This window comes from Capra hircus, chromosome 14 (genome assembly GCF_001704415.2).
Source record: "Capra hircus breed San Clemente chromosome 14, ASM170441v1, whole genome shotgun sequence".
NCBI classification, from domain to species: Eukaryota; Metazoa; Chordata; class Mammalia; order Artiodactyla; family Bovidae; genus Capra; species Capra hircus.
In genome coordinates this window covers 37,651,393-37,895,185 of record NC_030821.1, presented here as the reverse complement: position 1 = coordinate 37,895,185, position 243,793 = coordinate 37,651,393, and the positions used below count along the sequence as shown (strand labels likewise).

At 41.8% G+C, this 243,793-nt stretch overlaps 1 protein-coding gene across 2 annotated transcripts; it reads right to left on the bottom strand.

Moving 5' to 3' along the window:
* PAG1 (phosphoprotein membrane anchor with glycosphingolipid microdomains 1) lies at nucleotides 13,175–172,351 on the bottom strand. Of its 2 annotated transcripts, XM_005689126.3 has the most exons (9): nucleotides 172,270–172,351; nucleotides 120,810–120,880; nucleotides 77,184–77,281; nucleotides 35,781–35,988; nucleotides 34,155–34,206; nucleotides 30,945–31,041; nucleotides 26,651–27,252; nucleotides 22,058–22,117; nucleotides 13,175–16,895 (listed from the first exon to the last, which is right to left on the bottom strand). In XM_005689126.3, exons 4-9 carry the CDS (start codon nucleotides 35,903–35,905, stop codon nucleotides 16,527–16,529), a joined length of 1,305 nt encoding a protein of 434 aa, XP_005689183.2. In that variant the 5' UTR covers nucleotides 35,906–35,988; nucleotides 77,184–77,281; nucleotides 120,810–120,880; nucleotides 172,270–172,351; the 3' UTR covers nucleotides 13,175–16,526. The 2 variants fall into 2 exon arrangements, with proteins under 2 accessions (XP_005689183.2, XP_013824759.2); XM_013969305.2 differs by lacking the exon at nucleotides 120,810–120,880 and having other exon boundaries at nucleotides 172,270–172,345.

Here is a 243,793-nt window from a genome sequence, read left to right as displayed (position 1 = left end):
GGGACTTGAACTCTGGTCTTTGACATCAAAGTAAGGTTGCAGGCCCCCTCCCCAAGTTGACTCTCCTATGACCCCTTCTTGCAGTGTCTCCCAAGGGCTGTGTATGGTGGTGACTCACTGAACAGAACTCCAGAGTAAACCCACATGGTTTCTTGAGGCCTCTGGGCCTCTATGGAGAAAGAAGGCATATGAATTACTTGAGCTCGAGATCCCTTCTGGGACTTCCCTGGTGGCTCATATAATAAAGAATCCACCGGCAATGCAGGAGCCGTGGATTCAACCCCTGGGTTGGGAAGATCCTCTGGAGAAGGGAATAGTTAACCACTCCAGTATTCTTGCCTGGAGAATTCCATGGACAGAGGAGCCTGGCGTAGTACAGTCCATGGAGTTGTAAAGAGTTGGACTGAGTGACTACCATTTTCACAAGATCCCTTCTAGCTCTAACACTCTATTTGTAAAGCCTGAAGGATTTTGGGGGTGGGGCAAGATAACCCAGACTCTAGACTAAGCTGATTGTGGTGGAAACCTTAACTCCTTGTTGTGTCCCAGATATACAGGATGGTATTTAGTTTCTCCGGAGAAACTCGGAGTCAGACACTAAGCCCCACTCTCTTCAACTGTAGTCCTACTGCTTTTAGAGAGAAACAGAGTGCCTGGCACATTAAATACTCAGTGATTATTGGACGAATGGAAGCCAGTGCTCAGCTGGCCCTGAGAGCGGGGGTAGGGGTGGGGAGTGAAGGACCTGTGTGCAGAGGCGCATAGAGATGCACTTGGACATAACAGAACTTAAAATGTTATTTACAACCGGAGCCACATCTTTTTTTTTTTTGTTAAAGCAAACAAAGATGGAGTTTCAGTGGGTTGGTTAAATGACTTTGATGTGGCTCCTTTGTAGACGCAGTTAATCAGCTCTGCACAGGCTGTTTGGTAGAAAGAGAAGAAGCCAAATGCTAAAGCCACTGTCTGATTATCTTTGCTGCAAAGAGATAGACCCCGAGTAGATAATCTTTTGTCTCCAGGAGCCCATTAATTAGTCTTGGAACACATCATGGATGGTCTTGGGCTCTGCTGGGAGTGGAGAATGGAATTGCACAGCATGTTCAAATCAGGAGATGGAGAAGGGGAGTGTTGGGAGGAAGAACGTGGTGGGTGGGCACCTGCGGTGCAGCCCGGGTGCTTAATATGTGGTTCTAATTTTTACCTGCGGTGAAATCTGTCACCTTCAGAAGTGCTTTGTGGAAGTGACTTCAGGGCAAATTTGAAAGATGGGGTGTGGATCCTGGAAGAACAGGAAGGAGAACAGTTGCAGGGGCAAAGGAGAAAGAGAGATGGATGGTCCAATAAGGAATGGTGTGCCCCCAAGGTCCTGCACTCCACAGAAACTTCCAGCCATCCTGGGACTTCCCACTAGATATGGGCACCGGTTTGTTACATTTCAAAAGAGCGTGACCTGACTGTAGCTGACACCGCGCAGCCTAGCCACAGAGTACGGAGTGTGTGGTATCACCAAGGCGGGGAGAAAGGGCATTTGCCTAAGGAAGTGGTCAAGACGAAGCCCGGCATGCACATGGCTGCTAGATTTCAAGCCTCAGTGGGAGACCACTGGGCCAAAGGATATGAATATGTAACATTTTCCTGAAGAAACAGTCAATCTGTTGGTTTTACCTTTCCCCATGTAACAAGATATAGTTGATGAGCAAGTGAAAGTCACGGGGGACAATGGAAGGTCACTGGATCCAACTAGTTCTGCAAAAGAATGAAGGGAGAAACACCACAGGATGGAAGCCCACGCAGGAAAAACACAGTAAGAGTAATTATAATCGACAAGAATCTCTGAACTAAAACCATTTCATTTTCAAAAGCTTCCCAGTCATTAATGAGTAATGAGTAAGAGGAGAGAATGGGGAATATGTTTGTGGGAAAATTATTTTTACCTCATTTTAAATATTGTCACGTAGAGTTTTAGTCCCTGTGTGTTCTGCTTTCCCGCTAACTGCCAGCTGGCTCTCTGTTTTACTGAGCCTCTATTCAGTTACTACGGTAGGCTTCATTCCAGTGACTGTAGATTCTTTCATCCAGCCCTGGTGGTGGGTGATTAATACATAACCTAACACTTATTCACTAGGGTTAATGTAAACTATTGATGGAAGAGAACTATGAGTTTTCAGCAAATCCCTTCTTGAAGGCCTCACATGGAAGGACCCACAGATTCGGATCATATATGTTTAATCATGTTTCAGTGCAGACTCCATAGTTTCCCAATTTATTATGATTGGAGAGTTTACATCTCTGCCCTCTCTCCCCATGGCATCATATTACATAATGTCTTTCATCAGGAAGCTCAATGTAATTTTATTGATTAATTATGAAACCAATAGGTAGAAAGCTAATAGGTAAATATTGTACTGCTAGTTGTGGAAATGGAGATATGACTATTCAAAGCTCAAACTGAAGTCATTATGTAGCCCCCTTCAAACCCTCTCCATCTCTATTTATAGTTCATTAATATTATCTTCATTTATCTGAAACCCAAGAGTTTTCATCTATGCCCCCAATCCCCTAGATCTGGTCAGTTACCAGATTCCTTCTGTTCTACTACCTGCTCATGTCTGCAATGAGCATCTTCATTTTCCTTGTTCCCTCTGCTCTGTCCAAACCAGTCTCAGCATCCTACAGTACAAGCTCCGACCTTCCCAACCCAGGGATCGAACCTGGGTCTTCCGCGTTGCAGGCAGATTCTTTACTGTCACCCGCCTGCATTCATCACTCACCCTTGCAATACGTGTTTACTGAGCTCCTACTATGTGCATACACAGTACTGGAGAAATGAGAATATGGCAACAAACAAAACCGATACTGTTGGCCTTACAAATGTTGCTTCTTACACTGAGGGATATATTTAAACTTTTATAAAGAAGTTTTGTAAATTTATGGAGTCAAACATATTGGGGTCCTTTAAAGGTATTATTATTTGTGGTTTTGTGGACAGTTGACCCTTGAGCAACACAGGTTTGAACTGTGTGGGTCCACTTACACGCAGATTTTTTAGTAAATAGGTACTACAGTATTATTCAATCCACAGTTGGTTGAATTGGGGATGTGGAACCAAGGGTATGGTGGACCAACTATAAATATATATACATATTCAGATTTTCGACTGTGTGTGGGTCAGCACCCCTAACTTCCCACATTGTTCACGGGTCAACAGCTTCAGAAATCTTTTGCTTCAAAACTATAATGAAAATCTCACATAGACCAATAATGATTAAGAACTCAGGACAGCAGTCAAACTAAGTTTAAATCCCATCTTTGTCAGTGAAAGCTAGGCAATTTAGTCAACTCTTCTGTACTTCAGTTTGGTCATTTGTGCAGATAAAGATTATTTAAGGCTATTTAACTCATTGAAGCTGTTTTGGAAATCAACTAAAATTAAATGCATATAGAAATGTGCTGACAAACTGCATGTTTGTATTATTATAGCTGTCATTTTACCATGTTTTTTTATGATTGCCTTTCTAATCCATTTGAAATTTATTTTCATTTATGTTGTAAATTGGGAGTCCCATTTTATGTTGTTCTTCGTATGGAAGACCATTTATCCCCAAACTTTTATGGTTTTCCATGGTTTCTCTTTGCTCTTAGAATCACAGGACCACTCCCTATCTTCTCCGCTGCATGGGTTCTCGCTCCACCTGCATTTCAGACTTCCCTTTGTACTACTCTCCACCTCTGTGCTACAGCCTCCCTTGCCTCCTTTGTGGTCCTGGAACATATTATCCACTCTTCCTCCCCAGAGCCTTTACGCTTGCTATTTTCTTTCCTTGGAATATTTTTCTTCCCATATTTTATACGGATGCTCCTGGTCATCCAGGCCTTTCCTGTCCACTGAAGATAAAACACAGCATCTCTTCCCGCTCCCCCAACCCCTCACCTCCAAACCACTACTTACTCTCTATTTCACCACCATTTTACTTACTTTGTTCCATCTTATTTCATTTGTCACATTTATGATCTGGAATTTGTTTTGAAAATCATTTCTTCCCTTCCCTCCCTGGAAAGTATGCTTCATTGGAACAGCGATTCTTGCCTGTTTTATATACCGTGATATCTGCAGAATCTGGAATAGTGCCTGAAGTGAAGCGAAGTCACTCAGTCGTGTCCGACTCTTTGCAACCCCATGGACTGTAGCCTACCAGACTTCTCTGTCCATGGGATTTTCCAGGCAATAGTCCTGGAGTGGATTGCCATTTCCTTCTCCAGGGGATCTTCCCAACCCAGGGATCGAACCTGGGTCTCCCGCATTGTAGACAGAGGCTTTACCGTCTGAGCTACCAGGAATAGTGCCTAGGAAATAGTATTAAAATAATTACCTTATCAGGAAGTCTCTCTTTCTCCTAAACAAACCAAACTTGCTTTTTGGAAGGCTAATCCTGGTGACACCATGGAAGTTGGTTTGTTGCATGTCTGGAACGCTCTCTCTCTCTGGCTTATCCTTTCAGTCTTACCTTAATTGTAACTTGCTCACATAGAGAAGTATGAGGATTCAGATCAGACCAGACATTTATTTGGTGCTTGTTGTGTGCAGCAAACTGGGTATATGTCACAGGGAACACATAAGCTAAACCATGCCTCAAAGGGCAAGGGGGACAGCTGGGAAAGACGCTCTCCACTCCAGAATGGTCACATTTGAGATGACAGCAGGACATGCAGACGGAACAGATCCTGGAAACAGATGTGATTCCTGGTAAACAGTTGGCTCTGGAGCCCCCGAGGTCCAGCCTCGAGATTTTAAGAGTCATTTCAGATGAGAGCAAACACTGAGGATGTTGACTGTAAAGGGACAGTGGTGTCCAGTGTCATTAAAAAAAGGTTTTTTTTGAAAAGAATCCTAGTGCAGATCCACAGAGGAAGGAAGGTGGACCAGTGAATTAATTTTATAGATAACAAAGGAGGGTGGACTGTGTCTGGCTCAACTTAACCAGGGTCTCAGAATTCCCACTCCCTCTCACAAATGCATGTCCTAGAATTGGCAGCTCATCTCTTGCAGAACTGCCAAGACTACTCCATTCCCTAGGTGACTGATCATCTACCAAATTGCTAAGCCCCAGAAAGTTTGTTTCCCCAGGTAGTCCAAGTGAGAAACCTGATCCCGTGACCCAAAGACTCAGAGCGAACCTTTAACTGGGAGCCTCAGTACACAGAATGGAGTGGGCCGAACGGCTCTGGGGAGTGAGGAAATTCCCCTCAAGAGGTTGGTGGTGTGGGCTCCAGACTGAGAAGGCAGCAAACCCTTAAACTGTCAACGGTCTAGGAGTAAGTGGGGAGAGTAACCTGCATAGGGAGGCCCTGGTTCCACAAAAATAAGCAGGTCAGTCCAGGGGAATTTGGATCAGGGTGAGTGTTTATAATTGCACAGATGGGATGGGGCAGAGGAGGGAGCATGGAAAAGGTGCAGGTCAGGTCAAAGGGGTCTTATAAGAGGCAATTTGTAGGTTTGGGGGTATCCTGGAGTTGAGGGGCACAGACACAAAGGAGACAGGAGCATACCTAAGAGAACCTTCCCTTGATTCACCTTTTGGCCCCTAGGTCTGCCTTTGGAGATTAGCAAAGAGGCAGCTAGGGTCAGGTGCTGGCTAAAGCCATTTGCCTTGAGACTTCTTGCTGGGTAACACTCCTGTGCCCTCAAGCAGGTGGGTTTTCCTCATGGCCTGGGGCATTCTTTGCTCTTTACTTGCATTTCTTCACAGGAATGCCTAGCCACATGGGTAAATGCCATCAGCATTTCCCCAGACTTCTTGTGAAGAGGGTCTGTGAGCATTTACAGAGCATTTAGCATCTTCAAAGGGCTTCCCCGGTGGCTCACAGTAAAGAATCTGCCTGCAATGTGGGAGATCTAGGTTCGCTGCCTGGGTTAGGAAGATCCCTTGGAGAAGGAGATGGGAATCCACTCCAGTATTCTTGCCTGGAGAATTCCATGGACAGAGGAGCCTGGCGGGCTACTGTCCATAGCGTTGCAGACAGTCGGACATGACTGAGCCATTGACACACACGCTAGTATCTCTTGGACAGCAAAGAGATCAAACACCAGTCAATCCTAAAGGAAATCATTCCTGAATATTCATTGGAAGGACTGATGCTGAAGCTGAAGCTTCAATACTTTGGCCACCTGATGGGAAGAGCTGATTCACAGGAAAAGACCCTGATGCTGGGAAAGATTGAGAGCAAGAGGAGAAGGGGACGACAGAGGATGAGATGGTGGGTGGCATCATTGACTCAATGGACTTAAGTTTGAGCAAACTCTGGGAGATGGTGAAGGACAGGGAACCTGCAATCCATGGGGTCACCAATAGTCAGACACAACTTAGTGACTAAACAACAGAATCTTCATGTGCCAAGTTCAGTACCTCACAAGGGGTGGTTGAGACAACCTTGTCTGTAGGTTTGTGATTTTTTTTCATATAATTTTGCTCATTTTTGGCTGTGCTGGGTCTTCGTTGCTGCACGTGGGCTTTTCTCCAGTTGTGGCGAGCAGGGGCTGCTCTCTAGCTGCTGTGTGTGGGTTTCTCCAGTTGTGGCGAGCAGGGGCTGCTCTCTAGCTGCTGTGTGTGGGTTTCTCCTGTTGGGGAGCATGGGCTCTAGGGCACATGCGTTCAACTGCTGCAGTGAACAGGCTTAGCTCCTCAGTGGCATGTGGGATCTTCCCAGAACAGGGGTCGAATTCGTTTCTCCTGCATTAGCGGGTGTTTTCTTTACCACTGAGCCACCAGGAAAGCCCATTAATAGGTTCTCTACTATGATTCCTCACTTCTTTTTTTTTTTTTTTGAACTTTGACAGACTTTTATTAGAGAAATTTCCCCCAAATGTTTTTACCAACAGTAACTTTTATCAACAGTGTTGGATTGTATTACCTGTTCTTTTTTTTAAATTAATTTTTTATTGAAGGATAATTGCTTTACAGACTTCTACTGCTTTCTGTCAAACCTAAACATGAATCAGCATAGGTATACATACAACCTCTTCCTTTTGAAGCTCCCTCCCATCTCCCTCCTCATCCTCTAGGTTGACATAGAGCCCCTGTTCGAGTTTTCTGAACCATACAGCAAATTCCCATTGGCTATCAATGATTCCTCACTTCTTAAGTGGAAACAGAGGCACAAAGAAGTCCTATGGCTTCCTCAAAGTCACTCTGGAGCTGGGATTCAAACTCAGGTTCTTTTCTGCAGAGTTGGCAGCTCTAACTACTCAGCTCCACTGCCTGCTTCTCAGGCACAACCTTCTTCCTGCCAGGCAGTGAGCTGATTGTTAAAACTCCCAACCCTGGTGATGCCCTCAGGGCATATAAATTAGCCATTCTTGATCCTCCCAAATATCAAATGAACTTAAACAAGCTTTTATATAAAACTGATCTTTATTGCAATTAAAAAAGAACAAAGAGAATTTGATAAGTGCCTTTAATTACAACGTACCTGCTATTTACATGTAATTATACTTCTATATACAGCTTGAATAAGGTTCATTACATGTAAACTACAAGATATGACAAGTTAAACTCCAGCCTTTTGGGAACATTCAGAATAGAAATACTATGGGCAGAAACACACAGAAAACAAATACCAATTTCAGTACCATTACTGGATGGTGATCGCTATCTGGCCACAGAAGAGAATTGTAAATATGCATCAAATTGGAACTTATTCTTAACATAACTAACAGTATTGCTATTATTTAAACTCTAAACATAACAACTGGATCATCAAAAACAACACAATTTCAATTTATATAGCACCTTTCTTCCAGAGTTCAAAGCATTTGTATTTATCTATATTGTCTCAATTGTCCCCATAACATCCCTATGAGGTAGGCAATGGTTGGTATCATTATCCCCATTTTGTAAATGGAGAAACTGAGGCACAGAATAATTAATCATTTGCTCAAGGTCACACAGTAAAGTCAATGCTGAAATGGACCACAGAGCTATGAGCTTATCTCAAAAACCAATGCATCTCTTTAAACTAAATTGGCCCCACTGATAATTTAATTCAATACTTCAATTCATTTTTCCAAGAAATAAAAAATGTGCATTTTTTTCCTCCCATAAAAATTGTTGAAATACTATAGGCAAGAAGCAAACACTCTAGGGCAGATGTCAGATTGATGCCAAGATCCCCTGGAGAAGGGAAAGGCTACCCACTCTAGTATTCTGGCCTGGAGAATGACTAAGCACTCATGCTCTTTTAGAAAGTGTTTATGGAAGTTTCTTATTGGTTTTGTTTTTTCATTACTAGGAGGTTCTTTCCCCAGTTTTACAAAAAGTTGGAATGAAACATATTTGAAAGGCTGTTCCTAGTAACCTACAAATTATGTCTTTAGTAGCCATCTCGTGCTAGCCACAAGCTTATTTCTGAGTTTACAAAGAAGAAAATACCTAAACAATAATTTATGTCTTTAACATCTTCTTTCTCAGTCTTATACACATTTACAGTGTGCTCCTTAAGAGACTCAGAGTGGTAGGTAGTGTGTTGGAATAAGACGGTTCCAGAGTCACATACACAGGGGCCGAAAGTCATGCCCACATCATTTAGTTCAGATTTTACTTCTAATCCCTGCTCTGCCAGCCCCGCATGCCCCCCCCGCCAATCAAATATGTAGTTAGTACTCAGAAAAAAATAATTTTATTTTTTTTGAAGTGTCAAAATCTGAGGCATACAAGACTCTTTCAAACGTTTGTTGACTTGGATGTAAAATTCAACTCTCCCAACACATTCCATGAGCTTCTCCCTGTGAGGAGAGCGCTGCTGACGGCGCTGCCAAGTTTCCAGGACATCAACAGGCAGCCGTGGAGTAGCCCACAGGGATTCAGTTTCTAGTATGGCTCCAGGTAAAACAAGGGAAGCTTATATTTAAAAAGATGAATGTGAAAAAAAGCAAGCCAGTTTACTGGCTAGGTCACGATCATCATGCCAGGTTCATTTATGGGTTTCACATTAAAAATACATAAAAACTTGTCAAAGGAATGTTCAAAGACCAACTCAAGCCTTTGGTTCTAGTCTCTTCGCCTAGGGAAAGGCACCGCTGTCTGTCAGGGAAGTCTTTACTACCTAAATGGGAGCTAAAATTACATTTCTTTTCTTCCTCAAGCGTAAAAAAGGAAAAGGAAAGAGTCTGTTTACACTCATGGTTTCCCACTTGCTGAGTGAAAAAACAAACAAAACAAAATTAAACCAGACATTACAACAAGCCGGTTATGAAATGCAGGCTCGAGGGGCTAAGACTGGTCTCTTCTCTTTTAGCCTTAATTATCCCATGACAGGTGCCTAATGGGTATAGCAGGTAGGCTTTCAACAATTAAATGTATAATGAAAATGAACAGATACCTGTTCTGTTAATTTGGAAAAAAATTACACTAGAATACATATTTTAGACCATGATTTTATTTCATTTACTTTGGTAATTCCAAATGAAGACTCTAATTTAACACAGTTTCTGGAATGATCTCTTTTAAGTCAAACACTACCTTAGTGTGATGAGAGTGAAGTTTAAAAAAAATGAAAACTAAACCCGGCCTGGATCCTTGGGTGTATAGAAACAGAGGCCCTCGGTCACTGAATCACCCATTGACTCCAGATGTTGGAGATTTCGTCTATAAATGCCCAAGTTATTTTCAACATCTGCTAACTTCAGATGCTTGAACACTATCCTCATTTCCTTGAGACCTAGGAGAGCAGCTCAAACTAGCTACAGCAACATAACTCATAAGCACTATTTCCCAGGGGTGGGGCATAATACCTACAGGATTTAACAAAATGTTACACTCCATATACTTTAGAAGTGATTCTTTTTTATAGGAGAGGGTACTCTCTGCCTCCCTCTTAAAACAATCAGTGTCCTTCTGCTTTATGGGTAGCTACTGGTCTGCTGTTCCCAGATTTACCTTCAGCCTCAGTATACTGTAGGGGCCATGACCTTACCCGGTGAGGGCACAGTGCTCCTTTTTTTATATTTGTGAGTCTGAATCCTCAACAGAATGTTTTAAAAATTCTTTTCATTGGCCCCTTAGTGCCAACCACAGCTCACGAAAGACATGGGCAAGGGTGTACATGATTCATGTGCTGTGCTCATTTAGCCATGTCCACCTCTTTGCGACCCCATGGACTGTAGTCGACTGGGCTCCTCTGTCCATGGAATTTTTCAGTCAAGAATACTGGAGTGGGTTGCCATGTCCTATTCAGGGGATCTTCCAGATCTGGGGATCGAACCTGCATCTCTTGTGTCTCCTGCATTGGCAGTAGATTCTTTACCGCTGAGCCATCAGGGAAAAGGCCAAGAAGCGATGGTTTACATGGTTTAGCAAAGTTTCTGACAAATAACACCTAGCATCTGCTTCCGCAAGTGGGTCTGAGGCTTATCCAGGCAGCCCCTGACGCTGGAAAATGTGAACTGGGCAGAGCTGGGGAATGGTTCAATGCTGCCAGGCAGGGTCTGTGATATTGAAGATTGTAACTACTATTGGAAAAGAAGGAATGGAACATTCTGGGAGCAGCAGACACAGAGGGGCTGAGATGGTGCCATGCAAAGTGACAGAAGGTTTTAAACATTCCAAATATTGAGAAAAAAGAAGGCTGAGTGCCAAAGAGTTTATGTTTTTGAATTGTGGTGCTGGAGAAGACTCTTGAGAGTCCCTTGGATTGCAAGGAGATTAAACCAGTCAATCCTAAAGGAAATCAATCCTGAATATTCATTGGAAGGACTGATGTTGAAGCTGAAGCTTCAACACTTTGGCCACCTGATGCAAAGAGCCAACTTATTGGAAAAGACCCTGATGCTGAGAAAGATTGAAAGCAGGAGGAGAAGGGAACAACAGAGGATGAGATGGTTGGATGGCATCACCGACTCGATGCACATGAGTTTTATCAAATTCTGGGAGACAGTGGAGGGCAGAAGAGTCTGGGGTACTGCAGTTCATGCGGTCGCAAAGAGTTAGATACTTAGCGACTCAACAACAACAATATTGAAAACAACTCTCCCACTCTTTCGTGAATTTGACAAGTTTGACCATTACAAAGACCTTTTGAGACAACGAGTCACAATGATGCTAACTGTCATGAATTATTTTTGAGTAGTTTTGAGTAAGAGGAATATTTTGAAACTGATTGGGATCATCTAACAGACAATATGTTACTTTTTTTGGAAACCATTTTTATGAGGGAAAAAAATGCATGCACAGTGAAATGCAAATTCCTATTGTTTAGTGATATTTCAAACTTCCCCTGAAAACATGAGGCTGTTAATACAGTGCAAAATTTAAAAGCTAACAACATTAAAACAATTCACTGTTGCCAATTTAACATACAGAAATCTGAGGAATGACAATTACCAACCTTTAGAATACGTTACAGGAAGTGAGCCGAAATAGAGCACAATACATTTTTTAAAGTGAAAGTGTTAGTCCCTCAGTTGTGTCCAACTCTTTGCGATCCCATGGACTGTAGCCCACCAGGCTCCTCTGTTCATGGGATTCTCCAGGCAAGAACACTGGAGTGGGTAGCCATGCCCTTCTCCAGGGAGTCTTCCCAACCCAGGGATTGAACCTGGGTCTCCTGCATTGTAGACAGATTCTTTATCATCTGAGCCACATTAAAAAAAAACACCCACAATATGGAAGTGGTGAGCAAAGAAAAGTTGAATCTAACTGTATTAAGATAAATGATTACCAAAATAATGCTTTTAAAAAATTGTCTTTTTTAAAGCAAAAAGTGTATCTCTAATGTCATCTGGCATTAAGAAAAATCTGAACTACAATTTCCTAGCTAAATAAAAGAAGAACCTAGAAAAACAATGAAATACTTTATAAGTATTGGAGACTGCATGTAAACACAGCTTTAAAATGAGCAGTAGGGGTAAAAAACCTTTTATGAATGTATGTTCTCTTCTAGACCATGATTTTATTTAATTTACTTTGGTAATTCCAGATGAAGACTCTCAAACAGTTTCTGGATTGATCTCTTAAAGTCAAACACATTCTAAGTGTGTAAAACTTGTCTAGTGATACGATCAGAAATAATATATTTAAGAAAAGCTACAACACAGAGCAAGAAAATACCACTACAGGACAAAGAATTTAGACTTCACTGCAAATAAAGCCATATTTGATATTATAGACACATGTTCCTATTGTCACATCAGTCACTTATTAACACCAAACATTACACTTTAACTTTTCCCCATTACACAGTACAATAAGCCTGTCAAAATTTCTAGGAAATAACCATCAGTACCTACTGTGCTTCCAGCAACCAAAGCTAAGCTGGTTGGTACCAGAAATCAACACTTTCAGAATGGCATCGCTAGCCCACACGGACTCACAGCCACTATTACCAGGAGCATTTACTTGTTTACGAAGTCCTAAATCAGCCTTGAACTGAGGCTCTGAGATTCTAGCCAGGATACGGCACCATCTTAGAGCAATGCGGGGTCCTCCGCCACTGCTGTTCATTCTGTGCTGAAATCTCACTGTTTCTGGAGACGGTGAAGGAAATGCCTTCAGTTGATAATGGGCCCCTGCTTCTGCTGCCTGGTTGTGTCGGGGGTCACCATCCTGGCTCACATGGCCCTAGCTGCCTTCAGCCAAATCTCTCCTCAAATACCTGTCTGAGAAGGACACCTACTTTCATTTCCGTCTGTCAGGTTGAATATTTAGGGAGCTGCAGGAATTAAAGTGTTTAAACACACCACTGTTTTTCAGCTAAGAGAATGATGGACATAGTTTAAAATTTGAATTCATTAACTAGAGAAATTCACTGAGGGCCAGTTAAGAAGGTTTTCTGGTAACTGTCAAATGAAAACGACTGGGGAAAAGAAGAAAATGACTGGACAACTGTTTCTTCTGTTCTGCTTTTATGACAATACTCATCATACTAGTAGGATAAACATTCAAAATACATGACAAGGATGTATCCTAATGAGTTAAGCACCAGAGTGACTTTATATATATACATGTGCATATATATATATGTGTATATGTAGCCTGCCAGGCTCCTCTGTCCATGGGATTCTCCAGGCAAGAATACTGGAGAGGGCTGCCATTTCCTTCTCCAGGGGATCTTCCCAACCCAGGGATCGCACCTGGATCTCCCGCATTGCAGGCAGATTCTTTACAGTCTGAGCCACCAGGGAAGCCCTATATATATAGTTACCGGTAAAAGCAAGCAAATGTTCTAATTTGAAAAAATGAAAATCAAATATGAGAGCTAGATCTAGTAACGTGCTGAGGTTAAATTTCAGTTCTTTTTGCTAACTACCTAATCTAGCACTCAATTAGAATCAACTCTCAGATTTTAAGGGTAGATAAATCAGTAATTAGCCTTTTTCCCTCAAAGGAGAGTGGTACTTTCAAAAGCTTTAATAATCCTAATGATATAATTTACTGAAGGGCAGGAAGAAAAAATTTGTGGCAAAGATATGTGCAAAAATAACTTCCTCCTAGAATTTAAAATCTCCTCAAACATTTCACATAAAACAGGTTATACTTCCCTGATGCCAGGCAATATCTGAGAATCAGTAAAAAAATTCTTTGAAACTTTCAAAATACATGAATAAAAGTAAAGATCCTAGGCAAGATTATAATAACCTAGGTTATTACAGTTCAATGCATACATAATATGGATGTCAACTTGAATTTTAAAGATACAGTAAACTTTTTCTTTCTTGATAATTACCTTTCATACATTTAAACTACGTAGCTTTTAAGATGAAAACTTTTTAAAGAAACCATAGGCTTCCAAACTAAAGATTCTAGCACGAAGTTTCAACCAATAAAATTTTTTTAAAGTGATGAAATTTATGAAATACTAAAGGGTTAAAACAGTGATCTACATCAATAAAAATACTTCAGTAAAGTACCTAATGGTCTAAAGAGCAGAGCCATCTCCCAAAGTCCACTCTGCTTTTCTTACCTCCTAGTCCTCATGGATTGTGCTATTACTTACTCTTTCAGGATGGGTTTCGGAGGCCCTTGCAGTTCCCTTTTAATACTTTATATCACAAATTATTCTTAGCACAGGTTCTCCAATCAGGAGAGAGATTTCACTGAACACTTTACGGCCCTAAGGCATAGCCCTTATATTGAAACTTCTGGGCGAATTCCGATAATGAAATTTCAAGATGATATGACTACTTATAAAGGGCTTCCCTATCTAGAAACGGCTTTACTCTTTACAGACCATACCCATTTCCTTGGTCATAAGTGAGACATCATGAGCTGCAACTTTTGAGCAGCCAGGTGCTCATAAAGGATGTGACTGTAGCATGCACAAGGCTAGGTGAACAGTGTGATGTGGCTGTCAGCAGGTACCAAAGCAACCCCATCATACTGAGGTTGTTGGGTCAGACTCATTCAGAATGAGCCATGAGAATCACCGGGCAAAGCAGTGCTTACAAACGAGATGAATTCAGAGAGTATGGGTCTTGCACCTTTCTGATAAACTTCCCCCTGATCCAAGGTTATTCTGCCATGATCTTTTGATCAGTGATGATTGTGCTTTTATGCACATAAAGTCTTCACTGGAGAGATCAGGCTGATTGAAAAATAACAAGCGAACCATTTACCCCAACTGAGCTACTTTACAATTGCAGAAACGTATTCCAGAGCAGTCACAAAATCAAGCCATGAATGCAAGGAATGGAAAAAAACATGCCCGGGAGCTGGTCCCTACAATTTTCAAGATGCTTCATCCTCCCAACTGCATTCTTTGTCCTAATGAGTGAAAACAGTAAGATTATTCAATCTGAAAAGTCGCAGATGTCACAGCGGTACAGAATAATTGCCTCTTTTTTTTTTCTTTACAGTGTAGGAAAAGCTTCTTTTCTGTAGCCCACACTGCAAAATAGCACTTCAACCAGGTTCCTTTTAAAATGAAAAGTGAACAAGTTTCCCAATGTCGGCCTTATAAAATCTAAAGAGATGATTAAATTCAAACCAGGCTGAGCTCTCAATCTGAGTTATTTCAGCCACTGATTTTTATAAAATGAAGGGGGAAAAAAAATCCCAGCAGGCAATTTACATGTGCAAGCACCAGGCTACAGAATTCATCACCTTTTTCTTAAAAACGTAGCTAAACCTTAATGGAATCATAATACTTTCATAAGGTTAATCGTCAGTCATCCGTAGTCATAGCTTGTTCCTCTTTCCATTTTTACCATTTCAAATATTTCACTATTGCCCACCACAAACCTTTGGAAATGATCATTTATGTTTATTCCACTTGTTTCTCCAATGAGTCAGCTGATTTTTGACCAAGAGCTCCAAGTACCATTTGAAAAGTCACGTCTTTAAAAACCTTCCATGTTTTAAACACTTGGTTAGAAAAAAGATAACAACTACTGGTACAAGCTTATGTGCTTCATGGTGTCTTTTCAAAATGAGAATATAAATCATTGTACATCAAAGCAAAATAGTTAATATATATTTTATCTGGCAGTTTCTAGAAATTAGGCATTAAACATAAAATACCTTATAAATTTATATAACAAAAATAAATGTTTATATTTTAATCTCAAATAGATTACCTTAGGGGAGCAGTTCACGTATGAACTCCTGCACCATCAGCGTGGCAGCAAAGATCATCAGAAATACACATTCAAGTCCACAGCCCTTGGGAAGAGATGGATGCAGCGGCTGCCACCCAAACACGTGGTCTGTATCCCAACATTGAGATTAAGGCTCTCTGTTTTGGAAGAATGAGCTGGACTAAAACAAGTACAGAAGTACCACGATATTCTCTGAAAATACTGAAAAGACTCTGAAGAGTTTCAAACACTGGGGGAGAAAAACCATATTGACTATAAAAATAAAATAAAGCATCTAACAATGACTTCAAGTACTTTGGAAGAGGCTGCTGACATGGAGTGCCCAAATCAGAAGGAATGAAGAGCTAGGAAACTCAAGGGGTGTCCCCAGGGCTCTCTACTGGTTGGGGGCTCGGGTTCCCAGGTGCAGCTCTGTGAAGGGGCTGGGGAGCAGACTGGAAATAGCAACCACAATTTCTTAGCAACGGAAAACACCCACTTGAAGGCAAAGGCCCAGCCTGGTGGGAGAAAATCCTTGGAACGAACCATTGTAAATTGGAAGATTTCAGAGAAAAATGCCATTCATTTTACTATCAGTAGCAGGCAGCAAAAAGGAGAGGGAGAGAAACCCAGCTCCTGTGAATGGCAGTGTTTCAGGCAGGTGAGCCATCATTCTTCCTTACTGCATGGCTTTCTTCATGAAGAGGGTGAGATCACTGGCAGCCAGGATCCTTCCAGAGGGTGTGGCTTCGTGACGCAGGTGTGCTTGGGTATGCCAGTGCCCTGGCAGCAGGGTGCCCATCTCATCTCTCCCCAAACTGAGAAGCAGTTCTGGCACCTCCAATCGTCTTCCCTTTCCTAAAGCGGTATATGAAGCGCGGCCGACGTCGCTTCTTGTCTTCTGCAGCAGCTCTGGCTTTGCCGGCTGGTCCTATGCTAGCTGGGTCCTTTCAGGCTGCTAGAGCCTGGTGACGTCTCGGCATTGCTGCAAGTCCCCGATGCTCTCGTAGTCATTCTCTTTCGGGCAAAGGCCATGGTGACTGTTGGTCTCTGGGGCAGCCTTCTCTTCCTCTCTGTTTAGAGTCTGTATTGCTTCATAATCTGGCTCAGGCTCCTCGCTGGGCCTGCCTGCTGCTGGAAGTGTGCTGACACTATTTGGCATCTTCTCAAAGTCTTTAACAGTGGCATAGAGATCGTTACAGGAAGAGGGGGACCTCGGAGCGGCTCCTGGCATGGAGGTGTAGGAGGCCTCTGGTACTCTAAGCGACTGTCCTGATTTGTTCCCTGGCTGTCCTTTTTTATGCACTGATGAATACATGGCTGAGATCTAGAAAGCAAAGGGGAAAGTGAATAAATAAGCTCCGAGCTTGATTCCCCCTTCCCCCTTTTAGTGACAAGCTAGATTCTTGGTACTATGGGGGTGTGGGTCCCTTTAAGAATTTTTTTCAGATTCCCAAACTTTACAGAGATATTATTGACACACAACACATGTAAGTTTAAGGTGTGCAGCATGATGATTTGATACACATATTGTGAAATGATTACCACAATAAAGTTAGTTAACAACTTCTTTACTGTAATTACCATATTTTTGGTGTGTGGTGATAACATTTAAGCTCTATTCTAAGTTTCAAGTATATAACACAGTGTTGTTAGTTCTAGCCACCATGCTATATTATATTCCCAGAACTTATTATAGATGGAAGTTTGACCCTTTGACCAACATCTCCCCATTTCCCCCAGTCCCCAGCCTGAGGCAACCACCATTCTACTCTATTTTTGTTTGGCTTTTCTAGATTTCACATCTATGTGAGAATACACAGTATCTGTCTTTCTCTCTCTGACTCATTTCACTTAGCACAATGCCCTCAAGATCCATCTATGCTGTTGCAAATGGCAAGGTTTTCTTCTTTTTTATGGATGAATAATATTCCGTTATGTGTACATGCACATGTGTGTGTGTGATTACATTTGCTTTATCCATTCATCTGTTGTTGGACAGTTAAGTTGTTTTCATGACTTGGCTATTGTGAATAATGCTGCAATAAACAGGGGAGTACAGATATCTCTTGGAAATAGTGTTTTCATTTCTTTTGAATATATACCCAGGAGCCAATTCTTTACAACCTATGCTAATCCTGGAGTACATAACAGAACAATCGTGTGTGTCATCTATAACTTTGTAAGTAGCCTAATTCTATGAAATCCAGGTTCTCTCTAGGTCTGCTGAGGGTTTGAGGCAAGCAGGTAGAGTGGGCAGCTCAAGACCCCCAGGATCTGACCACGGCATCGGTTTTATTCTATTTCTTTATCACAATGATATTTCACCTGAGGAAAGTTTTGACTGCTTCATAAAAAAGGACAGAAAACATATATCATACTGGTGATACTCAAAAGGGTGGGCTTCAAGTCAGCAGCAGCAGGATCTGGACATTTTTTGGAAAGGCAAACTCTGGGGCCCCACCCCACAACCACTGAGTCACAGACTCTGGGGGTGGGCTGATTCTCATGCCCACTAAGTGCGAGAACCACTACACCAGACTATAATCCACTCCTCCCACATCACAAAAGTCTAAACAATAGCTTCTGGATGCTGGTTGGCAGTATACATAATATCTGTCAGAGGATCACTTTCCACTATTTTATTTTTCTGATTTTATTTATTAATTTTATTGAAGGACAATTGCTTTACAGAATTTCATTGTTTTCTGCCAAATATCAACATGAATCAGCCATAGGTATACCTCTTCCTCTTGAACCTCCCTCCCATCTTCCTCACCATGCCACCCCTCCACTATTTTTTAAATTAATACTTCATTGCTTACTATTGGTTAAACAGACATTCAGAGATGGGGCTAAGTTTTCTTCAGTGCGAAAATTCATTCTTATATGAAATCAACTCAGAAATGATATTGTGAGACAATCAACTTAGGGGATGGGCTTCCCAGGTGGCTCAGTAGTGAAGAATTTGCCTGCCATTGAGGAGATGCAGGAGACAGGGGTTCAAACCCTGGGTCAGGAAGATTCCCTGGAGAAGGAAATGGCTACCCATTCCAGTATTCTTGCCTGGGAAATCCCATGGACAGAGGAGTCTGGTGGACTACGGTCCATGGGGTCGTGGAGAGTCAGACAAGACTGTACCCCTCATGCACCAAAGACAAAAACTTACGGGACACTCTTTCCTTTGGGAAGAACAGACTGTTTTCCAAGCAAACCCACTCAGTCTCACTAATATACCACACCTAGCCACAAATACAGAAGGCAGGAGGAGAAGGGAATGACAAAGGATGATATAGTTGGATGGCATTACCAACTCGATGGACATGAGTTTGGGCAAACTCCAGGAGATGAAGGACAGGGAAGCCTGGCATGCTGCAGTCCGTGGGGTTGCAGAGTCAGACATGACTGAGCGACTGAACAACATCAACAAAGCCACAAATATCGGGAGAGGTATCATTTTCTTCGATACAAAAATGGACTGATTAGGAGATTTGGGAGGAAGGGTATTGTTTTACTGTTAGAAGTCATGGTTGGAAATAAGTAAAAATATCCTTCATTACCTGCAGTTATCTTTGCACAGCGATTGATGTATTAAAACACCCAGGAAATAAGGGAACATACTTCCTGACAGATGCTTGGCTTTGCAAGTGCTGAGGGAGATGTCCTGCTCTCACATATCCACATGCTGGGCAGAAAGCTTCCAGCTGGCCTCCAGAGCTTCTTAAGACATGCCTGCAGCACGCTAACTGTCATTTGCATGAGAACTTTCCCTACAGGCTGGTGGCTGGCATTTGCCAGGCTTTGACAATCCAAAGGGTTTGAGTCAGAGAAATAATCTTTGTGAAACTCCTGCCCTGTTGATTTAACCATTTTCATGCATATTAAATGAACATTCTCACCTGAGAGGTTTTAACTAAAAAATTCCTTTCAAAATGAGGAATTAGAGTAGCTTTCCATTTCAGAAGAATAAAAAACAAGGCCTCTGCTTTTTGTAGCAAGTTGCCAACACATGAAACTTTTTATTTAAAAGATGGTCAGAGCCAAAAATGTGGACAGATTACAAAGGGGTGAGTCATGCATGATAGGGGCTTCCCTGGTGGCTCAGAAGGTAAGAGAATCTGCCTGCAACGCAGGAGACCAGGGTTCGATCCCTGGGTTGGGAAGATCCCCTGGAGGAGGACGAAATGGCAACCCACTCCATTATTCTTGCCTGGGGAATCTCATGGACATAGGAGGCTGGCAGGCTACAGTCCATGGGTCGCAAAGAGCTAGACACGACTGAGGTGCATGGATAGTAATGAAGGGAGCCGGTGTCACGGATATTTATTCCTCACCTTCAGCGGTAACATCAGGAAGACAAACACACCTTTATCTGTGAGAGTAACAGTGAGAGCTGGGCCATTTCTGTTTCTCTTCCTCCTTTCTTCCCCATGGTTCTGTCATACGGCCTCCACTCTTTGTAAGTTCTTGGGCCTTCTTGGCTTTTACAGTCTTTTCTTTTTTAAATTACAGGCTCTTTCACTAACTTGCAACTTAATATTATCCCTGGGCATGAACCAAATGTGCAGGAGGGTGTCACTGTAAATTTGAAATCTTATTCACATTTCTCAAGTCTTCTAATATTCTGTTTGAATATATGTCTCCTATGACTATTATTTTTATTTTGTATAAATAAAAGGTTTCTCTTCAAGCCCTCTTACTATTTAGCTTTGCAATTTTTCTCTTTAACATCTTTCATCATTATTATTCAGTCTGTAAATTGTTATTATGTTCTCATAAATTACCCTCTTTTCCTCATTTCTCTTCTTTTTATATTCAGCCCTTCCCCCATCATTCTGTTAAATTAGGATAATAGTACTTAAAATTCAGGTCTCAGTTTCAGTCTGGACTAACATTATATCACATGAATATAAAAATAAGTGATCTCCATATTTATTTTTCCTAAATCATCTTCCTAGAATGAATACATGGGAGTCACAGTTCTTTATTCTATGTTCAACATTCATCAGTATAACAGGGTCCTTTTTTCAAAAGCCACAAACAAATGTAAGATAAGAGGAAAAGTAATTAAAAATTTCACATAGTCTCAATTTATTTTAAAGAATTAGTTTCCAGATCTCTTATATTTTTTTTTTCAGCCTGGCTTGTAGAATCTTAATTCCTTAACCAGGGACTGAACCCATGGCCTCAGCAGTGAAAGCACTGAGTCCTAAAAACTGGACTGCCAGGGAGTTAAAATATTTTCTTACCCCAATGGGATGGCTCCAGGACAGTGGAAAATGCTGGAGGAGGCACAGGACCCCTTCGGGCCTGGTAGGAGGGCCCTGCATTAGTCTCGTGGAGGCAGGCCCAGTGGAGGTGGTCAGGGGTGGAGGGAACATGAAAGTTAGCTTCTGAGGTGGAAGTGAAGGGCCTAATTACTGGCTGAATCTGAAGACAGTGAGGAAAATTCAGTGTTCAGGAGGGCCCCAGAGTTTTGGCTTCTGCAACCAGGTGGATAGATGGCAGTTCCACTCCCTGGAAGAAACATGGTGGGGCTGGGCAACATCACACGTGTATGTTGCTTCTGTGTGTGTGCGTGCCAAGCCACCTCAGTCGTGTCTGACTCTGTGTGACCCTATGGACTGCAGCCCGCCAGGATCCTCTGTCCATGGGATTCTCCAGGCAAGAGTACTGGAGTGGGCTGTCATGCTCTCCTCCAGGGGATCTTCATGACCCAGGGATTGAACTTGTGTCTCTTATGCCTCTTGCATTGGCAGGTGGGTTCTTTACCACTAGCACCACCTGGAAAGCCCACATTGCTTTTGTACACATACACAATTTACTAAGCTAGGCATGCCAGAAAGAGACTTTATGTAGCTAGACAAATTAAGGTGTTCGGCTCTGAATCTAGCTTGACAAAATCCCATAAATACTGGCTTTGCTGTAAGTTTAACCCATGACTCTTAAGCCCCGGTGCTTGGGAGAATGCATCACTGTTTCTCATTGGTGGCCATGTCTAACCCTACTTCCAGTCTGGAAGTGTTTTTGAAGTTCCCTGCTCTCTGTCTCCCAGAAGCCTAAGCCCTTCTTCCTCTGTCTCCCAGCCTGGAGCAAATTCTCTACACCCACCTGTTCCAATTCCCTGCATATTCCAACCCACTATTAACTTCCTTCTAATGGGAACCTCCTCCCTGATTAAAGCTCACACACTTACATTTCTCTCTTCTCATTCCTCTTTCTTCCCCTCCCCTTTCTATTTTTGTCTTCTCCTTCTTCCCTATTGAGCTTCCTTGTTCATCTTATCCTTTCTTGTCTTCCCATCTCCCAGTTACTTTCTCTGAACCATGATAAAGCCAACATCGCCAACTCCTATCTCCAACCATAGGCTTAAGAGCCTGCTTCAGCTTTCTCAGATGAAGGGTAACATGACAGAGCATCTACTTAAGGAAGGAAGTGCTATTCTCTGTTACAAGAGCTTTTGGATTATTTAAAGGTAACAAAACTCACCTCTTCTTCTGTGAGAGTTGGGTCTTCTTCCCGGGACTTGTACGACAATGAACTAAGTCTCTGTTAGAACAAAATAAATCATTATAGTCAATAATTTAACCTTTTTTGGGGCATATGCTTTGATGCAACTATCTACAAAAATGTTTTCAAATGATTTTTAGATAAGAAACTATTTTCTACAAAGAAATTATATAAAGGACCTCAGGAATAAACACATAAGTATGATTTTACATATCCAGCAATATTACATTAGATAAATTTCTTCTAATTTTTTAATTTGAATCTGTAGGTACAGAAAAACCAAATGATTATGAAGATTACTGTTTCAATTCCTAATTATCACTGAAGGATTGATCATCAATGAAAGGTTGAAAAACTGACTGAAAAAAATACCATGGTGTCCGTCAAATCCCTAAACTTTTTATTTCTAGTTTGCATGAGTCATCAGGAAGATTCTTAAGTCATCTGGAAACTTTTCATAACTAGTGGAGAAATCAACTCACATTTTCTGGCCTCATTTCTTGGTGATTCTGGCTCTGGGTTCACTGAATCTCTAACACCTCTCCTGCCTGAATTCTTGCTGATTTCAACCCACCTGTATCCTTCCAAACCTGCCCCCACTCCTTGACCTCCCTGCACTGACCGAACGTCCTTGCCCCACGTCCCTGCTCCATCTGCACCTCAGCCCCTCTTCCCCTAAACCACAGCAGCCCCACTATCCCATCTCCCTGCAGGCCCCTTCAGACCAGCACTCACTGTTCACGCCTACTCCTCCCATAACCCAGTTCCAACAAGCCTACAGAACTGTGGGGCCCCCAACCACTTTTTTTCCATGTCTTACTTCTCCTCTGTGTCCTTCCTTCCTACCCTATCAAACTCAAGGTCCATGGTCAACCATCACTGTCATACTTGAAGTACTCCACTCCCTCCCTGGTCCCTGGAGAACTCACCCCTCAAGTGAGTCCTTAATGCTGCTCTGAATCTCCCTACACCTGCTTCTACCCCCTGGCCCCTGCTTTCCTAGCTGCCTTCTTCACATCTTCTCCTCTCTCCCCAAACCCCCAGCACCTCGTCCCTAGCTGAGGACCTTGAGAAAACCGAAGGAGTTAAAAGAAATCTCTATAAACTTCTACCTCTTCCATCACACCCCCAGTCTCTGCATTCACGTGTCTTCCTTCCTGCCCGTTGCCACAAGCGAACTTTCCCGGCTCCACCTTAAGGCGATCCCTTCCTCCTGTGCAGGAGACCCTGACCCCTTACACCCACTCGTGGATATAAGCACCAGCCACACTCCATTCTGTCTACATCAACTTTCCCCTCTATGGAGTTATCCCCATCCACATAAAAACAGGCTATTTTCTATTCTAAAACCCAAACCAAACCAGCCCACCCTTCTAGTTCTGTTACTAATTCCATTATAGCAAAACCTCTTAAAAGAGTCGTCTAAAAAAACAAGCACTCAATTTTTCTCTTCCTATTATCTCTCTAAACCCATTTCAGTCCAGTTTCTGCCTCCTAGACTCCAAAGAAACTGCCCTTGAGAAGAACACTGATGCCCACTGTGTCACTGATCTCTCCTGATCATCTGCTGTGTGCTGCAGGGTCACCCCTTCTTCCCTGAACACTCACTCCTTGGCTTCTAGAACACTGGATTTTCCTCTTTTTCTCTCCTATTTTCCTCTCTCCTGCTGGCTTCTTTCTTTCCTGGACCTGTGTCCTTGGAACTCACATGCAGTTATCTCACCCGATGTCAGCTTGAAAAAACTAATTTCTGCTGCTGACTTCCAAATGTACAAGCCCAGCACAGCCTATCCTTATAAGCCTGCTCCTCCATCCAGCTGTTCTCTGATGTTGCTACTTGGACAACCAATATCTATCTCAAACCAATATGTCCAGCCCCGAACTCCCAAATTTGCTTGGCCCCCGGTCCTTCTACTTCCATTTAAGGCAGTCCCACGCTGCCAGGGGCTCAGGCCACCCCCTGGATGCATCACTGTTTCCTCATCCTTTCATCCACATCTGGCCCTTCAACAAATCTCCTGGTTCTAGTTTAGTGTCTCCCATCACTTCTCCTGCTCCTACCCTGATCCAACAAGTGTTTCTTGTCTTGCTTATTAGAATGGCTACCCAACTGGTCTCCTTGCTTCCATTCTTCACGGGTGGATGTCAACTCCATCAGAGGGATCCTTCTTAAACCTAGATGAAGTCATCCTGCTCGAGACTTTCAAGCGACCCCATTTTATTCAGATTATAAGCCAAGGCCATACAGGGTTGGGCCACCAGTTCTCTCTCTTCCAACTCCTCTTAGCCTTGCTCTCCCTCTCCAGCCACACCTATACCCTCCTCGTCCCTGGAGAGGCTGGGCATCTTCTGGCCTCAGGGCCTTCATACTGGCCATTCCCTCTACTTCATTTGCTCTTCCCCCAAAACATGAACCAACTCACTCTCTCAACTCCTTTTAATTTTTTGTTCAAATGGCCCTTTGAACAAAGGCAGGCATGCCCTGACCACTCTCCTCACAACTGTGCTCCTACCCAACTTTCTCAGTCCCCCAGATTCTGTTCTGATTTTTTTCCTTTATATTTTAAAGCCTTCTAAGATATACTTTTGTTGTTCAGTCACTAAGTCATGTCTGACTCTTTTTGAATCCACGGACTGCAGCATGCTAGGCTTCCCTGTCCTTAATTATCTCCTGGAGTTTGCTCAGACTCATGTCCATTGAGTCAGTGATGTTATCTATATAATACATATGTATATATGGGGCTTCCCTGGCCGCTCGGATGGTAGAGTCTGCCTACAATGCTGGAGATCTGGTTTCGATCCTTGGGTTGGGAAGAGCCCCTGGAGAAGGCAATGGCAACCCACTCCAGCAGTCTTGCCTGGAAAATCCCATGGACAGAGGAGCCTGGTGGTCTACAATCCATGGGGTTGCAAAGAGTCAGACACGACTGAGTGACTTCACTTTATACATATGTATATATATATAAAATATACTTTACTTACATACATATTTATATCTTTTATCTTCTAACTAAAATGTAAGCTCCACAGGGGCAGAGATTTTTGTTCATTTATATGTTTGTTCACTAGTGCATTCCCAGCACCTAGATCTTGCAGCTTACAGTGGGAAAGCTCATTAAAACCTTTTGGAAATGAATGCATGAATATTAAGCATTTCAAGTTCTCCCAATCACTTAAAATGAGAATGGTTTATATGGAAACGACGGATCATTCATCCCTATATTCCTACAGAAAGGTAATCTGGTTCCCAGATGGGTATTTCCAGTTTCTAATGTGACATCTGGAGAATTGCTTACTTGGCAGTGGTTAGACCATCAACTCTCTTATCTATCAACTGCTTGTAAGTAAAAAAAAGGTTTAACTGTTTTAAACAGCATAAACTTCACATTAGTTTTATTATCTTTGGTTATACAAAGGGAAAAAAATTGGGCTGCATTTTTGCCTTTAACAAATATGCTCATAAACACTTCACTGGTGTTGTCAACGGCTTCCTTCATGGGTAACAGGAAAAACTGAAATGCATTCAGAGAATACTGTGCAGAATGACCCCCTGGAATAAGGGCTTCCCAGGTGACGCTAGCAGTAAAGAACCCGCCTGCCAATGCAGGAGACAGAAGAGACACAGGTTCCATCCCTGGGTCGGGCAGATCCCCTAGAGGAGGGCATGGCAACCCACTCCAGTATCTTTGCCTGGAGAATCCCACAGACAGAGGAGCTTAGAGGGCTATAGTCTATGGGGTCGCAGAGTCAGACATGACTGAAGCGACTTAGCACGCACATATAACCTTAGCCAGGGCTCCCCTTTGGATCATGAACTCCACAAGTTTTCTAAGGCTGCTCTTGACTGACTAGCCCCTATTCGGCCTTCCTACCGAAACCTGAGAAGAGAACCCTACTGTTGTCTCTGCAGAGAATGGAAAAATCCCAAGGTAATGCTGACAGCAGGAGATGAGAATTCCAAGCTATTGTGGCTTAGATGTCAGCTCATGGGACTCACACAGAGAAGGCTCAGGGATTCTTACTGCATTTTAGAGCTCTGTTGAACATCTAAACTTAAGAGTCACAGGTTATTGTTTAGAAATTGTTGTTAAATAAAATCTCTTACTTGACTCCTATAAAAGTCTGTACATAACCAGATATGCCCAGCAGCACCTGTGGGCTTGTTCCTGGGGTCTGATTTCTGGGACCTTGGGTGAAGGGGTGGGAATCACCCCACTGCTTGGAATGGCAAAAGGTAGAAGAGGCTAAATGGGCAGCAAAGTCTCATCTTTTTTGTTTTTGGTCTTCAAAATGAAGAAAATAATACTTGGCCTCAATTAGACATGATGCAAAAACTGGAAAATATCCAAGGTGCCAAGGCAGAAATATTTTGTAAGCATGAGTTTTCAGTATTTTATTACTTGGAGGGGTAAAAAAATTCAAACACAGCTTACATGAAAACAGCTTTTACCATTCAATGCATGTGAAGATGTCAGCATGTTATTTCTTAGAATACCATACAAACAGACGCCCAGGTTTAGCTAGATTCCCAATTGGGACCAAAGCTCTGAAAACAAAATTGCAGAAGCCCACCTTGTTGGTTTCACTGGTCCCCTCCTCAGCTCCCTCTTCTCCTGCTTGACTCTCTTCCTTCTGAAGGTTTTCATTTTCGTCCAGGAGTTTCATGGGGACAGGAGGCGGGGCCTCCTCTTCTGGATCACATGAATTTCCAAGAAGAATCTCCGCGTTGACACTCTGTCGACACTTTTTGTTTCTGTCCACCGAGGCATACTCGGCAAAGTCTGTTCTGCTGTTGGCCTGTGGCCCCGGAAGCTCTTTCACACCGGAAGTTGACTTCGACCTACCGCTATGGCCTCGACTTGGCTGGGCGGCTGCCGTCACCTCCTTAATTTCGTTCACGGTTTCATACAAGCAGTCCTCCACCATGTTTTCTTGCGAGGAACTATCCTTGAGCACTTCATAGGGTCCTTCCATCCCCAGACCCTGTTCCCCGTCTGCACTTCTCCCATTGTGCATCGTGTCCACTGAGCTCTCTGGGGGAATTCTGGGCAACTCTCGACTTTGATGACATTTCGCCTTCCCTGTGCTGTCCTGGGAGTCCAGTAGATCTGAAGCCGAGGTCTGGACTTCCTCATAATGTTGCATGCAGGTCACCGTGCTGTCTTCTGAAAGAACTAAAGCAGCAGGAGCATTAAAAGTGGAGAAAGACGCTTCCTTATAGAATTATTACAGTGACTCGGATAATATTAAGTGAAGTGAAATCAAGGTGCTGGCTTTTTATTAGACTTGAGGTTGCAAATTGTACATGATGTGACTGTTAGTGGAAATCTGGGCTTCCCTAGTGGCTCAGACAGTATAGAATCTGCCTGCCAATGCAGGAGATGCAGGTTCAATCTCTGGGTTGGGAAGGTCCCCTGGAGAAGGGAATGGCCACCCACAAGAGTATTCTTGCCTGGAGAATTCCATGGACAGAGGAGCCTGGCGGGCTACAGTCCATGGGGTCGCAAGGAGTCAGACATGACTGAGCAACTAACACACATTCTTGTTTCAATCACAGTGTAAACTAAAGCCATCTACTACATCTTTCCAATACAGTATGTAATAAAATGTCTTGGCTATAAATTTGGGTCACAATTATACAACATCTGTGGTTACTCCTGATGGGCTTCTTGTAGGCAGTGTTCAAGTGACCAGAGGATGAACGAGATGGTGCAAGGGGCCAGATGGGGGAGGGGGGGGCGGTGCTGGGCACCAGAAGGGGGGCATGCATGGTGACTACTCCCTCTGTTTGGAGGGACTGTTTGGGAGCCATCCTCCTTCACAGGTCACTTTGACAGACAGGATGGAAACCATGGGGCGAAACTGTGGCCAAAACAGTGTCCCAAAGGGTCCGCTGACCCTGTGCCTTTTTAAAGCTTTTCCCTCCATCTCACTGCTCCTCCCATACCCCAACATTTCTACCTCAAATTAGAAAATGCAAACAAGAAATTCTTAGATTGCCACAGAAATGTAACTCTATGGAGGCATTCAGTTATCCCTTAATCAAATGACTTTCTTATATTAGTCCATTTATTTTAACTGGAGGATAATTACTTTAAATATTGTGAATGCTTTTGTATCAAATGATTTTTTAGTGCCTACTAGGTGCCAGGGACAGTTGAAGTGCTGGATACATCCTTCATCAGTGATGTCCAGTGAGTCTGTGCTGCAGGTACCTACACTGTAGTGAGCCAGCTGTTAAATGACTGTGTCTTGTATATTCTTCATATACTATATATTCTTCATATATATGTGTGTGTTTAAGTGCCAGTGTATACCTAAACATATATTTATACTGGAATATTCATATGTATTTATATTTTTGTTATATATAGCCTATATACGTAAAACTTATACAATAAAACTTAAGTTTTTTAACCTACTTGTTTTTACTGACTAAACTGGGTTCTCTAAGACCCTGAGTCCAGAATAGTATCTATGGTATGGCTGATCTCACTAGGTTTTTACATGAAAAATGAAATGAGTGAAAGAATGAATAAAGTGCTTACCTCCTGTTCTGGAAAAAAAAAAAAAAAAGACTACTTCTCTTTGGGGGAGGAGGGTAGAAATAAGTGTCCCTAAGGAGTATCTGTGGAGAAGGCAATGGCACCCCACTCCAGTACTCTTGCCTGGAAAATCCCATGGAAGGAGCAGCCTGGTGGGCTGCAGTCCATGGGGTCGCTAAGAGTCAGACACGACTGAGTGACTTCACTTTCACTTTCATGCATTGGAGAAGGAAATGGAAACCCACTCCAGTGTTCTTGCCTGGAGAATCTCAGGGACGGGGGAGCCTGGTGGACTGCCATCTATGAGGTCACATAGAGTCGGACACGACTGAAGTGACTTAGCAGCAGCAAGGAGTATCTGGGCTTCCCTAAGGAGTATCTGGGCTTCCCCAGGGGCTCATATGGTAAAGAATCTGCCTGCAATGCAGGAGATCTGGGTTTGATATCTGGGTTGGGAAGATCCTCTAGAGAAGGGAATCGCTACCCGCTCGTATTCTTGCCTGGAGAATTCCATGGACAGAGGAGCCTGTCGGGCTACAGTCCATGGTGTTGCAAGAATTGGACACAACATTTGGGGAAATTGATAATGGATCTCTTGATCTGTGAAGTTATCACCACTCACTGTGTTCTGAATACTTGATCGTCATAGAGGAGGTGAACTTTTGCCCTCTGGATTTAGATGTCTGTGTCCTGGTAGACAGAGAACCAGCACTGGTGTCTGAAGACACAGTGTCAGTCCTGACTGCCCCACAGCTTCCTGGTCTATAAATGGAGGTAAGAAGACGATTTGCTATTGCAGGTGAAAGCAGTCTGTAAACTGCACCCTGGAAATGTAGTTGTGACTTCTTTCAGCATTCACATCAGGCAGTGAGCGTGTAGATGGGGTGCCTAGGACTCAAATCAAAGGTTCACATTACAGATCCTTAGTGCATAGACCATAAGATCTTAGGCAAATTAATAACTTCTCTGTGCCAGGCAGAATAATGCATCCTTAGGTGTCCATGTCCTAATCCCTAGATTCCATGAATGTGTTTCATTACATGGCAAAGGAGGAATTAAGGACAAGGATAAACTACCTACCTGTTGACCTTGAAATGGGGAGGACCCTGAGCATCCAAGTGGGCCTAGTGTAATCAGGAGGGTCCTTATAAGTGAAAGGGGCTTCCCTGGTGGCTTAGACAGTAAAGAATCTGCCTGCAATATGGAAGACATGGGTTTAATCCCTGGGTGGGGAAGATCCTCTGGAGAAGGAAATGGTAACCCACTCCAGTATTTTTGCCTGGAAAATTCCATGGACAGAGGAGCCTGGTGGGCTACAGTCCATGGGGTCTCAAAGAGTCAGACATGACTGAGCGGCTAACACTTGTGCATGAAAGAGGCAGGAGAGCCTGAGAGAGGCTTGACGATGGAGAGAAAGGCCTGGACCAACTCGGGCAGCTTCTAGAAGCTGAAGCAGGCGAGGAACTAGATTCTCCCCTAGAACCTGGGGAGGAAATGCTGCCCTGCTGCTACTGGGCTGGACAATACTTACAGACTTTAGCCCAGGGAGACCCGGTTCAGACTCTGATACCCAGAGCTGTAAATTAATCTGTGCTGTTCTCAGACACTAACTTTGTGGTAATTTGCTGCAGCAGCAATGTTTCAGTTGCCTCATCTGTAAACTGAGGACAGTAATAATCTCCATTTTACAGAGCAGTAGTAATACTACTAACATAATCTTATAGGGTAACAGTAATCTTACAGTTGTTAGTGTACATGAGTTCACAAACATTCAGATCTTAGAGTGAGGGCACACAGCAGCCAACTCATAGATACTAACTTTTCATCCAAATGATATATTTTTTTGCTAAAAGTGGCAGTAATACAAAAGGAGAGCAAGAACACATTTCCTAGTTTTTTTGAGTTACATTTTCTTTTTTCATGTGTGAACGGTTTATTGAAAGGTGTAAGAAATACAGTGGATAATGTCGCCAATAAAGTCTGCATTAATAAGCCAGCTTCAAATATGTGACTGGAGCCAAATCCTGCTGGAAGAGTCTGGAAAAACAGAGCAATAAACAGGCCTACGAGTTATCTCAGCCAAGGGACAAGGGACCCCTCCTTGTACCACCCATTGGTGAAGGGCTGCCTTGGGGAAGATATTAATTCCCAGGTGCTTCCATCCAAGTCATGCAGGCAAGTGAGCTGGTGTTATAAAGAAATGATGATGGTAAACGTGGTGGTGTTCCGGGCTACATTTTCTGACCTTTCTGAGCCACATTTCTAGTCCTTTCGCAGGTAATGAGGCCTGCCCAGAAAGCTGGCATTGTGGCAGCACTTACTGTCTCCATTGGTGAGTGCTCCGTTCTGCTCGCTGCTCGGGGGCGCATCTGTGGCCAGGCTGGTGACAGAGTGGCTGAACATCTCCTTGTCAGAAGGCTGCAAGAACAGAGGAGCCAAGCGAGTCAGACTGCGGGGCAGAGGGGAATAGCCATGCCTTTGTGTTGTTGTTTTATTTATATTTATTCATTTGCATAGCCTGTGGGAGCTTAGTTCCCCAACAGGGATCGAATCCCAGCCCTTGGCAGTAAGAGCATGGAGTCCTAACCACTGGACCACCAGGGAATTCCATCCATGGCTTTTTCTAAAAATTAAAACAGCAACAACAAAACCCACATCTGCTACTTAGATGCAAATTAAGTGAAATGAAATGAAATGGAGTTCCTCAGTTGGACTAGCTGCATGTCAAGGGCTCAACGGCCACATGTGGGTAGTGGCCATTCTGTCAGTGCAGCCGAGGCATCTTGATAGAAGGTTCTATTGGACAGAGCTGTCCTGGGAATCTTCTGAGGCTGCCACCCACAGAGTTTCCCTTCCCAGATCACAAATGGGCTACAGTAGGTCATGGGGAGTCAGTCTTTTAGCTCAAGGCAAGGTGGGACAGGAAAGCCCCAGGGCTGATCAGAATCAGCGCCAGCAGATAGTGGCCTCATCTTTCTCCCAGAGATGCCAGAAATGTTACCCTTTTCAAAGGTGTGTCATGCTGAGGAAAACAAGGGAAAACATCATCTTTGTCATCTGAAGGGAAGAGTCTTAAATCTGATCAAAGATAAACGTCACTGACATCTGAGATGTTCATAATCAGCCAAGTCTCCACTTGAAGGTTCACAAAAAATGTTGTGTGCTAAAACTTAGGTCTGCAAACCTTCCTTATTCTAACAAATTCAAGACCCTTGGGGGGAAGAATGGCATTGATCATTTTCTACTGGGCTTATTGGCTGAAGTGGACAATACAGGGCATAATACACAAGGCTGAGCTACAGTTGGAAGTAAGTTGCTAGGTCACGTATTTCTTGAAATATGCCGCCCGTCTCACGTAGCAGCTGAATCACGGCTGATATGGTCTGCTCCCCAATCCCGCTCATGGAGTGTGTGCAGGACCCAGGTGGCCACACCTGACAGGCTCCAGGAGTCCACACAGGAAGTTCTGATGTAAATAGCACCACAAACCTTGGCTACCTGGCTTCTCAAATTCTCTGACTCCTGACTGGCAACGAAATAATAACAACAGAGAGGGCTTCCCAGGTGGCTCAGTGGTAAAGAATACACCTGCCAAGCAGGAGACACAGGTTTGATCACTAATTTGGAAGGAGGAAATGGCAACCCACTCCAGTACTCCTGCCTGGAAAATCCCATGGACAGAGGAGCCTGGTGGGCTACAGTCCACGGGGTCACAAAGAGTTGGACACAAGTTGGTGACTAAATCACAAAAATAATAATAGAGTACGGAGCTCATGCTCATCATGCTCCAGAAACTTACGGGGAATCAACTGTTTCAGTCCCATGAAAGGGGACTCCCTTTCCCCTGGGACACCCCTGGGCCTGTGTGTGTGCGAAGCTACAGCAGGGGCGCCACCGTCTCCCCCACCTACATTCTGGGCACAATCTAACAGAGCTGTTGGGGACAGGTGAGAAGTGGGGACACAAACAACCAGAGACTGCAGTGGGGGTGACAAGGTGAGGGTAGGAGGGAGGGTGGTGCTGAGAAGCCGGGAAGGGGTGGGTGGGTGAGCCACCTGCATGCAGAGACAAAAGGGAGGACCCCAGGGGCTCCTAGGAGAGGAGACTTGACCACTTCCTGGCCTGGGCTGGAAGAGTTCCCACATTCACAGGGCAGGGTGCCCGGGACTGGAGGCGCCTGCTAGGGGGCTCGGAACCTGACTGCTGGCTGCTTTTTTCATTCCAGACCTCACCTCCAGATCCCTCACTCATCCATCGTTCCTCTTTGCCCCTTCTTCCTCGGACAGATTAACAGTTGTTCTTGAAAAATTACATCTAGGAGGGGAAGCAACTTCATAGTTTTATCCTGCGTATATGAAGGCAGGGGCTTCCCTGGTGACTCAGCAGAAAAGAATCCGCCTGCCAAGTAGAAGATATGGGTTCAGTCCTTGGGCTGGGAAGATCCCCTGGAGGAGGGCATGGCAACCTACTCCGGTATCCTTGCCTGGAGAATCCCATGGACAGAGGAGCCTGGTGGGCTACAGTCCATGGGGTCACAAAGAGTCAGACACGACTTAGTGACTCAACAACAACATAGTGACTCAACAACAATACGAGGGTGGCCCCAGCTGTTAGTATTGTTCAGCCAGTTAAGGGCACAGGCCTGAGCGTAACATGGTGGGACCAGGACACTTAAGCTGCTCCTCACCTGGGTGGATCCAGAGGCCCTTGGGCTTGTCAGGACCCTGTAGGACACAGAGCAAGAAAACTGGGCCAGGCCATCTAGGATGCTGGGGGTCTCAGGCTCCTGTGAGCTTACGGATCAGCTGTTACGGGTTGAATTTTCATCCTCCCCAAATTCCTATAGTGAAGTCCTAACCCTCAATACCTCAAAACTGACCTCCTATGGACTCAGGGTGGCTGCAGATGAAACAGGTTAAGATGAGGGATGAGATCATATCAGAGGCCTTCTAAAAGGGGAACTTGGACAGACATAAATACACACAGAGGGAAGATGGTATGAAGAGTCACAGGGACAGATATGATAGTGAGGGCAGAGTCTTCAAACCAAGCATTGCCAAAGGCAGGTGCTTCCACCACTGGAAGCTAGGAGAGCAGCCTGGAACACACACGCCCTTGTAGCCTGCTGCTACCATGATCTTGAATTTCTAGCCTCCAGAACTGAGATGATAAATTTATTATTTAAGCCACTCAGCTTGCGGTCCTTTGTTATGACAGCTGTGGCCAACTAATAAACCAGCTGGAGCTGGGCAGAGGCGAAACAGAAACATCCCTGCGGTAAGCTGGAACTATCTGAGCATCTTTCGAGCAGTGGTTGCAAAGAGTCGGAGACAAGTGAAGTGACTGAGCATGCACACACGCTAGCCACGGGGAGTTTAAACCTCCAGCACAAGGGCTCAGTCCAGGCAGCCAGTTATCTCTGGCTGAGTTGCTGCCCTCAGCTTGTAAGCTTGCAGGGACCTGCTTAGAGAAGTGGCTGATGCCTCAAAGTGCACACACGTGTGCACACACACACGTGCCTGCACACTCACCACGTTCATCAGGTTCTCATGGTCCCCGCTGTGCGGTCTTGGCTTCTTTTCTCTGAAACAGAAAAGGAAACGTGGCTGTAATACCAACGTGCTACCTAAAATCAAACATACACTCCCCTTTCCTATCCAAACTGTATCAATACTTAAATCTCTCTTTTGATAAAGAACCGAGTTTATTTTACTGAGAAACCAGAAGCCAGACAACTTACCCCTCCTCTGTAGGCAGCAGGGGTCAAGTCCTAGCAAGGGGCTAGCCAGCTCTCTTGCCCCCACTTCCTCCAGGAGTAGAAAATACAAGTTAACAAGAGAACTGGGGGCAGTTTCTTGAGTAGAAACTGTTTATATCTAGAATACTCGGATGATTTCTTTCTTTCTTTTTTTTTTTTTAAGGAAGTCCAGACAGTTCTCATGTCTTCATTTTTCTTAATTCAGTCTTTGCAAAGTCACACACTGCCAGGGGATTGAGAAAATAAGGAAAATACAACTTTTGGCTTGTTGGGAAGGGTACATGCTCTCAGGATGAGTCATGTGTACTTCCAGACTATGGAAAAGTCCATCCAGTAAAAATAGAATTTATTTTTATTCAGGAGAGGCTAAAGAAAGCCATCAGTACTAGAGGTTACCTTTCCCATAAATGTATAAGGCAACAGTGACACCTAGCGGGAGCATAAATAATTACAGAGACAGGCCCTCCCAGGCCCAGGAGAGTTGACACTCCTCTCCTCCTGGGTCTTATTTCTTCATCTTCCTGGCCAGCGGGACGCTATCCCAGCTCAGGAGACCTCGGTCCGAACCGGCACTACTTGAGTTCAGGGACTCCAGATTTTCTCTTTTTGACAGAGACTTCAGTGCAGGAAGCCATATCCAGACTTTTAAATGACACTTGGCAACTCTCTTCCAAGGTTATTGAGAAGAGTTCGGAGGAGGGTTGGCTGCCAGCTGGTCTGCTCTGGTTGCCCCAGTAGCAGCCAACTCACCAGAGAGCGGCATATGTTGTAACAATGTCTGAACACCTGGAAAATCACTCTGGCTTCGGAAGGACTCTGTTTCTGTCCAAGCAAAGATCCCCCCGCCACCCCAGCTTTTTTTTTGGTGGGAGGGTTACACATTTTATACGAAGGAGTCAAGAGAGAGAGAAGTGCAGTTCTAAAATAAGACAAGATGGTTATTTCATACACAGAATGTTTCTCTTTTAGAAAAATCTGTTTCTTAAGAAACTGCAGTTCTAGATTACACGTCTTTAATAAAATGACCCCTCCACAGCTACAGAGCAGCAAAAATTCTCAGTAACTCTCAAATGGTAGCAAAAAAGAGTGTGTTTAATACACATCATGCTTAGATTTCCAAATGTCCACAGATGGAAAGAGACAATATAAATTTAGACATGGGTGTGCTCATGAGAAGAGCTTTCATATATAAGGTCTCTTCCAGTTGCTCCCCGGGAAAACCAAAATGGCCTTTCATTGAGCTAATAAAAAGTGTCCTGGGCCCCTTTGCAGGAGAGAAGGCAGTTAATCACAGGAGTGCAGTGGGATGCCATCCATCACAGGCTTTTTAATACAGAAGGTCTTCTAGGTCCCAGGAACGTGTTATTTTAAGGCTCCAGTAGACACACATCACTCTCACCTGTCGCAACTGGAACACAGAAAGAGGAGGAAGGTGATGAGGAAGAAGGTGGCCACAGATGCCAGGCTCCCCAGCAGGATGACCTGTGCTTGTCCCTCGATCAGCAAGCTTCCCTCGGACCCCATGGTGGGGGCGGGAAGTGGCGCGGTCTGCGGCAGTCAGTCAGTCCTTCCAAGGCGGCGACATGGGGGCAGAGGGTGGCGTCTTCCTGCAGAGAGAACAGCTTGTGTTTTGACAACTTCTCAGGAGAGGTGCTAGAATCTGGTAGCAAGTTCCTGTTGGGGAGGGGCTAGATGGGAGCTGGGGCTGGGGGCAAGTCTGAGCAGATCAGGGAGGTGTGTAAAGAACGCATTGGACTCGACCTGAAACAAGTACCCCTCTGTGGTCCGTGCTTTTGTTTTCTCACCCAAAACGCAAAGCAGGAGTGTGTGGTGCCTAGCTCTGTGTTTGAGGCCACAGATGTTATTTTTGTAAGTTTGGGGGATAGATTCTTAATGTTTTCAAGTAAGACTCCAAGTCTTTTTAATTATTACTTTTCACTTTTAAATATTTAAATAAATACAAAATATTTCACCTGGAGAAAATCTGCTGAAAAAGAAACAAATAAATACACGTATATTTGGGTTCTTTTTTCCCATAGAACACTGTAAACCATTTATTACAGCTTTCACAAAAACGTAGCTTGCTACGTTTTTCTTCCCCACTTGAATCCTCAACTCCCCAAGCCTGCTTCTCTCCGAGAAGGTTTAAGGTCAATACAATTAATGACACAGACAGTCTTTATACTCACCTTCAGAAACAGTTACCTGTTCTGAGCCTATGACTTTATTTTCAGGGCTGGCTTTCATGAAAGTTTGTAAGCATTCAGTCTACTTTCAAGACACTGGAAGAAAGTCTGTGCTGAGAACACATCACCAGCAGCAAAGAAGCCTAGCTATAAACAACTACAAACTGAGGGTAAGAGCTGTCCCTAGGACACTGTAGTACCTGGCACTTAGTACCTGGTACATGGGGGCTTCCTAGGCGGCTCTAGTGGTAAAGAATCCGTCTGCCAAGGCAGGAGATGTAGGAGATACAGGTTTGGTTCCTGGGTCAGGAAGATCCCCTGGAGAAGGACATGGCAACTCACTCCAGTATTCTTGCCTGGAGAATCCCATGGACAGAGGAGCCTGATGGGCTACAGTCCATAGGGTCGCAAAGAGTCGGACATGACTGAAGTGACTTAGCACACGTGCAGTCAAGTGCTGTCCTCATTTCATTGCTGACACAAGCCTGTGAAGAAAGCATGACTAACTCCCATTTTTCAGACAAGGAAGCTGAAGTTCAGGCACTAAGTTCCCCCACGATGTTGTCAGGTTCAGTGGCAGCGGAGGACCTGAGTCTAGCCAGCTCTGACTCCGGCACTTGTGGCCTCTGCCCCTAGAGGGCGCTCCTTCTCACTGGGGGCTATTGCTCCCAGGTCCAGTGCGTTACAAGGCTTCTAAATGAAAACAGCCAATGAGCTTTGCGAAATATTTTAAGATTTAGATTTTGAAAAATAGAGCACTATTTCAAATTAATGATTTGCTTTCTCATCAGAGCTTATTAAAGAACAGTTGCTTTGTTCAATTCTAGAACATTTCTCACTTACACAGCCTTAGCTTCATTCTCAAGTTATGTGAATAAAGTCACCAAATAAATATTTGTGTCGTGACAATTCAACAGAACTCAAAACACTTTTTAATAAAAAGGCTGGTTGATATTTGTATTTCCATTTGCTCCTTGACAGAGCTGGGACTATGTAGCCATCCACTGAGCAGCTACATCAAGCCTGCACCTGGGCAGCTTAGGGAGTGCACTCTGGTTCAACCGGAGAAAATTTTCTCCAGGTGAAACATTTTGTATTTAAATATTCAAAGGTGAAAAATAATAATTAAAAAAAGCTGGAGAAAAAGAAATCGTATCTGTAAGTATGCAGAGAGAATTCTAGGAGATGTAACTGACTGCTTTCTATACAGCCTTAAACCAACACGAACACATCCTAAAGCTCCATAAATACATAAACGTACAACTTCCTGGGTAATAAAGAACGGCATTCTTCCTGCGTTGGCTATATATTATACCTGTGAACGCTGCAAGCATACTGTCATGGATGGTCCTGTTGTCTTTGCCTGTTTGCCCCTGGACAGCTATAACTGAAGAGCACTTCTCTTATGATTCGTTGCAACAATGAATAATTCACTTTAAACTTAGGCTACAAATTGGCATCAGAGTAAGTTATTAAAATACATTCAAGCAAGCACATAAATCAATAAATGTTTATATCCAGGTCCATGCGTAGCACATTTTAAGAGGCACAAACAAAGAAGATTCGTTGTGCAGGCATTTGTGTGTCCTTTCTTTCATTTGCTCACTCATTCGTACAATGATTAATCAGTGTCTATTTATAAAGCGCTAGGTCCTTAGAAAACAGTTTCCTTAGTAATTATTCAAAAGCTACATATCCATCCAGCAAGCCCCTCTCTCATCTCTGTGCACGTTTCTCTTCCTCTCTCTCAACAGGGGGAGGCGATATAATATAACATGGTGAGAAGGCAATGACACCCCACTCCAGTACTCTTGCCTGGAAAATCCCATGGACAGAGGACACTGGTAGGCTGCAGTCCATAGGGTCACAAAGAGTTGGACACGACTGAGCGACTTCACTTTCACTTTCATGCATTGGAGAAGGAAATGGCAACCCACTCCAGTGTTCTTGCCTGGAGAATCCCAGGGATGGGGGAGCCTGGTGGGCTGCCGTCTATGGGGTTGCACAGAGTCGGACACGACTGAAGCGACTTAGCAGCAGCAGCAGCTCTGCCTCGCAGAGTAGTGTGGGGAGAAGAAGGATGAAAGCGGATTACTACCCGCGACTGTATAAAGGATGTAACTCACAGAAAATGTGTCAAAACTCCTGGCTCACCACCCTTCCACTAGAATCTGCAGAAAAGCTACTGAAAGTGAAAGTAATACTTTTTCCAAAAGTTCTCCTGGTGCACACAAAAAAATGCCACAGTGAAAAGAAAGATCCGGTGTGTTTCTGAGTCAGATATTATAATACACTGCAATCCCCCAGGGCAAGGGCTCCGATTGTGTGGGCGGCCTTCACCTCTCAGAAACTTCTGCATGCAACAGAAGGAGCCACACGGTCACAGCCCTGGTTGGGAGTGTGGCGGGAGCCCCTACCCTTGCAGGGGCCAGCAGTGTGTGTGAGAGGTGTCTACACACACATGACTTCTAGGCGGGATTATTCTTGTTTTAGAGAAAATCCACACCACTGTTAACTCTTGTCTCCTAGTCCTTTCTGGTCTTCTGTCTCCATAATTCTGCCCATTTCTTCTGGCTTATCTACTATGAGACGTGACTGCCTTCCCGCCGTGGGTGTTCATGGCTGCGCTCTCCGGTGTGCAGGGAGACTACCTCTACCCCTCCCAGTGTGTGTAGCTAGCCCATTCCTCCCCCGTCTGTGTAGATGCACACGTTTGGCTTCCATGTTGCTCCTTCTCAGTGGGGACGGGAGTGGAAGCCCTGTGCTAATGGTCCAGGGCTTTCCAAGAAGTGGAATGGACTTTCCTGCCCAAGGCTGGGCCCTCACACACTGGTTTCACTGAATTTAAATGCACTGAGCAGGGGTCCTTCATTCAGTTCATCTTGAGCAGCGGAGCCATCCGCATCCTTACCAAAGGTTGAAGAATTCTCTCAAGAGTAGCGACAGGGGGAGATAAAACAAGGCACAGTGTCTGGGAAGTAAGGAGTCACCCTGAAAAGGAAGGGTCCCCCAAGGAGTGAGGCTTTCCTATACCTTACACTCTTTGCCAGGGTCCACGTGGAAAAGATAGTCCAAGGCTGATGCTGTTACTGGTCTTGGGGACCAGCTTCTGTGTGTGTGTGTGTGTTTAGTTGCTCAGTTGTGCCTGACTCTTTGCAATCTCACAGGCTGTAGCCCACCAGGCTCCTCTGTCCATAGAGTTCTCTAGGCAAGAATACTGGAGTGGGTTGCCATTCCCTTCATCCAGGGGACCTTCCTGACCCAGGGGTTGGACCCAGGTGTCCTGTATTGAAGGTGGATTCTTTACCATTTGATCTACCAGGGAAGCCATGGGGACCAACTTATTCTCTCCTAATTCCTTCATCAAGTAAGATGTCTCCTGAGCATCCTGAATCAAGCCATATCAGCAGAAATACATGAACAGTTTGGGGTGCTCTCTCAGGATTTTTTCAAGGAGATATTTAAGCTTATTTCTCTAATTCTCTTCCTACCTATTACAATAAAATTACATTCAATTATAGAATGCTGTCTTTTCAAACAGCATCCCATTGTCAGACTTCATGTGTAAATATTTTATGAGTTATTCAACATAGGGGAAAGCAGGACAATTCACTGACCTCAGTGAACATTTATTAAGACACCTGAATGTCCCACTAAGATATGCTGCAAAAGATCATATTCGTGAAATAGCAGGTTTAGCCTAGCACTTGTACATCAACTCTTTCTCTTTTAGAATAGGCTTTACCGTTTGCTGCACTAATACACCATTCATGACCAGCTATAATTATAGTATTGCTCTTTAAGAGCTTCCCAGGTGGCTTAGTGGGAGATGCCAATTCAGCAGATGCAGGTTTGATCCCTGGGTCGGGAAGATCCCCTTGCAGAAAGAAATGGCAACCCACTCCAGTATTCTTGCCTGGAGAATCCCATGGACAGAGGAGCCTGGAGGGCTCCAGTCCACGGGGTCGCAAAGAATTGAACACGACTTAGGGACAGAGCACGCATGTGCATATGGGCATACCCACCCACCCATCCACCCACACATTGCTCTATAAAAGGCACTGGGATCCTTCTACCCCTCAATTTCAGACTACTGTGGCAACTTGTCACTTGGCCTTAAGAAAGGTCGGTGCTTGAGTTTACAGGACTTCTGTTGGGGATTTTTTTAGAAGTTGTGCTGGATAATTACACTATTTTGGACTGAAAACTCCAAAATTTCTCATACTTTTATATCCATTCATTTCATGGTTTAATCAACGAGCAATTCGATCTTGAGAAAAATCCACAGCCTTTTACTTTAACATGCCAGTTTCAACCACAAGGGGGCAGTGTAATTCTATTCTCGGCCCTAATCAGCAGGCTTCTGCAGAGACCTGCTATTCTTGCCGTTGGTGCCTCTGCTGAGCATTTTAATTGTCTTCATTAGCCTAGACCATCAGCCACTCCGATCAAGTCCAACAAAGTAGAAAAACAAAAACTGGGTGAAATGAATGAAAGTTGCAGCCCAAATAATAACATGTGCATGCTCAGTCGTGTCCGACTCTGCGACCAGTCCGTGGGATTCTCCAGGCAAGAATACTGGAGTGGGTTGCCATTTCCCACTGCAGGGGATATTCCTGATCCAGCGATCGAACCCACATCTCTTGAGTCTCTTGCAGTGCAGGTGGATTCTTTACTACTGTGCCACCTGAGGAGCCCAAATATCAGCTATTTATTTCTTTAGCCAAACACATTTAACAGGTAGATTCGGATACCTGCAAATTCTGTAACTAATAATTGCGTCGAGTTGGGATGGCCCATGAGATTAGCTCGGAGAAGGCAACAGCACCCCACTCCAGGACTCTTGCCTGGAAAATCCCATGGACAGAGGAGCCTGGAGGGCTGCAGTCCATGGGGTCGCTAAGAGTCAGACATGACTGAGCAACTTCACTTTCACTTTTCACTTTCATGCATTGGAGAAGGAAATGGCAACCCACTCCAGTGTTCTTGCCTGGAGAATCCCAGGGACGGGGGAGCCTCGTGGGCTGCCGTCTATGGGGTCGCATAGAGTCGGACACGACTGAAGTGACTTAGCAACAGCAGCAGCAGCAGCAGCAGTGAGATTAGCTACGGCTCCTTTGAAGCTGGCTGAGGTCAGTAATGATGGTCATTATCATTTTACAGCTGTCCTAGTTGACTCATAATTACACATGATGGGAACCACCTCCACGCATGACCCCTCACTGATGCTGAAATAAGGAGATTGAGGACCCATCCCCATGGATACGCCTCCTTCCTGGTTGTCACCAGGTGTGGGAACCATGCAGTAAAATGACACTTTACAAGCAACAGATTAATCAGACACATTTAACAAGGGCTGAGGACTGAAATTCTCTGCTGGGTTTCTGTCCTATGAAGCAGGTGGAGGTGCACAGGCTGCGGTGGCAAGAACCCCTCCACAGAATTCTCCCGTTCCCTGAAAGACTCTGAAGCTAAAGTATCTGAATTGAGTCTCTTCAGACTAAAGGGGCCCTGCTGTCAGTAAGTTGTGTATACTGAACTCCACAGGAGAGTCAAACAGGACTGCTGTGAACAAGGAGTCATCTCAGGCAACGCCTGCTGTCCATGGGGGCCCTGCTAAGACCCAAGGGTCTCTGCCAAACCAGTTGCTGTAAAGATCATCCTGCTTCTCTCTTTCCCTGAGTCAGGGGGAAACACACCCAAAGAGCAGAAGACAGCAAAGGTCTCCAGGGTGAGATTTTCTTGATGGTTTTCCTGAATCATTTCACCATCACTCTGGAGCAGTATCTTGACATTTCTTCCTTCAGCAACTTGGAGCACAAGAGAAACACTTGACGTCAGCAAACTGGCCCTGCCATCAAGGTTCGCTGCTGCTGCTGCTGCTGCTGCAGGAAGACCCGAGCGTTCATCCCCAGGGCAGGTTATCAATCTTGCAGGCCATCTGTCAGCCTAACCTGATTTCATCCTGTACACACCAAACCTATTGATCCCCACAGGAAATGGGAAATCTGTCCCTCTGAGGGGTGTGTGTGTGTGTGTGTGTGTGTGTGTGTGTGTGTATCTCATTTCCAAAATACACTAAACTTACATTACAGAATATAGTTTACTGCTTATCAAAGTCCTGCCACCATTTTGCTTTTGCCTTGAGAAAAGCCAAAAGGCGAGTGACTTTGGTGGTTAAGGAATGCCTTCTAAGGTTACTGTTCTTCATATCCTGACTTGGAAACCAATTCCCAAGGTTCATTTTTTATTTTCAAAAGTAAATCTCATGAGAGAACAGGAGAGGAGGAAGGGGGAGAGAGAACGATTTTGACAGACTGGGTGAGGAGCGCAGGTAAGGGGTCTTCAATTTGCATAAGCAAGTTCTCTGGAAGGAATGATGCTAAAGCTGAAACTCCAGTCCTTTGGCCACCTCACGCAAAGAGTTGACTCACTGGAAAAGACTTTGATGCTGGGAGGGATTGGGGACAGGAGGAGAAGGGGACGACAGAGGATGAGATGGCTGGATGGCATCACCAACTCGGACGTGAGTCTGAGTGAACTCCGGGAGATGGTGATGGACAGGGAGGCCTGGCGTGCTGCGATTCATGGGGTGGCAAAGAGTCGGACATGACTGAGCGACTGAACTGAACTGAACGGTCTTTTTACAAAGTGTGCAGTTGGACCTTTTGGCTCTGATTCTTCCTGTCTTGCATGTTTGCTCTGCTGATCTGAATTAAAAGTTCCCCGAGGGCAGACACATGTCCATCTCACGTCCCACCATATTCTCAGTGTCCCCATGAGCTGGGATATAGGACCCAGCCCAGAGATTTTTACGTTTCTGCGAAAGGAAGATTCCCCACCTGACTCTCAAATGGCAAGTTTTATGAATAATTTATCAGGTCAGGAAGAAAAGAAGAATTAGAAGAGATGAGCACACCAAGCAAACAATCGAGTAAGCCAAGGGTTTAACTGGCAAATCCTGTTCTGGAACGAACAGAGACACCTGCCTTCTTTGTACTCTCACTGAAGCACCTGGATGGTTCTTGACAAAGGCCTTCGGAGATGGTAAGAATTAGAAGAAATTCTTTTTCTCAGTCTTCTCAAATGAAGCTGAGGGATACGAGGAGTTCAGAAGCTGGCAGGCCTGCCTGCCTAGCTGGTGGGGAATCTCCATGGTGCGGCCTCCATCCTACACACGAGCAACTGGCTTCTCCCCACATGCCCCCTCAGGGCCCTGAAGGGGCCAGGCTTGAAATAAAAAACACAGCCATCTCCACCGTGTTCATAACCCTCAGGTGTCCACCTGGCTGGGACAAGCACAGACAGGTGAGGATATGGGAGCCCTGCCATCTTCCTGGTGAGCTCAGCTTCATGCTATGGTGACTGGTTCTCAGTACCGGAGAGAAGAACACTCATTCTCCGCTGGTCTGCCCACTGCTCACTCCCAGTCTCATCATCGTGGGCCTTCCTTCCAAGGGACCTAGAGCACTTTGCAGCCTGGCACCATCCGCTTTGCTGGAGCCCGGTGGGGATGTGGTGTTTACACACAGGGCTGGTTTACAGAGGTGAGGACTTTTATTTATTTCTATTTTTATAATTTATTTTGTTAAAGTACAGTTGATTTACAGTGTTAATTTCCACTGCACAACAAAGTGATATAGATACACACACACACATTCTTTTTCATATTCTTTTCCATTATGGTCTATCCCAGGATATCGAATATAGTTCCTTGTTCCTCACACTAGGACCTCGTGGTTTATCCATTCTCTATATTATAATTTGTATCTACTAATCCCAAACTCCTAATCCAGCCTTCCCCACCCCCAGCCCCCCTCCCCCCATCCTCCCCCCCCACCCCCCGCCTTGGCAGCCACAAGTCTGTTTTCCATATGAGGTCAGGACTTTTAGATCTCACTCTGTTAAGCACCACGTTGCACTTTTTATTTGGTTTCGGATGCTCGGGGGATTTCAGCTGCTTTTTTTCATAACAGTAAAAGACCTAACCAAGAAAACCCCCGCAACCTCTTTGTTGAGAGGTTCAGAAATTCACCACGTGACCTAAATGCCTCTCAAATCCTCCACTCATGGATCATGATATTTAAAAGATCAAACTCATTTAACACTTGGACTGAGGTTGGACAGCTAATTATACATGCTCTAGTGTCTGTCACACCCCAGTTAGCTTTTACCACGCCCTCACCTAACCCGGCTACTGCACGCAGACGGTACAACAAAGGATGCTTACCCTGGGAAAAGGGAAACTTCAGGATGGAAGAAGTGGAATTTCAGAGATTAGAATGAATTTAAGCCACGTCCCAGAGGAACCCTAGTTCATAGTGCTGGCTTCCTTGTGAGTTAGATCAACCACACCCTCTGATGTACCCAGATGTGAGCGCACTGACTTAATATTATGCCCAGGCACTAGCAAGACGACAGCTCGACTTACTCCTCAGCGGTTAACATATCAGGGCCATCTTTTACTCTCATATTTCCCACGTTAAAAGCAAATAATTTTATTTAGTTTTCGCTGTGCTGGGTCTTTGTTGATGTGCGGGCTTTTCTCTAGCTGCGGAGAGTGGGGGCTACGCTCGAGCTGTGGTGTGCTTGCTTCTCATTGTGGCGGTGGCTACTCTAATTGGGGAGCAGGGTCTTAGGGCATTCAGGCTTCAGGAGGTGAGGCACCTGGGCTCAACAGCTGTGGCCCACGGGATCTTCCTGGACCAGGGATCGCACCTGTGTCTCCCACACTGGCAGGCAGATTCTGTACCACTGAGCCACCAGAGAAGCCCTCATCTTTCCTACATTTTAAAAACATTAAGGATTCTTTAGATTATAAAACTGGTCAACAAAATATGTTCCATTGACTTCTAGAAAGCAAAAATCTGCAAAAAAACATCCCTGCAGGTTACTTGTCAGTGTTCCCGGAAACTACTCAGGGCTGGGGAGACAGAGCGACGGCTTGATCAGAATGAGTCAGAACTCGTTATTTGAAAATGTACGTTCTCGAGGCTCATCATCAAGGCTTTCTGCTGGAAGGGTGTGGGCAGTGGGTGCCGATACTCAAGGAGTATGGCTCCCCAAGCCCCTTGTAGAAGAAGCGACAAGGTCATGGTCTTTGCAGAGCAGAGCTTCTCAAATGGGGGTCCTGGAGCAGAAGCCTCATCATCACCTGGGAACTCGTTAAAAATGCAGAATTCTGGACCTTCCCTGAGGCGTATGAATCAGAAAGTCTGGGGTGAGGCTGGGCAAGCTCTGTTTTCACAAGCCCTCCAGGTGACGTGATGCATGCTGAAACTGGAGAAGACAGTTCTAGGACAGTACCTACTGCCTCTCCAGAACACCTGGGGATCTTGGTAAGCTGCAGATTCTGAATCCTGTAGGCTATTATTATTATTTTTTTTAGTTTTACTATTTTTTAATTGGGGCTTCCTAGGTGGTGCTTGGAGAAGGAAATGGCAACCCATTCCAGTATTCTTGCCTGGAGAATCCTATGAAGAGGAGCCTGGTGGGCTACAGTCCGTAGGGTCACAAAGAATTGGACATGACTAAAGCGCCTTAGCACACACACAGCACACACAATTAAAGTACAGTTGATTTACAATGTTGTGTTAATTTCTGCTATACAGCAAAGTGACTCAGTTTTATAGAGATATATATATACATTTTTCATATTCTTTTCCATTATGGCTCATCTTAGGATATGAATATAGTTCTCTCTGCTATACAGTAGGACCTTGCTTATCCATTCTACGCATAGAAGCTTGCACCTGCTAACCCCGACTTCCCACCCGATGCCCAACCCTCTCCCCCTTGGTAACCACCAGTCTGCTCTCTTATATTCCTGTGAGTCCTGCATTTCTGCCTGGCCCACAGGCAAGGTCTAGGCTGCTGGTCTGAGGGTCATGGATGAGTAATTCTAGTGCAGATTCCCTCTTCCTTAGCTAGGGTTGAAGGGTCATCCAGCCAGATCCCTGTGCTGAAACCTGACCTTCATCTTACTCAGAGTTATGTGAGATGAAGTCAGAGCTCCAGCATCTCTGGAGCCTTCTTGATTCCCACAGAAGCACCCACACACAAGGCCGCTCTCTCCAGAGTCTAACGAGATGGCAGCGAGTGGACCAGTTGCTGGTGCGTAGAGTCACAGACCCAGCTCCCACTCCATTCCTTCCCGCAGCATCACTGTGTGGTCTGAAATGAGCCCAAACCTCCTGTGCCTCCGTTTCTCTTTCTGAAAAGTGAGGTCACTTATAAGGTTTCTTTCCATCTCTGAGATCCTTTTATAAAAGAAGTTGGTGATTCCTAAGCTCTGAGACACAAATCCTCAGTGTTGTGGCACGTCCTTTCTCTGGTTTCAGGGTGCAGTGGCTTCTCTTGTTGTGGAGCACGGGCTCCAGAAGGGCTCTGAAGTTGTGGTGCACAGGCTTAGTGGCCCCTCAGCATGTGGGATCCTAGTCCTCCGACCAGGGATTGAACCTGTGTCCCCTGCATTGGATGGTGGATTCTTTTTTTTTTTTTTTTTGGAAAAAAACAAAACAAAACTTTACTGAGTCACAGCCAGCTGTAAACATGTCACTGTGAGAGCACATGGATGGTGGATTCTTAACCACTGGCCCACCAGGGAAGTTCCCCTTCATGTGAGGTCTTTAAGGTCAGTGTCCAGGGTCAGAAGTAAATTCCGACAAGCCCTGAAACATCAACAGCACTTCTGACAACACTGGGCTTCCCAGGTGGCACAGCAGGTAGAGAACCCGCCTGCCGATGCAGGAGAAGCAAGCGAGGTGGGTTCGATCCCTGGGTCAGGAAGGTCCTCTGGAGGAGGAAACGGCAACCCACTCCAGTAGTCTTGCTTGGAGAACCCCACAGACAGAGGAGCCTGGTGGGGTATATATAGTCCATGGGGTCACAAAGAGTTGGACGCGACTGAGCGCGCTCGCATGCTGGGAACACCAGCACTGCACACTGGCTGTAGGGCTGACGGAGAAGTCTCTTCATGTTCTCATTAATGTCCAGTTGATACATTTACACAGTTACGATTCATATTTATAAAAGTCTTTCAACAAAATGCGAGGATCAAATCAAAATATGAAGATGGGCACACACAGGTATGGAAAGAGAAGATGCTGCTGCTGGAAGCTGCAGAAGCTTTTTAAGGCATTTGCCCCGAATTAGGAAAATCTTACAGAGAAAAGTTTGAAAGTGACCCATCTAATTTCCAATCTCAGTACTGGATAAGCCTGAGGTGATTCCAAAGTGACAGAACATCCTGGAGGCTTTATCTGTCCCTATTATTGAAGATGCTCAGCTCTTTGAGTGGGTTTCATTGGTCTCTTGACCTCCAACAGTTCTTACTCTTTGATTCTAAGGCACAAGCTGTATTTTACTCTTTGACACTCCATAACTCATTGAATGAATAATTGGTAAATATCTACTCTGTGACAAGCACTGCTTCATCTTCTAATCACACCTTGAGTATGAGATGACACTGGGCTGATGCAATTCAGTTGTAAAATTCAACTGGCAAGAGGTCAAAAATCTCTAGAATTAAGTATCTAATACATAGGGCTTCCCTAGTCGCTCAGATGGTAAAGAATCTGCCTGCAATGCAGGATACCCAGGTTGGATCCCTGGTTGGGAAGATTCCCTGGAGAAGGAAATGGCTACCCACTGCGGTATTCTTGCCTGGAGAATCCCACGGACAGAGAAGCCTGGTGGGCTGTGGTCTCTGGGGTCGCAAAGAGTCGAACACGACTGAGCAACTAACACTTTCATTTTTCCTAATACAAAGATATATTTTGATTAAAGATGAAAAACAACTTACCACCGAATTACAAGCATGGGAAGTTAGGAAAAAACAGAGCCAGAAGTCCTTTCACTTCCACCATGTTGCATGAGAAGCCACACCTAGTTGCAATAATTGTAGCGTGATTCTGTTCGGCTTGGCAGCAGAGGCGCCACCGCATTAATGCAGCTGCAGTGCCCTTGGACTGATGCTGTTTCAAGCTGAGAACTGCCCTCATTGTGTCTAGTGGATTCCAAAGACAGCCCTTGCATGCTCACAGGGTGGACAGGACCGCTTCCGGGCGCCCACGCACACACTCATCACAGTCAGGGTCAGCCAGCCACTGAGGATGGGTCAGATTCAAGGACCTGGGAGGGCACCTGTAAAGACTAACCCCTGCTTCTGCTGACCCCTCACCCGGAATGGAAGAAAATGGCTTTCACTTTACAGTTAAAGCAAAGCTTAAAAAAAAAAAACAAAAAGATGTTCAGGAAAGAAGTGGCACATGCATTTAAAATCCCATTAAGGCATATGTGATGGAGCGGAGCAAGTCACCTGGGGAGGAGAAGGGAGGGAGGAAGAAGGTGAGAGGGCTGAAGGCGCTGTGTGTGGAGGGGGCAAGGCGAACAGACTCCGCGCTTTTCTGGAATTCTCTTCGGGTTTACCACTCTGTCTACAGCTGACCTTACTCCATGGGTTACTTTGGGAGTTTAAGAATGATGTCTGTATGTACACGATACTTCAGTACATCTATTTTCTTCTCCTCCTTTGCTCAACTTTGGGAAGATACCACTCTGTTGATGGAGGTAGGGGAGGTGACTGTACGAGAATAGAAACCCCTGTGGAGATCCTGTTCTTACAAAGTGACTAAACATGGAAACTGTCACGTTCTTTGGACGAGGTCCCTGTTCATTAAAAAGGCTGTTAATATCATGACAGCCAAACACACTTCGAACCAGATACAACAGGCAACATGGAGTATTTCAGAAAATGCGGTAAGAAGATTTAAGATGTCACACACAACACACACATCCACACACAACGGACTATTACTCAGCTGCAAACAAGAATGAAATAATGCCATTTGTGGCAACATGGATGGACCTAGGTATTATCATCAGGCTAAGTGAATTAACTCAGAGAAGGACAAATACATGCTATCGCTTACATGTGGAATCTAAAAAATAATACAAACGAACCTGTATACAGAGTAGAATCAGACTCACAGAGAAAACAAACTTACAGTTACCAACATGGAAAGCAGGGGTTGAGGGGGGATAAATTAGGAGCTTGGGATTAACAAAGATATACCGCTAAGTGTAAAATAGATTAGCAACAAAGATTTACTGCATGGCACAGAGAAGTAGAAAACAATCTGAAAAAAACCCACATATAGCTGAATCACTTTGCTGTACATCTGAAACTAATACAATATTGCATATTGACTATATTTCAATTGAAAAATCTTGTTTCAAAATAAAAGGCAATGCGGGGTAAACTGCAGGGTCCTGAGTAGAGACATGACAAGTATATCTCACTCGTGAGCACGAGAATGTTTTCTCAACTTTGATGGCTGAGTGTTCTGACTAGGGCCCTACTGAACAACTAGCCTTGACTGGTATCAGAGGGCGTGGCCTCCAGGCCTCCATCTATCAGCCCCACTGGTCTCACGTGGCTTCCTTCTCAGGCCACGTGAGAGCATCAACCATTGTACAGATTCCCCCCCAGGACTCCTCGGTCCCGCTCACAACACCTGGGACACGTGTTACACTGCTGATGCCCGGGCCTGACCCTCAGATATTCTGGCAGATATTCAAGGCCCAGGGGCTTCCCTGGTGGCTCAGAGGGTAAAGTGTCTGCCTACAATGCAGGAGACCTGGGTTTGATCCCTGGGTTGGGAAGATCCCCTGGAGAAGGAAATGGCAACCCATTCCAATACTCTTGCCTGAAAAATCGCATAGACAGAGAAGCCTGGTAGGCTACAGTCCATGGGGTTGCAAAGAGTCGAACACGACTGAGCAACTTCACTTTATTATTCAAGGCCCAAGAATTTGTATTTTTAACGTGTGTCCTAAGTGATCCTGAAGTAAGCAGTTCACTGAAAACCCTGGGCTCAGAATTTGTTACAAGCCCGAAGGGAATCCCAGTGAGGTGGGAGTTACTTTTCAAGTCTTTAGACATTCAGAATTACTCAAAACTAACATAACATTGGAAAAGACCCTGATGCTGGGAGGGATTGGGGGCAGGAGGAGAAGGGGAAGACAGAAGATGAGACGGCTGGATGGCATCACCGACTCGATGGACATGAGCCTGAGTGAATTCTGGGAGCTGGTGATGGACAGGGAGGCCTGGCATGCTGCGATTCATGGGGTTGCAAAGAGTCAGACACGACTGAGTGACTGAACTGAACTGAACTGAACATAGCATTTGGCCAGGGGAATCACTGTAGATGGAATTAGGAAAGAGTGAGAGGAACATCTGTATGAATATGGCTTCTACAAGCTGTATCGTTTTCATTGGCTCATCCTAGGAAAGGAAAAATCTATTCCTGTGTTGGAGTCCCAGCGGGCAGGGGTAGTGGAATTCTGCAATCCACTGGGAGCCCTGTGCAGGGCATTTTCCTCCTTACAATGCCACGTAGCTAATGTGATTATAAGACCTAATGAACTGAGACTAATGCAATTTTGAAAATCTTCATAGCTAATGAAAATCACATCTTCTCCCTTAAGATTCCCCCCTCTTTTTTTTCCTGTTTGTAAATCATGAATGAAATGAAGTCATGGGTTAAGGCTGTGTTTAGGATAAGTCTTTTATAATTTGTACTTTGACATTTTAAATGTCACAGTGGTCTCCAAGTGGAAGGGTTACATTTGAAATTTACATTAGATGCCAATAAAATATAAACTTTTTGGAGAGACCTAGAATATGGATTTATAACACTGATATTTAAAAGAGAGTTGTTTTTCCTGCTAGTTCAAAGAATTTTGTATGTCATGGTGTCAATGTGTCACTCTGCCTCAATTTTCATTTTTTTTTTCTTCTTGAAATTAGAGAGCAATAAAATGAGAGCTAATATCAGGGTATGGCTTTGACCTCACCCCACTGCTCTGTCCTATGTTTTTACCCTTTTTGGGGAAGGAACATTTCAAAGGCATAAAATTGAGAAGCAGAGGAGTGGCCTAAGGTGAAATGGAAGATTGGGAGAGGTACACCTTACACACTGTGGTAAATTCAGGAAAAGGTCCCAGCCACCTCTACCTAACTGACCAAGTTACTCAATTTTAACTGTTATTTGTTAATAAAAGAAACACGATATTTATGGAGTATGCGTGCATGATAAGTCGCTTCAGTTGTGTCCAACTCTTTGCGACCCTATGGACTGCAGTCCACCAAGCTCCTCTGTCCACAGGGTTTCTCCAGGTAATACTGGAATGGGTTGCCATGCCCTCCTCTGGGGCATCTTCCCGACCCAGGAATCAAACCCATGTCTCTCATGTCTTCTGCATTAGCAGGCAGGTTCTTCACCACTACTGCCACCTGGGAAGCCCAGGTAAAACTATTCAGAACTTAAAAAATGGAATGTGGGAACTCAAAGAAACGTCGCACCTGGAGTCGAAAATTTGCATTTACTCTTCTCCACCACTGAGACTGTGAGCAGCTCTGATTGTACTAACAGCACAGACCTCTGGAGATGTCTCCCCAGAGATGTGGAGTGTGCACTGCGTAGCCATAATAGCACCTCTGTAGATGCGGACTGTGGAAATAGAACAGTGGACTTTGATCCTGAGAAAGCCACTGTTTATTTCTCATGCTTCTACTATAGGAAAACGTCAAGAAAAATAGAAAATATACTTAGAAAATGGAACAATAAGGTGTGTTTTCTGGACAAGAGGAAAACTCATTTAGAAAAATCGAAGTAGTCACACCTATTTATTGCTATTGGGAAAATAAGTTAGCATTTATCATTTTAGTTCATTAAATTAAAAAAATCTAAGCCAAGTGGCTTCATTCCAGTTCTTTTGGTAAACAGTTATTTCTAATGGTTATGTGATTTCTCAACACTAATTATAAAACAGTACATTATTATACTTTAAATTTAAGAGAGTCTTTTTTACATTATTTTTCTTAAGCTTTTCTCCAAACTCTCTGAAATCCTAATTCATCCAGTTTTTTAATACATTGTCATGTTCCTCATATTACATTAGGAACAAGCAAATTTTAGTGACACCTGGTCCACTGGCAGCCACTGACACATTGTGCTTCATCTTACTGAGAACATGACTGAGAATAATCATATGTGTGATATATATGATAATCATATGTAGAATATATTAATATTTATTAATATATACATATATGTGTGTATATCTAATTATGGTCTTGGTTTGCATTTCTTTCATGACTAGTGATGTCAAGCACTCTCATATACCTGTGGGCATCTCTATGTCTTTGTTGGAGAAATTTCTGTTCAGGCATTTAGTCCATTTTTTAATTGAGCTCTTTTACTACTGAGTTATAGGAGTTCCTGATATACTCTGGAATATAATATAGTGCAATATGAAGTAATATAATATACTATGGAATATAATGTATTCTGGAGCTCCTTTCCAGATATAAAGTTGGTAAATATTTCCTCCCTTTCCACAGGTTGCCTTTTCACCCTGTGGCTCGTTTTCTTTGTCATGCAGAAGATTTTTTTGAGTTTGATGTAATTTCACTTGTCTATTTTTACTTTTGTTGCTCTGCTTTTGGTGTCATATTCAACAGATCATTTCCTAGACCAGTGACATGACTTCTGATAGATTTAGTGTCAGGTCTTACACGCTAAAGATTTCAATCCATTTTGAGTGGATGTGTGGGTATGGTGTAAGATAAGGGTGCAATTTTATTTTTTTGCATGTGGATATCCATTTTCCCCCAGCACTATTTGTTGAAGAGACTATCCTTTTCCTACTGTGCAGTATTGGCAGACTTGTTGGAAATCAATTAACTGTATATGTGCAGGTTAATTTCGGGGATTTCTACTGTGTTTCATTGGTATATATGCCTGTTTTATGTCAGTACCATGCAGTTTTAATTATGTTTGCTTTGTAATGTATTTTGAAATAGGAACCTGAAGCTCATCACAGGATGAATTCATAAAGAAAATCTGTATATGTATACAGTGGAAAATTATTCAGCCTTAAAAACAGAAGGAAGTAAAAAAAGCAGAAAGAAATCAGATTCTTTACCCATATAGATTATTACAAAATAGTAAGGATCTGGAAAAGAATGAATATATGTATAACTGAATCATTCTGCTGTACACCTGAAACTAACACATTGTTTATCAACTATAGTCCAATTAAAAAAAAAAAAAACCAGAAAAAAAAAAAGAACAATTTTGGATGTTCTGCGACACTCACTACCACAAGTCTCTGATTCTGTAGCCAGGATCCAAGATACCAAGGTGTATGCTTCCAGCGCAGTCCCCAACTAGTACAGCTCCCCCTGACTGTGTCATAGTAGCTACCACCGTAAGATCAAGCAGGGCGGGGATAGGCTAAACAATAAAATTCCAGTCTTTCACATTATTATCCAAGTTCTAATTGGATGCCTTTTCCCCTAATTTGTCATTGGATATGGCTTTTAGATGAACTGAAGGCTACCTTCTTGCCAATGCAAACTGGAAGACAAATATCCTCTATCTTGCGGCTGACATTGTCCACTGTCATGGGCTAGCGGGTAGATTGGAAAGCAGCTGAACCCATTGACTAATTAACATCATAAAAGGTGTCTATTATCAAATATTAACAGAGGGAACTGTCATGATTTATCTGTATTTTTCTGTAAAACTATGAATTATATTGTTCTATTGTGTAGTGTATAAAGCTTTGTGTGATAAACTCAGAGATTTCAGTGCTTAGAAGGTTTTTTTTTTTTTTAAATCCTGGTAAGTTAGCTTTCTTTTTCTTATAAAAACTAATATACATATAAAAATCATATTTCCTTTTCTCTGGCTGGAAGCTAAATGCTGTAATTATCCTTCAATTATAGCAATTACCTTAGTCTAGCTCTTTCTTTCCTTTCTTTACCACCAACCCCAATTACAAGTTTTTTATTTCACACATTTTAAAGTCTTATAGAAGTGTTTTTATTACAATAACTTCAATATTTCTTAGAAGCGGATCTTAATTTCTAAATATTGTATATATGAAGCTTTAAATTTAATTGCCATGTACTATTCCTTTAATGATTTAAAAAACTTTCAATGTCCAGATGCATTTTCAAAAAGCAAAGGATGAAAGAAGGAAGGAAGAAAGGAAAGAAGGAAGATCTTCTCACTAAATTAATCTTTGGGATCATAAGTTCTGATCTCTACTCTAAGAGAATAATGAAAAGCATATTCAGATGATATATGAGATGCAGACTAAGATGATTAAAATCAAACTAACTTTATCCTAAAGGCTACAGAGAATTCTTAAATTCTTATAAATTAGAATATTCAACCCTGGCTATACATTAGAATCACTTGGGATACCTTTTACAACATCCTAATGCCCAGGTCTAAGCCCAGAAATTGATTTAATTAAGTAGAGATTTGGTCTGGATATTTATAGTTGTAAATGTGTCCCCAGAACCTCTGAATATAGTTTGGGCTGAGAATCACTCACCTAGACTATTCATTCATACTTCTAAGCTCTTAACTGACAAATGCTACTTCATTTTATTTCCTACATTATTGGAACATAGCATAGTCAGGATATGACAATATAAAACAGATATAGCTCATCTTTCCTCTTCCCATATAAGCCCACACTGGGAACCACGCAAAGCAAGTTTTTTGCAGCACTTGTATAACCTCAATACCCAGACCCAAACGTAGCATGTATAGTCTATTCCAGAAGGTAGAATCCGACCCTGCAACATAAAGACACAGACTCAGAAGTGTGCTGAGCTATGTCGATTGTCCGCTAGATTATGTCTACATGTTTGTCTGGGCATCTCTCAAATATGGATCTAAAAGTTGTATGACTGAACATAATTCACTGGATAAATTAAAATAGCATTATTTCAAAGTATCTTCAAATGTAAAGATTTCAACAAGAAATTCTGGTCTGTTACTGGTTCTCACATGCTGTTTGTAGGCTGCATGTCAAAGTTGATCTAAACACTCATTAAAATTATCTGTCCATTTACAAAATGATCCATAATTCTCGGAGGTAAAGAATATACTAGAAGCCAATACATTATTATGACCATACCTTTCTTTATGTTTTCAGCTACTTGAATTTTTCTCTTGGTCTTCATTACTTAAACAGACACAACATACTGTTCAGGTCATTTTAACAAGCAATTGACTGAAAGATGACCATGGGCAAGGCAGGCCCAAGCCCTCCCAGTTTCAGCTGGTTCCTTATTCTCCCAGGCCATGAACTTTCAAACCCCAGGGCTATTTCTTTCTAGCTCTTGGACATATTGAGTAAAGTCAAAGTTGCTCAGTCATGTCTGACTCTTGGTTGATTCTATGGATTGTAGCCTGCCAGGCTCCTCTGTCCTTGGAATTCTCCAGTCCAGAATACTGGAGTGAGTAGCCGTTCCCTTCTCCAGGGAATCTTCCCAGCCCAGGGATCAAACCCAGGTCTCCTGCATTGCAGGTGGCTTCTTTACTGTCTGAGCCTCCAGGGAAGCCCCATCCTTTTATACAGGCTGTTTATCTGCTGGAACGATCATATTTTGGGCCATCACACCACTGATTTCCCCTTCCTTTTCTTCATCCTGTTCAAGTATCACGTCCTCAGAGAAGTCTCTCTGACCAACCATCCCACAGTCCTCTTGCGCACCCCCAGCTCAGCCTTACCCCATCACCCCGTCTTTTCCTGATGTGTGTGTGTGTGCTGAGTCACTTCAGTCATGTCCGACTCTTTGCAACACTATGGATTATAGCCTGCCAAGCTCCTCTGTCCATGGGATTCTCCAGGCAAGAATATTAGAGTGGGCTGCCATGCCCTCCTCCAGGGGGATATTCCTGACCCAGGGATAGAGCCCACGTCTCTTACGTCTCCTGCATTGGCACGCAGGTTCTTGACCACTAGCGCCACCTGGGAAGCCTGTCTTAATACTTCATCTTAAAGCATCTTATGTACTGGTCTTAGCGTTTGTGGCTGGGGGATGCACTCTAGAACACATAGCCTCCCTGAGCACAGGATCTCTGTCTTGACAAGCAGTAACTGCGGCACCGACAACAGTCACACGCACTCAGTAAGTATCAATGGTGTGAATGAATGCATGCCTTTGCAGTCTTACCAAGAATAGTTCCCGAAACAGTCCTGTACTTTTTAAGACTGAAACTACTGAACAGATAATAAATGAGTGGGCACAGCTGCCATTTTAACCTATAGCTCCCCTCACAATATGCACGTGTTAGGATTTTAATTGGACCCACAGTGGTAGCCACGTCTGCACAGAAGGCGATTTGTACCCTGTGGCTTTGTTGGCTCTCAGTTTCTGCCAGAGAGAGCTTCTCTTTTTGCAATCTTGGCTGTTCCTTTCACTTCCCAGCAGAAAGCGGCTAGATGTTAATGCCTGAAACTGCACTTTTAATGGTCTGTAGAGGTTTCTTTAGACCACTTTACTGGGGGTAACTGTGTTTACTTAGCGTAGGGTCCTCAGTCTACCATGGAAAAGTGTTGGGGTTTCTTGCTATTGTTCATCCCCACACATATCTGGCTTGGGATGGAAGTTACATTGCAAATAGCATCCACTTAATGTTGATGGGTTTGTTACATACAGCCTGGGATCTTTTGTCAGTAATCTTATCCTTCCATTACTACCACGTGATATGGACAGTACTGGCCAGGAACTCAGCTGTCATGTCTCCAGGACAAATCCTCTTGACATATGGAATCGACAGTTGGAAACTGCCTCTATTTCGAGGCGCTTCTGTTTAGTCTGGGTTAGCACTTTAAGCCATATTGATAGCACACTCTGCCAGCCTTCCAAATAGGCACCTAGGTTTGCATGTCAGCTCCATTCAGCATCTTCAGCATTTCCATTTTACATTCAGTGTAGAAAATTCTATCTGCTATCACTAACAAAGTCAGTTACATTTGTATCTTGTGAAACATGCATAGTTTGGTACCCTTGCTCAGAAAATATACCCGATAAATAAATATTCGTTCCTTCTGTTGCTTTCCTGGCTATTTTAACAACTTATTTTATTCAAAGATATACTTAAAGAAGAATCTGCATCTGTTAAAAACTCACTGTACCTAGAAGTATTCAAATGTACACCCAGCGTCTGGTTATTTCTCTTTGTCAGCTAACTGGAGTTATGTTAAATTCAAACAATAAATTGTAATCATTATAAGTATCAGAAGAAGCTGTTTCAATGCAAAATGTCTGATTGACAGTATAAGGTTCTAAGAGATCTTGCTTTAACCAAATCCAAGGTATATAAAAATTTGTATTCGTAAGAGTGGTATTATGAAATAATATGAATATTTTCCACAGATACTATTTTAAATGATGATTGATTCAAATTTCTTTAAGATATAGCATGATTTCGAAAAGCCTTTCACAGACACGTACAGGAACCTATGTAATGCCATAAAGGAGGCCACGGACAGACACGAAGCCGACCCAGAAACTAATGATTGCTTCTCAGCAGTGATACGAGGCTGTTCAAACTACAGGGCTGGGACTGACGGGAAACCAGTGAGGGAGTCGGGATGACCACACCTGAAGCCCCGATGAATCTTTAAGCTGTGCAAAGAGGCACAGCCGGACACCGGGTTGTGTGATGTAAGAGGAGGTGGGAACTATGAAGCCATCCTGCCAAAAACGTGGACCTGAACTGATTAAGCCTCCTGACTTGCCACCAGGCTTTTATGTATTTTTATTTTCACTTATTTATGTTTTTTAAAAAATTATCTATTTGTCTGTGCTGGGTCTTAGCTGTGGCACACAGGATCATTAGTTGCAGCATATGGGATCTAGTTCCCTGACCAAGGATTGAACCCTGGCCCCCTTGCATTGGGAGCTTGGAGTCTTAACCACTGGACCACCATGGAAGTCCCTATTTATTTTTTAATTCTATCACTTAAATGTGCTCAGGCACTCAGTCACGTCCAACTCTTTGTGACCCTATGAACTGTAGCCATCCAGGCTCCTCTGTCCGTGGGATTTTCCAGGCAAGAATACTGGAGTGGGTTGCCATTTGCTTCTCTATTATCATTTAAGAAACCAAAGAATAATCAAGGGTTGTGTCTACTCCTGTCATTTAGCTCACATTCACAGGACTGTGAGGTTTGTGCGTAAGTTTCTATATGTGACTATCTTTATTAAAAAAATCAATAAATTTTATACGTGCAACTTAAGTAACCACCCATAAGGCCTGTCATCAATGTGTCCATTAGGATGCCATCGTATTGAATGGAAGGAAATGAGAATGACAGTTTGAGTTTGGTGGTAACTACACATTTGAGAAGACACTTGCGGAGCCTCCCTCCTCTCCCTGGTTATGTAACACAGTAAGTCCCCTACACGCTAATGAGTTCCCTTTCAAGAACGAGTTCATAAAGTCAATTTGTTCGTAAGTTCAACAAAGCCTAGGTACCCAGCTAACACAATTGGCTATATAGTGTTGTACTTAGTAGGTTTACAAAACTTTTCACACAAATAAGACATTAAAAAAACACACAAAAATCTAGCAAACATTTAAAGTCTTACAGTATAATACCTTGAAAATTACAGCAGTACAGTACCACAGCTGGCATACAGGGGTTGGCATCGAGTGAACAGGCAAGAAGAGTGACTGGCTGGAGGAGGGAGTGGAGGTGGAAGATGGGAGAGCTGAAGGACTGTCAACGATAGGCGATGGAGGGCAGGCTGCAATGTCACTCACACCTGACGTTGACAGAACACACACTTGCATCTTCGAAAGATGCCACTTGAAGGTTTGTATGTAGAAGACTCACTGTACTGTGATCCTTGTTCTTTGGAGTTTAGTCTTAGGCTTTATTCCTTATCTTGCCTCATATTTTCTTCTTGACGTTTTAGCCATACCCATTAGTTCAATTCCCTTCGTGTTTCCTTGATGCCCTATTTGTTGTTCTATTGTTTAGTTGCTAAGTCATGTCTGACTCTTTCGTACTTCCAGCCGAAACCTCTATTCTGAGCTCTGAAGTCCAGACCCAGCTGCCATGGGCCCACCCCACCAGCATGTTTCCAGGCCCCCGGCTTCTGCACATGTGCCTGCTGGACCCCCTCTTTCCACCCCCATCCCTCTGTGAATGGTGCTACCTTCAGCTCCCTGTGCAAGCTCGCCTTCCAGGGTCCTCCCTTTTACCACCCTCTCAGTTTTCCCCCATGTCCAATCCAACACAGTGAGCCCTCTTGGTTTCATCTCTGAGATGACTTTCAAATGCATCTCTTCAGCTTGTCTCTGCACCCCAAGGGTCAAGTCCCCTCCTCCAGTTACAGCATCTCTTGTCTTGGCCACCAGACTCACCCTCCTGCCTTCCAGTTCCTCCTTCAAACCCCAGCCAAGGGGATCTTTCCAAAAAGAAAATCTGATCACACCAAGTCCTCTGCTTAAAACCCTTTAATAGTTTTCCACTGATCAAAGCGTACAGGAAATGAAATCTCATCAAGTAGCTGCCACTTCCTGTAAGTTCTGGATGTGGCCTCCCTCCACCTTCTGACTCTACTGTCTAACTGTCTCCATCTCACTCACTTAGTCCTTATCCGGAACCTCTTCAGCCCCACTGGAGCCCTTCTCCTAGTTCAGTTCTAACCCCCATCAGACGCCAGGAAGGCCCTCCCACGCACAGGGCCATTGCTCACTGCGATAGGCATTTCTCTTTCACAATGCCTCTTTTTCCTATACCCATGTATTCGTGCTGCAGGTTTGACTAATACTTGCCATACTTTCCAGATTGTATGGGAACCCTATTATGAAATTGCACCTGAACTACTAGTCAGTAGATACTGTACTTTGTCATCAGGTAGTACTTGGCAATCTCTCCTCCAGTCATGCTTGAGTAATCTCGCTGAATCCGGAGACTCTAGTCTGTATTGGTTTTTGTTTGTCTTTGTTTCCATAGTTAGTTGTGATGTATGAGATCAGATTTAAAAGAGGCCCCACGTGCAGAGAGCCTGGCAGGTAATGTAAACACTGAGGCAGGACAGGTTAACCATGTGGAAATATTTTTCTCCTCCTCAAGGAAGCATGGCGTTTCTCATTTTTCTTTAAAGATGTGATCCGCTCATTCTAACTTTCATTTTTTCTTTCCCTTAAGAAAACTACAGGACAAAACTAATGGGAAATGGTGATCAACACTCAATTTGATGGTTGGGGAATAACAAAGAAGGGTGGGGCTGGGGCAAATTATTATTCTACACCCTCCAAGTTGGGTGTGGGTTGCCATTCTTTCAAGACACAAAAGGAACAAAGTTCCATAGTTTAAAAATTTTTTGTAATAGTTGGGAGTCAATGTATGTATTTTTACTATAGGAGTACTTCCAGGGCAAGTAACAAGTCATTGAGACTACATGTCTCAGGCCAAAATTAATTATTGTCAACTGATATTATGATATCGAATTCTAATTCTGGAGTTTGTAAGCAAAAACTATTATTTGAATGCATGACAATGATGTTGTACAAAAAGAGAGATTAAAATCTAAAGATGAGAAACAATACTTAGAGGGGAAAATTTCAACTCATGATTTTTTGGGCCAGTCTTAATCTGCACTCACATCTCTTCTAAAATAAAGAACAAAAAATCATCCATCAAAAAAATTTAAAAAAAATAAAATAAAATAAAAATACAGAACGTATATATATGTGTGCGTGCGTGCTAAGTTGCTTTAGTCTTGTCCAACTCTTTGTAACCCCATGGACTGTAGCCTGACAGGCTCCTGTGTCCCTGTATCCATGGGATTCTCCAGGCAAAGATACTGGAGTGGGTTGCCACTTCCTCCTCCAGGGGATCTTCCCGACCCAGGGCTCGAACCCAGGGCTCGAACCTGTGTCTTGTGTCTCCTGCATTGGCAGGCAGGTTCTTTACCACCTGGGAGGTCCATATAGATATGTGAAATAGAACTAGTATTCATGTTTTATTAATCATCTTCTAAAATCTGAAGGATTAAACAAATTGTTTACTAAATTTGTGGATGGCTTTCAATTAAATAGGGGTTCCAACAACTCTTAAGGCATATACTTAATATAAAATGTTTAACATATTATAAATCCTTTACAGTAGTAATATTAAAAACCTGAGACTGTCCACAGATTTTTGAGATTGAGTCCAACATATCTGCATTACATTTTAATTTGTAAAAAATAAAGTTGCAGGAATTGAAGATACTTGCAGGGTTTGCAAGGGTAAATTTTTCTTATCCTGGATTTAGAAACCTTTCTACAACTTCTAGTTTTTCAAACAAATGTCAAAAATGGGGAATTCCCCTTGAAGATATTATATATAAATAAAGTTATCAAATTTAAAATAGCAACCCCAGATGGTCTACCAGCATCAACGAAACCACTTTCCTTGCCAACATGAATTTCAGAAAGCAGAAATCATTCTCAGGCATACAGAGACAGACATCAAGTCCACAAATACTTGAGGCCATATGCTCAGTTCCAGGTTAGGTACTTTATTACGCAGCCCGTAAAACATCACTTTAAAAACAAACACTGAGTGTTCAGAATGAACACTGTTTAGTTGTTATGGAACGAGAGACCCATGCTCTTGTGTTTTAGAGGGAGAGATGGTGGTGAGTGCACACATGATAGATGGAATTTAAAAGCACAATCAAGGCTATCAGCAAACCTGTCTGGATTGGGTAGCTTTGGACTTTTTACCTTCTATTGCCTTTTTCTTTCTGATAATCTGTTTAACCTACGGACTTCCCTGGTAGCTCAGGTGGGAAAGAATCTACCTGCAATGCAGGAGACCTGGGTTCGATCCCTGGGTTGGAAAGATCCCCTGGAGAAGGGAATGGCAACCCACTTCAGTATTCTTGTCTGGAGAATTCCATGGACAGAGGAGCCTGGCAGGCTACAGTCCATGGGGTCGAAAAGAGTCGAACACGACCGAGTGACTAATACTTTCACTTCACTTTCTTTTAACCTACATTTCTGGGATTCAATATTTGGGACTATGAATGTGACAGAACCACCACGGAAACATAAGTATCTTTGTAGGATCCTGGTTGATGGAGTAGGAACTGAGGCTTATAGAGTTTGCCATCATCCCCATCCCTACCCTTGACTCCCCATCACTCAGAGAGAAAGTGAGAGAGATGAGGATGAGAGCCATGGGTCTCAATCACTCCACCATTAGGACTTTCTAAAATCATAAAAGGAACTGCAACAGAGTGAAAACTCGGTGCTTGAAAGCTAAGTGTAAGCAGATAGATGGCTTTTTGAAGGTCCTGGGGCTCCTGGAGAGTGGGGGGCTGGGTGATGCAAGCTGGGCTCAGGCTGCAGGGCCCAATGATCATGTGACGTATCTTTGTTGTTGCTGTTATTGTTGTTGAGTTGCTAAGTCGTGTCTGACTCTTTTGCTACTCCACGGACTATAGCCTGCCAGGCTCCTCTGTCCATGGGATTCTCCAGGCAAGAATACGGAAGTAGGCTGCCATTTTCTTCTCCAGGGGATCTTCCTGACCCAGGGATCAAACCTGCATCTCCTGCATTAGCAGGCAGATTCTTTACCTTAAAGAGCTTCAAGTTCCACAGTTATAAAAAGCAGACACCATCCTCAATGAACATTTGCCCTATTTATATACTGTACATTCCTGAATAACCTTTGATGCTCTATTTATTTCAAAGGAGATAGTTTTGGTTTTTTTTTTTTTTTTTTGACCCAGTTCATATCACTGATTATGGATATTCTAGCTCCCAGATAAATGAATGTCCACTGAGTCCAATTTGTGGGATCCAAGAGCAATTTGTGGATCAATCTGGAATTATATGGGGCTTGGCTGGTTTTGTGAAAATAGTTATAACACAACAGTGAAAGAAATCAATAAAGACTTATTAAGGTTTTGCTTCCTTTGCATAGGTTTAAAAATGAGTTCTGACCCATTAAAAAGGCTTTTAATATTTTTGGAGTTAAAATATCACACTTTACTGTCTCTGATTCTTTTCCTGAGTTGACCCTTCACAGCGATTAAATATGTCTTTCTCCTGCACAGCTGTGACTTTGTCTGGCTTCGGCTGCCAGGCTTTGTTTGCTTCTTCAGGTGACGATACCTGAATTCTGTGCCAAGGTGTACATGGCCTCGTAGACAATGTGCTTTCCCCTACTTACATTATCTTTCTGCAACAGAGAAAAAAATATATAACATTTAAGGTTTGCAAATACCATTTGGAGGCTCATCTGATACTCTTTACAAGTAGGCAATTAAAGAACTTGCCTGAAAAATCTGTTTTTTAATATATGTAAGGAAAAATTAACAGCTTCTACTTATTCAACATCCACCTCTTGCCAGATTCTTTTTAACTTGGCGCCTCACCTAGACAGCTGAAGAACTGATGCTTTCAAACTGTGGTGCTGAGAGGACTCTTTGATAGTCCGTTGTACTACAAGGAGATCAAATCAGTCAATTCCAAAGGAAATTCAGTCCTGAATATCCATTGGAAGAACTGATGCTGAAGCTGAATCTCCAAAACTCTGGCCATCTGATGTGAAGAGCTGACTCATTGGAAAAGACCCTGATGCTGGGAAAGACTGAAAGCAAAAGGATAAGGGGGCAGCAGAGGATGAGATAGCATCACTGACTCAGTGGATGTGAATCTGAGCAAACTCTGGGAGTTAGTGAAGGACAGGGGAGCCTGGAGTGCTACAGTCCATGGGTTCACAACAGTTGGACAATTATTCACCTAGAAAGATTGTTACATTTCACTTATTCTTCATAGGATTGTTGTGAGCTACAGGGAGGTATAGAAGACTGTATCAGTGGCCACAAGTCTACCCCTCCCAGTATCTTCACTTCTTGCACTGTGACTTTGTAGCTCCTTCCAGTGATGAAAAACGTATATTTCTAAACCCTTAATTTCTGGCAAGCCTTTGGGTTAGGTTTGGGCTGGCCTTTGTCTCATGGAATGCAGTGCAAGCAACAGAGTATCAGTTCTGAACCAAGACTACAGCTTTGCATGTTTGGGCTCTCACTCTTGGAACCTTGCTGATGCTCCCTGTGAATATGTACAGATCAGGCTGTTGAATGAGAGACACGTGGCCCAGGTGTCCTCATTGTCCGCCAGTAGTCAGTCAATTGCCAGAAGCTGAGATTGGAAGCTGACTATAGACACATATGTGAACCCAACTGAAACCAGAAGAACTGAGTCAGCCCAAACATAAACCCAGAGAGTTCAGGAGCTAAGTAAATGGGTGTTGTTTTAAGCTGTTAAACTGAGGGTGCTTTGTTATGCAGCAAGGTGAACTGATACAAAAAGCATTATTCTCATCATTGTACTAAAGAGAGGTACAGAAAGGTTAGTAACTTGTGCAAGGTCACTTAACCAGTAAAGTGGTAGAGCTATCAAGTATTACATCTGTCTCATGGGCATACACTCTTAGTTCCATTGCGCTAACTCTTTTTGATACAAATGAAAAAGTCTACCTTAAGTGCCTCCTACATGCTGTGTGTTGGGCTAGATATATTTCCTATATTTAGGAAACTTACAATCTTCATTTTGTTTTTCACTAAGGAAACTGCAATGTGATAGTTTTGTCCATTCTAGTGCTTTCATCTCAAATATATTTTAAATTTATTTTTCACCTTTTAAACCAGATCAAATGTAACCACCTCTTAGAAACCTTCCTTGTGTCCAAGACAGAATTAGAATTTCCCACCTGTGGTTGATTGCAAAAATAACCACCATTACTCACTCTTTCCTTTATCCTCACCCTTTGTAATATGACTTTTCAGTACTATCCATTAGGAGATAAAATCTACTTCCCTACCCCTTGAATCTAGACTGGACTTGTGACTAACTTTGGGCAATAAATGTGGCAGCCATGATATGGTGCCAGTTCTGAGATGAAGCCCAAGAGGCCTTGCTTACTTGCATTCATTTTATAGGTGAACCTAACTGCATCATGTGAACAAGACTAGGCTAGCCCTGCTGAAGGGTGAGAAACCATACTGACAAGCACTCCATCAGCTAGGTTGTCCCACTGAGGCCCCTAGACATGTGAGGACCCAGCAAAGATCAGCAAAGCCAGACCACAGTGAACACTGCTGTATGTGGTGGCTAGCTGAGACCAGAGGAATTGCTCAGCTGAATCCAGCCTAAATTGCCAGTTGCAGAATCAAAAGCTAAATAAATCAGGTCATATTAAGCCACTAAATTTGTTATGAAGAAAAAAGATGATAGATACAGATCCCTTTGTACTTTTCTAGCATTTTTAACCTTATTTTTAGAATAGCACACGTATTTGATAAAAGTCCAATCAATTAACGAATAAATGATTAAATATTCAATTACACTGAGATAAGATTTTTCAAACAAAACAGAAGTCTATTTTTAACTCCTATCTCCCCTGGTTGTGAGACAGAGCCATATTTACAGGGCTTGATACTTACCAGGGGTGGTCAATAAATGTTAGCTCTCATTGATCCTGTATGTGAACTGAAATGCCAAACAAAACAAAAGCCAGAGCAGACACTGTAGCACTGAGGCATGCAGGAGATTTTTTTTCTGAAAACTTTCAAAATCAGGACAGACTCTCCTGGTGTTTGTGAGGTGGAGATCTAGGGCAAGGGACATTCTTTTTTCCCGCTGAATATTGGCAAGCTTCTTTCTCTTTGAAAGTAGACACTTTTAAAATGATCAGAGCTACTCAAGTCACCCAGTTTCAAAGAGTAGGAGAATTATGCGATAGAAGGACCACCACAAGAGGCATTCCCACTCTCTTAAGGCTAACGGTTCTTCACTTTGGTTGCACAGTGGAAGCACCTGGGAAATTTTTAAAAATGCGTCTAGACCATAGGTTTAATTAGTTTGGGGTATATTCTGCACACAGGGACTTTTAAAAAGTCCTGGGTTGACTTTATTGAATTAGTCAAAGTTAAGAACCACTATTCAATCCCTCCCCAGAGTGCTTCTACTGGTCAAGTGATGATTATTGGATTAAAAAAATTATTTATTTATTTTAATTGGAGGATAATTACAACATTGTGATGGTTTTTGCCATACATCAACATGAATCGGCCACAGGTATCCATGTATCCCCCATCTGAATTTTTGTTTATTTGTGGCTGCACTGGGTCTCTGCTGATGCACACAGGCTTCTTATTGCAGTGAGTGGGGCTACTCTTCAGTCGCCGTGCTCAGGCTTCTCATTGCAGTGGCTTCTCCCGCTGTGCAGCATGGTCTCTAGAGCGCGAGGGCTCAGCAGTTGTAGCGCATGGGTTCAGCTGCCCCGTGGCATGTGGAGTCTCTCTGGAGCAGGAACTGAACCAGTGGCCCCTGCACTGGCAGGCAGATTCTTAACCACAAGACCACTAGGGAAGTCTCTGGATTTAACTTTCAAGGAAGATTCAGAAAACGAAGATCACGGCATCCAGTCCCATCACTTCATGGCAAATAGATGGGGAAACAGTGGAAACAGTGTCAGACTTTATTTTTGGGGGCTCCAATCACTGCAGACGGTGATTGCAGCCATGAAATTAAAAGACGTTTACTCCTTGGAAGGAAAGTTATGACCAACCTAGATAGCATATTCAAAAGCAGAGATAATACTTTGCCAACAAACGTCCATCTAGTCAAGGCTATGGTTTTTCCAGTGGTCATGTATGGATGTGAGAGTTGGACTGTGAAGAAAGCTGAGCACCGAAGAACTAATGCTTTTCAACTGTGCTGTTGGAGAAGACTCTTGAGAGTCCTTAGACTGCAAGGAGACCCAACCAGTCCATTCTAAAGGAGATCAGTCCTGGGTGTTCTTTGGAAGGAATGATGCTAAAGCTGAAACTCCAGTACTCTGGCCACCACATGCGAAGAGTTGATTCATTGGAAAAGACTCTCATGCTGGGAGGGATTGGGGGCAGGAGGAGAAGGGGACGACAGAGGATGAGATGGCTGGATGGCATCACTGACTCGATAGACGTGAGTTTGAGTGAACTCTGGGAGTTGGTGATGGACAGAGAGGCCTGGCGTGCTGCTGTCCATGGGGTCGCAAAGAGTTGGACACGACTGAGCAACTGAACTGAACTGAACTGAAAGTAAACTTTGCTTTCTATATGCCTCCAATCAAAACACAGCACTGAGACCCATAGCTAGAAAATAATAATTTCTTATAATGGACAACGACTGACTCAAAAGTAATTAAGGAATAATTATTGGATGAGTAACTTCCTGATGATGAACTCAACAAGCATAATATGAACACTTGGCATGGTCTTAAATGTCTCCAAAGCCTTAAGTATAATTGGGTATTCAAAATTTTATTGCCCTAAATTAAAGCACTGTATAACACTATAAATTATATTAAATAAAAAATTCAAACTAAATTACATTGAAGCATGCATGGATGCTCAGTAGCTCAGTCATGTCCAGCTCTTTTCAACCCCAGAGACTGTAGCCCGCCAGCCTCCTCTGTCCATGGGATTCTCCAGGCAAGAATACTGGAATGGGTTGCCATCTCCTCCTCCAGGAGATCTTCCTGACCCAAGGGATCAAACCCGCATCTCCTGTGTCTCCTGCATTGGCAGGCAGATTCTTTACCACTGGGAAGCAAGTACATTAACCTAAAATCTTTGTTTGAAAATGTACTTTATATGAATAACAATTTATCACAAATTAAGGTAAAATTTAATGTTTAATATGATTTTGAGTTCAGATTAAATTTCAAAAAACTGTGGTCTTATCTTCTTAATGTGTAAGTGGCTCTCACATGGCAACAGCATTACTTTTAAGGACTTTTTTGAGGGTGAGGTGCAGGGCACAAAAGCTAGAAAATGATAGATAAATAATAACTTACGCTATAAACTATACAATGTGTGCAAACTGCTTCAGTACCAAAATTTTATCCTCAATAAACTCCACAGTTGTAATTACAAATAAACCTCCAACACATATTCAGAGAGTCAGAATTTTTCTAAGCCATGGTTTTCAGGAGACAAAAATCTGGCTTGACTCTCTGATTTCACAGAAATGGAAAATGAGGTCCAGAGAATTTAACAAGTCAAGTAAAGCCCCCAGTACCCAATGGCTGGAAATTAAGCCCAGGAAGTCTGAGCTACCAAGCTCTCATGTCTCTGGAGACAGGCACAGGGAAGATAACAGCCCCGCGGTCACTGTGGCTGGCTGGGACTGACCTGTGTTAACAGGTGGCTGTGTTGCTAGAGGACCTTGGCAAAAGGAGAATTAGTTATCACTTTCTATCCCATTTCCTCTTATGACAAAAAGGCTGGGGTGAACTCTAGCCATTTACTACATTAGGTATAAATATAGTTACTGTACTCTTTCTATTCTATTATTAAATTCTTACATTAACATGGTACAAGTGTTATAATTAATAAACCAATGTTGGTACACTATTATTAACTAAAGTCCATATTTAATTCTTGGAAAGATCCCCTGGAGAAAGAAATGGCAACCCACTTCAATATTCTTGCCTGAGAAATCCCATGGGCAGAGGAGTCTGGCAGGCTACAGTCCATGGGGTCACAAAAGAGTCAGACATGACTTAGCTAAACAACAATACTTAGTTCAGATTTCCTTAGTTTTTTACCTAATGTCTATTTTGGGGGTTTGTTTCAGGATCCAATGGATTATCAAAAAAGCAAGACAGTTCCAGAAAAACATCTATTTCTCCTTTATTGACTATGCCAAAGCCTTTGACTGTGTGGATCACCACAAACTCTTGAAAATTCTTGAAAAAGAAAAAAAAAAACTTTTGAAAATTCTTCAAGAGATGGGAATACCAGACCACCTGACATGCTTCTTGAGAAATCTGTATGCAGGTCAGGAAGCAACAGTTAGAACTGGACATGGAACAACAGACTAGTTCCAAATAGGAAAAGGAGTACGTCAAGTGTACATTGTCACACTGCTTATTTAACTTATAGGCAGAGTACATCATGAGAAACGCTGGGCTGGATGAAGCACAAGCTGGAATCAAGATTGCCGGGAGAAATATCAATAACCTCAGATATGCAGATGACACCACCCTTATGAAAAAAAGTGAAGAAGAACTAAAGAGCCTCTTGATGAAAGTGAAAGAGGAGAGGGAAAAAGTTGGCATAAAAGTCAATATTCAGAAAACTAAGATCATGGCATCTGGTCCCATCACTTCATGGGAAATAGATGGGGAAACAGTGGAAACAGTGTCAGACTTTATTTTTCTGGGCTCCAAAATCACTGCAGATGGTGACTGCAGCCATGAAATTAAAAGACGCTTACTCCTTGGAAGGAAAGTTATGACCAACCTAGATAGCATATTAAAAAGCAGAGACATTACTTTGCTAACAAAGGTCCGTCTAGTCAAGGCTATGGTTTTTCCAGTGGTCATGTATGGATGTGAGAGTTGGACTATAAAGAAAGCTGAGTGCTGAAGAACTGATGATTTTGAACTGTGGTGTTGGAGAAGACTTGAGTCCCTTGGAATGCAAGGAGATCCAACCAGTCCATCCTACAGGAAATCAGTCCTGAATATTCATTCATTGGAAGGACTGATGCTGAAGCTGAAACTCCAATACTTTGGCCACCTGATGTGCAGAACTGACTCATTTGAAAAGCCCCTGATGCTGGGGAAGATTGAAGGTAGGAAGATACGGGGACCACAGAGGATGAGATGGTTGGATGGCATCACCGACTCAATGGACATGAGTTAAGTAAACTCCAGGAGTTGATGATGGACAAGGAGGCCTGGCGTGCTGCACTCCATGAGGTCACAAAGAGCTGGACACAACTGAGTGACTGAACTGAACTGAACAGGATCTGATCCAGGATCTCACATTACATTTAGTTTCTTCTGTTTTTCATTAGTTCAACTGTGTGTTGGGTTATGTGTGTGGGGGATAGAATATGTCTCCTATTTAACCAATTAAGGGCAAAATCCTACCAATTAATGTTCTCAAATGCCTTAGTCTAAAAGAAAAAGCATACGTTAATGAAGTAACCTGGAGTTTTAACTATGAGAAAAATACTGCAGTTAAGAGGGAGTTCAGGTTAAAAAATTTTGACACTTGGCGGGACCTAGAAACATGATCTCTGACTTCAACATGGATTAACAGAGTCTAAAAAGTAAGGAATGGGGCAGGAGAGTGTGAGAGTTCAGAGTAATAAAAGACAGCTCCTAAAGAATTATAGTAATGCAGAAGAAAGGAATATTGTGAAATATACTATCCTTTACTTTAGGGAACTCTGCATTTGTAAAATCCATAGAAACACAGTCACAATCTTCTTGCCAATATTTGTATAAAACGTTTTCCAAACAAGACTGATTCATCTTTCTCTGAAATGAATTGTTAGATCACAACAGAGCATGTTAAAGAGTTTGCATCCCTTATAGAAATGCCAAACATTCACTCTGCCTGACGCTGCACTATAAATAGGGAAATCCAAATGCTAAAAATGTTCTTCGGGTTGCCAAACATAGGTCTTTAGCATCAACTTCCTACTACAAATGACTCATCCTTCCAAAGTTTGAAAATGAAAGCTAGTTACAATTCACAGAGAAACGGTGTAGCATACATTGATAAAAAGACAAAGATACTTCATTTACGTGTATTTCTTTTTCCTTAGAGCATATCTATTGAAATCTTTCTTCAGAATTTTAAGAGGTTTTATTAAAGAGAAGTTACTCCCATGAGAACTGGATTTTTAAATTAAAAAGTAGAATAGCCAAGTAACATGAATATTATTAGAAAATAATAATTCTGACAAATCATTTTGAAATTCATTAGCTTCATTTGGATATAAGAGATGTAAAATGTATTAACTGTAATAAAATAAGTTAATAATGAAGTCATAACATGAAAACTAATAAGTTCACCAAAGAGATGTACAAATGAAGCCCCGATGTCCAAGAATACAAGGAAATTAAACTCTAAGAAATTTTACTTGATTAAGAAAAATAGGACTGTTGGGAAGAAAGCATCCTTTGTTGTAAAGAAAATAATCAATCAGGAAAGTGCCACTGATATATGATGGGTATTTCAAGATAGTGTATGTCTCTCTGTATATCTTACAATAAGTAAAGAGAACATAAATAGTACAGGGATTTGGGTAGCACACTTGAGGTTTGGTTGAAGAGGTAACTGTTGATTTTTACTGACAGCTGGGACAAGAAACTACAGGAGATGCTCATTTGATGTGGGTGGAGTAAGGCAGGCCAAGAGTGGATTCACACTTTCTTCTAATCAACTGACTGTACCACTGGACTTTAATCTTCTGCATCTCACTAGACCTCATATTATCCAATTACCAGTCATTTCCTGGAGGATGGCTAGATTCCTTTTAAACTGAATACAAATAATTATTGCAACCTCTTTTCCTGGCTTTATTAAAGGCTTTTTCACCTGTTTTGACTTGTCTAGTGACACTTCAGCAAAGTTCTCCGGGAGATATCTTAATTATTTAAACATTTTATGGTACACAAGAAAGAAGTGACTTAAATAAAATTACTCAATTTTAGGTAAGTTATTATTCAAGACTGTATGTCATATTCATTTAAATACAAACTTTAAAAACCCTATTTTGATTTTTCCTATGTAATAAGTGATGTGCTATTTAATTAACTTCACATTCAGTATCTAATAAAATACATGACTTGAAGACAAATATTTGAAAAAGCATAGTGGTACATAACTGATTTGGAACCAAATATATGAGTTTAAAACTATAATATATTCTTATATCAAATTAGAAAATAATTGTTTTCATTAACATTTATCTGGGTATCTTACATTTTGAACAAAAACAATCAAGCTATGATAATTTTTGTGTTTACTTATAAAACAATGAGATAAGACAAAATGTCTTAGGTGGCAGTTTGTAAGCATTTCTCTGCAATTAATACATATTTTGACTTGTCTGTGTAGTCAGTTTATCCAGAGGAGTGTGAGGATATATAAAAGCATATGAATAATGTTTGTTTCTAATAAATGAAAAGCCAAATTGTATGTGATTGTCATTACTTTTTCTTTTTTTAACATTGAACTTTGTATCGGACAGATATCCTAATAGGCTAACATAAAACTTACCAAATACATTAAGATATTTAAGATTTACAAGAAGTGTAATTCAATTGATGGGCTTCGCAGGTGGCTCAGTGGGTAGAGAATCCACCTGCAGTGCAGGAGACTGCCTGCAATGCAGGAGATGCAGGTCCGATCCCTGATTGGGGAAGATCCCCTAGAGAAGAAACGGCAACCGACTCCAGTATTCTTGCCCGGGAAACCACATGGGCAGAGGAACCTGGTGGGCTACAGTCCATGGGGTCACAGAAGAGTCAGACACGACTTAGTGACTAAAACACCACCACCACCAGAATTCAACAAACACTCATGTAACCGTTACCCAGTTGAAAATAAAACGTGGCCAACACTGTGAGAAGCATGTAAGAGTTTTGACCAGATGACTACCGCTTATAAAGTCACATCAATGCCTCTATGCTTCTTATCTCACTAATCAGCCACCCATGAGATGTATCAAAGCCACCATCTGTCAAGGTACAGGATCCACCCAGTGAAGAAGTGCAGAGGAAGAAGGACAGCAACCATGTCTGGTCTTTCTCCCAGTGCTGCTGGGTGGTGCTGTGCAGGACAGCTCGCCCGACGACCTCAGGACATGGGGCCTGGAAGCCTGGGTTTACTGTGCAGCATTAATCACACCTGCTTTGAATTCTGCAAGGACAGACCTTACAAATTCTTCCCCCAACATAAACACCAAGAGACAAAGGGTGGGCAGCTCCCAGACCAGCAACATCACACGCGCTGTGTGCAGTTCTGCTGGCTGGCCTGTGTGTTCAGAGACCCAAACGGATGTGACAGTCCCTGTCACAGTCCCTGACAGTCCTTGCCACAGCAAGCTCTGCCGTGACACAGAAGCCACCTGGGGCGGCGCACACGGAGCCCTGTGGCCTAGGCTCCTGCGGGTGGCCCCCCACCAGTGCTGCCGGCCCTCACTGCCTGTGCGACCTTGCAGTTACTCACTCTCTCTGAGGTTCAGTTTCCTCTTCAGGAACACGGGAATCATCCCAATAGTAGTAGTAGAGGAGTTGGGCAGATTAAATGATTTAATATTTGCAAAGAGTATAAGACCCGCACCTGCCTCACTGCACATACAATATAGTGCTTGTTAAACAGAATCTTTAAGTGTTTACTTCAACTTCCTTTTATTGGCATATGTCTCCTTTCGTAACAGACAAAGATGACACACAACACTGGTGAGAACAAGATTGCTGTGTGCCTCGTTGTGAGACGCCAGGCCTGACTCCCTACAAGGCTGGGCCAGGCGGTGCTCTTCTGGAGCTGCAGACACTGACTTCCTGGTGGGCTGGGGTCACCTGTGATGGAAGCCTGGCTGTCACTCACACACGCTTACGATCAGGCCTCAGGTACCATTACCAGGGATTCCAGCAGAAAAGGAACAGGAGGCAGAACGAGAGGCAGGGCTGCCAGAGTCACAGGCGAGCCAGCAGCTGCCCTACAAACCGCATCTTCTGCATCTTTCAGGGCTTGCCCAGCCCTCCCAGTTAGCAGCGCCTCCCAGAGCCCCTGTGGGAGGAGTAGGAAATAGCCCTATCTCTGCCTTACTTCCCTTCAGAGTCCTTAACTCAGTTGTTAAAAATAATAAAACAGGACTTCCCGGGGGGTCCACTGGATAGGAATTCACCTGCCAACGCCCGACACTCGGGTTTGATCCCTAGTCTGGGAAGATCCCACATGACCTGGGACAGCCAAGCCTGTGCTCACAGCTCACTACTGACGTGTGCTCTACAATAACAGAAGTCAGCTCAATGGGAAGCCTGCACACCACAACAAGAGTAGTCCCCACTTGCTACAACTAGAGAAAGCCTGAGAGCAGCCAGGAAGACTGGGGCAACCAAAAAATAAATAAACAGATAACGATAAAATAAAAACCACTTTTAAAACAGACAAAATAAAAGTACCCTTGACACAACGGAGGGAAATAGTTTAGTCACATCTTGATTAATTTTTCTTGCTATCTCTGGCATTTCCTTGAAAACAGCATCATATAAATATATATTGCATAATAAACAGTTAATGAATTCATCTTTATAAAGATTGTCAAATATGTTTTAAGGGAATGTATATTTCTTTAGAAGAAAACTAAAGCAGATAATGTACATGAATGATGTCCCAAGAGTAAAAGAGCTCCATGAGGTATGTAAGACTGATCCTTATATAAGTTGCATAAAAAGCCGAGATGGGTATGCCATTTAATAGTCATTAGATGACAGTCATCTAATAGCTGACTGTATCCTGATGTCATCATAACCATAATTTTAGAAATGGCATAGTTTATATCATGAAGGAAATTGCAACCCATTCTGGTATTTCTTGCCTGGAAAATCCCATGGACAGAGGAGCCTGGTGGGCTACAGTCCATGGGGTCTCAAAGAGTCAGACACAACTGAGCATGTACACACACACACACAGTTCTTATCTAAAAAGGTGCGGGGAGTTCTTCTTACAGATGCCAGCCGAGACTGGGGAATATGGCAAATCTCTCTCTGAGCATAAGAACACGGGGCCATGAATACGGCTGGGGGTGGCCGCGCACACCTGCTCTCTGGGCCACCCTGGACCAGCTCTCATGCTGTGTTTGCGAACATACAGCCTGCAGCCTGGCAACACCTTTCTCTGTTCTGGTAAGAAACACACACGCACACACATACACACCCTGAGTCCCCACACACCTGGCGCTGTGCTCAGGGTGGCGGGGGAGCAGGGTGAATGCAGAGCCTTTAAGAAGCACAAACCCGAAGCCTCGGTCTGGGTTCACATTTCTGCCAGCTCAGTTTCCAGTGCAGTGTTTGCGCACTGCTTTGAACCCTGGCTTTTACAGTTGTTGTTCCCTTTAAAGTTCTGGAGCATTCTGAGCATGGCATCTTCTCACACTGTCTCTGGCAGGGCAGGTCTTACCCCAAGGCACATCTTTGAATTTGTCTTTTTTTCTCTTATCTCAGGCAGCCTCTACTTGTTTCTGTGAGTCATCCCATGACACGCATGGGTTATTTTCCATTTGATTCTGACATCTGAATGCTAATATGCAGGGAGCAATCTCAAAGCAGGTCTAGTGTGTTTAGAAGGCAATTCTCACCTTTCATGATTTTAATTTCTGTTACTACAGTATCTGGAAAGGCAGGCTGCTATCTTAATGACTTCTTCCATGCGAGACATGCTAAATGCAATGTGAAGAAGTCACTTCGAGGAAAACTTTCTCCCCATGTTGACTTGCATCTACAGTCATGGAGGCTGTTAGAATTTATATGTATATGTTTTAAAAAGCTCTAAGCTGACATACTGCTCAGGATTTTGAGATTTCCCACTGCTCCGTGCTGTTCCATTCTGTATGCACAGCACAGATTCCTGGCAACCCCATTACAGTGAATAAACAATGTCTTCTCTGTCAGATCAGAGAATGAATAGTATCACACAATTCTCCTCTAATGTACAGCCTCCACTTCCTCGATCCAGCCCCTTCAGAAGAAAACAGGCAGAATAAGGACTGGGGAGGAAGGCATTCTTCTCACTCTGTCAATCTGGAACGGCATTCTAGCCGGCTCGGGACGAAGTAATGTCAACTCTCTATCAACTGCTAAACAGAGAAAGTTGACAAGTTTATTTTCTTTTAAATTGGATCATAGATTTTTGCATTTCTGTGTGTGCGTGGTCATGAACATCTTTCTCGAAGGAAAGAGGCAGTTCATAAGCTATAATCCCAAGGCTTGGCCAAAACAGCTTTTAGCTACAGACTCAGCAGCAACAGGGGAACTTCAGAGAAATGACACAGCAATTTGTGTTAAAATATTGGCAGCTAATTCATGAATGCTGGAGCTCACTAGGAAATTCCGCTACCTCTGTGAGCATCTTTATTCCCACTAAGCTCATGATTCACAAAGAAAATGCCTAGAGTTACTTCCCTGAAATATACTGTATGATGCTGACAGATTTCTCTTTAGTGTGTCTGTCTCGTATTCACTCTATTTCTCTTTCTCTCTCTCACACACAAACACACACACACACATACACACACACATACACACAAACACCCCTTCCCCTCCCCGAAAAGAGGCATTAAAAATATAATCTTCCCAACAAGAACATTCATTCACGAGGCATTTATCAGCAGCCAACGATTTACTTAGTAGGTATTTTCATAAAAGAAGAACATGGATTCATTTAAAATCTTCCATATTCATAAGTCTTAGTTGGTTAAAAATACCATGATACAGGTTTCCCAGCCCCACCCCCCCGTGATGTGAAACAGCATAAATCTTATTTTAACCCCTAAATGGAATTACCCAACTCTTCCCTCTTAAAAGAAGAAATGCTATTTTTACAATCAGACCACACTGTCTTCTGCTTTCATGAATATCTGAGAGACACTGAAAAGAAAAAAAAAAAATATAGCTTCCCCTTTCTCCCACACATTCTGAGCCAGCTCAGCGGGCTCCCAGACTCTGCTGGCATTCTCCTGGTAACACATTCAGAAGAGACTGCAGAGATCCCAACAGCACGGCTTTCTTTCCTCCGGCCCCCTCTCCTCTCTCTCCTATCACTCTAGGTTTGCACTAGACTGAACAATTAAGCCTTTGTGCACTTCCACTGCAATCTGCAAATTCTAACGATGTGCCTCCATCACTGGTACAATGGTAATATTTACCTTGGAGAAATGTCTGTCCAAATAAGTATTCAAAATGCTGGCAAGATGTATTCCCTTTGAAATGTTGTGTTGTTGAATGTTCTCTCTTCCGTCTTGGCCTATGACCAAAGAGAAAGAAAGTTAGGGAAAAAAAAAAAGATGGATAAAGACTGTGACAGATACTGGTCTAGTTCACCGTAAAAATCTTTTATATTCCTTCTTGAACAAAGCAAACTACAAAGAAGAGGCAAAACTACACATAGCAGTAAATGAATTAAAAAAGGTCTCAAAATAGCAGCCAAGTCAATGGGTAATCAAATACACACCAATTTCCTCGCTCTTTCCTGATGGGTGCCCATTTTACAACAAAGCCATCTATGTGTTATTGGAGTGATATTAAAATTCAAATAACTGTTGTCTGAATTTGAGATAAAACAGGTGATTTGTTTGAAGAGAGTATTTATGCTTTGAGGTAAGGTAAGTGGTGATTTAACTGTGAAAATGTCTTATTAAAAGCAGAATCTTTGGTGCAGCATGAACAGGGCAGGCCAAATGACATGCAGATCTAGTCCCGAGTGCTCTTTCATCTGTTCCACTGTGAAAATGGGGAGGATGTGCAGGAATGGAGGAGACCGCAGGGATGACTTCCGTTCATCTCACATCCAGGGCTCTGCTCTACGGCCAGTGCCCTACCATTCCTCCACCCCACTTTCCTCTCCAATTCTCTTCCCACGTCTAATAAACACCTCCTGCACCGAACCTCTATTTTTACATAAGACACCATGACAAATGTAGTAAGAGAGGGAGGAGGGGAGAAGGATGCAATGAATGAATAAATGAACCTCCAAGGAGAATATCCTGGAAGTTGACTAAGATTCAGAACAGCTTGATTATTTAACAGACTAAGGTATAATTCCTGATTTAAAATCTTAAAAACTGAATACAACATAGCCTTCTAGATTTGCATCGGTGATGTTCTTTTATTAGAACCACACATGATTAGAACCACTCTTAGACCGAGAGTGTCTATTTTCCATAGCAGAATCAGCAGATTATTTATACTATCTTTAGGTACATCTATTGTTTCCCTGATAGTTCCCAAGTAAGAAGCAGCTGACTTTTGTTTGCCGCTGCATTTAGCTACATTATTTTTTTCCTTAAAAAAAAAAAAAAAAAGAAACTCTAAAAAGATTAGAATAAGTCACACAGTCAAGTTGTTCTTCAACTCAACTCCAGGTCTTTCCACTGTCAATCAAACAAACAGAGAGGGCAGGGCTTCACTGGGTGAAGGGCTTGACAGAAAAGAGCCATCTTTCAATCTTTCATTAGATTTCAAATCAAACCCTCCTCCTGAGCTCCTGCCATACAGATATATTTAGATACAGATTCCAACTGCAAACCCTTCCACTCTCCCTTGTTGTCACTGTCAATCCCAGAGAACTCTCCTGAGTTCATTAGTGATATGAGCAAAATTTACTATCTAAAGCAAACTGCTACATTAAAAAAATAAAATGAAAAGAACAAACATGCTTCTTAAAAAGCCAAATCTTACTAATATGTATGGGAATTGACTTGCTTGCGTATGCTATCTGTATTACTAGACAGGAGTTGCTGCTGCTTGCTACTGCTGCTAAGTCGCTTCAGTCGTGTCCGACTCTGTGCGACCCCATAGACGGCAGGCCACTAGGCTCCCCCGTCCCTGGGATTCTCCAGGCAAGAACACTGGAGTGGGTTGCCATTTCCTTCTCCAATGCATGAAAGTGAAAAGTGAAAGTGAAGTTGCTCAGTTGTGTCCGACTCTTAGTGACCCCATGGACCGCAGCCTACTAGGCTCCTCCGTCTGTGGGATTTTCCAGGCAAGAGTACTGGAGCGGGGTGCCATTGCCTTCTCTGAGACAGGAGTAAGGAGCCTGATTTTAAAACTGAACATATTATTTGACTGCTAATTTAATAACATAAAAGTGGTACATAATTTTGCATTTTCAGAACATGCATTTCACCAGTTAGAAACATTCTAGGGAAACAAGATAATCAAGACAGAGTGGTACTGGCACAGGATAGACATCTAGATCAATGGAACAGAATTCAGCATCCAGGAATAAACCCGCATATCTATGGCCAATTCATTTTTGACAAAGATGCCAAGACTATTCAACACGGAAAGAATAGTCTTTCCAATGAAAGATTCTGGGGCAACTGGATAAGCTCCATGCCAAAGAATGAAGTTGGATCCTCAACTCAGACTGCATAGAAAAGTTAACTCAAAATGGATCAAATGCCTAAATTTAACAGCCTAAACTACAAAACTCTTAGAAGACATAAGGATAAGTCTTTATGAGCTCAGATTTGGCACTGGCATTTTAGACATAATACCAAAAGCACAAGTAATTAAAGAAAAATAGATAATTTAAGCTTCATCTAAATTAAAAACATTTTTTATGTTTTAAAGGATACTATCAAGAAAGTGAAAAGACGACCCAAAGAATGAAAATGTGCAAATCATATCTGATAAAGCAGCGGTTCCCAACCTCTTTCTGGCACCATAGACAGGCTTTATGAAAGACAGTATTTCCACGGATGTGGGAGGGGGATGGTTCAACCAGTAATGTGAGTGATGGTGAGAAACAGATGACACTTATTGTTCCTGTCGCTCATCTTCTGCTGTGTGGCCTGCTTCCTAACCTGCAAAGGTCTGGTCTGTGGCCCAGAGGTTGGGGACCTTTCATCTAGAATGTACAAAGAACTCTTAAAACTCAATGATCAAAAGACAAATAACCCAACCAAAAACAGGCAAAGGATTTGAGTAGACATTTCTCCAAATAGGGCTTCCCTGGCGGCTTAGTAGTAAAGAATCTGCCTGTCAATACAAGAAACGCAGGTCCAATCCCAGGGTCGGGAAGATCCCCTGGAGGAGGAAATGGCACCCTGCTCCAATATTCTTGCCTGAAAAATCCCTTGGTCAGAGGAGCCTGAGGGGCTACAGTCCATGGGACTGCGAAGAGTCAGACACAAGTGAAGCGACGGAACACAGCACATGGCAAAGCCAAGTGTATCTTTTGCTGGACTCCCTGGAGTTGTTGCACTACAGCAGGGTCACCCAGCTCCACTGAACACTATCACAGTCTGAGACAACCTGAATATGATTCTGTGTGGACCAAGTTCTCCTTCAGGTCCCATCTCAGACCGTGACTATCTCTGAGTGTGGACAGCAGCTAATTACCACAAACGATGACTGATCTAGTCAAACGGAAATCCTATCTTTTCTACGCTGACTTCTTTTTCCTGCTAAATGGAATTTCAGGGTTTCTGAAACCAGGTAGCTACTCAACTACGACTGCCCCCTACCCCGCCCCACCACCGCACACACTGAATCAGCAGAAGCCAAGCTCAGCACTTCTCCACCGTCATCTCTGACAGTTCTCATGGGGTCTCTAACCAAGGTTCTTAACATGGATGAGGTCATTCATAAGAGGCTCCAACAAATGGACTCTGGGAATTCATGTTGGTTTTTTTTTTTCCTTTTTTTTAAATTGGAGGGTAATTGCTTTACAATATTGTGTTGGCCTCCACCATACATCAACATGAATCAGCCACAGGTATACATATGTTCCCTCCCTCCCGAATCCCCTCTCATCTCCCACCCCATCCCACCCCTCTAGGTTGTCACAGAGCACTGGGTTGAACTCCCTGCATCACATGGCAAATTCCCACTTGCTACCTATTTTACATTTGGCAAAATGTACACATTTCCACACTCTTTTCTCAGCTCATCCCACCCTCTCTTTTCCCCACTGTGTCCACAAGTCTGTACTCTAGGTCTGCATCTCCACTGCTGCCCTGAAAACAGGTTCATCAGCACCATCTTTCTAGATTACATATGCATGTGTTAACACACAATATTTGTCTTTCTCTCTCTGACTTAGTTCACTCTGGATAATAGGCTCCAGGTTCACCCACCTCATTAGGACTGATCTGAATTTTGGTGACTAACCTGAAGGCTCACTCTAGCTAAAGCCTCTTAGAGGAGCTAAAATAGAATTTGAATTCTGGGCCAGTGGGACCCCCAAAGGATTGGTTACACACTTGACAGATGGCCTGGCCCAGCTGCCATTGCTGAAGGGAGGTTTAGGGAGAGGAGCACTTCTTGAAAACTATGCCCTGCGGCCCCTCCTAGGGCAGCAGTGATGATGCTGTTAGCAAACCTTGCGATCTGGGTAGATAAATACTGGGATCTGGTAGTACAGATTTGAGCAACTCGACTCCAAATTCATGCTTGACAGGCCAGACATCTAGTCAATATGAGACTAGATTCAAGGAGCTCCTTTATAAGGAGACATTTACTCAAGGAGCTCAATGAATAATTCTCAAATTTAAAAGAAATTTAAAGGTGACCTATAAATCCAACCTCAATTGATACTTGAACCCTTTCTCCAATGTCTGTAACTTCTAGCTCGTGAGTGCAATGTAAAAAAATACTTGGCTAAAAACAGCAGTTAAATGCTCTAAGCAATGAATCACGGTGCCTAAGATACAATAATCATTCAATATTTATTCACTGTTTGAGTGAATTTTTAAAAATCAGAGCAGACTCCAGGATATTACAGTAATGAAGCTGCTCTCACTTGCAGTCCCTGAAGACAGAAAAAGGAGGAGGACTGTAGGTCGCTCCTGATGGACGTATTACCATGGCAATATAGCTCATGCGCAAATGCCAGCTAAGAAAACACTAGCCTACCCATGTTCTAGTGGAAATAAGCGCTTCCCTGGTGTCTCAGTGGTAAAGAATCTGCCCACCAATTAAGGAGATGTGGCTTTGATCCCTGGGTCAGTAAGATCCCCTGGTGAAGGAAATGGCAACGCACTCTAGTATTCTTACCTAGGAAATCCCATAGACAAAGGAGTCTGGCAGGCTACAGTCCATGGGGCCTCAAAGAGTTGGACACAACTTAGCGATTAAACAACGGCAGCAAAATGGAAATAAACCAATAAATAAAACCTCAACATGCTACCAGCTTATCATGGATTCCCTCCCATAATGAAAGGCGTCTAGGGGCTTCCCTGGTGGCTCAGTGGTGAAGCATCCATCTGTTAATGCAGGAGACATGGGTTCAATCTCTAGTCTGGGAAGATCCCACAGGCCCTGGAGCAGCTAAGCCCTTGTACCCCAACTATTGAGCCCACACAGTCTAGAGCCCGTGCTCCTCAACAAGAGAAACCACTGCAATGAGAAGCCCACACACTGCAATGAAGAGGAGCCCCCACTTGCTGCAACCAGAGAAAATCCCACACAGCAACAAAGACATGGCACAGCCAAAAAATAAATAAATTTAAAAAAATTTAAAAACGAAAGGCTTTGAGAAGGAATCCCTTTCTGTCTCTGGGAAGCATTGTTAGGTTTGAGCTAGGGGTAAGGAAGGCTTGTGGCTATAGACTAGTTTGAGTCCTGGTTCTAATTTCTAGGGTTATGCAGGACAAGCCCAGAACTGTTCTACAGGGCAACATCTAAAATACTTAAAGACACATTTGTAAAGAGATCCCTGTTCTCCTGCCTTTGAGTGTTCCGTTCTCCATTTCAAAGAGTGCAGTTCTGAGTACCATCTAGTGTGACTCAATCCCCTGGTTCGCTCCCTGGAGAAGGGAACAGCTACCCACTCCAGGATTCTTGCCTAGAGAATTCCATGGAGAGAGGAGCCTGGTGGGCTACAGTCTATAGGATTGCAAAGAGTCAGACACGACTGAGTAACTAATACTTTCATTTTTCACATGACTCACTCCCTGGGTGGCTCAGACAGTAAAGAATCTGCCGACAATATAGGGAACCTGCATTCGATCCCTGGGTAGGGAAGATCTCCGGGAGGAGGGCATAGCAACCCACTCTAGTACTCTTGGCCAGAGAATCCCATGGACAGAGGAGCCTGGCTGGTTACAGTTCATGGGATTGCAAAGAGTCTGACGTGACTGAGTGACTAACCCTTTCACCCGTTAGCATGACTCAAAGAGAACAAAGGCTGCAAGGAGAAAGGAGCTGAGCCCTGGCCAGGCCTGCTCACGAGAACAGAGTAGGCAGAGAGCCCAATCCAGCTGCAAAACGCAACCCAGGAACCAAACACAACATCTGATGGACAAGGTAACCTCAATCTGATTTAGGAAATTGTCCTCATCTGGGTTTCAGGGATGGTGGGAGGGGAATTCTCAGGACCCAGCTATCACAGGGAGGGCAGAGCTCTCAGCAAGGAGCAACAAGACGGTGAACCAGGAAGGTGCCTGCTACCATACTTGAGGTCTAGTTATGGCTACAGAATCTGGCCACTGGGCAAGGAGGCAGGGTAAGAGGCACAATTCTTGGCAAGATCATGATAGATCATGGTACCCAAAGTAGATTATGAGTTCCAGACACTGAGACAGATGGGAAGAGAAAGAGTTAAACTTAGAAAGTCCAGCAGTGAGTCTCCTGGGAAACTGGAGTCATGCCTGGGATCTTACATTTGGATGGTAAGGAAGGCTACTTGGAATGCAGCAGTGGTCATCCCAGTGGTCAGCACTGAGGCAATACCATTCTCAGCATGGGAGATCAAAATTCAACCAACAGTCAGCACTGAGCAAGACGACTGTGGGCAAGACAGAACGTGATGGGTGGATGCCTTACACACTGTGGGTAGGCTTAGACATCTTAAGTATTTCCTGCTATAGGGAGAACAATTCAAAAGCATCAGTTCTTTGGCTCTCGCCTCTTTTATGGTCCAACTTTCACATCTGTACAAGACTACTAGAAAAACCATAGCTTTGACAGATGAGGTTTTCTAAATAAGAGTGTAGTATCCGGACTGACACATGTTAGAGTCCTGTGCTCGTCTTCATGGGTGCAGTGTTAATTCATCTGGAGAATTGCCTTCGAATAAGAGAAGGTCAGAAACTGAAAGACTCAGCCCCCAGCATGTCTCCTCCTACCTTCTCTGTGATCTTCCCAACTTGGTCCTCTTCAGTATCACATCTCCCCCGCCTCAGGGGAACTAAACATCTCTCTTTACTGCCTTTTTGCAAGTTAATTGGTGGCAGTGGTAGTGAGGTGCTCTTGACATCCCTGTGCTATATCTGCCTTAGATTTGGGTCACTGTGTTAAATGTTGAGATGTTCTCCAATTCCGTTTCCTTCATTTGTGATTATATTAGCCATCTCACCCAGTTTTGGGCCATGCATATTTCTAGTGTTTTGCCCAAGTGAGTCCTCATGTTTCCTAGAACAGGATTAGGTTCAAATTGCTGTTGTTGTTTAGCTGCTAAGTCGTATCTGACTCTTTACAACCCCATGGACTCTAGTCTGCCAGGCTCCTTTGCCCATGGGGTTTCCCAGGCAAGAATACTGGAGTGGGTTGCCATTCCCTTCTCCAGGGGATCTTCCTGACCCAGGGATTGAACCTGTGTCTCCTGCTTTGCAGGCAGGCTCTTTACCGCTGAGCCATTGGGAAAGCCCTAGGTTCAAATAACAGAAACCATTTTCCGGGAAGACAGTAATTTGCTAATGTTTCCTCTCGACAGACTTACAAAATCAGTTACTAATCAAGCTCAGTATACATACCTTCTCTTTGTCCAAATATTAAATGTTAGCAATGTGATACCCTTTTGGTTAAAGAATCAAATATATCTCTAAACAAATATGTGTTATTTGTTATTAATCCTGCTGAATTCTATAATGGGTTAAAAAAAAACTGTCAGTATAATAGATATCAACCTCAAAACAAAGACATATTCTTCTGTTAAAATTTCAATTTTGAGCCTTTCACTGAAGTTATCCAAGAAAACTACATAGTACTAAAAACTACATATGCTCAATGGTACAGCAATTATATGGGCTAAGGCATACTGTGAAGCCTGGAAATGGCAACCCACTCCAGTGTTCCTGCCTGGAGAATCCCATTGACAGGGGAGCCTGGCGGGCTATAGTCCATGGGGTCACAGAGTCGGACACAACTGAGCACGTGAGCATACTGTGAATATTGGAAAAACATAACTTATGATGCTTCCTTCTCCTGCATTCTTATTTTCCTTGGGCTTCTCTTGTTAAGCTCCCACATGTTTTCTGGCCATTTTTCTTGCTGGTTCTCCCAGCTGTCTCATCTTTTCCACCCGGCCCCCCTCACCTCAGATTGCTTTAGCTCACACTTCCAGCCTTCCTGGTATTTACCATGCTAACACTTCTAGTCATCACACCATCTGATGTCTCTTGCTTCATTTTCACACAATCTAACAGCTGAAATCCCTAGTGTATGCAAAGCAGCAGTCCATTAAGAAAAGAGTGTTTTCTGGATTTTGTTTTCCTTACTGAGAACAAGAAAAATGGAAAAGGCAAGAAAGAGTGGTTCATAGAGGTGTCAAAGAGAGACCACTCTGAAGATAAGATGAAGGAAAAAAAAAAAGGATTTTTTTAAGCATCAAAAAGATTATGACATTGGGAAAATAATTCCTTCTGAAAATCCCCTTCACTGGTATGGGTGATTTAATGAAAATAATCCCCTTTCCAAGAAGACTGTATTCAAGGGAACGGAAGATGAAAATCCTTCAGCACAGATCCTTATACTATCTACAATATATGGAACGCAGGGAAGCATAGATACAGTAATAATACATATACTGAGTCATTAACAAATGACATTTTATTAGACATTAATAAATGACATTATTATTAATAAAAACTTCTTTTTCATTAGTATTGTCACTTGGAAAGAGGCTTAAAATGACACCTTTTACTATAAGCCTTATTTGTAAGCCTACATCCCAAGTGAGCAAGGCTTGGGCATGAATTTCTTGCAGTTTCAATATTAACAGAGAAAAAATAAAAATGACCAAAGCACTCAACAGTGAAAAAAAATCCTTTCTTGATGGCAAAAATCAGAATATTTTGTTATGCAAATTTAATGTATTTAAGGAAAGCTGCATGCCTTTCAAATATCTGAACAATAAGCAAGGTAGCATAAATACTAACATTAAAAAGCTTAGTTTCAGAACTTAAATCTTGCTTCAGCAAACAGAAAATAAACTGACTCCTCTAAAGGTTAGTTTATGAATGGGAAGTTAAAATATTTAAAGACATCCTAGCCAATGTAAATAAACAGGGAATAATAACCCAGGCAAACAAAAAGGTCATTCATTCATTCATTTCCTTATTTACCTTTCAATTGTATTTCTTTGCTGAAAAAAAAAGTAAAGATTACTGCATTCCCTCTCACTCTGTGCATCTGGGAAGCTGTCTTTTGGACTGGGTCTTAGGCTGCCATATATTTAGCCTATAGCTTTGGCTAGGTTCTGCCTAATGATGGATACTTAACTGGGTAGCCAGCAGGCCCACTGCTGCTGTTTATCCCAGAGCCCAAGATCAGCCTCTGAACATGTCCTGATGAGGAATAACCAGCTTTATCTTACCCTGGGACCACTCAAAGGGCGGCGACGGTGGAGAGTTGCTGATCACGGATCTTTTCTAGAAGAAGTTGTGCAAATGGATGTACACGTGTTTTGTGGTGGGCAGGAGTGAGGTGGTGGGGTGGGAATGTAAGAAGACTTCTTCTTGCGTAGGAAGCTGAGGAAAGAGACCTGAGGTTTGCCCATGTGTACATTCAAGGTTCAAAAATTCACAGAAAAATACTGACTGCTAGGAGTCCCAGCCTCAGAGTAATTCAAGACAGAAAGGGCCCTTCCTTCTCTTCTTAAGGTTCTGAAGAGCTGGCTGTGAGGTCTGTGTTGACCTGAAGCAACAGGTCTGTGGGGTCAGAGCACAGGTCACACTTGAGCTCTGGCTATTCACCCCATTATTGAAAAATTGTTGTCTGTAAAGTCTCTGAGTTTCAAAGGGGTGTGCAGGGGTGTGACTTGGTCCTTATAAAGGGGAAATTTGAGAGATGCACACAGGAAGACCACCCTGGGAAGCCTGGAGGTAGGTTGCCACCATCCAAGGATGTACCAAGAGCTGGAGAGAGGCCTGCAACAGGTCCTGTCCTAGTACTTTCAGGAGGGAAATGGCCTTGCTGACACCCTGATCTAGGATACATTTCTAGATCTAGAATACATTTCTGATGTTTAAGCTACCCAGGCTTCCCAGGTGGCTCAGTGGTAAAGAATCTACCTGCCAATGCTGGAGATGCAGAAGAATCAGGTTCCATGTGGCTGGGAAGATACCCTGGAGAAGGGAATGGCAACCAGCTCCAATATTCTTGCCTGGAAAATTCCATGGACAGAGGAGCATTGTGGGCTACAGCCCATGGGGTCAAAAAGAGTCAGACATGATTGAGCAATTGAGCACATGTGCACGAAGCTATACAGTCTATGGTACTTTGTTACGGTGATTCTAGGAAATTAATAGAACTAGTACATGAAAAAGTGGTTTCCAAGTTTCCATATATATAGACTTCACAGGTGGTACTAGTGGCAAAGAACCTATCTGCCAATGCAGAAGACATGAGACACGGGTTTGATCCCTGGGTCGGGAAGATCCCGTGAAGAAGGATATGGCAGCCCACTCCAGTATTCTTGCCTGGAGAATCCCCTGGACAGAGCAGCCTGGCAGGCTAGAGTCTATGGGGTCACAAAGAGTCAGACATGACTGAAGCAACTTAGCATGTGCGCACACACACACACACACACACACATAATATTTATATATACACACACATATGAATCACTTTGCTGTACACCTGAAACTAACATAACACTGTTAATCAACTATACTCCAATAAGAAATTTGAAAAAAATAATAAATAGGACTAGAGATGAGTGTTAGCAAGGCAGCACTCATCACTTTGGCTTCTCATATCAAGAAGCTGACACAGCAACCCAGCAGCTACACTGGAGTTATTTCTTCATTGTGTATGTGTGTTAGTTGCTCAGTTGAGTCTGACTTTTTGCAACCCCATGGACTGTAGCTCACCAGGCTCCTCTGTCCAAGGAATTCCCCAGGCAAGAATACTGGAGTGGATTGCCATTCCCTTCTTCAGGGGATCTTCCCCCATTCAGGGATCGAACCCAGGGTATCCCACATTGTGGGCAGATTCTTTACTAGCTGAGCCACCAGGGAAGCCCATTTCTTCCTTATATGAATTCAGGTGAACACTGAAATAACAAGCAGGTTCACATAATTCATGATACAACTTCAAAGGAGCAATTTGTATTTTTTAGACAGTGTTGTCAATAATAGACTGACTACTCAAACATCATGAAGCAGAGTTAGAGAAAAGTTGCAGTCATCTCTTTAATCTTGAGGAAAGTTCTGAGAGGATTCCCTAAGAATATGATTCAAGGGAACATTGCACTCACAAGCAGGATCACATAATTCATGATACAGCTTCAAAGAAGGAATTTGTATTTTTAGAGATTGTTGTCAATAATAGACTGAAGGACTGATTACTCAAATATCATGAAGCAGAATTAGAGGAAACTTTCAATCATTTCTTTAATCTTGAGGAAAGTTCTGAGAGAATTCTCTAAGAATCTCACTTAACAAAATTCCTAGGGACTTTTTTTTCTTTTGCTTTATTGGGACATCTCTTTAGACTGATGTCATGGCTCAGTTTATTTTCTTTGACTCTTGGGTCATTCATGTTTTTCCTTGAATTCGTCCTCAAGTCTGCCCTGCTTTACTGTTTAGCACTTGTGCATATTTCAGGGTTCAGTTCAGTTCAGTCGCTCAGTCGTGTCTGACTCTTTGCAACCCCATGAATTGCAGCATGCCAGGCCTCCCTGTCCATCACCAACTCCTGGAGTTCACTCAGACTCACGTCCATTGAGTCAGTGATGCCATCCAGCCATCTCATCCTCAGTCGTCCCCTTCTCCTCCTGCCCCCAATCCCTCCCAGCATCAGAGTCTTTTCCAATGAATCAACTCTTTGCATGAGGTGGCCAAAGTACTGGAGTTTCAGCTTCAGCAACATTCCTTCCAAAGAAATCCCAGGGCTGATCTCCTTTAGAATGGACTGGTTGGATCTCCTTGCAGTCCAAGGGACTCTCAAGAGTCTTCTCCAACACCACAGTTCAAAAGCATCAATTCTTTGGAGCTCAGCTTTCTTCACAGTCCAACTCTCACATCCATACATGACCACAGGAAAAACCATAGCCTTGACTAGACGGACACTTGTTGGCAAAGTAGTATCTCTGCTTTTGAATATACTATCTAGGTTGGTCATAACTTTTCTTCCAAGGAGTAAGCGTCTTTTAATTTCATGGCTGCAATCACCATCTGCAGTGATGTTGGAGCCCCCCAAAATAAAGTCTGACACTGTTTCCACTGTTTCCCCATCTATTTCCCATGAAGTGATGGGACCGGATGCCAGGATCTTCGTTTTCTGAATGTTGAGCTTTAAGCCAGCTTTTTCACTCTCCTCTTTCACTTTCATCAAGTTAGGTTAATGTAATTTTAGAGTGAAAAGAAACTCTGCAATATTTCAGCTCAACTAATTTTAGCCACAAGGAAGCTGATGCCCAGCTGTGATCACACAGCTGGTTAAGGCAGAGGCTGAACCAGAACCACTTTTCATTACCTCCAGATCTGTAGCCCTGGCCTCACCATGTTCCACAGAAGCTACCTGTGCATGTCTCCCTCATCATATAAATCTGGCTCCAGAGTTGGTTTTTTACATCTCATTCAAAGATTCTCCTGCAATGATGCATTCAGAGCAGGTGTACCAAAATGCTCATTTAAATATGGACTACTGGTGATATAGGTAAGTTTCTGGTTGAGGATACTGGCAACTGATCATACATGACTGCTCTTCAGTACACTGTTATTTTTTATGGTGAGAGTGCTAAGTCGCTTCAGTCATGTCCGACTCTTTGAAACCATATGGACTGTAGCCTGCCAGGCTCCTCTGTCCACGTGATTATCCTGACAAGAATACTGGAGAGGGTTGCCGTTCCGTTCTCCAGGGGATCTTCCCAACTCAGGGATTAAACCCACGTCTCTTATATCTCTTGCACTGGCAGGCAGGTTCTTTACAACTAGCACCACCTAATTTTTTTTTTTAAGTCTCTTCAATTTATTTACTATCTAGCATATATTTCCTTTAATCTGACCATAGAACTAATAGGCATTATATATATTTTTTCTTCTCTGTTTTGGTTTTATTTTCTTCTCTGTTTTGATCTCTAGGCTAATGGCATTTTAAGTGAGATGTGAAATCTGGGCTTTACTTACTGTGGCCCTCTGTTTGGGTGTCTGGTCAAAGAAGGAATGTAAGTCCATCTACTTGGTTAAGTAAGGCAGAAAGGGGAAAGGGAAGAAGGAAATAAGAAAAAAGGAGATTAGGTTTGACATAAATACACTTCAGTTCAGTTCAGTCGCTCAGTCATGTCCAACTCTTTGCGACCCCATGAGTTGCAGCACGCCGGGCCTCCCTGTCCATCACCAACTCTCGGAGTTCACTCAGACTCAGGTCACTACTAGGTGTAAAACAGATTGCTAGTGGGAGCCTGCAGTGTAGCGCTGGGAGCTCAGCTCAGGGCTCTTTGATGACCTAGAAGGGTAAGAGGGGTGGGTCAGAGAAGGGGTGGGAGAGAGGTCCAAGAGGGAGGGGATACCTAAACATATAGCTGACTCACATCGTTGTACAGGAGAAACTAATTATAAAATTAGCTTTTATAATTACATGCTAATAAACAAAAACAAAAAAACAGAAAAAAAGAGAAAGGAAAAATAAGCTTTAAAGATTTAGAAAGAGTAAAGATTGTGAACTCCCTTAGACAAAGATACGATTTCTATCAGTTAGTAGAAATCCTTAGACAACAAACGCTCTAGGAGCTAACACGGCTGCATCTTCCCATGTGAAACAGCTGAGAGCAGTTTCCATATCAATCTGTTCAAACGGAGAAAACTGAGGTCACTCACAAGCCTGCAAAGAAGAAACAAAGACGTCCCCCGAATCCAACTGTGAGAGAGGGAAAGACATACAGTAGCAGCCTCCTCGCTGCAGAATTACATTCTTTTCTTTTTCGCCTGCAATCAACAGGTGTTGCCATGGTAACTATACTGTGGTTAAGTAGTAGTAGAGGTAAGAGAATCTATACAGACCCACATAAAGGGGAAAAGAAGAACAGTGTGTTGTACACACACTGACCTCAGATCTTGCAGGATGAGCAACCAGAGGCTCACTCTCCTGTTCACCAGTGCCCTGTGTTGCTGGAACAGGGCTCAGCCCGAGAGTGTGGTCCCTGAAGAGCCAGGGACTCTCAGGGCAGCTTTTCGGGCCTCAGTTTACCTTAGGCGGTAATTTACATCCTCACTCCCGCGCATACACTTCATAGCTCTGTGATGACTTTGGGGGGAAGGTAACAGTTTTGTAATGTAGTGTCTGGAAACTTGTAAAAAGGGAACATATGTCACTGAACAACTTCCTTATTGTCCTCCTACTTTGCTCAGGTAGTGTGTTTAGTGATAATTTCTTGGCTTTTTCCCTCCAAATGGAGAAGTGAGGGTTTGCATGCAATCAATTAGTGAAATAATAACAGCTATTTCTTCCTGTGAACAACTATAGCCAATATTTGTAGCCCTGGTATCAGGGTGATACCCCAGAAGCTGCCTGGGATTTGAAGCCCATTTCTCCAGCCCTTCCTCCATTGCGTGCGAGTGTGGTCAGTCATTTCAGTGGTGTATGACTCTTTGTGACTCTACGGGCTGCAGCCCACCAGGCTCCTCTGTCCATGGGATTTTCCAGGCAAGAACATTGGAGTGGGTTGCCATGGCACTCCTCCAGAGTATTTTCCCTACTCAGGGATCGAACCTGCATCTCCAGCATTGCAGACAGATTCTTTAAAGCAGAGCCACCGTGGAAGCCCCTTCTTTCATTACTCACAGCTAATGACAGTATCCCATACCTTTGGCATCCCAAATACATTAGTATCACAAATGATAGAATGTTATTTCTGAAATACTGCATTTTTATTTTGTAAGCTATTGTTGGTGACCCCCTGAAAAAGCGCAACCTATCCCACTTACCCAGCTTTTTGTTGTTGCTCAAAGGACCACTCCATTTTATAAATAAATAACATGGATAAATACAGTTTGCTGAGTTCTGTGATCCTTTAAAATTAGTTAGGACAGCTGATGAAAGAAGTTTGTTAACATCTGAAAGGTTTAGCTTGAGAGACAAATCAGTGTGGTATCAAGGACACTCTGCTAAGGCCAAGCAGGCATCAATCAGGGTGCTGGGCAAAATAACAGCAGCTGAGGAACTGAGGTGTGAGACCTGCCTTTTCTTTTCTTGCCCATTTCTGGGACTCAGAGTCCTGCTCCCAAAAGAGACAGAAGCTCCTGCAAAGGGTTGATGTGAGGCTCAAATGAAATAACGCCTATCTATGAGAGCATCATGTTGTTCATAAACATTAACCACTAGGCAAATTAAAAGCGGATGTTGTCGCTTTGTTTTTCAAGCTATCTGCAATGCTGGTGTTACCTGGTTCACATTTTTGAGGATAAAGCAGGCCACAAACTTTTCACATGATGTTTTTGGCAGGAAAGCTCTTGTGATTAGTTGGAGGTGCTTATCTCTCTGGACGTCACTGTCTTCTACTAGTTCCTGTTCTTTTTTGTTCGCAGGCTGGCAGATGCGTATCATGGGATGCGTGTGTGGGTGTGCGTGTGCAAAAGAGGAAGAAGGGGCAAGGGAGGGAGGAGAGAAAGGAAGGAAAAAGGAGAGGAACAAATGAGTTACCAAAGTGAGAAAGAGCTTTCATTCCAGTTCCTCAGATATGTAGCCATCCCTGCTGGCATTTTTTACTCTCTGTACTATCTGCGGATCCCTAAGCATGGCCTTACCCGGTCTTCAGCAGAAGCAATTCTATTCTGCTGATGACACCGATGTCTGCTACTGACTCTCCTCTCACGATGCTGTTTCCCCATTTTTATGCCAAGTGGCTTTGCCGATTGTAGTTCAAGATGCATGAATCCTTCTGTCTCTCAACTAAAACCCTAGATCTCTTTTAGAGTAAGATACACAACTTCTGTCTTTTTTTGAGCGCTTATTCTTCTAAAAAACAAACAAACAAAAAAAAACAGTCCCCTCTTTAAAATGTCCTTTTACTTCTGAGTGTTTTGAATTCTCGGCCCCCACCTCATCCCTTCCATTCTGTCTCCCATCTTCTGCTTTCCTTAAAGCCTGCTGTTCATCACATTCAACTGCTGACTGAATCACCCATGAATTCAACCTCCTTACATTTTTGATAGAGTTGAGGGAAAAACACTTTAAAAAGGCTTTAAAAGATATAAAAATCTAAAGGTATTTTTTCTTTCTTTGTTACATTTTTGCTATGGTTCTCTACACAATACATTGTTCAACTGTTTCTTCATGTTCATTTATTACACCTTAGAGAATTTCTGTGTTAGTAAACACTGAGTTATCTCATTTCTTTGAACTACAGAGCATTCAATGGTATTATAGACATACTATATTTAGACATTTCCAGGCCAATGGATATTTAGGTTATTTCTGGTTTTCCTAAGTTAGAAACAATGTTACAAAAAATTACTCTTGCAGACATATCTCAGAGGTTTAAGAGTGGGAGCACGTGGATGGGACTGACTCCTAGGCATGGAATTGATGGTCATAGAGCATGTGCACTTCTTGTTCAATTCTCTCTCTCCTCCCTGACCTAAAACTAAAGTTGCATTAATATACAGTTTATTTAACTGTAAAAGAGAGTGTACTTCTCAGTTCTATTGGGCTTCACTGCCAATCATATTAATTTCTCTTAACAACTTCTGGGATTCTTGGATATCCTTGTCTGCGGATGGTGTTTCTTTCAGATTTTTCAGTGCTGTTGTGGATTTGTGATTTTCTTCATTTCTTCTTTTTTAAAATGTGGTGCATGAAGGATAAAGCAGCACCCCGCAGAGTTGGTCAGCTATGAAGTGCCATAAGACCTCTTGTCCAACCTCTTACCCCTTGTGAATTCCTCCTTCACAGCTGTCCAAGTCACCCCCTGAAATGCAAAAATAATCACCTGACTCTCCTTCTTAAACTTGGTCAATAACACCCTGATGCTTGGTGGGTATTATGGGTTGGATTTTGTCCCCTAAAAATATATGTTGAAATCCTGGCCCTCAGTATGTCAGAATGTGACCACATGTGGAAAGAGGATTGTTACAGAGGTATTTACTTAAGATGAAGCCACAAGGGTAGACCTTAATCCAATAGGCCTGTGTGCATCAGTTGCTCAGTTGTGTCTGACTCTTTGTGATTCTGTGGACTGTAGCCCACCAGGCTCCTCTGTCTGTGGAATTCTCCAGGCAAGAGTACTGGAGTGGGTTACCATCTCCTTTTCTAGGGGATCTTCCTGACCCAGGGATCAAACCCTAGTCTCCCACTTTGCAGGCAGACTCTACTATCTGAGCCACCAGGGAAGCCAACAGTACCGGTGTCCTTATAAAAAGGGGGAAGTTGGACAGAGAGATAGACATGCATGGAAGAAAGATGAAGGCAAGAAACACACGGAGAACACCAAGCAAAGATGGAGGCAGAAGTTGGAATTATGTTACTCCAAGTCAAGGAACTTTTGGGGCTACCAGAGGCTGAAAGAGGCGAGGAATGATCTGACCTCATGGGTTTTAGAGGAAGTATGGTCCTGCAGAGTTGCCCCGGTGGCTCACGGGTAAAGAATCTTCCCTACAATGCAGGAGACGAAAGTTTGATCCCTGGGTTGGGAAGATCCCCTGTAACAGGAAATGGCAACCCACTCCAGTATTCTTGCCTGGGAAATCCCAAGGACAGAGGAGCCTGAGAGGCTACAGTCCATGTGGTCACAAAAGAGTCAGACATGACTGAGCGACTCAACAACAACATGGCCCTGCAGACACTATGATTTGGAAGTCCAGCCTCCAGAACTGTGAGAAAATGAACCTCAGTTGTTCTAAGCCACCCAGTGTGCAGTACCTATGTTACAGCATCCACAGGAAATTAATTCAGGGAGTAAAGTCAAACTCTTAGGCAACTCACACAGTATCTTTCCCACAGTGTCTCAGTGCCCTCAGCAACCCACTCACTGCCTTTCCTACCAATGCCCTACTTCCTTATCTGCTCATGTCCCAAAGTTCTAGGATGCTTCCTAGACCCATGCTTTTGAATACCCTGCTTCCTCTACCCAAATTCCCTTCTCCACTCTGCAAGAATTACTAATGTGCCTTAGCTAATTTCCAGGGTCACCTCTGTTATGAGCTGTTTCTGACATTTCCCTTCTCCACCAGAGTCCCCAGATACCTGTTCTCCTGAGTCCTCTCGGTGCTGGCTCTAGAGTATTCTGACATTATTTTGCACTTGCTTGTTTATACACATCCATCCTCCTCTTCTATGCTGTTGAGTTCCTTGAAGGAAGAGCCATTCAATGTATTCTAGCAAAAATCCCTGCATATAACATGCTGAAATAGGATTTGGCTCAGCGAACAATGCTATGAAAATATAAAAGTTGTATGCAACTTAATGTTTTTAGTTTCTATTTCACATTGGAATATAGTTGATTTACAATGTTGTGTTAGTTTCAGGTATATAGCAAAGTGAATCAGTTATACATATACATGTAGCTAGTATTTTCAGATTCTTTTCCCATGTAGCTACAGAGTACTGAGTAGAGTTCCCTGTGCTATATAGTTGTTCAGTCACTAAGCTGTGTCCAGCCCTTTGTGGCCCCACGGACTGCAGCATGCCAGATTTTCCGTCCTTCACTATCTCCCAGAGTTTGCTCAAACACATGTCCATTGAGACAGTGATCAGGGATGCCATCCAGCCATCTCATCCTCTGTTGCTCCTTTCTCCTCCTGCCCTCAATCTTTCCCAGTATCAGGGTCTTTTCCAATGAGTCAGCTCTTTGCATCACATGGCCAAAGTATTAGAGCTTTAGTTTCAGCATCAGTCCTTCCAATGAATATTCAGGGTTGATTTCATTTAGGATTGACTGGTTTCATCTCTATGCAGTCCAAGGGACTCTCAAGAGTCTTCTCTAGCACCACAATTCAAAAGCATCAATTCTTTGTTCCTCAGTCTTCTTTAAGGTCCAAGTCTCACATCTGTCCATGACTACTGGAAACATCGTAACTTTGACTATATGGATCTTTGTTGGCAAAGTGATGGCTCTGCTTTTTAATGCACTTTCTAGTATGTGCTATCCAGTAGGTCCTTGTTAATTATCTATTTTATATATGGTAGTGTGTACCTATTGACTTTATTCTGCTAAATGTCTCTCATGCACAGAGGTGGAGTAAAGTAGGTCTGCGATGATGACAAATGATTGATGCATACAGGTGACACTGGCTGAAAAGTACTTTTCTACACACTGAATTTGTGGCTACTTTCAGCTTATTATTATTTTTAATGAGACTCATTCTTCTAACCAGTTGCACTTAGGAACATCACATTATTCCTTCAGATATTATAAAGTGGCAGTTCCAAATATCAAAAATAAGTCCATCACATGATGTCCTCTGACTGCTTTCTTCATTAGAATGGTTTGTTACAGGCATAAAGTTGACCTGTGGTTGCCTAGGGCTGGGGACAGTGCAGGAGATGGGGAAATTGAAGTGGGTGGTGACAGCTAAGGGGTGAGGGACTTCCCTTTAGAGTTGTAAGAATGTTCTAAAATGGATCATGATGATGGTTGCAAAACTCTGTGAATATACTGAAAACCACTGATTTATTAATTAATTAGGTGAACTGCATGCACACTGCATTGTATCTGACTCTGTGACTCTATGGACTGTAGCTTGCCAGGCTCCTCGGTTCATAGCATTTTCCAGGCAAGAACACTGGAGAGGGTTGCCATTTCCTTCTTCAGGGACTCTTCCTGACCCATGGATTGAACCCACATCTCCTGTGTCTCCTGCATTGCAGGCAGATTCCTTACTGCTTGAGCCGCTGGGGAAGGCACTGAACTGTATGTACACTTTAAATGAGTGAGTTGCATGATATGAGAATTACAGTTCGATGAAGCTTTTTTTTTTTTTTAAAGGCAGAGTTCATTTAATCCAATTTAATCCCTAAGAATTGCTGTTAAAACAAGTCAACTCCTTAGAAGCCAAACAGCCACAGAGATAAAATAAAATATACCTTCTGCTCTAATAAAAAAGAAAACAAACACACACAAAACCACAGCCTGGAATGCATACAGCATCCAACAGAAAACGTGATGGGCCCCAGGGCATTTCCCGGCTGGCTCATCCACCCAGACCAACCTACTGCCTAGTTGCAGCAGCGTAACTAGAGCTCAGAACTTTCCTTTTGTCATGAAGTATCCAATTTTCTCTTCTTTCTATGTCAACTAGAGAGACAATTTTCTATGTCACTAGAGATACACCGAGTTGGATAAACATAACAGTTAGGAGGGAAGTGAGATAAAACGATAAATGATAGTCAAAAAACAAACTCTTAAAAACTACCAGGCTTTAGACAGCGGAGGAAATATCAGTTTTGTGGTGAACCAATGACCTCTGTGCTAAGTCAAGACAGCAGCATTTGTCAGGGTAGTCAGGCAGAGGAACATGACATCTTTAACACTTGCCAGACCATTCAGTAAGTCTTCTGAAGAGACCAGGCAATGAATGACTAACAGCAGATATTCTGGTCCTTATTCATACACTGTTCTGTATTAATACTTATCACCTGCTATGCAACTGCTTGTCATATCTCCCCAGTGAAATTCCAAACACCCCCCAAACAGGGAAAGAATCCCATGGGTTTTCTCTCCTCTCACCATTCCATACTCAAAGCATCCAGCAAAGAGTTAAAACTGCTTTATGGGGCACAGGATACACCCATCTTAGAGTCTTACAGCACCAAAGACATTTTTTTTTCCTTTTTAATAATGTTGTTTTGGAGCAAACACAATTTAATGAATGGCATATCCACAAAATCTATGTAATAAATAATTTCATAATTGATTGTTACTGTTCCTTGAGGCCCAATTTCTAAGGACTTTATTTTGGACAAATGTTTACTATGATCCATAAACAACAGAAAAAGTCTTCAAATATCAACAGGCTGCTCCTCAATGTATTAGAGCATGTCTTTGTAAACAGCATTCTACTGGGTCCACCCAGACTAACACAAACTACAAACTTCAGTTTTAAAAACTATCTTCAGAACTAAATCTTTTTTAAAGGTACCTTTAAAAAAATGTACTAGAGTGTAGTTGATTTACAATGTTGTGTTAATTTAGGGCTTTCCAGGTGGTGCTAGTGGTAAAGAGCCCGCCTGCCAATGCAGGAGACTCAGGAGACACAGGTTCAATCCATGGGTTGGAAAGATCCTTTGGAGGAGGGCATGGCAATCCACTCCAGTGTTCTTGCCTGGAGAATCCCATGGACAGACGAACCTGATGGGCGACTGTCCATGGGGTCACAAAGAGCTGGACATGACTGAGCAACTGAGCATGCATGCACATTGTGTTAATTTCAGGTATACAGTAAAGTGATTCAGTCACACATATATTCATCCTTTCTAGATTCTTTTCCCATATAGATTATTACAGAATATTGAGTAGAGTTTCCTGTGCCATATAGTAAGGTTATCTATTTTATTTATAGTTGATTCCGATGCTGGGAAAGACTGATGGCAAAAGGAGAACGGGGCAGCAGAGGATAAGATGGTTAGATGGCATCACTGACTCAATGGACATGAATTTGAGCAAACTTTGGGAGATAGTAGAGGACAGAGGAGCCTGGAGTGCTGCAGTCCATGGGAGTGCAAAGAGTCGGACAGGCCTTGGTGACTGAACAACCATGTGTTAAAGGTAGCTTTTAATGTAACCACAGACAAGACTTTTTATCACAGAGAGGGAATCGTTTCTCTCTGCAACGTATCCTTACATAGGTCATATAACTCCAAAAATTACAGACTCTTTGCTATTGAAATCTAATGATTAGTCACTAAGTTCAATATATACTTAAAAGCCTATAGTTAAATGTAATTAGCCAGGATAAATTACAGAGAGAACCATGCAAACACATGAAAACATTCTCAGTGTTCAATATGCTAGGAAGCAACAAAGGAAAAAGGAAATAAAACTCTCTCTTAATATACATTCAGAAAGAAACACTCTAGTTTTCCACTTCTGAAAGCTCTTTGGTTAAGGAGGGAGCTCCCAAATTCCTGTGGTAGGGACTCTAAAACCTCTCTGTGACTTGACTGGCCAGCCCAGCTCCTTTCCAGAACAAATTCACCTTCCCGTCTTTGCTGCTATTATTCTTGTCTGGAATGTTCCACTCCTTCTCCCCTCATCTCTAACCTACCATCCTTCTTGGTAAGGATTTTCTCTTTTCCCTCTGTCCTTACTTTCTGCCCAGTTCATCTGGCATCAGATATTCTTACTTGTCCTATACTGGGGTTAAATCCCTTTTTCCCTGATCAAGCAGGTCAAGCAGATAACACTTCTGGCTCTTTCGACCTCTTCATTTAAGGGGAGGGAGGTGGATCAGTGTGTGATTCCAGGAAGCATAAACTAGGTACCCTGGCTTTGTTGTTGTGCAGTTACTAAGTCATGTCCAACTCTTTTGTGACCCCATGGACTGTAGCCCACCAGGCTCCTCTGGCTATGGGATTCTCCAGGCAAGAATACTAGAGTGAGTTGCCATGCCCTCTTCCAGGAGATCTTCCCAACCCAGGGACTGAACCCATGTCTCTTACATCTCCTGCACTGGCAGGTGGGTTCTTTACTAATAGTGCCACCTGGGAAGCCTGGGTGGCCATTTTAGCTCCTCTCTATCTTCTTTAGGGATGGAGCTGCCCCCTGGGAATTGGCCTCTGACCCTCCATGCCATAATCTGATCCTTCTGGCTCACAGGCCTGTCACAGCTACTGTGACTTGTGCTCACCCCTCGGGTTCTGCATCACTATAATAAATAAACTCCACCCTCCTATCTGGCCTATACCAGTAATAATGATGACAGTTGAAACTTATCTGCCAATTATTTTATCCTCGCTCTTGTTTTTTTTTTTCCAGAACTTGGGAGGGTCACGGGGGTGACTGTGGTTTTCATCAAAGACTCCAGAATCATTCATGTATGTAAGTTTACATATATTGATTAGCTGGCCTTCAAAATTGATGTGAGATCATGTCCCATCTCCCTGCCTGGACATAATTTGGGGTCATAAATCTTTGCTACCCAGGGCTTCATCACAAAGCCCAATGTAGAGCAGAAATAAACTCAGATATGTTCAATTATGAATACATCATCTAATTAAAGACATATAGAGAGAATATTAAAAAACAAAACTTAGGACTACAGTATTTGTGATTCCAGCTCACAGTTATAAGCTTATTAATGCCTTTTTGGTGTCCCTTATCAGCAAGTGCTAGCATAAAGTTAATATAGGCTGGGTGAGTATAAAATTAATATATGTGACACACTGTGGTCCTGCAGAGTCAATTTAATTGCACACTGAGCAGCTAGAAGAGAGAATAAAAGATAAGGCATATCCTGATTGATTTTCTTCATCAAAACCCACAAGATCTCATTTCAACAAAACCCTGTCATTAAATTTCAGCATATCTAACAGTGAATTTTATGTGATATATATCTGAACCTAATTTCCAAAGCAGTGGTGGCAATCTATTATAAGCCAAGTCCTCAGTTATCCACATCTTAAACCTTCATATTATGGAAGGTTTCCATTATCTTTTTCTTGCTCTTACATAAGAAGCTTCTCATGTATTTAAAAACCTATTAATGGGCAATGCTGCTGAGAAATAATAGCTCAGATGTCCAAGTATATGCTTTTGAATTTCCTTCCCAAAGAAACAACAAAAGTAGATTAAATATATAAAGGATTTACAATTATGTCAAAATAAAGACAGTGTTTCAAAAAAACTTTAGAGGTCAATTAAAGTGATTAAACCACTAATTTCCCTTCAATTTTAGTTTTAGTACTTTTTTTTGTTTCCAAGTCTGTTTATTTACTTGTAATTGAAGTACAGTCAACATTATATTAGTTTCAGATATACAACAGTGATTCAATATTTTTATAGATTATACTCTATATAAAGTGAAAGTGAAAGTTGCTCAGTCATGTCTGACTCTTTGCGATCGCATAGACTGTAGCCTGCCAGGCTCCTCTGTCCATGGAATTCTCCATGCAAAAATACTGGAGTGGGTTACCATTTCCTTCTGCAGGGGATCTTCCTGATGCAGGGATCAAACCAGGGTCTCCCGCATTGCAGGTGGATTCTTTACTGTCTGAGCCACCAGGGAAAATATTGGCTATATTCACTATGTTGTAAATTACATCTTTGTATCTTATTTATTTTATACCTACGAGTTTAAACGCAATCTTTTTTTTTTAAGTATGCATTTATTGAATGCTAACAGGACACTAGTACTAACTAGTTAATGGTACTAATAAGCAGTACTTAGCAACATGATAATAATTCTCAAAATGATTGCCTATATAAAGCACGTTCCAGTTTTCAAAGATGTCACACACTTTTCCTAGACAATCACAGTCTCCTGTTAAAACAACAGAGCAAATATTGTCATGCCCACTTTACCAATGGGGAAACTGAGGCTCAGAGAGGTCTTGAACACTGGCAGGGCTGGTACTACAGTCCAGACTGCTCATGCTCAGTAGTTAATCAGTTGTTTGGAGATTCAATACATAGTTATTCAACACCTACTAAGCAGCAAATTCTGTGTTGCAGCTGGGGACAGAGGCGGTGCCTGCCCTCCCAGTCTCTCCCCAGGTCATCCTATTTGACACAGGACCAGTCAGCCCCATTTATCAAATCAACATGCACATTACACAGTCAACATAAGATTTGTATTTTATACATGGACAAAACCAAAAATAAATCTGTTAATATTTCTCCTGTAAAAACAAAACTTTGGAAGACTTCCTTAAGTTAATACACTTAATCATTTACTTTAGAAATTAAGAATATACTTAATTGTTACTCCTCAAGGCTCCAATTAGATAGTGTTTCCATGAAAACTGAGAAAAAATAGCCTTTGGCATTTTTCAATGATAGCATTTAATCTATCAAATGAATGAGAATTTAATCCCATAAATTTGTCTACCTCATTCATATACCAAAATGTCAGACTTTATCTAAGGAGACAATCTTAGACGCAAACATTCTCAGGAACAGTGCTGAGAATACTGCTGGAGAAGACCGTTCTTGAAATTCGGTTTTGGGGTTCACGTATTTCAAATCACAGGGATCTACATTCCCGGTACCACTACGCAGTTCTCAAGCCATGATTTTAATATGAGGTTGCCCCTTACTTAAGTGCAGTTCTCATAAAATGTCATAAAACATGAGAGAGACAATCCATATTGAGTCCTGAAATGAAAAGGCATGGCACCCACATGGCCTTTTCTCTACTTTTGCCCGTGAACTAATCCATCAGTAGTAAAGGCATTTACATTTAAGGCAGGTTTCCTTTCAGGTAGGAAGACAGATCAACAGACAAGACAGACAGATATGACTCAGAGAAACCAGGAGTCCTGATATAAAGAAACCCAACAAGGCACTGAAAGAAGAAACGTATTAGTAGGTGGCAGATTCAATCAGTCAGGGAGTTGATTTCACAACCGCGGCCTCACACCCTTGCTGATAAGCGAGTGGAACACAGTAGAACATGTACTCATTACAAATGAAACCCAAACCCACCACTGTAGGCCTCCAAGAGTCATCAGTCTTTCGGAATTGAGCAAGTAGAGAAGAGTGCAAAAGTGCGTTTCAGCTTCCTGTCTCCTTCCTCCACTCTTTCTGTCTCTAAAGGATTGTGACTTGATATTTACTCATATTTTTCTTTTTTTGAGATAAGTGTATATATATATATATTTTAAAGTCTTAATCAATGTAGCTTTATTTCTTATGTACATATATTTCTGTGTCAATCTGTCAGCTACCTTAGGGTAGATACCTGTGATGTCAACTGTATCACACGCCCAAGTCCAGTGTCTTCCACAGTGCCTGGAGGCACTACCCTCATGTAAAACTAGCTCTGCCTTATTAGAGTCCTGTTAGACATGATAAGAGGAAATAGAAAAATGAGATACAGGCTCTAATTTATATAAATCCCTTGTCAGATGCCTTTTAAAAAAAGACTTAAGCTTTTTTAAAGCCTCAGGTCCCAAACTGCCACATAAATTTCTACAGAATGAAACTCTGACTCATGCATTTCTTTATTGGTACGGGATTAACTAAGAACCTAAATCCCTGTTCAAACTTCCTACCTTCTCTGATTTATTGAACATACCTAAGATTTTGGCAATCTAGGAAGAAAACAGAGATAGCTAAAGAGGCCTAAATTACAAAGAAAATTATATTCCAAAAGTTCATCTTAGCCTGCCATTAGGAATACCGAATACACTGTTCTATTAGGATGAGTAAATGAAAGTTATTACATTATTAAGATCAATAGGTAATAGCAATTTTTATCATGTTAAACAACTTTGTGTAAAGCAATCAATGAACATTAAAACCCTACTTATTGTCTTCTGAAGTTTACTTGATCTTTGATTTTTATAGAAACATTTACCAAGTTACCAGCAAAGGAATACTGTTATGTATCAATTTCTGTTAGTAGGTCAAATATGTACTTTCACATTTCAAAATAGCCTGAATATGTCATTTAAAAATTATAAAATATTGTACACTTTTTATATCCTGAGTCACTTCCTCATTTTTAAGGCAACTAGTTCTTTTAAAAAACATGCCATTATGAATGGTTGCACAGTGACTTCTGCATGTTTTTCTCCATGAAATGAAGTTATGATCTCATATGATAGAAACCTAGCATCAGAGAAGAGCCATTTATTTATCCAGATTAAACTTCTTTCACTCCTGTAACTGGAGCACCGGTGAGTGACAAGGACAACATCAGAAAACCAAATGGAGATGTTGAATAATTAACGAGCATAATGCCTCAAATACACTGCTGATTATTATTATTATTGTAACATCATCAAGCACTTCACCACAGTTTCCTAAGCAGCTACCACCTGCTAGGTGCTTTGCAAGCATCATTCCCATCTTTTATAATGCAGGGATTATTAGTGCCAGTTTAAACAAGGAGAGGAGTTAGGGGACTCATCTAAGGCTACGGAATCTCCATAACAGCTGTGCTTCTAATAAAAGTCTCTCTTTGTTCTGCCCCAAACTGCCTGTTCTTAGAAAAAGGTCATTGAAAGGGACTATCAACCTGCTAATACCCATTCACTAAAGAGTCGAAAGTGATTTTTATGTGAGGCGTTGTAGTGAGACTTCATGTGTCAGCTTTGAGCTTAGGTGGGAGGTCTGCTGGGAGGACCAGTCACCAGCAGATGCACTAGTGACATCTAGTAACAGCGGCAGCAGCAGCCACCTCCACAGAAGAGGTGACATGACCACCAGGGCACTGGGACCATACTTCAGCTTCATGTCCTTAACCACTTACTTTTTCCTCTAAGTATTTCAGCTATTTTGAAGTCTGATCATAGATGGCATTTCTCTCCAAATCATAATGTAAAAATCATCCTTAATTTGACAGTAATTGAGCTACATCATTTCTTTACATGTCTGATCAAAATACAGCTTTGAAAGTCTACAGACAATTCAAAATTTAGGGAGTATTTAGAGACGCCTATTAATGTATTACATAATCATCAACTGAAGAAAAATATTAATCTTTAAGATCCCTGTTGAGCATGGGGAACTATAATTCTTGGGATTATTTTGTGTAAACAAGCCCAAATCCTTATGTTACATAAAAGCTAATGTCTGCTCAGAAGATCTGAATAAATTTACAACCTCTGCTTTTGACTTAAATGCTATAAACATCTCTGTTGTTCCTGAAAACAAAGGCTGTTTCTGCATAGTTTTTCAAACAGAGAAACTGAAGTTAAAGTACTATGAAAATATTTACTGGATAAAACAAATGCCAAGATCAAAAATGTTAAGACAATGAGTGGATATTTATTATCCCCACTAATCCTTTTGTATTTCAAAGTTTATTTATTTTTACTCAGCTCTTCTATGCTCTCTCATCAGCTATTACAGCATAGTAATTTTAAATTCATAAAAGATGATGCAGAGTTAATAATATCATGAGCTTTAAAATAATATTCAAGTAGTACTAAAAAGGATGGAAATCCATTTGTTATCTGAATATACTCTTTGGATGAACCAGTAAAAAGGATAATCTAATGTTGGAGTTTTGACTCCTCATGATCTGGCCAGTGAGGCTTGGCATACAGAACAGAGATTTAATTTCAAAATGCCAGTGATGAATAGTTTTAAAATAACAACTTAATAAGTCAAATAGTCATGCTCTCTTCAGTGTATTTTAATACTAAATGTACAGATTTTACAATATTCTGACTTCCTAGCACTGCTAAATTCTTGTGAGGCAGTATCTGAAGTTAAGGCACGGACCAGTGTCTCCATGGCTTATTTGATGAAGACATCCTTATAGTTATTTCTCAGTGAAGGTAGTTTATGACGATTTCTAGGGGACTGTTAACAGGAATTTCTGATTGAATGCAGCTGGGACCTGAGAATACCAAAATGAGAAAGTACTAAAAACCTAGATTATTGTCTTTACGGTGTTCATTTTTGTTTTTAATTTGTAACTTTATATTTGGAGTACATGTTGTATTAGTTTCAGGTGTATAGCAAAGTGATTCAGTTCTACATATACATGTATCTATTCTTATTCAAATTATTTTCCCATATAGGCTGTTATATAATATTAAGCAGAGTTCTCTGTGTATACAGTAGATCCTTGTTGATTACCCATTTTAGACATTTATTTATTTTTGGTTACCCATTCTAAATATAGCACTGTGTGCATGTGAGTCTCAAACTCCTAATTACCCGCTCCCTGCAACCTTTTCCAGCTGGTAAATTCTCTAGTCTCTAAGTCTGTTTCTGTTTTGAAAGTAAGCTCATCTGTAAATTTTTTTTTTGGTAACATTTTTTGACAGATCAGGCATGAGAAATATAAAGAAGGGAAGCCCCGTGGTGCCCTTAGCTGGTTTAGGAAATGAGGAGGAACTGATCAAGAGAAAGAAATAAACACAGGAAGAATTTAGTTTGGTAAAGGTTGATTTTGGGCCATAAGTTCGCAAAGAGTTGGACACGACCGAGTGACTGAACTGACTGGTTTGGGGGCTTCCCAGGTGGCACTAGTGGTAAAGAATCCACCTGCCAATGCAGAAGATGCCAGGGAGACTCAGGTTTGATCACTGGGTTAGGAAGATCCTCTGGAGTAGGAAGTGATAACCCACTCCAATATTCTTGCCTGGAAAATTCCATGGACAAAGGAGCCTGGCAGACTACAGTCCATTGGGTTGCAGAGTTGGACACAACTTAGCAAATGACTGAAAGGTTGATTTTAAGGTGGATACAGGGCATGGAGGTAGGGAAATCTGGTGGGTGGTTAAACTTAGGAATTAACATCTTAGCGGAAAGGTTGAAAGTACTGAGCAAGATCAGGATATGCAAACATTTTCTGTAACAGGCCAGAGAATAAATATTTCAGGCTTTGAGGGCCTTAGGATCTATCCCAACTACTCACTTTTGTGACTGCAGCAGAAAAGCAACCATACCATAGCAATAGCTAAAGAATGAGTGTGCCTATGTTCCAATAAAACTTTATTTATAAAAACAGGTGCCAGATGTATTTGGCTGCACGACACAGCTCACCAGGCCCTGAGTTTGATGACCAACAAAGTCCTAGGAAGGGATAAGCTCACTCAGGAAGAACATAAGTAAGGCAAAGTAGTATGACATGAAATCTGAAAACATGGCACTCTTCATTTCTGTTGAGTCCAGTAAGGATACAGACAAGGCTTGTAGTCAAATGAAAGTGAAAGTGTTAGTCGACCAGTTGAGTCTGACTCTTTGTGACACCATGGACTGTAGTCTGCCAGGCTTCTCTGTCCATAAGATTTCCCAGGTAAGAATACTAGATTGGGTTGTCATTTCCTACTCCAGGAGATCTTCTTGAGCCAGGAATCAAACCCAGGAATCCCACACCGTGGGCAGATTCTTTACCATCTGAGCCACAAGAGGAGCCCAGAACTGCTCCAGTTCATACTAACTGTATGTGAAACTGGGCAAGTTATTTAACCTTTGAGTTTAGTCTCCTTGAAGGCAAAATGAGGATGATGATAATGATAATAACAGCTAAAAACAGGCATGGTGCTAAAGAATACCTTAATATTTATAAACAATCCTCAGAATTAAGTACTGGGTTGGCCAAAAAGCTTGTTTGGGTTTTTCTGTACGATGTTATCTCTCCCTTTAACGTGGGGACTGAAACACAGAAAGACTGAACAACACACCTTCGTGACTCAGCATGTAAGTGGTGGGAGAGGTCTGGTTCCAGCACAGGCAGCTGGCCCTAGACTCCCACTCTTAATCTGACACAAATCACAAAAAGTCATGATGAGGATTAGATAAAAGTGAAGCCTTTTATCATTGTGCTTGGTGTGTAGAAAGAACCTAGTAAGTGTTGGTCATTATTATTATTATAATCCAGAGTGAGGTAAATAGACTAAGGACACAATGTTAGGACCAAACTGAAGCCAGGACAGGCTCTAAGGGGCAGGCTAGGCCTGAGGTTTAGTCTCTAGGAAAGCTGAGGCACTGGGAACTCCTGCAGGCAGTGTAGCTTGACCAATCAGAAAAAATCGCTGTAGCCCCCCGCCCGCCCCAGACCTGAGCCAATCCGGATAGGGATACGAGGTTTAAAGTCCCGTGAGCGTGCGCGCACATGCACGCGCTTACGGTTTAACCAATCAGCTATGCTGTTACAAGAACAAAGAACCATCTGTATAAAAGTAGATGTGATTCAGAGCTTGGGGCTCTCATCAAGACTCCACTGCGCTGGATGAGACTTGAGCCCTAGCTAGCAATAAACCCCTTCATGCTTTTGCATTGTTGTGGACGGCTTATTCTCTCAGTTTTGGGGACTCGGACTCTGGGCACAACAATAAAGATGACTTCAATAAAGTCAGTCTTGTCTAAGACATTTACTTTCACTAAATTTCTAACACCAACTTTAAAAAGGCCCTCAAATCAACTCCATTGCCAATTTTCAAGCTGCCTTTCCCTTTAGGAAAAGACGTTGGGAAAGAAAATCATATCATCCTTTATTACCACTTGCCTGGCATCTTTGTTTTCGGTTTTTACCAAGTGTTCCCAGTCAAGTTTGGTTTATTCTTAGTGTTCATACACAGAAAGTTCCAGAAGGATAGTTTCTTTTCCTTGTGTTCCAACCTGCTGTAAGGATCTATAGGTCCCTATTTTGGGTTCATGGTAGATTATGTTTTAACAAGCATTTAATTTTGCCAGGAATTAATGAGCCCCACAAAGACACTTTTGACCAACCAACTCCTATTTATACATTAAGGTCCAGCTCAAATTCTCCCTCCTCTGCAGAATTCCCTGTTCCCTTATGCTCCATTTCTCCTGGCAAGTTTCTGACATCTCTCTTAGGGCAGTAACCACAGTCAACAGTTTATTTGGTACCTTTTGCTGGAACAGGTATTCCTTGACTGATGGTATTAGTTAGTTTTACTTCTTTTCTTGATATATGGAATAAAGGTTAGCATAGGAATTTACACATATAAAAGCAAGGAGTACAAGAAAAGTCATTAATCCCCAAAGAAAAAGGAATGTAAGTCATAAGTAAAACTAATGGACTTTCCATATTCTAATTTAACAGTGATACTATATTTTCAAACATTTTTTAAGCATCACATTGTTTAAGCATCACAGGAAATACACCTAATTATTATTTAAATTTATTTAACTATCAATTGTTGCTGAAATGGAATTAAGATCAGTTTTTAAATTTTCCAGGGGCTTCCCTGATAGCTCAGTTGGTGAAGAATCCACCTGCAATGCAGGAGACCCCAGTTTGATTCCTGGGTCAGAAGGGTCTGCTAGAGAATGGATAGGCTACCCACACCAGTATTCTTGGGCTTCCCTTGTGGCTCAGCTGATAAAGAATCCACCTGCAATACGGGAGACCTGGGTTCGATCCCTGGGTTGGGAGGATCCCCTAGAGAAGGGAAAGGCTACCCACTCCAGTATTCTGGCCTGGAGAATTCCGGGGACTGTATAGCCCATGGGGTCACAGAGAGTCAGACACAACTAAGCCACTTTCACTTTCAGTTTTCCAAAAGAACCTTGAGATGAATTACCCCTACCCATGAAGTCGATAAAGTTTTTACATACTAAAGAGAAACCAAGGAAGGAAGAGCAAGAGAAAATACAATGGTGTTATATCAGGGCAAACAGCATTTGTAACATTTAAAAATGCTTATTTCTATAATAAAGTTATATATGGTTATATAAGATATTAAGTATTTAATAACTGTCAACATCTTAAATATATACTTTCTTGCAAAATAAATAAATAAATAAATAGTTTCTGTTTAAGCACAGCCCAGCAAAATATTCAAACATGTCTTGGGTGATATGTTAATGCCAGGGATTAAAGAACTAGTATTTATAAGACAAAAAATTAAGCATGGCCCCTACTTGGAAAGTATGAGTCAGGTTTGTTTTGCTTCAACCTGGGCCCATGAGGATAGATCTCAAAGGGTCCTGGAGCAACCTCGGAGGTTCTGTACACAACTTGCAATTACATGCAAAGCTCTCTGTGCCTGTGTCCCTCTTCAGAGAACTCATCTAGAACTGTCATGAAATTCCTGAATAAGTCTATTACCTCCCTTGCCAGGATCTGCAGACAAGACTCCCTGAAGCACATTTATCTTACTTAAAAAGTTCTTTTTTATTAACTTCCTACTGTTGAAAAGAACAGAAGACTAGATTATTGGTCAAATTAAGTGAGTAAACATGTGTTTCTGCCCCAGCTCACTGACATTAGATCTAAACTCAAAATTTTGTCCATTAGTGAGAAGCCAAGTTTTTCTCCATTAACGCATGAAAACTTAACCTTAACTTAAAAATTTTAAATAGTTCAGTGTTTTCAGGGATCTGAGGTGTCTGTTTATAAAGCTTGCAGACAAAAATCAATAAATACTGCAAGAGCTGAGCAGTTCTGAAATGCTTGAATATTAATTGGCATGCTTTATTTTCTAATGAATCTGCGGAGTTAACTCTATTTAATGGGCTTCACAGGTGGCACTAGTGGTAAACAATCTGCCTGCCAATGCAGGAGACATGGGTTCAATCCCTGGGTTGGGAAGATCCCCTGGAGGAGGGCATGGCATGGCAAACCACTCCAGCATTCTCGCGGAGAATCCCATGGACAGAGGAGTCTGGTGGGCTACAGTCCATAGGATTGCAAAGAGTCAGACACAACTGAACAACTTAGCATGCACACACTATTCCATCCATAGGCTATAATCCATCTCTTATAAATGAAAGATGTTTCAGTATCTCTTGGGAGAGAAACCTATTCTTTCCAACCTATTCTTTCCAGAACAAAATACATTTCTCTCAAGGATTAGATTTGAGAGATTGTATAGCATTTACAAAAGGCTTTTTCCAATATCCTCCTGCTAATTTAATTTTCTGCCTTTTTCCTTGTTGATAGCTGGGACCAATTTGGAATACCTTTTCCATATTATTGAAAATCAGTGGGCAGTAATGTCATTAATGCTTTCAGGCCACTAATGTACAAGAGGTTATTACTTCAAAGTACAAAAGATGATCGAAAATGAGTTGACCTTCCTAAAGTAAGAATTAAGTAGCCAAGGCCTGAAATTCAAAAGCTGCTTTCTGTTTTCCTGAAACTGTCCAATAAGCTTATCCTTACTAACCACAGAACCAACATTTCTTTGCTTAACTTGACATAAGGGACCATAACATTATATTCAGGCTCTATAGTAGCTTCGCTGCTCCCTGAAAGAATAGTATGATTCATACCCATTTCAATTTCTATCTGTTTTGCATAAATGAAGCAGGCTTGTAGAAAAGACTGATTCATTATCATGTAAAATACAGCCATTAGGAGAAAATGTAGTAACCACATTCTGAGACATAACAAGATCAGACTCTCAGGCTTCTGGACTGAGCTGGGGAATGAGATGTGGAGTGTTTCTAAAAAAAGAAACTCTTCCTTCTGAAAGAGGTATTCACAGTGGTAAATTAAAGGAATTTTACAGTTCCTTAAAAAATGGAAGCCACAACAGGCCATTCCTTAAGTCCACCATCAAAGCAGAACATTCTATCCAACTGACCCTTAGTGTTAGTACCGGTGTAATCCAACTGACCCTTAGTGTTAGTACAGGTGTAGAGGCAAGTCATAAAACTTGTATCTGTTTTATCTGTTTTGTTTCTCTTTCAGAATCTTCTTTTCTCCCCCAACATTTACCAATTCATGAAAGGATATGTCAAAGGATGGGCTTCCCCAGTGGCTCCACAGTAAAGAATCCTTCTGCAATGCTGGAGCTGCGTGTTTGATCCCTGAGTCAAGAAGATCCCCTGGAGGAAGGCATGGCAACCCACTCCAGTATTCTTGCCTGGAGAATCCTGTGGGCAGCATAGCCTGGCGGGCAATTGACCATGGGGTTGCAAACAGTTGGACACAACTGAAGAGACTTAGCACACACTCACACATGTTAAAGGATACATATAAACAGCCAGACAAAAACGTACATAAGGTGAGATCTGGGAGAGGCCCACATGCAGGAATTTCTGTGCTCAATCTTAAAGCCCTCCATTATTAGTATTTTTTTTATTAACTGAAGAATAGCTGTTTTATAGCATTGTGTTAGTTTCACATGCACAGCAAAGTGATTCAATTATACGTACATACACACACACACACACATATATATACTTTTTCAGATTCTTTTCCATTATAGGTTATTACAAGATATTGAATATCATTCCCTGTGCTTTACAGTCCATGCTGTTTATCTGTTTTATGTAACTATCTTGTGGTTGGAATATTAACAGGAACCACTTGACTCAAGTGCCTATCATGGTAACAGTCAATGCGCTATCATTGTCCCTGCCTATCAGATGCTACCACCAGGAAGGAACAGCTGGGTAATGACAGAAATGTAAAGTGTTAAGTGCCACAGACTCCACAGCAAGGGGAAGAGACAGGAAGGCCTGATTCCTGCAGTGATAAAGACATAGCCTCAGGGATGGAAAGAGGAGATGATCCATAGAAGAAAACAGGCGAATGGGAAGAAACTTTAAGTGCTTATACAATGCCGGGCATTGCTCTAGGCACTGAGGATACAATGTGAACGAACCAGACATGTCTCAGCTGACCTCCCCATAGGTGAAGACTCACGACAGACCAATTAACACTAGAGTATCAGGCAGGGAAAGTAAATTTTTTTTTAATTAAAAAAATTTTTCTCAAGGTTTAAATTTTTTATTTTTTAAAAATTAATTTATTTACTTTAATTGGAGGCTAATTACTTTTAAAAGGTAAATGAAGGAGGAAGGACAGAGTGTTATGAGGGATTCCTGAGCCCTGGCTGCCTGCTGCTGCTGCTGCTGCTGCTGCTAAGTCGCTTCAGTCGTGTCCAACTCTGTGCGACCCCATAGACGGCAGCCCATCAGGCGCCCCCGTCCCTGGGATTCTCCAGGCAAGAACACTGGGGTGGGTTGCCATTTCCTTCTCCAATGCATGAGAGGGAAAAGTGAAAGTGAAGTCGCTCAGTCGTGTCTGACTCTTTCTGACCCCATGGACTGCAGCCTACCAGGCTCCTCCATCCATGGGATTTTCCCGGCAAGAGTACTAGAGTGGGTTGCCATTGCCTTCTCCACTGGCTGCCTGAGGAAGTCCTTTTTGAGGAAGGAACATTTAAGTTGAGATCTGAATACAAGAAGGAACTATCCTCTCTCTTCCTGTAACCTATATAAACTGTCTTTGATGGGAAAAGGGTGTCAAATGGCAAACTGAAGAGCTGTGATCTTGTCTTGTAATTCAGGGGTTTTCACCACTTTTCTGTGTATGTTCGAGGCACATTTTCAAATATCATAATATGTATTAGAGTATATGAGGGATTATAAAATAAAGCAATTTGAAATCAGTCAACAGGAGTTCAATCCTGTCACTCACAGCAATTCCACTAACAGTGCCTCAGGTGTCTATGAAAACACCCCTTTTCCCCATGGTCATCCTGAGGATGCAATTTTGAGCTGGTATTTGCAGCCCACACCACACTCTTATACACCCAGGAGGCAAACTCGTCTCCAATGAGAGGAGATCCTTCTATAGCAGACACTCAAGATGCAGAGATATTACTTTCCCGACTAAGGTCCGTCTAGTCAAGACTATGGTTTTTCCTGTGGTCATGTATAGATGTGAGAGTTGGATTGTGAAGAAGGCTGAGCGCCAAAGAATTGATGCTTTTGAACTGTGGTGTTGGAAAAGACTCTTGAGAGTTCCTTGGACTGCAAAAAGATCCAACCAGTCCATTCTGAAGGAGATCAGCCCTGGGATTTCTTTGGAAGGAATGATGCTAAAGCTGAAGCTCCAGTACTTTGGCCTCCTCAGGCAAAGAGTTGACTCATTGGAAAAGACTCTGATGCTGGGAGGGATTGGGGGCAGGAGGAGAAGGGGACGACGGAGGATGAGATGGCTGGATGGCATCACTGACTCAATGGACGTGAGTCTGAGTGAACTCCAGGAGTTGGTGATGGACAGGAAGGCCTGGCGTGCTGCGATTCATGGGGTTGCAAAGAGTCAGACACGACTGAGCAACTGAACTGAACTGAACTGAAAAGTTAAACTTCCATTATCCTCTGCGAACATACTTGTTTAGTTTCATAATTGCCTAATAATACCTGTAACTGTATATACATATTTTATAAACTATCCATACTCAAATGTGGAAAAATAAATTTTATTAAAAAAATTTAAAACTCTTTATTGAATTTGTTATAATATTGCTTCTGTTTTATGCTTTAGTTTTATGGTCATGAGGCATGTGGGATCTTAGCCCCCACCGCCAACCAGGGATCAAACCCATACCCTTTACACTGGAAGGCAAAGTCTTAACCACTGGACCACCAGGGAAATCCCTGGAAAAATAAATTTTAGATACTAACATTGGACGGCACGCCTTTGCACTTTGGGTCATTTGCTGGACAATGGCAGATGATCGTGGTCATGAAATGGCAAAGCCTGGCTTGCCACTCTTGAGTGTCTACATTTTCTGGCTGTCCCATAGGAAATATTCATTTTCACAGAATCCTCGATTTTTTGGTTCTTCCCCTACATGATGTTACAGGAAAAGTTTTATTTATTTTATTCCCCCTCCTACTCTGTTCTGCGGCTCTTTATAGCTAAAACCATCAGAAAATGGCCAGCAGAACAGCTTGCCTGAAGTCTACAGGGAATGAGTGAAGCACATGCAGAGAAGGAGGAACCCTAGTACTACCTGGTGACACAGCAAAATTATGAGAAACTATGCCTGGTGGCTCAGAGGTTAAAGCGTCCGCCTCCAATGCGGGAGACCCGCATCGATCCCTGGGTCGGGAAGATCCCCTGGAGAAGGAAATGGCAATCCACTCCAGTATTCTTGCCTGGAGAATCCCATGGAAGGAGAAGCCTAGTAGGTTACAGTCCATGGGGTCACAAAGAGTCTGACATGACTGAGCGACTTCACCTTCACCTTCACCACACTTGACCTCAGAGGCCTACCATTCAAAATTACCATGCGTTAACTACTTGGATGTAGGGCCCTCTTGCGATGATGTCACTCCTTTAATGATTGGGGTTGATTTGGTGAGAGGTGTGTTAGTTGTTCAGCTGTGTCTTGACTCTTTGCGATCCTATGAACTATAGCCCACCATGCTCCTTTGTCAATAGAATTCTCCGGGCAAGAATACTGGAGTGCGTAGCTATTCCCTTCTCCAGGGGATCTTCCCGACCCAGGAATCAAACCCTGGTCTTCTGCATTGCAGGCAGATTCTTTACCATCTGAGCCACCAGAGAAGCCCTTGTGGGGAACTGGGGTCCCAGGAACCACAGGTCTGGCCAGAGCCCCTATCTGTTCTCAGGAGCAGGTGCTGGGGACCTCAGATTCTGAACTCAAAGTACATCCATGATGGCTCAGAAATTTCCAAGGAAATCATGACTACTGATAACAGCTCAGCATGTGAACTCTTTTCACAGAAAACCACAGTATTTTCACACTGGAAGAAACTTTATCCTTCATGAAAAAATAATCCTCACTACACCTGTCCCTTTTTTGGTCTTTCATTTCTTCTTTCCTTCTTTTTTTTTTTTTTTAATATCAACTAGTTATTTTAAAAGGAAAAAAAAGAGTCCTGATATACAGAAAACAATGGAAGTCAAATAAATGCCTGCCAATTTCACGCACCTTCACTCACTCACCTTTATTTAAATGAAAAATTCAAAACAAAATAAATAAAAACATTCCTAGAGAAGTTCTGGAACTTACCTGGGGTCACACAGAAGCCAGGAGTAAATAATGACAGCAGTGTCTAGGTCATCTGATTTACCAACCAAGTTCTACCTTGTTGAGATCACATACCTAATAGAAAACTGATATTTACAAGTCTAGATGGGGACAGTCTAGTGATTAGATGCAATTTTAACCACTAAAAAGTCAGTTAAGGTTGGGGAAACCATTTGAAACATATTTTAAGTTAAAAAAATTCTAATAGTAATTTTTATATATTAAAAACTTCTAAAAAGAAAACAGAACACACACACAAAGTGAATACTGTCAGGATATATTCACATGCCAAAAAGTAAATATAGTGACAAAAAGTGAATACTCTTAGAATGTATTCTATACCATGAAGCCAAATGACAGTGTTATGATCAGCAGGGCCAGCACAGCTTTTGAGAGTAAGTCAACAGATTGGTATCAAAAAGGGACCAATGCTGAAGGTTGGTTCTATCCAGTCTGATGCTATACAGTTGACCCTTGAACAATGTGGGGGTAGGGGTGCAAATCTGTGCATAATTTATAGTGGGCCCTCTGTAACCACCCATGGTTCTTCTTCCATGGATTCAACCAACTGTGACTCATTTAGTACTTACTATATATAGTATTCACTATCAGAAAAAATCCACGTATAAGTGAACCTGCACAGTTCAAACCCACGTTATTCAAGGGTTAACTGTACTTCATTTGGACAGTGGTCTAGAAAACAGAAGAATGAAACTTAACTAGAGGCTGAAATTCTCCTTTTATACTTGGAAGCACAGCAAATGCACTCTCTCAAGCTTATGAAGTAACCCTCCAGCATCATTGATTTTTGAGTCTTACAAAAGCTCTTCGTATTGTGCCTGCATCACAGATTTACACTGCCATAACTCCTGTCAGACATCATCTTGGCTTTATGAATAAATAAAACGATGCTCTAGGGAAACATTGATTTAAGAAGAAAAATCAATACCCATCTAGCATGTGACAGACCTGAGCATTAAGGCTACTTATCCCTCAAGTACAATACTAAATGGAAAACCATACTTTTTGCTTCCTAAGTAAAAGCTGGGTGAAGGTGTATGAAATTGGAAGGCAAATGATTGCCTTCCACAGCCCTCTTTCAGGAATCAGGATTCCTCTTTCCTTTTCAAGGTAGTTAGCCAATACTTCCAAAATAAAAGAGGAAGGGAAAGATTAAAAAGAGGTTGACAAACCAATACTGGCAAAATCTTGGTAATGTGTGAATTTATAGAGTGAGTATATAAGAACTCGCTGTATTATTCATTCTCTCATGGATGTAAAATTTTGCATAATAAGAATTTGAAAAGTATGCATCCCTGCCTGGAAAAAACTCTGTTTAAGGCTAATATCAACCAAGATGTTGACAATGGTTCTTTCTAGGGTACAGCCTCATAGGAAAGCTTTTTTCTTTCTTTGGAATTTCATATTTTCCAACTTTCTATACTGAATATGTATACTGCTTTTATAGTTCAGAAGATACTCACATAATAAATACAAGGCAGGATAGCAAAAAAGAGAAAAAAAAACAGGATTAATTAATTGACTGCAAAGTATTTTGTTGACTACTGAGCTAGAGACAGCTAAGATACACATTGTAATGCTTATTTACATCAACTCTTTTATAACTGCTCTCAGACATTTTTTCAGAGTGCAAGGAGGTCGCTATTAAAATTGGTTTGAAAAATAAAGCAAACACTGTACACTGAAATTAACCTCATCTTTGCGAGTCAGAGTTCACATGGGAGACAACACCTGGCTAAAGTCATCATTTCCTCAGTTCTGAAATCACCTTACAACCTAAGCCTATTTTCACAGTGGAGACAGCTGTTGAGAGTTCTGACAGGCCTGCGGTAACCTTTGATTACAAAGCCACTCCAGAGGCCAAGGCTTTTGCTTTGTTTCTCGAATTGGTTGGAATTAAAAATGAATCCCATTATGTTTCCCGAGCTCCTCAAAGACACAATCCATTGCTAACTGTGTTAACTGCAGCCTTGTTGTTTTGGGATTAGGGCTCCTGTCCCAGCGGACAGTTACTGATGCTGTTCTCCCAGCTTATCTTTCTCATGAGTGGAAAGAACAACTCTGGTGATCTGACACACACTTCCAAGACACGGGCACACGAGAAGCCTGAAAATGGGTCAGGGTAATTTAATTTCTGAATCCCAAATTCAACCATTATACAAGTAACTACTATCCTCACCTAGATTGGTGAATGCACTGACTGAATCTACTCTCTAAGTGGAAATGACTACACAGTTGCAAGTTTCAGGATACGCAGCCAGCATTTCAGTTCTGACAGCCTTGGCCCCTCTCTTGCTTGGCTCATCAGTTTTGTCTGACTCTTTGCGACCCCATGAACTGTAGCCCCCCAGGCTCCTCTGTCCATGGCATTTCCCAGGCAAGAATACTGGAGTGAGTTGCCTTTTCCTTCTCCAGGGGATCTTCCTGACACAGGGATTAAACCCAGGTCTCCTGTATTGCAGGTAAATTCTTTACTATCTGAGCCACCAGGGAAGCCCACAAAAAAGGGAAAGGGGCTGTAAATTGGTTTGGGCAGCTCTTCTTTAATCCATAGATACTAACAGTCTAACAGAAAAACAAAACATTGTTGAGAAAAATGTCTGTACATAGAGAATAAGCACAGCTTGAGATTCCTTTTTACAAACACTACCTTCCTTTTTTGGGATTCCCCAGTGTCTCAGTGGGTAAAGAATCTGCCTGCAATGTAGGAAACACAGGAGACGTGGGTTCAATTCCTGGGTTGGGAAGATCCCCTGGAGAAGGGAATGGCAACCCACTGCAGTATTCTTGCCTGGAGAATCCCATGGACAAAGGAACCTACCGGGCTATAGTCCAAAGAGTTGGACACGACTAAGTGACTACACACACACCTTCCTTTTTGTTACAGTGTCAGAGTTACACTCATTTAAATTAGAGCGTCCACTGAGTGTTACTATGTGCAAGGCATCTATTAAATGCTATAGATACAAAAATAATATCTGAATCTTACCCTCAAGGTTAGTGTCCATAGGCGGGTCAGATATATTAATGGATAATTAAGTATAGTCTGACCAGAGATACAGCTAAAGAATCATGGGAACCCAGTTCACATGAGGAAATCGTGGGAGTGGGAGAGGCTTCTCAGAGGAGATGGAAATTGACGTGGACTTTGAAGGATGCATGGTGATTTTTCAAGAAAAACTGAGCAAGGGCATTATCAGGAGTGAGACCAGCACGTGCAAAGCCTGAAAGGACAGGATGTGTTGAGAAGCACAGACAGCAAAGCAGGGGAAGGCAGGCAGTGTGCTAGAGGGCTGCGCAGGACTGACAGTGGAGGTACACACCAAGATACCTGGGTCTATTCTCAAGGTTACAAGGGCCCACAGAAGTCACTGAACAAGAAATCACACTATAAAGTGGGGAGCAGGGTACCTAGAGTGGGGACAATCTGTTGAAAGACAGCTATACTAGTGAGCTCCAGCAATAGACTGGCATGGAGTTGATGAGAACCAGAACTGATGTAGTGACAGTGGGAGGCAGAGGCTAGCTAGACCGGAAGGATATTTACAATTAACATTTGTGACAGCTGGCAATTAATATTTGACCTCACCAAGCGCCACTGTTTGGGGAACTTTTCATACGTTCTCTTAAATCCGGGATCCAGTGTGGACTGAATGCAAAGAGTGAAGCAGTGTCAGGATGGAGATTGCTGGCTTGAGTTACCAGGTCAACAGTGATGCCTTTAATTAAAATACTGATTCCAGGAGAAGGTATCAGTTGTGAGTAGCAGACAAGTGAGGAAGTTTGAAAACTGCTTGGGATATACAAATGATGATAACCAAAAGCTGGGGTCAAGACTTTGGCAGAGAGCAAACTGCAAATTCCAGATCAATTTTTTAAAAAAAAGGCAGAAAAATATCCCCACAGTAAGACTGAAGCAATCTACCACCTATCAAAAAAAAAGAAAAAAAGAAGTCAATACAATGCTTTCTAAAAACTTAAGAGGACTGTGTGATTCTTCCTCAGAAACATCTGAGCCCTATTCTAAAATATATAGATTCTTGAGTTAAATCTTTAATGCCCCCTAATTAGAAAATGCTCTATAATTCAGGCCCACAAATAAAATGTGTAAGGCAAGCAGCTCTAGCGAAAATGGAAGTACATTAGAGAAAACAATATATAATCCCTGCTTCGAGATTCTTGTCAAATGCTAGGAGATCAGAGGAAGGCATTTTTGGAGCACGGATAATCGAAGCTCCTAATGCACTGACTCTTAAGTTGAACTTAACCAACAAAAGGCAGGCTGTTTTCCAGGATCTGCAGTTATATTTAGAAAGATCTCCGAGGGGAACCCCAATGACCCTGAAATAGCACCCTGCTCTCCTAAGAGGAAAGGGTTCCTCTAGCAAAAGAAAGAGCTTCTCAGCAAGTTAAAGGAAAGATTTGATTGAAAGACAGTGGCCTATTTTACAAGATTGCTTCTGTGAAGAGATTCAGACCAGATGTACTCTTTCCTTTCTGGCCCATAAGAGGAATTGGATAATGATGTATAATGGACAGAGGTCAGTTAGGTCACAGTGCTTGAGGTTTGTAAATCTTTTAAATGGGTGGGCAGAGCACTTCAAAGTCCAGGATTCATTAGAAAAGCAGATAACCACGCAGCAAGCTAATTGCTAACATCAAATAGAGAATGCCTTTGTGTTAAATTGCTTGTTTAGGCTAGCTGATTTTTTTCTGGTTTCAGTTCTGTTCATAGATGACCTGAAGTCATTAAAGAATTTTTACACAACTTTATTATCAGCACTAAATGAGATGACCAATACTATTGATAATAATAACAGTAAAACACAGTCCAATATATATTTTGTGGCTGGTATTGGTGGTGATGGTGAGCACTGTTTGGGACTGGAAACTCATCAAGCTATTCGATTATAGTCTCCATCTCAAAGATGAACACAGAACGTGAATGAGGTTAGGCACTTTGCCTAATTTCACATAGACATAAAAAGGGAGAACCAAGCTCATGTCCATCACTGACCAAAGGGAAACACCATGTTGTAGGAAGCATGGTGGGTGGTGTCTTAGAGGCTAGGGCAGAAGCCCCACGGTGCTAACTTCAAAACTGAATTAGCAAATACCCTTGAGGTTTTTCAGTTTCAAAGCTGTGTGTCTCCAGTCCCACATCTCAGAGTACCCAAATACACCCTTGATGCCTGTACAAAGTTAAACTGTAAGCAAGCATGGATAAACAGTGTAGATTAAACCAGAAAAACGAATACCTCACAATCACTCTCTCCCAGCTGTGAAGTTGCATTCAACTGTTGAAATAAGAGAATGACCTCGGGGTTTTCTGGAAAGGAAACACAACAGGAAACAATTTCAAAACTCTGAACTGGATGAAACTGCAGTAATAAAGGGCTTCCCAGATGGCTCTAGGGGTAAAGAACCTGCCTGTCAATGCAGGAGACACAAGAGACGAGAGTTTGATCCCTGGGCTGGGAAGGACCCTGGAGAAGGGCATGGCAACCCACTCTAGTATTCTTGCCTAGAGAATCCGATGAATATGCACGCAGGCTACTTACGTGTTCACTGCTCAAACCAGGCCAACTTCTCATTGTTTTCTGTCATATTCACTCTTTGGGCTTCCCTGGTGGCTCAGATGGTAAAGAATCTGCCTGCAATGTGGGAGGCCTGGGTTCAGTCCCTGGGTTGGGAAGATCCCCTGGAGGAGGGCATGGCTAACCCACTCCAGTATTCTTGCCTGCAGAATCTGCATGGACAGAGGAGCCTGGCAGGCTATATTGTCCATGGAGTCGCAAAGAGTCAGAAAGTGTCAGAGTCAGTGTCTCAAAGAGTCAGTAGTGTCGCAAAGAGACATTACTAAGCGACTGAGCACATCACAATGAAGAGTAAGATGATGATCTTTTTCATTTGCTTATTAAAGTTCTGAGCAATAAAGAAAGTAACTAAAATAATTACTTAACCTCTAGTAAGGTAAAAAAGGAGTACGTCAAGGCTGTATATTTTCACCCTGCTCATTTAACTTATATGCAGAGTACATCATGAGAAACGCTGGGCTGGAAGAAGCATAAGCTGGAATCAAGATTGCTGAGAAATATCAATAACCTCAGATATGCAGATGACACCACCCTTATGGCAGAAAGTGAAGAGGAACTAAAAAGCCTCTTGATGAAAGTGAAAGTGGAGAGTGAAAAAGTTGGCTTAAAGCTCAACATTCAGAAAACGAAGATCATGGCATCTGGTCCCATCACTTCATGGGAAATAGATGGGGAAACAGTGGAAACAGTGGCAGACTTTATTTTTGGGGCTCCAAAATCACTGCAGATGGTGACTGCAGCCATGAAATTAAAAGATGCTTACCCCTTGGAAGAAAAGTTATGACCAACCTAGACAGCATATTCAAAAGCAGAGATATTTGTCAACAAAGGTCTGTCTAGTTAAGGCTATGGTTTTTCCAATGGTCATGTATGGATGTGAGAGTTGGACTGTGAAGAAGGCTGAGCGCCAAAGAATTGATGCTTTTGAACTGTGGTGTTGGAGAAGACTCTTGAGAGTCCCTTGGATTGCAAGGAAATCCAACCAGTCCATCCTAAAGGAGATCAGCCCTGGGTGTCCTTTGGAAGGAATGATGCTAAAGCTGAAACTCCAAAAGTCTGGCCACCTCATGCGAAGAGTTGATTCACTGGAAAAGACTCTCATGCTCGGAGGGATTGGGGGCAGGAGGAGAAGGGGACGACAGAGGATGAGGTGGCTGGATGGCATCACTGACTCGATGGACGTGAGTCTGAGTGAACTCTGGGAGTTGGTGATGGACAGGGAGGCTTGGCGTGCTGCGATTCATGGGGTCGCAGAGAGTCGGACACGACTGAGCAACTGAACTGAACTGAACTGAAGGTAGAAAATAACGCTGAAAAACAAAAGCTAAAACTTGCTCTGCCAATATTCACAGATCTATGTATTATCACAAATTTTATACCAGTCGGAAAGTAAAAATGATTGCATTAATCACATGTGCTGTCAATGATTACTAATTATGCCCATGCTTTATGTCTTACTCATAACTCCATTCCATCTCTTCTCACAGACACTAAGGGTAACTATGGTTTAGCACTTCGAATCACAAACATGTGTACCTTTCAGGATGCAAGGTACTTAGAGATTAAAACAAAAACAAAAATGGTTTCATGCCTCAAGAAGATGACAGTCTTATCAGAATAAAGACATATTTTATCTGGAACAGACTGGAACAAAAGTCTGTCTGTCTGTGCGCTCAGTTGTGCAGTCATGTCTGACTCTTTGTGACGCCACGGACTGTAGCCTGCCAGGTTCCTCTGTCCATGAGATTTCCCAGGCAAAAACACTGGAGTGGGTTGCCATTTCCTTCTCCAGGGGATCTTCCCCAACTGCATAGAACTGTGTGATAATTGTTATAATAGATTTAGCCATACTATTTTATATCTTAATCTTGAAACATGCCATATTTTTGTTAGCATGGTTTCCTATGGTTAAGATAAATCTGTATCACTTAGAAAGATCACTTCCTCCAAGAGGATGTGTGATTCAAGTTTGAGGAACATAATCACAAATTTAATATTCTGTTTTTGTAGACTGAGGATCTTAGAAGGTATCTTAAACTATTAGGCGGAAGTAAAAAGCACTGAGTGAAAAAAATGATCCAATAACTAGATTGAATAGTCTTAGAAAAAGTACCCACTGAGGTAAACCAATGTGATATTTTTTTCCTTTTTGATAAGAGTTTAAAAGAGAACAGAAAGAGCTATTTCTTAGAAAGAAATGAAATGCAAAGCAATTCGAGAAAGAGCAAAGGGAAATAGTGAGCAAGGTGGTGGTCCCTCCATGGCCTGCCAACTCAGACTATCCAGAGGTCAGCAAGACAGGAGGTCCCCAGCCCCCATCCCATGTCCTAGGGCCCCTGACCATGTGAGCTAAGAGCCCCCTGGCTGAAGCTGCAAGAGAAAGGTGCAGCAGAAGATGAGGGAGAGTGTCTGATTAGGAGGAAAAGGGTAAAAGATCACATTGGCAAAGGGTTTGCTTTCAACATAGAAAAGCAATGGAAATTCTCTCCTCTTTGCCCTTCTGTGGGGAATTCCCCATTCTCAAGCACTACGCAAAGACAGCTCAGCAAAGCTATGAGCTCTGGAAGGTTTCCACACCAGCCACACCATTGTTTATAAAACCACGAAGCTGCATTTCAAGCTCTAAACAACTGCAACAGAAACAAGGGTTTGGGATAAAGCACCTGTTCTTAAGTAGAGCAATAACTACTTTGAGTTAAATACTGATAGTTGTTCAGTTGCTCAGTCATGTCCGACTCTTTGCGACCCCATGGACTGCAGCACGCCAGGCTTCCCTGTCCTTCGCCATCTCCAGAAGCTTACTCAAACTCATGTCCATTGAGTCGGTGAAGCCATCCAACTATTTCATCCTCTGTCATCTCCTTCTCCTCCTGCCTTCAATCTTTGCCAGCATCAGGGTCTTTTCTAATGAGTCTAACACTGATAGACCTCTATGTTATACAAAAGCAAAGAGGCTCAGTTCAGGAAACCAAGTAACCAACACATAAGACACAGAGAGACACAAGTAATAAAAAGTATGTACAGGCTGAAGTGTGTAAAAGCATGAAAGTGTCAGTTGCTCAGTCATGTTTGACGCCCTGGGACCCTATGGACTATAGCCCACCAGGCTTCTCAGTCCATGGGATTCTCCAGGCAAGAATACTGGAGTGGGTTGCCATTCCCTTCTCCAAGGGGATCTTCCTGACCCAGGGATGGAACTTGGGTATCCTGCATTGGAGGTGGATTCCTTACCATCAGCCCTAAGGAAAGTGGGCATTTGGCCTGAGGAACTGTTGTTAAGTGCTAACAGGTTACAGCTCTTTGTCCATGTCCCACATGAAGATAAGAAGCCCCACAGCCCAGAGCAGGTGGTGGGTTAAATCCTGACTTAACTACTGACCTCTTTGAAAGCAATTAAAGAGAAAAGGAAGGACAGGAATTTCTGGAAAGAATTTAATGCTAGTCATTTTCCCTCCTGATCCCACAAGGGTTTGGAAAGCTCAATGATTTCTATTACATTCAGGACAGTCAGGTGAAAAAGGGTCCCAAAACAGGTAGCCATGTCAATTCAAATGATCCATAGTGAGTGGATGGCATTACCAACTCAATGAACATGAACTTGAGCAAACTCTTGGAGACAGTGAAGGACAGGGAAACAACTGAGCAACTGAACAACAACAGAGTGGCTTTATGAACACATATGTTGGTATGTAGTTTTTACTAACTGGCTTTTTCTGATTCTGTTCTAGTTTAACCACATGTTCCTGGTGGCTGAGATGGTAAAGAATCTGCCTGCAATGTGGGAGACCTGGGTTGGATCCCTGGGTCATGAAGATCCCCTGGAGGAGGGCATGGCAATCCACTCCAGTACTCTTGCCTGCAGAATCCCACAGGCAGAGGAGCCTGGCAGGCTACAGCCCATGGGGTCGCAGAGTCGGATACGACTGAGCAACTAACTAACACTTTGACTTCCACTCTAGCATCTGTTGAGATATCCAAAGGGAGTTGTCATGTGCTGGCCACTATTCCAGGTGGAGTTTCAATACTGATGGAGACACACAATTCCCAGCCCTCTGGGGCTTTCTGGTGCAGGCGGGAGACAAACCAGCCTTCTGATGAAACAGTTATAATAATCACTGAGGAAAATAACAGAAGCCAGTTTGGGGCCGAGTGCTGCCCTGGGGAAGGCACTACTTTAAGTAGGGAGTTGAGAAAGACCTCAGGGGGTAAAATATGCTAGGCAGAGCCCTGAAGGTGGTGGGAGGGGCTGGGTGAGGGAGTAGGAGGGGCTGGGACTGGGTGGGGGCTGGGAGGGGAAGTGGGCGTGGCTGGGGGCTGGGTGGGGCTGGGAGGCTGGGGGTGGTGCTGCAGGATAGGCTAGAGGTTGAAGGGCGATCAGGGGCCAACCGTGGACATTGCCACTCCCTGGAGAGTGGTGGGGAGGCACGTCAGAGAGGGGCTGGTCACACTAGGCCCCGAAGTGGCCACAATGATGCACGATGAATCGGAGCATGCTCAGTGCTTCCTCCCATGGCTGCTGCAGAGAAGGCCTGGGCCAGTGACCCACACGCAAACATGCAGATCCAGCGGAGGAAACTGGAGGAAGTTCTTGTCTAAGTCATGATACAAAGAAGAGAAGTGGAGGCAGGGATATTAGCTGACACTAAGGGTGGGGAAGGAAGTAGTGGAGGTCTGACAAGAGAGCAGGGAGGAGGAAGAAGTCCTCCAGGAGAGGGAAAGAGTAAACCAACAAGGAAGAAGGGCCTACGGGGATGAAAGTGAGACCTACTCACACAGCAGTGTATGTTTCTTCAGCCACAGTACAGCACAGGTGAAGCCGCGGAGGAGGTAGAGAGTTATGCCGTTGAGATTAGTAGGACACGTGGATTGCAGGTGTGGGTGGAGTGCAAGAGTGGCTGGAGTTAAGGTACAAGAGCGGGGTTAAATGGAAAGAGGTGGTGACCAAGAATGGAATGTGGGTAGAGAGAGTGGGTCAAACCCTTGCTACTCAAAATATGGGCTTGCCAGGTGGCGCTAGTGGTAAAGAACCTGCCAGCCAATGCAGGTGACACAAGAGACTTGGGTTCGATCCCTGGGTCAGGAAGATCCCCTGGAGGAGGGCATGGCAACCCACTCCAGTATTCTTGCCTGGAGAATCCTATGGACAGAGGAGCCTGGTGAGCTACAGTCCATGGGGTCACAAAGAGTAAGACACAATTGAAGCGACTTATCACGCATTCACGCACTCAAAGTGTAGTCCCCGGCCTCGCATCGCCAACCATACCTGTGGCTTGTGTGAAATGCAGAATCTCACACCTACTGAATTAGAATCTACATTTGAACAGGTGAGCCACGTGCACACTGAATTTGGGGAAGAACTGGCTTCCGTTTGTGCCAAGCTGGTCTCAACCTCCACTTGCCCAGAAGCCACAGGCACCCTATAAAAAGTGTTACTGAATGGGTTTCTGAGCTGAGGGACTTTCCTGGGGCTCTGCTTCCCCTCTTCCACCTTAAATGGCTCATTTTGGCTTCCTGCGTTTCCATTCAGCTGCCTCTTGCCCTTGCTTGGTCCTGCCTTTCAGTCTTACAATATACAGTTGGCAGGCTTTGGATTCCATTTATGGAAGCATGGGGCCCTTGGAGCACCTCACCCGCATTCCCACCCTGTCTGCAGCAAATGGCATCAGCTCACTTCCTGAGACCAAGTTCCAGACACCCCTCCCCCTCTGCTCTCAATTAGCTTTGAGGGGCAACCACCTACTCAGTGCCCTCGACCTGGCCTGCACAGCTCCCGGTGCCCACAAAGGTCTATTACCAGGCACTAATGCAAAATACATAGTGTTGCCACTGTGGCTTCTTAAAGGCTTAGCTTCTGGCTCTAATAATTACTCAGAGTTTTTATGTCTTCTTAATCTGAGCAGACTGCCTTCACTCTTTTAGTTAATTTTACAAAACGAGGGAAACAACAGCTGTATGTGACATAACTGAATGAAAGATGAAGTTGAGCCTAATTAATGCAGGCTTTGCTTCAATAACAGCTTTATTCCTAATAAACAGAGTGTGACATTCTCATTAACCTAGATACAAACTCCCACACTAATACTCACTCATGAAATAATATGAAAATGCTGAATTTAGAATCTCTGCTCTCTTTCAAGACTCAGATGATTTCAGATGCTGTCATTTGTAATAGTTTTATTATGATTACTAAAAATTACCAGTTACAAGGCTTCCTATTAATATTTGCAGGCCCCGTGCTGCACATTCCATACACCCTCATCTCATGGGATCTCCTGGGAATTCCATGGAATCTGTTCTATTGTTATGCTGATTCTACAGATGGGGAAACGGAGGTTTGGAAAAGGTAAGTGACACAGCCAGTGAGTGGTGAAGCCAAGTTTCAAGCAAGGGTACCTGACTCCAGAGGCACACCTCACTCAGATCATTTTGGATAACACACAGCTGTCACCTAGCACTGTGGCCAGATTCCTAAGCACATACATGCATGCATGAGTGCTAAGCCACTTCAGTCGTGTCTGACTCTTTGTGACCCTATGGACCATAGTAGCCTGCCAGGCTCCTCTGTCCATAGGATTCTACTGTAGTGGGTTACCGTGCTTTCCTCCAGGGGATCCTCCCGACCCAGGATCGAACCCACGTCTCTTCTGTCTCCTGCATTGGCAAGCGGATTCTTTACCACTAGCGCCACCCGGGAAGCCCAAGCACATACATAGTCATCACTAAATATTATATTACCCGAATCAAGAAAGGATAAACCAATAAGCCAACCGTCTCTAATCCCATGATGACTAATATCGGACACAGGCATCCTTGGTGAGATGTGACCATTTTCTAGCTCTGTGATAATTCTTTCAGCCGTTTCTCTGCTAGAAGAAATCAATGAAAGGGATGAATCTGAAATCACTCTGTTAAACTGTGATAAGTTATAACAAACCTGCTCAGCACCATGGGGACCTGAATGCAATCTCCAGTGGGTGGGTGGCCCATCAGTAACAAAATTTGTTCTGCTGTCAGGAGAGAATGCTGGCAATGGCCGCTCGTTGGATCCCTTTCTCCACCAAGGCAGCCAAGACCTTGGGTGAGTTTAGCACATGTACAGAAGAAATAGAATGGAATCTAAGCCTTCCTGTGTGAGTTAATTACCACGAGACTCTGGACACATCAGAAGCAACCACGATTCAGAGATAACAATGTCTGATCCTGCCTCTTTTGCTTCCCAAGACTATGTGAGAATGACTTGATGGGCTTAAGGCCCGTAGGTAGAAAGACCTGAGGTTAATGAAACTGTGTCCACATGCTTAGTGTTGAGCAACACAAAATCAGGCCAAGACACACTTACAGGGTAATTAGGGTTAGGCATATGAGGCTCATAGAATATTGCTTTCAATGTTACTGAAGCTAAAAATAAATAAAACAACAACAATAAGAAACCTTACAAAGGGACCCTCCCCTTCCCCAGCCACCATCTGAAAAACAGAAACTCTTTTTCTTAAAATAAAAATTACAGTCAACATTTTTAGTTTCTCAGATTTTGAAAAGGTACAAACACTGTAAGAAAGATAAATATCCTAAGGCCCATGCTAAATACATAACCTTTTTTATTTTAATGTTTTATATTAATATATGGATGAATATTTATCACTCCATATTTATTACTGCCTCAATATTTATTACTGTCTCTATGCATATTTCTCCAGCTGTCTTAGGCTGTCAAGTCCGATAATGCGGGGGCCAAATCGAGTTAGTTCTCTTTGTAAAGCATGTGAAATTGTCATGCATAATTAGGCACATAAAGGGTTTTTGATGAAGTTGATTATGAAGAATGAGAAGTGACTGCCACGGCAGGCGTGTTTCCTGCCACCTCCCTGTCTTTCTGAAATGCCAGATGATCACTCACGCAGAGACATGCAGAGCTCGTGGAAGCCTGGGCTGAGAGATCACGCAGAGCGAGCTGAACGGCGTGTGGTCTGTGGCCTAGCAGCAGCGCCGGAAGCCCGTCAGAACGGCAAACCTCGGCCCCACCTGAGACTTAGTAACTGAGAAGGTGCAATGTCACAGGATGCCTGGGCAATCTGCGTGCACATTCAAGTCTGAGAACCACAGGCTAGAGAACCATCTTGTTCAGCAGCTTCCTTCTACAGATGAGGAAAGGCTGAAAAGTCTGCCGTTGCAGATACCCAAGTAGGTCTCACACCTTCCAACCCCTCCTGCTCCTTCAGGACTCTTCCACCTTAAATTCCTCTTCTGTGTATCTACAGCTTGCTGCTGAGAACACCGGTTGTTTGTGTTTGTTACCGATTCCTTTCATCTTTCACTACTGTGAATACACTTAGAGATGCTGGAAACGCAAATCCAGAACACAGTCGAGGGCTTGCTGGTGACACAGTGCCCATGTCGTGATGGTGTGTGGAACTGGCCACCAGACTTCCGGCTCAAGATCTGGATCTCACATTTGTGGTACCTTTTGGGTCCAGTGTTTCACCTTCGACCTTTGGTCCCTACTTCACTAACTGCTCCTAAGTCCCAGCTACACATGGCCCTGCCTTGGAGTTCTGGAGACCCACCAAGTGAATATCATTCACACCCTCAAGGATATGCCTTCCCAGGAAAACGAAACAAAGCTAGAACCATGTGAAAACTTGTAAACACTCTGAGTCTCTCCCGATCTGCTGATCTGTCACTGCATCTTTCAAACCAGTTTCCGCCACACCTTCTCTGTCCAGCCGCACTTCATTCTTCCTGTTTCAGTTTGGGAGCCATTCATTTCTATTTTGTTGTTCAGTCGCTAAGTCTTGTCTGACTCTTTGTTACTCCATGGACAGCAGCATGCCAGGCTTCTCTGTCCTCAGTCACCTCCCAGAGTTTGCTCAAATTCACGTCCATTGAGAAGGTGATGCTGTCTAACCATCTCATCCTCTGCCGTCCCCTTCTCATTTTGCCTTCAGTCTTTCCCAGCATCAGGGAAACTTTACTATGAGTTTTTTCAGGATTCCAGCCACAAAAAGTAGTTAGTGGGGAATATTCAATAATATTCAAATCCCATCCCTTTTGGGCCACTATTTTCCAAAAGGTAAATAAGCATACACTTTCACCACTGTATGTGACATCTGTGCTGACTCACATTTGAATACCAGCTGGCACCCTCTCAGCACAGTGATTTTCTGGAAAAAAATTTCTCCAGGTATTAAAAAGATTGGCTGTACTTTTCCCCACAAGTTTCAGTTTCTTTCTATGCATTTAGAAACCAGGAACAATTTGTTGGATGTAAAAGAAAAGCACTGCATTGAAGAAGGCAAGTTATAAAAACACAAAAGATTAACTGAATCAAAATTCAAAGTTTGGTGTAGAAGTTTGGAAACAATTGAGCACTCTGCTGAAAGTCAAACGTTAGATTAGTGGGAGACCGGGACGGACTGACATTGTTGTGGGCAGCATTTCCTAAATAATCCTTGAGAGGGACTGCTAATCAAAGAGAGCCAGAAGTACCCAATCCTACCTTGGAAGCACTCTCCTCTCTCTCAAGGCAACGTCCTTCATAAGAGAATATCATTCTGTCATCTGGGGTACAAAGCATTCCAGGAAATACTAGTACATGAAGGGGAAAAAGTACAAAGAGAAGATACTGCTGAACTGCACATCCCAGGAAGTCTGTCATGAACTGGTTGAGGCAACAGGTTGGGGAAATCTTCACTACATTTTTGGAGATGTGCTAAATGAGTATATTAAGCATTTAGAACAGGGCCTGGGCTCTCCCAGTGGCTCAGTGGTAAAGAATTCACCTGCAATACAGGAGCCACAGGAGACATGGGTTCGATCCCTGGGTTGGGAAGATCCCTTGAAGGAGGAAATGGCAACTCACTAGAGTATTCTTGCCTGGAGAATCCCATGGACAGAGGAGCCTGGTGGCCTACAGTCCAAAGGGTCGCAGAGTCGACTGAAGCGACTTAGCATGCACAGAACAGGGACTAGTGTATATCATGTGGAATAAAAATCTCTCAGCGTTGGACTTATATTCGCAAATTCCCCCAAAGCAGCAACTGAGTGAAGCTCTTGAACTGCCGCCCTTTAGATGAGGCATGTGCTCTCTGTTGGCCACAGTCCTTACCACTCCCTGTTGTCTCCCGGATACTGCAGCCAAGCACCAGCTGCTTTTGAACACTGCATGGCAGTGCTGTTGCTAAAGCAGAATAAAAGGAAAGGGATGAAGTTTTACCCATCTCCCATCTGCTGGCCTCCTGAGAGGGCTTTAAGACCCTCTGGCTCACTCATTTTTGGTACCCATCTGAGTTTCTTGCCCTGCTGCTGCTAAGTCGCTTCAGTTGTGTCCGACTCTGTGCAACCCCATAGATGGCAGCCCACCAGGCTCCCCCGTCCCTGGGATTCTCCAGGCAAGAACACTGGAGTGGGTTGCCATTTCCTTCTCCAATGCATGAAAGTGAAAAGTGAAAGTGAAGTTGCTTAGTCGTGTCCGACTCTTAGCGACCCCATGGACTGTAGCCCACCAGGCTCCTCCATCCATGGGATTTTCCAGGCAAGAGTACTGGAGTGGGTGCCATTGCCTTCTCTGGTTTCTTGCCCTAGCTAATGCTATTACCTGCATATAGCTGCTACCTCTGCCAGGAACATGCTCTGCTCCTTGGCCCCCTTCTCCCATCTGCCCAATGAATTCACTTTGCAAGGCTTCTGCAGTCTTTTTGACCCAGTCATTTGGAATCTTCTGCTTTATCATTGGCTTCCCTGGAGGCTCAGATGGTAAAGAATCTGCCTGCAGTGCGAGAGACATGGGTTCGATTCCTGGGTTGTGAAGATTCCTTGGAGAAGGAAATGGCAACCCACTCCAGTATTCTTGCCTGGAAGATCCCATGGACAGAGGAACCCGGTGGGCTATAGTACATAAGGTTGAAAAGAGGTGGACACAACTGAACGGTTAATATTTTCACTAAAATTTTAGAACTAGTTCTCTGGACTCCATCTTAGGCCAATAGCTGAATCATCTGATTTTTCCCCTCACAATTTTAAGGTCTTGTTTTGCTCACAACATCCAGCTATATGTTCTCAAACCTATTTCTATTGGAGCCCTAATCACCCCATCCCACACACACACGCACGCCTCATGATGGGCCTACAGTGTCTGTGTGTGTGTGTATGTGACTGTGTGTGTTTCTGTGTGGCAAGCGGGTAACTGCTGGCATCAAGGCCAGGAGGAAGAGGGGAGGTAGAAAGGGCAGGGAAGGCATTCCTGCGCTTCCTTATTTGGATCTCCCACTGCCACGAGACCTAGAAAGAAATGAAGTGGTAAAGGAGACCAGAAGAGATGAAGAAAACAAAGTTGCTTCATTTCTTCCGGAACTCGCTTTCCAGGCTTCCACTCTGCAACCCAATGGGGATGTCACTTCTATGTGACAAGGTGGGATCAACAGTGAGGAGGAGGAGGGGGCAAGAGACAGGGCAAGAAACATCCCCACTTTTCCTCCTCACGACTTCATAACCCGCTCTCCATAGTCCCGCACATCAGAGATAAAGTCTGCAGCTGCTGAAAGAACAGGAAAGAGACAAGATATTGGATAACGAAGGGCAGTCAGAGCTCAAGTCACCCTTGCCCGCCATCTCAAGTCTTTCAACCCCATTCACTCCTATGTCCCCTTCTCAGTCCCAACTGTCTCCATGGCAACATGAACACCTCATCCCATAATGCTCTCTGCTCCTTCTCCTCCATCCCTAAGTCTACTCTAAGGAGCTACACTGGGCACTGGAAGAGCAGCTCCCACCTCGTCCACCTGGAGAGAACTGTGCCGACTTGTCCTGCCCACAGGAATCAAGCCAGTGCATGGAACTGGGTTTATGAAACCCCTGAACTCAAGAATAGTTTTCCTTACAGGGGCATTGTTATAAATATTTTCAGCAAAACTCCTGACACACAGAACTAGGAAAAATACAGCAAGTGTCTGCTAGCTTCTTTCTTTCAATGTCAGAGTTTCTGGATTCAAATTACACACTCAGTTGCATATGATTTATTATGTACTTGTTTCTTGAGATAGGGCTTCGTTGGTGGCACTAGTGGGGAAAAAAACAACTGCCTGCCAATGCAGGAGACATAAGAGATCCAGGTTCGATCCCTGGGTTGGGAAGATCCCCTGGAGAAGGGAATGGCAACCTACTCTAGTATTCTTGCCTGGAGAATTCTATGGATAGAGGAGTCTGGTGGGCTACAGTCCATGGGGTCGGCAAGAGTCAGATACAACTGAATGACTAACGCTTTCACTCTTTCATTTCTTGAGATAAAGTGATAAAGTTTGAATCTGTTTAATAAAATCAACTTAAAAAGTGATTTGAATCTAGTCTAGTATGAAAAATATCTTTAAAAACAAGTATCTTGAAAAGAACTGGGGACAATCAATTCTATTATAATATGAAGGCTTTTCTTCTCTAGTCCTTAATGAAGTAGAGATAAGAACTAAGGCCTTTTCCAACAGAGCCAAACATCTCTATAATATTTTATAAGTCATGGATGGACATATTTCGGAAATGAGAAGATATTTGGGTTTAATGCAAAGACCAAGCCTGAAAAAACATCTAAAGCTGGAAATAGGTTTTCCAAAGAGATGTCTGAAAACACATTGATAAGCGTCCCAAAAGCATGCAGAGCTTTGACTTGCCATTCTTTATCCTGCCTTATTTTATCTATTTTCTAGGCTCTTGACTTATTACATTAAAAGACAGGCTGTTTCAGATGACCTTGCAGGTACAGAATAAAAAGAGCAATTGACAAAGAAGGGAAAAAAAATTGTACAGTGAAGAGATGTTGCTATTTATGAAAGGAAACATTGACTGTCTGGTACAGGACAGAACAAGCCTGTGTTCTGGTCCCAGCTCTGTGAGCCTCCCTTTCTATAACAGTAACACTAACAGTGGCTGACATCTTATGCCAGGCGTGTTCTATGTACCTTTCATATGAGAACAGCCTTATGAGGGAAATACAATTATTATCCCCATTTTACAGATGTGGAAACTGACATTTAGAGAGGTTAATTATTTGCTCGAGGTCAGAGCTGATGGGGGAGGGGCAGGAAGGCAGACACATAGCAACAAATAGTCCGGCTATACAGTACAAGCTCTTATCCTCTCAAATTTTACTCTGTTCCACACCCTTTCACTCACTTCATCACCTTCCTTCTCTCCTGGAAATGCTAGAGTTTCTCCCACAGTGGCATTATGAGTAAGGAGTCACTGATGTCTGGGTCTGGGGAAAACCAAGCCGCATCTCAGCCTTCTCAGACCTTCCCTGCAAATAAAGATAACAGGGATTGGCAGCGAGATGGGCATAGGGCCCACAGCTTAGATCCCAAGCAGCTTTCCATTCCTGCAATCCCCCACCCAGCCCCCATCTTCTATCAGCACTAGTCACATGCCCAGCTTGAAAGGTTATCATCTTCCTGAAACTTTCCATCATCCCTCAATCCTAACACAATGGCTACAAACAAGGCAGCCTCTTGTCATTTACGGTTTGGACAGGAAGAAAAAAAACACTTCTAAGCATAATACAGTAGTGAATTACTTAAGAGTTCTATACGGAATATTATTAGCTCCTTCTGAACGTCTGTTCTGTAACAACAACGTGCTAAGTATATCAAAATGAATAACTGATTAACCTTTCCCTTGTGATAAATTCCCCTTCTGTGAAACTCTTTACTTCTATTTCCTAATAGATCAACTATTTCAGATTGAGTATTTAAGAATTGCGCTTTCCTGGTGGCTTCCAATGGCAGCCCACTCCAGTGTGCTTGCCTGGGAAATCCCATGGTCAGAGGAACCTGGTGGGCTACAGTCCATGGGATCACAAGAGTCAGACATAACTTAGTGACTAAACAACAACAACAAATGTGAGAATCAGTAGAGACATTCAGAATTGGGCTTCTTTGTAGAGATGGGATCTCTGAGTCATAAAATTGAAAACACCTTGAATACCTTGTTAGAAAGTCAGATGCAGAAGAAATGTGTGTGTGCTAAGTCACTTCAGTCGTGTCTGACTTTTTGTGACCTCATGGACTGTAGCCCATCAGGCTCCTCTGTCTGTGGGGTTCTCCAGGCAGGAATACTGGAGTGGGTTGCCATGCCCTCCTCCAGGGGATCTTCCCGACCCAGGGATCGAACCCACATCTCTTACATCTCCTGCACTGGCAGGCAGGTTCTTTACCAACTGTGCCACCTGGGAATCCCGCAGAAGAAATATTACTACTTACTACACATATTAAGTGTCATGAAATTAATTCAACTGATGAGTACCTCATTGAAACTCTGACAGAACTACCAGAAAGTCTTTAGCAAGAAACATTAAAGTAACCATACCAATGAAGTAATTGCACAATACTCTTTATTACTAACTTAAGAAATGCCAGAGAAGACACTTTATTTTGTGTATGCCGATTTTATTTCAGTGACTATCTTTCCCTAGTTGGACTAATGATTTCAACTCCTCCAATTCTATGGGAGTCTTTAAGTACGACAACTGTAAATTCTCTAATAATGGAGGTTTTTAGAAATATAACTTTAAATAGTTTATAATTAGGGATGATACATCTAGACAAATTGCTAATATAAAAGGTAGAATATTAAAGCCATGAGAAAGAAACGTGACTTGTGTGCTAAAAAAAAAAAAAAAGGGAAAAAAAGGGCAGCAATAGATTCTTAGGGAAGGGACGAGAAAGGCTGCATAAACTTGGAAGAAAGAGGCCCTTGTGGGCAGGTGAGGAAGAGGAGGAGACAATGGTGTCAGCAGTAGTCACAGCTTTGTCCTGTCATGAAGGGTGAGTCATAAATTCAAGTGCTGACAGGGTCAGGCATGATCAGATACGATACATACCATATGTGAGTGAAGTGTGTCGGAAGAAGGCAAAGCCGTCTCAGACGGTCTATGATTTGGTAGAAAGGGAGGTGAACGATGTTGCCTTCCTTTATTCTAAGGAAAACAAGGGTCACGCCATGATCAAAAGGCAGCTGATGGCTGGCTGCATTATCTGGGAGGCAATAAGGAGTGGTAGGGACTGTGGCAAACATGCCTTGTATAACTGGGCAGCCACAAAGCACACGTGTTAACCTCTAACTCCTTTGGGGGAACTTGGGAATGTGAAGCCAGTGTTGGCGAATGTTTTCCTTTCTTTTTTCCTTTAAGAGAAGCTGGAAACATGGATTTTCACATGATATGTCACTATGTTTAAATACATGCTACTACTAATATGATTTGAAAAATAATAGTCTACCTTCCATCACTAAGCAGGCCCACAAAACAGGCTTGAGGATCAGATTTGAGGGTCATCTGATATATAGCTTCTGCTGAGGTTGGGAGCAGGATGGAATTTGGATAGCAAAGGCCTGGAATTTCAATCTCAGATGTACTACTGCAGGGCCTAGGAAAAGTGCTTAAACTTCCTAAAGGCAGTGCCGTGCACCACAAAGATACTTAGAAGCGAAATAAGCAGCTAGTGTGAGTAGGTAGAAGAGTGTAGTCATTGAGAGAGAATGCAGGTTTCAGAACCAGTTCAGACTCTGCCTCACTACTCATCAGGGCAGTATTTCACCTCTCTGTGTCAGAGTGTCCTCGTCTTTAAAACGCTATTGACATCACAGAGTGTTGGGGACTTGACAAGTATTAACAATTTTTGGACACATATGATCAATATAACAGAATCCCTTGCTTTCCTTCGCAACCTCCACCAAACAAAGAATAACTATACTTTAAGAGGCAATTTCATTGTAATAACTTTCTGAATTTGGATACGGAAAGTTCTGTATAGTATGATACTGACTCAGCTTTTCAAACTGAAATGATCTACAGGACATTTTAAATGCTCTTCACTCAAAAAAAATTTTTTTAAATTTATTTATGCCTGTGTCAGGTCTTGTTTATTCAGTAGTCATGTGTGGATGTGAGAGTTGGACCATAAAGAAAGCTGAGTGCCAAAGAATTGATGCTTTTGAACTGTGGTGTTGGAGAAGACTCTTGAGAGACCCGTGTACTGCAAGGAGACCCAACCAGTCCATTCTAAAGGAGATCAGCCCTGAATAATCATTGGAATGACTGATGCTGAAGCTGAAACTCCAATACTTTGGCCCCCTGATGCAAAGAACTGACTCCATGGAAAAGACCCTGATGCTGGGAAAGATTGAAGGCAGGAGGAGAAGGGGCAACAGAGGATGAGATGGTTGGATGGCATCACCAATTCAATGGATATGACTTTAAGCAAGCTCCAGTAGTTGGTGATGGACAGGGAAGCCTGGCATGCTGCAGTCCATGGGGTTGTAAAGAGTTGGACACGACTGAACTATGTCGGGTCTTAGTTGCCCAATGTGGGCTCTATAATTATGGTGAGCAGAGTTCAGAGCACATGGGCTTAGTTGCTCCGTGGCCATGTGGGATCCTGGTTCCCTGACCAGGGATGAAACCCTTGTCCCCTGCATGGGAAGGCAGATTTTTTTTTTTCAACTAAAGGATAATCACTTTATAATATTGCTTTGGTTTCTGCCATACCTCATCATGAATCAGCCATAGGTATACATATATCCCCTCCCTCTGGAATCTTCCTCCCACGTCCCACCCTTTCCCACCCTTCTAGGTTGTTACAGAGCCCTGGTCTGAGTTCCCTGAGTCATACAGGAAATTTCCATTAGCTATCTATTTTATATATGGCAGTGTATATGCCAACAAAGGTCTGTCTAGCCAAGGCTATAGTTTTCCCAGTAGTCATGTATGGATGTGAGAGTTGGACTGTGAAGAAAGCTGAGCGCCAAAGAATTGATGCTTTTGAACTGTGGTGTTGGAGAAGACTCTTGAGAGTTCCTTGGACTGCAAGGAGATCCAACCAGTCCATCCTAAAGGAGATCAGCCCTGGGATTTCTTTGGAAGGAATGATGCTAAAGCTGAAACTCCAATACTCTGGCCACCTCATGCAAAGAGTTGACTCATTGGAAAAGACTCTGATGCTGGGAGGGGTTGGGGGCAGGAGGAGAAGAGGACGACAGAGGATGAGATGGCTGGATGGCATCACCAACTCAATGGACGTGAGTTTGAGTGAACTCCGGGAGACGGTGATGGACAGGGAGGCCTGGCATGCTGCGATTCATGGGGTCGCAAGGAGTCAGACACGACTGAGTGACTGAACTGAACTGATTGATTCCATGCTACTCTCTCCATTCTTCTCACCCTCTCCTTCCTCCTCCCGCCCACGTCCATAAGTCAGTTTTCTATGTCTGCATCTTCATTGCTGGGAAGGCAGATTCTTAACCACTGAACCATGAGGGAAGTCCCTTAATGTTTTAAATCCGTTTTTCTTTCTAGATGATTGTAGATCCATATGCAGTTGCTTGTAACACAGGAGATCTCATGTGTCCGCTGCTCAGTTTCTCCCCGTGTAATTTCTGGAAACACTACAGTACAACATCACAACCAGGAAACTGACAGCTATGCAGTGAGGACACAAGACATTTTCATCACCACCAGGATTATCCAGGGTGCCCTCTACAGCCACAGCCACTTCCCTTCTGCCCCGAGCACATCCTTAAGCCCTGTAAACCAGAAATCTGGTCTCTATTTCTATCATTTTATCATTTTAAAGAACATTATGTAAATAGTACCATACTGTATGTTACCATTTTTGATTGACCTTATTCACTCAGCACAATTCCCTGGAGATTCATTCAATTTGCTTCATTTATCAGTAGCTGGCTCCTTTTTATTGCTGAGTGTGTGTGTGTGTGTGTGTGTGTGTCTGTGTGCATGTGCGTGTGCGTGTGTGTGTGTGTGTATTCCATGGTATGGATATACCACATTTGTTTAACCATTCATCTGTTGAAGGGCATATGAACCAGGTTTGGCTGCTACAAATACAGCTACTACAAATATCTGAGTAAAGTTTTTTGTGAGAAGATACTAATTTCTCTCGGATAAATGCCCATGTTTAAGTTTTTGAAGAAACTCATTTCCAGAGTAGCTACAACATTTTATATTTCTACAACAATGTGAATGATCTAGTTTTTCCCTATCCTCACCAGCATTTGGTGTTGTCACTATTTTATATTTTAGTCATTCTTGTAAGCGTGTAGAGCCATTTCGATCTTGTTTTAATTTGCAGTTTCCTAATGGCTAATGATGTTGAACATCTTATCATGTGTTTATTTGCCATCTGTGTATCCTCTTCAGTGAAATGTCTATTTCATAATTGCCTTGTTTGTTTCTTTTTATTGTTGACTTTTACTAGTCCTTTGTTAGACACATGGTTTGCAAATATTTTTTCCCACCCTGTACCTCGCCTTTTCATCCTCATAAATTTTGCTTACATCCAGTTTATCAAATTTTCCTTTTTTGGTGTTGAGTCTAAAAACTTTTTACCTAGTTATACCTTAAATATTTGTTTTTATATTTTTTCCCAAGAGATTTATAGCTGTGTGTTTTACATTTAAGACCATGATCCATTTTGAATTAATTTTTGTAGAAGATGTGAGGCAGGTTAAAGTTCATTTCTTTTTAACATATGGATGCCCAACTGCTCCAAGGCTATTTACTGAAAAGGATAACTTTCCTTCACTGTATTGCTTTTGCATCTTTGTCAAAAATCAGAATCCCTTCATGTTGTTTATAAGCCATACAGTCTCCAGTATTCTGCTAGACCAGCTCAAATGGACCAAGTCAGTAGTTAAGAATATCTCAACTTTATAAAATCATAGATCTGGAAGTCAGAGGACCCACTGCATTCCCTCTGGTGGTGCTAAGGGTCAGAATCGCTTTTCTCACTTTTTCCGGCTTCTAGAGGCTGTCTGTAAATCTAGTCTTGTGACCTTGCATCGTATCACCTTTTCCCCTGCTTCCATCCTTACATCTCTTTGCCTGGCCCTCCTATTTCATACTTGTAAGAACTCTTGTGAATACACTGGGTGCACCCAGATAATCCAGGAGAGTCTCTCCATCTAACAATCTGTAATTTACCTTTGTAAAATCCCGTGACCATGTAAAGTAACCAATTTAAGAGGCCCTTGGCATTATGACGTGGATATCTTAAGGGGGCCATTATTCACTGTGTTGGTCACTCAGTCGTGTCTGATTCTGTGATCCCATGGCCTGTGGCCCACCGGGATCCTCTCTCCTTTGGGTTTTTCCAGACAAGAATACTGGAGAGGGTTGCCATTCCCTTTTCCAGGGATCTTCCTGACCCAGGGATCCAACCTGGGTCTCCTGCATTGCAGGCAGATTCTTTGCCGTCTGAGCCACCAGGGAAATCCGTCTTAAGAGGGCCATTATTCAGCTTACCACACTTAGCTTCCTGTAACTGAGCATTTTTATCTTTTGCCAAATTTGCAAGTTTGCAGCCCTTAGTTCTTCCAGTACTTTTTCAGCCCTTCTCTCTTCATCTTCTCCTGGGACTCCAAAGCTACAAACATTAGATCTGTAGTCACAGTCCCACAGGTCCCCAAGGCTCTGTTTTTATGTTTTCTTTAGTCTATTTCTCTGTTTGCTAAGATTTGGGCAATTTGCATTGTTCTATCGTCCAGGGAACTCACTCTTTCCTCTGTCCCCTCCATTTTGCTGTTCATCCCATCCACTGAGATTTTTGTTTCAGTTCTATTCTTCCAGCCTAAAATATCCACCAAGCTCAAAATTATATGTCCTATTTATTTGCTGAAACTTCCTGTTCACTGTTCACAACTGCTCAGTGAAGCATGTGGATGGCGGCTGCTTTAAATCCTTTTTCAGATAATTCTACTGTCTATTTCATCTACCTCAGTGTTGGCCTCTATTGAATGCCCTTTTCTCACTCAGTCTGGGATCTTCCTGGCTCTTGGAAGGACATGTGATTTTTTCATTGAAATCTGGACAGGTGGGATATTATGAGACTCTGGATCTTATTTAAACCTTGTGTTTTAGCTGCTTTCCTCTGACGCCACTCTGGCAAAGGAAAAGGAAAGACCGTGACATTATTGCCACATGAGAGAGAATCAGGTGCCCCACTAACCTCCACTGACATCTGAGAGAAGGGCTCCCTTCTGCCACTGGGCAGGGGGGTTCTGGCCCCCACCCCTGTCTTCCTGGCTGGGAGGGGTAGTGTTACTGTTTCCTGTGTGGTCTCTACTGACACCACCCTGGCGGTTGGGAGGTGTGCAACTCGACTCCTCGTGTGGTTGCCACTTGCACAGGGGTGGAGGTGGCAGGTTTTGATACCACTTAGCAGAAATCAAAGTCTTGGCTCCCTACTGCTCAGCTTTCTGTTAACACCACCCAGTGAGGGAGGGGGCTGGGGTGCCTCCTTGGAGCCTGGCAAGGGTGGATTCCAGCCTCCCAGTCAGCCTTTGCTCTCAGGGTGGGGCCATAGTTTTTTCTGTGATGTTTGGCTGGAGGACAGCAATTACTGAAAAGTTCTCTGTCCCTTTTCTGGTCCTTCGGCTAAAGAGGACAGGCTTTCGTTGTTGTCACTGTCTGTTTTGTCTGCTCCTGTTAGTGTTTCCTGACTGCTGGCTTCTCTGACTCTGAATTAGATTGTTGTTCGGTCACTCAGTCGTGTCCCACTCTTTGTGACCCCATGGACGGCAGCACGCCAGGCTTCCCTGTCCTTCACTGTCTGCTGGAGTTTGCTCAAACTCATCTCCCTTGAGCTGATGATGCTGTCCCACCATCTCATTCTCTGTTGTCCTCTTCTCCTCATGTCCTCAATCTTTCCCAACATCTACATTTGATGTATGTTGCCAAATATATGAGGCAAAAAGAAGACCCATGTAACAAATCGTCATCCTTGGGTCTTAAGGTCCATAGATGATCTGCCTTCTTTTCTCCACCTTTCAGTCTTATTGTATCTGTTTTACAGAGTATCTAGGGGTTTCACTTGTACTAGTCAGAATAACAGGGGAAAGTATGGCTACCCCACCTTTCCAATAGCACAAGTGGTCCTTCCTTTCATTTTGAGGTTAAAATTAGAAACCTCATCAAGCAAGGAAATTGCACTTAACTATGCTGAGGACACTACATCAAGTAAGAGCAAAAGAACGCATCAAATCAATTTCAAATACTTAGCAAATAATTTAAGGAAAACTTTAAAAATGTGCTATGGCATTTAACCCATAAGAAAACTAAGTTTACAAAGAATATCTTTTAACTGTGTTCTCAAAAAAATACCCACCAAGATTTTAGTTAACTTTTAATTTAAAGATAATTTTAGAAGAAGAAAGGGACTTTTCCTCAGTGGGCGTTGTTTAGCAATCAGTTACCTACAATACTGAGGTTTTTAGTAGGTTTTTCCCTCCCCACTTCAGTTCATCTCTGAAGGCATTTTTCTTTCCTCAGCTCTCTGTAAGAACTGGCAGCATGGATATCATGTGGGGTTATATTTATATTTTTTGAAAGCTTTTCTCCCATGTGACATCTTTACAGAATTTAAGAGAACGAGATGCGTGCATGCTACAGGATGCCAGTCATTAATAAAGAGCAGACACATTTCCAATATTACATCTATTTTCCTTTAATCAGCCCTCTGTTTTTAGATGGAACAGACAGAGTGGCAAAAGCATGGCTAAAAGTAAGTAAAAGTCTGCTGAAAATACAGTGAGATGAGATCTATTTTCAGCAGAATTTTTTTTTTTTGCAGATCAATGTGAAAGGTTACTCTTTAGGTTTAAAAAGTACCCAAATCAAATAAGATATAGTAAGTAGCAAGAAATGTGTAAATCAAAAGAACTCTCAAGTAGATAAAGGCACTTGAAAAGAGCCTAAGAGGAGCTCTGAGTTAGGAAGATTTGGCATTTACTCAGAACAGTTCTGCAAAAACCAGGGTTGAATTTTATGTTCTACTTTTAATCAGAAGCAAATGGCGACTCCTCAGGGTAGACTCTAAATCCACCACATTACTTCTTCACGGAGCTGTTTTCTGTTCCTTGGGTGAACAGAAGGAAACTGCATGGTACAGTACTCAGTGAGATGTAAAATAAGGATTAACAAGCCATTCTGGAGAGTTAGCAAAAATTAAGCTTCATTGACCAGCTTGACTCACAGCCAATTTGGCAAAAAAAAAAAAAAAAAAAAAAGCACCCTAGAAAGCAAATGAACAGTGAAGTGACAAGCAGCACACAAAAAATGAAATAACCCACAGAAGCATTAAAATCATGAAAAAGTGTATTGTGTTCCGTGATCAGTCAAGTCCATTACTAGAATAACAAAAGGCTGACAAAGGTCTGTATAGTCAAAACTATGGTTTTTCTATCAGTCATGTATGAATGTGAGAGTTGGACCATAAAGAAGGCTGAGCGCCAAAGAATTGATGCTTTTGAACTGTGATGTTGGAGAAGACTCTTGAGAGTCCCTTGGACTGCAAGGAGATCCAACCAGTCCATCCTAAAGGAAATCAATCCTGAATATTCATTGGAAGGACTGATGCTGAAGCTGAAGCTCCAATACTCTGGCCACCTGATGTGAAGAGCTAACTCCTTGGAAAAGACCCTGATGCTGGGAAAGACTGAGGGCAAGAGGAGAAGAGGGCGACAGAGGATGAGATGGTTGGATGGTATCACCTACTCAACAGACATAAGTTGGAGCAAATACCGGAAGATACTAAAGGATAGGGAAGCCTGGACTTCTGAAGTTCATGGGGTCGCAAAGAGTCAGACACAACATAGAGACTGAACAACAATTCTGTACCCAGTGTGCTTAGTTGCATTGAGTCTTTGTGACGCTATGGACTGTAGCCCGCCAGGCTCCTCTGTCCATGGAATTCTTCAGGCAGGAATACTGGAGTGGGTTGCCATGCCCTCCTTCAGGGGTCTTCCCAACCCAGGGATTGAACCCGGTCTCCCGCACTGCAGGCAGATTCTTTACCAATTGAGCCACCAGGGGAACACCTGTACTCAATAAGCTAGTCCAAAACAGCCCACTAGCCACTGTAAAATCTGCTTAGGAAATAAATAGTACATTCCCCTTCCTATCTCCAAAGAAGAGAGTTTACCAGCAGAGAGGAACACATAGGCTAGTGGAGAGACGTATTACCCCTTTATCTGGAAAGGACAAGTGATATGTCCTTCCAGAGTGGAGGTGAGCAGTATCAGAAGGAACCCTCGGCCAGGGAGCTGCCCTGTGGGAGGTCACTTGGATGGGCCAGGCAGCCAGCACTGCTGAAGACACAAAAGGTGGGCAATTCTGTCTGTTGCCCACCATGGTTTTAAGACTTCAGTTATAGGGAGGGGAGGCATTTTAATGCCACTGGGCTCTTCCCAAGGTATGTCAAGGATCAGGAAAAAAAAAAAAAAAAAACCAACAACGCATTGATTTGATTTAAAACTTAAGGTTCTTTAGGACTACCCATTTACTCTAAGTTTAAGACATTTTTAATGTTGCCTAAGTACCTCAAGTTTTATCAAAAAATAACTCTTTAATGTCTATTATCTTAAGAGAACTTCACATTTGGGTACACGTCTTTGACGATGTATTATTTGCATGCCAACTCCCTCCTAAAAGGATCTGAAACTGTCTAAATGATCTATCAGTTTATGAAAAAAATGTACTAAACCCAAGTGCATGTATTGTAACAGAAGCTCACTGAAATCAAAACTAGATGTAAATCTTACATTTATGATCTTTAATCACCCAAAGTGCATTTCTCTCCAAAGGAAGAGACCAGAGTACTAAAATAAACATCCTATTATCGTTATTAGTCAGGGACTTTTCTTTTCTCCTCTCTGTTGGTGGTGCTAGTGATCAAAAAAAAAAAAAAAAAAAAAAACCCCACCTGCCAAGGCAGGAGCTTCAGGAGATGCTGGTTTGATCCCTGGGTTGAGAAGATCCCCTGGAGGAGGAAATGGCAATCCACTCCAGTATTCTTGTCTGGAAAATCCCATGGACAGAGGAGCCTGGTGGGCTACAGTACATGGGGTCACAAAGAGTCGGACACGACTTAGCGACTAAATCAAACCACCTGGAGGAGGACATGGCAACCCACTTCAGTATTCTTGCTGGGGAATCCCATGGACAGAGGAGCCTGGCAGGCTACAGTCCATAAAGCTGCAAAGAGTCGGACACAACTGAAGTGAAAAAATACATGCATGCATTTTTTTCTCCAGTGCATATAACCCTGTGTTTATCTTTGCTATGGGTAAATAGCAAAATGATTATGATATCTTTAGATGTAATTAGAGTAAACTGGGTAAGGAGATCTTGAAAATAGTTGGAAAGGTGCTAAGCCTTTAAAAAGAAGCCAAATAAATCTGCCTTGCCAAACAAACATTTAAACCAAATTACAATGCACACATCCAGGGGGGGAAAAAAAAAACTAGCTTAACATGCCAGTAGAAAGAAGTAGAGATGCTAAGTTCTAACAAGGGCAAGGGAAAGTTATTATCAAAAATGTCAAAATGAGAAGCTTTGGACAAAATGAATAGGTTCATTTACCATCCTTAGGGGGAGAAAGTTAAATCAGCAAAGAACAGTTTCCTTCTTGGCAATAAGAGCTGGTCTGTTTGTTTTTTAGCTTTCAGAGAAATCACAGTACGAAATTCTTACTGTTTCCTCTTGAAATTCAATTTGCTAAATTATTTTACAAGTGGAGATTTATCACAACTCTGTCAAGAACTGTGAAGGCTCTGAGATTATATCCAACTTGGAAGCTAACAAGTTGCCTGCCACATTTCATGGATGCTGTAAGAAGACAGAACTGTGAAGGCTCTGAGATTATATCCAACTTGGAAACTAACAAGTTGGCCTGCCACATTTCATGGATGCTGTAAGAAGACACAGGACTCCTGAGTCAGAGACAAAGGGTTGTATTACTTAGGGTCCGGCAAGCAAGTGGCATGGGTTTCCTGTTTAGTCACTTCTGCTTGGGGCTCAGGTCCCAGGGGTGCTGGGGGCTGGGGGCTCAGGTGGCTGCCGTGCCTGCAGTGAGCCTTTGCATCACACCTAAAGAACCCTGAGTTTGGGGAACATGAATTATTCATCACAAAGCCTTGCTCTGAATGGAGGCATATTTATATTGGATAGTAAATAAACCTATCCTTTGCTCTGAATGTGGACAGGATCCCTGTCCTCTAACGCTGTTCACATCACAAACATCCTTGAAAAAATATTGCTTCTATTTGTAAGACATGCAGAAATGTGAGAGCTTTTCCAACACTCTCATTGAAAGCAAACAAACAAAAACAAACAACAAACCCTGTGAAGACTGACTGAAATTGCATTCTAATTACAGATTAATTTGGGGAAGGACCACATCTTTCCTATACTGAGGTTCCCAAGCTATGAGCACTGTAGGTCTTTGCATTTACTTAGCTCTTAACATGTGGTGTGGCGTGTTGCAGTCCATGGAGTCACAAAGAGAGACACAACCAAGCGACTGAACAAAAACAACATGTGTTTCAGATAAAGTTTTATACTTCACTTCATAAAGGTAAGATCGTTCTTGATTCCTTTGTAGCTTTCTATTGCTAACATTCAGTTCAGTTCAGTCACTCAGTCGTGTCCAACTCTTTGCAACCCCATGAGCTGTAGCACACCAGGCCTCCTTGATGTACTCCTTTTCCTATTTGGAACCAGTCTGTTGTTCCATGTCCAGTTCTAACTGTTGCTTCCTGACCTGCATACAGGTTTTTCAAGAGTCAGGTCAGGTAGTCTGGTACTCCTATCTCTTTCAGAATTTTCCACAGTTTATTGTGATCCACAGTCAAAGGCTTTGCTAACATACATGATATTTTTATATTATATAAAACAATTGTGTAAATGATGATATATCCTATAACTTTCTGAACTTGTCCCCAGGTAAATTCTGGAACTCCCTCTTTGTTTTACCAATCAGTCAACAGCATTCTGCAAATATGCAGCACGTACCATAATACATGTCCTTGGAGCAGACTATAACCATGGCTAAGCATTTATGGAGCTCTTGCTGTGTGCTGGGTATATAGTAGTTTTTTAATTTCTCAAAACATTCTAAGAAAAATTTTATTATTTAGATCAAGTCAATGAAACAGAATATGTCACTTGCCTGAGATCACATGTTGGTTAATAGATCTTGGGATCTAAATGATTTCCAATCAGTCCAGCTTTAAGATTTATGCAGGTGTGAAAATGTCAATTCCTGAGTAACAGTGATTTTCCTCTCTAGTTGGGAGTTTTCAGGATTGGTTGAAGTGTCACCCTGGACCTCAAGTCAGCATCACCTCTGGCTTTTTGATGAGTGCAGGCAAGTAATAGACCTGCTTAGGTCTTTGTTTTCAAACCACAGTGAAAATGCTGCTTGTTCTATCAATTTCACAGGCTTTGAAAGAAAAGGGAGAGGATAACAGCAAATTGGGTAAAACATCACAAAATGTAGATGAAGTGCAAATTGTTCTAAAAATGCAGGTATTGACCCTTACTCTGATTTGGCAGTGTCTGTGACAGTCATCCTGTTTTCATCTTCAGTTCATTTAAAAATCAATTCAGCAAACGTTTGATTTGTTATGATGAACCAGTTTCACCACCACCAGATGACACCACCCTTATAGCAGAAAGTGAATAAGAACTAAAGAGCCTCTTGATGAAAGTGAAAGACAGTGAAAAAATTGGCTTAAAACTCAACATTCAGAAAACTAAGATCATGGCATCCGCTCCCATCACTTCATGGCAAATAGATGGGGAAACAGTGGAAACAGTGAGAGACTTATTTTCTTGGGCTCCCAAAATCACTGCAGATAGTGACTGCAGTCATGAAATTAAAAGACGCTTACTCCTTGGAAGAAAAGTTATGACCAACCTAGACAGCATATTAAAAAGCAGAGACATTACCTTGCCAACAAAGTTCCATCTAGTCAAAGTTATGGTTTTATCAGCAGTCATGTATAGATGTGAGAGTTGGACTATAAGGAAAGCTGAGAGCCGAAGAATTGATGCTTTTAAACTGTGGTATTGGAGACGACTCTTGAGAGTCCCTTGGACTGCAAGGAGATCCAACCAGTCCATCCTAAAGGAGATCAGTCCTGAATATTCATTGGAAGGACTGATGCTAAAGCTGAAACTCCAATATTTTGGCCACCTGATACAAACAGCTGACTCATTGGAAAAGACCCTGATGCTGGGAAAGATTGAAGGTCCGAGGAGAAGGGGATAACAGAAAACGAGATGGTTGGATGGTATCAACGCCTCGATGGGGATGAGTCGGAGCAAGCTCCAGGAGTTGGCGATGGACAGGGAAGCTTGGCATGCTGCAGTCCATGGGGTCACAAAGAATTGGACACAACTGAGCAACTGAACTGAACTATAAACCAGTTTCAGTGCGAATGCTCAGACACTTAGTCATATCCAACTCTTTGAGATTCCATGGACTATATAGCCTGCCACACTCCTCTGTCCATAGTATTCTCCCAGCAAGAATACTGGAGTGAGTTGCCATTTTCTCCTCCAGGGGATATTCCCAACCCAGGGATCAAACTTGTGTCTCCTGCATTGGCAGGTGGATTCTTTACTGCTGAGCCATCAGGAAGCCCCAATCCTAGACACTGGGGAAATAAACAATATGTTGTGATGTCTACCTTTAAGGAACTCATAGTCCAAATGGAAAAGAGAGACCACTAACCAGGCAATTATGATCAAGTGTGAGCTGCTCTTGATAAGGGATACTCTAATGAAGCATTCAGTTCAGTTCAGTTGCTCAGTCATGTCTGACTCTTTGCGACCCCATGAACTGCAGCACGCCAGGCCTCCTTGTCCATCACCAACTCCCGGAGTTCACTCAGACTCACGTCCATTGAGTCAGTGATGCCATCCAGCCATCTCATCCTCGGGAATGCAAATAAAGGACCCCTAAACCAGAATCAACAGGGGTGGTTGTACAAGCAGGGCTAGGTGCTCAGAGAAAGGGGCAGTTGAAGCCAGAAGCAGGAGTTAAGTCAGTTAAGAGATTCAGGAAATACTTTATGCAACATTTAAGGAACTTTGAGTTGATGTATAATTGGAACACAGAATACACAGGAAATTGTAACAAATGAGGCTAGACAGACAATCAGGGACCAGATCACTAAAGACTTTGTATCCATGCTAAGGAGTTAGTGCTCTTTGCTGGAGACCACTTTTAGAAAAACTAATGAAGAATTTTAAAGACTGGCAGGAATCACTCTGCACCTTAGGTAATTCTCCCAGCACCAGGGTAGAAAATAACAGTTCCGGCTAAGTATGGCTGAATGGAGACCAGTTAGATAACCTTAAAAATCATGGGCTATACCTCATCCAGATGGTAAGACTCTTAAGAGAACGGCAGAGGGATTTGAAATTCAAAGGCAGATTCAGTATTTAACAGACACAGTGTATAAACCTTGGTGACCAGGCACTAAGAAGAGTGAAGGATACAGAGGCATCAGAGGGACTTCCTGTTTTATTTGCCAGGTCTACTGAATTGGTGATGGAAGGACTTCAGGAAGAGATAAAATGTGGCAGAGGAGAGCCTATGGGAGCAGACCGAGCAGCTGGGTATTTGAGCATGTTCAGTTAGAATATCATACAGCAAATACTCATGTTGTGTCAGGCACCAAGAGGAACTCCAAAAGAAGCACTAAACACAATTCTTTTCCTCTATGGTCTGGTTAAGAATACACATATATGAGGCAATATATGTATATGTATTGCTGACTCACTTTGTTGTACGCACAAACTAACATGACATTCGAAGCAGTTATATTCCAATTAAAAAGAAGAATATACATGTATGAATAAACTATTCATAGAAATAATTGATAAACACTACGGTCACTTCAACAGTGAGTGGCCAATTTTAACAATAAGTTGTATTTACCACAGTAGTTGTATCCTAGATTACAGGGTAAACCAAAAGACCCTGACAATATTAGTTTGGACATCTGTCTGAATAAAGATAAATCCATTTATGAATGTTAAAATGACATTACTTTCTACAATGAGGCTTCAGAGAAAACATTTATTCTGAATATGATTTCACCTTTGTCAAATATGACAAATCCATTGCATCTCAGAGCAAATGTTTGTGTTAGTAGCTTAGTCGTGTCCGACTCTTTGGGACCCCATGGACTGTAGTCCACTAGACTTCTCTGTCCATGGAATTCTCCATACAAGAATACTGGGAGTGGGTAGGAATTTCCTTCTCCAGGGGATCTTCCCAACCCAGGGATCAAACCAAGGCCTCCAGTATTGCAGGCAGATTCTTTACCATCTGAGCTACCAGGGCAGCCCCATCTGAGAGCAAAGAGGTTTCAAAATGTCAGTCAATTCATCATTAAATGTTGATGTATCTCCAGAGATTCAACAATATTAGCTTGGTCCAAAATTTTATCCCTTGTCAGTAAACTGATCTGATAACTGCATTGTAAATTAAGTTCACCATTTAGCAACATGCGTTTGCCGATAATACAGAAGAAACGGGAAAGAAAATTATTTGTCAAGTCAATGGTATTGTATACCATTTTACCTAAATTAGAAGGATGTGTAATCTGATCCAACAATTCATTCTTTAATCCCTAAGTGATCGCAAAAATAGTGTCAATTTCTTGTGGTGTTGAGCTCCAATAGAGAAATCACAGGAAAACAGAGGGAGTAAAGCACAGAACACAACTTTCATCAGATCTCCCTTAAATCCGAGAGAGCGCTTCCGAGGTGGCTCGGTGGTAAAGAAATCACCTGCCAGTGCAGAAGACTCTGGTTCGATCCCTGAGTCAGGAAGATCCCCTGGAGGAGGAAATGGCAATCCACTCTGGTATTCTTGCCTGGAAAATCCCATGGACCAGAGGAGCCTTGTGGGCTACGGTTCATGGGATCGAAAAGAGTCAGACATGACTGAGCGACTAAGCACAGATCTCTTCAGTTCATGGCACAGGTGAGTCACGCCACCACTTCAACTAGATCGCCTCTCCTACAAAGCGGGAATTGTGAGGCCTTAACGATACACATTAATGTGCTTGAAAAATACCTGGTTTTCAACTAATGTTTAATGAATGAAGCCTCCCAGATATATACTGAGCAAAAAACCCTATAAAATGAAGAAAATAATATGCTAATAATATACAATCTTTTTGGCACTATCAAAACTAGCTGCACAAAAACAGAACTATGTATCTGACCCAAGCCTGCCCAGATAAGTCATCTTACCTTCAGTGGCAGAGCCAGGAATCAAGGGTGTAGCTAGTGTTTGGGGTAATAACCTAGCATAATTAATTTTAACTTGAAGGTGGTCATAAACTCTAAAAATTGGTGAATACACATAACATATGGTATATTAATATTACTTTGTGTGAATGTACGCTCAGTCATGTTCAACTCTTTGTAGCCCACCAGGCTCCTCTGTCCATGGAATTTTCCAGCTATAATACTGGAGTGGGTTACCATTTCCTCCTCCAGAGGATCTTTCCAAGCCAGGGATTGAACCTGCATCTCCTGCGGTGGCAGGCAGACTCTTTACCACAGTCACCTGGGAAGTAATATTACTATATTACTTTACAACACACAATATGTTCTAGGACATATATGTCTATTTCCAGACTTTATAGACACTCTGCACAATCAACACAAAATGCTTTCACTGCAATTAAAGAGCCAAAGTCTCCTCCTGCGTCACAAATTGATGTTCTTTAAACTGCAGTCAGATCTTTTGCTTTGCTTCTCATTTCAAGACTGTGGCTGAAGTTCCTCTTTTGCTTACAGACACATGCTGGCAGGTGAGGGGTTGGGGGACATTTTGCTTTCACAATGCCATTGCTTGTCTTGTATGTCAGACCTCCAGCACTAACAATGGAATTGAGGCTGACCCCCAACAATAAGCAACAAAATGCCACACTGGGAAAACCTGTGACTATCATTTTGGGATCTGGAAGGGCCAGCCTTTCCCCTGGCAATTTGCAGGACCCAACAGTCAGACTTCAAGGGAGACAGAGCCCCTTCATCCTCCTGGAAGCTCATTCAAACTGGGTTCATGCCTGAGGCAGGCCATTCACAACTAGGGTACAGCATGGGTGGAGCCCGACAACCTAGGGGATGCTGGTCCTGGCCTTGGCCTGCCTGAGCAGGGCACCCAACAGAGGGGGCGTGGCAGCGCAGGGTCGGTGGGGGGGGCGGGGGCACCCTGCTCTGGGAGAATTTTTTCTTGCTTTGTTCATGCTCTTCATCTCTACATATTCCCCAGGGGCAAGGGTGTGCTATGAGCTGAGTGATATTTCCACAAAATTCCTATGTTAAAGTCCTAACTCCCAGTGGCCCAGAGCATGACTGTATTTGGAGTTATATAGCTTTTAGAGAGGCAATTAAGTTAAAAATCAGGTCACTAGAGTGGGGCCTAATCTAATCTGAAGAGTGTCCTTATATGAAGAGGAGAGGACATGCAGATATCAGGGATCCTTGTGCCAGAGGGACAACACCGTCAAGAGGCAGGGAGAGGACTGCCATGTGCAAGCCAAGAAGACTCCTCGCAGAAAACCAGGCCTGCTGGCACACTGGTCTTGGACTTCCAGCCTCAAGAGCTGTGAGGATATACATTTCTGTTGTTCAAGCCATCCAATCTGTGGTACTCTGTTATGGGAGCCCTAACAAACTAATAATACAGGATGCCTTCCTTCCCCAAAGTCTGCTGCTAAGTCACTTCAGTTGTGTTCGACCCTGTGCAACCCCACAGATAGCAGCCCACCTGGCTCCTCTGTCCCTGTGATTCTCCAGGCAAGAACACTGGAGTGGGTTGCCACTTCCTTTTCCAATACATGCATGCATGCTAAGTCCCTAAATTCAGGCCCACTGAAACTTTATTATGAAGTTAAATCTCCAGATAAATACACCCAATATGCCATCACCAGAAGAAAATAAAGAGGGAACCTCCCTCACACTCTCAAATGGAGGCAGGTGGGTCACACTGAAGTCAATGTGTTTTCATGCCAGCTTTTACACAAGATCTCTAATTATCAGTGTGCTTTCCACACAGCAACCCTCCTCCACCTCGTCAACATCATTTGCACAACTCTTGGTTCAAGAGCCACTTAAGAAATAAATAACTCATGGCAACTGAAAGCACAATAATTTTCTGTGAGGCATGATGGTCGGGTTTCTAGGTTTATGGTGATTAAAAAATAAAATGCTACTCCTTAAACCTCTTGGCTTCTTTTATAGGGGGGGAAAAAAAAGGCAAAAAGAGACCCAGAAAGAACAATGAAGAGATCAAATCTCTCCTTTGTAATATACACACCCTTCCCAATTCCAGGACTTAAAATTCTATCTTTAAGAAAGAACACTAAACTTTTCCTCCAGAAAAGTCAGCAAAAACGGACATTTCTGGTTCTGTCCCAAGATGGGATGTACTGGATTTGCAAGAAGGACCATGTTCATTCATGAGATGATTAACCTGCAAAAGATTTCTGAAATTTTGCAGAGCTGTTCTTCCCATCTTCACGCAGGCAGCACTGGCTACAAATAAGGGCAGACTGCTTTGCCAGTCACAACATGCGTGAGCAGTATGTCCTTGGGCCAGAGGCTTAATCACATTGAGTCTGTTTCCCAATCTGTAACCCAGGGAGCATACATTCCTTTTACAGAGCTGTTGTAAGAATTACATGGGACAGTCAAGTAAGCAGAGCCCCTAGACATAGTATTTCTCAAAAATCAGGTCCATGGACTCCACGCATCAGACACCAGAGGCTTAATGAAGTCTTGCTGAAGCCTTGGGTCCCACTCTCTGTCACTAGACCAGGTTGGGGTCTGGAAGTCAGTACTCTGAACAAGCATTTTAGCAAGTGGATGAAGGCTGGTGATGTCAACAGGCCATGAGGCCCTGTGAGTCAGGACAGAGGGCAGAAGAAGAGCCCAAGATCAGCAGTCTAGCATCAAGTCAGCAGGCTGCCCACTGTGCTCTCAGCTGGTCCCCTGGTTCCAGATCCAGACTCTAGCCTGAGGCACTAGAATCCCTGTTCTGATTCAAGTTCACCTTTTGTCCTGCTCTGAAGTGATCTTCCTAAAACACAAATCTGGTCAGGCTGCTTTCTGCCCTCCTCTGACTGCCAGAGTTTGCTCTGGCAAGGCTGGTCTCTGAATTCTGGTCAGCTTTGCCTGTTTTGGTCACATGTCAGCCTAAATGTCACCTCCTCCAGGGTGCCCTCCCTAATTGCCTAGCCACTCTCAGTAACATTAACATGTTTTACTTTCCTAGAACCTAATACCTGCTGATACTCTCTTGTTTATGTGACTATCTCCTCCCATGAGAAAGTCAGTGCGTGGAACACAGAAAGAACTCAATAAACGCATACTGAATGGATGAACACGTTAACTAATCATTGGCCTGCAGTGCCAGCCTTGGCAAGGCTCTCACTCTGTATGCTGGAGGCAGAAAAAGTGCATTTTTCCATGCAAGACAACAACTGTGGGACAAAGTTTCAATTACATGATATCTGTGCTCAGGGGAAAGTGTTACAGAAATATAATTTCTGTAAACTGATCCCATTAAAGAAAGCTGGCATTTCAGTCATTCCTATATCTTTACAGTAGCCCATAAAGTGAAATATTCCTTTTCTTTCTTTGCACAACTGAATTTTCCAAAAATTTCACGAGACGCCCTTGAAACAGTTAGCTGTGCATCATTAATGCCAAAATCACCTCACTTACAATTTTCTACTTACCGACACAAATAAAAGTATTGTCAGTCTTTGGAACAAAATATCCCTTAACAAGGGGAAGCAGTAGGATCCAGAGAGTATGGTAGGCCCACTCCTGTTATAACTGTTCTCAGCTCCTTTGGACACTGCGGGACAATGGAGTACAGTCCAAAGGATCCTGTGTGCTGCTCCCAGAAAATGGACGAGCATTCTGACCACAGCATGTCTCGAGAAGAGGCTGTATAAAGAGACCTTTATAAAGAAGCCTATTCGAATGCATTTCTGTCCAACTCCGGGACTCATTAATGTGTAAGGAAAGATTTCCGAGACGCATAGGTGCATTAAGAATAAAAGCCAACTCTGAATAGATGACAGTTCCATTTTAGTACCAGCTTCCCCTCTCCCTCTAATTCAGAGAAATTACATTCTATACAATAGTTTTCCAGCAAAGACCCTGCCGCCCATCTTTCTCGTAAAGGAAAGGCAAAGTGCAAGTCTCCACTTGGGAACTTTAATAGGTTCTCCTGCGTGTGTGATTGTGGGGAGTGAGTTGCAAGTGAACTAGCAGCAGATGAGGCAGGAGGGCGCCCAGTTTCGGTTTACAGAGTTACACAGAGGAAAAAAGAAAACAGCTGGTTGCAAGGCTGGAAGCGAAAGTTCTGAAAGGAAATCAGGCCCCTGGGTGCCAGCCTCATGAGGAGATAAGCGCAGGCTTCACCCAAAATGGTTTCTGGCCTGCGGAGGCCATGCGGCCACCAGGATATACTAATGAGAACACGGTTTCAGGGGGAGAAGTCGTCACATCAGCTGGGTGTGTGCAGCTGCCCCGTATAGACATCCACACCCTGAGCTGAAACCCAGCATAAACCGGGGATGTTGCTATTGTTTAGTCTCTTCCTGTCCTTTTGTTAAAAGCAGTATTTTTCAAACTATAGTTGATTTACAATGTTGTGTTAATTTCTTAATTTTTACTATACATCAAAGTGATTTAGTTAAACACACACATATTATATGTATGCATGCTGCTAAGTTGCTTCATTCGTGTCCGACTCTTTGCAATCCCATGGATTATAGCCCACCAGGCTCCTCTGCCCATAGGATTCTCCAGGCAAGAATACTGCAGTGGGTTGCCATTGCCTTCTCCAGTATGTACATATATGTACACACACATAAACACACACATCCTTTCTAAATACTCTTTTCCATTATGATTTATCACAGGATATTGAACATTGTTCCCTGTGCTATACAGTAGGACCTTGTTGTTCATCCATTCTAAATATAAAAGCCTTTAACTGCTCACCCAACTTCTCACTCCATTTCCCCCCAACTCTTCCCCCCTGGCAACCAAACTTCCCTGCTGGTCCTTCTAGTGATTCGATGGCTTGTTACTAATAACAATAAACAGGTGTTGCCGCCTCTACACAGGTGGTTCTCAATGATGGCTACATCACTTAGGGGAACTTTCAAGCACCAGCCTGGCAAAGCTGCACCCTCCCCCTGGCACTCCCCCCGACCACAGTATGGTAATCGGTAATCACAATTACTAGAGGCGAGCCCTGGACATCACCAAGGACTAAATCTCTCCAGGTTGTTAGTCACTCAGTTGTGTCTGACTCTTTGTGACCCCATGGACTGTAGCCCGCCAGGCTCCTCTGTCCATGGGGATTCTCCAGGCAAGAATACTGGAGTGGGTTGCCATGCACTTCTCCAGGGGATCTTCCCAACCCAGGGATCGAACCAGGTCTCCCACACTGCAGGTGAATTCCGCAGGCGATGCTTTTTGCAGTCAGCGTGGAGAACCACTGCTCTAAAAGCCGCAGGAGAGAGGGAGAGAGAGACATAAGAGGGATCAGAGGGTCCACTCCAACAGAAGGGGGCAGCATCCTCACAGCACAAAGAAGGCGGGGGGCATATTTAAACAAGAAGATGTAGCAGTAACAAGGTGGGGCCCTTGTGTGCTGTCAGCCCTTTGATAACAGGAAATGTGGTAACAGCAAGCAATGTTTGAAAACTCAAGAAAGGAAGACGCCTGGCACGAGAAGACAAACTTGTCCTGGCTAACCAAGACAGAACAAGTGGGGCTATTTAAAGCTGGGAGATAAGAGAGAAAACGAACATTGGGAAGAGGTTGTAAAACCTGTGAGGAAAGTGTTGGCTGAAGCTGGAGAAGGAGGTGTCAACTAAGATGCTCCAGAAAGAAATCTACGCTAGAAGAGGCGGGGTGCGCACTTCCACTGCCAAACAGTAATGACTCAATACCTGTACACATGGATGGTTCCCCTTTAGACAGAAATTTTGGTGTCACCCTTGAAGCAATTAAGAACTATAAAAAAAGAAAGAAAGAAAGAAAGAGGCAGCAAATTACAGCATGTATGCAAGTGCCCACTAACTTTGGCTCACGTTGCTCTTTAAGAACTTAGTACTGCCTTGATGATGTTTTGAGCCTTAGAAAAGCAAAATTCTTGGATGTCCCTATAAACGTGCAGTTTTTCGCTAATGCAAGTCTATACCCTCTTTTTTTTCTCATTTGCAGAAATGGAGTTCCCTTGTTTGTAAATGGGTCCCACAGTCTAGAGTACAATTCTGTTTAAGTAACACCGCTGGAAGGGCATGCTTGCTCACATGCCACAAAAGCAAATGTACATGTTGATCAAAATACTCAATGCTCATTCTACAGCTCATTCTACAGGTGAAGGCCAGCTAAAACCCACTGCCATCTCAGTTACAATTTCACAACTGGAATCTGGAAATTAACAGAGATGTGAAATTTATGATTAAAAGACTAACAAGGTTTGCTAAATGCCATTAGGCAAATACATAAGATGATTATGCAGGATTTTAAGCATTCTGGAACAAGTCTGAAATATCTTGCTTTAATGGGTATCCTCCTTCTAAGTTGTGATCCCAGTAAAGACCCTTATGTCGTTTTCTTTCTGTCTTCCTTTATTAGATTCTAAATATCTTCAAGAGAACTGACTCCAGTGGATTCCCTACCTGGGCTTTTCTCTTCTCCTTTAGGCGTTCAGTCTCACAGCCCACGATTTTGTGACAGGTGTGATGGTTACCAAGCATGAGTCTGGGGTTGCTGCAGTGATGTCTACCATTGTTACATTTGGATTTTCTTCAAGGCCATCTTTTCTGACCCTTAAAAGCTATCTTCATCATCTGGGACCCTGGACCTGGTGGAGGAGGGGCTGGGCTAGATGAACATGGCTACAATCCAGGCCTAAAGCAGGGAGGTGAAACCACAGACATAAGAGAATGTGGGTCTGGCTGGCCATAACACATCCATACCTGGCCCTCATCCACTGAAACTGAACAGCTAATCTGGCATTTTGTCAAGTCTGATGGGAAGTTAATGATGTGAAAGAAAGACAAGTATACCCATGGCTAAGCTGTATGAAGCATGTATGTGGCAGAGGAGATGTTGGGGGCGGGGCTGAAGGAGGATGGGACAATTATTTTTGAGTGTAATATCCTGGACAGGTTCACAAACCTTTAGCCACAATTTTAAAATGCAAAATTTTGTGAAAACAGAGTGTCTTTGTTATTTTGCTACTAAATGAATTTGTTCCAAACCCTGACCTGAGCTGACAAGTCTTTTTCTGTCCAACTAAATGAGAATATTCATCTACTTTGCTGTAGAAATGGTTGTGTCTCCCGTATGCCACGGGAGTATTACCTAACCTATAGGATGCAAACTGCATTCCCTTTCTGAAAGCTGGATGGATTCTAAAAGACATTTGGCCCCAGAGTGTCAGGCTAAAGAACTGCTGACCTGCATACAACTCCCCAGACAGGTGAGTTCTCCAGATTTAAGCCTTGTATTATTTTCCCACATCATGCAGGTGTTTACCAGACCTCAGCTTTTCAATGATTTCTACAATATTATTTTAGTGGACACATTTACAGGGAACTAAACAGGACAAAGCTAAGAAACAGGCATACCATGTATGATTTCAGATATGCTGCCTTAAACACATGCGCTCATCTTTTCCTCTGTCACCTTTTTCACTGTCTAAGTCTGGGAGTTCTGACACTGAGCATCCCCAGTCTGGGCCATAGCAGGTGTACTATGCAGGTAGTATGAAAAACATAATGCTGATTTTCAAAAAGAAGCTATCAAACTGTGTTAATTTTTGTAAAAATGTTTAATTCTTTGAAAATTTTATGAAAAAATTAATATTCCGGGGCATCCCTGGTGGTGCAGTGGATAGGAATCCACCTGCCAATGCAGGGGACATGGGTTTGATCCCTGGTCCAGGAAGATCCCAAAAGCCGTGGAGCAATTAAGCCTGTGTGCTACGACTACTGAAGCCTGTATGCCGTAACAAAGACCTGGTGCAACCAAAAGTATCATTAATTAAATAAATTTCAAAAATTAACATTCCAAATAAAATGTCCATAGATATGCCTTTTAGCAAATGGAGACAGAAAGTGAGACAGAGAAGAGAAAAAAGACATAAAGATTAGCTCTTGCCTGGGACTGGCAGTGAGAATGCAGAATGAACACAAAGGGGCACAAGGGATCTTTCTGGGGTGATGGAAAAGCCCTAAAACTAAACTGTGATGGATGTCCCATAACTCTATCAGTTTTCTACAAATCTATGAATTGTACACTTAACATGGGAGAGTTTTATGTCATGTAAATTATACCTCAATGAAGATGTGGAAAAACTAATCCTAAATGTTGGGAGTAATACTGTTTATGTCAACACCTCTTCTTTTGTCCTGATGTTTCAAATTAACACCAGTGCAAACAGGGGAAGAAGGATGCAGTAAATGAGATACATTCCTGATCGTTAAGGGAAAAGGAGAAATTTTGCTCCCAAATGACTAATTTAACATCCAGACAGCAGAGATGAGTTCTTCTAGATATTTCCCCACATTTAGCAAATGAAATTGAAATTATTTCGAGTTTAACATGCCATGTGTGCCTCGCTAATTACAGCATACATCACATCAAACAATAGTATTTTGTTTACCACTCATCCTGCAAAGATGGCGGAAACTCCTGAGGATGATGTCATGGTCTTCCCCACATTTTCAGGACCTAGCAGGTGTTCAATATATGAGTTTATTGACTGGAAGGATCTCTTCATCAGAACCACTGAACACACTTCCATTTGCTTGAACAATATAAAGCAAATTAGAAAGACATTCCCTACTTTGTAGACCAGGGTTTCCCAAGCACAGCACTGTTGACATATTGGCCCCGGTAATTCTTCCCTGTGGAGGAGGGCTGTTTGGTGCACTGTGGGATGTATAACAGCATCCCTGGCTTCTACTCGTTTATTAGATGCCAGCAGTAGCCCTTGCATACCCCTCCCCGCCCCACCGACCCCCACCCTCGCCCAACAGCTATGACAACCGAAATGTCCTCTGGGTGGCAAAGTCACTCTTCCCTGAGAACCACAGCTTTAAACAGAAAGAGTATAATGAAGATCAAATCAAACTGTTGTGTTCACATTTCAGCAGTGCTTTTCATGTTATTACTTCCTAAAGCCAGTGAGAACATCAAAAAGAAAAAGCATATGACTAGCAAATGATAATTCTCTGACCATGGGCCTTGGCATTTTATGGGGAGAAGAAAAGAAGTTCTTTTTAATTTCCTTGTAAGTGTGAAGATGCAAAAGGCTTGTTCTGATCCAAGGCTGACAGTTTTCAGGATACGTGGAGCTGGAAAAATCCCTATGAGAAGGGTCCAAATGTCAAATGGCCTATGGCTGTAAAACAGTATAAAAGCAGCATGCTCTTTGCCAGCACTGGGCTGTTTATTATGAACTGTAGCTAGGGGAACAATTTTGAAAATGCTATTGAATATTTATTAAAAGAAAAGATCTACAATAATGCAGGTCCTGACCAGCTGCTATTAGTAAACCACTCAACCAGTTGGAAAGGTTAAGAACTGTGGTGGCAAAAACCATTAAGTGCAAGTCTGATCCTTTGGCATTTTGTCTTTTCTCAACCACCAGTGCTTAGCAATCCTCTTCCATACACCCTGGCATAAAATCTGAAAAGCTGTTATCCATATTGTATGCTTTAAATGAGTCCCTGAACATTTCAGTTTCGACTCTTACTTTGGAGATATTGGGAATTTCATGCTGATGTTAGATGCTTAAGATGTGTATTTTGGGCAAAATGATTATAATAAAGTACAGCAAAGAAAAAATTATATTACTTGACTGTGTTTTGTTATCAAGATTCATAATACTTTACTGCAAAGCATCATTATTTTTTATTTAGGAAAACAGAGAAATACACTCCTAACCTCAACACTAACAATTTAGGCCCTACTAATGACATCGTTGGTTTCAGCCCCTTCTGGATTTATCAGTCTATCGCATATGAGAAACGGCTATAGCAGACAGTTTAACTGTCAATTCCTAATATCTGAAAAGGAAGCATATCTTTTAAGGTTATGTTTGTAAAAATATTTATATCTCTGCATGTCTATTGGCAAACATGAGTAGGTTTAGGATTCTGAAACATTAAGCATATAATTCCTCAATCTGCTAAGAGAAAGAGCATACACAATATGCAAAAAGCCCTCTATTCAAACAAGCTGTGACTGTATACATAACTATGCTATTCAAATTAGATTACTAATTTAGACATGTTCTATCATGTCAAGTAGACACTAACATAAAAAAAATTCAACAGGAAGAAAAATGAGGTAAGGCAAACTTAATTAGTCTCTTTAGAAAATGAAAACTCCTAGTACATAATATTAAAATACATACTTATGGAAAGATCAGTAGGATTGCAGCTTACTCATCTTGGTGGTGAGTAATAAACACAGTATTGTCAAATCACCTCTACAGGATACTACCTCTGTGCCCTGGATTATCATATTTGCATTTGGATGAAACTGGGACACATGAGGCATGAAATGGCTAAACTAAGTTTCATTTTACCTCGTTTGAATTTTCTCACATATTATCATAAAATGCACTAAAATCACACATAAAATTCAATATTATTTGATATTATTATTTAAATTCTCATATGGCTATATTGTAATTTCTCAACTGCAATGGACTAAGGCTACTATAATACACCACGTGTAATGATAATTACTAGAACTAATATAGTTGCCTAACATTTTTGTAAAACTTAAAAAAATTTATAAGTGTATGGTGATTTTAAAAAATCAGCAGTAATAATAAAGGATCAACCCACCAATGCCACAAATGTATAAGCCCTTTTGGATTCAATTTTTTTCCACTAAAGCTAAAACGTAAAATTGGCACCATGAAGCTTGAAATTGAGATTTAAAGATAAGCACTGGTACCAGCATTTGCTACTTGCTAGAAATTGCTTTTATCTGAAAATTGCTATTTAGCAAGGCCCACAGATATTTTTTATGAAATAAATGTAGCATCATAAACTTTGCAAACAGCTGTAAGATTCCATGAACATTTCATGATTCTAAACATTTCTATATACTAATAGTTAATATCTGCCTTAACAGTAGCAAAATTAGGTAAATTTCTGAATATCTGAAGCTAAAATACAAGTTGTAAAACTAAAATAGGCCCTTTCGATTTATCCTGCATAATTTTACACTGCTTAAGAAAAAGACAAATGCTTTAATGCCTTGGCATTAAAAGGGGAACATGATAGCTGCTTTGGCAAGATAAAGCAAGCTACATCACTTAATGTATTTGGAGAATTCAGGAATGATATTATAAAAGGAAAACCAATAGTTTAAACTTAATTTGACTGAATTATATCACACACACACACACACACTTTTCACCTACAAAGGCCATTTTAACAATTGAAAAACAAATTTCCATTATACCAGACAGCAAGTTTAACTACAACAGTTTTACAGTTTAAAATGTTGAATGCTTTTCTTTTTAAACTTAGTTGCTTTTTAAGATAATGAAAGAAAAAGATGTTTGTCTCTAAAAAAAGCTTTCGCCCAGTTGGATTTGATTGCATACATTTGCATAAAGAATCTGTGGTCCATCAAATATAAAGACTGCAATCAATATAGCTTCCACTATTGGTGCTTTGAGCAGACTAATGGAAAAAAAAAACCTCTTAAAATTTTTTTAAAGTAGCTACCCCCTAATTTTTCTTTAGTAGCTAGTCATGAAGACACAAGCAACATAATGGAGTGGCAAGAAGCCAAAATTTGAAGTCAGAATGCCTTATTTGGGGTCCTAGGAGCTCTACCATTTATTACTTGTTATCTCCCCACAGTCACCTCAGTTCCCTCATCTCTGCAATGGGAATAATTCCACTTTTAGGTCAAAATGAAAGGAGCAAGGACTGATATGCATGATATTAACTAAAACACATGGTAATTATTTTCATCATCCCCTCAATACTCCAGCTTGTCTATGACTTAATGTTGCCTGTTTCTTACAAGGCAAGTGAAAATTACAGGAAACTGTACCTACTATAGGAGAAGGCAATGGCACCCACTCCAGTACTCTTGCCTGGAAAATCCCATGGACGGAGGAGCCTGGTGGGCTACAGTCTATGGGGTCGCTGGGAGTAGGACACGACTGAGTGACTTCACTTTCACTTTTCACTTTCATGCATTGGAGAAGGAAATGGCAACACACTCCAGTGTTCTTGCCTGGAGAATCCCAGAGACGGGGGAGCCTGGTGGGCTGCTGTCTATGGGGTCGCACAGAGTCGGACACAACTAAAGCGACTTAGCAGCAGTACCTAATATATATCAAATAATCCAGTGAGCCAAAAGGCTCATTAATAACTCTAACGAGATTGGTTCAAAGGTCCAACCCTCCAAAGATGCTGTAGCCATGAGAAAAACTTATTTTTGTAAACTATCAAATGATGGGTCATCATCACTGTCCCTTTCGGCGTGCTTATCCATGGGCATGACGAGACGTGCCTATTATGAGAACCAAGAATTTTATGTGCCGAGAAAGTAATTCTTTCATTCTTCCCACTTTCCCAAGTGCCCATGTCCTGCTGTTAATGAAGGAGAAAAATGGATGAAAAGGGAAAACAAGAAATGACAATTCTATGCTATAAGCAGCTTAAGATCGAAGATCGTGCTTTATTCATGATTTTATTTCTTATTTCTTTCCTTTACCCCACTCCCCATCCCTTTTCCACATAGTAGGTTCTTAATACTTCTTCACAAGCCTTGAAAGCTGTATGAGACACAGTCACTGTCCTGTGTGTAGTTACAAGCGCATTAACAGTCAGACTGTTCCTCTGCTCTCTGCCTTTTCTTTGTATTTCACTCCTTTTGTCACTTGGCTCCCATTCCATCAAGCACCTCATTCCACTTTGCCTCTGGCTTCTACCACATTGTGTCCAAGCACTTGTAGATAACTTTTCTCACTTAATCTTACTATCCCCCCATCTCCTTTCCCTCTGCCTGCCACCTTGGCCTTCAGGCTCCTTGGAAAAGCTATGCCAAACTGAGACAGCCTATTAAAAAGCAGAGACATTACTTTGCCAACAAAGGTCCATCTAGTCAAAGCTATGGTTTTTAAAGTAGTCATGTATGGATGTGAGAGCTGGACCATAAAGAAGGCTGAACTCTGAAGAATTGATGCTTTGCACTGTGGTGTTGGAGAAGACTCTTGAGAGTCCCTTGGACCACAAGGAGATCAAGCCAGTCAATCCTAAAGGAAATCAATCCTAAATACTCATTGGAAGGACTGATGCTGAAGCTGAAGCTCCAATACTTTGGCCACCTGATGTGAAGAGCTGACTCATTAGAAAAGACCCTGATGCTGGGAAAGATTGAAGGCAGGAAGAGAAGGGAATGATGGAGGATGAGATGGTTAGATGGCATCACTGACTCAATGAGCATGAGTGTGAGCAAGCTCTGGGAGATACTGAAGGACAGGGAAGCTTGGCGAGCTGCAGTCCATGGGGTTGCAAAGAGTCAGATACGACTGAGCAACTGAACAATAACAACAACACACCTTCTCAGTCAGATTATAACCTCAACAACTCCAAATACACAGAAGATTTGAAAACCTGTATCTCCAGCTGAGCCTCTGTCTTAAATTCTAGAACCACAGGCCTGTGCAACTGTCAACAGAATCCCAAGCCCCGGATGTTGCGCTGGTCCCCTGTATTATTACACAAATCCACACCTGAATGCATTATCACCCACTACAAACCACGTCATCCTTTGTATTCACTATCAAGACTTTCGTATTCACTATCAAGAACAAATCTGTCCTTTCAGTCACTCAAGCCAGAGCTCTGGGAGTCATCCCTAAAGTCCCCACCCCTTCCTGCTTCTCTTCTCCTTCTCTGTCCCTCCCACCTCCCCATCAGTCTGAGTTCAGACCTTAAATCCATACTAGGATTCAACAGCTTTTGCACACAACTGCTCTTTTCCACATGGCCATCATCACATCCCATCCATTCTCTACAACACACCAGACTGATCCTTGTAAAACAACGACCTGAAATGCTCAAATTCATCTGGACCAAATACGGCCTACAAGACCTTTTCCAAAGTGGCTCCAGCCTCCACTCTCCGTTTCCAGCCCCACCTACTGCCCCTCACGTGCACCTGCCACAGGGAAAAACCAGCTGTCTCATAGACACGCCACACTCTTTGGCGTCTTCACTGCACCGTTCTCCCTGGTCTCTCTGCTCAGAAAGATTTTTGCCATCCCACTCCTATCCTCAGCTGCCTGGTCCCTTCCAACTCACTCATTCAGACTAAGACCCTGCCCTATTCCCTAGGGGTAAGTCATCTCTTTGGAGTCAGGTACCCCAATAGAGCCCAGCATCTTTTATATACTGGTTAAAACTGGAGTTAAGCATCATTTCCCCTCCCAAGACTGAGAGTTTTGAGAGATGTGAAAGGAATCCTCTTACGTCTGAGGTTTCATTATCTAACACTATGCCTTGTATATCAATATATATCTGGTGAATGCATAAATGAGTAAAAACCAGTGCAATTAAGTTTGACTCAAACACTGCCAAGCTGCTAGTGGCTGATTATGTGTGAATGAGAGGCTCACAGCTCTTTTTAAAAGAGGTCACGGAAAATATCATAAGGCCACTCTGGCTGCAATTCCCAAGTGTTGAATACAGAAGTCGCGGTGTTCCCCTGTGTGGCCATGTTACAGACTGGCTCTTTTACAGTTTTTTTTTTTTTTTTTTTTGTCTTGTGTGGTTTTATTGCCTGTGATCTATAACATGCAGTACTACAACATTAAAGTCTCCCAAAAGCTTCAGCAAGTTCATCCACATGGGGGTGATGGAAAAGTGAGTACGGGTCAGGGTGAAAGGCCAGAGTGAGTGGAAGCAACATTAACAGCAATGAACTGAGTCACAAATACCTCAAGACCTGAACCTCAACGACCCATGTGAATGCCCTTTATTCCTTAGGGAACAAATTCACAGGAGAGCTTCCATATGCAACCCTGGAGCTCCCTGAAGACTGAAATAACAGATGTAGCAGTGTTGACTAGTCCCAGCTTTTGGTCCTTTTAGAAAATCAACTGAAGTTGATCACTTACAAATGAACACTAGAACAAAAGATGCAGGGACTGGGTCCTATGAAATTAAACCAAAGTACAAAGCTACTGTTGGTCAAATAAAACACTTGAAAAAAAAAAAACTTGCCTACCCCATGAGGTTCACAGGGTTTCAAGCGCTCTGCAGTTTAGTAGGCACGCACCCCAATCAGGCCAAGCTTCCCTGTCCTCTACCATAAAACCCACACGTAGAAAATTTAATTTTTCTTAAGTTTTTAATTACTCACGGACTTGAAAATTATACAGTCCTATAAAACCAAGAAGGGGGAGTAGGTTAGACATTAACATACCAAATATTATAACAATGACAACAAATATAGTAACTCAAAACCCAAGGGATATGAAGAACTTTTAAATGGATTTTTAATTTTTTAAATGGATTTAAAAAATTGTTTTATTTGGGGGAAAAAAAATGCTCCTTACAAAAGTGTCGCTGCAAATTACAGAGACTCTGCAACAAATACTGGCTCCAGTGTGAAATCATGAGAAAATAGAGGAGGTGCCGTTCATGGTAAAGGGTTTTGAAAATACTGGACATTGGTTTTAAATTCTGCCCTTTCCCGCTGCACTTCGAGTGCAGTTAGAAAGACTAGGATGCAGACACAGAAGATATGACACAATGGTCATTTTCTGAGACAACCTGCTTGCACCTTACTTGTGAGACACACATGTTCATTGACTTAAAAACCACAGTCTCACTGTGACACATGACATCCCTACAGTAATGTTCACTGCTGATTAAATAAATTTTTGATTTACTTTTTTAGAAATCACCTGGGAAAATCTCAGGTTGTTCTTTCTTGGGTGAGAATGATGCAGCTGCTACTGCTAAGTCGCTTCAGTCGTGTCTGACTCTGTGCGACCCCATAGACGGCAGCCCACCAGGCACCCCCGTCCCTGGGATTCTCCAGGCAAGAACACTGGAATGGGTTGCCATTTCCTTCTCCAATGCATGAAAGTGAAAAGTGAAAGTGAAGTCCCTCAGTTGTGCCCGACTCTTAGCGACCCCACGGACTGCGGCCTACCAGGCTCCTCTGCCCATGGGATTTTCCAGGCAAGAGGACTGGAGTGGGTGCCATTGCCTTCTCCGAATGATAACTATGTGACATCAAACACAGATAAAGTTTGCAAGCTTCTTCACTGCGTCCCGTTATCAGTGGATGGCTGTATGCTTCCTATTTCACAATGCTAACATGTGGGTTTCTTTTCTGAGATCACTGAATGAAACTAAGCTTTAAACTCTTCCTCCACAAAGATCTAGAAGACCGTGCACACAAACCTTCAACCATCCCTTCAGTTCTCTCCCAGGGTCACTGTGGGGATGGAGTGAGACTGAATAGGATTATTTCAAGAAGCACAATACAAGACATCTATGCAACAAAGCTGGACAATATGAAGGCTCCCAAATTACGCAGTAGAACACTAGGCCTCAGAGACTCCCGGGATCCACTCCCGGGTCTGAAACTCACTAATGTGCTTTTGGACAAGCGCGCTGATCTTTCTGCTTGTGCAAAAAATGATAACAAAGTAACTGCATAAGGTCATTGTGGGGATTCAAGTAAATCATGTATGTAGTTCCTAGCACGGCAGCCAGCACACATAAAGGTTCTGTGTTAGCTATTCATTCCATCCAGTAAGGATGTGGCAGACAAATCATGGAGCTGTCTGTTCCCACAATCACCCCCACCCTCAAATTCAGCAGCATCCCAGCCTTGAGGGGCTGTCTCTACCACGTTGCACACACACTGTTTATCTGGAGAACTGGTATCACCTTCCACGTGTTTCTCCCAGATGTCTGAGGCCAGAGCTTTAGAAATACAATCAGCCCCCAACTCTCCATGCCAACAAGGAAGATAATTCAAAACAGGAGAGATGATTGGGAAGAGTAAATGGTCTTCATTCATTTTATTCATACCATAATTAGCCTGCATTTCTGGTACTTATATCTTCTGACAGCTGGATGTTGGAAGAAAGTTGTCTGGAAACAGAGGTGGTCACAGACAAGCCAACAAACAGTTAACAGGGACAAGAAATAACACTATGCAAACTCTAAAGAATTAGTTGAAAGTAACTTCTGGCCCCAACTTGAGTCACAGAAGTGACTGAGGAAGACTTGTATTATCAAATCACCCAGAGCAGAGGAATCTGAAATGTAAAAGCACTTGAAAGAGTAAAGGGAATATTTGTGCTCTGGCAGGAGGGCTAAAACTGAAGCAGAAGATATTTCAGAGGAGGTGGAAAGACTCAGCTGATGGCAAGGACCCTTTCTGACACCCTCCTGGAACCTTGCACCCACGGACTTTTAAATTTTTTAATTGAGATATAATTAACATGCAAAAATCATATTAATTTTAGGGATACGACATAATGAATCAACATTTGTATATATTACAAAATGGTCGAGATGAGTCTAGTTAACATCCATCACCAAACATAGTTAAAAATAATCTCATATGAGAACTTTTAAAATCTACTCTCTTAGCAACTTTCAAATAGGCAATACAGTATTATTAACCTTAATCACTATGCTGTGCAGAGAATTTTTTATTCAAAAAAGCCAAGGCAGAATATCTGTCTTGAAGCACCTTTCAGTAGCAGGTTTAATTAAATATTAAATCAGTCTGTAAGCTGCCTGTGGCCTATGTGCCCATGATAGCAATTACATTTTAATATCTAGAAAATGAGTTAATATTTACCAAGGGCCAGAATACTATGTAGATCTGGATGATATTCTAAGGAAGCCACAGGAAAAAAAGTAACTTTTCAATCATTCTCAACTTTTAGAAGTCAAATAAGATGCTCAACAGGCTGTGGACCAGAGTTTTAACAAAGCGCAGTCCACCAGTCCATGGGCAATAGGTTCTAGGACCCCCGAGGATACAAAATCAGTGGATGCTCAAGTTCTTTACATAAAATAGCATTATACCTGCATATAACCTTAAAGTACATTCCCTCACATACTTCGTCGCTAGATCTCTTATAACACCTAATACAATCTAAATGCCACGTTAACATAAATATGTAAATGCTATATAAATAGCTGCTGGAGCAAAGTAAGTTCAAAGTAAGTTCTTGGAACTTTCTGGAATTTTAAAAAATATATTTTCAACCCATGGTCAGTTTGGATACAGAAGGCCGACTGGACAGCTCACACATGACCCCTGAAACTGCTTCCGACCACACTGTACTAAGGCCCAGAGGAAGCATGCTTATTTAACATGAAATATAAATTATTGCCATTTCTGAACAAACAGTACAATGTGCAGCAAAGTGTGTGCTCGCTCTCTCTCTGCCCCAGGGGTACTCTCCAGCTAGGACTGAACTCATGCTCACAGATGACGCCAATTGCAGATGAATGACCTGCTTGTGGTGGTTCACTAGGCTGTGTGGATCCCGCAACTTCATCAGCAGGCAGCAAACAAACCCGGGAGGGGCGGCCTCCAGCAGGAACCCAGGAACCTCAACACACCACTCTCTTTCTCAATTCTCTGAATATATGAGTGTGAAAGGAAAAAGCAATGGAATCCACTTCAAACCAAAGGATAAAACCCATTTCACCTGCTGGTATCTCTACCGTGTGCTAAGACAGACAAGCCTTTTAATGATAATTATGAGAATAATAACAGCTCCCAGTCATGGAGAACTATGCTGTGAGTTAAGCACTCTGCATACGTTACAGCTTAATGTAAATTTCCTCATCTGTAAGTGAAAGATAAGAACAAACCTATTTTATTATGTTATTATGAGGATTCCAGAAGAAGAGAAGAGAAAAGCACTCTGGAAGTTGAGACAGCAGGGCCAAAAAGGATAGGTTTGACACAGACAGACATGGGTTAAAAGCCCAAATGTGATTTCTATGATTTGATCTTGCTGAGTTCCAGTTTCCTCTTCTCCAAAGTGGAGATGAAGCCACCACCTTGAAAAGGAATCGAAAGAGACGATTGGTCAAATACCAGCTGGTGTCTACATTACCAGGAGGTGTTCAATAAATGCTTATACCCTGTATCCTATGATACATGCGAACAGCTTCTGTTAACCTCTGTCTGCAGTCATTCAATCATTCAATGTCAAGAGTATCCACAGAAGCACTTCCTTTAGTAACAGTGATAATTTTACCCAGTTTAATTAAGTCAGACACTGGTTTAACAGCTTTACATCTATGAACTCATTTAATCATCATCACAATCCAGGGAGGCAGGTACTGTAATCCCCATCTTACAGACAAACACACTCAGGCACAGAGTTCAGGTAGCATGCCCAGGCTCAAAGAGATGGTACCTGAGTTAGCAGCAAGTCTCCCTAGCCTGTCCTCCTAACCTTGATGTGACAGAGTATATGGGGGTCAACATGTTTGAGCTGCTATACTTGGATATATATCTTGAGATAAGCAATGGATGCTGTCGCCACCAACTACAATGTGTTGAATAACTTATCAACTTCTGAAATAACATTTTGTGTATTTTCTTAGAATTCCTTAAAATACTATGATTTTAAATGAGATGTCTTTTAAATGAGATGCCTATAACTAGTTCATCTTGTTCCATGTGCCAGAATACTATAAATAAATGTGCTTCTTTTTCTAAGGAGCACCTAAATAAATCTCACATTAAACTACAATCCTGAGTTTTGCAACACAAGTCTAAATCAAAAGAAGATACATTAGGGCAGTCTGAATGTTATCTGTTTTATTAAACTAATGACTTCCATACCAAAAAAATCTGAATATTCTCCTTATTGCTAATATTCATGTCTTCACAGTCATAGCAGTACTGTATGGTATTTCAAACTATCCTTTTACAAATTTAATCAACTCAAATATTAAACATCAATGATGATAATCTATTTCTCTGCTTAAGAGGAATCTCTGGGGGAACAGATGAGAGAGAAAGGTTAAAGAATTCTAGAATTCTATCCTTCAAAGTAGGACAGGGCACCTACCTATAAATCATGCTCTTTGTTTATTAAGATAATTAAGCCTAACACTACACTTAACTTACAGACTCAACAATTGTCTGGCATGAACAATTTCCACTTTTTCTAAAACAAAGGGGATGTGTTCAAAGGGGTCCTCTGCAAGCTCCCTGTACAATGCATGCTATTTTAAAACATGATTTATGTGTCTAATTCCTGGAGCTGCCTTGAAAAATATACTGGGTTTTTCCTTGCATGCACCTTATTAGGAGAAGACACTCCAATCTGAAGAGTGCACTCTGTTTCAGACTGCAGGGCGCTATATCATGTCAGCATTTTCATTAAATACGTTCAAGCTGGACCTTAAACAAATGGAAAGGAGAATCACAGCTGCAGCCACTGCAGAGAGACACACTTATCTGGCCAGGAGGCTTACATAAGAGGTGCAGGACAGTCAGGGTGAAACCGAAGTGTCATCATCTGAACACGACTGCTTTGAGATTTGCTCACATTCTTCACATAAATGGAATCACATAACACTGAGCGGTTTTCTCATTTTATTTGCCTTATAGCACAAAACTGTAGGTTGACATATTAAGTTGTTTTCCCCTAAAGGATTGGGCTCTAATTAGGGAAACGTTGGGAACTTCTGCCTAGAGGGTAAGTGGGATGCGCGGGAAGCCTGGAGGCCGGAGAAGGAATGATTTAGCCTCCATCCCTGAAGACCTAGCGCATCCAGGAATATTACTGGAGTCACTCCCCTGAGGACCTGGGACGGAGGTGACAAGAAACCCCTACCTCCTGTGCGCGGGCGCGCGCGCACACACACACACACACACAGTCAAGGAGCTCGGAATGAGCAATCAGCAGCAGGCGAAATGCCCTCGGAGCACCTGTCCTCTCACAGCACATTTCCAACTGGCACGTTCAGCAGAGACTGGAGCCAGCCCGCCAGGGACGGCTGCCTCTCCCCGCGTACCCTGTCCGCGGCTTCGCTTTCTCAACTCCCCAAGCTGGAGCCCCGCTAACAAAAGGTGCTTCCCACGACGTGAAGATAATAAAAACAAACCTCCCCTTCCCGCGGCGCAACCCTCCAACTTTAGAAACTACAGTCAACTTACTGGGATGCAGGCGACAGGGAGCCTTCAAGGGGGACCGCGCTCCGGCTGCGCAGAGCCCCGCTGGCCCCGCACTGCCCCGGCGGCTGCGGCGGGTGCGGGGCGAGGCGCTGCCGTTCTGCACCAGCCGCCTCAGCTCCGCGGTGCCCGGAGCCCGGCACTCGCTGGGACGCACCGCCTGGCGGCAGCGGCGACAACGAAAACTACACGGGTCCGCGTGGTCCCGAGCGCTGCCGCAGCCGCCCGCCCCGGAGCGCAGCGCTCCGAGCCCCTGGTGCGTGTCTCCGGCTCCGAGGGAATCGCGGCTCTACAAGAAAGGCGGCCGGGGAAAAGGCGAGGCGTTGCTGCCCGGAGAGCCGCCAGCCCGCTCCCAAGCGGTCGGTCACATCGCGGGCGCGGCGGGAAGCGAGCCGGCGAGCATGCACCGCAGTTCGCACTCGCAGCCGCGCCACGGAGAATGACAAGCTCCGAGGCGGTGCAGCCGTGCGGGGCGCGGGGTGCCACTGCGCATGAGCCCGGCTGGCTGCGGCACGTCACGGGGGGGGCGGGACGAGGAGGGGTGGGAGGGACGAGAAGGGGCGGGGAGGGGGTGAGCCGGGCGGGGCCGGGTGGGAGAGAGACGCCCAGCTACCCTGCCGGAAGGTACAGGAAGTCTGCCGCCTGGGGTTCTGCGAACCTAAAGCTGTTGCTCCAGAGTCCATTGTCCCTTAAAAACTAATGTTTACTCTAAGTGATCCTCTAGGGCTCTGAGCAAACCTACAAAAGTCAGTTTAACTCATGTTATGGTTTAACCTTAAGGAGCTGGGATTTAGGGGACAGTGTACCTTGGCTGTACATTAAAATAACTTACTGAGCTAATAGGAGCCCTTTTGCCCCGGCCGCACCCCAGAATCCAGAATAGAACGTACGTGAGAATCTCCGGTTGGGGCCCAGCTATTATTAGGCTGTAAAGCTTCCCAGTTGAGATCGAGGTACAGTAGAGCTTCTTAAACCTTTAATGTGTGATAGAATCTTCTGGAGATTTTCTTAAAATGCAGGTTTGTGTTCAGTGAGTTTGGGCACTGTGGGAAGGTTCTACATTTCTAAAAAGCACTATTGATATCAGTGCTGCAGGTCTGGACCACCCCATCTTTACTACCCAAGTGTGGTCTAGAATCTAGAACAGAGTTTTCCTTCTGCATGAGAATCACTTTTGTAGCTATCTGAAAATATCTCCAGGCCTTATCTTCAGTGGTTATGGCTCAGCCCTGGGCAAAGGTGGGACTCTGGAATTTCATTCCTAAGGAGCACTGTGATGAGTCCGATTGAGGGTAAAGCGTCTGCTTACAATGTGGGAGACCCGGGTTAGATCCCTGGGTCGGATTTCCCCTGGAGAAGGAAATGGCAATCCACTCTAGTACTCTTGCCTGAAAAACCCCATGGACTGAGAAACCCGGTAGGCTACAGTCCATGGGGTCGCAGAGTCCGACATGACTGAGTGACTTGACTTCACTTCAGATTATTAGACCAGCAATTAGGAGTTTGGAATAGACCTTTGAAGTGGGAAGCACCAAGCCTGGTGTTGAACTCAGGACATCCAAGTCCAAGTCTGACTCCCAAGTCCAAGTTCAGCTCCAAGCCCAACTCCCACTGAAGCTTTATATGATTATTCCAAATTTTCTGTAATTATTATGCATTACTTAAGAAAAATATATAAATCACACTACATACACAACACACATGCTGTATTCCTTACACATATCACAGACCAACTCTCACATCCATACATGACCACTGGGAAAACCATATCCTTGACTAGACTGACCTTAGTTGGCAAAGTAATGTCTCTGCTTTTGAATATGCTATCTAGGTTGCTCATAACTTTTCTTCCAAGGTGTAAGCGTCTTTTAATTTCATGGCTGCAATCACCATCTGCAGTGAGTTTGGAGCCCAGAAAAATAAAGTCTGACACTGTTTCTACTGTTTCCCCATCTATTTCCCATGAAGTGATGGGACCAGATGCCATGATCTTTGTTTTCTGAATGCTGAGCTTTAAGCCAACTTTTTCGCTCTCCTCTTTTACTTTCATGAAGAGGCTTTTCAGCTCCTCTTCACTTTCTGCCATAAGGGTGGTGTCATCTGCATATCTAAGGTGATTGATATTTCTCCCGGCAATCTTGATTCCAGCTTGTGTTTCTTCCAGTCCAGCGTTTCTCATGATGTACTCTGCATAGAAGTTAAATAAGCAGAGTGACAATATACAGCCTTGACGTACTCCTTTTCCTATTTGGAACCAGTCTGTTATTCCATGTCCAGTTCTAACTATTGCTTCCTGACCTGCATATAGGTTTCTCAAGAGGCAGGTCAGGTGGTCTGGTATTCCCATCTCTTTCAGAATTTTCCACAATTGATTGTGATCCCCACAGTCAAAGGCTTTGGCACAGTCAATAAAGCAGAAATAGATGTTTTTCTGGAATTCTCTTGCTTTTTCGATGATCCAGCAGATGTTGGCAATTTGATCTCTGGTTCCTCTGCCTTTTCTACACATATCATTAAAGGAGGCTTAAATCTGGCCTGGGAAGAAGGTTGATTAGGAGGGGAGGTGTGGGTGTAGAGAGCAAAGTGATGGAGTAAGAAATGCTAGATGGCCTGTTGCATAGTGCACATAGAGGGAAGGATGCATGGACAGAAACAAACCTTGGACTCAGCCTAGGTCCTGGAAAAGTGACTTGGAGAAGACTTGGTCTCCTGGACCAAGGACCAGACTTGGTCTCCTGATCGGTACCATCAGGTGAAACTCAGTGTTCCAGAACATTTGAATGTATGACAAGTCATGTACATTACCTCACTGAAATCTCACAATGGTCTTGTAAATTGAGTATAAAAAAAAGTATGCTCATTTTACTAATTTTAAAAAATTGCCTTGCTCACACAATGGAACTTGAATGAGATTACAGATCTGTGTGTTAGATGCAGCTTCTATAACTCTAAGAAAAACGAGTAAGCTCTTATAAGGAAAAAGGTTTCTGTTTATTATTCACATCTGATTAAGGTTGTGCCTAAGTTCTGAGTTAGCAAATGTTTCATTTTTGGAGAGAAGAAATCCATTTTGCATCTTCACCCCAGTTTTGCAGCTGCACAAATTGGGATGCAAAAGGTTGTCCTAACAGCATCTCAAGGGCTTCCCTGGTGGCTCAGATGGTGAAGAATCCACCTGCAATGCCAGAGACCTGGGTTCAATTCTTGGTTCAAAAAGATCCTCTGGAGAAGGGCATGGTAACCCACTCCAGTAGTCTTAGCTGGAGAATTTCATGCATAGAGGAGCCTGGCAAGCTACAGCCCATGGACTTGAAAAGAATATCACCTCCTCCCTGAGCCTCCATCCCTCCCAGCCACCCCCAATTGACTTTGAGTTCTCCAGTGGCTTAAATGGTAAAGAATCTGTCTGCAGTGCGGGAGACCCTGGTTTGATTCCTGGGTCAGGAAGATGCCCTGGAGAAGGAAATGACAACCCATTCCAATATTCTTACCTGGAGAATCCCATGGACCGAGGAGCCTGGTGGCCTACAGTCCATGGGATTGAAAGAGTTGGACATGATTGAGTGACTAACACACTCACTCAACATCATCTCAGTTTTAGGATGTGACAGTTGCAGAGTGCAGGCTTCACTGAGAGCTTCAAAAACAACACTCACATTTTCTGGTGACAAGCATGATCACCATCCTTATTTTATCCAGGGCTAACCCTGGGTTGGGAAGATCTCCTGGAGAAGGAAACAGCAACCTTCTCCAGTATTCTTGCCGGGAAAATCCCATGGATGGAGGATCCTGGAAGGCTACAGTTCATGGGGTCACAAACAGTCCAACATTACTGAGCGACTTCACTAAAGAAACTAAGTGATTTAGACAAAATTCAGGCAAGAGCCAGTCTCAGGCCTCAGTCCTTCTTCTCTGTTCTGTCACCAAATGACCTCCTGAATGTTGTTTTTCATCTCCAAATTTTTACTGATTTTCCAGCAGTAAATTAGAACCCAAAGATATTCCAGAGTCACTCCTTGATATAGAACCATAAGTGTCAGGAACAATTCTTGTAGTAAGTGTTCAGGACTATATTTCCAATGTAGAGTAAAATTTTGGAAGAAAGTGCGTGATATTTGGGCTTCCCTGGTGGCTCAGATGGTAAAGAATCTGCCTGCAAAGTGAGAGACCAGGGTTGGATCCCTGGGTCAGGAAATTCCCCTGGAGAAGGGAATGGCAACCAACTCCAGTATTCTTGCCTGGAGACTTCCGTGGACAGAGGGTGGGATATTTATACACAGTCTACCAATCCAGAAGTTTGCTTCAGAATGCTGTATTGTAAATTACATCTGATCCACCCTTGTCTTTCAGTTCAGTTCAGTCGCTCAGTCATGTTCGACCAATTGTGACCCCATGGACTGCATCACACCAGGCTTCTCTGTCCTTCACCAACTCCTGGAGTTTGCTCAAACTCATGTCCTCAAGTCGGTGATGCCATCCTACCATCTCATCCTCTTTTGTCCCCTTTTCTTCTAGCCTTCAATCTTTCCCAGCATCAGGGTCTTTTCCAATGAGTCAGTTCTTTGCATCAGGTGCCCAAAGTATTGGAGTTTCAGCTTCAGCATCAGTCCTTCCAATGTATATTCAGGACTGATTTCCTTTAGGATGGACTGGATGGGTCTTTGCAGCTCAAGGGACTCTGAAGAGTCTTCTTCAACACTACAGTTCAAAAGCATCAATTCTTTGGTGCTCAGCTTTATAGTCCAACTCTCGCATCCATACATCAGTTCAGTTCAGTTCAGTTCAGTTGCTCAGTCGTGTCCGACTCTTTGCAACCCCATGAATCGCAGCACGCCAGGCCTCCCTGTCCATCACCAACTCCCGGAGTTCACTCAGACTCAAGTCCATCGAGTCAGTGATGCCATCCAGCCCTCTCATCCTCTGTCGTCCCCTTCTCCTCCTGCCCCCAATCTCTCCCAGCATCAGAGTCTTTTCCAGTGAGTCAACTCTTCACATGAGGTGGCCAAAGTACTGGAGTTTCACCTTTAGCATCATTCATTCTAAAGAAATCCCAGGGTTGATCTCCTTCAGAATGGACTGGTTGGATCTCCTTGCAGTCCAAGGGACTCTCAAGAGCCTTCTCCAACACCACAGTTCAAAAGCATCAATTCTTCAGCGCTCAGCCTTCTTCACAGTCCAACTCTCACATCCATACATGACCACTGGAAAAACCATAGCCTTGACTAGATGGACCTTAGTCGGCAAAGTAATGTCTCTGCTTTTCAATATGCTATCTAGGTTGGTCATAACTTTTCTTCCAAGGTGTAAGCGTCTTTTAATTTCATGGCTGCAATCACCATCTGCAGTGATTTTGGAGCCCAGAAAAATAAAGTTTGACACTATTTCTACTGTTTCCCCATCTATTTCCCATGAAGTGATGGGACCAGATGCCATGATCTTCGTTTCCTGAATGTTGAGCTTTAAGCCAACGATTTCGCTCTCCTCTTTCACTTTCATCAAGAGGCTTTTTAGCTTCTCTTCACTTTCTGCCATAAGGGTGGTGTCATCTGCATATCTGAGGTGATTGATATTTCTCCCGGCAATCTTGATTCCGGCTTGTGTTTCTTCCAACCCAGCGTTTCTCATGATGTACTCTGCATAGAAGTTAAATAAGCAGTGTGACAATATACAGCCTTAACGTACTCCTTTTCCCATTTGGAACCAGTCTGTTGTTACATGTCCAGTTCTAACTGTTGCTTCCTGACCTGCATACAGATTTCTCAAGAGGCAGGTCAGGTGGTCTGGTATTCCCATCTCTTTCAGAATTTTCCGCAATTGATTGTGATCCCCACAGTCAAAGGCTTTGGCATAGTCAATAAAGCAGAAATAGATGTTTTTCTGGAACTCTCTTGCTTTTTCCATGATCCAGCAAATGTTGGCAATTTGATCTCTGCTTCCTCTGCCTTTTCTAAAACCAGCTTGAACATCAGGTAGTTCACAGTTCACGTATTGGTGAAGCCTGGCTTGGAGAATTTTGAGCATTACTTTACTAGCGTGTGAGATGAGTGCAATTGTGCAGTAGTTTGAGCATTCTTTTGCATTGCCTTTCTTTGGGATTGGAATGAAAACTGACCTTTTCCAGTCCTGTGGCCACTGTTGAGTTTTTAAAATTTGCTGGCATATTGAGTGTGGCCCTTTCACAGCATCATCTTTTAGGATTTGAATTAGCTCAAGTGGAATACCATCACCTGCACTAGCTTTATTCATAGTGATGCTTCCTAAGGTCCACTTGACTGCATTCCAGGATGTCTGGCTGTAGGTAAATGATCACACCATCATGGTTATCTCGGTCATGAAGATGTTTTTTGTATAGTTCTTCTGTGCATTCTTGCCACCTCTTGTTAATATCTTCTGCCTTTGTTAGGTCTGTACCTTTTCTGTTCTTTATCGAGCCCATCTTTGCATGAAATGTTCCCTTGGTGTCTCTAATTGTCTTGAAGAGATCTCTAGTCTTTCCCATTCTATTGTTTTCCTCTATTTCTTTGCATTGATCACTGAGGAAGCCTTTCTTATCTCTCCTTGCTTTCTTTGGAACTTTGCATTTAAATGGATATAGCTTTCCTTTTCTCCTTTGCCTTTCGCTTCTGGTCTTTTCTCAGCTATTTGTAAGGCCTCCTCAGACAACCATTTTGCCTTTTTGCATTTCTTTTTCTTCGGGATGGTCTTGATCACTGCCTCCTGTACAATGTCACGACCCTCTGTCCATGGTTCTTCAGGCACTCTATCAGATCTAATCCCTTGAATCTATTTGTCACTTCCACTGTATAATCATAAGGGATTTGATTTAGGTCATACCTGAATGGTCTAGGGGTTTTCCCTACTTTTTCAATTTAGGTCTGATTTTGGCAATAAGGAGTTCATTATCTGAGTCACAGTCAGCTCCCAGTCTTATTTTTGCTGTGTAGAGCTTCTCCATCTTTGGCTGCAAATAATATAATCAGTCTGTATTTGGTATTGACCATCTGGTGATATCCATGTGTAGAGTCTTCTCTTGTGTTGTCAGAAGAGCGTGTTTGCTATGACCAGTGCGTTCTCTTGCCAAAACTTGTTAGCCTTTGACCTGCTTTGTTTTGTAGTCCAAGGCCAAATTTGCCTGTTACTCCAGGTATCTCTTGACTTCCTACTTTTTTTTTCAAAATCTTTAGAGAATTTATTCCACCTTCCAAAAAAAAGGATACTAAGGTGATAGAGGTATTAACTATCACTACAATGGGAATCATGTTACAATGTCAATATGCATCAAATTAACATTTTACAACATAAATTTACATGTTACATTTAAAATATATATTTATTTATTTACTTTTTGTATTGGTTTTGCCACACATCAACATGAATCTGCCATGGGTGTAAAAGTGTTCCCAATCCCGAACCCCGCTCCCATCTCCCCCCTCCACACCATCCTCCTCTTTTGCATTCTAGTCCCCTATAATGAAAAGGACATCTTTTTTGAGCGTTAGTTCTAGAAGGTCTTGTAGGTCTTCATAGAACCGTTCAGCTTCTTCAGCATTACTGGTAGGAACATAGACTTGTATTACTGCGATATTGAATGGTTTGCCTTGGAAATGAGCAGAGATCATTCTGTTGTTTTTGAGATTGCATCCAAGTACTGCATTTTGGACTCTTGTTGACTATGATGGCTACTCCATTTCTTCTAAGGGATTCTTGTCCACAGTAGTAGATCTAATGGTCATCTGGGTTAAATTCACCCATTCCAGCCCATTTTACTCCCAATGTAAAGACAATGTAACATCTTTACTTCAATTAGAGCTACTCCTCTCTGTGATTATGAAAAAGTTAATACATGAACACCCTAATTAAAAGAGAATTCTCTGTAAATTAGGGAGTTGATTGTGGAACTCTGTTAGTTCAGTTTTTAATAAGAAAATATTTTAAAGAAAAAAAAATTATTAAAAAGTCAACATAATAGTCATGTTGGGATTTTTAGGAGAGGTGTCCCAACTTGTGATCTTGTTTTCTGAAGTGTTAGAAACTCCAGTCAAAATATCTATCTGTAGAGTGTATGAATTCATTTGAATATTGACTTTTTGAGAGCCAGGATTTAATTTTATAAAAAGTTAATTAGTTTGACCCACTGACATTGTATTTTGAGCCACTATCGCTGGCATTAAACACATGAAATATATAACATTGCTCTAATATTGACTGTGTCTTAATATTGATTGTGTCTGATTTAGAACTTGTTTCTCATTAGCTTCTGTTGTTGTCTGGCAAGAATAGCAGCAATGTTTTTTGTTTTTTTTTTTCCCCCTCTGAGGATTGATTTCCTTATGGGTCAGCAAAGCTTGCTCTTTGGCTGAGAATTTCTTCATTCAATGCCTCTAAAAGTCCCAATGGTAAGGATTTCAATTATATAGATGCTAGCAACTCCATTGAACTTATTTTCTGCTCATTCAAGAAACTGTGCCTAGAATAGATTCTTATTCAATTCTTTCTGCTAAGAATCACAGGTTGATCATTGCACTGAGAGGTTCTGGCCCCCCAATTTTTTGTACTTGTTAATTACATTTCTTTATCCATTTCACTCAAAGAGATTCTTTGACAGGAAAATCTTCTATCTTCTGCCTGCTTCATAGTTACAGTCCAGCTCAGAGAACTGTGGGGAGTCCAGGTGACTGGCAAAGCTGAGACAAAAATGGGAACATAGAATTAGATTTCACTTGGAAAGAATGAGGTTGCCATAAAAGGTTAATACAAGTTGTGCTTGATTTCTGGACATGGCTTATTACCAAGTTTGCCTTGTTTGAACACATGCAGCTGCTAGTAAATTCCCTAGAAATCATAACTGAATCCCTGGTGGGTTATGGGGGTGGGAGGAGGTGGGACTGGGGATAGTTAGGTGAACATTCTGTTTTGTTTTGTTTTGTTTTGTTTTTATCCTGAGCAACTTTTGGAAACTCTAATGGTCATTGAAAAACTCAATTCCTCTTTCCCTGACACAGGAAGATTAAGAAGTGCCTGAATTTCAAATGCTTACTTTTCAATTGTTTGTGCTAAATATCTTTAGAACTTAGAGCAGCCTGATTTTCAGGCTAGCTCCAAAATATTTTTTTAAAATAAATTAATACAGTGTTCAATTGCAACTCCGAGCCTGAAAGGAAATAGTTGCTGGGTAAATGTTCTGGCCCAATGATAAGAGTGGGGTCTGGGACAGGGGAGAATGGAATTTAGGGGCCAAAGAGGAAGACTGCCTATGGTCTTGGTGGCTGAGAAGCAGAGACTGATAAAGATTATTTATCAGTAGCCTCTGAGATAAACTTGGGATAAGTATTGGCCTGTGACCAGGAAGAGAAATATCAGCTGAAACTGGGCTTGCAGCTTAGTGCTTGCATCTACTAAAAGCGTAAAGGGCCTCACATTTGTCTTAATCTATAGGAAAGAATCAGAGAAGGCAATGGCACCCCACTCCAGTACTCTTGCCTGGAAAATCCCATGGATGGAGGAGCCTGGTGGGCTGCAGTCCATGGGGTCGCTAAGAGTCAGACACTACTGAGTGACTTCCCTTTCACTTTTCACTTTCATACATTGGAGGAGGAAATGGCAACCCACTCCAGTGTTCTTGCCTGGAGAATCCCAGGGACAGGGAGCCTGATGGGCTTCCATCTATGGGGTCACACAGAGTTGGACACGACTGAAGCGACTTAGCAGCAGCAGCAGCATAGGAAAGAATGATCAGAGACTACTAAATAGGTTATAAATCCCTTACAAATGGATAAATACTTTAAAGAAGTGTTCCAGAAATGTACATTCAATTTTAATGCCTAAGAATTACCTACCCCTCTCTCCCAGACCTGTTACCCACTAATAGAAGGAGAAGGTGGCCAGTGGAGAGGCCATGGGCACAGTTGGAACCACACAGAGTTGGCTGGCCCTGGCTTCTGGCATCCCCATCTGTCAGCGGCAATCACATGACTACCATCTTTGATTACCTAACACGGAGTAACAGTAGTTTTAAGCATATGCCTGTGTGCTCCGTCATGTCTGGTCCTTTGTGATTCTGTGCACTGTAGCCTGCCATGCTGCTCTGTCCATGAAATTTTCCAGACAAGCACACTAAAGCGAGTTGCCATTTCCTCCTCTAGGGGATCTTCCTGACCCAGGGATTGAACCTGCATCTCCATCATTAGCAGGCAGATTTGTTACCACTGAGCCACCTGAAAGCCCATAGTAAGTTCCTAATGAATGCCAGATATTAGAATTAACTTTTTTTTCCCTCCTAGAGTCAAAAGCTGTAGCTAGATGTCTCCTAATGCCTGTTTTATCATTTTAATGTAAGCAGTGATTAACTGTGGTTCAACGGAGAGTGCTTTCCCTTTTTGACAGAAGACTTAGGAGTGACTTTAGGGCTCCTCTGAGAATAGGGAAACCTTGTAGAAAAGGCTTTCAGGGGAGATCAAGACAAAGCCTGCTAATGTTACTCTGTGGCCTCACACGTACTGCAAAGGAAAAGGCAGGGCTTAGGACTAGACACTTCCAGATCTTTCTACGGGAGAAAGAAATTACAGTGGGAAAAGAGACAGTACTTATGAAAGTGAGAGCAGAGAGTGCCTTAAGGAGATGTCTTTATATTACAGATTAAAGAATGGATGTTCCCATCACCCTTTGTCATCCTAACCTTACATAGTCCTTAAATTTCTATCTTGATGTCACTGCTTAAGGTTTGCGGCTTTAAAAGTAATGTGAGGATGTGTTACTCATAATGTTGACAGAGATTCCCTTGTTCACTTTTTACTTGTTCACTTCATCACTTCCATAGAATGTAATTCTCACACACTCCAGTTGGAAGTAAGCACCAGAGAAAATCGTGTGTTTCGTTATCAGCCAACAAACAGAAATTCAAGACTGAGGAAGGAAGATTTATAAAGCTGTCGAGAGTTTTACTTTCAGGAGGAGCTAATTGGTTGCTCTCCAAAGTCAGAAAGGTATGAAGAGCTTTCAGGGGCTAAAGCATGGCTGTCATTTCTTTCTCCATTCCCACCCCTTCACTGTTTTTTCAGCAAATAGACTTTCCTGCTCTCAGCCTTGCATCGTCCCTGGCATGCAGCCATATCTTGCTATGGAGGGACACAAGATGACAAGGAGGGGAAATTCAGTATATTGGGGCTTTTTCTTTTCAGTCGGAAGTCCATTTAGGACTGGAGGGACATGCGCTGTTTACTTGAATTTCTTCCTTAGTCTGCCTAAGCTTACTTATCTGCAAAATGAGAATGTTAAATGTGGCTGTTATTATTCTCAGAAAGAGTCAGCTATTTACCTGTTCCTTCTCCCCCATGAAGAAGGAGCATTTAGTTTCTGCTGAACTCTCTTTGCTTCCTTATGCCCAAAGAGGAAAACACTTTCTAGAGCAGGGTGCTAGGAAAGACCAGGGAGAATGAGAGCCCCTCAAAGTTTCCACATACTTGGTGGCCAAACCTACTATTCGGAACAAGCGACTGAAGCTCTTAGAATTTGAGATGTTACTTGTACGGTTGGTGGTCACCCTGGAATCCAACCGTATTCTTTGAGGGATGGAAAAAAGCACAAGCATGTAGCCCGATAGAAAAGTAAACCTTGGAGATTTCACAGAAATTCACACAGAAGAATTCCCAGAGGCAAAAGCCATAAAATAAACCATCACTCCAAGACATCTTGTAAAAACAGCAGTTGGTTTCAGAAATATTTAATCCCAAATTCCACTGAAGTGCACATGGCATTTCCTGTTTCTGGAAACAGAAGAAAATTAAGCTCTGCTTGAAAGAAAGAAGGCAGAGCCAGATGTTGGTGTTGGGAATGATCTGCAGAGCCCGACGCTCATGTGGCAGCGGGCCGGGAAATACATGACAGCTGTCTGAAGCCATGGGAGCCTAATTTCTCTTGGCTAGAAAAGAAACAAAGTGTACGGGCTGTGTTGTTTATATATACAATGGACAGCTGAGCCCGAGAGACATGATTTTGGTTTGTAGAGCCAGTAACAGCAATTTTAAACATTATTTGTATTCCTTTGACAAACTTTGTCCAAATCACTTATTCAAGGAATGTTCAGTATCCAACCAACTATAATGCCATTCTAAAGTGATTTCTTTTCCCTAGAAAATGCTAGACTATCAGATTTAAAAAACCAATTATAGGCAATTTGATAGTGGTTTGCTTTGTCTATATTAGCAATTAGAATTTTGTTCTGAAAATACGTAATTGGGCATCTTGATAAAAAGAGCCTTGGGTATACAGTGGTGATTAAAACCTACTTTATCTTTTATTTTACCCCACCCGGATTCTTCTGCTTTGGTCAAACTGGTTTGCTCTTCTTCATGCTTCAATCCTTTGGGCTTTATTGCTTTAGTGTGTTTCCCTGTTTAGTTTTTTCATTCCTTGCATTATTCAGTTATATTCAATTTGACTTTTACGTGGATAAAATTTTCCCGTTTTAACTATTTGTTTCCCCTCTTTTAAAAACTTGTAATATAATTGACCTAGAGCACTATGTTAATTCCAGGTGTACAACATAGTGATTCAATATTTCTATACATTACAAAATAATCACCAGGATATGTCTAGCTCCCTCATCACCATACAAGGTTGTTACAATAGTATTGACTATGCTCCCAGTGCTGCACAGTTCATCCCCATGAATCATTTATTTTGTAACTGGATGTTTATCCCTCCTAATCTCCCTCACCTATTTCATTCATCCCTCCACCCTCAGTCCTCTGGCAACTACCTGTTTGTCCTCTGTATCTATGAGTTTGTTTCTGTTGTTATGTTTATCCATTTGGTTTTTAGATTCCCATATAAGTGAAATCATATGGTGTTTGTCTTTCTCTGCGTGATTTATTTCACTTAGCATAATACTCTCTAGGTCCATTCATGTTGTTACAAATGGCAAGATTCGTTTTTCTCTATGGCTAATATTTTGTTTCTTTTCCTTCTTTTCCACTCATCTATTCATCCTAAAGGAGATCAGTCCTGGGTGTCCATTGAAAGGACTGATGCTGAAGCTGAAACTCCAATACTTTGGCCACTTCATGCGAAGAGTTGACTCATTGGAAAAGACTCTGATGCTGGGAGGGATTGGGGGCAGGAGGAGAAGGGGACAACCGAGGATGAGATGGCTGGATGGCATCACCGACTCGATGGACATAAGTTTGAGTAAACTCTGGGAGTTGGTGATGGACAGGGAGGCCTGGAGTGCTGTGATTCATGGGATCGCAAAGAGTCGGACACGACTGAGCGACTGAACTGAACTGAACTGATGAATAGACAATTAGATTGCCTTCTTATCATGACTAATTGTAAATAATGCTGCAATGAACAAAGGGGTGCATATATTTTTTGAATTAATGTTTTTAATCTTTTTGAAGAAACAGAGTGAAATTGCTGGATCATATGATAGGTCTATTTAAAATTTTTTCAGGAAACTCCATATTGTTTTTCACAGTAGTCATATCAATTTGCATTCCCACAAATGTTGCACAAGAGTTCCTTTTTCCCTACATCCTTGTAAACACTTTTTATTTGTTGTCATGTTAATAATTGTCTATTCAGGTCCTCTGCTCATTTTTTAATCTGTTTTTTTGGCGTGTGTGTTTCTTGATGTTTATTTTTATGAGTTCTTTGTATATTTTGGATATTAATCCCCTATCAGTTATATCACTTGCAAATATCTCTCCCATTCATTAGGCTGTCTTTTCATTTTATTGAGAGTTTCATTTGCTGTGCAAAAAAATTTTAGTTTGATGTAGTCCCATTTGTTTATTTTTGCTTTTGTTTTCCTTGCCTGAGGAGGCGTACCCCCCAAAATGTTGCTAAGACCCATGTTGATAATGTACTGGCTATATTTTTTTCCTAGGTATTTTTGGGGTTCAAGTCTTACATTTAAATCTTTACTCCATTTTGAGTTTATTTTTGTACATGGTGTGGAACAGTGGCCTGGTTTCATTCTTTTGCATGTAGCTGCCCAATTTTCCCAGTATTGTTGTTGAAAAGGCAGTCTCTTCCCCATTGTAAATCCTTACCTCCTTTGTCATAGCTTAGTCATCCATAGAGTGTAGCTTCATTTCTGGGCTCTCTATTCCATTCCATTGAGCCATATATCTGTTCTTGTGCCAGTATCATATTGTTTTGACTACTGTAACTTTGTAGTATAATTTGAAATCAGGGAGCGTGATGCCTCCAACTTTGCTCTTCTTTCTCAAGATTACTTTGGCTATTTGAAATCTTGAGTTTCCACAAATTTTAGGGGCTGCCCTGGTGGCTCAGAAGGTGGAGAATTTGCCTACAATGTGGGAAACTTGGGTTTGATCACTAGGTTGGGAAGATCTCCTGGAGGAGGGCTTGGCAACCTACTCCAGTATTCTTGTCTGGAGAATCCCCATAGACAGAGGAGCCAGGCAGTCCACAGGGTCACAGAGAGTTGGACATGACTGAGCGACTAAGCACACACACACACAGATTTTAGAATTATTTGTTCTAGTTCTGAGAAATGCCACTAGTTTTAAAATAAGGATTCCTTTGAATCTGTGGATTGCCTTAGGGAGTATGATAGTTTTAACTATAAATTCTTCCAATCCACGAGCATCTTTCCATTTGTTTTCTTGTCTTAAACTTCTTTCATCAATGTCTTATAATCTCTGAGTACAGTTAGCTGTTAGTGTATAGAAACGTAACAGATTTCTGTATATTACTTTGTATCTTGCAATAGTTTTCTGGTGGTATCTTTAGGACTTTCTTTACTGTAGTTTTTTTTTTTTTTTTTTTTTTTTTTTTTTTTTTTTTTTTTTTTTTTTTTTTTTTTTTTTTTTTTTTTTTTTTTTTTTTTTTTTTTTTTTATTTTTTTTATCTTAGTCTGAAAATCAGTGATGGTTTTACTTTTTCCTTTTATGACTTGTTTTTCTTCTTATTTTCCAATTATTTTTTTGCCTCCATGTTCATCAGTGATACGGTCTTGTAATTTTCCTCTTTTCTTTGTGGTATTGTTGACTGACTTTGGCACCAGGATGATACTGACTTCATAGAATAAGTTCAAAAATGTTCTTTCCTCTGCAGTTTTTTGGGATTTGAGAAGGGTGGTATTAGTTCCTTAAATGTTTGGTGGAATTCACCTTTGAAGCTGTCTGGTTCTGGACTTTTAAAAAAATTTTTGACTCAATTTAATCAATCTATTTATATTTTCTAGTTTTCTGATTCAATCTTGGGTGATCATACATTTTTAAGAATTTATCCATTTCTTCTAAGTTGCTCATTTTATAGTAATCTCTTATGATCCTTTGTGTTTCTGTGATTTGGGGGTTAACTTCTTCATATCTGATTTTACTTATGAGCTTTCTCTTTTTTTTTTTCTTGGTGAATCTAGCTAAAGTTTTACCAATTTTGTTTATTTTTTAAAAGAACTAGCTCTTAATTTTACTGATCTTTTGCACTACCTTTAAAAATCTTTATTTCATTTTTTCTTCTCTGATCTTTATGATTTCTTTGCTTTATATTAAGTTTGAGTTTTGTAGGTTCTTCTTTTTCTAGTTCCTTTAGGTGTAAGCTTAGGTTGTTTCTGAGATTTTTCTTCTTTCCTGAGGTAGCTTTTTTGGCTATAAACTGATAGCTCAGTTGGCAAAGAATCCACCTGCAATGCAGGAGATCCCAGTTTGATTCCTGGGCCAGGAAGATCTGCTGGAGATGGGATAGGCTACTCACTCCAGTATTCTTGGGCTTCCTTTGTGGCTCAGCTAATAAAGAATCTGTCCACAATGCAGGAGACCTAGGTTCGATCCCTGTGTTGGGAAGATCTCCTGGAGAAGGGAAAGGCTACCCACTCTAGTCTTCTGGCCTGGAGAGTTTTATGGACTGCATAATCCATAGGGTCACAAAGAGTCAGATCTGACCGAGTGACTTTCACTTTCTCTTTTTCCTTATAGAATTGCTTTTGCTGTTTACTATGGGTTTTGAGTCATTGTGTTTCCAATTTCATTTGTCTCCATGTATTTTTTAAAAAAATTTCTTCCTTGATTCCTTCAGTGACCCATTGGTTATTTACCAGCATAATGCTTAACCTTCACATGCGTTTTGAGTTTTTTTAAAAATGTATACTTTATTTCTTTACTGTTGTGGTTTACTCAAGTTCTCCTTTCCAACCTCTTGTCTTTCAAATACTAGCCAAACTTGAATGCCTAATACATGTCTCCTCATGTCCATGTAGTTGACCTTGATCATCCTGGCTTCCTTGCTGGAGATATCTCTACTCCTGTGGGCATCTGTAATACCTACTATCTATATCATCCACATGGCACTAATTCCAAATTCTCCCTGGTTCCTAGCACAGAACTTCAAAAACCCTTGGACTTTCTTGAGTGATAAGAGTGCCTTATGATATACATAATGAACCTCTTTGGGCCATACTTGAGTTTCTGGTGGTAAGATTTGGAGAAAAAACATACATGTGCTTAGAAGTTGGAACTTTTAGCTCCACTCCCTGACCCTGGCGAGGGGAGGGAGAAGAGGTGGAGACTGAGCTCAATGATTTAATCAGGCATGTTTGTGCAATGAAACCTCAATTAAAAAAAAGAAAAGCTCAAGGCAGCAAGGTTTGAGGAACTTCCTGGTTGATGCATATATCAGTGACTCAGAGGGTCATGCACCTGACCTCACATGGAGAGACATTCCTATACATTACTGTATTGAATACCTTACGCTGGTTGTTCTGTCCTACTTTACACTTATTTGAGGTTTTAACCAAAATACAATGAGAATAGTCTCAAAACCTTAAAAAGGTGATACTAAACTGATAATCCTACATATATTTTCCTAAGTTCTCTGAGTCATTCTAGCCAATTACTGAATCTGAAATAGCATCGTAGGAACTTCTGAATTTGTAGCCAAGTCAGACAGAGTATAGGTCGCTTGAGACCCCACTTGCAGCTGGCATCTGATGTAAGGGAAATCTGTTAGGGACTTTGCGCTTTAGCTTATAGTATCTGATGCTAACTGCAGTTATTATTAGAATTGAATTGAATCGTGGGACTCCCAGTTGGTGTCAGGGAATTGGCATCAGAACGCAGAATTACCTTGTGTAATTAAAATACACACGATATTTTATGTTGTCTTATTTATAGTGTTGATTATCATCGAGCAGAAATGACATCAGCATCTCAAGATGAGGAAGAGAGCAATTACAGCAGTATGATCATGTCCACACCAGTCAATCTGATCAAGTTGATTGGTGGTCAGTGAATAATCAACACATTTTAGTATGAGTATTCTGTCTCCCCAGCTGGATTGTGCGCTTGTGGAAGTCAAGCCCGCATTTCCTATGTCTTCATATTTCAAACCATGCTTCATGAATTATCTTAAAAAATTCTAAGTACTAATGACACGCTTTATAGTTGATATGATGATGTACAAATAAGTGCTTATTAATGATAATAGTCATTATTTTCATTTCATGCCTACTTAACAATCTTGTTTCTACAGATATTACTTTCATATTTTTTTATTTCCTTATTTCATAAATAGGAAAATATAATCCATAGATAAGCCTCTTTCCTAAAATCTCAGAGTAAGTCAGGACCAGACCTGAAATTAAAAGTCCACCCCATTTGGGCTTCATTTGTGACTTAGCTTATCACACCCTCTTTAAGTATTAAGAGCTACTCGTCTTTCTTAGTTCCAATAATTCTATGAATGATAATAGACAGTGATATAGCCGTTGAAGTTCAGAAACAGATTCTATTATTCACAGTAAGCTTGTCATTCACTTTTGAATTGTTCATTTAGCCTTATGTTTATGCTAGTAATTAAACTCATTTTGCCAAATTAAGTTGGTGAATCACTTATACTGATAGAAAATGTTAAGAATCTAGCTTAAGACACTTACTTGTAAAAAGGAAAAGAAATAGACTTCAAGCATTGACAAAACAGAAACACTTAAAAAAAATCTTGAGTGTATAGAAATAACTGTATTGCCTCTCTAGCAGGTTAAAATTTAGTTAGCTCTATTGAATTGCAGCTAGACTCACTCTTTGAGTCTTTTTCATATTTTATATCAGAACTGAAACAATAACTTTGAAACCAGAGGAGTTTCTAATGACTTTGAGGGATACCAACTAACAATTTATTTCAGGAAGGAGAACAGAAGAGATGTATGGCTTTAATTGATCTGATTTAATGTTACTCTTCAGAAGTAATCACTTGCTTTTCTAATACACCAAACTTTTACTTTATTACTAACAGAATCTCTGAAAATGACAGCAACTGGAGTTAAGGAAGAGTCATTACGGTAACATTCCATTTGACAACATGCAGTCATGTCCATTAAGAGCTTTAAATTGCCCTCAAATGTGTGGTAGGAAGCATCAAGGTTTATTTAACCTAATGCTGAGTACTAACAAGCTTGATAATAAACTTGCATAAACAGGCTGATTCTCAGCACATTTCCCTAAGAGTTTTATCTAAAATGGCAAACATGGACATAAAGGATTGTTTCCTGGAGTCTTAAGTTTAGACATACTTGTGAGGCTTTCTTTGAGTCAAAGCAGAGATTTTTGTGAAAATTTTGCAGTTAAGCAACCAGTGGCTCAGTGGGTGGAGAATCCATCTGCAATGCAAGAGACCCAGGAGACATGGGTTTGATCCTTGGGTTGGGAAGATCCCCTGGAGGAGGAAATGGCAACCCACTCCAGTATTCTTGCCTGGGAAGGATCTCTTGCCTTCTCAGTCCAAAGGATGGGCACAATTGAGTGACTAAGCACGGACATTGCAATTAAGAGAAAGTCCAAGGTCCCTTCTTTCCAGAAGACTCCTGGATAAGTAGGGATGTCTGTTCCACATAAGCTTTGGTATGGAGGACTTGGGGACTTGAGTGTTTAAGAGAAGGCCTCAGAGATTGGCCTGATTTTGATTACATCAATAGTATTTAATTCTAGGGGAGTCTAGTACAGTTATTTTTTGAGACCCACTTAGAGCCATTCCAAAATTCCAGAATTCACAGTCTAGACCAATCTAGACTCTTCTAATTCAGGAATGATATGGCCTGCTGTAGGTCCACCCTCCTGGGGCCACAGGAGAACTGATGGAAGCTTGGTTAGAAAAAAAAGTGACCTGTTATAGAAAAAAGGCATGGTTGTGCCTGTAGCAGTGTGGACCCCAAAGCATTTTTTCTCTTTTTTTGTGGGAAAGAGAGAAACAGTAATTCAGCCCCCAGCACAGTGGTTGGCAGGGTGGGCTCTGGGGGTAGATAACCCTGGTTTGTAGGCCTCCACTGACATGTGTGTGCATGCTCAGTCGCTCAGTCGTGTCTGACTCTGCAACCCCACACATGGTGGCCCACCAGGCTCCTTTGTCCATGGGATTCTCCAGGCAGGAATACTAGAGTGGGTTGCCATTTCCTTCTCCAGATGATCTTCCTAATCCAGGGATTGAACCCACATCTCCTGCATTAGCAGGTGGATTCTTAACCGCTGAACCAACTGGGAAGTCCCCACTGACAGGTACTAGACTCTTAATCAAGTTGCTTTTACTCTCACTGTCTCAAGATTTCTTATTTGCAAAACGTAGCAATGGCTTTTCTTAATTGATATTTAATTACATGATCGATGAAATAATGGTTTTTAAACTTCTGGCAGTCTCTGAAACCTAGAAAGTGCTCAGATAACAACCAGAAAGTGTGCTGGGTGAGGTCTGTGCATTTTATATATGTAACTCATTTAATTTTCATGTATGAATTACTGCATTCCCATCTTATAGATGAAGAAACTGAGGCACATACAGACTAAGTAGCTTGTTCAAGATCACACAGCTGGCAAGCAGCAGATCACCACCACTCATTTAAAGCTATGGCTCCGATTTTCTGCTGCTTATCTAATTAACCACGATTTTCTGCTGCTTATCTAATAAATAAATGCGATGTCTTATTATTGTTATTTTCCTTCCTGTAAGTCTTTCCAACTCCATGACACTGACATGACCTCCATTGTCTCAGCTCTTTTGTTTGAGGAGAAGCAGCAGTTATTTGTCCCTATTGGTAAACCAGGGAAATCCATGACAAGTCAGTTATCATTTGCATGATTCTCAAGGTGAAGGAAAAATAGTAGCCAGAAGAGCTCAGTGGCTTTCTAACTGGTGAGGCTGGAAGAAGAAACAGGAAGTGCATAGCCTACCTCTTCTTCTCTTTTAGGTGGAAGCTGCTGATAAGTGAGCCCTCAGTGCTGCTCCTCTCTGGGTTGTATGACGAGACAGATCTGCTCTGGGAGTCTACCCCTCCCCTCACCCCCACCCCCGCACCCACAACAGGGCAGAGAAGCTTCTAATTCTGGAGAAGGCAAGCCTGCTGTGTCAGAATGCCTTCTGGCCAACATTGCTGTGTTAAGTCACCTCCTCTGTTAATATCCTTATTGGTACATGCTAAGTTGCTTCAGGCATGTCCAACTCTTTGTGACCCCATGGGCTGTAGCCCACCAGTCCATATCTGACTGTGATGTCCTTCCTCTTCCCAGGCAAGAATACTGGAGTGCCGTGCCCTCCTCCAGGGAATCTTCCTTGTGTCCTCTATCTCCCTAACTTCTCTATCTATGTCTCAATTTATTTGCGCTTCAAGTGAGGGAAAAAAAGACATTCATTATTGAGTACCTCTGCTTTCTGACTTTCAAGAAGATGTTGACTGTTGACTCTTCCCCAAGGGCCCTCTGATTTTCCTGCTGAAATTGATGAGTTTATACTGATTCATTCACATCATTCTCTCATCATCCTCTGATGGTCCATTATTTATCAGGGTGACTGTGGACTAAAGGAGATGACTCTCATATAGACTTTGAATATGTTAAAGCTCAGTCAATGAGTGGGAAGAATTTAATTTAATCATCATTTCGTCCTCTGCATGTGAAATGTGCTATAAAGAGATGTCAGTGAGTATGCTCATAATTACAAATGTATTATTTTAACTTATTATTTTAATGCTAAAGGAACTTGTTAAATACATTGTCATCAGACATCTGATAAGAATGAAATGAGTATTAAAGTAGAACAAGTCTATGCAACATGAGATGCATGTCAGTTAACCAATTTATAAATAAAGAAAAGATGAAGTGGAAGGAGACCAAGTTCAAAGACATACTGCCCATTGATGGCCAAGCTGGTTGTAGCTGGGGGTTTTGAATGTACTGAGTAAGCCCGTGATGTTCTATCTAAACAACATACAGCACAGCTCACATCTTGACCACTTTTAAATTCAGGACTCCCACAATAATATCATCTGTTCAGTTCAACTGGGCAAATATTTAGTTGACTCAAGCTTTCCATATGTTCTATATGCTCTATGTTCTCTTTGGGCAAAAGAGCAATGAACTGAACAAATATGGGTCATAACATCATGGAAAACAATGGAAAGAACCCAACTACACTTGTTAGTAAAATTTGTAATTGTTAGCAAAGAAATATTTTCTAAAATTAAAAGTGCCATTATTTAAATATATATACTATGATTTTTATTACTTTATTTCTTACAATAGGAGAAAAATAAGAAAAAAATCATGAGCTTTCATCAACAGGAAATGGTTTCATAAATTATTATACTTTTACTCTATGGAATATTATGCAATTATTTGATGGAATGAGATAGATGTATTTGAAGAGATTGGAACAATGTGATGATATTAAGAAAAATTAGTTATGTGTACAATTCCATTTTTGTAAAAATAAAACAGTGGGAGCAGTGGTATTCATATGTATATTGTACATGTTATTAATAGTTTAGCAAAGAAATAAGTAAGGAAGAAGTGTCGGCTCAGTTGTGTCCAACTCTTTGCGACCTCACGGACTGTAGCCTGCCAGACTTCTCTGTCCATGGAATTCTCCAGGCAAGAATACTGGAGTGGTTGCCATTTTCTTCTCCAGAGCATCTTCCCAACCCAGGGATTGAACCCATGTCTCTTGCACTGACAGGCAGATTCTTTACTAGCTGTGTCAACTAGGAAGCCCAAGTAAGGGATGTGCATACCAAGTTTTAACAGTGGTCACATCAGCTGGGCAAACTTTTGAATTGTAATTCAGAGGAATAGCAGTTTTAATAAGAGCATTGACCCAAATGAAAAACACTGAAAAAACATTGTGAAAAAGCAATGTTAAGTAGAAAAAAAAAAAAAAAAAAGACTACATCTAGACTAAGAAAAATAAAGAGGATTATTGAAGAGATGAACATGTCAAGATGTTAATATTTGCCTCAGGATAGAATCATGATCATTATAAGTAAATCTTCCTCTCCCTCTGGGCACTTTTATGTATTTTCTATATTTTCTACAGAAACATGCATTAATGTAACAATCAGAAAGAAATACAATTATATAGAAGATGTTTGTGCCCTTTGACTTAATTCCAATCTTAAGTTTCTTGCTGAAAATAGAACATATGAGAAGAATCCAAATAAAAACAATTTCTTTAAAAAAGTAATTATGAGGTGAAACTATGCCCTTATTTCAGAATTACTTATTTAAAACTGTTTTTCTGTAACTTAGTTTTGGATTTTCCAGTGCATTCAACAGAATTATTGGAATCTTCTATCCACTTCAATAAAGTAGAAGTTTATGTTTGAGCTCATTTCTGTGTTCCAGTTCCTGTCATTCTGGGTAAGGCCCACTCCACATTGATCTATGATAACGTGATATAAATTCATAAAAAAAAAGAACACATACCTCAGAAATTACACCAGTATTTTCCCTCTAGATATAACTGTTTAAGAAGAGGCATGCTCTAAAGTCAACCCCAAAATAATCAATAATGAGAATGCTTCCTGTGTAAAAAATTTATATTCACTGAGAAGCTTAAAGCTTGAATAACTGCTTACCACGTGAGTGTGAATTGTGAGGCTAAAGCAGACAATCCATTTGGTAAACATTATTGATTGCCCACCATGGTTCCTCTTCTCATTTCTGGGAAGTGCAGAGGCAGATGTAAATAGAAATTACACCAGGTGTGGTCGATGGATGCCCAGACCACTTCTGAGGCCCTTGTGCTGAGCACCAGCAAGTGGGGACGGAGAGAAATGAAATACACAGGAAAATGCAAGGCTTTAGTTCCTAAATTGAAAATCTATGCTGTTAAAACCTGGCCATGGAGCAGGAAGACCTGAGATGGAATTCTGGTTTTACTAAACTTGAACATGTCAATTAACCTCTGAGCAGTGAATCTCTGATTTGATCCGTGCTAAACTGAAAAAAGCTTAAAACAAACAAACAAAAAACCCCACAAGCTAAGCCTTTACAAAGTTATTGTGAGGATTAAGGGAGGGGTTATTTGCAAAATTGTATTTTATAAATGTGAAATTTAATAAATAAGATGAACAAATCAATAATCAAGGGCATGTTACATCATTTGGGACACATATTGTGTCTTCTACTTGGTCATTCCCCATTAAATATTTATTAAGTTTATTTGGTGAGTCAGGACATATACTGGTGATAAAGTGATGTTTTGACAGCTATTTTCATTAGAAAAACCAAGGTTCCCTGGGGAAGGTAAAATTAAATGGCAGTTACACTTTGGGACAGCCACAAAATACTAAACATCGTGCAGTCTCAGAGCCAGTAGGATAATATGTAGTCACTAATTCAACCTTCTACTTGTGGCTGGTATTTATGTTCTCATCTATTCTGTCCTAGAAAACCAATTCATTGATTCAGTATGCCTCATTGATTCAGTTATTCAGGCGGGAAATATAATTTGAGAACTGCCTATGCTTTGGATACTCTACTAAGAGTTGTTGATTATGGTAAGGGAAGACAAACCACTCCCTGTCCTTATAGAGTTTACAGTGTGGTGATACTTTCAAACTGTGGTGCTGGAGAAGACTCTTGAGAGTCCCTTGACCAACAGTCAATCCTAAAGGAAATCAACCCTGAATATCATTGGAAAGACTGATTCTGAAGCTGAAGCTCCAATACTTTGGCCACCTGATGTGAAGAACTGACTCATTGGAAAAGGCCCTGATCGTGGGAAAGTTTGAGGTTAGGAAGAGAAGAGGGCGACAGAGGATGAGATGATTGGATATCATCACTGTCTCAATGAACATGAGTTTGAGCAAACTCTAGGAGATAGTGAAGGACAGGGAAGCCTGGCATGCTGCAGTCCGTGGGGTTGCAAACAGTCGGACATGACTTAGAGATTGAACAACAACAACAAATTGTCATATAATCACACAAACCATTGTAATTATGACAATTTCTGGGAAGAATAGATAAGTAATTCTACAGGAGCCTGTTAATTTCTGTGTTTGGTTTAGTCAGAGAGGTCATGAGAGATTTCTCTGAGTAGAAGGTGTGCGGACTTAAATTCAAAGGATGAATGTTGTACAGTAGAAACTAGCACAACTTTGTAAAGAAACTATATTCCAATAAAAATTTTAAAATAAATTAAAAAAATAAAACATTAAACCACACAAAAAATACAATTATGATATGACTACCTTCTGAATTGGCTGTGAACTTGGATAGGTAAAAAGTATTTGAAAGTAATGAATATTTTAAGTAGGAGAAGGCAATGGCACCCCACTCCAGTACTCTTGCCTGGAAAATCCCATGGACGGAGGAGCCTGGTAGGCTGCAGTCCATGGGGTTGCTGAGAGTCGGACACGACTGAGCGACTTCATTTTCATGCATTGGAGAAAGAAATGGCAACCTACTCCAGTGTTCTTGCCTGGAGAATCCCAGGGGCAGGGGAGCCTGGTGGGCTGCCATCTATGGGGTCACACAGAGTCGGACGCGACTGAAGCGGCTTAGCAGCAGCAGCAGAATATGTTAAGTAGTTCTTTTTTGGCAATTCAAAAAGAATATGCTATTATCGCTAGAGGGGAAGGTAATGTAATAACTATGCTGTTTTATGCAACTTCTGTGAATCTTAAATTATTCCAAAGTAAAAAGGTATTAGTTGTATTCAAAAAGGTAAACAAATAAATATTTTCAAATATCAAAAAGAAGAAAACCCTAGCAGAAAACAAAGAATGAATAGTAATGGCCAGAAGATGAATATAAGAGAGAAAAACACTCTAGGCAGGGATAACAGCTTGTGTGAAGGCCATACATGCAAAGAAGCATCACAGTCTGTGAATGGCTGAATCTCAGAGTTGGGGGCTGATAGAAGATGAGGCTGGAGAGGTTCATATGAGCTGGAAACCACACAAGTCTTGAACCCTGTTTGAGGTATTAAGGTTCGGATTAGGATTCACAGGGTTTCTGAAGAGCAAATAATGATTGTAAATAAGCATGTCATGACCAGATCTGTACTTTGAGAAAAAAGAAATCAGTCTCATTGCATTTGGAAAAATTGACCAGAGATGGGCCAGGGTTGGTGTATTAGTTTTTTACGGCTGCTGAAAGAAATGATCACAAATTAGGCATTTAAAACAGTATCACATTTTTTGTAGGTTGGAGGTTAGGCCCAGCAAGGCTTAGAGGAGTCCTCTGTTCAGGATCTCACCAGATAAGGATCAAAGTATCGGCGCGGCTGAGGTTCTCATCACAAGCTCACAGGTTTTCGGAATTTGTCTCTTTCTCACCTCCAAGCTCCTCTGGTCTTTGAGCCCATAATTCCTCCAGGTCAAGTCCAATCTTTCCAACTTCCCCTTCTGCTACCTCTCTCTTATTTCCTCCTCTGTCTTGGGCTGGTGGGAAGCTCCACTTGAAAGGGTGCATGTGATGATGTTGAGTTCACTTGGATAATCCAGGATACTCTCTCTATTTTAAAGCCAAGCTCATGAACAACTTTCACTACATCTGCAGAGGCCATTTGCCATGTAATATAAGTTGAATCCCCAAGGACAGAGGAGCCTGGTGGACTAGAGTCCAAGGGGTCATAGAGTCGGATACAACTGAGCGATGAAGCACAGCACAGAAGTTTATAGTTATGACACTGGGGACAAAGGTCATGGCCCAAATTCTGCCTGCTACACTTGATATTCCCAGGTAGCTCAGTGGTAAAGCATCTTCCTGCCAATGCAGGAAACACAAGTTCTATCCCTGGGTTGGGAAGCTCCCCTGGAGGAGGAAGTGGCAACCCTCTCCAGTATTCTTGCTTGGGAAATCCGATGGACAGAGGAGCCTGGTGGAACTACAGTTCATGGGGTTGCAAAGAGTTAGACACGACTGAGAAACTGAGTACTGTAATCTCCACACTTGATATAGGGACACTGGTTAGAAAGTTATTCTAATAGTTCAGGCAAAGAGGTTGATCATCAGGACAAAAGTAATGTTGAAAGATATGGGGAGAAGTGTCTATGTTAAGTGAATCTTGAGAAAGAAGGGAGAGAAAGGTATAAAGAAACATTCTGAGGTCTTCTTGCTTACAGAGTTGGATGGGTTGGGAGCTCACTACTTAATGCAATTCGCTCCATTTTTGGACAGTTCTCATCATATATTCTCCTTCCCTGGACCTCGAACCTTACTGCTCATTTCCAGCCCTTCTCTATCCTGCATTTCAAACTTAACCCGCTTATTCTTTTCTGCATAGAGACAGCACCCCTCCAAACACTCTTGGCCTCCTCCTATTATTGAGAACAAATGCCGAAGATCTGTTTCTCTAGTAATGTGTTTCTGATCATAGATAACGTATACATATGGCTTACAGAAATCCATTCAATACCAACATCTAAATCTAAGATAGTACATCCCAACCTTAGAACTAATCATGATTTATAAGTTATGGTTTATTCATCTTGATTATTTCAATGTATGTATTTTTTACTGAAAGATAAAAATATACGCTTGTACAACTGAATTATTTTCCTTAGTGATAAATGTTGGCAGTCCTTACATGTCACCATACACAGATTTTCTGGTTTGTTTAAAGAGTAGCATAATATTCTCTTTTTAAATGGATGTGCCATAATTTATTTAACATGTCACTTATAGAGTAGCCAGCTTTTGCTGTTATAAGCAATGCTGTAATCCATATCTAGGTGCAGATGTCTTTGGCCAGTTGTATGATATATCTTTAGGCTAACTTTCTAGAATTGGAATTCTTAGAATAAAAATTATATATGTTCAAAATTTTAATTATATACATTTAAAGTTATAACTGTTGCTGTAAACTGTCCTTCAGAAAGACTGTTGCTATATCTGCTGCTGCAGCTGCTAAGTCACTTCAGTCGTGTCCGATTCTGTGCGACCCCATAGACAGCAGCCCACCAGGCTCCGCCGTCCCTGGGATTCTCCAGGCAAGAACACTGGAGTGGGTTGCCATTTCCGTCTCCAATGCATGAAAGTGAAAAGTGAAAGTGAAGTTGCTCAGTCGTGTCTGACTCTTAGCGATCCCATGGACTGAAGCCTACCAGGCTCCTCTGTCCATGGGATTTTCCAGGCAAGAGTACTGGAGTGGGGTGCCATTGCCTTTTCCAGTTGCTGTATCTATATATAGCTAAATCTAGGATAGTCAGGTGGAGAAGGGCTATGACTTCAGTTAAAACAAAAGGAAATCCTCTCAATGAAAAAAAACTGAGATTAGATCAAGATTATCTCCTAAAGTAGTTTCGAAAATGTAAGATTTAACAAATAGAAACATTTGTCCCAGTGCTTCTGGTACTGTGTTATCTACTGGGGACAGTATAATGGTATTGGAATAATTCAAAGATTAGGAACTGAGTCCTTTCCTCAAGGATCCCTTGGCCTGCTCAGTAAACATGAGGCTAGTGCAAAGCATTAAGGGAACATGGTGGGAGACCGATGAGTTCAAGGAAACTTGCTCATTTGAGCTGAGCCATTTTGATGAGCAGAATTTTGGAGGAAAAAAGTTCTTGTGGGATAGTACCCAGTCATTAAAAAAAAAAATGTAATTCTGCCATTTGCAGCAATGAGGATGAATCTAGAGAATATTATACTCTGTGAAATAAATCAGACAGAGAAAGACAAATACTGTATGACATGACATACGTGGAATCTAAAAAATAAAACAAATACCTGTATATAGCAACACAGAAACAAATTTACAGCTACAGAGAACAAACTAGGGGTTACCAATGGTAAAGGGAAGGTGGGGGAGGAAGATAGGGGTATGGGATTTAGAGATACAAAGAGCTATGTATAAAATAAAGAAGCTGCAAGACTATGTCATTCAACATAGGGAATATAGTCAATATTTCATATTAACTATAAATACAGTATAATCCATGTGGATTAGATTTTGAAGGTTAAATGTTGACATACTATTGAAATGTGAATTTCTTCATATGCCAAAGGCAATCAACCACTCAGTTGTCCCTGTGGTTTATAAAGGTTGCTAGGAGTGACTGCTCTCTTCCAAAGAATTCCAAGACTTTGGACTCAGTGGAAAATTATTTCAAAGTGACAGCTACTGATCAAATGAACAACTCCACTTATTTACTTTATGATATTAAAATATGAGCTTGTGCTATCTCTTTCATCTGCAAGGCTTTCTTTTACTTCAAAAAGAATATTATAAACAAAAGTACTTCATAGGATGTGGAGATGAAAACAAGTTATGAAACCAGTTTATATGTGACAGTTTAGGAAGAATCCTATGAGATGAAAAAATAATTCTTTTTTAGTTAAAAAATTCCATATTTACACACAAGTGTATAGGTGGGGAAACAATGGAAATAATTTATTTTCTTGGGCTCCAAAATCACTACAGATGGTGACTGCTGCCATGAAATGAAAACATGCTTGCCCCTTGGAAGAAAAGCTACGACCAACCTAGACAGTAAAGAGACATTACTTTGCTAACAAAGGTCCATCTAGTCAAAGCTATGGTTTTTCCAGTAGTCATGTATGGATGTGAGAATTGGACCATAAAGAAAACTGAGCACTGAAGAATTGATGTTTTTGAACTGTGGTGTTGGAGAAGACTCTTGAGTCCCTTGTCCTGCAAAGAGATCAAACCAGTCAATCCTAAAGGAAATCAGTCCTGAATATTAAATGGAAGGACTGATGCTAAAACTCTAATACTTTGGCCACCTTATGCAAAGAGGTGACTTACTGGAAAAGACCCTGATGCTGGGAAACATTGAAGGCAGGAGGAGAATGGGATGACAGAGGACGGGATGGTTGGATGGCATCACCGACTCGATGGACATGAGTTTGAGCAAGCTCCGGGAGTTGGTGATGGACAGGGAAGCCTGGCATGCTGCAGTCCCTGGGGTTGCAAAGAGTTGGGCACGACTGAGCAGCTGAACTGACTGACTGACTGTATAATTACTGTCAAGTTGTTTTGGATTTTAAATCATCTTTAATTAGGTGGTCATATGGTCAGCTCAAATATTCCATAGTTTTAATGGACCTACACAGTGTTTCTTAATTGTAAAGTAATCTTTGTTCTTATCAAATCAGAGTAGTTGAGAACTATTAATTACTCCATTTAGTTTTCCAATAAGCTCATATTTTTTTCACTCTGAATATGAATGTGTATCTATTTAGTAGAGAAACAAATGGAAACATAGAAAATCAGAATAGAAAGTCCACAATGAAGTCTACCTAATTAAATTTGAAAAGTAATCTGATAAAAACTTAAAGAAAATATTTAGAAATCACTAAATTGGCTTTATGTATTATAATTAGTCTTCCCTTGTTAAACATTAAAAATAGTTTGGAATAAGAAAATAAAGTTAGTTTCTTAAATAGGCTATTTCTTTTTTCAACTAAACACTTTTGTAAAGCCATGATTTCTTCTGTGAAAGTAGAAAGTCTAACTGTATTCTTTATAAACCCTCTTCAGGATTATGCCCCATAGCATATGAATAAATGGTAGTAGTAGTCTTTAATTAGGAAATTTGATTATCTACTAAATCATTAGTTCATGTTACTATCGATATTAATAAAAAGAGCATAAATGTTAAAACTTACAATAACAAACGTTTTCTTACATTTGATCCAGGTTACTAAGTCAATCCCACACTAAAAGCACAGTTACAGGGTCAGGGACATAAATGGTGGGGAGGGAACAGACAGTGACTCACCAGTGACAAAAACACAAATATTTATCCATCCCCACCATAGCTGAAAAATACATTGATGACTGAGTGATTTTAAAATAGCAATCTCCCTCCTACAGGGTCATTGGGGATGATCAAGCACACACGTTCTTCTTTGTTATCAAGTATTCCCTTCTCTTTCATTCCCCTTCTGCTTCTACCTTCTGCCCTGTCAGTACCGACCTATCTGTGGTCCTTTAGCTATTACCCCCAAAATGGGTGGATCAGTATTGCTCATCCTTCATATGTCAGCAGCCGTGTCACACTGGTCTTCTGGGAAGCCAATGGCAAGGGTGCAAGAGGTTTATTTGGGGGTGTTGTCTATGGAGAAAACCAAGAAAGGGAGCAGGAACAGATGGGGGTGGGGGGAGCCTCTAACTGCCGTGCAGCCCTGACAGCTGAGAATGGAAAAGGAGGAGGAAGCACTGGTACCCAGAACCACAGAGAACAGCCAGGGTGGAGACAGTCTCAGTCAGAACGATGGGAAAAAGCTGAGACAAAGTTTCCCACCGAAGAGCTTCCTTGTGATCAGGATGGGCAGCTTTAGTGTGTTCACCACTGGGCTGAACTCAAAGGAGTGACTTCTGGAGACCATCAGTCATCTCTGCTCCCCAACAGATTTTCCTTCTCTTGCTTTTTTAAAGTTGATGTACAGTTGATTTACTGGTGGGGCTTCTCAGATAGTTCAGATGATCAAGAATCTGCCTGCAATGTGCAAGACTGGGCTCTATCCTTGGGTCAGGAAAATCTCTTGGAGAAGGAATTGACAATCCACTCCAGTATTCTTGCCTGAAAAATCCCATGGACAGAGGAGCCTGACGAGCTACAGTCCATGGGGTTTCAAAGAGTTGGACACGACAGAGAGATTAACACTTTCACTTACTTTTCATAGTTGATTTACAGTATTTTGTTACTTTCAGGTGTACAGCAGTGATTCAGTTAGATATAGTCTTTGTTCTCAATTCTTTTTCACTATAGTTTATTACAGGATATTAAATATAGTTCCCTGTACTATACAGTGAATCCTTGTTATTTTTTACATGTGGTAGTGTGTGCCTCTTAATCTCATACTCTCAATTATCCCTCCCCCCTTTCCCTTTGGTAACCGTAAAACTATCTGCAATGCCTAAGAGATTTTCTTAAGTGGAGCCCTGAGAGGGACATTCCTATGGCTCCACCAGAATTATCATCCTTATTCTGGACCAGCTCATGGTGCGTCCCTATGTGAGAACTCCCTGTTGGCTACAGAATAATGTCCAACGTGCAACCTTGATGTGGGATTCATTTACCTTGTCTGCTTTTAACATACTCACCCTGGTTCCTGTTCTCCAGTCAGACAACTCCACACCATTCCTCAGTGCTCCAAAGCAGTGTGATGTCTCTGAGATTTGTTCCAGCTGGTCTACGTGCGTTCTCTTCTCAGCTGCTCGCAATAGAACTCACCTTTCCACATCCACACCGACTGCTTCTCCTCTGAAGCATCTTTCATGAATCATCCATTCAGGATGTAGATGATCAAGCAAGCACATTCTTTGTCATCAAGCATTCCCTTCTCTCTTCCTTCCTTTAAACCTTCCCCTCTGCCCCACCTGTATTGAGCAGTCTGTGATCTTCTAGCACATTTCCCTCGTGCCACACATCCTATGCAGTTGTTTATTTGCCATACATTTCTTTTATACTTTATTTTACATATTTTCTTCAAAGATTTAGTGGACAAGGACTATGTTTCTAGGACCCTTCTGGAGTCTTGTGTATGTTATTTGTAATCTGATAAAAATTTATTGAAAAGAAACTACCTCTGATACAAGAAAGGACATTTGTTTTTGAGAAGAGAGGATGGGGGAATGAAAGATGGAGTTAGCTCACCAACCTCAAAGACAATTCTGCACACGTGTTCACCACATCCTCTTTGCCTCTTGTGGAGAGATTCAAGATTCTGTTTCCGGAACTAAAATCATGTCGTGTTTACAAAAGAGCTAAGGGATGGGGAAACACTTGGAGCTTCCTTTTATGCAGCCCTTGCTTGCTCGCTTGCTCATTCATGTCCGACTCTTTGTGGCCCCGTGGACTATAGCCCGCCAGGCTACTCTGTCTGTGGGATTTCCCAGACAAGAATGCGGGAATGGATTGCCATCTCCTTCTCCAGGGAATCTTCCTGACCCAGGAGTCAAACCTGTATCTCCTGCATTGGTAGGTGGATTCTTGACCACTGAGTCACTTGATGATGTCATGAGGCCCTTAGAGAGGCTCATGTTTGCATTTTCTTATATAATTCTTCCCTTTCTTTCTTATGCGTACCCATGTAGTCCAGAATTCTCCCACTTAGTTCTTAGCGAAGACTAGATGGCAAGTTTTCTCATGCCTCTTCTTGGTTATCTTTGGGTTCCCATCACCTGCCGAGGGAGTGGCAGAGAGTGAGTGCAGAGTTACTGGCTGCAGTGAGCCTCATCAGAGTTGTGTGCAGTAAGCAAGGAAGTGGGCACTCTGACCAAGCCAGAGATCTCATCAGTAGACAGTGGGTGCCAAGAAATCACAGAGAGAATTAGATACCGAAAATGTAGCAGGAGGTGAAGTTATGGATGGCAGCATGTGGAAAAAAAATGGAGGCAGACACTTTGCTTTGCAATGGTCAGTTGGATTGCATTATTTTTGGCCCCTACAGAAGAGGTAAAAATATTCATTGGATCCAAGTTAAGCCTTTCTTGTGTGCTCATTTTTGCAAAGAGCCATCCTCATTTCTGTGATTGAGACAAAAAAAGTAGGATGGAAGTAATTTCTGGCTGTAAAGTAATCATAATCTTGTTTGGAACACATGTACAAACACATTAAATAGCTTAATTAAGATGGGGTAGAGTATGAATTTGAGTTTCTTTTTCCTTCTGCATTGAATTTTCTCATAAGTCCTGATGACTTAAGCTGCAAAATAGATTTCAAGTCCGTCAACTTTTCTCCATCTTCACATATAACTTTAGTCTTTGCATCACTTGTACTCCTTGGACCTGCAACAATCTCCTTACTAGTGACCCTCACTCTAATTTTGTTCCCTTGCGGCCCACTGTCTGCACAGTAGCCATGGAGAGCTTTCGAAAAACACAAATCCTGTCTTGTCATCTCCTGCCTAAAGCCCTCTTCATAGCTTCTGGATGCACTTGATTTAAACACTAAGTTCCTACGTGATTCAGCACTAGCTTACCTCTCAGCTCCATCTCTGCCAAGCTTCCCATCATTTGCTACTCTCTGACCATACCTCCTGTCTTTTTTCCTTCTGGAAACTTCCATGTTTGGTCCCTCCTTGGGGCCTTTGCAGATATCCATTCTGCCTAGAAAACTTTGCATCCGAACTTTGAAGGGCTGGCTCCTTTCATTCCATTCAGTGTGTGTGTGTGTGTGAGTCACTCAGTTGCGTCCAACTTTTTGTGATCCCCATGGACTGTAACCTGTCAGGCCCCTCTGTCCATGGGATTCTCCAGGAAATAATTCTGGAGTGGGTTGCCATCTCCTTCTCCAGAACCCAGGTCTCCTACATTGCAGGCGGAATCTTCACGGCTTGAGCCATCTCCTTCAGCCACTGTCTCGTATCACCCCTTTGTGGATCTTCACAACACTTAGAGCATCTAAAATAATCTTTTATTGTACATATGTTTGTTGTCTGTTCTCACAGAGAATGTCAGCTCCCCAAGATTAGAGATCTTGTTTGTCTTTTTCTTTTTCGTTCATTATTCCATTTCCTAGTTTATGCCTTGTGCATGGTGGATTCTCTTTAAATAGTGGTTGAATGAACGAAAAACATGAAGTACTGGAAGACTAAAAAAGGAGAGTGTAGCTCAGAGTAGCATGGGAACATTCTTGGAAGAAGAAAGATGGTTTTAGATATGAAGACCGGTATGGGGCAGGAATGTGTCCATTTTTGTCAAAGGGAACATTCTGGCCTGGATGAAGTGGAAAGTAAGTACACAGAGCTAAGGATGGAGCATGTATCACATCAGAGTGGGCTCTGGACGGAATCAGAGGGAAAGGAAGGAAAGGAAGGTCATTACCACCAAACAATACATATACATTTTGCCTCAGGTGGCAAAGCATTACAATTCCACAATGCATCTAAGATCTAGGATGTCTATCATCTTTTTCCTAATTTCAACAAATCTGGAAAAAATTACAGTCCCTGAATCATGAACAAAATGAAAAACATTTAACAAGGCCCATATATTTCACAGTTATACTCAGAACGATGATTTTGTTTTTGGCTCCCCTATTTCTCATGAAGTGATTCACTGCGTTGACAGAGCAGCTCCTTGAATTATTCACTCTAAGAGGTAGTTTTCATTTACTTGACATTTTATTTTCTTTCAGGAATGGACCTTATAGAATATGCATTTTTTTCCTTGAATGACATAATATATGTGAAATACTTTGCAAACCATCAGGCACTATGGAAATGGAAGCTGGAATGATTATTACCTCCAGAGGTCTTCAGGGACGTAAACTAAAGAAAGCATCAGGTCTCAGTGTCCTGGTTTTCTTGCTTTTTATTGCAATAAGATGGACTATTTCATTATACCTGGAGATTATTTTTTTGCTGCAATTGAGAGATAATCATGTTCGTCTGTATATCACCTGGTTACTAACTCCAAGAAAATTAACGAAATTCATGTGCTTTGGAGAGAAATATTATGTGAACAATCATATGACATTGCTTGTTCAGGAAGAAAAAAAAGAATGAAAATTTCTGCCACTTTGAAAAAGCACTTATTTGACTTGAATAGGGAAATGCAAATCAAAACCTCAGTGAGATAGCATCACACATCAGTCAGAATGGCTATCATCAAAAAGTTTAAAAATAACAAATGCTGGAGAGGATGTGGAGAAAGGGAGTCCTGGTACACTGTTGGTGGAAATATAAGTTGGTGCCTCCACCACGGACAATGGTATGGAGATTTCTCAGAAAACTAAAAATAGAGCTACTGTATGATTCACAGTTCCACACCTGGATATATATCCAGAAAAAAACAAAGACACTAATTAAAAAAGAAACACATATCCCAATCTTTATAGCAATACTATTTACAATAGCCAAGACATGCAAGCAGCTTGTCAACAGAGACTGGCTTAAGAAGATGTCATACACACACACACACACACACACACACACACACACAAACACACACACACACCACAAACACACACACAGAGAAATACTACTCAGCCATAAAAAGAATGAAATATTGCCATTTATAGCAAGATGTATGGACTTAGAGAATATTATGCTTAGTAAAATAAATCAAAGACATCCTATATGATATTACTTATATGTGGAATCTAAAAAAATAATACAAATGAATGTATATAGAGAATATCAACAGACTCACAGACATAGAAAACAAATGTATGCTTACCAAAAGGGAAAGGGGAGGGTAAGGGACAAATTAGAGGTATGGGATTAACAGATACAAACCACTATACGTAAAATAGATAAGCAACCAGATTTACTGCAGAGCATAGGGAATTATACCCAATATCTTGTAATAATCTATAATGGGATGTAAGCTACAAAATACCAAATCATTATGCTGTGCACCTGAAACTAATGCAATGTTGTAAATTCACTATACTTCAATAAAAACAATAAAAATCACTTATTCCTAATATTCCCCACTTGACTCTTAGCATGGAATGTCTACATGTAGCATCAAGAAGAACAGTGGTTTCAGTGCTTCCCTAGTGGGCCAGTGGTTAAAATTTGCTTTGCAGGGGACATGAGTTCTACCCCTGGTCTGGGAACTAAGATTCCACATGCCTTGGACCAACTAAGCTGGCACTGAACTAGAGAGTCCGTGCACCACAATGAAAGATCCTGTATGATGCAACGTGTTCCCTCGTGCTACAACTAAGACCCAATGCAGCCATGTAAATAAATAAATATTTTTAAAAGAATGTATAAAAAAGATGAAGAATAGTGATTCCTATTAATTCCTAACGTTCAATATTGGGCTGCAACAACTGGGAGATTTTAGTTTTGTGTGTTAATAGTGAAACTGCTGCACTAAAAAATTTAAAACACACACTAAAAAATAAACACATTTTCCAAAATAGGGTCCATCACTCTCTTTCTCCTCCATAAATTAGTTCATGCTTCCTCAACATAATGTTAAAAAAAATAGAAAACATTATTACCCCATAGGCTGATCACAGATTCCGGTTATTTATTTTTTGTTTCATCCATGACATCCTCTCAATCTGATCTAACCCATTTCATATCCACCCACATACTCCTCTCCTGTATCTTGTATAAAATATTTTTGAATAGCGAAAATCACATATATTTGCCATTCTCCTCAATGCCATTCAATTATCTTTAGGCTTAGGGAAAAGATGTATTATTCTAAAGTCAAAATTGAGAATTGACTGAACTGTCTTTTAGTTAAGGATTGAGAATAGAAGAGTTTTATAAAGAAATGAAAGTCTCTGGAATTTTGTTCTTTAGACTCAGAAAATGTTGTCCTTCATGGCATTACACGAAGCACATCTGTTAAATCAGGATTTTCCTGATAAAAATGGACTTGGATTCTCTTGACAATTTGACATACTTGAATTCTGCTGGACTACTGTACATATACCTAGAGGATCCATCAAAGAGCGGGTATTATAAATAAAAGTTTAAAAATCCACTTGACTTTATTAGAACCATTATCCATGATCCATTAGAGAGGATCCCCCAAATTTTCATCTAATGAAATGCAGTTTTGTTAACTACTCTATATTTTTAACAGCCAGCTTGCTCTGTTCATTGTGATTCAGTTTGTGCCTCTGCTGCCATCGTAAATCACTTGTTATGCTTCGCTGCTTTGTAATACCAGCATAACCTTTTGCTGTCTCTTGCTGTCAAAACATCCCAATCTGAGTTGATGCAATTTTATTTAACATGTGTGCATCCCTCTCTAATGTACAGAGTAGCAGAATAATTGACTGCATCTGAGAAGTTCTTTCACCAAATACCTGTAATAATTAAAACTCTAAATATATGGAAAATCCTTGACAATAGTGTTCATCATTCAGAACTTCTTTTCACAGGCCTAGCAAACAAGATGTGAACTGTGTAGAATGGCTAGTCAAAGATGGATGAATAAAAGAAGCTTCATTTGCTGAGTATCCCTGAGGATCCCACCTATGAGCCAGCTAAAAGATGATTAGTTGGATCTATTAGTGGTTCCCATACCAGTGGCAGACTGGCATGAAAGACCCACATGTCCAGGCTTCATGAAATGGTCATTCATTTTTAGGGCCTGAAACAGAAATGATTCCATACTATTTTCCATGTAGATTGCATGCATACTTGCATTGTTTTTTCCCTGGCTATTTTTTAAAACACAGATCTTCTCCAGATGCTTGGGTCACACTTGTTAGATAGGTGCTCAATCCAAGGGTCTCTGGTATTTCACACCAATCACTGTTAGAAAGATAGTCTGAAGGGCATAAAAGCTGGATGTGTAAAAGAGATTTAACTAACAGAGTAGTCTTTTAATCTCTTACCTGACACTTGAAACATGGTATGATATATTTTGGCTGAGAAGAGTTTTCTTCTCGTTTTCTATTTTTATAAATATATTATCAGAGAGGGACACAGGAAATCTGCAACAACTCAGCCTAAACTGCTTGGAGACAGGGCTAGAAATTAAGTTTCTAGCAGGAAACCACATGTATTTTGAAATCCAGTATAATATGCATCAAAATTATCTCTTCCTCTTCTCTATCCCACACCATATAGTGACTACTATAGTCTTTTACTAGAGAAATAGGCTGTATTTTCTCTTGTTCATAAGGGTATATAAGGAGACTTCATAATGAAATGAACTGCTTGGCTGGTAATGAAGAATTTACTTTCCTGATGTGCTCTCCAACCACTCAGATTCTTAGAGAAAACTCAATTTTCCTTTTATTATCCCTGATTGGATATAGAGTCAGATTTCATTATTTTTTATCTATAGTTTCCTTAGCCATATCAAAGATACAACCTGGGAACCAATTCTCGAAAAATAAAAAAGGGCTGGAGGCCTTTGATTGCTTCTAATATTGAAATACACTGGAAGCACAGAAAAAGACAGACGTTTGCTTTTGCCTGTCTAGGAAAGCAGTGTAATGTCATTGAAGAAGGACCTCAGATCCATCACAACATTTCTGCAGGAAAATTGGACTTATCCCTGATGCGTGGCTGTGTGCCAAGGGCCTAGATTAGAAGTACAAAATACACAGTTTCTGCTCTGTGACGATTTTCTTTGCAACAAAGGAAGCCAAATGAGCTCATGATATGTATTATGTATCTCCTTTATGGGCACACATTTATTTATTTATTTTTAAATTTTATTTCTTTACTTTTGGCTGTGCTGAGTCTTCACTGCTGCTTGTAGACTTCCCCTAGTTAGGTCGAGCAGGGGCCACTCTCTAGCTGCAGCGCGCAAGCTTCTCATCGCGGGGGCTTCTCTTGTTGCAGAGCACAGGGCCTTCAGTGGTTGTGGCACACAGGCTCAGTAGTTGCAGCGCATGCCTTAGAAGATATCCTGCGGCATGTGGAATCTTCCCAGACCAGGGATCGAACCTTTATCCCTTCATTGGCAGGCTGATTCTTAGCCCCTGGACCACCGGGGAAATCCATATGGGCACACTTTCAGTCTGTGCCATATAAAGGGTTAATGAGCATGAGCCCTAGCACTATGGCCTGAAGGAAAGGAGGACGGACCTTTGTCCTTTGTGATCAGAGAGGATGCTTTAGCAATAGAGTGGGGAGGGAGGTGGGAGGGGGGTTCAAGATGAAAGGACAGATGTATACCTGTGGCTGATTCCTGTCGGTTGATGTATGGCAAAAACCATCACGATATTGTAAAGTAATTATCTTCCAATTGAAATAAACTAATTACAAAAAAGAAAATGGGAAAAAATTGAAAAAAAAGTACACAGCAGTTACAAGGTTTTCCTTCCATTCACTGATCCACAGAGACAGCAAACGTAGCACAGAGACTGTAAATGAAACACAGAGACCGCACACGTGGCACTGACTGTGTGCTTGAATATCAAAAATGTTTTCTCCAGGTCTCCTAGGGATGCTGTTTCATGAAGTGGTACATGGAAGATATTCTAGAGGGTAAGAGAAGAAAACATAAACAGTAATTCTTTAATTCTTTTATATAATCGCATTTATGAGTCTTCCTTAAAACTCAGCATTCAAAAAACTAAGATCATGGCATCCAGTCTCATCACTTCATGGCAAATAGATGGGGAAACAATGGACACAGTGAGAGTCTTTATTTTCTTGGGCTCCAAAATCACTGCATATGGTGGCTGCAGCCATGAAATTAAAAGACACTTGCTCCTTGGAAGATAAGCTATGATCAATCTAGATAGTATATTGAAAGCAGAGACATTACTTTGCCAACGAAGGTCTGTATAATCAAAGCTATGGTTTTTTCAGTGTCATGTATGGATGTGAGAGTTGGACCATAAAGAAAGCTGAGCACCGAAGAATTGATGCTTTTGAACTGTGGTGTTGGAGAAGACTCTTGAGAGTCCCTTGGACTGCAAGGAGATCCAACCAGTCCATCCTAAAGGAAATCACTGGATTATTCACTGAAGGACTGAATATTCACTGGAAGGACTGAATAGTCACTGAATATTCACTGGAAGGACTGATGTTGAAGCTGAAACTCCCATACTTTGGCCACCTGTTGCGAAGAGGCAGCCCGTCGCATCAGCTCTTGTCAGCAACAACCCTGATGCTGGCAAAGATTGAAGGCAGGAGGAGAAGGGGACGAGAGATGATGAGATGGTTGGATGGCATCACTGACTCGATGGACATGAGTTTGAGCAAGTTCCAGGAAGATTGGTGATGGACAGGGAAGGCTGGCATGCTGCAGTTCACAGGGTCACAAAGAGTTGGACATGACTGAACAACTGAACTGAAGTCTGAATTGAGTCTTCCTATATGCCAGGCATAAAGAATGATAGGTGTAACATCTTCACTAACTTTAGAACACATGGTCAGATGAGTTTACATGAAGAAAGTCATGTGAACATGTAACTAGGATGAATGTGATAAATGTGGGGAAAAAACTGTATCTAAGGTGCTATGGAAATAAAGGCAGGAGTAATTCACCCTATTTATTTTGGAGTGGGGGATGTTCCGTAAGACACCCCTACTTCCCTTTGCTAGTCATTTTCTTTAGAGTACTTCCCATCACGTGAGATAGTACATGTTGTTTATTAACTTTTTTTTTTTTGACCGTGTGCACATCAAAATTTTACATAGATCCTCTGAGAATAGACACTTTTCAATCTTATTCACAGCTATATCCTAGTGCCTGGGACTGTGGCTGTCATATAGACATTGCCGAATAAGCCTTTGTTGAGTGAATGAAAGGCATGCCAGCTATGTGCCAGATTCTGTATTAGATGCTAGACAAACAATGGTGAATACTACTCACAGTCAACCTGACCATAGGCAGCTTGCCTTCTAAGAGTGGAGAGGTAGACAATACACAAAGAAGTGTGATGATTTCACACACAGATGGGCGCTAATGATACACCAGAAGAGGAGACGTCATAGAGGGAGAGGAGGGATGTCGCTTAACTAAGAGGACAGAAAAGGCCTCTCTGAGATGGTGACACTGGAACTGATATGAGATTGTGAGGCCCAGGAAGCCACATGCTGATACAATGAAAGAGAACATCATCAAGGGGAGGAAAGCAAGTTCAGGTCCTAAGAAGGGAATTGTTGCTGCTGCTGCTGCTAAGTCGCTTCGGTCGTGTCCGACTCTGTGAGACCTCATAGACGGCAGCCCGCCAGGCTCTCCCGTCCCTGGGATTCTCCAGGCAAGAACACTGGAGTGGGTTGCCATTTCCTTCTCCAATGCATGAAAGTGAAAAGTGAAGGTGAAGTCGCTCAGTCGTGCCTGACTCTTAGTGACCCCATGGACTGCAGCCCACCAGGTAAGAAGGGAATTAGGGAGAGCCAAACAGGCCAGTGTGTCCAGAAGCAAGGGGTGAAGGACTGGGAAGTCCAACTTTTATCCTGGATAAAAGGGGAAGATGCCAGCACACTTACAGCAGGGGAATGACATAACCTGATTTATGTCTCAGAAAGTAAGTTTGCAGAGTTGTTCATGTTTATTCTGCAGAAGGTGGTGGTGGAGGAGGGTCAGGGAGGCCTTGTCCAAGTGGAAGAGAGATGTGATAGCAGCTTTGACTAAGGCTGTACTGGTGGGGGGAACTGACAGGCCTTGAAGAAGCATGTAATGAGGCGATGAACACTGAGTGGACAGCAGAGGGTAACAAACGGGTTGGTTTTAGTTAAGTAGAAAATATCACCAGGACATTATAGAAGGTGAGGACTAACGATGAGCTTCCCAAGGTCTGTTCTTTGGAAGTTTGAATCGATGACCTAGCGAGGAGGAGTAATCTGGAAATTACACGCAGATAGAATACTGGAATTTGATTACTGTGGCTGAGACGGGTGGGGCAGAAAGGAGAAAGAGAAACTAGGACCAGAGGTCACTTAAACAGCCTGCAGTTGAGAGTGATTGAAAAAAAATGACACTGGAAAGAAAAAACACCGGAGAAATGTTAAAGAAAATTGGTAGCCCAACAATCACGCCAAGACGCTGCCGAAACAACCACTCCATTAATCAAATGCAGAGAAAAGTCTTTTGAGCCTCACATAGACAACGTAGCCAATAGACTGACTGCATTTCCCACATTTTAGAGCTTCCCAGGAGGCGCTAGTGGTAAAGAAGCCATCTGCCAGTGCTGGAGACATAAGAGAAAAGGGTTTGATCTTTGGGTTGAGAAGATCCCCTGGAGGAGGAAATGGCAACCCATTCCAATATTCTTGCCTGGAAAATTCCAAGGACAAAGGAGCCTGGCGGGCTACAGTCTATGGGATCACAAAGAGTTGGACATGACTGAACATGCTCACACTCACACATTTTTAGCTAGTTTTTTTTAACGCTACAGACAGAAAACTTTCTTCAAGGATTGGATGTAATGGATGAAGCAAGGACAAAAAAATCTGGATTTGATTTCAAATTTGGTTTCAAATTGGTGGGGCACAAATACAGTGCTACCATTTATGACCTGAGAAACCAGGGGGAGATGAAAGGTTAAGAGACTAATGAGAGGAAGTCATTTCATAGGAAAACTATTAAAAATTAAAAACCTTTACCTTTGGCTTGGAAAATGTTTTCAAGTTTATATTTAAATATGAAGGTGTGGCTGGGTTGGGTAGATCCCCTGGAGGAGGGCCTGGCAACCCATTCCAGTATTCTTGCCTGGAGAATTCCATGGACAGAGGAGCCTGGTGGGCTAGAGTCCATGGGATTGCAAAGAGTTGGACACAACTGAAGTGACTTGGCACTTGGCACATGAGGGTGTGGTTTTCAGGAACTTCATTTAAATATAATGAATTACAAGAGTATAAATAGGACTTAGGAGATGCTGGAAAGCTACTTTATTTCCCAGCACCGATTCTTCACTGCAAATAGGCCACTTTCTCAGTTCTTCTGTATGATCTTTCTTGAGCCTTCCTACGAAAATTGCAGGAAGAAGCTGAGTCTTTGTGTTCAGTATCATGAAAAATGATTTAAGAGGTCAACAAATCTATAATTAAGCTCATCTATTTATTCATTTGACACATATGCATTACACTGAAGTCCAAAAGTGTGTGATAAATATTTAAATCTCTTTGAGGTCAGGAACCATATCCGATGTATCTTTCTATCCCTTACAGACATGAGCACCAGTTTATAAATTAAACCAATGAGTCTGGCAAAGGGAAAGGTGACAGCAGCTGGAGTAATTTAGTGAAGTTCCATGGACAAAGTAGAATTTTAACTTGTCCTTTAAATGGCAACCCACTCCAGTACTCTTGCCTGGAAAATTCCATGGACTGAGAAGCCTGGTAGCCTAGAGTCCATGGGGTTGTAAAGAGTCGAACACGACTGAGCGACTTCACTTTTCACTTTTGCAAAGGAATAGTCTATGTAGACATTAAAAGAGGTAAGGGGTTCAAGCATTAGTAAATTTGGAAGTAAGATTTGCCTTCTAATTCACAAGTGGACAGACTTAAGATTATTCATACATTCAACAATTGGCCTAGTACCCACTCTGTTCTAGGCATTGTGCTATATTTTAAGTATGCATTATAAAATGAAGTATTCATAGTTTCTGCCCTGGTAAAACTTAAAGCCCAGGAAGGGACATAGATAAGAAACGAATAAATAAATAATTGAATTAAAAAACAAAAATAAACAAAAGAAATCCATTTTTTTCTTGTGATGAGAACTTTTAAGGGACTTTCAAATATCCAATACAATATTATTAACTATAATTATCATGTTGTACATTACATCCCCAGGAGTTATTTATTTTATAACTGGAAGTTTGCACATTTTGTTACAAACAATTTGTAACCAGACTGTAATGATTGTTAACTAGACTTACTGGGATCATTTCACAATATATACATATATTGATTCATTATGTTGTACATCTGAAACTAATATGGAAAAAGAAAAAAATCCAGATTGTTCTGACAGGAAATAAAGACAGACTTTTTGATCATGGTGATTAGGGAAGCTCTTTCTGAGAAACAGCATTGAATTTGATGAAAATCAAAGACAACCATCCTCAGGGCAGAGCATTTTCTGTGGGAAGAAAAGCAGCAAGGAGGTTGCAGGCACAGGGAACAACAAGCAAAAGCTGTGAGACAGAACGTATCTTGGCTCTTCGGGTGACTGAAAGGAGGATTTATAGCTCAATTTTGAGGCTTGGTTTTGAATAAAAATGGGATATCTGAGTGGAGATCTCCTAAAATAAAGGAAATTAATAGCTTTAAAGGGGATGAAAAGTCAGTGATAAAACTCATTCATTGTATAAATATGCACTGAGTCATTCTAGACATTGGGAAGGCAGTAGTAAGGAGTTTGCACTCTGGAAGAGGAAGACAAATCAGAAAACAAGTAACTCAATAAACACTTTAATTTCAGATCATGGTAAGGTGCTACAGAGATGACACAATATCGTGGGGGTGATAACGACCACTTTCAGTAAAGAAGCCATAGAAGGCTCCTAGGGAGAAGACACTGGCTGCATAGCCTGGAGTGAAAGGATCTCCATAGAACTTGTGCAAAGGTGTTGAGATCTGCGGTTCTGTGCAGACCTTTCCGTCGTCACAAAGGCTGGGAGTATTCTCACGACCCCTCCATCTCACAGCACATGGGCACCCCTCACTCCACCCCATCCTAGCCAGTTCGTCATCTCCAGGAAGCCAAAGTCATCCTTGTGTTCTGCATCTCCTCTGGCTGCTTGGCTCTTGGTCTCTCTATCACCCGGGGCAACTTATCTTCTCACCCCAGCTACACTGCTAGCAACATCTTCTCCTTCTTGAGGTGGGGACAGTGAAGTTCTGTGGGCTGTAAGTTGGGAGGAGGTGCAAACAATCAAGAGCAGGAACCCTGCCTGGTCAAAGAGGTCACGTCAGGAAATGGGTGTGTGTAAGTACAAGCTTGGGCAGAGTTCACTGACAAGCCTGAGATTCGGTTCAATAACATGTCACTGAGTTCCTTTTGTGGGGCTCTGCGCCAAGTGCTTGCATCTTCCTGACATATGTGTGAACGTTTTGCTGAGAAAGTGAGCTCTAAATGTGGAAACCAATGCCTGGGCAGATAAGAATAAAGTGGAGAATTATGTTCTCAAAGATAAACTGAGGCTTGATCAAGTTACAATGAGAGATGAACTGAGATGGTATCTGATTGCTATGTAATGAGAAGCTATATAAAATATACAAATATATTTTTCTTTATAGAATTAAAGAATCATATTCAATAATCATTAATTGAGCCCCGATCAAATTGGAAAAGGAATTTAATTCTTACAGCAGTGCTTTGCAATAAGTCTAATTTCCCCCATGCTACTGGCAAGGGGTAGGGAACATCCCCACACCCTGGACATGCATTAGAAAGAGGCAGCACAGGTGTGTGGATGCAGATTGTCTGACAACAGATCCTGGGGTCATCTCATGAGACACGAACTCCTGCTCAGCACAATGGCAGCATGTTGGGAGACAGCCGGGGAAGAGTCCAGAGCAGTGATGGTTCCACCTGGTTAGGAGCATCAGTTAGAATCTCATTGTTACTTCTTTCTGGCTCAGGGAGTTTGGCTTAGTAATTTTATCTTCCTAAGCCTCAGGTTCCTCATCTCTAAAATGGGGCTAATATTAAAACCTATCTCTCAGGGTTGTTTCAGGATTAAATTAGCTTCTTAAGTCAAGTGTCTGACATTATGCCTGGCACACTTAGCACTCAACAATGCGAGCTAATGTGAGCTTTCATCATCTCAGAGGAGAGAATTTGGCAGTTAGGGTGCTCTTTTTAAGCTCGGTCATATTGGACGGAGGGCTGGGCTCTATGTGACGCTGCCCTCAAGACAAGGTTCTCCTTGCTCTCGGGCCCTCTCCATGGACAATGAGCACCCCAGTCACCCTCATTAAAGCATACATTTCCTGTGTCTGCAACCAGGGACAGAAATGCCAGGGGGGCATGAGTGACAGTCGGCAGCGCCTGCTGACAACCTGAAATCTCTTGTTGGAGAACATTGAGGCTTCCAGCTATAGAGTCTCACGTTGGAGTCTAAGTGCTGCCTTTTTAACATAATCTCTGCCGTCATGTACCTTTTAGATGTCTGAGTAGGATGATTTACATAAATATCCCGCACACCATCTCAGAACATTTAAATGTGAACCTTTGAATGGGGCTCTTATTGAGAAGATATTCATTTCTAATTCAATTTAAATTTTATTTTGCATGCTTTACCCCATCCAACGTCCTGCCTGATAAATTATGTTAAAAAAAAAAAGTTAAAAATAAGCGAGTCACGTGATCTTTGAAGTCAGAAAATGCATCAGAAAAGAAAAAAGGGAAGTGAATTGTTCTAAGTATACCAGAAAGGCCTTATATGTTCAGAAACTCATTTCTTTTTCTCCAAATCAATGTGCAGTGATCAGCACAGAGAACTGTTGAATATAAAGCACAGAAGATAACGGCAGTGATTACAACAGGCAATTGTGCAGCTGTGGTGCCATCCCCTCCCCCTCAGCCCAGTCCCCTCCATCAGATTGGTTGCTATGTTAATATTCTTAGGCTTAAAAGACCAGAATTAATGCCTTCAGTTTTGTCTCTGATGTGTTGGTTTTCTGTCAAAAATTCCTAACAGAATTAACAGCAGATGAATCAGGGTAATTAGAGATGGAGCAATGCCGCCTTGGAATCATTGACACACCGTCCTCTCCTGCTTGGATGCAGGGCCTTGGCTTAAGAAACCCTCCCTCCTCATTCTTCTACAGGGCAACAATTGTCAGCTATAAATAGGCCATCAGTTATTTTTTCCTTTGGATTATGAATATGGAGGATGATCTCCCTGTGGTCTGATGAAACACAGCAACTACTGCAAAGAAAGCAGATGAAATCCAGGGAGGCAGCTGGAGGAGGTGTTACAATACCTGCTGGAAACTGACAATATTTAAGTAAAGAAGAATCATAGCATAATGATTTGGTGACTTCTTTCTTTGATGATGATGAAGTGGTTTTCTGTTAATAGAGAGAATCTGTGAAATAGGCAAAGCTCCTCCAGAGAGTGTCCCAGTTCATTCAGCCTTATAGAAAATAGAGAAGTATGTTGGGAGGTAAGATGACTGAGACACAGGAAGTTGACTGCTGGAGACCTGAAACCTTAGCATTTTCGTGTGGAGCCCCAGACTCTGCCCCTTCGCTGCTGGATCTCTGCCTTTTCCTCCTCAGACTTCACTCCTAAAGAGGAACGTGGAGGAAGGGAGAAAGAGAAAGCATGATACAAGTGTCTGTTTTCCAATAAAGAGAGCACCTACTTTATGCTCACAAACCATTCATCTCGATGACCTTTCCTTTTTTGTCATTTTCTTAGAGCAGTTGAGAATTCAGTTTGGCTCCCGTCAGTGGCTAGAATCTTCCTAACCTACTTCTAGTTTCTAATCCCCAGCTGGTTACCCTCATGTCAATTTCTTTACTTGCCTGTGAGAAATTCACTTAAATCCTGAAAAGATTTTCAGAAGGATAAAATACTATCATGGAATCTCTGGGAGTTAAGCTGTGAACGTGGTGTATATGGGGGTTTTCTGAAGCTCAGTAGGTGAAGGCCATATTCTAGGTTCTCAGACCTGTCTGTACTTCTGAGAGCCTTCTGCTTTGCCATGGGGTCTTTCTGAGGTCATAAAGGATACTGGCAGTTAGGTGTCAGCAGTAAGTGGTCTTCAAAAAGGAGGTGAGCTGGGGAAGCAGGCAGGTGAGGAGCAGATGAAACCAAAGAAGAGACATATATCCCTTGATTATTTCTTTCTCAGTCTGTGGGAGTTGCTTAGCAAGGAGGGTGGGAAATATTTGGTGTGTTAGGAACAAAGCTGGTGCAATAAATTATGAAACTGGCTATAGCAAAAATATGAGAAATACAGTACCCACCCTTAGAAGAATAGCTTCCCTTTGCCCTAGGAAACTGCTTACCATAAAGATGTTGGGTAATACCTATGCTTTACAGCACCCCATTGCGGATTTCCAAAACCTCTTCTTCACTATCACAAAGCACCAAGCTCTGTGTGCACTGATTTATAACTGTAGGAGCATTTATAGACATAAATAATTAAATAATTAAATACGTACATAAATCTTTAATCTCCCATCTAAAATTTTCACTTTTCTAGAGAGTGGAAAAGATTAATTTTTAATGTTACTGAATTAGTTAGAATAAAACCTAAGAATAGGTACATCTGAACATTTGATAGAATGTATTTCCTTCCTCTCATTAGGACAGTAGTATCTAAGGCCCCTTCCTCATTCAGCTATTACCCAAGCATCGATAATCCATTAAAGGAAAAGGGCTAAGCCTTGAAAAGCATTAATTGAATTTTCCTCTATTATGACCAACTTAACTGGATCAGAAATATGGTCAAAAATAGAATACATGTCCAACTCTTGACTATCTATGGAAAGGAAAACCATGTCTGATGTGGATTACATGGTAATGACTATATGATTCTAAACATTATTTTTATTTGATTTTTAAACACATTGTCTGAATTTTGAGTGCAAGAATAGAATCCAATGTCAGACTGCACTTAGGTTTAAATCAGTATGACTGGAAGATCTCATTCTAATCCCTTGCACTTATTAAGATAATTTAATTTTAGGACCTCAGCCTACAATAGGCTCTTGGTTAGACTTTGGGAAAAAGTCACAGATGTGTGTTCATGCGTGATCATTCAGAATCATTTGGAAATGTAATTTTCCCATACTATTTCCTCTTGTAGTAACATATAATATCTACATATTTAGACAAATCTGAGTAAACTTTTTTATTAAGCATGGTTTAAAGTCATTTATTTCTTATTTAATTTTATTTTTAAAATTTGAAATATAGTTGATTTACAATGTTATGTTAGCTTCAAGTGTATAGCAAAGTGATTCAGATTCTTTTTCATTTTAGGTTATTATAAGGTATTGAATATAATTTTCTGTACTTTACAGTAGGTCCTTGTTGGTTATCTATTTTATATATATAGGGATGTGTATCTGTTAATCCCAAACCCCAAGTTTATTCCCCATTTTCTCTTTTCCCTTTTGGTAACCATAAGTTTGTTTTCTATGTCTGTGAGTCAGTTTCTGTTTTGTAAATAAGTGCATTTGTATCATTGTTTTTTTTTTTTTTTTAAGATGCCACTCTGTAGCATCAGAGTCAACACCACAGTGAGTTTTTTTTTTTTAATCTTCCTGTTTATTTTCTTCAAAATCTAAAAGAAAGTGAAACTGGTAAGAATAAAAATAGATATTCCCAAGTATACTTTACCAGACCAATATCGTGACTCAAATTTCTGAACAAAGCAATTTAAATGTATGATAAGAGACTAGTCATTTTTAGAATATTAATTCTACAAAATTTTAGTTAAGAGAATTTGATTAACCCATGAGATGTTATTTGAACTGAATTTGAACTAGGTCTTAGAAAACCTGAACTCTACTAAAACAGCATTGCTGCAAACTGTATCATAATGTGTTCCAAGTATCTCCTAGCTGAGACTCAGAGTAGCAATAGAGGCATCGAGAAGCAATTTAAGAAGCAATGCAAGGCCCAGGGCACAGTGAAGGAAAAGAAAATAAATAGCAAGGTAATGGTTGATTATCTCTTCTTAGGATGAAATATTTTTGTTAAAACATCTTTAAAACATCTATTTTTATGAATGTTTTAACATAGGTCAATTGGGGACAGGTTCATTTAAACAAAAAACTGGTGAGAGAATTCAAAAGTATTTGGATAAATTTTTCAAAAGAATTTCCCATTAAACTTCTTTAATCTGATGAGACATTTAAAAGCATACTTTTCCCTCTCAGTGTAGCAAATTTTGAAGAGAAAAAAAAATGCCCTAAAGAATGAAAAACAAAATTAAAACAAAGAAAATCACTATTTGGTTTATAATGTTATTCACCAAGGTCTTATGATTCCTTAAGTCTATTTTTTAAATGCATGAACATTTATGTATTTTGCTTTAAAATATATGTCAACTTCACAAATCATTTTAAGCCATTAGGACTGGAAAAGAAATGATTGAGGCTTCAGGAAAAAAAAATTTTTTTTCAGATCATTTAGCTGACAATAACAGTCATTTCATGTTATGCCCCAAATGTGACTCAGAGTATGTCTGTGAATTCTTTTCAAGGCCCAGGAATAGAATCTCAAGTAAGCAAGGAGATCTTAGCCATAGTTTGAACTACCTGGGTTCAAGAGTCAGTAATCTGGATTTACTTTTCTCTCATTCACTTTTTTCCTGGTCTATGGTCTCTACAGTGAATTAAAATTAATGCAGGTAGACTAATTCTATATTCCTTTGACTCAAACAGTTCCAGAGGTGATGTATCTCATGGTCTCTGTGAAATCTAATCACAGCAGGGAGAGATCTCCATTCAAAGAAGAAATCTGCTTGAAGAAAGTAGAAAAGCTTCCAATAATTAAAAAGGAAAATCAGGTTAAACAATTTAATGAGGTTTTGTCCTTCTAATTAGTCACATCATTTTATTAAAAGAAAAAAAATACTCCAGTGAGCCTTCCATGCCATAATAACTCAGATTTGCATGGTGTGCTGTGGTTCACAAAGTTTTCTCACAGATTATCTCATTGTAATTTATATGGTGCCTGCTCACTTTTCTGTCAGTTTTTAAACTATGCTGTGATTGTTCACAGTCTGAAGTTTGTGCCTGGTTATCAACACAACCAAGGCAGTAGAGGGTGCATTACCTTGATGAAATATAACTGAGATTGGTAATGAAAACCCAGAATGCTCGTTAAAATACTTGTCCATCCCTAGCACAGTCTCAGAGCCAACTTCCAAGATGACATCAGTGTGAGACTCTACAGTACTTAATTTGATTTTTTTATTCAGAGTTACTTCCTGGGAGACAGTAGAATTATTTAAGTTTAGTTTTTCAAACCATCTTATCTTTACCACTGTTTGAAGCTTTCCAGATTGAATTCTTACAGGAAAGGTTCCTTGCAGTCAGACAGAAAGAATTGACACAGGGATTTACTTTTGAAATGTTGATAGATTCAGGTAAAATCAAATGGTTCACAGTATGAAAATCGCTGTAATTCTTACTTGTAAAATTCACAAAAGCATTTCCTAATCATTTGTGTAGATCCAGTTTTGCTTCATAATTTCCAGACTGCCACCTGGATGCACTCAGCCTCTTCTGTGACACAGCTGAGCTAGTTCTGAAAGTTCCTCCTTTGTCTCTGGGCTCCTTCCCTTTTAGTCCCCTAGGACTTGCCACCTCAAATTATTTTATCTGAAGCTATGTCTGCACATGAATAGACAAATCTAGAATTAAGGCAATTATACTATTAATTTGAGCAGAAAAAAAAAAAAAAAACCAACCCTACTTAGCCTGAGTTAACTGGCAATTCCTGGCAGACACCTTTGTCTGTTTCAGTGATCTGGAAGATCGCCTAACTTCTTTTTTGGGCAGGGATGGAGGAGTGTAGATCTCGTTCATGTCACAGGGCTCTGAGCATTCAGTGTCTACACATGATTGCCTCATTTCCTGCTGCCCCAGACTGTATCTATTCTAGGAAGGCTAAACCATGATAGGAAGGCTGGGTGGTTCTGAGGTATAGTACTTACAGAGATATCCCTGTGAATACTTAGATATTTTAAGTTCTTTACTCATGTTAGGGCCTGTTCCACCAATCATGGTAAGTTGGACTAACTGACATTTTTATTAATTCATTCACTCTTTCATTATCTATTGAGTGCTGTGTGCCAGGGCCCCAGAATATAAATATGATAATCTCTAGATGCCAGCACTTTAAGAGTTTGAAGTCACATTAAAAAGTGGTTACAAACTGCTACTAGAAAACTTATTGTTTAGTCATCCAGTCCCATCTGACTCTATGTGACCCCATGGACTGCAGCACGCCAGGCCTCTCTGTCCGTCACCATCTCCCGAAGTTTGCCCAAGTTCATGTCCATTGCATTGGTGATGCCATCCAGCAATCTCAACCTCTCATGCCCTCTTCTCTTGCCTCAATCTTTCCCAGCATCAGGGACCTTTCCAATGAGTCAGCTGTTCACATTAGATGACCAAAATACTGCAGTTTCAACTTCAGCATCAGTCTTTGCAATGAGTATTCCGGGTTGATTTCTCTTAAGATTGACTGGTTTGATCTCCTTGCTGTCCAAGGGACTCTCAGGAGTCTTCTCCAGCACCACAGTTCAAAGGCATCAGTTTTTCAGTGCTCTGCCTTCTTTACAGTCCAGCTGTCACAATCATACATGACCACTGGGAAGACCATAACCTTGACTATATGGATCTTTGTTGGCAGTGTAATGTCTCTGCGGTTTAACACACCATCTAGGTTTGTCATAGCTTTCCTGCCAAGAAGCAAGCATCTTCTGATTTCATAGCTGCAGTCACCAACAGCAGTGATTTTAGAGCCCAAGAAGAGGAAATCTGTCACTACTTCCACCTTTCCCCCCTCTTATTTGTCACGCAGTAATGGGGCCAGATGGCATGATCTTAGTTTTTTTAGTATTTAGTTTTAAGCCTGCTCTCTCAATCTACTCCTTCACCCTCATCAAGAGGCTCTTTAGTTCCTCTTTGCTTTCTGCCATTAGGGTGGTATCATCCACATATCTGAGATTGTTGATGTTTCTCCCACCTATCTTGATTCCCGCTTGTAACTGATCAAGTGCGGCATTTTTCATGATGTACTCAGCGTTTAGGTTAAACAAACAGGGTGGCAGCATACAGCTAGAAAATTGCTACTACGAAAAACTAAAAATAGAGCTACCATATTTTTCAAATCCCACTCCTGGGGATATAGTCAGAGAAAACCATAATTTGAAAAGATATGTGCACCCCAATGTTCATTGCAGCACTATATACAATAACCAACACATGGAAACAACCTAAATATCATCAACAAAGGGGTAGACCAGAAGATGTGGTGTATATATACAGTAGAATATTATTCAGCCATAAAAAAGAACGAAATAATGCCATTTGCAGCAACATGAAAGCACCCAGAGATTATCATGCTAAGTGAAGTAGGCCAGACAAGGACAAATATCAGATAATTTCACTTACATGTGAAATATTTAAAAAATGATACAAATGAATTTATGCAAAAAACAGAAATAGACCCACAATAGAAAACAAATAGTTACCAAAGGAGAAAGGGTTGGGGAAGGACAAATTAGCAGTTTGGGTTTTAAAAATACACACTGCTTAGTCACTTCAGTCGTGTCCGACTCTGTGTGACCCCATAGACAGCAGCCCACCAGGCTCCCCGGGCCCTGGGATTCTCCAGGCAAGAGTACTGGAGTGGGTTGCCATTTCCTTCTCCAATGCATGAGAGTGAAAAGTGAAAGTGAAGTCGCTCAGTCATGTCCAACTCTTCGCGACCCCATGGACTGCAGCCTACCAGGCTCCTCTGCCCATGGGATTTTCCAGGCAAGAGTACTGGAGTGGGTTGCAATTGCCTTCTCTGAAAAAAAAAAAAAAAAATACACACTACTATATATAAAATAGATAATCAACAAGGACTTCCTGTATAGCACAGGGAACTATACTCAGTATTTTGTAATAACCTATTAAAGAAAAGAAAAAAAGGAGTTACAAGATGAAGCAAACAAGTTTGAACAGTGAGTCCACTGTGGGCAAAAAGACACACCCGCTAAAACTTTGAGAAGAGACAGACTCAGAAACCATAAGCAATTTCCCATGAATATACTTTTCATTCTTACGTTGTTTCATTTTTCTCTTACAATCCTTTAGAATGAGATAAGTCAGCTTATTGAGTATTCGTTTGCTACTTCTCAAAGATCTTGGGCCTCTGAGAGTTTTGGGGTAGACATTTTCAACAGAGAAGGGTTTAGCAGAAGTTGGTCAAATATCTCTGCTAAGGGCTCTCCCTGGCAGATGGCAACAGCTGTTTGGGACTGAGTCAAAAAAAGTACAGGAGGAGCCCCTGCAAAATGTCCTTTTTATTACACTAATGGCTTTTTCCCGAGAGTGGTTTTTCACTGTATCAGTGCATAATTGTTTTTGCTAATGCATTTGCTCAGATCATACAAAAATCTAATTATTCTGTATAATGAATCATTAACAATTTCCATAAATTCATTTCAGTGTTTGCATGCTGGTACTCAGTTTATGCTAATAAACCTGAAATATTCATGCCTTTAAGCCTGAGGTTGCTGACTATGTTCGAAAAATTTGTTTCAGTAAATGTACATTTTAAATCTCTATTTTGCAAAATACTAAGGTGTAAACACTGCAATATGATTCTTGAATGCTGCTGTTGCTAGGTCGCTTCAGTCGTGTCTGACTCTGTGCTACCCCATAGATGGCAGCCTACCAGGCTCCTCCGTCCATGGGATTTTCCAGGCAAGAGCACTGGAGTGGGGTGCCATTACCTTCTCCGTGATTCTTGAATAGGATATTCTAATTTTCTATTCACTTCTTTCTTAAAAAATTAATTTATTCCAATTGGAGGCTAATTACTTTACATTATTGTGGTGGTCTTTGCCATACATTGACATGAATCAGCTATGGGTATACATGTGTCCCCCATCCCAAATCCCTCTCCCACCACCCTTCCCACCCCATCCCTCTGGGTTGTCCCAGTGCCCCGGCTTTGAGTGCCCTGTTTCATTCATGGAACTTGGACTGGTCACTTCTCAAGCAGAGTTCTTTAATTTCCTTTACATCCTGCATTCACTTAGCTACAACAAATGACACATAGTCATGTTAACTTAGGAGCATTAATTGGTAATGAAAGAAGATCAAAAGAGCCTGGTGGATTATGATCCACAGGGTCACAAACAGTCAGAAACGACAGACACAACTGAACGCGTGCACACAAAGAGCCCCTGTGGTTGGTCCTCTATTACGCTCAATTTACAGATGAGAAACAGATTTAGAGAAGTGAAGAAACTTGCCCAAAATTACAGTGTTGCACACTGGTTCTCCACGAAAGGGGATTTTGCCTCCCCAGGGACATAGAGCAATGTCTAGAGGCATTTTAAGTTGTAACAACTGGGCAGGGGGCAACTGGTATCTAAGGAGGAAAGGCCAGGGATACTGCTAAACATCTTACAATGCACAGGGAAGCCCCCATAACGAAGAATTCTCACTGGTCCAAAATGTCACCAGTGATGCGGGTAAGAAACCCCACCCCGGTGTGGCAGCTGTGTGTGATGCCCGTGTCACAGCTCCCTCGGTGACTGATTTCAGAGCAGCTGTGGTGGACTGTGGTTTGCGTTGGCCAACCTCTTACCAGAACCTGAAGCTGTGACTCTGCTTTTCTGCCTCGGGGCTTTCTCTGAATCGCCAGTGCAGGTGCAGCCGGGAACGGCAGGGAGTGAACACCTGGAGGCAATCCTCTATCAGTGTGCAATGTGATGGGGTACTTGAGGGCTTTCCACACAGTTTTTGTGTATGAACCAGATGGACTGAGTCTCAGTTGCCTACCTGCATGTCGCTTAATTCATGTCTGACTCTTTGCGACCCTGTGAACTGTAGCCTATCAGGCTCTTCTGTCCATGGGATTCTCCAAGCAAGAATACTGGAGTGGATTGCCATGCCCTCCTCCAGGGGATCTTTTCCCGACCTAGGGATCAAATCAGTTGCCCACATTGGTAACCAACTGGTACAACAGACCCTGACTGACCCAGTGGTATTGACTGACCCAGTCCCACTTCCCACTGGCTGAGGGTTGCCCCAGGTTTGTCAACACCTTTGCCATTTCACCTCTGTTGCTGGGCTTCAGAGAAAGATTTGGGTTAGAAACTTAGAGACAGCACCACTGAAGCTTGAGGTGGGATGTTGGTATCTATACTGAACTGTCTGCTAAAGCTGGTTGAAATCAGTAACAATAAGCCATGGGTTTTTAATCATTTCCTTGTCTTACTCCTGGGACTCTCTCTTCTTCCTAGACTTGCCTCTGAAAAAACTACCTGGACCCAAGTTCTTATTCAAGCTGTATTTTCACGGTAACTCAAAGTAAAACACAAAGCTAGCAAGTCTACTCTGTTATAGAGCAAATTCAACTGAGTGGAACCTAACGCTGTCTATGTCACCTGATAAACAAGGGAAATCTGTCCATCAGCACCCTTTGGCCTACAATGCCTTTTCCACTTTAAGTTCCGCGGTCAACTATTTAATATTGCCTTGCGTGATTGGGTGCTGTCACTTCAGTTGTGGCTGACTCTTTGTGACCCTTTGGATTCTAGGCCACTAGGCTTCTCTGCCTGTGGAATTCTCCAGGCAAGAAGACTGGATTGGGTTGCCATGCCCATGGACAGAGAAGCCTGGTAGACTACAGTCCATGGGATCGCAAAGAGTCGGACATGACTGAATGATTGCTTGCTTGCCTTGCCCTTCTCCAGAGGATCTTCCCGACCCAGGGATCGAACCTGAGTCTCTTATGCCTCCTGCATTGGCAGGTGGGTTCTTTACCACTAGCAACACCTGGGAAGCCCTTCCCTAATATTGCTTTATCAGGACTCTAAACTCTCTCACTACTTATCTTTTCCCAAACCCAATAACACATTCCCAATGATGGAATCATCCTTTTGTTGCTGTTGTCTGTGCAGAAGTCATACTGGTTTGTGAGAGAAACCCAACTTACCTGACCCATTGCAAATTTACACTGAGACCTTGAATTCAGCCTTAGATACTCTTTGGAAATTGTTCATGAATATTTAAATGACTTCCTCATATACTTTTCATACCTCGCTAGCCCCAAACCTGGCTTTATCAGCCCTCCTCTTCATATTTCTTTGGACCATTTGACATTTTCTTCCTGAAGATTATACTGCATTTACTACTCCTTTGATCTGATGGCTCTTTTTTTCTTTTAGATCCACTAGTATCTATTTTTCCTTTCTCTAATACGAGAACAAGACTCATCATATTTCCTTTTTTATACTTACTCTCTTGGTGAGCTCATTCCCTTCTATAAGGGTGACAGCTACATTTCTGTTTCCAGCTCTGATATTTTCCCTAGGCCCCAGGATCACTGCTGACTGTCATTTGATTAACCCAGCAGCTAATCTTCTCCCAGGTAGGCCACATGTGCGCATGCATGCTGTCGCTTCAGTCGTGTCCAACTCTTTGCCATCCCATGGACTGTAGTTTGCCAGGCTCCTCTGTCGCTGGGATTCTTCAGCCAAGAATACTGGAGTGGGCTGCCATGCCCCAAGTCCAGGAATGCACCAGAATGATCTAAGGAGAATTTTTTCCTCTTCTGGGAAATTCTGGGGAAATTCTTTCTTACTCTTCCAGGAGAACTTTCGGAAGTGATTATCTTTTTTTCTTTCTCCTGCTTTTTCTCAGGATGTATTCATGTATGGATGTGACATCTGGAAAGGAGGTCATTATGTTAGCATCACTTTGGGGGTGAATCCAACATGTGGATGAGTGCTGAGTCAATGGTTCTCGAGGAAACGGAGTTAAGTTCCTCCGAAAGGGTGCACTTCTTTTGATATCCAGCAATGGGAGTCCATATTTTTCCTTCCTGTTTAAGCCAGTTTCAGTTACTTGCAACCAAGGGCTTTCAGTGAGGAAATGTTCTGCCATGTTCTCTTTGGGAGAATCTCAATCTCCTCATTTTCCCCCCTTACAATTGTCATCTCTTAAGTGCACATCCAATTACTGGTAGTCTTCTAGTTAATCTACATTCTTTTATTCTCTCCTCTTTCTGATTCATCTTTTATACTGTTGCCAGGTCAATTTCCCTAAAAGACTATTTTTATCATGTTTCTCTGTAAAGTCCTATAATGATTTCTTTCTTTTCACTTTCAGCTTTTAGTCCTAACTCCCAAGAATTGTTTTTAAGGCTTTTCATAGTCAGATCTCCTCTTCATATACTTAATATGACTTCTCTGTGTTTCCCAGAACAGTTGAAAATCTTTCTTCCTAATGCTTTCCAACTGTGGTGCTGGAGAAGACTCTTGAGGGTCTGTGGACAGCAAGGATATCAAACCAGTCAATCATAAAGGAAATCAACCCTATTCATTGGAAGGACTGATGCCGAAGCTGAAGTTTCAATACTTTGGCCACCTGACACGAAGAGCTGACTCATTGGAAAAGACCCTGATTCTGGGAAAGATTGAAGGCAGGAGGAGAAGGGGGTGACAGAGGATAAGATGGTTGGATGGCATCATCGACTCAATGGACATGAGTTTGAGCAAACTCCAGGAGATAGCGAAGGACAGGGAAGCCTGGTGTGCTGCAGTTTGTGGAGTCACAAAGAGCTGGGCACGACTGCCTGACTGAACAACAACAACTTCCTAATAGTCCCTCAACTGAGAAATGCTTCTTCTTTGCAGAATCCATGTATCCCTTCAGTTTTACATTGATTCCTAAATCCTCTTAAACGTTTCCTGAATAGATACAACCTTTATTCATTTAAAGAGTATTAGGTATAGACTATATGTTTCCAGGTATGCAAAAAGCAGTGGATTAATAAAGACAAATGTCTGGGGAAATCTTAATAGGAATAATGAAATAAAAACTGAGAAACACTGTTTCAGATACTGAGCAAACCGTCTTGCAATTCATGAAACAGTCTTGCACAATTGTAGAACTGTTCTACTACAAATACCCACATTGCTCTTAAGAAACACTGAGGGGGTTGCGTTTATGTGTTTATTTTCTAGTTTAATCTGTTATTGTAGCTTGAGATAACAGGAAATAGAGTATTTTACTGCCAGTTATTTCAAGTCCATTTCTCCTTCTCCCTCACTCACCTAAATTCTCAGCGCCTTGAGAACAGAGGTCATCACACATTTCTTTCATACCTTCCTTGAGAGAATAGCATGAAATGTCTTTATTTTACTTCCTCCCTCCCTCTCTCATTGTCTGCATATTCATTTTATCCATTTCTTATTAGAGTGCAAAGAATGATATTTGCAAAGCTGATACTAACCATGGTTAAGACCTGACTTTTGCTTGAAAGACTTAATATTCAGGAGATGGTTAAAAAGCATTCGTTCTTACTAATAGGAAATATATGAAATGTCTTGACTGAGGCAGATGCCTGCCTTAGTAAAAGGTCTTCTTGCTGCCATCACTCTTCACATTCTCTTAAATCCATATCTTAGTAACAGAGTTTAAAAAACTATTGTTAAACCAATGAAAAGTTTATTTTCTTAATCTAACCATAATTCTAACTCTCTAATATTTATTTATTCATATTTGCTTACAAATTTTGTCCATGTATGGTTGATTTTTTTATTAAAACAACAATACTGGATACTGTTGTCAATGTCCTGTCCTGTATTTTATTCATTTAGAATCGCAGTATTTCAGTGTTTCTAGCCTATTACCAGAATTGTCATTTTAACAGCTGCAACAGCCCATCACATTTATTGATTGTTCTTCCTTTTTTGTTGGACAATTTTGTTTTCTTTCCATTCATGAGTTATATATGATGCTTCTGCCTAGTCTTTCTGCCATTGATTTTTCTCATTCTCCACTCAATACTGCCCTTTCACCCTGGATTACTATCTATTTGCTTGGTTTCCAACTATTGTGATTTCTACATGCATCAATTCACCTACCTGCTTTTATACAGGCATCAATTCACCAAGATCTGATTAGTGATAGTTGCTTGATCCTTTACATTCCTGGCTCCAAAGAGTCAATGCTTCTGATTCCTGCTGCTCAAGAAGGATTTGGTATAGCTTGAGGCACGTGTGGAAAATCAGTTGGATGTTTCATGATAAGAGAGAAGACATAGCTCAGAATAATTAAAACATTTTAAAGGTAAAAGCCACATGTTTCTTCTTGAGATAAAGTTCTACATTATAGTAAATATGTTCCCAGAATACTCATGGATTACCTAATGATGATAAAAAATAGCAGCTAAGTATTGTTTTTAATTTTTAAGAAAAGCAAACAAATCAATAGCAATCATAACTTTATATACCTAAACTAGGATGAATAATGCTTTCGTATAAGATGTGATCTGAGTTCAAGTAATATCATTTATCAGATACAAAGGATTGCTGCTGCTCTTGACTTCAAGACACATTATATGTATCAAAGTTGAATCAATATAGACACAATTTGGATTCTTTAACAAAAACTCAGAGACCAGTCAAAATAAGACTGCTTAATAAGGTGGTGAATGGACTTCCCAGGTGGTGCTAGTAATAAAGAAACTGCCTAAATGCGGGAGACATAGAGGACTCAGGTTCCGTACCTGGGTTGGGAAGATCCCCTGGAGGAGGGCATGGCAATCCACTCCTGTGTTCTTGCCTGGAGAATCCCAAGGACAGAAGAGCCTGGGGGGCTACAGTCCATAGGGTTGCAAACAGTCGGACATGACTGAAGCGACTTAGCACATATGCATGCAAGGTTGTGAATAAACAGTCTACATATTTGATATAAGGGAAGAAAAACTGTATGCAACAACAACAACAAAAATGTTTAGGAATAAGAGTGCTGCTGCTGCTGCTAAGACGCTTCAGTCATGTCCGACTCTGTGCAACCCCATAGACGGCAGCCCACCAGGTTTCCCCCGTCCCTGGGATTCTCCAGGCAAGAACACTGGAGTGGGTTGCCATTGCCTTCTTGGAGGAATAAGAGTGAGGTCTATATAAAGATCTACTTAAGATTTTAAAATGCTACTGAAACTACGTATGGAAAGATGTATCATTTCTTGGATGAAAAAAATCCGCATCATAAAGGTGTGATTCAATAAAAATAGCAACAGCATTTTTATTTTGGAGTCAGACAGACTGGTATTAAAGTTCAAATGGGAAAATAAAACAAGAATAGACAAGAAAAATCTGGAGGAGTTGTGAGAAGAATCAGTGCTTCCACGTATTCAAGCATATTTTACATCTTCAATAATAAAAACAATTTGGTACAAGTTCCTGAGCTGAAAAACAAGAAATAGGTCTAAAATAAAAGGATTTAGCATATTAAAAAGGCAGCAGCCCACGTCAGTAGGGTGAAGGTAGACTTTTCAATGAACCATGTTGGATAAGTTGGTGGGATCTGTAACAGTCTATAAAACAATAACACATTTCTGTGTGGGCTCACTGCCCTTCTGTTCCTTTTCCATTCCTCTCTCCACTCTTTAGATCACACTCTCCAATAAATACTTACAGAAAAGCCTTCGTTGCAAGTTCTGTTTTCTAGGGAATCCAGGCTTAAGTAATTATTCTATATTTAAACTTTCCCCTCTTTTACTCTTTTTTTCATTATGCCTTTTATAATTTGTCAGAAATTAAAAATGTTCCAGTTTATCACTCTATTTCTATATTTATTCTAGTCTCAGTTTTAGAGTCATTTGGTTGCCATTCTCACTGCCAGTGGTTGGCTGAAGTCTTTCCTCTAGTTGATTCCTTAATAAGGATTTATGGGAACAATATTCCCTACATGTTCAAGATAATTTGTCTGTTATCCTTACAACTGAAAAGCAATTAAATTGAATGTAAAATGCTAAGGTCACAATTTTTCCTTGAAGATTTTGTAGGTTTTTCCTCCCTTGTATTCTGATGTTGAAATGTGTAAAAAGTCTGAAACCAACCTAAGATGGGTTTTTCTGCATGTCTCAAATATTTTCTTTCTTTTAAAATCTATTAGGTTTATGAGCGTATTTCTCAGCATGGATCATTCTGGGTAAATTCAATCTGGGGAATGGTTGATTTTCAATATGTGTAAAATCATTATTTCAGAAAAATTTTCTCGAGTAACTATTTCTGTTTCATTTTGCTTATTTATGAAATTTTAATTTCTGCTTCTATCATGGGACTTCCATCAATACTTGTTTCCCTTGAATCTCCTTCAAATTTTACATGTATTTCTGTTATTATATTTTTCTCCTACTGTATTCCTAAATTCCTCTAGCTCATAATTCATCCTTTCCTGTTATCTTCTTGTTGTTGTTTAGTTGCTAAGTCATGTCTGACTTTTTGGGACCCCATGGACTGCAGCCTGTCACCAGACTCCTCTGTGCTGGGATTTCACATAAGAATGCTGAAGCGGGTTGCCATTTCCTTCTCCAGGGTATCTTCCCAACCCAGGGATTGAACCTGAGTCTCCTGCTTAGCAGGCGACCATCTCTTTTCTGAGTTCCTGCATTTCTGTCTTAGTGGTGATTGTTTCATAGTGGCGATTGTTTTGTTAGGTTCTCTTCCCTCATCCCCCGGCTTTAATGCACTCTTAAATATTTGGTCACAATTTTTTCTGCTCCATGCCAATTTCTTTCTGGTGAGTCTCTCATTTTCCCCTTGTTCTTCTTTTCCTCTCTCCACTAACATTAATTGATTAGTTTATATAAAATTTCCTTATAGGAAGGGAGATTTTTGGAGTCAGTTGGCTTGTATTTGAAATCTAGCTCCACGACTTACCAGATGTTTGACTTTAGGAAAAGTTATTTAGCCTCTTGATCTCAGTTTTTTCATCTACAAAATGGGAAAAATAAAAGTACCTACTTCTTAGGGCTGCTGAGAGAATAGATAAAAATAGCACAATTAAGGGTGAGAGTGGTGTTATACACATAGTTTAATGGTCACTAAAGACTGATGCTAAAGCTGAAACTCCAATACTTTGGCCACTTCATGCAAAGAGTTGGCTCATTGGAAAAGACTCTGATGCTGGGAGGGATTGGGGGCAGGAGGAGAAGGGGACGACAGAGGATGAGATGGCTGGATGGCATCACGGACTTGATGGACGTGAGTCTGAGTGAACTTCGGGAGTTGGTGATGGACAGGGAGGCCTGGCGTGCTGCGATTCATGGGGTCGCAAAGAGTCAGACATGACTGAGCGACTGAACTGAACTGAACTGAAGAGCTAGCTACCAGCAGTTATATTTTTAAGACACATTTTCCAGAAAAGACAAATGAGACACAGAGTAAGTAATTCCAAGGACTGTAAATTACATAAAGATAGTGTCTTAGTCAGTTCTGGCTGCTATAACAAAACAGCACAAACTGATGGTGAAGGAGGAAACAGACAGAACAGGCTCCATCTTGAAAGCAGGACTCCATCTTCGGCCCAACTGTGGACTTTGAACTATATGCCCAGTATCTATGGAAATGACTTACCAACTGGAAAACCAAACCCACCCCCACCCCACATACACACACCATGGAAGAGCCCCAGGGCTCATACCTAGACTTTCCATTGCCTAAAAGAATACCCTAATTATCTGTGTAACCAAATAGAATCATAAATTCTATTATGCTTATTGGGGTATGACCGCAGGCCTATTGATAATTGTCCACCTAGGCTTAAGGCATACGAATCATGGGTTAACTTTGATTGTATCTTTCTTTTCCTTTGTTCAGACTAGTTTCAGAGAATTTGGGGAGGTGGGTTTGCACATGTACACTTAGGGTATATAAGGTTTTCACAAAAACTGCTCGGGGTCCCTGACTAAGAGGAGACTCTGCCTTGGGCACTCCGGTGTAATAAACTGCACTCCACTATCTGCATTGTCCTTCAGAGTGAGTTTGTTTCCCCGAATGCGACAACAATGGCTCATAATTAACAAAACTGTACTTCTCACAGTTCTGGAGGATGGAAGTCCAAAATCAGGGTGTCAGCATGATGGGGTTCTGGTGAAGGACCCCTCTGGATTATGCATTGTCAGTTTCTCTCTGGATTCCCCCATGGTGGACGGAGCTAGGGAACACTTTCATAAGAGCACTAATCCCATTCATAAGAGCTCCACCCTCAGGTCGTCAGCGTCTTCCAAAAGCCCCACTTACTCATACCATCATATTGGGCATTAGGCTTTCACATGCAGCAGTGAATTTTGAGGGGACATGATCATTCAGACCATAGCAGGTAGTGACTCTATTGTAACCCCCTGCCTTGTTTTTCACTGCTATATATCTAACACTTTGCCTACTATCTGGCACATATGAGAGTCTGTTATCCAACAAATAGGTGCTGAATGAATGAATACACTTACCATGGGTCCCACATCTCAAAGTGGCAGAGCTTGCATTTGAACCAATGTGCCAGTCACATTTATTTCAGCCATCTTGTATTTTTTGGGCTCCAAAGTCACTGCAGATGGTGACTGCAGCCATGAAATTAAAAGACGCTTTCTCCTTGGAAGGAAAGTTATGACCAACCTAGACAGCATATTAAAAAGCAGAGACATTACTTTGCCAACAAAGTTCGTCTAGTCAAGGCTATGGTTTTCTAGTAGTCATGTGTGGATGTGAGAGTTGGACTATAAAGAAAGCTGAGCGCTGAAGAATTAATGCTTTTGAACCATGGTGTTGGAGAAAGCTCTTGAGAGTCCCTTGGACTGCAAGGAGATCCAACCAGTCCATCCTAAAGGAGATCAGCCCTGAGTGTTCATTGGAAGGACTGATGCTGAAGCTGAAACGCCAATACTTTGGCCATCTGATGCGAAGAGCTGATTCATTTGAAAAGACTCTGATGCTGGGAAAGATTGAAGGTGGGAGGAGAAGGGGATGACAGAGGATGAGATGGTGGATGGCATCACCGGCTCAATGGACATAAATTTGGGTGGACTCCGGGAATTGGTGATGGTCACGGAGGCCTGGCGTGCTGCAGTCCATGGGGTCGCAAAGAGTTAGTCATGACTGAGTGACTGAACTGAACTGTGTCCGTGAAAACAAGTCATAAGACTGACTGGATTTCAAGGGCTGAGGAGACAGACTCCACTCTTGCTAAGAACTGCCAGGAATTCATGGCCACATTTAAATTACCACAGACACTATGTCCCATTGCCTATTCAAATCTTTGCCATGTCCCTTGGGTCTTTTAGCACTGCATATATCTCAGTTTTTGGAAGGTAAATGATCTCTAACTTTACAGAGAAAACAGAGGATCTTAGGCATAAATGACATTTCTTTCCTGCTGCCACCTGGCACTTAATTTACGGTAGATTGTGTCTGTCCCCTCCCCTTCCCCAGTCTTTGGCACCATTCCCAGGAATCAGCCTTTCTGATACCTATTCTTTTACTCTTCATGCCAGGATCAGTGAATTTATAGCTCTTCTTCCTGAAAAAGGCTGCTCTCTTCCCCTTGGGCCTATTCCCATCTCTTACTTTTTCCTTGGGGACCTTACATCTCATCAAAACCTTTGAATAATTTGAATATATATTTTAAAAATTTCATGCCATTTTATAAGCAAACTAATATCTTTTTTCGGCTTTGGGAAAAAAAAAAAACCACCTCAACTTCTACCCTATTGTTTCCTATTAGTCATAAGAAAATATTTACAAAAAATATCTGTTAGTGTCTCTTTCTTTACTTCCTGTTGGTGTCTCAACCTATCTCCACCTGGTTTTCATACCAACTCAAAAAACATTATTTCCACCAAAGTCACTTCCTACTTGTTTGATCTAATGGATTTGCTTGATTTATCACTGGCTTCTTTATAATTTCCTTCACTGATTTCTTTTCTCTACTCATATCTTAAAGTTAGTTTAAATGATCACCTTTGCCCATGACTAAAACCATATGACTTCACCCTGGATTATTGCATGCAGTTCTTGGCATTGACTGTCATCATGATGATCATATTATCTTTTCTATGTGCTCTAGATTCATATCCAACTCCCAGATGGACATTTGCTCTGAATATTCTACGGGCAATATATCAGTTCTATTGCTGTATAATTAAGCATTGTAAAATGTAGTATCTTTAACAAACAATAATTTACTTGCTCATGATTCTGCAATTTAGGCAGGTTTCAACTGAGTGGTTCTTCCAGTCTTGCCTGGAATCACTTAGGTGGCTGCAGTTGGCTGGTCTTGAATGGCCTCATTCACATATCTGCAACGTCAGCAGAGAACGCTGGAATGGCTAGATCTGACTTTCTCTATGTGATCTCTTGTCCTCAGGAGGTTAGCTTGAGCTTCTTCGCAAAGTGATGACGATGTTCCCAGAGGGTGAAAACAGAAACTACAAGACCACTTGCCTCTGAGATTCGCCAGTATTGTCACTTCTGCCACATTCTATTATCAGTCAAACTGAATCAATAGAACAGGTTTATTTCAAGGAATGGGGAAACAGGCTCCATGTCTTGCTAAGAAAACTTATGGTCATATTTTTTCCACCTTCCACATAATTGATACCTCATCTTGTTTAACTCTCAGGACAATCCTGAGACAAGTACTATGATCATTATTCTTTTTCTGCAGATGAGAAAACTGAGGCCCAGAAATATTCTCTAACTTATCCAAGGCTCCACTCTTTGTAGATAGCATGACAGGATGGGCACCCAGGCCCATATCATGTGTATTTCATGTACTACACTGAGCAGAAACTCACTTTCTAGATTGCTCGTGGTGGAACAGAAGAGCGTCCCTCAGACTGGCCTCTAGGCTAACAGGCGCAAGAAGACAAGGTAAATGAAGGTATATTTCATTATATGATATAGCTGGCTAAGCATTGAAGAATTGATACTTTCCAGCTGTGGTGCTGGAGGAGACTCTTGAGAGTCCTTTGGAGAACAAGGAGATCAAACCTATCAGTCCTAAAGGAAATCAATTCTGAATATTCACTGGAAGGACTGATGCTGAAGCTGAAGCTCCAATACTTTGGCCACCTGATGTGAAGAGCTGACTCATTGGAAAAGACCTTGATGATGGGAAAGATTGCTAGCAGGAAGAGAAGGGAGTGACACAGGATGAGATGATTGGATGGCATCACTGACTCAATGGACATGAGTTTGAGCAAACTCTGGGAGCCTTTTCTTTGAATGAAGGACAGGGAAGCCTGGCATGCTGCAGTCCAGGGGGTTGCAGGGTCGGACACGACTTAGCAACTGAACAACCATGATGTAGCTACATGTTTGGTAATCATTGTGTTAGGCCACGGTTACTCCAGCTCTGCTACAATAATAAATCCCAAAGTGTTAGTGGTTTAGCACAGCAAAGTTTCATTTCTTGCTTATATAAAACCCATTGTGGAAGCCCAAACTGAATGGAGACACTGTGAATGTGCAGATACTTCAGCAGACAATTCCAGCTGAGTCCAGCCTCTGAATCAAACTGTCACATGCACCTTATACTTGTTCTGCCCCCAACTAATATTTATTATCTTCCCTAAATTTGCTGATTTCTTGAATTTTCTGTTTTAATTCATATGGTCCCCCAAATCAGAAATTATCAACAGCTATCCTTTGCTTATCAGATTCAACTGGTCTCCAGGTTCTGCCAAGGTGATCACTTCATTTTCTCTCAAATTCCTTTTTTCCTCTGTCTCCTCGTAGCTTCATAATCTTTTGCATTCAACTTTAAATTGAAACCCAGGTTTTGCTTCTGTAATCTGTTCTGAACATTCCCACTAGGGTGATCTTTCTAAAGAGCAAATGATCAAAATACATAGTAGTGGATACATACTGTTTTGAAAAAAAAGTAACTTTTGGTTTCTGACATCTGGATCTTACTCTTACAATCAACCTGTTTCGCCTTTTGCTATTGACGCTCAAAAGAATTGTCAGGGTTTTGCCAGCCTCTTGCAGCTGAGTGCACACCCATAACCCAGGGTATGGGTCCAATCAGACATGCCTGCTATAGAATCTGAATCTGAAGCAACAAGTGACAGCAACATCTAGTCTCCCAGGTAAAGTGCCAGGAGTGGCCTCCAGAGTCCAAAGTTGCCATGTCCCATGGTCATATGTGGGACATCAATATTCTTGCCCAGTCAATTTTATGGCTTTCCTTCCTGCCTATTCTCTCTTAATGGTTCACTAGTTTCCCACGTGATTGTATGTGTGCCACCCAATGGCTTTTTTAATATATTGTTTTCCTTTTCTCCTGAAATTGGCCAGGGGTCGTTTCTGTTACTTACAACTCTGAACTCTGAATACTTCATACATTTTAGCTTCATAACTTCCAATGAATCCTCATGAGCAAATGTTGAATAATACTTATTGAATGCATGATTTGACCTGGTTTCTGACTTCAAGAGGCAGTCAAATTAAAGAGGGAGAAGAGACTCATAAACATGAAAAAGTTTCGTGATATTGTTACCAGTCTTTGGGTTGGACAAATTACAAATGACTTTATGAGGTGCTCTTTGGACTTCGCTCTATGTGTGTGCAATTAGAGAAGTACCATTATGTGGGCTTGGCCCTTAGGGCTTTAAGAGCTTTCAGGGACATATAAAGTTACGTTAAGTGAAAGATAGCTGTGCTTGCTCTTATTAGTGAAGTGTTGTATAGAAAACATACCTCAATTAAGCCTTACAATATTGAACAATGGCAAGGAAAACAAACAACTGCAGGCAGTGCCACTGTCTTTGTGTTTTAAATTACAACACATTTACTCTGGCCCAATTATCTTGGCATGATCTGATTAGAGCTGGTTTATTAATGACCCACCTTCATTCACAATTCCAGATGGAATTTCCAGAGGTTTCTGGTAATCTCATTCTATTTCAGCTAATTCCTATAGAGAAATATTCTCATTGGTGGGAAATACAAAGATGTATGCTATTTATTTCTAGATGTATGTAGCAAGTATTAAGTGTAATAGTAGTTCAGAAATCTTTTATGGATAGCTTCTTTTCGTTTTAATTCCAGACTGATATTGTCTTTTTATTCATCGTGCAATGTATGGTGACTATCTTAAGTCGGCAACATTTTGTGAATCAGAGATATCAGGAATGTAGTCTTGAGCTGGGTTGTGATGCATGACAAGGATTTAAATACTATAAATATGCAGAGACTCAGGAGGTCATGAGTGAATGAGGAAGGAATTGGGCAAAGTGTATGGAGGAAGAACTGTGTTTGGTATGTTAAGATGGCAATAAAATTTCAGCTCATTTGAGGAGTGTTAAAGTAATGCAGTAATTATAGCAGGGGTTGGAAGGTAATTTAAAGATAAGGAATTGCCATCAACAACTTGTACATGCAAGAGGATGGGATGTGGTGTCTAGAAAGATTCATTTGACAGTCACATGGATGATGGATGGAAGTGAAGAAATGCTGGAGACTGGAAGCATATATAGGCTGGTTACTTCAATAATCACCTCCTGGGGTTATTGTAATTGTCAGCTCACAAGGATCTGGCAGTAAGTCAGGTAATAGGAATGAGAAGAAGCAGACAATTTTAAAGATATTGTGAAGCATGCTTAGTCACTTCAGTCGTGTCCGACTCTCTATGACCCCAGGGGCCAGGGCCTGCCAGCCTCCTCTCTCCATGGGATTCTCCAGGCAAGAATACTGGAGTATGTTGCCATGCCCTCCTTCAGGGGATCTTCCCAAACCAGGGAACGAACCTGAGTCTCCTGTGTCTCCTGCACTGGCAGGCGGCTTTACCGCCAGAGCCACCTGGAAGCCCCGAGAGTGGGCCATAGGAAGGCAGAAAAGTGAAGTACAACAAGTGCAGCACATACATCTGCAGCGTGTTCTTTTGTTTATAATATTAAATAATAGCAACTCAGTGGTCAAACACTTTCACTTTTTATGTAAATCACATTATAAAGGTTTCCCTCTTGTTACTCTTATTTTATTTGGCTCTGACTTTTTATCCCTTTTAATATTGTCATATTAGTACCATCACTTTGTAAGTCCTCTCAAATATCTTTTGGAACAAGAAGAGATACAAATACAATAAAGTGCTCGGTGGGAATTGTCTTGCTTTATTTTGTTTGCTGGGAGGAAACTATTTTTATAAATCAAGCCAGCTTTCAAAGCTTGAAGCTATCAACAAGAAATACGAGATAAGTAAAGGTCAAATGATGGATAAAACTAAATCATGTAATTTGGATAGGATGGCTTTTTTTATTAATGAGAGTGTGGAATTGTGTCAATTTAGTCGATTGTTAGTTTAATAGGAGAAAAGGTCTCAGATTCATAGCTGCATGCATTTCAAGTAATAAAATAAGGAGCAGAAGTGAATAATAGTGATTTATGGGATTCTTTTTGATCCTGACATTTCATTATTTTTATACAGAAATAGCATTTCTAGTGCATGGTTTTAACATTATGTTTCTTCATCTTACTCTGAAATAATATATACACTACAATAAACTGTCTCATTTTATAGTATTCTAACTTCCCTCAAGAAAAATATTGTACCATAAACAAGGTCCTTGATCTATTTTTAGTTGTGTTTCTTTACAAATCTTTGTACAGATGCGGAAAGCAATGGCATAAACATGAAACCTAAGACTTAAAACTAAGACTTAAACCTAAGATTTAAAAGTCAAAACTTAACTTCTTAAAAATTATATAAACACATGCAAATTATACACACAAACCATTTCACTAAATTGGTATATGCAGTTTTAAAGGAAATAACAAAATTAAAATGATAAGGTTTTATTCTTCCCTTTTAACTGAGTTTTTGCACAGAGCATGTAATTATATTTTTGAACCAATATGATTACTTAAAAACTAGAGAACAAAGCTTTGTTTGTTACAGGACACTTAGTAACACTGTTCTCTTCATTGCCTAATCAGTTCTTATTTAGTATAGAACCTTACCATAAGTGATAAAAGGCACAGGATTTTAAGAAATATGGAGAGTACTGTGTGTGGAAAAGATCTGTGGCTTGTACATTATGAGCTGGACAGACTCATCACATGATCATGACTCTGACCTCTGGTCTATCACTTCAGGGTAGGGGGGTATAGCCAGATCGGATCTGGGCTTAAATCTCTACTTTGACACTGAGTTGGAAGGAGTCACTTAATCTTTTTAAGCCTCAATTTTTCCATCTGTAAAATGGGGATAACAATACTCATGCTATCAGAGGACAAAAAGAGATAATATATGTGATAAATATTAGGCATTACCTCTCCTCGTACTTAGTTCCCAAGAACAGTTTAATGGTTTATTGAATGAAATCAAAGTGTTTAACAATAAGAATAGTATAATAATATTAGACTCAGGGAATGGTAGAGATTAGATTAGCCAATGCTCTCTCAAAGAAAACATCCTTGACTTAATAGCCTCTGCTTAAAAATGGTTGGTGAAGAGGCTTTCACCATCTGCCAGTGTAGCTGGCTCTCCACTGAACTGTTTTAATTACTCCCATATTTGCTATGTCAGTCTAGGCGTAAAATATTGATATGCTGCCTCAAAACTAACACTGGAAAAGGAGATAACCTTATTGCGACACAAACCTTGTGGACTTTACACTTGCAATGACTGTGATTCACATGGCAAGGAAAAATACAGCAACACTATAATATCTAAATGAAATATTGCATGCCTGCGAGTGCAGCCTTTAGAAAACAGATGGCTTTTTATTGAAAGCAAAATATGATTATGGTGTTTGCATGCAAAAATCTTATACAGTCTAATTATAAGAATGAGACTAGTTGTAGCTGTTCTGGAGTGCAAAGCTTTAAATCAGTAGAGAAATTTGACTCTGTACAATTGAGGACAATGAAATACAGGTAAAATATCACTTTAATGAATTTTATAGTTATTTCCAGATCTCTTTAGTAAGACTATGTGCAGGTTTTTATATATGACCCATAATTACAATACTCTGTTGATCTGGTTTCAATATAAAGTTAGCACAAATGATGCTATGTTCACTAGGTCCTGCCTATTTAAAAATTTATCTGCATGAAAGTTGCTTTCACATTTATCACTGCATTGTGAGTGGACTTCAGTGCTGTGGAACATTTTTTTAAACTTTGACGGGTATAAGGAAAGGCTGACTACCTTTGAGTTTGGTGAGAGTATAGAGACCAGTCAGATTAGCACAGTCACTGGGGAGAAATGGGAAATTGGAATAATTTCTGAGTTAGGTATTTTTAGCTGATAAATGAAAATAGAGTATCTTTTAATTCAGCAGCTGTCACCCAGGTTTCCCTGGTGGCTCAGATGATAAAGAAGCTGCTTGCAATGTGGAAGATCTGGGTTCAATCCCTGGATTAGAAAGATCCCCTGGAGAGAGGAACAGCTATCCACTCCAGCATTCTTGCCTGGA

Coding starts and splice junctions, on each gene's coding strand:
- PAG1 (XM_005689126.3), bottom strand. CDS start 35,905: ATGGGGTCCGAGGGAAGCTTGCTGATCGAGGGACAAGCACAGGTCATC. Junction 31,042..34,154: donor ATGAGAACCTGATGAACGTG/GTGAGTGTGCAG, acceptor CTGTTCTTGCAG/CCTTCTGACAAGGAGATGTT. Junction 27,253..30,944: donor AGCACTCACCAATGGAGACA/GTAAGTGCTGCC, acceptor CTGCTGCTTTAG/TTCTTTCAGAAGACAGCACG.